This window comes from Saimiri boliviensis, chromosome 7 (assembly GCF_048565385.1).
Source record: "Saimiri boliviensis isolate mSaiBol1 chromosome 7, mSaiBol1.pri, whole genome shotgun sequence".
Taxonomy (NCBI): Eukaryota; Metazoa; Chordata; class Mammalia; order Primates; family Cebidae; genus Saimiri; species Saimiri boliviensis.
The window spans coordinates 120166184-120376387 of NC_133455.1; the positions used below are offsets into that span (position 1 = coordinate 120166184).

General features: G+C 47.9%; 3 protein-coding genes, 1 non-coding gene and 1 pseudogene across 8 annotated transcripts; 2 read left to right on the plus strand and 3 right to left on the minus strand.

Moving 5' to 3' along the window:
• Positions 1 to 4514: 4514 nt before the first annotated feature.
• Positions 4515 to 104581, plus strand: B4GALNT3 (beta-1,4-N-acetyl-galactosaminyltransferase 3). Of its 4 annotated transcripts, none has more exons than XM_039461689.2 (20): positions 4515 to 5112; positions 77637 to 77740; positions 78714 to 78791; positions 86167 to 86262; positions 86700 to 86790; positions 87186 to 87286; positions 88052 to 88119; positions 89405 to 89483; positions 89612 to 89678; positions 91160 to 91303; positions 92317 to 92426; positions 93477 to 93577; positions 93862 to 93923; positions 94559 to 95372; positions 97501 to 97820; positions 98497 to 98650; positions 98902 to 98974; positions 99725 to 99878; positions 100450 to 100576; positions 102447 to 104581. In XM_039461689.2, exons 1-20 carry the CDS (start codon positions 4944 to 4946, stop codon positions 102553 to 102555), a joined length of 3021 nt encoding a protein of 1006 aa, XP_039317623.2. In that variant the 5' UTR covers positions 4515 to 4943; the 3' UTR covers positions 102556 to 104581. The 4 variants fall into 4 exon arrangements, 2 of the variants coding, with proteins under 2 accessions (XP_039317623.2, XP_039317622.2); XM_039461688.2 differs by having other exon boundaries at positions 4549 to 5112; positions 94556 to 95372; XR_012518609.1 differs by lacking the exons at positions 99725 to 99878; positions 100450 to 100576; positions 102447 to 104581 and having other exon boundaries at positions 4549 to 5112; positions 94556 to 95372; positions 98502 to 98650.
• LOC101033296 (poly(rC)-binding protein 1-like) lies at positions 53895 to 55025 on the minus strand. The gene has a single exon (XM_039461557.2). It carries the CDS (start codon positions 55023 to 55025, stop codon positions 53895 to 53897), a length of 1131 nt encoding a protein of 376 aa, XP_039317491.2.
• Positions 104582 to 105367: 786 nt separating the features above from the next.
• On the minus strand, positions 105368 to 199343 carry NINJ2 (ninjurin 2). Of its 2 annotated transcripts, none has more exons than XM_003934469.4 (4): positions 198989 to 199343; positions 106656 to 106887; positions 106266 to 106450; positions 105368 to 105754 (listed from the first exon to the last, which is right to left on the minus strand). In XM_003934469.4, the coding sequence occupies exons 1-3, from the start codon at positions 199019 to 199021 to the stop codon at positions 106284 to 106286; spliced, it is 432 nt and encodes a 143-aa protein (XP_003934518.2). In that variant the 5' UTR covers positions 199022 to 199343; the 3' UTR covers positions 105368 to 105754; positions 106266 to 106283. The 2 variants fall into 2 exon arrangements, with proteins under 2 accessions (XP_003934518.2, XP_010343334.2); XM_010345032.3 differs by lacking the exon at positions 198989 to 199343 and adding an exon at positions 143630 to 144179.
• LOC120360812 (U7 small nuclear RNA) lies at positions 127512 to 127571 on the minus strand. Its single transcript, XR_005577229.1, has one exon. It is a non-coding gene; the product is annotated as a U7 small nuclear RNA (small nuclear RNA).
• On the plus strand, positions 179422 to 181549 carry LOC141585036 (uncharacterized; annotated as a pseudogene).
• Positions 199344 to 210204: the final 10861 nt, after the last annotated feature.

Sequence of the window (210204 nt, forward strand, 5' to 3'; positions counted from 1 at the left end):
CGTACATGACCTTGAGCAAGTTATTTAACATCTCTGAGCCTGTTTCTTTATCTGTAAAATGGAATCAGTGAAACGACAGTTTCCAGGATAGGTGATTTGCATGAGTTGAAAGAGAAGAAACAAATAAATGCTTGCCAGGATGGCCCTGGCACTTGGGGAACATGTATTTGTGCCTATCTCCAGCACCATTCTTTTTTTTTTTTTTTTTTTTTTGAGATGGAGTTTTGCTCTTGTTACCCAGGCTGGAGTGCAGTGGCACAATCTCGGCTCACCGCAACCTCCGCCTCCTGGGCGGAGTAGAGACGGGGTTTCACCATGTTGACCAAGATGGTCTCCATCTCTTGACCTCGTGATTCACCAGCCTCAGCCTCCCAGAGTGCTGGGATTACAGGCTTGAGCCACCGCGCCCGGCTTTTTTTTCTTTTTAAGACGGGGTTTCACCATGTTGGTCAGGCTGGTCTTGAACTCCCGACCTCAGGTGATCCGCCCACGTTGGCCTCCGAAGTGCTTGGATTACAGGCGTAAGCCACCATGCCTGGCCTCAGCACGGTTCTTTTATCTCTTAAAAATGGCCTCAAAATTTAGTAATTTCCATAGCCCCTAAAGATCCCCTTTTTTTCTGATATGAGAAAAAAAATTAAAACATTTTTCTAAAAAACTAAAAAAAAAAAAAAAAGATGGCCTCAAAGTAATGGAACACAGTCTGCCCAACACATACACAGGTATATATAGACAGGGATAAGATACATAGAGATAGAGATAGATAAGATATGAATATGGATGCAGATATGGAAGATCAGGCTGGAGAAGGAGGAAGTCTCTGGGTACAACTGAAAGAGGACCAGCAGGCTGAAGATCTGGTTCCAGTTCTGATTCTATCATTTATAGGTCATGTGAAGAAACTGAGGCTTGCAAAGTTTATCTGTAAATAGCAAAGGCTACCTCCCCATCTGTTCTCATGTGGTTGTGAGAAATAAAACACATGTAATATAGATGTAAAAATGCTCTGTAAGCTCAAAGGTGCTGCCTGATAATGTAGGTATCGGGTTTTAGGGAAAAGGATGGGTGGCACAGGGGTCACTGGAGTTACTGAGTGTATTTCAACATCCCTATAGAGTAGCATAAGACTTGCTCTGCATACACCACACCATACATATAGGTCACTAAACACCCTTCCCTTCTGAATTCACAAATCAGAATTTTCTGGTCCCTGTGCTAATCTTGACATATTTTAGAAAACTTCAGTCAACCTCTCTTACAATCTCTGTAATTTGGGAGAAGAACCTTTATGGTTTGACCTGCCCTGCCTCTGATGTTTTTTTTTTTTTTTTTTTTTTTTAAGGAGGAGGAATTTCTTTCGCTCTTGTTACCCAGGCTGGAGTGCAATGGCGCGATCTCGGCTCACCGCAACCTCCACCTCCTGGGTTCAGGCAATTCTCCCACCTCAGCCTCCTGAGTAGCTGGGATTACAGGCACACACCACCATGCCCAGATAATTTTTGTATTTTTAGTAGAGACAGGGTTTCACCATGTTGACCAGGATGGTCTCGATCTCTTGACCTCATGATCCACCCGCCTCGGCCTCCCAAAGTGCTAGGATTACAGGCTTGAGCCACCGCTCCCGGCCTGCCTCTGATATTCTTGCCAAGCAAAGACCAGGCCCTTCTACCATTATTGCAGGTGTATAATGGACATTATTTTTCCTTTTGGGTCCAATTTTTACAATGTGACCCTGGGCCATTTTGGGTCAGGTGCTGCAGCTGAAATGGGAGGGTGAAAGGACAGTGAAAACCATCAAAAGAACTGGTGAGTATCCAGGTAAATTCACACTGACAATGGACATTGGTGACAATATATTACGCTACTAAAATTTGCCACCATGATGCCTCAATCCATATACTTAGTTCTGGAGCTCAGCTAATTGGGAAATTCGGGCCTCAAAATTCAGATCTTCCCCTGTTGTAACATCACTAGGAGTCAAAAACGGGTGTGGGGCAAGCAGGGTCTGAATGTGAGGGATATCTCAGTGGCAACGTGTCACCCACAGCAGAGAAGGGAACAGAAGAGGGAGAGAGGAGAGCCACATTAATTTCCTGGCCTCTTTTCTCTTCAACAACTGGCACCCTCTCACCGTAAGCCAGAAAAGTTATGATCTACTCAAGTTATAAAAACGAAATAGAAATAAGAGGAGCACAAAAATCCAGAGGTACAAGGTGATCTCCTTCCTCTTCTAAATTTCTTTGGAATTCACTTTTGGACCAGAAATTTGGCCTTTAAAGTGTCAGGTTTCTTTCCTGTCGACTATCTTTTTTCCTCAACTAAACAGCATGCTCCCTGTTTTAAATCTCTCCCAGTTCCTACATAATAGACGCTTCGAGCATTTGGTTGACTGAAGTGATTGCATGAGCTTTCTCAGTCTGAGAAGAGAATTGTGGCAAGGCTGCCACCTGTTTCCATGACAAAGTGCTAAAAGTGACTCAGCCTAACACCCAGTTGGGTTGCCCTCAATGAGAGAGGGACTCTATTTACAGGGGCCCTGGTCACTTCCCACATGACTCAGCTGAGCTTGCACGGGCTGTGCACACGCCGGCTGCTCCTATCTTGGACTTGTGGAAACAAAGAAGAACATGAGAAGTGCAGGAGTCTGTGGCTTTGGAACTTCAGAGACCTTCCCCAGGGCCTGCAATTAGAGAATTGTCCTTTGGATCCACCTTTTGCTCAAAAACTACAGTGAAAGTTCTGGGAGATGTTTGCTCAAAGTGCAACCCTCATCCTCAAACCTTCCTAAGTGCTAAATGGACGTTGTACCACCCGCTGGAAATACAGCTCCCATTTTTGAAGCCTTACAGTGAGGTTAGGAAAACAAGACTCACACTCCAAGTAAGTTCCAACATAATCAGATGGTGAGACAGATGGCAAGTTCTACTAAAGCTCCAAGAAGGAAGGAGTTGCTTAGGGCTTGGCTGGCCCAAGAAAGCTTTATAGACTCTGAAATGGACCTTGGAGAAAGGGTACAAGTTGACCAACTAGAAAAGAGAATGTGTTGGAGGGCAGTGAATAAACTCATTTTAGCTGGAGCAGGTTTCACGTGGTCACCTAAAGCTGGAAAAGGTTCTGGAAGGCCTTGAATTCTGGATTTACAGGGTGCACCTTAATCAATAAGCACTGGAAGCCACTAAATATTTTTGAACAGGTGTGTAGATATACATGAGGTTTTGTTGTTGTTGTTTTGAGACAAGGTCTTGCTCTGTCACCCAGGCTGGAGTGCAGTGACATGATCATGGCTCACTACAGACTCACACTCCTCCTGCCTCAGCCTCCTGATAGGACTACAGGTGCGTGTCACCATGCCTGGCTTTTTATGAAGACCACCTGGTGGCAGTGGAGAGGATGAGATGGGAAGCCTGGAGTTGGGGAGGCTAATTAGGAAAAGTCCTGTAGCGATGTACAATGTCCAACTGCGGTGAGAACAGAGAAAAGGGAAACATAGCTCTCAATTCTGTGAGAACTTCCGTGTTGGAACAGTACTTGCGTGATATTAATTTGCTTTAAAAATGTCCAGGAAGACTTTGACCCCTTCTCTTTTCCCATAGTCTCCTGACCATTTTTTCCCAGAAGAGATAATGGAAAAGAAAACTGCAGTGTAACCTGCTGAATGACCTTGGGCAGTTCATTCTGCCCTTGATACTTTAATTATCTCATTTAAATCAGATAATAATGCTTTACCTGCCTGAAGGCAGAGGAGCGGAATATTGTGTTTTTTTGGTTTTGTTTTTGAGATGGGGGTCTCACTCTGTCGCCCAGGCTGGAGTGCAGTGCTGCAATCACGGCTCACTGCAGCCTTGACCTCCTGGAATCAAGGGATCCTCCCGCCTTGGCCTCCCAAAGTGCTGGGACTGTAGACGTGAGCCACTGTGCCTGGCTTATCTTGGTGATCTTTTCAACTTTAAGAGTGAGCTCCTTTCTTTTCTTTTCAAAATTCATTTTTGGAACCCTCCAGCAGATACTCTCTTCAAACAGCCATTCCTGACCAGTCTGGGAAAACTGCTTGCTGGGCGTCACCGTGGGTGCCTCTCGGAGATGTGGTTCAGGCTGGGGAGAAAGGTCTTCAAATCTCAGGTGGACGACGAAGCTATGTCGGAGTTAAGTGTCCAGTGATATCTCCCGACGAATATCACGTCTACTCTGGTTTCGTCAAGCAGAGAGTAGGGTCGTTGCTGTAGGCGTCGAAAGGCTCAGAGGCTGAAGCCTTGGGCGCCCCCATACCAGCCTCTACTTCGCTTCTGCTTAAAGCCACACCGTCAGGCGCCTGGGCGGTGACTCGGTTTCCCTCGGTCACCCAGAGTCCGGATCATCACTCGCCCCCTCGTCACCCCACCCATGCCCCGTCGGCAGAGGCACCAGGTCTCTGGCCCCACCTCTCGCTCCGCTAGGGAAGCCAGAGCTGCCTCTTCTTGTCCCCGGCTTCTCGGGGGCGGAGCCCACCTGGGCTGGGGCGGGGCCGGGGTAGGGCCAGGTGCGGCAAGCGCGAGCTGCCGGAGCCGGGAGTCCAGTCCCGGGCTGGCGGAGGCGGGCGGCCGTGCGCCGGGGAAGCCTCCTTCTGGGCAGCGAGTGAGGGCGGGTGGCGCGCAGCGACAGAGGGCGGCGGCGAGCCTGCGACGGGAGCGGCGAGGCGAGGAGAGCCCGGAGCGGAGCACAGGCGCGGAGGAGGAGCCGGGCTCCACTCCCGGAGAGAACTGCGGGGCGCCCGCGCAGCCCGGGGACCCCTCGCGCCCGGAGCATGAGCCCGCGCCCCGCCGGAGAGCGGCCGGGTGGGGCGGCCTCGGCGCAGCCTTGAGACGCTGGGCCGGGACGCGGGGCGCCCGGGGCGCGGGACCGGGCCAGGGGGCGGCGGCTCCGGGGGTTGCTGCCCGCGCCGGCGGCGGCCGCCTTGGCGCAGCGCCATGGGGAGCCCCCGGGCCGCGCGGCTCCTTCTCCTCCTGCGCCCGGTGAAGCTGCTGCGGAGGCGCTTCCGGCTGCTGCTGGCGCTAGCCGTGGTGTCCGTGGGGCTCTGGACTCTGTATCTGGAACTGGTGGCCTCGGCCCAGGTCGGCGGGAACCCCCTGAACCGGAGTAAGTAGCGCCGAGAGGAGGCGAAGGGGGCGGGGGTGGGCAGCGGCGGCTCCTGCGTTGGGCTGACCCGCCTCTCATCCCATCCTCAGATCCGATTTCCCACCCGTTTCTCCCTCAGGTGCCTGTTGTTGCCCCGCGCGTACTCGGGGAGAGCGGCGGGCGGGGGAAGCCGCGGGGCCGAGCGCAGAATTTCCGAGCCCCGGCCTGCCCGCCCGCGGTGTGGGGCCGGGGCATCCCGGGGGGCGCTCCTCGCTTCTCCCCTCGGAGAGCGACCTGGAGAGAGGCTCCCCGCCCGCCCCGCCGAGACGCTGGCAGAGACTCGGCCCCTCCTGCCGTGCCCGGCTTGTGGCTCCCGGGGTGGAGGTCCGCGGGGTCCACGCGCGAGCTGGGGATTCGTGTGCGGGATGCTCTCGGCCGTCCATGCCCAGGCACGCGCTCCAGTCCGCGCGGTCCAAGCTTCCCACCGCCTTCTGTTTGGCTCACTCCGTTTTTTTCTCCTGCGGCGTCTTGGCGGGGGGCGGGGGGGGTCCTTTTTAGAACACCTCGGAGAGCCCGCTCTCTTTCCCGCTTCACTCCTCTCCCAGCCCTGTCCTCTTCCTCTGAATCTCCCACCTCCCCGCTTCACCCTCCCTCGCCTGTTGTGGCCGCCCCTTCTGCTAGTTATCTGAACCCTGAGCAGTCTCCCAAACTCTCCAGTTTAAGAAGATGGATAGAAAGCACGGTGGAGCGGGCAGCGGGTAGATTCCTACTTCTGTTTTTAACTTAGCCGAAGCCACTTAGTAATTCCATGCTTCAGTTTCCTCCCAGGAAAACAGGAGAACATGGTCTCTGCCTTTTTACATCGATCGGTATGGCTGTGCGAGATGGTTTTCAACGTACTGTGGATGAGAGTAGCAAAGTAAAACTGACAATGTCAGGGGCTGTAAAAGACCCTGCAATAGCTGGGAATAGGAATGGAGAAACTCTGATTACTACCAGGTGCCCAACCCAAGACTGAGGGCCGAGGTTCAAAGTTCTGGCACATGGCCTCCCACGCCTTCACTTCCGTCCCGCTTTGGGGAAACTCAGACAAAGTGACTGAGCAACTTGCTGAGTAGACACTCTGACCTATAGTCGCATCAGCTCCTCTATCCAGAGTTGGGTGTGGTGCTGTGCCTTCTCTTGTGGCCCAAGAGAGGGAATGACTAGGGACAGTCGTTGAGCTGGTTCGGGTTGGAAATGTGTATTTATGGCCTAACCTTTCTGTGGTGATGGAAATAATTCTGGCTGTGAGTTAGAGGGGACTGGCTGTGCCACTAACTAGCTGGGGAATCCAGGGAAAAAGGACAGCTTCTCCGGTGAAAATGGGGATTTGTCTAGATGATCTCCAACGTGTCTTTCAGTCTGGATACTAAGACTGAACTGCACGTGAGCATTTCCAGGGCTGGAGAGCTCAGCACATCACTAGGAAGGCTGAGTCCACTCCAGTGCCACAGCGGGACTCAGAAGAGCCCTTTCCTCTGATGACCAAAATCTGCCTGCCCATAGTGAATTCTTCCCTCCTCTGGGCCTTGCTCTTCCTTCTGAAAGACAGCGAATCTGTTCTCCCCTGCTTGGCCACTCGGCCCCAAATGGATGAGCTCCTTTGGAGGGTGTGTGGGTGGCGGCCTGGGAGGGGACACCTCTTCCCAATGTAGCCATCATTTTGGCTACATTGTCTTTTTGTCCTGGGCTGTCCCCTTATATTCTACTCTCAATTTCCCTACGGAATGAGATTTAGACAGGAGCTGTGGTTTCTTCTGGCTCCTTGTCTCCCATCCAATTTTGTTGTGAGGAAGCCCAGATATCTTGCATCAGAGTTCCCTCTTTTCCTGTAGGTTTCACTCCAGCTCAGAGCTATTCCTCTGGAGGGAGAGCCAGGGAGGAGGCATTAGGAAAGGAGAGGTGGAAAGGGGTTGCTAGCATTCCCTCCTCCACACGCTTGCATGTCAACCAGGGTAGTAAAACTGCACCTCCCAGGCCTGTATCCCTGGCCTCAACCACAGCAACCAGAACCAGCTTGTTGGCTCTGCTTTCCAGCAAGCCACCCCACCTCCCCTTTTCAGCAATCCTTGCCAACTCCCTCTACCACCCACAGCTCCCTGTCATCTGTAAGGCCACCCCTGTTACCAGGAACCTTTCATTTGCCTGTCCCTGTGCTGGATCTGGTGCTGGAAGAAGAGTGTGGAGAGATGGCAGTCACAAACTCCAGGGTTAGCAGTAATGACAGGGGAGCATACTTTCTTCTTTATCTTCATGAAATAACCCAGTAGTTTAAGATGTGGATGATGTACAATTTGGGCTCCATATGTAGAAGGAGATATAACCACAGCTGGAGTGTCTTCAGAGAAAAACAACCAAAATCCTTAGCAAATAGAAAATGGACAAAAGAATTAGGACTGTTCACTCATTCATTTACACAAATATTTACTTAGCGCATACCTGGAGCCAGGCCTTGTGTGGGGCCAGGTAGGTGTGATGACCAGGATGGGGTTTCTAGCATCTACAGCTTTATCTAGGAGGAGAGCTAAGATGCCTATATCAAAATGGTTGTAATAGAAAAGTCATTAAGTTTTGCAAACATAGGACCTGTATGTTTCTGTGACACCTCTTGAAATGGGGAACAGCTCTCCCAACTAATATTTCATGGAAATGGTGACATTTGGGGAGATTTTGAAGAGTTGGTAAGATTTTGATGGATACAGAAAGGCTATTCCAGACAGAAAGAGTAACGACACAAAGACTGAGAGTCTGGAAAAGTTTGTATTTGAGAATATTGAACAGCTGAGTTTGGTGAAACAGAAGGTATAAGGAGAATAGAGGATGATGTTACGTGTGGAAGACAATAAAAACCTTAAAGAGTGGTGTTTATTCAGTAGCTAGCAGAAAGCAGCTGAAAGTTTTATAATAGGGTAGCATTGTAGAATGGGGCAAGTGAAGGGTAACAATACTTTTGGTATGACATGGTGGTTCTGGAACAGGGTCCTGATGAGTCCCCTTGTTGAGGCCAACATTAACCCTTTAGCTGCTGAGTCATGAAGCTGTCCTGGGGAGGGGGTCCAGGTGGCAGTGGGACACTCAGAGGGCCTGGGGCAGTCACTGTACTAATGCATGCATAAGGATTTCAGTGTTTTAATAAGTGATGTGGCTATCCTGGTGTATGTACTGGCTGAAAAACAGCCCTGGGAACAAACTGTTATTGGAAGTTAACGATTCTCTAATCAGGCAGGTTTTAACAAGTTATATACCCATTTGTTCAGATTGGATAAGCTAAGATTCTATCTGAAGACAGAGTTCTGGACTAAAATGGTTTCTAGAGGCCAGGGGCGGTGGGTTACACCTGTAATCCCGGCACTCTGGGAGGCTGAGGAGGGCGGATCATTTGAGATCAGAGTTTAAAACCAGCCTGGCCAAAATGGCAAAACCCCATCTCTACTAAACAAACAAACAAACAAACAAACAAACAAACAAACAAAAACCCAGCTACTGGGGAAGCTGAGGCCAGAGAATCGCTTGAACTCGGGAGGTAGAAGTTGCAGTGAGCCAAGCCAAGATTGCACCACTGCATTCCAGCCTGGGTGACAGAGCAAGACCCCACCTTAAAAAAAGAAAAAATGGTTTCTAGAGATGAAACATCTCAGAGCCAGTGGATGACATTTGGGTACAAATCCAGGACAGAAGGAAGGCATGCGCTGGCCTCTTTTAGATCTCCCAAAGCTGGGTCTGGCACATCCCCATTTAAGTGCCGGGATTATTTGCTGAATCCCAAAGTATTCCGAGGCTCAGAAAGCCATTGACTTTCGCTGCCTTACCTCTGTCTGTACCACGTCTCTCTAGTTGGCCTTTGTGACTTCTGGCTGACTTGAGTGGGCTGAGGGAGGCACACCCACAGTGTGAGGCAGTCACTGCAGCCCTGACCACCACAGCCATTCTGATTTGGAAAGGATACAAACCCTCCAGTAACAGAGGTTACGCAGGGCAGAGCAGTAAACTGAGATGCAGGCAGGGAGAGAGGGAGAAGCGAATGAGACAGATGTGTGGGCAGAGGAGGGATAGTGTGGCATGGAGTTGAAACCCAGCACAGCAGCAAGCACAACTGCCTCGTATGCTCCTGCGGGCAGGGACTCTGTCTCATGCCGCTCTGGCTGGGCTGCCTCTCTGTCCCAGGGAACCTCTAGCTCCTTTTCACGTGTCCTGTTTACCTCTCTTTATGCTGACATTCAGGTCACCAGGCTACTGTGTGTGTCTTTAAATCAACATTCAATTCTGGGCACATACTAGGCGCTCAGATAAGTACCTTCTGGTTATGAATGTGTCAGCTTTGAATTTCCAAGCACCTGATATTTTCCACTGGCAGATACTGTGTTTATCAGGGACTGATCTAAGAATAAAACCTAGAAATTCTTGTTCCCTGTACCATACACAACAATAGCCTGTGGATACAAATACAAAAGATAAACGATAAGACTTTTTTTTTAAATCATGTGCTTTCTTTGGTCATTGCCTATACAAGGAATGCAGTTTTTGACAATAAGCGACTTTACCCATATTTAGAGTCTCTCCTTTCCCTGGTCTCTCAGTCCCTGTGCTGATGTGGCCATCAGAACCTCAGCAACGCATCTGCTGTCTTTACTTTGCCTACTACCCAGGAACCCACATCTCAGCCGAGATTTCCCCTGCTTGGTGGTGCTGGGGCTGCCTGCCACTCCCTGTCCTGGGAGTTGTTCAGACACTGTGCATGGTTATAACTGCTTTGTAGCACAAGGTTTTCTGAAAGCGCTTCCGGGCTGGTTTCAGGAGAGGCTGGTAAGTACGCTGCAGTAATTTTCCAGGCCATGGAGCCTGGTCTAGCCCTCTAGTACTGAGCTTTATGGAGCAGAGCGGAGCAGCGGACATAGGAGAGTTTGCTTTGGAAGGAGTCCTAGAGGCTGTTCTTGGAGTTGGCTGCTCACTGTCTAGTTCTCCTCTACAGTGTTCCACCAGTCTCAAAACTACACTTTTATTTTCCACAAGCGCTTTTCTTTATATGTAAAGATTATGTGGTCTCAACTAGGCGAACCAGACATTTGGAGTTTTCAATCCTTTGACCTTGTGATTCACAGAATTAATAGATTTATATATTAACCAATATACAAAAATGCAAGTGGAAGAGGTGAGAATAGTTGTATGGTGGCTGTAAAAGGGCACTGGGCTGCATGTGTTATACATTCTGAACAAAGCATGACAGACCTTTCCATTTTTACAGACTCAAGTTAACAAGTAGTACTTTGAATGTTAGAAATATCCATTGGCTAAGCAAAAATGAATATTCTTTGTGTTCTTGTGATACTTTAGTGTATGATTTATTTTATTTATTTATTTATTTTTTTTGAGACGGAGTCTCGCTCTGTCACCAGGCTAGAATGCCATGGCATGATCTCGGCTCACAGCAACCTCTCCACCTCCCAGGTTCAGGCCCGAGTAGCTAGGAGTACAGGTGTGTGCCACCACAGCCAGAAATGGTGTTTCACTGTGTGGTACAGGATGGTCTTCAACTCTTGATCTGCCCGCCTCGGCTTCCCAAAGTGCTGGGATTACAGGCGTGAGCCATCGTGCGTGGCCTAGTATATAATTTATTTTTATGTCCAGTATGTTCTTGATTTTGTAACAAAAGGCCTGATACTGACCAACTTTTTAAGAAGATAAAGGTGCAGATCGTTCCTGTGGTCCCTCTTTTTATTCAAGTATATGTACAGAAAGCTTGATGAGCAGTTTTCACAAACTGAAAATACCTGTATTATGAGCACCATGATGAAGAAACAGAACATTACCAGCATCGCAGTGCCCCCACAGGGGGCTGTCAATCACTACCATCGGCATAGATTAATTTAGCATGTTTTAATATTTTATATAAATGGAATAATACAGATTGTGCTTTTTTATTCAAAAAATTTTTAAATTAAATTAATGAAATTATTTTTTGAGACTGGTCTTACTCTGTCTCTCAAGCTGGAGCGCAATGATGTGATCTTAGCTTATTGTACCCTTGAATTCCTGAGCTCAATTATAGGAGTGAGCCACTGTGCTCTCTCTCATTTTAAAGTGATATTCTTTATGATTATAAAAATGATGCATCTGGGTGTGGTGGCTCATGCCTGTAGTCCCAGCACTTTGGGAGGCTGAGGTGGGCAGATCACTTGAGGTCAGGAGTTCGAAACCAGCCACCTGGCCAACATGATAAAACCTCATCTCTACTAAATTAGCTGAGTATGATGGTGTGCACCTGTAGTCCCAGCTACTCAGGAGGCTGAGGCACAAGAATCACTTGAACCTGAGAGGCTAAGGTTGCAGTGAGCCAAGATTCCACCACTGCACTCCAGCCTGGATAACAGAGGGAGACTCTGTCTCAAAAAATATATATAAATAAAATAAAATAAGGATAAAAATAATGCATGCTTGGGCCAGGCATGGTGGCTCACGCCTGTAGTCCCAGGACATTGGGAGGCTGAGGCAGGCGGAACTTGAGGTCAGGAGATCAAGACCATCCTGGCCAACATGGTGAAACCTTGTCTCTACTAAAATACAAAAAATTAGCTAGGCGTGGTGGCACTTGCCTATAGTCGCAGCTATTCAGGAGGCTGGGGCAGGGGAATCACTTGAACCCAGGAGAGGAGGTTGCAGTGAGCCAAGATCGCGCCACTGCACTCCAGCTTGGCGACAGAGCAAGACTCGATCTCAAAAAAAAAAAAAAAAAAAAAAAAAAAAAAGAATGCATGCGTATTATACTAGATAACAGCCATGTATCTGGACCACATTAACTCCTGTGAAAGTACTTTTTTGCCTTTAGGCACCACAGCATCACTAATAAAATAACCTAAGGCCAAGGAAGACCAGGGGCCTAAAAGCTATAGGATACACAGCCTCTGAAATTCTCTGGTAGCTCTCTGCCAGAGTGGAATTGAGAACTGCTGCTCATCCATATGTGAGAATTCTCTAAACATGTTTCTTCTGGTCTTGATCTTGGAAATAGCTGTGCTTCTCTTGAGCTGTTTGTTTTAATTTTTATTGGTCATGTAAGTTGCATAATCATTCTGATTTCTCTCTTTGTGTTGTTTACTAGAAAGCTTTGGGATTCAGTTTTTTCCTCACCTGGAGAAAAGTGTAAAGGATTTTATAATCTGTATTTTTCTACTAATTTTATGCCTGTATCTTTATCTCCCCACCCCCACAACCAACCATTTCCAGTTTATGTCATCTTATATTCTAAGCTACTTTAATTTTTGTAAGTTACTTTAATTTTTCCTAGACCAAATCAAGGCATATAATAAATCAGCAAGAGCACTATGTTATGCATACAAGTGTGAAGAAGAAATGAGCACCTAAAATGCCACCACTCTACCTAGACATTGTTGCAAAAATAAAGTATAATAAGCAGTGATAACAAGAGGTTGGATTCCAGGATGCCATAGACAAAAAGTCTGTATTTAAAAACTTAAAAAGTCAAAATAGTATTGCCCTGACCTTTTGGGGGTCTTTATTTGGGTACTGAAAAGTTGAATCACATCCACAAATTTATTACCTCTTTCCATAGCAGAAGACTATCAAAAGCTTGGAATTTACTGACAGATGTTGGGTCCTGAGCCACCTTTGTTGAAAATCATGACCCCATACAAGGCAAATTCAATAAAACTTGGCGCATCCTTGACACTACCAGGAGAACAACTGAGACTGACCAGGAAGGCCAGAAACTGGTTTGCTGTGTGGGTGCCCATCCCCGCAAAGGTCTGGGAGGAAGCTCCTCACACCAGCAAGGACACCTCAATGTGAAGATCTGTGGCCGCTGCCAGCCTGTTGCTTTTGGATGCATAAAGTCACAAACTAATTTAGACATCCAGCCCCTAGCCCCTCTATTAGCAGCTGAGAATCCCTGCTCAGGGAATACACTTTGTCTGTCTCTTCCACCCATTTCTTCTTTGAAACTGTGTTCTTGTGGTGCCTAGCAGAGGCTACACGTGTGTCCCACTCTGCACAGCTAAAATTCTGCTTTGTGGCCACACGACTCAGAAAGAGGGCCTACGAATGGGAAGAGAATAGAGAGAAGTGGGAGTGGAAATAAAGAAATGGCATTCCAGGTTGACCAAGGATTTTATTTATAAATGGTCAAGAAATTGAGTGTTGCGTATTTTGCAATTTCTATTTAATTTGCAAACCCTGAATGGCTGCAGAAGCAATTCATTCTAAACTTAAAGCAAAATGTTTATGGAACATTTACTTTTTTGTGGCAGACTGAGTGGACTGAAAAGCATTGATAATTACTGGAAAAAATTGTGGCGTTTGAAAACAGGCAAAGTTCAAGTTCAAGCTCTATTACCAATTGTGGGACCTTGTAGAAGGTATTTATTCCTTTCTGAGTCTCAGGGGTCTTGTCTGCATAGTGGGGCTATAACGCCGTTCCTGTAGAGCTTTTCTTATGACTAAATGAGATTTAGTGAGCCTAGCACATATTAGGAACTCAATGTATGCTGGTTCCCATCTCTTCCCTCTCAGTTTGATAGGAGTTTGAGAGAACGGCTGGGCAGGAGAAGCGAATAGACACATTCTTCAACTGGCCCATTTACCAGTGGCTCTTCAACTTCTCAGCCCATGACACAGCTGTGTCCAGTCCCCCAGTGGTCACTATGCCATCCGTGTCCAGCACCTGCCACCAAATACACATTCTTTAATCACTTTTTCCCTGCGTGATGTTCAGCAGTGCCTGCATCTTTCCATCCCTGGCAAAGATTTATATTAGGGGAGGGGGCCAGGTCAAGAGTCAAGGATTTTGCTGAGAATGAGAGCTATTTGGGGGGCTGTACCAGAACGCAGAAGCACAGCAATTGGGAAGCGGTAGCCTCTCACTCTGCTGTATGCCCCTGAGTACATGCTGAGATTTCTGGGACTGGAAGACAGGAACACATGGCAGTTATCTCATTTATGTAAAAAATATATTTTTTTAGAGATGGGATCTCACTATGTTGTCCAGGCTGGTCCTGATCTCCTAGGCTCAAGCGATCCTCCCTCCTTAGCCTCTCAAAGTGCTGGGATTACAGGCGTGAACCACTGTGTCCAGCCAGTTTTCTCCTTGTACATCCTAGCTTTGTAACTGATTTTCCTGGTTTCCTGTTTTCAGGAAATCAGTTTACCTGAAACTAATTTCCTGTCCTTTTGAGGGCTTCAGTTCTGTAATCTTTGGAGTGAGATGCTTCTTTGCAGGAGCAGATTTGGAACTTGCCCATGTCACTAAGGGGTGAAGGGGACAGTCAGAAAGGAATATCTTTGACATTCTGGCACTGGTCTTTCCAAGGCTCAGTTGCCTGAACCAGGAGGTGGCAGCTCTCCCAGTAGTTCTGACTGCTTTGGCCTCCAAGGTCATCTCTGACAACATGGTCTCCGTACAAGCAGTTGCCTCAAAGATGAAAGGCCTCTCTGCTGAGATCTTCTTACAAATCCTCTGATCCACTCCTTTCCACCCTGCCTGCCAAGCCTGGGTTCAAACGAATGTGTGTGGCGTGTGCTCATGCACACCTCCCTTGCCAGCCAGCTGGTCCCAGCTGCTCACCAGCACCTCTCAGGCAAAGGTGGGCAGGAAGAGTGAGGATGGGGAGGATTCCCTCATGGACCAGGCACACAGCGCAATATGTACTCTGTGTCCTGGGTCTCCTTCTTTTCATTTCAGCTGAGCAGAGGGCCTGGGAAAGAGAGGTGGAGATGGGGAGCACATGCCAGGTGAATAACTTCCAACAGCAGAAGGCAGGGGAGATTGTACAGGCACAGAAAATGGGTAGAGAAATGAGGGAGAAACATTTATCCCATTTTTTCATTTTAGTGACTGTATTTTTTTTTTTTTTTTTTTTTTGAGATGTAATCTCCCTCTGTTGCCCAGGCTGAAGTGCAGTGATGCAGTCTCAACTTACTCTAACCTCCGCCCCACAAGGTTCAAGCGATTCTCCTGCCTCAGCCTCCTGAGTAGCTGGGATTACAGGTGTGTGCCACCACCCCCAGCTAATTTTTGTACTTTTAGTAGAGATGGGTTTTGCTATGTTGGCCAGGCTGGTCTCGAACTCCTGACCTCAGGTGATACACCCGCCTCTGCCTCCCAAAGTGCTGAGATTACAGGTGTAGGCCACTTTGCCCAGCCTAGTGACTGTATTTTTTAATAAGTTTTACTTTGTTCTATTTCAAATTTGCTGGGTCCCTTTAAAAATACTATACTGTGGCTGGGCGAGGTGGCACACACTTATAATCCGAGCACTTTGGGAGGCCAAGGTGAGGAGATCACTTGATATCAGGAGTTCAAGACCACCCTGGCCAACATGGCAAAACCCTGTCTCTACTAAAAATACAAAAATTAGCCAGGCACAGTGGTGCACATCTGTAATCCCAGCTACTCTGGAGGCTGAGGCAGGAGAATCACTTGAACCCAGGAGGCAGAGGTTGCAGTGAGCTGAGATTGTGCCATTGCACTTCAGCCTGGGTAACAGAGTAAGACTCTGTCTCAAAAAAATAAATAATAAAAATAAAAATACTGCATTGTTCTTCTGCATTTAAAAATTTAAAATAAATTTATTTAATTATCTAAAATTGTTGGTTGCCCCAAACTAAGAGGCTGCTAATATGTTAGCATCTGCTTACTGCTTTGATGTTTACATCTTCGTATTTTGGCTGCTGGAGATTTCTCCTACCTTATGGAGGGCTTTACTATGTAGGTCGATTATGCTGTTGGAAGTTTGCAGGATGGCTGGGACATAGTGAGGTTGCTCAGGTGTTACTGCAGTGACCCAGGGGGGTGGGTGGTGAGTGCCTACATTGAAGGGGTGACAGATAAAAGCTGAGACATCTCAAGGCGGGAAGCGACAGTTTGGCGGTAGGGCTGATGTAGAAGGTGATAGAATACTAATGTTATGGGTTTCACACATGGTTCTCTGGCTGTACTCTGCCACCATCATTTAAATAAGTGTTTTCTTGTGCACCCAGCATCTCAGAAATGATCTCCTAAGGAAAAATCTGCGTTCATTTGTCCTTGTACTTTTCTCTCTGGGGCTTGGGTACCATGGTGGTCCTACAGAAGAATGCAAAGGGTGGGAAGGCAGACTCATTCATTCAGCAGGGTTTTACTGAGATCTTATTATATGCCAGGCTGTGCTCTAGGTTTTGGGACATCACAGGGAACAAGAAGTTGAAAGAGTTTGCCATCACACAGCATGCATTTCTGGTGAGGAAGAGACAGGGTAATCGGGTAAACAAACAGATCAGGATTTGCGATGGTGACGCTACCTGGGAAGAAACAGAAACAGTAAGGGACTAGCTTGGAGTGACAATCCTAAAACAGATAACTCAGGCCTGGAGGACTGATACCAAAAGGGTGTCAGGATTACAAAGACCTCAGGGATTTGGAGAATGGGAGCTGGGTAGAAGAAGAAAAAAATGTAGAAAAGAGTCATCACTGGTTTTCAGGATAAGTGTCTCCTTCCTACTCCTGTTGTCCTGAAAACAAGGTTCTCCTTCACCTCACTGGCAGGAATAGAGTCAGCCTCAGACTTGAGTTTTCTACCAGGAGTGCTTGAGGAAGAAGTACTGGCTAAAGACTGTCTGGGCTGGGCAGAAAATGGTAGTGACTGTTTCTTCTTTATCACAAACCCAGATCCCAAAACCAGTATGAGGGGATAGGGGACGTCCTATTGAAAGCCAGCCTGAATTAACCCTGTCTCTTCCTCTTACAGCATTTTTTTCCACACCTCCATTAGCGCACTTTTAACAGTCAGCCTTGCATCAGAGTTATTTTTGTCTGTGTTTGTCTTCCCCCATGAGATTGTAAATTTCTGGAGTGCTGGACCTGGGCATTTTCCCCTCTTTGTCTCCCTAGTGCAGAGATTTTTATTTATTTATTTATTATTTTTATTTTTTTTCCTCAGCCGAAGGAGATTTTTAACCTTTTGTGGATCACATGCACCTGTAAGAATCTGATGAAGAGGCCAGGCGCGGTGTAATCCTAGCACTTTGGGAGACTGTAATCCTAGCACTTTGGGAGACTGAGGCAGGAGGATGGCTTGAGCCCACGAGTTCGAGACCAGCCTGGGCAACACAGTGAGACCCTGTCTCTACATAAAATTTAAAAATTAGCCCAGGCCAAGCATGGTGGTGCACACCTGTAATCCCAGCACTTTGGGAGGCCAAGATGGGTGGATCGCTTGAGTCCAGGAGTTCAAGGTCAGCTTGGGCGACATAGTGAAACCCTGTCTCTACAAAAAATACAAGAATTAGCTGGAAGTGGTGCCACTACTATAGTCCCAGCTACTTGAGAGGCTCAGGATCACTTGAGCCCGGGAGGCAGAGGTTGCAGTAAGCCAAGATTGCACCACTGAACTCTAGCCTGGGTGACAGAGGGTGGCACAGGCCCCTGACCCCTGTCCATGGATCCCTAGTTAAGAACTCAGCCTGGAGCTTTACCCAGTGCCTGGTATGTGGTAAGCTCTTGGAGTCTGATGACTCGGGAATGGTCTCCTGATTAAATCTCCTTACTCTAGTTGCAGGGGACAGATGTTAGGTGGGAGAAAGAGAGCCAGAAAGAGCCCTGCTGCTGGGAGATGGAGAAGAGTGTTTAAATAATCCATCTGGAAGCAGCCATCCAGAGAGCAGTAGCTTCATCATCACTTCCTGTCCAGGGAGAACTGGAGGTGGGGTCTCCTACCCGGGCTTTGTCTTCTCTCGGGCTCTGCTGTACCTCCTCTTCGCCCTGTGCCTGCTGTTCTCCAGTCTTCTGACATCCCTCTGCTTGCCTTTCAAAGCTCTGCTCATCCTTTTCTCTCATCTCTCCCTGAAGCCGTCCTCAACTGGTTTCAGAATCAGCTGACCTCATTCTTTTCGGAACTTCTGTTGCACCTGTTTTCTGAAACTTATAACTGAGCACTGACTTTCTTTCATTCCTCCTTCATCTGGTTTGGTCTTGTGTATCCCAGCTAGGTTGTTAGAGAAGCCAAAGATGGCTCCAGAGTATCTGGTTAGGACAGTTTGCTTCATTCTCCCCCCAGCATTGATGGAATGCTTGGAAGAGCCAGGCAGTTCACTTAAAATCGAGTTGGCACAGGCTTCACTGTGTCCGTGTTTCCTCCATATGACATGGCCATCCTTCCCGCCTAAACTTCTGGCATTGCTGGTGGGCCCTCCAGGCCATCTGCTGCTGTCTCTGCTCCTCCATTTCTTCCTTCCTTTATCATGGCATAGTGGTGAGAAGCTTTGACGTCAGACTACCTGGGTTTGAACCCCGGCTCCAGTCGTTAGTAAGCTGTGGCACAGTGAGCATATTATTGAGCCTCAGTATGTCCCAGTTCCTTCTCTGTAAAATGGAACTATTAATGGTACCTGTCTCATTGTGTTTTTGTTGTGATGGTTAAGTGAAATAATATAGATAAAATACTTAGAACAGTTTCTAATACATAGTGTTCGATAAATGTTAGCGGTTGGCTGAGTACAGTGGCTCACATCTATAATCCCAGTGCTTTGAGAGGCTGAGGTAAGAGAATCCCTTGAGGCTGGAAGTTCAAGACCAGCCTGGGCAGCAAGACCCCATCTCTAAAAAAAAAAAAAAAAAAAAAAAAAGAAAGAAAGAAAAGTCAGGTGGGCATGGTGGTGGGCACCTGTAGTCTTAGTTATTAATACTTGGGAGGCTGAGGCAGGTGGATCGCTTGAGCCTAGGAGTTAGAGGTTGTAGTGAGCTGTGATCACACAACTACACCCCAGCCTGGGTAACAGAGCAAGGCTCTGTTGTAATAAATAAATAAATGTTTATCTGAGTACTTGGTATGTGTCCAGAATTGAATGTTGACTTGAAGATATGTGCAGTAGATGTTAGGCGCAATTATTGTTTACCATAACTTAATCAGCTTTTAAAGACCCTCTGTTTTGATTGGTTTTTACCGTGCTGTCTTTTACATATCAAAGAATCCTAGGACAGGGTGGACCCCATGGGTGCAGACATGGAGGAAAATCAAAAGCAAAGCAGAAGTCCAGAGATTTAAAATTCCAAGATGGATTATACCTACATTTCTGATTCTAGGCTCATGGCACACATCTCCAGTAGAACATGAATTTTTTTTTTTTTTTTTTTTTTTGAGACAGAGTTTCGCTCTTGTTACCCAGGCTGGAGTGCAATGGCGCGATCTCGGCTCACCACAACCTCCGCCTCCTGGGTTCAGGCAATTCTCCTGCCTCAGCCTCCTGGGTAGCTGGGATTATAGGCACGTGCCACCATGCCCAGCTAATTTTTTGTATTTTTAGTAGAGACGGGGTTTTACCATGTTGACCAGGTTGGTCTCGATCTCTCGACCTTGTGATCCACCCGCCTCGGCCTCCCAAAGTGCTGGGATTACAGGCTTGAGCCACCGCGCCCGGCCGCGAACATGAAATTCTTTTACTGAGCTCAGATGCAGTCTCAGAATCTTTCTCAACATAGCCCACCAGGCAGTCACTACAATTTGACTTGAGCAGCCCCTTAAAATGTTACCTGTTTACTCAGCCTCCTGATTTTACCAGTGAAGAATTTAAGGCCTGGAGAGCTTTAATCAGCCTCCCCATATAACAGTGCTGGGCTCAGGACTCCTGGTGCTTAGGCTGTTGTTTACACCACACCATGCCACTCACCCTCTGCCTTCGCTCATTCCCTTTTTGTTTGCTGAGGATGCCTCCTTTTAATGTCTGAGTTTCATGAGGTCAGGGAAGGTCCTTTCTTTTTCTAACTGCCCTAGAGACCTGGTAGTATACTATGCCTGTATATAGCCCAACCTCAAGTCTATTGATCTATTTTTTCTTACCAGTGAACTAGCTGAAGTTATTGCCACTCAGTTGGGGATGGATCGTGCATGTTCTCAACTCAGGTGCCTTTAGGGGTGATCCGGGCACTGACACCCTGCACTGATATTGATAGTTGAGAGTAACCTTCAAAGAAGTTATTGTTGATGTCTAAGTGAATTTTCACATTGCAAGAGAAAGGCCAAGGCTTGACATTGTTCATCTGACAGGTTCCTTTGTTCCACACTCCCATCCTGAGAAACAGCCCATTCCAGCGTACAGCTTCTTAAATAAAAGGCAAAAGGAGTCATGATTTCCCATCTCGCTTTCTTGAATTGAGAAGGGATGGAAAATAATGAGTAGATGAAGTTGATTTTAAATCAAAAGAATCCTGGAACACATGAATGATGAAGCCCTTTGGTAGACAGACTCGTGACGTATTTAAAACATTGTCTTTTCCATTATTATTCTCTCTGTATAGAAATACACAAGTTGGTGAGGGCAGATATTTTCATAATCCTAGTTCTGCTTAGCAAATGGAAGTCCATTACCGGCAATGTGGGAGCAAAAAGTAACGTGAGTAACAAATAAAAATTGCAGAGAGTTAGCAACAAATAGGTTCAGAATGTGTTTGGAAGATTACAGAGTGGGCACAGTGGTTCACACCTGCAATCCCAGCACCTTTAGAAGCTGCTTGCACCTAGGAGTTTGACAGCAGCCTGGGCAACATGGCAACACCCCATCTCTACAAAAAATTAAAAAGTTAGCCGGGCACGGTGGCTCATGCCTGTGGTCCCAGCTACTTGGGAGGCCAAGGTGGGAGGATTGCTTGAGCCCAGGAGATCAAGGCTGCAGTGAGCTGTGTTCGCACCACTGCACTCCAGCCTGGGTGGCAGAGTGACTCTGTCTTTAAAAAAAAAAAAAAAAGAAAGATTACACAGAGGGGGTGAAAAAAATAATATTCAAGCTTGATTTAACTTGTTGAATAAGAATTCAATTTTGCTCTGATGCATGAAAATTGAAAAAATATTTGCATAAAGAAAATTCTACAGTAGTGAAGCTTTAATTAGGTTGCTTAGAAAATACCACCTATGTGTTATGGGGAAATATGTATTGATTGAAGCAAGAGCTATCAAACTGGAAGTCAACATTTACCATTTTGAGATAAAGAAATGGGTATAAACTACCCAAGGTACTTGTTAATAAGAAAAAGAATAGGGAAGTTCAGGATATATAAATTTATTGTGATTTTTTTAGTGATGATTCTTCTAGCAGGTTTTTTTTTCTTTTTCTTTCACCTCTTTTCCAATGCTAGTCTAGCAGCTTTTTCAAAGGGAAAAAATCCTTGAGAAAGAGTTTTTCTATATTTTTCTGATCCTTTTGTGTCTCTGAGAAGGTTTGGAAAGTTCCAGGGTGGCGAACACTTTCTCCAGCTGGCAGGGTTTTCATGAACCAATCTTGTGAAGGAAGGGGTGGAAGGGCTGGCAAACAATAGTACCTTGTTTTTGCATAGAGCCTTTCTCCCAGGAAGTCACAGCTGTGGTTACCTTTAGGATCAGAGGTTGCAACTTCTCTTCTCCCTAAAGGAAGTTTGCTCCTTTTCTGCCCATCTAGAAAGGTGTTCTTATGGAGAAATGGAAAGGAAAATGACACTCACCTAGCGTGATGAATCCTGGAGAGCAGATGAAAAGGAAGACAGAAGTTACAGCCTCCTTTATAGAGGGGGAAACTGAGGCAAGAGGGAGCTGGCACGGACACACCTGAAGGAATCAGGGCTTCTGACCCAGCTCCAGGTAGGGGATGTAGAAGAGTTCAGAAGCTCAGCAGGCTGCAGGAGAGAGCCCAGAGTCTCTCTGGAATGTCCTAACTCTTGCTGAAGGTATTTTGTCTCATGGCTGTGGATTTTTTTTTTTTTTTAATGAAACAGAGTCTCACCATGTTGCCCAGGTTGGTCTCAAACTCCTAGGTTCAAGCCATCATCCGACCTCAGCCTCCAGAGTAGTTGGGTTACAAGCCCATGCCACCATGTTTAGTGATGGCTGTGGCTTTGATGGTGTTACTGTCCCAGCCTGCCCAGATCCCTTCCCTGAGCTGATGTTCTTGAACTGCCAAACTGGATAGGGGCAGTGCGACTTTGAATCTGGCCATTACAGTAAATGGGCATATAACTAGGGGACCTTTGGTCACCTACAGTTAGCTAAGAAGAGAAACAAAGTGAAGTTAAGGAAATATGGGGGAGGGGATCACACTTCTAAGGACTCTTGGTAAGGGGGAAGTTGAGCAACTGTGTCAGGTGCAGATACAAAGGCCAGAAGAATGACACCTGGAAAGAAACCAGCACGTTTGGCCAAGGGAACAGGGAAAGTCACTGGTGAATTGCGTGATAACAGACCTGCCATAACAGGAGGACAGCAGAGGCTGGGCTCTCAAATCATAGAGGATTTGGGCTGGAGGGGAGCCGTGTGCAACTGAGGCCTTCAGCGGTCACATGATTTGTCTCACGTTTGCTCATGTAAGTGCAACGGATCCTAGAGTTTGTTACCAGCAGCAATCAGGATGGGGAGTTCTATTCAGGACTGACTCATTTTTAAAAAGCGTTAAGTCCTTTTCTCCTAAGCGTATGGTTAGGATAGGAAGACTCTGTGGGATTCAGGCTGTGTGAGGTCCAGTCTTGGTTCTGTGTGCACTGGCTCGGTGACTTTGAACAGATCAGCTCTGCCCCCTGGGCCTCAGTTTCCTTTTCCATAAATGCAGAAGGCTTGACGTCATGGTTCTTGAGGTCCCTCTGACTCTGACATTATTCCTGAAGAAAATAGCATTTGCCTCAGCACTGGGGATTCTGAGGTGGTTGTGGCTAGAGAAAGACTGTGAAAAGGAGTGCCGGGGAGATGCCTGGGTTCCTATTGGTGACCTCACCTTCTCATTCAAGCAGGACTGGGAGTGGGACCCAGGCCCAGCCTTATTCCTAGGACCACGGCTGTCCTCACCCTTCCTCCTCTCACCTGGGAATAAAAGGGCAGGCTCCATAGGTGGGGGCTGTGAGGAGGGGTGCATTTGTATGGGTCATGGATGGTGGTCCTTAAAGAGACATCTCTGGGGAGCCTTTGGCTGGAGAGGTGCAGGGACTCGGGGGCACTTCCCCAGGCCCTGGTGACCATGGGCATCTTTGCACAGCCTCCTCCTCTGCTCTTCCAGGCCAAGGACCGGACCAGTCCCTCTCAGCCTCGCCTCTATCCCTCCCTGCCTGCTTGGCAGCCAACACAGAAACACTGCTGTGTGCTTAGCCCAGGGGTGGGAGGGATTTCTGCCCAGGGATTGGCCATGGAATTGGCTGCTTATTTTGGCAGCTCCCGCCACAAAGACCATCAGAAGCTGCGGGAAGGAGAGGTGGGAGTTAGTGAGTCATGGGCATGCCTCAAGGAGGGAGGGAGTTTTCGCTAGAGGTGCCCTTCAAGGAAACAGACGTCCCCTCCAAAGAAGAGGGTGGGACTCTGGCTTCTTCCTCTCAGGGTCGTTGACTTAGGTCAACTAAGGTGATGAGCATCCCCATGGCGATCTGTGTAATGGGAATAATGGCCTGACCTCACAAGGCCATGGCGGCAAGTTGAAAAGCTAGCACGTTAAGCTCTCGGTGAAGGTTTGCTTTCCTTTCCTGGGTGTACCTTAGGATATGACAGGGTAGACACCGTGGGTGCAGACATGGAAACCAGAAGCAAAGCAGAAGTCCAGCTCCCCACACCCAGACACTCCTGCGTCTCATGGTTTCTCCAGTGCCCAGCTGCGCCTGGCCATGGTGGGAAAGTGGGGCTTTGCTCTGTGCTGCCTTCTCCTAACCCTGTGTTGTCCTGAGGCTGGGCAGACAGGCCCCAGTCATTACCTCACCGCAGGGCCCCGTCTGCCAGAGTGCATGGTGGAGCTGCCTGGGTGGAGAGCGGAGCTAATTTTAGACCTGGAGACTCCGTGCCAACAGCTGTGGCTGGGCCCAGGCAACCGGGCTGGATGCCTGGGGGGAGTCTCAGCTGCCCTGCAGGGAGCCCTGGACACAGCCCTCCAGGTCCGCTCTTGGGGGCATATTCCTGCCTCAGCCTCAGCTTGTGGGGAAGCCCAGACCAGGGTTTCCCTGCACAGAGGGTGGGGCTGTGAAGCCTCCACTTTCTCCAAGGCTTCTTTCCTCCCTCTTGCTTCAAGATATTTTTGTCTTCCATCTCCTGTTTCCAGGTGGCTTCGTAGACCAGAAAACACTAATATGGCATCTTAGATGGTAGGTCAGTGGGCCTCTGAAACGCGGCAGGTAGGGACAACAGGGAGAAAAGGGTGTCCCCAAAACATTCTGGGTTTATAGGCTAAATGCAGCCTCCCACTCAGCCCGGAACCAGTAACCTAATTGAGCGCTTTGCAACCTCCCTCCTGTTGGTACACAGAGAAAATGACAGGAAAAGGCATTTGTAACACACATAGGGGTAAAAAGATTTGTGGCTGGATGTAGCCAGCCCTCAGATTCTGCTGCTCCAAGCACTGAGGGTTGATACTTTGGGACACGTTACCATTTGGAGGCTACCAGCAGCCATGGCACACCAGTGGGGAAGCTCTGACATCGTCCATCAGTGGCTTGCTATGGTTCACGAATGCCAAGTTCAAGCTTCAGGAAACACCTTCTTGGCTGACACAGACTTGTGCTGGAAGGGAACCCCGAGAGCATTGAATCTGTGCTGTCTTTTTACAGATGAAGAAACAGGCTGAAAGAAGCTTGTCCAAGTTTGAAAAGCTAGTAAGTCAAAATCCCAGTTTCAATTCAAGTTATGTTATGACAGTCATTCTTTCATTTATCCTGCATTTATTGAGTTCTTATAAAGATAACATTTGGAGGATACGATGATGAAAAATAGTTGGGGGATTCATCTATATTTGTTGAAGAGAAAATCAAGGAAACAGTTCAGGAAGGTAGTTTTTTCTGGAGAGAGAGATGGGGATGTGATTGGAAAGAGGCATGAAGGACTTCAAAAGAATTATGTCTGTTTCTTAAGCATATACAGCCAGGTACCATGGCACACACCTATAGTTCCAGCTACTCAGGAGGCTTAGATGAGAGGTTCACTTGAGCCCAGGAGTTTGAGGCTGCAGTGAGGTATGATAGAACCTGTGAATTGCAACCATATTCCAGGCTGGGCCACATAGTGAGACCCCGTTTCAGAAGGAAAGAAAGTATGTACCGGTGTTATTCATCTCTTTTTTCTCGAGATGGCGTCTCATTCTGTCACCCAGGCTGGAATGCAGTGGCATGATCATGGCTCACCGCAGCCTCAGTCCCCTGGGCTCAAGTGATCCTTCCACTTCAGCCTCCGAGTGGCTGGGTCTACAGGCGGATGTCACCTTGTCCAGGTAATTCTTTTCCCCATTTGGAGAGACAGGGTCTCACCATGTTGCCCAGGCTGGTCTTGAACTCCTGGGTTTAACCAACCCTATCATCTCAGCTTCCCAAAGCGCTGGAATTATGGACATAAGCCAAGATGGTCAGTTGTAAGTGTTATTCTTTAAACCATCCTTTATATTCCTCTAGATGTATATTTCTTTTAAATAACAATTGATAAATATAGAAAGAAAAGCAAGAAAACTAGAGAAAAGTGGCCTGGGAAGTTAGGTAAGGAGAAAGATAAGTAACTTTGCTGTTACAAGGCAGGGTGATAAGAGCTGTGGCAAAGCTGTAATAGTAACAGCCCAGCTTGGCTGGACACAGTGGCTCATGCCTGTAATCTCAGAACTTTGGGAGGCCAAGGCAGATGAATCATTTGAGCTCACGAGTTTGACACCAGCCTGAGCAACACCTTGAAACCCCATCTCTGCCAAAAATACAAAAAATTTACTGGGCATGATGGTGTGCACTTGTGGTCCCAGCTATTCAGGAGGCCGAGATGGGAGAATCGCTTGAGCCCAGGCGGCAGAAGTTGCAGTGAGCTGAGATCACACCACTGCACTCCAGCCTGGGCAACATAGTAAGACCCTGTCCCCACTAAAAATAATAGCCCAGTGATGTGCACTTGGCACATATGATCTCATTTAAACCTCACAATGGACACTTTCTATTGTTTCCATTTTACAGGTGAGAAAATTGAAGTTCAGAGGTACTTACCTTGTTTAAGGTTTCATTGTGAATCTTCTTTGCAGTCAGATTCAAGTGCTCACATCTTAGCATTACACTACAATGGTGGAAGGGCAAATTGACTTGCACAGTGAGCTGTAAAGGCAGTAAAGTTACTAAATCTCTCTAATTTGTTTCCTAGTTCATAAAATGGAACTAATTTTACTTGCTGTTCCTTCTTGTGCAAATAATTTGAATATGAAAGCACTATATCGGCATAAAAGCTGGCATTTATGAGGAACGAATTCTGTACCACCTACTTTTCAGGTATCACCCTCTCTAATCGTTCCTTGACCCCATCAGTAGCACACCATTCCTGTTTCACAGGCAGATTGCCTCCCTGCTCTTAGCAAACTCTAGTGACACATCTCTTTCCTCCCTGCCTTCCCAGAGGTGCTGGCTTTCATTTGTCAGTGATGGTCATTCTGAGGCTGAGATGTTAGAGATACGAAGCACCGGTCCTTACCCCCACCCTAATGCAAGCAGTGCCATCCTGTTGGTGCATGTCAGGTTCCACGTTAGCTCTGGGGCCATCACCCTCTGCTGAGAAGGCTCAGGCTTTGAAATCCTTGAGCTTTCACAGTGGTTCTTGGCCTGGCTGCACATTTGAATACCCAAGGAGCATTATGGACTCTAGCTTTAAACACTATTCATGCAAGACCTCACCCCAAGTCAATCAATTAGATTTGAGAGGAGGAGGAGGGCAATATCCTCCTGCAGGTGACTCTGAAGGGCAGCCAAGGTAGAGAATCTCAGGTGTATACATTCTCTCCAGGTGAGCTAAGCTGAGAAATAAAGGGTAATGAAGGGATGAGAGAACACGGCTAAACAATGACATGGCCTCAAGCTGGCCCAAGGATTAGACAGGAGGAGTCAGGAAATGAGAAAAGAAACTGAGAAGGAAAGAGACAATGAAGTTGAAAGGAAAGAGAAGAAAAAAAAAATGGTTTTGGTTTGGAGGATGCTAAGTTGCTCCCAATAATGGTCCCAGACCGTTCCAATGGTATGTGTTGTGTGAATTCCAGTGTGTTCTGAGTTCAGATCCATCCTGTGGTGTATGTGGGCTTCAGGAGACACGAAGAAGTGTGAATGCTGTCCAATTGGTATTCCAAAAGCTACAAAGTTCTCGCATAGACAAAATACACGCATCACACATAATGCATCCTTTTAGCATGCTCTCCCCAAGACCCAGAAACTCCCTCATGAGAAGTGAATTCTAGCATAGAGGAGGAAGGTGTGGTGTTGGAGGTGGGGATTGAACTGGGACTTATGATGCAGAGGAATTAGATGATGAGGGAGGATGAAGAGAGAGGAAACAAACAAGATGTGCCAGGGGCAGGACAAGCCTGGCCTGATGTGAGAGGAGGCTGCTACTTCCCCAGCAAGTGTGGGCACTAAAAGGAAAGATGTGCTTATAGTCCAAGGGCAGCAGAGTTGAGAGAAAGTAGGGAGAAACCAGCTATGGGAAATGGGTCGGTTTCAATAGATATGTGAATGGTAGATTAATTACTCGACCATATAAATACATTTTATATCTCTCCTTGGAGCCTGATTCTATGACATTAGGAAGCAAAAAACTGGGACCCCCATGGTGGAGTGGTGTTTACAGATGTCCCGCTAGGAACAAGAGGGGTGAAGAAAACCAAGACCCAGAAATATGTGAAAGACCTGAGTTGGTAGACCCAAGGCCTCAGCTGGCAACTGAGAATGACAGCAAAGATTCTCAACGTTGGCTATGAATGGGATTGCCTAGGAAGCTTAAAAAATGGCTGAGGCAATCCAAGCGTATACATTTATTGACACTCTCAGAACTGTTCATGTAAAATGGGTACATTTTATTATCCATAAATTGTACTTTAAAAAGTTGATTTTTTTTTTTTTTTGAGACGGAGTTTCCCTCTTGTTACCCAGGCTGGAGTGCAATGGCGCCATCCTGGCTCATCGCAACCTCCGCCTCCTGGGTTCAGGCAATTCTCCTGCCTCAACCTCCTGAGTAGCTGGGATTACAGGCACACGCCACCATGCCCAGCTAATTTTTTGTATTTTTAGTAGAGACGGGGTTTCACCATGTTGACCAGGATGGTCTCGATCTCTTGACCTCGTGATCCACCCACCTCGGCCTCCCAAAGTGCTGGGATTACAGGCATAAGCCACCGCGCCAGGCCCAAAAAGTTGATTTTTAAACCAAGTCAACTTCTAGTCTACCATGTAAGGAGCTCAGAATCTCTGCCATTCTGTCCTAACAACAAATAAAGAGCTGAAAAGACTGGGAAATCAGCACTCTTCTTAGATTCCTCAGAGAGGGAGGTGAGAGGGAAAACTGCTGTCCCCAAAATTGGAGAGGCAGGTAGGCAGACGCAGAGGATCATGACTTACCAAAGCAGGAATCCATGAGCAGAAACCTCTGCAGAAACCAGTGTCTAGGCAGGAAAACCCAAACTGTAATTGATGAATTATTAGAGGCCCAGTGTGGACAAGTCTGAGAGTTGTCCAGACTTGTCCAGAGGACTCCGTCGTTGCCTCCTCCTGCCAAGCTTGTGTGAGTTTTACCTCTAAAAGCCGACCAGGCCCTCTCAGTAAATGTTGGAGAAAAACCCCTTCTGCTTCCAGAAGGGGAGGGAAAAAGAAAGCATTTGTAGATAAACCAGAGCATTCTGTTTTTCTTAACAAGGCCTGCCATCAGAGGAAACTATTTTACAAGAGCCTGACTTGCTGTCCTAACCTGCCTGGGGGATGGGAAATACCCAACTCCAGTCCCTTCACGGTCCAGAGTCAGAAGCTCATTGAAAGACTGAGACAGGACTATCGAATGCATCTGCTCCTGGACACATAACCACCATATCACTAAAGGCCTGTCCAAAATTTGTTTTATTTAGTACCTCACTTTCAACAAAAAATTACAAGGCATACTAAAAGGGAAAAAAAAAAATTTTGAAGAAACTGAATAGAACCAAAGTCAGATATGGAAGAAATGCTAGAAAGGCCAGAATTTTTTTTTTAACTATGATTAATATACTAAGAATTTTAATGAAAAAAGTAGACAACATGTAAGAACAGATGGATAATGTAAGTGGAAAGATGGGAACTCCAAGAATGAATCAAAAAGAAACCCTAGATATCAAAACCCCTGGATAGAAGTGAAGAATGTCTTCAATGGACTCGTTAGTAGATGGGACACGACTAAGAAAAGGTTCTCTGAGCTTGAAGACATGACAATATAGACTTTCTTTCTTTCTTTTTTTTTTTTTTTTTTGAGATGGAGTTTCGCTCTTGTTACCCAGGCTGGAGTGCAATGGCGCAATCTCGGCTCACTGCAACCTCCGCCTCCTGGGTTCAGGCAATTCTCCTGCCTCAACCTCCTGAGTAGCTGGGATTACAGGCACACGCCACCATGCCCAGCTAATTTTTTGTATTTTTAGTAGAGACGGGGTTTCACCATGTTGACCAGGATGGTCTCGATCTCTTGACCTCGTGATCCACCCGCCTTGGCCTCCCAAAGTGCTGGGATTACAGGCTTGAGCCACCGTGCCCGGCCCCGACAATATAGACTTTCAAAACTGAAAAGCACAGAGAAAAGAAAACAAAAAAAAGAATAGAATATCCAGAAACTGTGGGACAATTACAAAAGGTGAAATATACATAATGGAATGTCAGAAGGAAAAGAGAGAAACAGAAGCAATATTGGAAACGATAATAACTGAGAATTTCCCCCAAATTAATGATAAACACCAAACCACACAGCCAAGAAGCTCAGAAACTATCGAGCAGGATAAACACAAAAACAAAACAAAAGCAAAATACCTAGGCAGACCATATTCAAACTAAGGAAAATAAAAGATTTTTAAAAAATCTTGCCAGGTGTGGTAGCTTATGCCTGTAATCTCTGCACTTTAGGAGGCTGAGGTGGGTAGATCACTTGAGACCAGGAGTTCAAGAACAGCTTGGCCAATATGGCAGAACCCCGTTTTTCCTAAAAATACAAAAATTGGCCAGGTATGGTGGCGTGTGCCTGTAGTCTTAGCTACTTGAGAGGCTGAGGCAGGAGAATCACATGAACCCAGGAGGCAGAGGTTGCAGTGAACCGAGATCATACCACTGCACTCCAGCCTGGTCAACAGAGCTAGACTTCATCTCGAAAAAATTAATAAATAAATTTAAAAAAGGCCAGCCTGGGAAACATAGTAAAACCTTGTCTCTACCAAAAAAATTTAAAAACTAGCCAGGCATTGTGGCATATTCCCAGCTACTTTGGGAGGCTGAGGTGGGAGGATCACCTCCCAGGAGGTTGAGGCTGCAATGAGCTGCGATTACACCGTTGCACTCCAGTTTGGGTGACAGAGCAAGGACCTGTCTCCAAAACAAAGCAAAAAGGACCCAAATTTGAAAGTAGCCAGGGGTGGAGAGACACCTATCAAGAAGCAAAGATGAGAATTATATCTGACTTCCAAGAAACTATGCAAGCAAGAGGAGAGTTGAATAAAATAAACAGCCGAGAGGGAAAAAAAAAATCAACCTAGAATTCTGAACCCTGTGAAATTATTCTTCAGAAGTGAAGTAGAATTAAAGACTTTCTCAGACAAACAAAAGTTAAAGGAATTTGTTGTCAGTAGACCTGCCTTGCAAGAAACGTTAAAAGTAGTCCTTTAAAGAGAAGGAAAATGGTAGGTCAGAAACTTGGATCTATATAAAGAAGAATGTTGGAGAATGAATCAGTGAAGGTAAAATAAAAAGTTTAATTATTCATTGATCTAACAGACAGGTTTATTCAAAATTATAATAATGTATTTAATTATGTATGTTGATATATATACTGATGTATGCTTACACATAAGTGAAATTGAATTGCAGCATTAATGCAAGAGATGAATAGGAAGAATTGGGAATACTTTGTTTTATAAAATACTTGCAGGCTAGGTGCGGTAGCTTACACCTGTAATCCCAGCACTTTGGGAGGCCGAGGTGGGCAGATCACCTGTGGTCAGTAATTCGAGACCAGCCTGACCAACATGGAGAAAACCTGCCTCTACTAAAAATGCAAAAAATTAGCCAGGCATGGTGGTGCATGCCTGTAATCCCAGCTACTTGGGAGGCTGAGGCGGGAGGATCATTTGAAATGGGGAGACAGAGGTTGCAGTGAGCTGAGATCGCGCCATTGCACTCCAGCCTAGGCAACAAGAGCAAAACTCCATCTCAAAAATAAAATAAAATAAATAAATAAAGTACTTACACTACCTGTGGAGTGATACAGTGTTGTTTGAAAGTGGATGTGCCAGCCTGGGCAACACAGTAAGACCCCATCTCTAAAAAAAAAAAAAAAAAGAAAAATTAGGTAGGCCTACTAGCACATACATGTAGTTCCAGCTGCTTGGGAGGCAGAGGTGGGAGGATTGCTTGAGCCCAGGAGCTCAAGGTTGCAGTGAGCTATGATTGCACTTCCTCACTCCAGCCTGAGCAACAGAGTGAAACCCTGTCTCAAATAAGAAAAGAAAGCAGATGTGGATTACTTGTACATGTATATTGCAAACTCTAGGGCTCCACTGAAAAAAGTTAAAAAAAAAAAGTATAACTGATACACTAACAAAGGAGAAAGAATGGAATCATTAAAATACTCACTTAAAACCAGGGCCAGGCGCAGTGGCTCAAGCCTGTAATCCCAGCACTTTGGGAGGCTGAGGCAGGTGGATCACAAGATCAAGAGATCGAGACCATCCTGGTCAACATGGTGAAACCCCGTCTCTACTAAAAATACAAAAAATCAGCTGGGCATGGTGGCACGTGCCTGTAATCCCAGCTACTCAGGAGGTTGAGGCAGGAGAATTGCCTGAACCCAGGAGGCGGAGGTTGCAGTGAGCCGAGATGGCGCCATTGCACTCCAGCCTGGGTAACAAGAGGGAAACTCCGTCTCAAAAAAAAAAAAAAAAAAAAAAACACAAAAGACTTCGACCATTAGAAAGAATGAGTTCATGTCCTTTGCAGGGACATGTATGAAGCTGGAAACCATCATTTTCAGCAAACCAACACCGAAACAGAAAACCAAATACTGCATGTTCTCACTCATGAGTGGGAGCCGAACAATGAGAACACGTGGACACAGGGAGGGGAACATCACACACTGGGGCCTGTCGTTGGGGGTGGGAGAGCATTAGGACAAACACTTAATGCATGCAGGGCCTAACACCTAGATGATGGTTTGATAAGGGCAGCAAACCACTGTGGCACATGTATACCTTTGTAACAGATCTGCATGTTCTGCACATGTATCCCAGAACTTTAAACACACACAGACACACACACACACACACACACACACACACACACACACACACACAACAGAAAAAGAAAGGGAAAAGAGCATAAGGGCAACACATAATAGTAACAAGTATGGTAGATATTATTAATCCAGGTATATTAATAATCATTTTAACTGTGAATGGTCTAAAAAACCAATTAAAAGAGATTGTCAGAGTGGATCTAAAAACAAAATCCAGCTGTATATTGTCTACAAGATACCCACTTTAAATATAAAGACACATGTAGATTAAACGTAAAGGAATGGAGGAAAACATACCATGCTAACACTAATAAAAAGAAAGCAGAAGAATAGATGAATCCACTGTTAGAGTTGAAGACTTCAACATCTGTCTTTCAGAAATTGACAGATGCAGAAAATTGGTGAAGGCATAGTTGAAGGTAGCAACACCATCAGTCAGCTAGGTATGATTGACATCTATAAACTACTTCATCCAACAATAGCAGATGACTCATTCTTCTCAAGTACACATGGAACATTTACCAAGATTGACCATATTCTGCGTGGTAAAACACATCTTAACAAATACAAAAGAATAGAGTTATGCAATGTCTTATCTCAGACCACAATGGAATTAAACTAGAAATCAATAATGTAAAGATAACTGGAAAGTCCTCAGATATATGGATATTTAAAAACACGCTTTCAAATAACACATATGTGAAAGAAATCTCAAGAGAAATGGAAAACTCTTGAACTAAATGAAAATATAACTTGAAATTTGTGGGATGCAGTGATAGCAGTGCTTAGAGGGAAATTTATAACACTGAATGCTTATATTAGAAGAGAAGAAAGATCTAACATCAATGACCCATGCTTCTACCTTAGAAAACTAGGAAAAAAGAGCAAATTAAATTGCAAGAACAGAAGAAAATAAATAATGAAAATTGGAACAGAAATCAATGAAGTTGAAAATAGGAAATCAATACAGAAAGTTAATAAAACCAAAAGCTCTTTCTTTAAAAAGATCAATGAGATTGATAAGCCTCAAAGCCATACTAAGAAAAAAAATAAATTAATATCACAAGTGAAAGAGGAGACATCACTAGAGATTAGAGATCTCATGGACATTGAAAGCATAATAAAAGAATATTGTGGGCCAGGTATGGTGACTCATGCATCTAATCCTAGCACTTTGGGAGGCAGAGGTGGGCAGATCACACTGAGCTCAGTAGTTCGACACCAGCCTGGGCAAAACCCCATATCTATGAAAAATACAAAAATTAGCTGGGCATGGTGGCTTTTACATATAGTCCCAGCTACTCAGGAGGCTGAGGCTGGAGGATCATCTGAGCTGGGAAGTGGTGGTTGCAGTGAGCTGAGATCATGCCCTGCACTCCAGCCTGGATGACAGAGCCAGACACTGTCTCAAAAAAAAAAAAAAAAAAAAAAAATTATGAACAACTCTGTGCCCCAAAATTTGATAACCTAGATGAAATGGACCAATTCTTTGAAAGACACAATCTGCCAAAACTCACACCAGAATAAATAAACTATCTGAATAGTCATATCTATTAAAGAATTTGAAGCAGTAATTAATAACCTTTCAAAACAGAAAGCCCTAGGTCCAGATGGGTCTGCAGATGAATTCTACTAAGCATTTAAGGAAGAAACTTTGCCATTTCTCTACAATCTCTTCCAGAGTATAGAAGCAGAGGGATACTACCTAACTCATTATGTGAGGCCAGCATTGCCCTAATACCAGACCCAGACCAAGACATTGCAAGAAAGAAAATTACAGTTTAGTATCTCTTATAAACATAGATGCAAAAATCCTCAACAAAATATTAGCAAATTGAAGCCAACACGTGTAAAATGATTACACATCATGGCCATTTTTTCTAGGTATGCAAGGGTGGTTCAACACTTAAAAATCAATTAATGTAATTAATCATGTTTATAGGCAAAAGAAAAATTACGTTATCATATCCATAGATGCCGAAAAGATATTTGACAATATCTGACACCTATTCATGATAAAAATTGTTTTTTCCTTTTTTGAGATGGTCTTGCTTTGTCACCCAGGCTGGAGTACAGTGGCGAAATCTTGGCTCACTGCAGCCTGGACCTCCTGGGCTCAAGCAATCCTTGCACTTTAGCCTCCTGAGTAGCTGAGATTACAGGCACACACCAGCACACCCAGCTAATTTTTGTATTTTTGTAGAAACAGGGCTTTGCCATGTTGCCCAGGCTAGTCTTGAACCCCTGAGCTCAAGCAATCTGCCTGCCTCAGCCTCTCAAAGTGCTGGGATTATAGGCATGAGCCACCACACCTGGCCTTATTCATGATACAAATTCTTTTTTTTTTTTTTTTGAGACAGAGTTTCGCTCTTGTGACCCAGGCTGGAGTGCAATGGCGCGATCTCAGCTCACCGCAACCTCCACCTCCTGGGTTCAGGCAATTCTCCTGCCTCAGCCTTCTGAGTAGCTGGGACTACAGGCACACGCCACCATGCCCAGCTAAATTTTTGTATTTTTAGTAGAGGCGGGGTTTCACCGTGTTGACCAGGATGGTCTCGATCTCTCAACCTCGTGATCCACCCACCTCGGCCTCCCAAAGTGCTGGGATTACAGGCGTGAGCCACCGCGCCCGGCTCATGATACAAATTCTTAATAAACTAGGAATAGAGGTGAACTTCCTCAACCTGATAAGCAGTATCTACAACCTACAACTAACATTATACTTACTAGTAAGAAACTCAAAGCTTTCCCATTGAAATCAGGAACAAGGCAAGAAAGCCACTTCTCACCAGTCCTTTTCAACATTATACTGGAAGTCCTAGCTAATGCAATAAGAGAAGAAAAGGAAATAAAAGGTATACAGGTTGTGAAGGAAGAACTAAAACTGTTCAAGATGTCATGATATTCTATATAAACAAATATGAAAGAACTGACAGGAAAACTGGAACTAATAAGGAAGTATAGAAAGGTTGCAGGATACAAGGATACAGATGTCAGTTGCTTTCTGATATACCAGCAAAGAACAAGTGGAATTTGAAATTAAAAATTAATTAACATTCACGTTAGCATTCCCCCAAAATGGAATATTTAGGTATAAGTCTAACAAAATATTTACAAGATCTGTTTAAGGAAAACTATAAAACTCTGATGAAAGAAATCAAAGAACTAAATAAGTAAAGTGATATTCCATGTTCATGGACAGGAAGAATCAATATTGTCAAAACATTTGTTTTTCCCAACTTGATCTATAGATTCAATGCAATCCTAATCAAAACCCCAGCAAGTTGTTTTGTGAATATTGGCAAACTGATTCTAAAATGTATATGGAGAGGCAAAAGACCCAGGAAGCCAAGTCAGTATTGGAGGCAACAAACAAAGTCAGAAGACTGACACTATCTGAATTCAAGACAGTACAGAGCTACAATAATGAAGACAGTGTTATACTGGCAAAAGAATGGATAAACAAATCAATGGAATGGAATCGAGAGTCCAGAAATAGACCCATATAAATGATAGTCAACTGGTCTTTTATAGAAAAGCAAAGACATGTAATGTAGTGAAGGTAGTCATGTCAACAAGTGGTGTACACATGCCAAAAAAAAAAAAAAAAATCTAGACACAGTGCTTTACACCCTTTACAAACATCAAGTCAAAAACTTGTATGTAAAATTCGAAACTGTAAGACTTCTAGACTACCACGTGGGAGAAAACCTAGATGATCTTGGGTATGCTAGTGACTTTTTAGATTTTTGGACAACACTGAAGTCAGAATCCATGAAAGAAACAGTTGATAAGCTAGACTTCCTTAAATGTAAGATCTGTTCTGCAAAAGGCAATGTCAAAAGAACAAGAAGACAGTCACACACTGGGAGAAAACATTTGCAGAAGACAAATTTGATAAAGGATTGTAATCCAAAACATACAAAGACAATAAGAAAACAGCCTCATTAATGGGCAAACCACCTGAACAGACAACACCAGAGAAGATACAAACATGACAAGTAAACACATGGAAAGCTGTTTAGGATCATACGTCATGGCCAGGTGCCGTGGCTCATGCCTTTAATCCCAGCACTTTAGGAGGCCAAGGCGGGCGGATCTTGAGGTCAAGAGATCGAGACCATCCTGGTCAACATGGTGAAACTCCATCTCTACTAAAAATATAAAAATTAGCTGAGTATGGTGGTACACGTCTGTAGTCGCAACTACTTGGGAGGCTGAGGCAGGAGAATTGCTTGAACCCAGAAGGTCTTGAAGGTTGCAGTGGGCTGAGATCGTGCAGTGGTGTCTCCAGCCTAGAGACAGAGTGAGGCTCTGTGTCAAAAAAAAAACGAAAAAAAAAGAGAAAAAAACCTTGTTGGCCATCCACAGTGGCTCATGCCTCTAATCCCAGCACCTTGGGAGGTTGAGGTGGGAGGATCCCTTGAGCCCCAGAGTTCGAGACCAGCCTGGGCAACGTGATGAAACCCCATCTCTACAAAAAAATACCAAAATTAGCTGGATGTGGTGGCATGTGCCTGTTTTCTCATCTACTTGGGAGGCTGAGGTGGGAGGATTGCTGCAGTGAGCCATGATCATGCCACTCACTGTACTCCAGCCTGGGCGATAGATAGAATGAGACCTTGTATAATACCTTGGAAAAAAGAAAGGAAGAAAGGACAAGGCCTCATTGTCTGTTCTTAAATGTAAAGGGCCCTTCAGTCAGCATTCACCTTGCATCTGGTGTCCCAAATGGCCAGTCCCTTACATTAAAGTAAATTCTGCTTAACCAGTCCTCACGCTGAACTTAGAAGCCAAGCGTTCAGGAGGATGAGCCCTGGAGTCTCCCTCTTCCTCCATTTTCTACCATTCCATAGCAGTCATGCAGGATTGGGTGGGACCATGGCTGAAGATGTTGAGGCCAGCACCCAGGTATAACTTGTACGGCTTGGGAGAATTTTCTGAGCATATGGTTTTCGCCATCTCAGAGACCCATGTGGTACTGGAAACTGGGACGTTGGAACAGGAATGTTCCAGGAGAACCAGGCTCCTGAGGCAGTGATCAGGGAGTAAACTGGAAAGGCGGACTGGGGCCTAATATGTGAGGAGGAGTCTTTATTCTTTTTTTTTTCTTGAGACGGAGTCTCACTCTGTCGCCCAGGCTGGAGAGCAGTGGTGCGATCTTGGCTCACTGCAACTTCCGCCTCTCGGGTTCAAGGGATTCTCCTGTTTTAGCCTCCGAAGTACCTTGGATTACAGGCATCTGCCACTGCACCTGGCTAATTTTTGTGTTTTTCGTAGAGATGGGGTTTCACCATCTTGGCCAGGCTGGTCTTCAACTCTTGACCTCGTGATCCACCCGCCTCAGCCTCCCAAAGTGCTGGGATTACAGGCATGAGCCATTGTGCCCTGCTGGAAGTCTTTATTCTTAGGTATTCTTTGATAACAGAATCATTAATGAGAGCATGTCAGGATTTAGTCTCAGGTTTCACTCATATTGAAAATGTTGGGAAAAGCCCCTACCCCTTTTGACTATAAGTGAAGAAACCTGGGGTATAAAAAGGAGGCCTGGAGTTGTTTTTTTTTTTTTTTTTTTTTTTTTTTGGTTCTCCATAGCGTGAGCACAGTGTCAGCATATTACTATTAATATGTGGAGCACTTCCTATGTTCCTGGCACAATGGATGCACTTTGTATGCAGTACCTCATATTAATCTTCAGAGCTTCGTTTTCTTTTACAGATTAAATAAACGGAAGGTTGGAAAGGTTAAATAACTCAAGTTACAGTCACACTGTAACAGCCAGGATTTGAAACCAGGTCTATCTGACTTCAGAACCCATGCTCCTAGTCACCTCATGTACTGACCATCTGAAATGATTTGCTTTAGGGATTCAGTTTCCTGGGGAGGGCTTTCCTGTTGCCCTCTTTGAGGTTTCTCATTTCCTCCTGAATTCTTGGGACTTCTTTTCCCCCTTAGACCCTCTAACTTTCTTTGTAAACCTTAGTTCTGCTGATCCATGTACCCTCCGCCAAATGTACCATAAGGAACAAAAGGGTCATCTAGACCTCAGGCATGCAGTAGGTGAGATAAGATTACCTCTAAGGTTGCCTGCTACGTTCAGCACTTGGAAGTACCTGCCGTATTTCTAGGCCTGTGCCCGGGGCTGTTGTGTACAGCTATGCAGGTTGTTCACTGCAAAGATGCTTCCTTCTCAGGGGGTGAGTGTGGAACAGAATCTAGCATGCCTGCGGGAAGGCACAAAGACACTGGATGGGTTAACGGCAGCGCTGACTGTGCTGGGCTCAGGAGTAAGTCTTGCCCTTGGGTAGCTTTCTTATCTTTACTTAGAAAAGTATCCCGATGAAATAATGGAAGCCGGGGTCTGCAGCTCTGCTGTGTTGCAGTTAGTGCGAGGAGTGCAGCAGGTGCTCAGCTGCCAAGAATCACAAGATCAGTGTTCATGAATGATACACATTTGAAAAGTTTACATTTACTAAACTTTATTGACAATAGTATATATTGTGTGTTTATATATGCACATCTATAAATATAAAAGCAGATTCACATCATTCTCCTACCTTGTATTCCAATACACTTTCTTGAGGGGTACATAAAAGGTTGGAATTTGTTAGCTCCTTGAGCGTTGAAGAGAACCCTAAATATGCCCGTATGTGTGTCATGCCATGTCCCCTGTCCAGGATCATGGCAGAAAAAAGATTGAGAGCTGTGGAATTAGCAAACAAGTGGTAGCAATATAATCCCTTGTCCATCTCTAGCTCTCACTTTTCTATTCTGATATCCAGTAGCCTTATTCCCTAGACTCCCTGGATGTCTTCATTTACTCTTAAAAAAAAAAAAAATTGAGGCCAGGCACGGTGGCTCAAGCCTGTAATCCCAGCACTTTGGGAGGCCGAGGCGGGTGGATCACGAGGTCAAGAGATCGAGACCATCCTGGTCAACATGGTGAAACCTCGTCTCTACTAAAAATACAAAAAATCAGCTGGACATGGTGGCGCGTGCCTGTAATCCCAGCTACTCGGGAGGCTGAGGCAGGAGAATTGCCTGAACCCAGGAGGCGGAGGTTGCGGTGAGCCGAGATCGTGCCATTGCACTCCAGCCTGGGTAACAAGAGCGAAACTCCGTTTCAAAAAAAAAAAAAAAAATTGAGCTGGAATTCATGTGACATTAACCTCTTAAGGGGTACGATTCAGTGGTGGCTCATGCATGTAGTCCCAGCTCTTGGGAGGCTGAGATAGGCAGATGGTTTGAGGTCAGGAGTTCAAGACCGGCCTGGCCAACATGGCAAAACCCTGTATCGACTAAAAATACAAAAATTGGCCAGCCATGGTGGTGCACACCTGTGATCCCAGCTGCTCAGGAGGCTGAGGCAGGAGACTTGCTTGAACCTGGGTGGTGGAAGTTGCAGTGAGCCAATATTGTATCACTGCACTCCAGCCTGGGTGACAGAACAAGATTCTGTCTCAAAAATAATAATAATAAAGCGAACAATTCTACTGAATTGTGTATGTACATTTAGTACATATACAATGTTGTGCCACCATCACCTCTGTCTACTTCAGAGTATTTCCGTCACCCCCAAAGGGGTGATGATTAATGGGCCCATGCCCATTAATCAGTCAGTCCTTTCCCTTTCCTCAGACCCTGGCAACCTCTAACCTGCTTTCTGTGTCTGTGGATTTACCCACTTTTATGTCTGGCTTCTTTTGCTCAGCATGATGTTTTCAAAATTCATCCACTTGTAGCATGTTAGTACTTCCTTCCTTCATTTATTTATTTAGAGACAGGGTCTTGCTCTGTCACCCAGGCTGGAGTGCAGTACAGATCATGGCTTACTGCAGCCTCCAATTCCTAGGCTCAAGGGATCCTCCTAACTCAGCCTCCCTCACTTTAACTTTTTTGTAGAGACGGGTTCTTGTTGTGACGCTCAGGCTGGTCTCCAACTCCTAGTCTCAAGAGATCCTCCCACACTGGCTGCCGAGAGTACTGGGATTACAGGCATGGGCCACTGCTCCTGGCCTTCATTTATTTTTAAGGCTGAATCATATTCCATTGTATGGATATACCACATCTATTCATGTCAATGCATAGTTGGGTTGCTTCCACCTTTGGCGGTTGTGAATAATGCTGCTATAAACACTGATGTACAAATATTTGTTTGAATATGTTTTTCTTTCCTTTGGGTACCGACTTAGGAGTGCTGGGTCCTATGGTAACTGTTTAACTTTCTGGAGAACCAGCTTTGTTCATTCTTGCTGAGCACTGGGCCAGGAAAAGTGGTCACTTTTCCTCAGCCATGCTTGACCTCCCCGTCTTTGTGTCTCAGTCAGGAGGTGGTTATTTTGTCTTGTTTTCAGCACCATCGTTCCCAAGCCCTGCATCCCTGGGCTGTTCTTGCTGAGGCCTTCTGGCCATTCACCTGTTGCTCTCTTGTTCAGTAGCACAGCCATTCTAGAAAGCGTTTTGTTTCTTTACCTTAAGCACGTCCTAGCCTGTTTAGAGTCACTGTGGTCCTAAAGTCTCCTCCTGCTTATGATACACACTGGATTTCTTAGTCTATTCTATGTCTCCCAGCCCGCAACTTCCAAACCCACCCCAGGTTTTCCATTCAAGGAATAAACAATAAACAAACCTTCCTCTACTCTTCTAGTTTTATACACACACGCACCTCTCCGCTGCCCTGTCGGTTGCCAAGTTCTTCGTGCTGTCTCCTGGGCTTACTAGTACCTTGGCAGTGCCCCACAGTTGCCCCTGAAGAGAGAGATTGTTTTTCTTTCTTTCCATTCAATGCTGTTTCTGAAGCCAGCCTTGTCATTGGTTTTCCCTACCGCTGAGAGGTGATTTTGAATGAGATGCTCTCCCTCCCCAGTTACGTTTCCACCGTGTCCACCCAAGTCCGGTTGTCACCCAGAGCCCAGACACTTCGGGCTGCAGCTGACTGAGGGGCCACTGTGTGCTGGCTTTGGATGCTCCCAACTCACTACCATGCACTAGAATTATGCCCTCTGGACCATGGTTAATTTAAATAACTCCGTCTGTGGCCCCATCTCTAGCTGACTTCCTGATTTTATTTTGTTTTGATTCCTATGTTTGTCCACACCCACATTGCTAGTTTTTTTTATTAGCTTCAGGAGACCAGGTCCCTGCACGTGTAAGATAATGGTCTTGGGGCAGGAGAGACGGGCACCACAGAAGGAAGAAAAGTTCCAGATCGGAATGACAAGCTGAGGTAAGGTGATATGTGGGGTTACGCTAGCTGGTGGAAGACCTGGAAAATGAAGATGGAGGAATTTACTTAGGTAAAGCAGCATTTATAACTTTTGTCTTTTTGGATGTTCCCATGTCTGTGTTTAAGAGGCTCCTCCCAGCATGCTGGGCAGCCAGGGGTTTTTACCGTGGGTCAGAGAGCACCATTCTAGTGCATGGTAGAGGGCTGGGGGGCATCCAAAGCCAGCAGGCTGTGGCCTCACAATTTCCATTGCCCGACCCTGGAAAGAATCTCCATGATGGTGTCGGGTGAGCAGTAGAATTGGGAAATCCAATGATGAATGGCAAGTTGGTGGATCTGGGGACAGGACAGTGGAGCTTTGGCATAAAGAGAGGACACAAAACCTAGTGGGGTATTCTAGAGCAGAGCCCAGAGCCCTTCACAATGTATAATTTGAGATGAGAGTTTTGGGAGAGGACAGATGGGCATTTAGGGATTGATGCTGTCCCTTCAGGAAGTTTGAGCTGGTGAGGGGGTGGAATCATGGAAATTGTCTACCTTGCTGTGGTCACTGTTACCTTTGTGCATTTAATTTAGGGCAGTCAAAACCTTAAGATTCATGCACGTAGCTTTAGTAAATGGAGCAGATATTAGTGCAAACACATACTCTGTGTGAGGTATGAGGACTGTGGTGCAAGGGGAGAGCCCGTGTTCTCACTATCTAGAACAGTGCTAGCCCGTGGTAGGCACTCAAAAAAAAAAAAAATATTTGCTAAGTGAATGAATAAAGATGTGGTCACTTTATTGGCTCCAGCCCTTTCTTTCCATTTGGTTACAGGCCCTGCTTTGCCTCATTTGTCCTACTTTTCAAGAGAAACAAGACACTGGGGGTTCTACGTGAAATTTCCCAAGTTTTAAATGTTGCCTCAAATTTATCTAAAGTACAATGAGCTAAAGTCAGGTGGTAGTCATTTTATTTTTGTTTTCAGCACCAGCATTTCCAAACCCTGCATCCCTGGGCTGTTCCTGCTGAGGCCTGCCGGCCATTCTCCTGTTGCTCTCTTGTTTGCCAGCACAGCATCCTCTAAAGTTAGGAATTTGCAACTTCTAACTTAAGGCTTTCATCTCCGGCAGATGCACAAACTTTTAGGAAAAGCAACTTTTATTTCTTTTTTTTTAAATTTTTAATTGTTTTTAAAGAGTTGGGGTCTTGCTCTGTCACCCAGGCTGGAGTACAGTGGAGCAATCATAGCTCACTGCAGCCTCAAACTTCTGGGCTCAAGCGATCCTCCCAATTTGGCCCCCCAAAGTGCTGTGATTACAGGCATGAGCCACCATGCCCAGCCAGAAGCAACTCTTTAAAATGTTCTCTCTCACTTATCAACCTGAACAAAGGTTCTGAAAGCAGGTTTCACTAGGAGATTCATGAGAGGATAAAATCTAAGGTGGTGGGAGCCAGGATAACTGAGCTTTGTTGTTTTTTTGAGACAGGGTCTCACTCTATTATGCAGGCTGGAGTGCAGTGGCGTGAACATAGTTCACTGAAGCCTCAAACTCCTGGCCTCAAGTGATCTTCCTGCCTCAGCCTTCCCAGTAGCCGGGACAACAGGTGTGCTCCAGCGGCAGGTGGTGGGAGCCAGGATAACTGAGCTGAGCAGAATGACTCTAGTGGGCAGAACCCTGGCTTTGTATTATGGACATTCAGCTGGTACACACCTTTCAGTCATCCCACTTATGCTGAAATATTTCTGTATTGGGAGGTAAATAGCTACCGCCCTGAATCTCCTGGTGCCCCAGCCTGGGACCCTTCCAGCCTTCACACTATCCAGCAACCAATGGAGCCATGCCTGGCTATAGTGGGTCTCGAGGACCCTGCTCCAAGGCCAGGGCTGGCATCCATTCTCAATGGACCATGCCTGTATTATGGTGCTGGTTAAGCATTTTGAACTCACCCCCGATAAACCTAAATTTGAATCCTGGCTCCACTTCTTACTTGGCTGAGTATTTAATGACAAATTACTTAATCAATCTCTTTCAGCTTATTTTCCTCCTCCATAGAAGAAGGCCCTTCCTCCATAAAAGAGGAATACTACTGCTAGGACAACTAATCTATTCGCAGGGTTGTTGTGAAAAGTAAGTTGTGTAACTGAGATAAGGCTACTGTTATTATTTTCTATGCTCTAAACAGAAAAACAGCATCCTTTGTACCTTGTCTTTATACAAAGGCTTGGAGAAATAAGGATCAGATTAGCCAGATGTGGTAGCACACACCTGTTGTCCCAGCTACTTGGGAGGCTGAGGCGGGAAGATCACTTCGGCCAGGAGTTTGAGGCTGCAGTGAACAATGTTCATGCCACTGCCCTCCGGCCTGCACAATAGAGTGAGACCCTGTCTCAAAAAAAGAACAGGAAAAAAAGAAGTGGGGGTCAGAGAACGGGAGGCTGGGGATTGCACAGTGACATGACCCACTGGGTCCCAAAAGTTGATCACACCCAGTTGTATACTCACCTAGGGAGGTTGTTAAGTATAGATGCCTCTACATTTAGAATTAGAAATTCTAGGCTTGGTGTGATGGCTCATGACTGTAGTCCCAGCACTTTGGGAGGCTAAGGTGGGCAGCTCACCTGAGATCAGGAGTTCAAGACCAGCCTGGCTAACATGGTGAAACCCCATTTCTACTAAAAATACAAAAAATTAGCCGGGCATGGTGGTGTGCGCCTGTAATTCCAGCTACTTGGGAGGCTGAGGCAGGAGAATCACTTGAACCTGAGAGGTGGAGGTTGCAGTGAGCTGAGACCGTGTCATTGCACTCCAGTTTGGGCAAGAAGATCAAAACTCTGTCTCAAAAAACAAACAAGCAAAAGCCCTGAAATTCTAATTCAGTAGGTCTGGGTGGAGTCCAGGAATCACTGTTTGTACCAAGTGCCCTGTGATGATCCTGATTAAGAGCTGAATCTGGGAACTATGCTGTTCTCTTGTCGGTCACCTCTGCCTCTGCTTCACACAGAACCGACCGCTGCAGCTGGTGCTCTACTTAACAGCAGCCGCTCAGTCCACCTGGGTGACTTGATGGAGTTATATGAATCCGAGAGTGGGCCTGGGCCAGCTGGGGCAGGGCTTTCCCCTCGCCCTTTGCTGCTGCCTCTGTCACAGACCTCGTCCTATCTCCGAGGTGGGCTCTAGGCCTCCCCTCAAGCTGGGAGCACAGGACAGGGGAGAACAAGCCTGAGCCTCTTGCTGGGCTTCAGGATAAACCAGACGCACAGAATGAGGATTGGGTTGCCTTCCCAGGAGCCGGAGATCCGAGCTAGGCAGATTAACTTGTTTATGAGGGTTTTCTCCATGGCATCCCCCCAGGGCATGGACCCAGTTGGCTGACCTTGTGCGGACCACCTGTTGACAGGGCTTCCTGTGCCCCAGCATCCTCCAGCCCTCGGTGTCAGGTCCTCTGACTTGGAGCAACTGTGTAGTTAAGCACCTCTTCTGCCTGGCAGCTGCACTCATTGCCTCCTAATTATACACTCGGGGGCCTCCCTTGGAGGTAAAACATTGTATCACAGCCTTAGGGGTCTGCTCCCAGTGTTGCATTAGTTCCAAATGATGAGTACAGGGAGGTGTAGGGACACAGGGCTGAGAGAGATGTTAAGAGACAGATGCAGAGGGATTGGAAAGAGAAAGGAAGAACAAGCAGGAGTGAAAGATGAAATGTTAGAGAAAGGCATAAAGCAAGGGAAGTTAAAATCTGGAAGGCAGTGAGGGGTGTTCTCAGCACAGATTTGCAGAGGGTAGTAACCCTTGCTGTTATTTCGGGAGAAGTGACATATGTGAGCACTTTTTTCTTTTCGTTTAAACAAGTTCTTTTATTTTGTCTTTTGGAGAGGGGTATCTTGCTGTCACCCAAGCTGGAGTGCAGTAGTGTGAGCATAGCTCACTGCAGTCTCTTAATTCCTGGGCTCAAGTGATCCTACCACCTTAGCCTCCAGACTAGCCAGGACTACAGGCATGAGCCGCCACCCTCGCTAATTTTTTTATGTTTATTTTTTGTAGAGATATGTTCCTGCTGTGTTGTCTAGGCTGGTCTTGAACTTCGAGGCTCAAGCCATTCTCCTGCCTTGGCCTCCTGGGATTACAGGTGTGAACCACTGTGCCCTCTAAACAAGTTGTTGAGTAGGACCTAGTAGCTAGACAAGATGCGTTAGTAGGAGGTTTTGGGTTTGCGGCCACTGGCTGATGTTTTCTACCATGTTTCCCTGCAAGGAGATCCTGGGGATGTGGGCATGTGTGCAGTGACTCACATGACCACAGCCTCCCTGGTTCACAGCCTCAGCCTTACTTACCTGTTCTCTCACTGACACACCTGTTCGCTCAGTGACTCTGTGCTCCACCCACTAGGCTGTGGCTGCCACTCACACAGCCTCTTGTTCACTCTGTTGACAGCCACCTCCCTCCTCAAAGCACATGTTTCCTGGGAGCTGTGACTTCTCTGCGGATCAGTTGTCAAATCCTCCACAGGCTCTTGCACAAAGCATTTTTCCTGTCTGCGTCTCAGATTTCTGACCTGTAAAATAAACCTCAGGTTCACTGCTCACGCCTCCTTAACATCTTTAAGGAACTTGTTGCTTGTGGGATGAAAGATGCCAAGGTCAGCTTTGCTCCTCCACCCCCACCTGCACTCCTAACAGCCAAGCCCTGCTCTTCCTTTCTTACTGTTTACCATACAGATAAGCCCTTGATGACCAGAGCAAGTCATTTAAGGTCTGAGAACCTGTGTGGACCTCAGTTCCCCAATCCACTGATCTCTGACAGCCTCCTCCTACTCACCTGGCAGCATTTGACACTGTTGACCACCCACTGCCTCTTCTTAAAGTGTAAATAACACATGCTCACTGCTTAAGAAGAAAGAAAGAAAAGTGAAGGCTGAGGCCGGAGGATCACTTCAGCATGGGAAGTCTAGGCTGCAGTGAACCGAGATTGCGTCACTGCACTCCAGCCTGGGCAACAGTGAGACCCTGCCTATAAAAAAAAAAAGGCTGGGAGGCCGAGGCGGGTGGATCACGAGGTCAAGAGATCGAGACCATCCTGGTCAACATGGTGAAACCCCATCTCTAATAAAGGTGCAAAAAATTAGCTGGGCATGGTGGCGTGTGCCTGTAATCCCAGCTACTCAGGAGGCTGAGATAGGAGAATTGCCTGAACCCAGGAAGGCGGAGGTTGCGGTGAGCCGAGATCGCGCCATTGCACTCCAGCCTGGGTAACAAGAGCGAAACTCCGTCTCAAAAAAGAAAAAAAAAAAAAAAAAAAAAAAAAAGGCAAACAAAAGCCCACAGTTATTTCAAAAGAAAAAATGAAATCGAACACTATATACTGGAATTTAAGTAAAATATAAAAACCACTAGTCCTCTCACCTCCTCTATACAATCATAAAATGTGTCTTATATCCAGCCTCCTGGCCAGGTGCACTGGCTCACACCTGTAACCCCAGCACTCTGGGAGGCTGAGGTGGGTGGATCATGAGGTCAGGAGATAAAGACCATCCTGGCTAACACAGCAGAACCCCATCTATACTAAAAATACAAAAAAAAAAAAAAAAAAAAAAATTAGCCAGGCCTGGTGGCCACGCCTGTAGTCCCAGCTACTCTAGAGGCTGAGGCAGGAGAACGGCTTGAACCTGGGAGGCAGAGGTTGTGATGAGCTGAGATCGCACCGCTGCGCTCCAGCCTGGGAGACTTAGCCAGACTCCGTCTCAAAAAAAAAAAAAAAAAAGAAAGAAAGAAACAATCCAGCCTCCTCTCTACCTGCCAATACCCCCCACCCCGACTCTTGGGCTGGGCAGAGCCACCACATCCCGCCTCACTGCAGGTTTTAACGGATGTTCTATACCAGGCATCCCCAAACTACGGCCCCGAGGGCCGCATGCAGCCCCCTGAGGCCATTTATCCGGCCCCCCGCCGCACTTCAGGAAGGGGCACCTCTTTCATTGGTGGTCAGTGAGAGGAGCACAGTATGTGGCGGCCCTCCAACAGTCTGAGGGACAGTGAACTGGCCCCCTGTGTAAAAAGTTTGGGGACGCCTGCTCTATACTATGTATTGAGTGAATTAATTAGTTATTTGGTAGCTCTGTTTTGAGACAACTTGGGGCTTCACTCTCCTCCTAGAATTAACTAACAGCCCGTGAAAGAACAGAGGGACAGTGACCACCAGGCCCTCACCCAGAGAACTGACAGCAGCATCAGTGTCTCTTACCTTTCCTCTGTTCCCACTGCTGCCTCCAACCCCGGACTCCCTAAGCCCAGCAGGGAAAGGAAGGACCGTCTACACAGCCATCTGAACCCTCATCCTTCTTGGATTGGAGAATTGCTTTGGAAAAACCAAAAATCAAGAATTGGCGCTTGCCGAGATTTGCCTGCGGGAAAATTTGCCCTATCCTTGGGTTTGGCTTTTGCAATTTCTGGCCTTTCTCACGCTTTCCTGTCTGTTTTTGGAATGTTCCCACCGCACGAGGCATTGTCTCCCTGCCACACTTCATTGTCGTGGGGAAGAGTGTCCTGAAGACCCTTGTTTCATGTTACTGGGGCCCAGGATTGCTATCTGCAGAGAGATAGGGGTCTGAATAGGTCTGCCTCTCAAATTATCCTGCATCTGGGGTTGATAGGAGTTGGGGAGGAGACTGAGGAGCTGGAGACAAAGCTGTTGAGCCCACCAAGGATTTTAAACTCTCTCCCATGAAGAGCCTTAGATCAGCCACAAGTGGGAGAGTCGCCATTTGCAGCTCCATCCATCTTTTTTTGTCTTCTTTCATTTGCATAGATCTGAGCCAGTTAAGCATCAGTCAATACTCTTCTTATAAATCAGATTTAACCCAATTTGTCACTCTCATTTTTTTAACCTCTAAAACAGCACGGGTACAGTATCCCTATAGATACATCCCTGAAGCATTCTATGCAGTTCAGATTTTTTTTTTTTCTTTCTTTAGGGACTGAAATATTTTAAATTCATTAGGAGGGCTTTATTATTTCAGGCAATCCATGATGGATCTGCTAGCAACAGAAAAATCGTTCTTTCATTTGTGTGTGTTTATTATCAAATCATAGAGTGTAACACTTACAGTGGTCCCAAATGTCATCATTTTATAACTAAGGAAACCAAGGATCAGGAGGTCACTGGGATCACAAAGGAGTGAAAGCACAAACACCAAAACCTTGATCTCCTCACTCCTACCCCACTGCTCTTTCAGTCACAGGAACAGTAAAATATGGCAGAATTTAAAAATTATTGTCTTCTTATATTTTCATTTTATTTTTTATTTTTATTTCTTTTTCTTTCTCTTACCCTTTCCTCTGGTGTCATGTATTTTCATTTTCATCTCTTTTTTCTACTTTTTTAAAAATTATTTTTTATTTTTTTAAATAAAGACAGGGTCTCACCATGTTGGTCAGGCTGGTCTTGAACTCCTGACCTCAGGTGATCCGCCCACTTTGGCCTCCAAAGTGCATGGATTACAGACGTGAGCCACCGCGCCCAGCCTCTTTTTTCTACTTAAAAACATTTTTGTTTCTATTTTTTAAAATTCAAAGACACATAATGTTAAAAGGTGCTTTCCCCGAAGTAAATACCATAAAAAATTTAATATGCCTTCTAAATGTTTTCTACGCGTCTGTGATACCTATACACATACACATAGAAGCCCCTATTCTTACAGACATAAATGCATTTTAAAAAGAAGTTTTGATTTCAGAATAGTTTTACATTTGCCCAACATTGCGATGGTAGTCCGGAGAGCTCTCACTTAGCTCACACCCAGTTTCCTCTATTATTAGCATCATGCATTAGCCCCGGTACATTTGTCATGATTAATGAACCAATATCGGACGTAGCTCAAGTTCAGATTATACCCTGAATTCCTTTTAGATAGACTTTTTCTGTGCCAGGATCTCCAAAGTTATCATGTCTCCTTAAGTTTCTATTGGCCATGACAGTGTTAAGTTTTTTTTGGATAGTGTCACTTTTGCAGTATATATGGCAACGTTTTTTCACGTAACTATACGTTTTGAACGCCTTTCTGGGTTAGTGTGTGAGGCCTTCCACACCCGTTTAACTCACCACAGTGTTCTGTTGAGTGGCTCTACCCCATCATTTTACACTGCCCTTGGCACAGAGCCCTGTCTGGAAGTGTCACTGGACCTGGGTGCTGTCTGGTGAATTAGACAGACGCTTCTGCTGTCTTAGAATTTGGACACTGAAAGCAGAGAACATGGTCGTAAATGAACTGACGGAGCTCGGAGAACAGGGAACACGGCCTGCGGCACTGCTGTTGTGGCGACCCTTTACCCCACGCCCTCACCCCACACCCTGCACCCAGTGGCTCTGTGTCTGTCTGTATACAAGAGTTTGCATCTGTGGCTGAAGCATTTTCTCATAAAAGGGTAGAGCTTATTCTAGGAGGTCCTACAAAAGAAAAGCACTTGGCAGCAATATAGACCATCCAGCCGTGGAGCCGACGGCTGTGGCATGTGGAACATTCCTGTCCCTGGAAACCCAGTAGTAGCTTGGCGGACACCTGTCAGGAGTGCTTGAGTAGAGCGCTGATATTAACCTTGAAAGAAATATCTGATCAGCATCCATTCTAACCGGAAGAGATCTTAAAAGTGACTTGTCTCAAGGTCCCACAGCCAGTAGAGGCAGAATGTCTTCTCTTACTGCCTTTTCCCCTGGCCCCACCAGCCCAGAGCTGTTCCTAGGGGTACCTCCAATTCATAATCGTTAATGAAGAGAAAGCTTCCAGATCCTCACAGTGTCTCCATTATCTCAGAAGGGCCAGTACCTAATTTGAAACAACTTTCTTTTGTTTTCTTAGACAGAGTCTTGCCCCATCACTCAGGCTGGAATGCAGTGATGCAATTATGGCTCACCGCAGCTTTGAACTCCCAGGCTCAAGTGATCTTCCCACTACAGCCTTTCGAGTAGCTGGGACTACAGGTGTGCACCACCATACCTGGCTAATTTTTTAAAATGTGTTATAGAGACAGGATCTTACTGTGTTGCTCAGGCTGGCCTCAAACTCCTGGTCTTAAGGAGTTTGACCACTCCTTAAAGACAACTTTGTTATGTTTGAATTACACCTGAGGTTTGCTCCTCTGCAGATGTCCCCTGGAATTGGGCACAGCCTCTGACTGGCCTTATTCCCCTCACTTAAATATTTGCCACTGTCCCAAACCCCGTGTGCAGCACTTCAGCCATGGCTTTTTCCCTCTGACCTCTAATTTGCACAGGCCCTTCCAGCAGAGCTCCAGGCTGTTCTTGCCCAAGCAGAGATTACAAACATAGTGCTTTGAGAACTGACCCTCCCAGACTTAGGACTTCAGCCAAAGTAAGGGGGAACTAGACAACCCTCTTTGTTTCCTGCCACAAAGGGACCCAGCAGGCCTTCCATATGCAATCTTTTTCAGTAAGGAGGCAGGGAGCCAGGGAACCAGGGTCTTTTCCTCTAGTGCAGCCTTGTGAGGTTGGCAGGACAGCATGTGACCCACGCCTGGGCAGAGGCAGACACCTTTAAGTGCCTTGCTGGGAAGGTGCCCCACTTAGGAGAGGTGGAGACGTACTCTACTGGTTTTTCTTACCTAGCAGGTATCTACGATAGACACACTCAGGCAACACTGCTTTGCCCATCACTGCCTGTCATCCAACACCATCCAACACTTCAAAGATGATGGACAATATGTCTGAGGCAGATAGGGGCGGAGGACAGCTGCATACCTGCACCTACTCACCTTCTGCTGTACCTTTGCCCTGCCCCTAATCTGCTTTGGGAACTCAGATCCCTCCTAGGAGGGGATGGATGGGCATGTTAACAGCTGAGAAGTGCTTTGCAAAATGCAACTGCTTAATCATAAATGAACATTAGAAAGCCACCTGGGGGCCAGGTGTGGTGGCTCACGCCTGTAATTCCAGCGCTTTGGGAGGCTGAGGTGGGCAGATCAGGAGGTCAGGAGTTTGCGACTAGCCTGGCCAATATGGTAAAACCCAGGCTCTACTAAAAATACAAAAATTAGCCAAGCGTGGTGGCATGTGCCTGTAGTCCCAGCTACTCCTCAGGAGGCTGAGGCAGAAGAATCTCTTGAACCCAGGAGGCAGAGGTTGCAGTGAGCCGAGACTGCGCCACTGTACTCACTCCAGCTTGAGCGACAGAGTGAGACTCAGTCTCAAAAAAACAAACAAACAAAACTCATCCTCTTGGAGAGGACAGGAGAAAGGGAGATTTCCAGGGCAGGAGAAACCTGGGAAGCGACACTGAATGGGGAGAGAGGGAGGCTTGCTGGGGAATTTAAATGATACTGAAACCTGGATATGGAATAGGATAAAAAATAGCAACTTGCTCTCAGGGTGTCTTTACTCTCCCAAGTGCTGATTTCATTGACCTAAATCAGGTCTCTGCTCCTATTTGCTGCTGCCTAGTTTAGGAGAGTCTTATAAATACACAAAGGCGGAAATGCCTGTGTAGGGGGTGGCAAGAGGATGTGGTTCCACTCCAGGACAGGATCTGACTCAAATCACACTTCCTCCTGGATTCCAGACTGTCAGGAGGATGCTTCTGAGGTGGTGTTTGGAGAGCAGAGCTGGGTTATTCTAAGTGTGACCTAGGGAAGATCCTGCCAGCCTTGTTAATGTGTGTCCCCACCCAGTGCCCTGCTCAGCAGGGCAGAGAAGTGTGCTGTGTGTGGTGGGAGCAAGGAGAGGAGACCAGGACACCTCTATTCCACATGTACCCCAGTTTCATCCCTTGCTGCATTTCACTGAAATTATCCACTCGCCATTACGAGGTCCACTGTGTCCTCCTTGAGTCCTTGTTTGGCATACCTTTGTGTTCCCTTCCAGGGCTGAGTGAGTTCAGTCCACATTTATTGAGCTGAAAACTCACAGGTCTTAGAGCCTGGAGTAATAATCGGGACCATTTCTTTTCCTTTTCGGGCAAGATGAGCGACGGGCCCAGGTTGCCTAACCTAGTTAACTGCATGGTATCTCCAGAGCATCCAGCTCAAAGCAGGTGTTGACAGGAACCGGGCACCCAGAGAAATGGCGCTGGTACTGCTGTAGGGGTAAGATGTGGCAGCAAAGGGCGGGCAAGAGGGCTCCAGATGACTTCTACAATGCTGACCTAGCTGCCTGCTGGCCTTGTAAGCAGTGGAATAAGAAGGCTATTGTGTCGCATTTTGAGGGGTTGGTGCGGCCTTCCTTGGGGGTGAGGAAGCACGTTGGGAAGGGCTAGCAGCTCCCCCTGATCCTCTTCCTACTGTGATGTGAGAAACATTCTGGGGGTGGGGGGCGCTGGGGGACTGGTAAGGGGAGTTGGCTGGGCTGGGAGGGAAACCGGCCCTTTCAAGTGCAAGTGACTCTTTTGTGAGCTGTTTACCTGCTTCATGCCCAAAGGTGCAAATGTGAGTCATTTAATTTAATTAGTTTAATAAGTAAATGGTCTAGGGGTTGGGTATGAGAGGGAGGAGCAGTGCAAACCCTACAGAGATGCTTTGAAAAGAAACCTGTTGGCAGCCCTCTAGGGAATGGTCATAATTAAACTGGGAGTGGAGATGCTTTGGGAAGCAGGAAGAAGGGAAAGCCCCAGATGTTGATGTGGAAAGAGGAGGAGAGGCTGTAGGTCTGCCGCCTCAGGTTCTCAATGCCCATCTAAGAAACGGCATTCCATCACCACAGTATTGGACTCACTGGTGCTGGTGCATCCACAGGGCTGTGCAACCATTGCCACTGCCTAATTCCAGTGCACTTTCCTCACTCAGAAAAGAACCTCATACCGTTGGCAGTCAATCCTGACTCTCCCCACCTCCAGCACTGGCAACCATGACTCTCCTTTTGGCTTCTATGAATTTGCATGTTCTTTTCTTTTCTTTTCTTTCGTTCTTTTTTGATATAGGGTCTAACCGTTGCCCAGGCTGCTGGAGCACAGTGGCAATTCACTGAAACTTCTGCCTTCAGGGCTCAAGCTATCCTCCCACCCCTGCCTCCTGAGCAGCTGAACTACAGGCCTGTGCCACCACACCCGGCTAATTTTTTTTTTTAACCAATCCGTTTTTTAAATTCTTAAATTCTTGACATTACAGAACTAAACTGAAATTTATTAACATTCCACTCTTACATTTCTTATTGACAAGAAGTAAAATTCATGAGCCAAAAAACCCAAAACAAAACTCAATACAGGGAAAAGCTTATAAAACTAAATATGGAACCCAGCATTAACAGCTGAATAGAGAATGTGATTTTTAAATTCTTAGCGGATGATAAAGTTGTGTAGAAACTGAACACTTACAAATTATTTAAAACCTGGAATCACTGACCAGAAATTACAGAGTTGGATCATGGGAAAACAGCAGAAAGGGGTTATGGAGGGAACCTACATTGTTGTAGCTGCACCCCATGCCCTTCTCAGAGAAAAGCCTGGCATTGATTAGATACTGGGCCAGACTAATACTGGCAGCAGAGCCAGTGATAGTAACCTGCCTACCAGAGGAGCCTTCCACTGGATTGGCAATTTTGATCTGGGCCCCGGACATCTGGCGAATCTCATTAATGTTGACGCCTTGGCGCCCGATTATGCAGCCAATTAGGTTATTTGGAATGGTGAGTTCATGGGTGGTTTGAGTAGATGCATCCAAACTTGCCCGATAGCCTTTCACCTCTGGAGAGCTGGACTCAATTCCGGCGAATCCGGTCCCGCCGTGCAGCATGGCAATGTGAGACTGTTGTCTTGCCACCTGGTTCAGCTTGGCCAGATGGAGCGGAGAAATGGTGTGTTGTCCTTGAGTCGAGCAGGCATCTAGAGGTGGTACCCCTAGGTCACGGGTGGCGTGGGGGTAGCCCGCAGCGTCGCTGCCCCGATCTTGGCCGCCCGCGCAGGTGACTGGGGAGCTGGCCGGCATGGGCTGGTACGGAATGGGCATGACTCTCCCTTGCGGACACTGGGGGAGCGTCTCCAGCATGACCAGGCAGATCTGCTGGACACACTCGGTAACAGACTGCGGCACGACAGCGACGGTGATGGCCTGCTCGGTGGAGTTGGGCAGCATGTCCCCCGACACCTGGACCTGCGCCCCCGTACTCTCGCGGATCTCTTTGATCTTACACCCGCCTTTCCCAATCAGGGAGCCGCACTGGGTGGCCGGCACCACCAGCCTCAGGGTGACCGGGGGCCTGCTGGCTGCGGTGCTGTTGGTCATGGAGCTGTTGATATCTTCCTCCAGCTTGTTGATCATCATAGCGAAAGCCTTAAAGATGGCACAGGTGGGGCCGGTCAGAGTGATGATTCTCTCCGGGCAGTTCCCCTCCGAGATGCTGAACCGCGCTCCACTCTCCTCGCGGATCCTCTTAACCGACTCCTCGTTCTTCCCAATGATGCTTCCTACTTCCTTTCCGTGCATAAGAAGCCGAATGGTGAGAGTCACGTTTAGTCCACTTTCAGTCACAGCGGCATCCATGGCGAGCAGCGGGCGGCGTTCTGGGGAGTTGGACTCGTTACGCGGTCAAGTCTTTGGCGGCTGGCGCGCGGAGGGGAGGTGTAGGCCCAAACCTGCCTGCGCGAGGCGAGCGGGGACCGCGGCGGAGGGGGCGAGCGCGGCCGGGAGCAGAGGGCTGGCGGGTGGGCGAGGGCGCGGCGGTGGCGACTCCGGCGGCAGCCTCGGCCCTGGCTAATTTTTATATTTTTTGGTAGAGAGGAATTTCACCATGTTGGCCAGGATGGTCTCACGGTCTCGAACTCCTGACCTCAGGTGATCCGCCTGTCTAGGTCTCCCAAAGTGCTGGGATTACAGGAGTGAGCCACTGCACGCAGCCTGGATTTGCCTATTCTGCACAAATGGAATCATACAATATTTTTAAGTGTTTTGTTTTGTTTTGTTTTGTTTTGACACGGAGTTTCACTCTTGTTACCCAGGCTGGAGTGCAATGGTGCGATCTTGGCCCACCGCAACCTCCGCCTCCTGGGTTCAGGCAATTCTCCTGCCTCAGCCTCCTGAGTAGCTGGGATTACAGGCACGCGCCACCACGCCCAGCTCATTTTTTGTATTTTTAGTAGAGACGGGGTTTCACCATGTTGACCAGGATGGTCTCGATCTCTTGACCTCGTGATCCACCTGTTTCGGCCTCTCAAAGTGCTGGGATTACAAGCTTGAGCCACGGCGCCCGGCCTTAAATGTTTTTTAATTTTAAGTATTTTTTAATGTTTTAAGCTTCCCCCATGTTGTAGCATATGTCAGTTCTTCCCCTCCCTCCCTTCCGCCCAAGTTGGAGTGCAGTGGCATAATCATAGTGTTAAGGGAAAGGAGTCCAGATCCAGACCTCAAGAGAGGGTTCTTGGATTCCGCACAAGAATCCAGGGTGAATCCGTAAAGTGAAAGCAAATTTATTTAGAAAGTAAAGGAGCAAAAGAATCTACTCCTTAGGCGGAACAGCCCTGAGGGCTGCCGGTTGCCCATTTTTATGGTTATTTCTTGATTATATGCTAAACAGGGGTGGATTATTCCTGCCTCTCCTTTTTAGACCATGTAGGGTTAACTTCCTGATGTTGCCATGGCATTTGTAAACTGTCATTTACAAATGCCATGGTGCCAGGAGGGATGCCTCTGAGGTGGTGTTTGGAAGGAGGTGTGTTGTTTTCATGGCATTTGTAAATGACAACATGGTGGGAGTGTAAAAGAGAGGAAGACCAGAGGTCACTTTTATTGCCATCTTGATTTTGGTGGGTTGTAGCCGACTTCTTTACTGCGATCTGTTTTATCAGCAAAGTCTTTGTGACCTCTATCTTATGCAGACCTCTATCTCATTCTCTGATTAAGAATATTCAATTTACTGGGAATGCAGCCTATCCAGTGCCTCTGATAATAGCTCACTGCAGCCTCAAACTTTTTTGTATAGACAGAGTCTCCCTATGTTGCCCAGGCTGATCTCTAACTCCTGGCCTCAACCAATCCTCTGACCTCAATTCCTCAAAACATGGGGATTGCAAGCATGAGCCACTGCGCCTGGCCCATTTCTTCTCATTGCTAAGTGATATTCTGTTGTGTGGATAGACCACATTTTGCTTATCTATTCACAGTTGATGAACATTTGCATTGTTTCTGCTTTTTGGCTATTAGGAATAATGCTGCTCCGAGGCTTTCATTTCTCCTGGAAATAGAATTGCTGGGTCAAATGGTAACTCCACGTTTTGGGGGACTGTCAGATTTTTCCAAATTGGCTATACCATTTTACATTCTCACCAGCTGTGTATGAGGGTTCCAGTTTCTCTGTGTTCTTTCCAACACTTGTTATTGTCTTTTTTTTGTTTGTTTGAGACAGAGTCTTGCTATAGTGTAGAGCCCAGGCTGCAGTGCAGTGACACAATCTTGGCCCACGGCATCCTCTGCCACCCAGGTTCAAGCGATTCCCCTGCCTCAACCTCCTGAGTAGCTGGGACTACAGGTGTCTGCCACCACACCCGGCTAATTTTTTTTGTATTTTAGTAGAGAAGGGTTTTACCATGTTGGCCAGGATGGTCTCGAGCTCCTGACCTCGAGATCCGCCCGCCTCGGCCTCCCAAACTGCTGGGATTACAGGCATGAGCCACTGCACCCGGCCTATGGTCTTATTTTTTAATGATAGCTCTCCTAATGGGTGTGAAATGGTTTCATACTTTTCTTTTCTTTTTTTTTTTTTTTTTTTTTTTTGAGACGGAGTTTCACTCTTGTTACCCAGGCTGGAGTGCAATGGCGCGATCTCGGCTCACCGCAACCTCCGCCTCCTGGGTTCAGGCAATTCTCCTGCCTCAGCCTCCTGAGTAGCTGGGATTACAGGCACGCGCCACCATGTCCAGCTAATTTTTTGTATTTTTAGTAGAGACGGGGTTTCACCATGTTGACCAGGATGGTCTCGATCTCTTGACCTCGTGATCCACCCGCCTTGGCCTCCCAAAGTGCTGGGATTACAGGCTTGAGCCACCGTGCCCGGCCCGTACTTGTTTTTAAATAATTTCTTCTTCTCTTGCCAGTTAAGGTAGATCAACATTGTCATTCCCATTTCAGTCACAGATCAACTGTCGCAGGCAGGAAAGAAAAATATACCAGATCACAGATGAATCGTATGACACAAATAGCAAAATTTTTATATGGTTGAAAGATCTTCATGACGTTATTGTTGAGAGGAAGAAAAGCAAACTGCAGGATAATGTTATAGTATAAGCTCATCTATATTTTAAAGATAGGCCATCCCATCACATTGGCAAAAATGTTACAGATTGTGGCGTGGTGCTGATGTATAGAATGTATGTGGTGCTGACGAGGCTGCCAGGAAACAGACACATTTAAACAGTGTTAGTGCCAGGCTGAATTATTTTCAAACATTTTTGGAAAAAACGATGTCAGTATCAATTCAAATTTTAAAAATATACTGTACCCTTGGACCTAGCAATCTCACTTTGGAACTTGGTCTATAGAAACCATCGCAGCCGTACATGCTTGCAAATGGTTGAATGTTGGTCAGGAGGGAAGTAGTTTGCTAAACTGTGATGTAGCCATACCATGAAATATTCCTGTAGCTATTTTTTAAAAATGAGTTATTTTTTGATTTGTAGAAATGTCCATGCTGTGAGAAAAGCGAGTGTCAGAGTAATACACATGCAAAATGAACCCATTTTTAAACAAAAGATGAATACATGCTATTGGTATGAGAGCAAGGAGGAAGGTATGGAAGGTGGTTGTGCTGTCAACATTAATTGTGGCGAGAAGGCAGAGAAGGAGAAGATGCGATTTTTTTCTTATTTATGTCTGTTCACTGGTTGTGGTGAATACCTGGGATTTTTAGGAAACAAGAAATGGTCCATATGTAAAAAGAGTTTGGAATTGAATCAGAATAGTGGTTAAGAACACAAATTCTGGGCTGGGCACGGTGGCTTACACCTGTAATCCCCGGGCTGTGGGAGGCCAAGGCGGGTGGATCACCTGAGGTCAGGCATATTGGAAGAACAGCAAGGAGATCCAGGTAGCTAGAATGAAATGGCAATAAAGAGATAGGTGATGAGGTTGGAGATTTAATCTGTAAGGCCTTATTAGTTGAGCAACCATATCAATTGATAGTTTAAATTGGAACACTTCTGAGCCTGAAAGCTGGTACTATTAATAATTGACAGGATAACCCGTGTAAACTGGGTCTTTCTCCAATAAACTTTACTCATTGGCCATCAGAAGAATCTTGGATTGTATTCTGAGTGATTTGGGAAGTCACTGGAAGGTTCCAAGCAAGGATTGACATGGCCTTACTAATGTTTTGGTGGGATCCCTCTGGCTGCTAGACTCTAGGTGCAGGGGTGAACAGAAGGGGACTGGAAGAGCAATGATGTCTAGGACTGGAGTGGAGACAGAGAAGGGAGAAGTAGTCAGATTCTGCACAACTTTTGAAAGTACAGCTGATGGGACTTGCTGAGAGAGTGGATATGGGGAGAGAAATCAAGTAGTTAGAAGGTGTTTGACCTGGGTGGTTGGAAGGCTGGAGTCGCCACTTATAGGATAGAGAGGTGCAGGTTTGGAAGGAGAGTTGGGTTAAGTTTCAGAAGCCTCTGATATCCAGGTGAGGGAGCGAGTAAGAAAATTTGATGTACAAACGAGCAGTCGACGGAGTGGTCAGGCTAAGGCTAGGGAAGTCATCAACACAGAGATGGTGTTCCAAAAACTCTCCAGACAGCAAGGCCACAGTGTTGATGGCAAAGAGAATCATCAGGGACTGACCCTGGGGTAAGCAATCCAGTATTTAAAGGTTAAAGGAAAAATGAGGAGCATTTAGCAAAAGGGTAAGGAGTAGCCCATGGGAGAAGATTGGGGATTCCAGGGGAATCATAACCTTCTGCTTGACACACTTCTGTACTCTGATTTAGCCAGAGGAGAGTGGTCATATGTTACTTGTATTTTGGAAACAAAACTTCTAGGTTCCAGTCAGGGATCCAAGACAGGTGTCTTGTGGAGGGTGAGGGGACTGGAGGTGGTCCTGTAAAATCTAGGTCTCCTTAGGGACAGTGATTTTATTTCCATTTAATTTTATTTCAGTGATTTCTTTACATTCCCAGACCCAGCAACTCCACCTTCCTCAAAATACCTATTCGAGATCTACTTTACTATGATGTCTTCCCTGACCACCAGGATTCTCCTCCCTGGATTCTGGGAGACTTGACTCAGTTGCTCGGTTATGTACTTGTTATGTTATCAGAACACCTTTCCTGCATGAAGCAGGGGTGTGCCATGGGGAAAAGCACAGGAGAGGCAGGCTGAGTGTGAACTCCAGCCCAGCCATGCATTAGTGGCCATGGCAGAACCATCAGCTGTGACTTAATCATTGCCTGACCTGAATTGGCTCCTTGGCCTCCATTTCCTTACCAGTGGGGCACCATGATACTAGCTTCATAGGGTTGGAATGAGGATTAACCAGGCAGTAGTAGGAAGAGTGTGGTCTTTGAAACCAAACAGAATTAGTTTGAATCCCAGTTTAGCCACCTTGAAGATCTGGGGCAAATCATGTAAACTCCTTAAACCTCAGTTTTATCCTTAGGAGAATGGGGAGAACAGTACCTTACAGGGCTGTTGTGCATTGGAAATTCATTCATGTGCCTAATTCATCTTTCCAGCTGAACTATGGAAGTAAGGAGGTGAAACAACTGGGCTTTAAGATATTAAGGAATATCTTGGATATTAATATATATTATCTTAAGATACTAAGGAATATCTTGCCAAAGGTCACCAGCTAAAAAGTGGCCGGGCAGGAATTCAATGCTGGATCTTCCTGGCTCTGAAACTGGTTCTTACTCATCTTCGACATCCACTCAGAGCCCGACAAGGCAGCTGTGTACACTTGTCTCTTGGTATCCACAGGGGATTGATTATAGGATTGATTCCCCATGGATACCAAAATCCAAGTTTACTCAGGTCCCTTATATAAAATGTGGTGCAGTATTTGCATATAACCTACACATACCCTCCCATATGATTTTCTTTTTTTTTTTTTAAGATGCTGGGTCTCACTCTGTTCCCCAGGCTGGGGTGCAGTTTGATCATAGCTCACTGCAGCCTCCAACTCGGACTCAAGTCATCCTCCCTCTTCAGCCTCTAGAACCACAAGCATGTGCCACCATGTCTGGCTAATTGTTGTTGTTGTAAAGATGGGATCTGTTTTGTTGCTCAGCTGAGTCTCCAACTCCTGGCCTCGAAGCTGCCCTCCCACCTCAGCCTCTAAAAGCACTAGATCTACAGGCATGAGGCACTATACCCAGCCCCTCCCATACACTTTAAGTCATCTCTGGATTACTTGTAATGCCTAATATAGTGCAATAGCATTTTGCATTTACATAGCACTGCAAATAGTTGTTATGCTGTATATTTTTAATCTGTGTTTTCTATTATTGTATTGTTTTTTATTTTTATTTTTCTGAATATTTTCAATCGCTGTTGGTTGAATCCACACATATGAAACCTATGGAACCTGTGTATACCAAGGACTGACTATATACATAATAGGTGCTCAGAAAATCTAGTTTGTTGTCTGCCCATGTGGCTTCTTCTTTAAGGTCTCTTTTAAAGCTTCCTTCCCACTGTGAGCCATTTCATGCAACCATCAGAATTCTAATAAACTGATCCAAGAAGCCAATTCAAAATAAATATCAGACTGTGCTGTCTTTGTGAGAAGCCTGTATCTGGTTTTACATGGTGGTGAACTTTAGGAAAACCTATCTCAGCGCCTCAGCCCACTCAAGGGAATATTTGCATCTTACCCTACAAATTGCCTACAACAGGCCCTTTGAAAGATGGAAAACATATTCCCCTAAGATCTGGGAAGGCTAAACAGTTAATAGCTTCTCAAGGGTTTTATGTATTACTAGGATACCGGCAGCTATCATGGATCATTGAATATCAAAGTTTATGCTCAAGAAGCCAAAAGAAAAACAATCCAGCTTCGCTGTGCTTCAGTCGTCTTCACAAATACCCCAACTAGGAGAACGTTTCAGAAACCATTTAAGCATCACACAGGTAAAATGAGAATTGCACAGATCTGAAGGGTTCAAATGTTCACTACTGACGGAACGCAGCTCAGTGGCAATAACGCTCCCTCTCCTTTCATCCGAGAGCTTTCTCATAGCATTGGCTCCTTCCTTTCTGCTTTTTTTTTTTTTTTTTTTTTTTTCCAGTAAGGATCAGAGTCACCCATCCCAGCTCATCTTCTTAGATATCCTTGATTTTCTCTTTGATTCCCACCAGACCTTGTTGATGTGTTGGCTCACAGAGGCTCTTTCAGCCGAATCAGGGACACAAATTTAGGTTGAACGACTGCTGTTTCTTAGCTCAGTCTCACCAGCAAAAGGTGAGGAGGGGTGAGCTCCTCACTCAGCCCTCAACAGCACTTGTCATCACCCTAGGGTTATTTCCACGGAAAGTATTATCTCATGGGCCACGTTAGTCCCGTTCATGTTGTCAGCTTTCTACCCTCTCGTTACATCCTCTGTATGGGGGAATTTCAACATATATTTGACCTGGTTTTGGTTCTGCTGCTGCCTCCACTTCTGTGTATGGTTTGGCCCAGCTGACATGTCCCTCCAGCATGGGATTAGACCTGGATCGACCCTTTGGCTCAGGGAAAAGGGAGTGTGGGAGAAATCGCTGGGGATCAGCAGCAAGACAGAACATGGGATAGAGGGTTTTGGAATAAACCTTTATCCTCTAAAGGTATCAGTGCGTCTCTAGCAACATTCCCGTTGACCCAGCTATACATGTGTTAGATAGAGTTGTGTAGAGCAGTCCCTTCTGGTGCTTTGACCAGTGATTTTAGCAAACGTGTGAGGCTAAGGACAATAGAGATCTTTGAAACTGGTAACAGTATCAAACAATGTAACCAGCCTGGTTTTGCAGGAGAGATGAACGATTTCAGACATTCTATTGCCATAGCCAGACCACATATCCTGATTTTGAGTTCAGAACATATGGTCACTAACACATCACATAACCAGTTGATTTAGGAAGGTTCTCACTTCTCTATTATTACACTTTTCCCTACAGACACAGAGCTGTATGGGGTGTAAAAAGCCTGCTCGGTAGTTTAATCAGCCATCATCAGAGTCGATGTCTCATTGCGCTGCTGAAAGGTACGAGCAGATCCGTAGAAATTATGTTATGGGATTGTCACTAATAGTATCTGAAGTGAAGCAGAGACTTCAATGATGATACTGCAGTCCACTGTACAGATTCTTATTTGTAAAGGCAGAAAACAAACATAAATAACATCGACGAGCTGCCGGTCGGTGCTCCCTCCGAGCTTCCTTTCCATCCACTGGGTCTCCATTCCTCTCTCTTATCAAGCATACTTGCATTTGCTTGTTTATTACAAAAAGTGGTTGTCAGTGCACAGAAAGGAGTATTTTTCCCTCCGTGTCGCATGTTACGAGGGATCACGGAGCAGTACACGTATCATTTTCTCATGCTATGCTTTAACTGCACTTCAAGATACTGCCTTGTGGCCGGGCGCGGTGGCTCATGCCTGTGATCCCAGCACTTTGGGAGGCTGAGGTGGGCGGATCACGAGGTCAGGAGTTTGAGATCAGCCTGACCAACATGACGAAACCCTGTCTCTATTTTTTAAAAAACTAATTAAAAAAGAAAAAGATACTGTGTTGTTTACAAATTGAAGGTCGTGGCAGCCCCGAATACACCAAGTCCACCGGTGCCATGTTTCCAGCTGTACGTGCTTGCTCCGTGTCTGTCACATTTGGTGATTCTTGCAATACTTCAGATGTTTCCATGACTATTTCATATGTTATGGGAATCTGTGATCTGTGATGTTACTGTTGTAATTATTTTAAGGTGTCACAAACTGCACCCAAATAAGATGGTGAACTTAATCCATAAATGTGGTACGTGTTCCAACTGCCCCACTCGTGGACTGTTCTCCCATCTCTCTCCCTGTGCTCAGGCCTCCCTCTTCCCTGAGACACAACAGTATTGAAACCAGGCCAGTTAGTACCCCTGCACTGGCCTCTAATTGTTCAGGTGGACAGGGAGAGTCCCATGCCTCTCCTTTAAGTCAAAAGCTGGAAATGATTAAGCTTAGTGAGGCAGGCGTGTCCAAAGCTGAGACAGGCTAAAAGCTAGGCCTTTTGCACCCCAATTAGCCAAGAATGCACAGTTGTGAATGCACAGGAAAAGTTTTTAGGCTGAAGCCAAAGGAGGATTCAAAGGTGAGTGTTACATAACCTATGCTTCTGAAGAGCTCAAAAGCTTGCCTTTATGTGATAAAATGTTCTAGGCCAGGCGGGATGGTTTACGTCTATAGTCCCAACACTTAGAGAGGCCAAGATGGGAGGATCACTTGAGGCCAGGAGTTCATGACCGAGCTGGGCCACATAGCAAGACTCCATCTCTGCAAAAAATTTAAAAATTACCTAGGGGTGGTGGCGCACACCTGTAATACCAGCTACTCGGGAGGCTAAGGTGGGAGGATCACTTGAGCCCAGGAGTTAGAAGCTACAGTGAGCCATAATTGCACCACTGCACTCCAGGCTTGGTGACAGAGCAAGACTCTGTTTTAAAAAAAGAAAAAATATTCTAGATTTCTAATTAGTCTGGACTTCAACTTGTGGGCTCTGAAATTCTCAGAGAAGCTTGTTCTCCAGGCTGCCTCTTTTTTTTTTTTTTTTTTTTTTTTTTTTGAGACGGAGTTTCGCTCTTGTTACCCAGGCTGGAGTGCAATGGTGCGATCTCGGCTCACCGCAACCTCCGCCTCCTGGGTTCAGGCAATTCTCCCGTCTCAGCCTCCTGAGTAGCTGGGATTACAGGCACGTGCCACCATGCCCAGCTAATTTTTTGTATTTTTAGTAGAGACGGGGTTTCACCATGTTGACCAGGATGGTCTCGATCTCTCGACCTCGTGATCCACCCGCTTTGGCCTCCCAAAGTGCTGGGATTACAAGCTTGAGCCACTGTGCCCGGCCCAGGCTGCCTCTTTAGACCTGGATCTGTTTGGTTAGTCTTAGGATTCCAAACTACTAAATGATTCACTACCATTCCTGACACTGCTTGCTGTGTGTTCCTCCCATGTTAGAGGCTGTATGTGAGGTCTGAACTGAAGATTCCCAGACCAGAGAGCAGAGACCTGAGTTCTAGTCCTGGTCCTGCCCCTAACTTGCTTTGTTACCTCAGACAATAGCCTCCATCTTTAAAGCTTCATTTACTAACGGGTCGAATGTTGGATTTCTCAGCTTCTCTAGACAGCGGCAATTCTTAAATTTTCTTTTTTAAAAAAAACTACAGTTAAAATGAATTGGAGGCCGGGTGCGGTGGCTCATGCCTGTAATTCCAACTCTTTGGGAGGCTGAGGCTGGTGGATCAACAGAGGTCAAGAGTTTGAGACCAACCAGGCCAACATGATAAAACCCTGCCTCTACTAAAAATACTAAAATTAGCCAGGTGTGGTGGCACCTGCCTGTAATCCCAGGTACTCAAGAGGCTGAGGCAGGAGAATCACTTGAACCCGAAGGTTACAGTGAGCCGAGATCATGCCAATATGCTCCGTCCTAGGCTACAGACTGAGACTCCGTCTCAACAACAGCAGAAGTGAATTGGAGTGTCACTTTCAAAGGCTGTGGCAGATGACTGTTTTATCTCAACTTTCCAAGAAATCCTTGTACATTGTCTATCTGCATGGGAACTCACTTTTCCAGGGGATATTCTAAATAGTTAGCTCTTTCACCTTCCACATGTGCTTCCACAAAGTTTCTTAAGTATTGTAAAACTAACGCCATATGTTTGTATCTTTGATACCTTCAGTGACATCTGCATTTTATGTGGCTTTGCATTAAGAATATAATGACTCTCAGAGAAGTTGCACCCCGGTTTAGGAATAACAGTTATTCAGAGTTAGGCTGTTTTCACAGGGAAGATTCAGAGGATCATACTCTCCCCACCCATGACTCTAATGGAGTTGCAGGGCTCTCACCATCACTCCTCCTGATGTGGCCCACCCCTCACCACCATGGGACATCTGGAGATTTGAATCCTGGGGTCACTTAGATCCTCTTTCCCAGGAATTTAATTCCAAGTCACTCAAACTCTCCTGGGAATTTGAATCCTAAGCAGAGATACACTGAGGTGTCTGGAGCCGGGTCACTGGGTAGCTGCTGAGATTCTAGTCACTGCCTTGGTTCTGGGGCCCAGTTGTATGATTCCCTGATTCTGTGAGCTACTCTTTGGTCTTTCTCAAAATTACTCTTGGCCTAAGTTAGGAACGAAGAGAGGGTGGAGAGGCAGGCCCATGATAACAACTGGAAGAAACTACAGTGAAAGACCAGTTTTTCCCGCCTCTGTTTTTAGTTCCTGGTTTGTCACTGAGTGGCATGGTCCTGCTACACAATCCCGGTATGCCGCGTGCACAACATGTGACTCAGCACAGGAGTTCAAAACACCCAAAATACCATGTTCAATGATACGATTCCACCATCACATGCTGGTGTCTCCAATGTCGAATTGCACGAATTCTACGTGCTCACTCTAAGTTTCTGTACCAGCCTCACTGAGGACAGGCAACCCACAGTCTGCAGACCTCATCGGCGCTGAGCTGGAGTTTCCATAGGAGCAAGTAACTTAGCCTCTCTTTGAAGTTAGGATGTGTTGGAACTGCTGATTTCCACACAGGCTAGTGGACTAGGGCCTCCCTGTCCCTTGGGAAAGCGCTATTGGAGGCCCACTCAGAAGTTCTGTTTTTTTTTTTTTTTTAACTTGTTGGCTAGGATTGCCCCAGCCTGACTGTACTCACCTGCCACTCCTCCTCTTCCCACCCAAGGCTTCCCAGACTTTCTGCTTTCTCCATCAAACATGAGCTTTGCCACCAAACAAGAGAGCAGCCTGGCCTCCCTTGGCCTGTAGCACCTATTCCTTGCGGGCAGTTGAAAAGAATGTGCCTTCCAAAAGCACGGAAAGCAGGGGCTCTGAGAGAGATTTGCACACTCAGGTTCACAGCAGCATTTTCCACAATAGCAAGAGGTGGAAACAGTCCAAGTGTCTATGACAGATGAATGGGTAACAAAAATGTGGGCTATCCATACAATGGGATATTCAGCCTTAAAAAAGAAGGAAATTCTGACACGTGCTACAACATGGAAGAACCTTGAGAACATGTGAAGTGAGAAAGCCGGACACAAAAGGAAAAATACTGTATGATTCCACTTCTGTGAGGTCAAATCCTGTGAGTAGTCAAATTCATAGAGACAGCGAGTAGAGTGGTGGTTGCCAGGGCCTAGGGGGAGGAGAAAGTGGCAATTAGTGTTTAATGGGTACAGTTTCAGTTTGGGATGACGGGAAGGTTCTGGAGGTAGATGGTGGTGACAGTTGCACAACAATGTGAATGTTCTTAATGCCATTAAACTGTACACTTAAAAATGTTTAAAATGTGGCTGGGCACAGTGGCTCACGCCTGTAATCTCGGCAGTTTGGGAGGCCAAGGCGGGTAGATCACGAGATCAGGAGATCGAGACCATCCTGGCCAACATAGTGAAACCTCATCTCTACTAAAAATAAAAATTGAGCCGGGTGTGGTGGTGCATGCCTGTAATTCCAGCTACTCAGGAGGCTGAGACACGAGACTCGTTTGACCTCAGGAGGTGGAGGTTGCAGTGAGCCAAGACGGCACCACTGCACTCCAGCCTGGTGAAAAAAAAGGGGGGGTCGGTTTAAAATGGGCCAGGCACGGTAGCTCACACCTGTAATCTCAGCACTTTGAGAGGCCAAGAAGGGAGGATCACTTGAGCCTAGGAGTTTGAGACTAGCCTAGGCAACGGAGAGACCCCCTGTCTTTACCAAAAAAAAAAAAAAAGAAAAAATTAGCCAGGTATGATGGCACATACCTGTGGTCGCATGTGATCCCAGCTACCTGGGGACTGAGGTAGGATGATTGCTTGAACCTGGGAGGTTAAGGCTGCAGTGAGCCGAGATCACGCCACTGTACTCTGCACTCCAGCTGGTTGACAGAAGGAGACACTGTCTCAAAAACCAAAGGTTAAAATGGTAACTTTTATGTTATAGGTATTTTACTAAATACACACTCCCCCAAAAAATTAAATTTAAAAAAGAGACAAAGCATTCCCTAAAGAAAGCCCTTCCTTCAGTGCACCTTTGGGCTGTGTCTTTGACATCTGTACCATTGTGAGTGTCCCAAGGGTGCTGCAACAGCCTTCAGCTGGTTGTTAATTTCTCAACATCAGGGCCAGTGTCTGTCACTTCATTCAGTCCCTAGCCCAGAATCGTGACCAGCAGATGCCTGATTTGTTCTAGCATGATAAATATGCCAGGCCTCTCAGTGAACCCTCCCTGTGCTTCCTTCCTTCATTCATTCACTCTACATGCATCAGATGCCTGATTTATATAGTGAGAGTATAAAATCAGACCCAGGCAATTTAATCCTTTTCTGAAGCGGGGATGTGTTGAAACTGCTAATTTTAACTCATTTATACAGTGAGAGTCTAATAACAAACAAGACCTAGCTTCTGCCTGTGTTGTGCTAATTTTCAGTCCTTCCCTAGATTAGGCTCAGCCAGTGCCCGCCCCTGGAATACTCCACCTGCAGCTCACTTAACTCCGGCAGCTATGGCTCCTTACTGTGCTGCAGTGCACGAAGCCTTGGGCCAAGAATCAAAGGCCATGGCTCTAGCTCAGTTCTCAGTACACGCTTCCCTTTGACATTGAACAAATCAGTTAACTTTTCTGCGGGTCTCTGTGTCTCCATCAGCACAATGGAAATGATGTGTGGCATTGGGACAAAAACAAGAATAGACTAAGAATATTAATAAGCTCCAATAGAAAACATCGGATAGACTGATTGTGGGGGGGATGGTTGACTAAACTGTGCAACTCACTCCTTCACCCCTGATGAGGTCTAACCTGAAGTTCCATTAAAATGACGTGTTGTCCGCTCAGATGTATTTTATATTTTTAAAATTAAAAAAAAAAAATGACATTTTGTTGGGGGGAAGAAAGCAGGTCCCCATATTCCTTTCTTGGAGAACAGAGTTAACTGTCATGCATGCTTTCCCCGCCCCATTGATCGCCCCCAAGGACAGGTTGCAACAACCTCTGTTGCCTTTGGCAAGTTAATCATCAGACCTCGCAGTTGAGCAGCTGTCAGCCCTCCAGATCAGATAGTGTACCTTATTTGTTTTCAAGCCTGATGCAGAAAAGAGAAAGGGTTTAATAAGATACTTAAAAGAATGTGCTTTTCCGAAAGGAGCCATCAAGCGGAGAGAGGGCAGGGCGGCTGTGGCTCCTGGGTGCTGGCCCGAAACCCAGACCTTGTGTGGGCCTGAAAACCTTTCTTGGATCCATACATCTTCCTGCTTTCCTTGGATTCCATTGCTTTTGCATTCAACAAACAAAAGGGTCTGTGTAAGATACTCCTTAAAAGATGTTTTTTGTTTTTTGTTTTTTTTAAAAAAAAGGAGAAAATAAAACAAATGAGTTAAATCTCAGCTCTATTATCTAGGTGTTGTGAGGTCCTGGGCAGATACACATCCTTCTTATCAGTCAGGGCCTCGGTTTTCTCATCTATAAAATGAGAATGATATTAACACCTACCTGAAGGATTGTTTTGAAGATTAAATGAGAACATTTATGTTAAGTGCGTAGCGTGATGACTGGCCTGGCCTGGGCAAATGCACATTTGTTAGCTGTTGTGTTTAGCGTCTGTTAAATACTTGTTGCTGGGTTAAGTGGGTTAACGTTTGAAGGAGGGCTTTGTAAACAGTACTGCTTCCCACCCAGGTCCCCTTTGGCATCTTACTGTAGTCAGCCTACAAGTCCAGTCTCTTCATAAATAACACAATTATTTTTATTTTTAAAATTTATTTTGTTGGGGCCGGGCGCGGTGGCTCAAGCCTGTAATCCCAGCCCTTTGGGAGGCCGAGGCGGGTGGATCACGAGGTCAAGAGATCAAGACCATCCTGGTCAACATGGTGAAACCCCGTCTCTACTAAAAATACAAAAAATTAGCTGGGCATGGTGGCATGTGCCTGTAATCCCAGCTACTCAGGAGGCTGAGGCAGGAGAATTGCCTGAACCCAGGAGGCGGAGGTTGCGGTGAGCCGAGATCGCGCCATTGCACTCCAGCCTGGGTAACAAGAGCGAAACTCCGTCTCAAAAAAAAAAAAAAATTTATTTTGTTGTTGAGATGGAGTCTCGCTCTGTCTCCCAGGCTGGAGTGCAGTGACGTGATCTCGGCTCACCGCAACCTCCGCCTCCTGGGTTCAAGCGATTCTCCAGCCTCAGCTTCCTGAGTAGCTGGGATTACAGGCATGTGCCATCACGCCTGTCTAATTTTTGTATTTTTAGTAGAGATGGGGTTTCACCATGTTGGTCAAGCTGGTCTGGAACTCCTGAACTCAGGTCATCCGCCCACCTCGGCCCCCCAAAGTGCTCAGATTACAGGGTTGAGCCACTGCATCCGGCCCAGAACACAATTATTATCAAGTATTTCCCACGTCTCTCCTCCTGTCTCAGTTGCTGGCGAGGTGATGCTCTTTTCTCCTTTTCAAAGCCACATTCCTGACTGTATTATTCTCCTCTCCCACTCTTTTTACAATCTTCAGTTTTTTCATTTTGGTTCCCACTCTTTGTTTCTATAGCACGTGTGTCCCTGCAGGCCCTCCGATTATGGAAACCACCTCCCCACTCAAGTCAGGGTGGAGTCACTTCCACCCAGCTGAAAAGAGTTCCTGCTCCCTCCTTCCACCTGGGAAGGAGTAGGAAGAAGAGCACAGGCTACTGTCCTATGGCCCCAAACCATTTGGAGTTTCCATGGGCAATGGTAAACGTTGAGGTGAGTTCTGCAGGTGTTTCTGCTGAAACTACTCCATTGCCATCTTACAGAGTCAGGGTTTTCCAGTATCTCTGTTGCTTTTTCCTGGACTCTTATGGACACTGAAGACCAGCACACCTGTGCTTCGAGGGAGCTTGAGATGGGGCTAGGGGCAGTGTCTGCTTGCAGACACACAGCTGGGTGGCTCACATTGAGAAGGAAGAGATTGGAAGCTAGGAAGAGGGGACCAGGCCCATGCTCAAATGCTCTCGTGTCCAATTCTCCAGCTGTTTTGGGACTGTGGGACAATATATTTGAGTTTCCACACTCCCCCTTGCATTTCGGGGGCTTATATGGAGAGATGTTAGTGGCCACATGAGAGAGAATAAGGAAATGGTCTGGGGTGTGTGTGTGTGTGAAGTGTAGGTGGGTGGGTGAGTAGGAGGTCATTGGAGAGGGAACAGGAGAACAGGGGTAGCTGGAGACTCAATGGGTACCTGACACCAGGCGGTAATGATGGTGATAGTGGAGGCAGACACAAATTCTCAAGCACATTCGATATAGAGCAGTGGAACTCAGTACACAGGCTTTTGTCCTGGGTTCAAATACTGGCTCAGTCACCAACTTCCTGTGTGACTTTTGGCAAGAATTTTAACCTCTAAGGCTTCTTTTCCTGTAGGTTTATTATATTACTTTTTAATTTTTAAATGTTTTTAGAGAAGGGCTCTCACTATATTGCCCAGGCTGCAGTGCAGTGGCAATTCATAGGTGCAATCATAACACATGGCAGCCTGAACTCCTGGGCTCAACCCATCTTCCCACCTCAGCCTCCTGAGTAGCTGAGATTACAGGTGTGAGCCATTGCACCCAGCTGGTTTATTATATTAAATCAATGTTTCATTTAGTATAACTATAAGAGGTATGTGTGTGTGTGTGTGTGTGTGTGTGTGTGTGTGTGTATATATATATATATATATATATATACCTAACTCACAAATGTAACTATTACTGTTGTATTACTAATAATTTTTCTTGCATCAAGTTCCCTGGGGCATCATGGATTAGAAAGGATAGGTTTAGCCACACACCCTGACTCTGCCATTGGAGTACTGGGTTTGCCTTAGAGACTCCCTCCCAGGTGACAAGCCCCTGGCTTCACCCCTGACTCTGTGCCACTTCAGGCTTCTGGTGGAGTTCAGGCCCTGCTGGCCTCTAGCCATAGCAGCTTCGTCCTGCTGAGGACATGCGACTGGCCTCAAGTGCTCTGCAAGTACAGAGCCACAGCACCTGCTTTTCCATCCCTGGACTGGGTACCGCTTCTTGGCATTTGTGGAACTGTGCCCTGGATGTCATGCCTCTCATTCACTCCCTTGACAACCTCCTGCTCTCTGGTGGGAGAAGGGCTCTGTCTCTGTTCAGTTCCTCTGTATTTCATCACCTTTTCTCATTCCAGTTTGTCTCTGGTGACAGTTCTCTCTACAGACCCTGGGGCTTCTTAGCAAATCATCTATGTTCACCCTGGATCTTCAGGTCCTTTGTTTGTGGTGGTGTACATGGGAACCAGCCCTCCCAGGCCTCTCCTTCTCCCTCGCCTGATAGGGCCAGTCCTGTCCCTCTTGCACACCCTTGCCCAGGGGAAAGCCCTTTCTAATGGAGCCCTGCCCCAAGGCTGGAGTCAGAGCTTCAGAAAGATCTTTCTGAGTCCCTGCCTGCAGGTGTTACCCCTACACCTACTGCTTTCACTTATCTTTCAGGCTTACTCTCAGCTCCACCTCTCCTGTTGGCGGGCATTCATGAGTTGCTTCCAGGTTCCCTACTGATGCAAAGAGCTTGCTTTTAGTGGGCGTCGGGGGTAACCTTTTTGCTCCATTGGTTACCCCCTTGTGATGAACTTGTGCCATCCACTGGGTTGAGCAGTCTACACCCATTTACATCTAGAGACGGACAAAATTCATTTCCACGTGAGCAAGAAATAAGATGTGGGAATGATGGGCGAGGTGACTCTAACTCATTTTGGGCCAATGATGTTACTCCCAGCGTAGATCAGCAGATGATTTGAACAGTTTCTGGAGATATGTGTTGGGTTCCCTTGCCATTTACCATGAAGTGACGTGTGTGCACATGTGCATATTATGTGCACCTTTACACAGTGAAATATAACTCTGAGCATGGTGCCTTGCATATAATAAGTGCTTGGTAAAAGTTAGCTGCTATTAATATTGCCATTATTACAACTACTTGGGAGCAAAAGTAATACATCTTGCCATGTGCCTTGTAAAATGTCCTATTGGGCATTGGTAGAAGTTTGAGCATTGCTATGCGATAGGCTGATTTAGGGAAGATTTTCCTGCAGCAGGCCATGGCTCTGGCGTGTTGTAGGTCAGCTAGTTAACCCTGGGTCTTTATTAACAGGGTTAGGGTTTATACCTGCATGAGAACTTAGTCTGAATGTTGAAAGTGCTAAGTTGAAAGTGCTTTGAAGGGTTTTAGCCCTGGAGTGGAGTTGGGAGGCCTGCAGTCCCAGCACAGAATCTGTAACATCAAGGGACTTCCTTCTTCTTGGGTATGAATCAGACCAGGCATCAGGAGAAATAATTGTGAGCTCCAGATCTGCAGCATCGTGACTGAAAATGCAAGTAATAAGCTGCCGTGTGTTAAGGGCTTATTATGTTCCAGGCACTAAACCCTTGACATGGATTATCCTATTCACTATGTGACCTTGAGCTGATGACTTGACTTTTCTGTTTCTGTTTCTTCATCTCTAAAATGGAGATGACAACACCTAAAAGGGACATTGAGAAGAGCTAATGAAATAATGTATGGGAGAGTCTTAGAAAAAAGCACAAAGGAACCTATGCATGCCATATTTTTACCAACGAGAAAGATGGTAATATTTAGGCCTTTGAAGAGTCTGCATTGCACAGAGGAGGGATGTTGGCAAAGCTCCAGCTGATGGTGAATTTGATAGCCCAGGTTTGTGAGGGCAGAATATGAGGCCCACGGTGGTGCTGTATCTGTCACCTGAGATCGGGGTGTCTGTCTCCTGGCACAAATGTGACACCTGTTGTAGCAGAAACAGGCCCTGGCAGCTGGCGCTCTGGGAGAAGAGGTCTGGCCAGGAGCAGAAGGAGTTCGCTTACCAGAGGGCAAGTGACAAATGTCAATAGTTAAATCAGCACATTTTTCAGCTCCACCTTCCCCCAGGGAGGCTAAGCAATGCCTGGGTATCCACTGGCAGGATTAACACAGAGGCAAAGATGCAGGAAGAGGAAATATGCCAGTGCACAGCACAGCGCCTGACACCTGAGATGCACTTAGTGAATATTTATGGGGGATGAGGGAGGGTGGGGAGCAAAGAGCACTATTGCTGTGCTGCCGCTGCTGGCCCACTGCTTACCTCTCTGGTCAGTAAGCATGGAGAAGGCTAAGCATGGTGACTCACACCTATAATCCCAGCAGTTTGGGAGGCTGAGGTAGGACGATCACTTGATCCCAGAAGTTCAAGACCAACCTGGACAACATAGCAAGACACCATCTCTAAAAAAAAAATTTTTTTTAATTAACCAATTATGGTGGCATGCGTCTGTAGTCCTAGCTACTCAGGAGGCTAAGGTGGGAGGATTGATTGAGCTTAGGAGTTCAAGGCTGCAGTAAGCTATGATTACACCACTGCATTCCAGCCTGGGTGATCCTGTCTCTTACAAAAAGAAAAAAAGAAGCATAGAGAGAAAAGAGAGAGCCACTGCATAGGTTTAAAGGAGTTGGAACTCATATCTTGACTCTCAAATCCAAAACTTCAAACTTGGAAATCTTTAGAAAAAAAATATTTATTGGGTACCTGTTGTGTGTCAGACCCCACACTAAATCGGGCACACGTAATTTCATCTTCACAGTGGTTCCTGTGAGGCAGGTGTTTTCGTTCACCATTTAGATGAAGAAACCAGGGCTACAGAGGTTAAATTATTTGTTCAAGCAGTCACAGTTTGTAAGTGGTAGATATAAAATTTTTTAATTATTTTAAATTTTTATTAAAAAAATTAGGGTTAGAAATGTGAGGGAGAAGAGAATAAATAAAAAAGAAGAAGAAGAAGAAGAAAAAAAAGACAGGGTCTTGTTATGTTGCCCATATGTTGCTAGTCTCAAACTCCTGGGCTCAAGCAATTCTGCTGCCTTGGCCTCCCAAAGTGCTGGGATTACAGGCATGAGCCACTTCAGTAGGCCACGATCAGATCTTTCTGACTCAGAAGGCTTGCTTGTCTTTCTGCTACATCGTAAGACCTGCAAAGGAATTTTCCTACTCCTTAAATTAGTGAAGGTTGGGCTGTTGACTTGTCCCAAGTTTTAGGTAGCTCACAGCCACCTAGACTCACCTGTTACCCAGGGGCAAGACCTGACTGGGTTTAACTTCACTGAATTTCCTATCTGTAATCAACTCACCTCCCTAAATGGGTTTGTCCTTGGTCACTGAGAGAGCTGCCTCTTACCTTCTGTTACAGAGAAGTCGAACTGCACACTAGTTACGAGTCATGAAGATAGATTTTATTTAGTATTGTTTCACACAGGAGAGAGGCGTCAGGACAGAACTGAGCTCAACTTTGTATACAGCAGCGATGACTGGGGATTTATAGCCAACCAGCAGAGTTGAGGGGCCACTGGGTGGAAAACAGCTGAGGAGAGACATCAAGGGCAGAGGGATTCTTGCTGAACTGGCCTAATGGGACTCTTGATAAAGGCAAGGGTAGGAGGTGAGGAACTTAGTCAGATGGCAGGGGCTGGGGGGTTCTGTTAAACTGACCTAGCAGAATTCTTGCTGAAAACTGGACTAGGCAGGCCCAGAATGGGGCCCAGGGATGAGGCCTCATAAAAAAGAGTGCTCAGAGGAGCTGTCTAAGGCTTGGTCAAGGAGAGTGTCTTTGTCACTTCCCAGCAGATGCCAGGACAAGGGCAGCTGAAGACCCATGATGCTAGTTCACTGTGAGGGTAAGTCACCTCCCCTGGGTGTGACTTCCAACAGTCACACCACACTTTGGCTGAGCTGAAGACTGTCTTGGAGAAGGAATGTGTGCCTGAGATGTACTGTAGCTCCCACTGCTGGGGCAGGCAGCATTTCATGGCTATTTCCCTACAAGCTTCTCTTGAGTAAGAGGGTTTTAGTCATAAGAGCGAAGATGACCCAGTCATTCAGATGCAGGAGCAAGGCAGGGCCCATCCTCACCCTCCTCACAGCGTAACTCATGTGTCACCCAGGCACACCTGAACCCACAACTGCTAGTCAGCAGCTCCTTGGGGCTGGGAAGGGATGGGCTCTTGCTTTAGATCATGTGTGTGGTCGGGATCAGCTGATGGACAAGCAGTTTCCCCTGAGCTCATCCAGAAATGGAGGAGATATTCTGGGGGCATTCTTTCTCTTTCTCCCTCACTCCTCATGTTTTCACATCACCCCAGTGGCCCCAGAATCCTGCTTCCCCAGAACACACCCCTGCCTTGAACTCGTCAGACCTGTTCCTGCCAGTTGGGCCAGCAACAGGGCTAAAGCTGCAGAAGTCCCTGTAACCATAACATGAGTGGAGGTGTAACATCTGCAGAAACCCAGAGACAGATCACCCGCTGAGGCCTCTGCGCGGCACTCCTCAAAGTCTATGCCAAAAAGTGCCCACAGGAGAAAATGTGGGCAGAAAGAGAAAATGTGGACCCATGAGACAGAGGAGCTCTCTGTTCTAATCCTGGCTGTGGAACAACGAGCTCTGTGACCTTAAACTCGGAGCGCTCTTTCCCCATCTGTAAAATGGGGTAACGAAGTCGACCTCTCGAGAGATTCTTAACAAGTTTCAGATGAAATCATGCCCTTGAGACACTCAGCAAGCACGAAAGGGCCCACATAAAGCATAGCTATGTAAGAAAGCCCTCTCACCCCACACCTGCGTGCCAGCGTGCAGCCCCTGTGCCCGCCCCTCCCCGAGCCTGTTACATAAACACTCGTGCACAGCGTGGGGGACCACCTTCGGTGACGCCCATATTTGTGGGTGGTGCTCTGTTTTCTGTGTCCGCGTGGCTGTCTGTTTCTCACATAGGGGTTTCTGTGACACTTCTGCCCCTCGGCTCCCAGGGGTTGGGGGCTGTCAGGCTAATTCCTTCCAAGCAGTGCCCACCACAGCATCCTGGGGGCATCATGGTAAACTGAGGCTGTCGAAGAGAGAGGGGAGGCTCTGTGGAGATCCACCTGCACACTGGGGTCCTTGTCTTACCCTTGTCTCTACTTGCTAAGTGACCCTCCATTTGCCATTTGTCCAGTCTCGGTCCCATTTTCCTCCTTTGAAGTGAGGACGAGGGGATCTTGAAAGCCTCTTCTAGCTTTCAGTGGTCTGTGCTTCTGGTTTGTGACTAACAGTGGTTTGGTTCCACTCATTCAAAGCCCAGCAATCTCCCTTCAGATGGGAGCCCGGCCCTCAGGGGTGTCAGCAGAGGCACTCTGATTCTCCTGCCCTCACCCTGGTGCAGCCCCTCACCTCCTGACTTGTGAATGCGCGTGCACCCCCTAGTTTCCTGTTTCCTCCCTCCCTGTCACCACGGTTTGGTTTTTTGCCCTCCCAGATGTGTGTAAGCCAGCCCGTTCCAGAGTTTTCAGGGTGCAGACAGCATCAGCCCCACGCAGCCTCCCAATGACTCCAGAAATAAGCGAAGCCTCTAATCTTGTATCTCCAGTGGTTTATAAGTTTGTTTGACAGACACCACATCCAGGCCCACCCTTTCCTGCCTCCCTTAGCTCTGGCTTCATCCAGCAACTCGGTGATCAATGATAGGGTTCCCCCCACCACCTGCCATAAGTAACCCCCTGCTGTTCCCAGGCTTAGGGCACAGGAATGAGCAGGAAGGGAAGAGTGTACTGCCTGCCATCACCATCTCTCCACAGCAGCTTTTGGGAGACATTGGCCTCCAGAGGCAACTGGGGGAGAACAAGCCCTTAGTGGGAGCCCCATGGGCCATGCTCAGCTGGCCTGGCTCCTTCTCTGGTTTCTGGAAGGTGGCAACTGCTGATGGGATGTAAGCTCATCTCTCTGTGCACTGTGGACCTTGGTCAATTTGCAGCTATCTCCTGCCCCTGGCTTTGCCCGCTTCCCACTCACCCTCTGAAGAGGGGTGAGGAGCAGAAGGGAAGACCGTTCCCTCCATTAACCTTCCACAGCTTTTAGATGTATGAGGTTTCCAGATTACGCTGGCCTGAAGGCTCCTGTCTTCCCCTTCCGCAGGATATGGCAGCTGGAGAGAACTGGCCAAGGCTCTGGCCAGCAGGAACATTCCAGCTGTGGACCCACACCTCCAGTTCTACCACCCCCAGAGACTGAGCCTCGAGGTAGGTGACTGGTCAGCCCATTGTCCCGCTGGTGCCTTAATATGAGTCCCCAGGTGCTCTGCCCAGTTGTCTTAAGGGTAACCTCCACTACTCCGTGGGAGGAGAGGCAGAAGAGAAACAGCCCCTAGAATCCTAGTCTGGCCTCGGGACTTCCTAGCTGAGCTGCAGAAATGTCATCCAGCCTCCTCAAAGCCTGGGGCTGCCACTGGGCCGGGTTTTCTGGTATCTGCCCTTGTCCCCTAGTTCAGTTTGCCCATGTTGGAACCACTCTGGGCCTGTGACCTCCATCACCAATGGCATGTGCTGCCTCTCACTAGGGTGAGGGCTGGGCTAAGCTGTCCTTGCTGCTGAGACTAGAGGTGACGAGGTGGACACACACTCCTCCCTGCCTATAGCTGGGAGTATGGACTTGTAGTGGAGCATTTTCCTGTAGTGTTTCTTTAGGCAACCGTCCCTAAAGAGGCAGATTAGAGAAACTGGGGTCTAATTCAGTCAGGAGCCCCAAAGCTGAGCCTAGAATAGACATGGATCCGGAATTGGACCAGGGTCAAACTCAACTTGTGGACCTGCACGATACGGAGGGTTTGAGGTGTCCCTGAGGGGCTCCCACTTGTTGGAACCCAAATCTAGAGAGCTGGGGGATAAGGAGGAAGAGGGAGCCAAGCTCCTTGCCCTCAAGAGGTCCTGACCTAATGAGGGAAAACTTTTTTCTCATATGGGGAAGAGAGAAAATTCAGAAAAGTGAGGGAACCTGAGGAGCACGCACTGATGAAACTACGGAGATGTATTCCCCAGGGACATCATGTGAATGACAGATGGCAGTGTGCTCTGAGCTGACGCCTCCTAGGAGCAGGCGCTGTGCCTCCTGGCCCTCTGCTTCCCCGTGGGCACTTCCAAGGGGCCTTAACCCTGTCCTGCCCGCAGTTTCTCCTCCTAGTATTCCTACCAAGTTCATTCCTCCTTCTTCTGCTAGGACCATGAAATTGACCGAGGTGGAAGCAGTAACAGCAGCTACTTGAAGTGGAACAAGCCTGTCCCCTGGCTCTCAGAGGTAAGGGACTTTCTACTGTCCCTGCTCTTTAAGAGAGTTAAAAAAAATAATTTGTATGGATAATTTTAGCGATCACAGAAAACTTTCTACTAGTGAATTTAAAAATTTTTTAAATTATTTATTTAGTTAGTTTTTTGGTGGTGTTTTTAGAGAAGGGTCTCACTCTGTTGGCCAGGCTAGTCTCAAACTCCTGGGCTCAAGCCGTCCTCCAGCTTCAGCCTCCTGACTAGCTGGGATTACAGGTGGGCATTACTGCACCCAGCTTAGTGGCTTCATGAAAATTTTTCACTGCAAGCATTCCAGGTTTATTCAGTTTCTCTCTTTAGAGAAGGAACACTCACATTTGCCGAAGGCCTGTTGTGTGGCAGGCGTTGTGGATCATCTCATCTCAGCTTTATGACCCTGTGAGATTGTGTCATTATCCTGATTTTATAGGTGGAAAAACAAGCTCCGGAAAGCTACAAGACTTTCATGGCCATGCCAATCCCGTCTTAAAGATAAGCATCCCAAACTGTCTTTCTTGGGCCACTAAATCCCGTAAGATATTCCAGGAAGAAAAGAGTCCATTGTTAATAAAGTTTTTAAAATTGTCATATACTACCTTACCTTCCTGGAAATGTACATTAGCATATGAAAGATTATGAGTTCTGCAGTCATCTGTTTAACTTGGTTTAGCTCAGAGTGTCTCAAACTGAATTGCTTTTCTTCCGTGAAATGCCTGTTATGCTCTATGAAACTAGTGCTGTAGGTTTCATAGAAATGCCCTAAGGACCATGCACTGGAAAATGCTGCTTTAGAAAACTTTTATAGGAAGCAGTTAAATATGAATAAAAGCTGTCAAACCATCATAATACCTTTCATTTATATAGACTTTGATAGATTGTGTTTTTTCTTTTAGTTTTTTTTATTTTTTTAGAGACAGGGTCTTGCTCTGTTTCCCAGGCTGGAGTGCAATGGCACAATCATAGCTCACTGTGCCTTGAACTCCTGAGTAGCTAGGACTACAGGGGCATACCACCACACCTGGATAATTAAAAGAAAAATTTTTTTTTGTAGAGACAGGTTCTCACTATGTTGCCCAGGCTGGTCTCAAATTCCTGGCTTCAAGCGATCCTCCTGCCTTGGCCTTCCAAAGTGCTATTACAGGCGTGAGCCCCTGTGTTTGGCCCTAGATTCTTCTTCTTTTGGTGAAGAAACTGAGGCTCAAGGAAGTTAATTAACATACACAAGATGACCTTGAGTAAATCGTTATGCCAAGACTTCCGAGTAGCATGGTGCTTTGGAGATGAAAATTTTTCATTTGAGTCCCCTATTTGACAGCTTGTTTAGAACCTGGTGTCTTTAGTCTGGAGGCCCTGTGGACAACAATTACTTTTCTTGGCTGACTAGCCCATTGTTTTTATCCAAACCTATCATGGATGGAGCTCTTCAGCCTGGGTGGTTTTATTTCCAATCCACCCACTTGCTCTGGGGCAGGAGTGAAGGAGCCAGTATTGTACTGAACGTGATGTTAGGTTATCCACACTGTGAAACTGCCTCCTTTGAAAGCCCTGGGAGAGGATGGTTTACAACACTGGCACACCTGCACTAGATGACATCACCAGGTAATTATGCCCCGCCCTACGTGGAGATTGTACTTTGGAAAGAACTTGCCTTACAGATGATTTGGTCTGGTGATCCAGCCTTCTCTCCTTCAAGGATAGCTTGGACCCTTTTTGCTAATAAACTAATTATTTTGAAAGCTTATAGCACCATAACATTCTGCATTTATTAATAATTAATTTCTCCACTTGTTTTTGCCCAGCAAGGACATATGTATAAACATACAATGAAACAAAAACAGTGAACAAATAGCAAACAGTGATTAAAATTGGGCTGGGCTTGGTGGCTCAAGCCTAGAATCCCAGCACTTTGGGAAGTCAAGCTGCTTTAGCCCAGGAGTTGCAGACCAGCCTGGGCAACATGGTGAGACCTTATCTGTACAAATAATGATAATAATAATAAAAGCCAGCCGTGGTGATGCATGCCTGTGTTCCCAGCTATTTGGGAGGCGGAGGTAAAGTAAAAGAAAAGGAAAGAAATATTGGATATTTTAGTAAGTGTGTATGGCCTTTAGGTAGTAAATGACTGATTTTCCTTTTTTTTTTTGAGATGGAGTCTCACTCTGTCGCCCAGGCTGGAGTGCAGTGGGTGTGGTCTCAGATCACTGCAACCTCTGCCTCCTGGGTTCAAGCAATTCTCTGCTTAACCTCCCAAGTAGCTGGGATTACAGGCACACACTGCCACGCCTGGCTAATTCTTTTTGTATTTCTAGTAGAGACAAGGTGTCCATCTTGGCCAAGCTTGTCTTGAATTCCTGACCTTGTGATCTACCCGCCTTGGCCTCCCAAAGTGCTGGGATTACAGGCGTGAGCCACCACGCCCAGCTTCATTTTTAAATATTAAAAATAGATTACAAAATCATCATTGCAGTCTTCATGGATCTTCAGGGGTTCACTGATCCAATCCTCTTATTTTACCAATGAGGAGAATAAGGAAGGCAGGCCCTGGAGAGGTTAAACACCACAGCAGTCAGACAGCTGCATAATGGTGCCACCTGGCTTCCAGCCCAGACTTGCAGTCTCTCCACATTATGGGGACCTCTGTTTCCATCCCCCTGCCTGTCCCTGGCCAGCAGGAAGTTTCCAGGTTAATGATACATGTCCTCTACTGAGCATCTGCTAGTGTCCAGGAGCTGTCAGATTGTTCTGTTATCCCCCTTCCAGATAATGGCTCAGAAAGGTCAGCTCAGGTCACAGAGTTAGTGCAGGGCCCTGCTGTAAAGGTGAGCAAGGGCAGGAGATGAGAAAGATGACAATGGCCTCCTCTTTCTCTGTTTCCCTGCCCTGGGCTTTGGCAGGCAGCCCAGGGTCTCTGAGGCCAGAAGCCACGCTTGGAGGCTCAGCAGCCTCAGATATTTTACTTGGTGCAGCACCAGAGGCCGACTGATTAGACTGGATGGCAAGGGGGCTGGGCTTCACAGAGTGACTGTCTCAAAGCTTATTCACACAGACCCTGATCTCATGACACTCATTAACAAACCCCAGTGCCAATCTGTTCATGTGTTGGTAAATGCACTGCTCCATTCACCAAAATGCCTTGTCTGCTAGCCAGGCCACTCCCCAAAGCCAAAATACGTATAAGAAAGAAATCTGGTGTGTACAAAGTCAGATCAAAGCAAGTGGGATCAGAGTTTTCGTGGGTTGTTCACACAGGCTTTGAGAAGGCAGTGTCTCTCTTTTGAGGACAGAACTGTGACACAGACTCCTGTTCTCAGCCTTTCCTTTGGTTTTTTTTTTTTTTTTTTGAGACAGTCTCACTTTGTTTCGCAGGCTGGAGTGGAGTGCAATGGCGCGATCTCAGCTCACTGCAACCTCCGCATCCAGGGTTCAAGCAATTCTCCTACCTCAGCCTCCCGAGTAGCTGTGTTTACAGGCACATGCCGCCATGCTCAGCTAGTTTTTTTTGTATTTTAGTAGAAATGGGGTTTCACCATCTTGCCCAGGCTGGTCTCAAACTCCTGAGCTCAGGCAATCCTCTGGCCTCGGCGTGCCAGAGTGCTAGGATTACAGGCATGAGCCACTGCTTTTAAAAAAAGTTTTATTGAACTGTAATTCACATACCATACACTTCATCCATTTAAAGTGTATCGTTCAAGGCAGGGTACGGTGGCTTACACCTGTAACTCCAGTACTTTGGGAGGCTGAGGTGGGAGGATTGCTTGAGGCCAGAAGTTTGAGGCCAGCTTGGACAACATAGGGAGACCCCATTACTACTAAATAAAAAAATTAGCCAGGTGTACCTGTAGCTACTTGGGCAGCTAAGGAGAAAGGATTGCTTGAGAACAGGAGTTTGAGGCTGCAGAGATCCATGACTGTGCCACTGCACTCCAGTGTGGGCAACAGAGCGAGACCCTGACCTTAAAAAAAAAGTAGATCGAATACCTCGAAACTCTGAGCAGGACATAGGAGTTCCTGGTGTGTAGGAGCCGGTGACCTAATCACCCTGCTGTGTTCCTCCAGGGGAGGCCCCACTGCCCCATGAGTTAAAACAGAACCACCAGCCAGGTATGCTTGGTCTTGTGAGTTTGAATCTGGTTGAGTAGCAGAGAGTATAGCAGAAGCAGAGGGTCAATCAGTGCTCATGTCTCATGATGGGCTTCCGAGTGCTCAGGGAGGTAGAGCTGATGGCTCCTGGCTTTGTGCCCCTCTGAACCTCCTACCTCCACCATAGCCCATGGCGCAGGTGACATCCTTTAGTTTACATGTCTGCCTCCTTTGAGGACTACCTCTGTTTCATCTTTAAGGAGTACAGTGCTGGAAAAGATACCTGGGAATGGGATACAATGGGCCGGACCCTGCCCAGCCTCCTGGAGCCGAGGAGCTGGGGCGGGCGGGGGTGCTCACGCTCACTCATAGACTTATGGAATGGAAGAGCATACTGTTCTGGGCTTAGCTCCTCCAAGCATTTGTTCATTTAAATAATTAAGATGTGCAGGGAACACGGGAGGGAGCTGTACCCTCTGCCTGGGGATGTCATAGAAGGCTTCAGAGATTAATATTTGACAAGAGCTTTGAAGGATGAGCAGGAGTTTGCCATGTAAGGAGGAAGTGAATGGGCCTTCCAGTCAGGAAATGGCATTTTCAAAAGCATGGAGATGTGAAAGAGCATGAGGATTTTGGCAAAGACGGGTTAGGTGTGGGTGCAGCAAAGGTGCGTGACGGGGAGTGGTATGAGGTGAGGCTGGAAAAGGCAGGTCAGTTGTAAAAGACTCCACGTGCTGGGTGAGGCTCTGTTCTGAAGCCTTCTGGGAACCTTTGGAGGTTTTAAACAGCAGAGTGACTTGGTCAGATCTCTGCTTTAGAACAACAGTTCTGGAGGCAGGAGGAATCAGTGTCGGGGAAAAGCTGAGGTCCAATTGGCGGCTCTGCTGCATCCCAGGGAGTGCCCCAGAGGGGCAGTGGATATTCCTGTGTGACCCACACCCCTGCACGATGCCCTCCCCGCTCCCAAGGGTTATTTGCTGCCTGTCCCTGGGAAGTCATTTACCTCTCTGAGCTTCAATGTCCTCACCCTTAAAACGAGAGGGTTCCAGCAGGTATCTTCTCCAGCACTTCTAACTTTGGAAGTTTCAAAACCACCATTAGCCATAGACACGCTCTGGCACTTGGAGTGACCAGTGCCCCTCCCTGGGCCTTAGTCCCTGCTGGACAATGGAGCTAGTGGGTGGAGGGCATGGCTGGCGTGCTGGAGTCTCAAGTTCCTGCCAAACACAAAGTTTCTAAAACTCAGAGGGACACAAATCCTTGGAGTGGGGGAGGAAGAGGGTGCCCACCAGCCCCTTAGAGACCCCCACCGACAGCCTGAGCGTGAGTGAAGCATGGTTTGAGGGCTAGCTTAATGCTGGGTAAGGGCCTGGGCCTAGCGCAGGTAGGTCCTCTCACCCTCCCTGCCTGGGGCTACCTGCAGCATCCGAGGATCCGCTGAGCGGCCAGCCAGTGCCTCTCTCTGCCCCTCCTCTCCCTGCCCAGTCCCCGTGCTCTCTGGCCTCCAGGCTGAACACAACAGGCTTCTCTGGTGGCATGCCTTCCCCTACTGCCCTCCCTCCTGGGATCTGTGTCTCCTAGGGAGGGGCCAGAAGGGGGCCTTTGGAGGAGATAGCTGAGTCTTATAAACCAGACTTGAGGACTTTCCGCCGAAGTAGCACAATGTACCCATTCTTTCCTTCCTTGAAGCCTTAACCCATCACCCACCTACCCAGCCCACATTCCCTCTCCCACCCATTGCAGTCCCCCACTCCTGTTTCTGTGAGTGGTGGCTGCTTCCCAAGGCCCACGTTCTTAGCACTGACCAGGCCAGTGTGCCCGGTTTGCCCCAGTTAGTGCCCGGTTAGCGCTGAAGGGCCAGGGAGGGACAGGCTCTCCCGTGTCTTTCTGGATCCAGCAGTGGGCCAGTGTTCCCCGAGGCTTCGCCCACCGCACCGGCCACACCTGGACCTTGGGCATTCCTGTTGAGGAGTTATTCCCTGCCCCTCCTCTCCCTGCCCACCCATCCTCCCTCCTGCAGGTCTCTTGCCGAACTTGTGCCACTTCTTCGAACTTGTGCCACTTCTTTTTTTTTTTTTTTTTTTGAGACGTAGTTTCGCTCTTGTTACCCAGGCTGGAGTGCAATGGCGCGATCTCGGCTCACCGCAACCTCCGCCTCCTGGGTTCAGGCAATTCTCCTGCCTCAGCCTCCTGAGTAGCTGGGATTACAGGCACGCACCACCATGCCCAGCTAATGTTTTGTATTTTTAGTAGAGACGGGGTTTCACTAAGTTGATCAGGATGGTCTCGATCTCTTGACCTCATGATCCACCCGCCTCGGCCTCCCAAAGTGCTGGGATTACAGGCTTGAGCCACCGCGCCCGGCTGTGCCACTTCTTATTTGGACGTCCAGTCTGGGTGTCCCCTCATAGCTCCTAAGGGCAGCCCAAATTTTGCTATCTGGTGGGCACAGTGGGGAGGCCAGGGCAGGTTGCTGGTATGGAGTCTTCGCCCCTCCCCCAACCTGGACAGGCCCACTGTCAGGATGATTGGCACAAAGTCCCCACGCTTCCCTCTCCTCTCAAACTTCCAGCCCCGCCACCTGCGCACAGTGCTGGTTCCTGCCTTGGCCCTTTGTGGGGTCCTCCAATCCCAGTCCTGCAGAGGAGAGAGAGGATCTGACCTGACTAGCACTGCCCCGAGGCTGTCCCAGGAGTGGCCTGCTCAGAATGAGGCTTGGAGGCTTCAGAGAGCAGTGGGAGGCCGAAATGCTGGGCAGCTGGGATGGCCCCAGCTCCCTCCTGCAGCACCTCCCAGCTGCTTCCCAAGGGAAGCCAGAAGCAGGGAGGCCACTGGGTAGATAAGGTTTCACAGGAAGACAGCTGTGGAGCTTTCCTCTCCTCAGGCATCAGGGATAGGGAGGGGAGAAGAGCACGTCTTTCCTGAAACCCCAGCCGGCTCCTCCTAGTTCCCTGTCGTCTGGGCCATTCTGTCGTGGCCATTGCCCCCCTTGCCTGGGGCATGGAAGCCAGCCCCCTTCCTGTGTGGGAGGGCCAGGGGGAGTGTGTGTGTGCATGTGTGTGCACACCTGCATGGCCAGAGCAGACCTTGTCCTCAAGGCCAGGCCGTGGGGTGAACATGAGCACCAGGTTCCTGAAAGCGTGCTGGGCGCTAGGCTGGGGATGGGATAGAGTCAGTCAGAGCCACACAGTGAGGGGAGCACTGGCCCCTCTCTGCCTAGCCTCCTGGAGCTGAGGAACTGGGGCGGGTGGGGGGTGCTCAGGCTCACAGCTCGTGCCTCCCCCCTGCAGTTCCGGGGCCGTGCCAACCTGCATGTGTTTGAGGATTGGTGTGGCAGCTCTATCCAGCAGCTCAGGAGGAACCTGCATTTCCCACTCTACCCCCATGTGAGTGCCCGCCTCCCTCCACACCTGCCTCCTCTGCCCACTTCTGTCTCTCGTCTTTCCTTGCTTCTTTTCTGGGCCATATTTTCTCCTTTATCTCTTGAGCCCTCTTTTTATCTGGCCATAATAGTTCCCTTGTCTCTTTCCTAGGGATTCTTTCAATTTCGCCTTCTGCGTCATTTCAGTTTCAGGCTCTCTAGCTCACAATATAGTGTACCCAGGGCCACCATGTACAGTTATGCCGGTTGTGCACTGTACAAGGTCTCCTGGACAAACAGGCAAATGGGAGCTGAAATTGAGCCTGCGTTCCACTCACCAAGCCACAGCCCCAGTCCCTCCTGTCATAGTCCGCTCCTGATCTTCCCACCAGTCCTGAGTGGACAGACCAATTTCCTCTTCCCTCTTCTGGGTAACAGTTTCCTTCCCCTTTCTTGGCATAGATTCGCACAACCCTGAGGAAGCTGGCTGTGTCCCCCAAATGGACCAACTATGGCCTTCGCATCTTTGGCTACCTGCACCCCTTTACGGATGGTGAGGCCAGCCCCAAAGTCCCATTCTTCTTCCTGCTCTGGAGTTCTGCAGGTGACCCAAAGAACATAAGATAAGGTTATGGGTAGACTGCACTAACTTCCTGCTAGTCCACCCTCAGGGAGGAAGGGAGAGGAAATTGAGTCACACTGAGGTCTCATCCAGCTGCATAGGCTGCCACTTTGCTCCCTGGTTTGCAGCCTGGAACGAGCTCTTTCTCTGTAAGTCTTTTCCATCTTCGCAGTGTCTCCCAAGATGTAGGAAACCCCACTTATAGGAGGGAAGCCACAGCATCCAGCCCTGAAGCGAATGTAATTGCTAAGACACTCAGAAAAGCCTCCAGCTTTGTATGCTGATGCCCGGCTTGCCCTCATCTGGAAACTCTCCCCGCTGCCCAGGGAAAATCCAGTTTGCCATTGCTGCAGATGACAACGCGGAGTTCTGGCTGAGCCTCGATGACCAGGTCTCAGGCCTCCAGCTGCTGGCCAGCGTGGGCAAGGTAGGGCCAGCTCAGCCCTGGGCCCTCCCATCTGTTCCTGGAGCCTTCGCATTGAGTCCACCAGCAGCTGTTCATTCCTGTTAGCATCTCTGGTGTGACACCTGGGAGGAAGGGGTGGAAAAGAAGCCTCCTCCCTCACCCCTACCCTGCTACAAAGGGATAAACTGAGGATGGGGGTGAGGGAGGAGTAGGGAGGTGAGAGCAGTGGGGAAGAGTGAGGGGTGGGGAGGTGAGAAGAGCGGAGAGGAGGTGGGAGTGAGGAGCGGGGACTTGTGGGAAAGCCAGGAGTGAGGAGGAGGGAAAAGCGAGGAATGGGGAGGAGGGAGGAGAAGGGGAAGGGGAAAGTGAGGAGGAGGGAGGAAGGCGAGTGGGGAGGAGGGGGAGGGAGGAGGGGGAGTTGAAAAGAGCGAGGAGTGGAGAATGAGTGGGGAGGAGCGGGTGGGGGAGCGCAGGGGGGGAGGAGTGGGGAGCCAGTCAGGCTGGGGAAAGACCATGTGGATTCAGCTGTGGGGGACCCAGCCGCAGCATCTCTGGGGCCCTGTGGCCTTAACCGGGTGTGGGGATCTCCTTGCAAGGCGGGCTGCCTCCTCCGTGGCGGCACCCACTCCTTCACTCTTTCCTGTTCTCTCCTGCACTCTCCTCTTCCCTCGTCCTCTCTTGGCCCCCATTTTCTCTGGCTTTTCGCCTTTCTTCTCATTCCTCGTCTCTCCACGTGCTGCCCGGCGTGCCTCCTGTGTCCTCCGCTCCTCTCTTCCGCACCTCTAGACTGGAAAGGAGTGGACAGCCCCTGGAGAGTTTGGGAAATTTCGGAGCCAAATTTCCAAGCCGGTGAGGTGAGTAGGGAGGGTCAGGTGAGGCCTCGCGCCGAGGCCAGGTCTCGGTGGAGCCGGGCCGCACCCCTGTCCACCGGCCCCGCTTCCTCCTGCAGAGGTTCCGTGTGTCCGGCCCCGGGCTCTCTGGCCCACCCTTCCTCATTTCACAGATGAGGAAACTGAGGCCCAGACAGGCTGACTGACTGCAGGTCACACAGCTATTTAGTGACACCTGGGACTGGAAAATAGGTCTCCTTCCTCCCAGTCCTTGCCCTCCCCCTTTTCTCCACACCTGTAGCAGCCTGGACACCGGCTCTGCCTGGGCTGCGGGGACTTCCTGGCCCTCGTCCCTTGGTGGGCTGGGGGAGAGGAACCCCTTTCCCGTGCGGGGAAGGGAGCGGAGCCCGGCCTCGGAGCGCCACCTGGTGGTCGGCGCGCGCTCGCGCAGGCGAGAAGAGGGCGCGTGGCTGGATGTCGCTGATGCGGGAAGGACAGGGTGTGGGGGTGAGGAGAGGTGGGGTACAGACACAGATGGAAGGAATACGTTCTAATGCTCGACAGCACAATAGGGTGGCTATAGTGACAACGACGTGTTGTATATTTCCAAACAACTGGAGAAAAGGATTTGGAATAGTCCCAAAACATAGAATGCCAAGTGCGGGAGGTGGGTGATGGGATCCTAAATCCCCTGGCTTGATCCTTAGGCATTCTATGCATGCGACAAAAGACCATGTGCAGCCCGTAAATATGCACAAACATTACGTACCAGTGAACATACATTTAAAAATTGTAAGGAGACAATCTCGCCTGCAAAGAGCGCTTGCTCCGTGTGGAGCCTGGCAGAGCAGCTGGTACATGGCCCCTGGGGCAAGTCTGCCGGCGGAACCCCACCTCCACCACGCATCACCTGGTGACCCTGGCGACCTCCCCAAGCCTTCTGTGCCTCTGCGTTCTCCTCTACGAACAAGGATTACATGAGGTCACTTATTCATGTATTTCTGTATGCATTTGGAACAGCGCCGGCCACAGCCTGTGTGCACTGAGGGCTTCTGTTACTGTTCTTTGGGTTCTTCCAATCATCCTGTGGAGTAGTTATTCTGATTATGCCCATTTCACCAAGAGAAAACAGCTCACACTGTTAGCAAGTGACAGAGTGGGGACTCGAACCTAGGCAGTTAACTCCTAGGGTTCTAAGGGCAAGGGGAAGGGATGAGGGAGTTTAAGCTGCTGGGAGTGGGTGGGACAGAGCCATGACCCGAGGGCCCATGGAGATGGCACTGTGCTTCCCTGCCCTCTCTCCCGCCAGCCTGTCAGCCTCCCACAGGTACTATTTCGAGGTGTTGCACAAGCAGAATGAGGAGGGCACCGACCATGTGGAAGTCGCGGTGAGTTTCCTGCTGCTCCCGCTTCTCCCAGCTCAGTTTCTGGCACTCCTCTCCTCTTGTCCCTTGGCCCCTGTTGGAAATCCAGCTACCCTCCACCTTCTGGATCTACCCTCTCTCTCCTCTTCCAGTGGCGACGGAACAACCCTGGAGCCAAGTTCACCATCATCGACTCTCCCTCCCTGTCTCTCTTCACAAGTGAGTAGGCTTTGGCCCTGGCCTGGAGATGAAGCCCAGGTGGGGCCAGCCTACCCCGGGGGATTTGGCAGGGGAGGAGAGAAGGACGGGAGGAGGGGAGGTTGAAGCTTGAGACACTGGGGACATAGGTGTGAAGGGGTCCAGAACAAAAGTGGGACCTTATGACCAGGAGTCTTTAACTCCCCAGGGTCGGTGACCCCTTTGAGAGCCTGCTAGAAGTTCTCTGAGCCCTTGCCTCAGAAAAATGCCCTTGTCTACCTATCCACACAAAACATTTTGAATACAACTTCAAGGGAGTCCAGAGACCGTGAGGCTCGTACCAGATTAAAAACGTCTGAGGGTGCATGCAGTGGCTCACACCTGTAATCCCAGAACTTTGGGAGGCCGAGGTAGGAGGATCGCTTGAGCCAGGAGATCGAGACTAGCCCAGGCAACATAGCCAGACCTCATCTTTACAAAAACTTAAAAATTAGCTGGGTGTGGTGGCTTGTGCCTGTTGTCACAGCTACTGGGAAGGATAGCTTGAACCCAGGTGTTTGAGGGTGAAGCTGCAGTGAGCTATGATTGGATCACTGCGTTCCAGCCTGGGCAACAGAGCAATACTCTGTTTCAAAAGCAAAACAAAACCAGACAATAGAAAACCTTGAGTGAGTCTAATCCCCCATTTTACAGATGAGGTAACCATGGTTCTTGCAAAGCCACGGCCAGGGCAGAGGAAACCTTTTCACCTGCCCTCAGTGTGCAGGAAGTGACCTCTTTCTTCAACGTCATTTTCCATTTCGTATCATTTCCTCAGTGGAACTCCTGTCCAGAGGCCCCAGTGAAAAACACGCCATCCGTAGGCCTTCGTGGCAGGTGTAGATGCATGAACCCGAGAGACAGAGAGAAAAGCAGCAGCCAGCCCCCCACCTCCCTTCCCTGTGGATTGCTTTAACTTAGATGCTGAAACCAGATCAGCTGGGTTCAAACACGGCTTGGCCGCCTATCCATTGTATGATGTTGGGCAAATGACTTAGGTTCTCTATGCCAAAGTTCCTCGTCTCTAAACTAGGAATGATAGTAGTACAGAAGGCATGTGGTGCTTCTGGAGATTAGATAGGTTAATATTTGGGATATTCTTAGAGCAGTGCCTGGCTTATTATTAAGTGATCTGTAAGTGTTCAATAAATTAGGCATACATAATGACAAATTTCTAGCAGCCAGCAGTAAAACATTCTGAGAAACAGGAGTCTTTTTTCAATTATGCAACACAGTGTTTGGGTCAGCCATGGGGCTGGCAGAGGGGTTCCGAAGGGAGATGACTCATGAAGCCACCGCTGTGGCGGGGCCAGAGGGAGTGCAGCTGCACGCATCCTACGCAGTGGCCCCTGGAGCTAGGAGCCTCATCTGCGTCTCTTCCCTGTCCATCAAGGGCAGTGGGCAGTGGACTGCGGCACTCCAGGCCATACAGCCTCCTGCTGTTCTTTCCTCCCTGCGCCCAGATGAGACGTTCCTACGGATGGATGAGGTGGGCCACATCCCACAGACAGTAGCCAGCCACGTGGGCTTCTCCGACACTCTTCCTGGGGATGAGCAGCCACCCGCTGACATGCTTCGGCCTGACCCCCGAGACACCCTCTACCGAGGTAAGGCCTTGGCCAGCACTTGGCATCCTTTCTGGTGACACTGTGCTGCCGGGTCCCCCGCTGATGCTGGGAAGACTTGAGAGACCCATCACAGCATCCCAAACACCGCAGAACCGTTTATTTTTCTTATGAAATAGAACATGCACACAGAAAAGAGAGTATGTAAGTAAGTATAAACATATTTACGTGTAATTTTGCAATTCTGCATATCATTGCAGAGCAAGCATTTGTGGAGCCACCACCCACAACAAGAAATAGAGTTAGAGCCCAGAAGTCCCCCATGCGTCCCTCCCTGGTTTCACGTGTCCTCGTCTCTTATCGGATTCCAACTTTTGTCATTCAAGGAGAGAAATATGTTGACACCACAGTGTTAGAGTCTTAATGCATTGTTCCTCTTGGGAGTGTTAACATTTTAAAAGATCACAAAGATGGCTGGTCATGGTGGCTTATTCCCGTAATCCTAGCACTTTGGGAGGCTGAAACGGGAGGATCACTTTGAGCCCAGGAGGTTGAGGCTGCAGGAGCTGTGATCACACCATGGTACTCCTGCCTGGGCGACACAGTGAGATCCTGTCTCAAAAAACATAAATAAGATAAAAATAAAAGACAAAGTTTCTTTACTCCTCACCCCTCTCAAAAAAATGACAACTTATGCTAAGGGGGTGTTCAGCCCATGGTGGGAATCCAGTTATTGGTGCTGCATGAGGGTGGAGCCTTTGTGGCCTCTTAGAAGTTTCTAGACCTTATCGAGGTGAACCCTGCACAGTGACTCTAAAGTCAAACTGTGCCTTGTACCTGGGGCTGTGTCCCGAGCCCTCTGCTGCCAGGGTGCTCCTCAGATGGCCCTGCTCCAGGTGCGTGGGGCAGCCTCAGTCTGGCAGCGTCAGCCACAGATATCGGCAGGCCACAGCTGCCACTCGCGAACACAGAAAGGGTCCTATTGGGGGCAGAGGACTTCAGCCCCACTTTCAGGGCCACCCTCACCCTCATTCCTCCTCCTCTGCTGTCCTTAGTGCCTCTGATCCCCAAGTCACATCTCCGACATGTCCTGCCTGACTGTCCCTACAAACCCAGCTACCTGGTGGATGGGCTCCCTCTGCAGCGCTACCAGGGACTCCGGTTTGTAAGTCTTGGGCCTGGGTGGTGGGCAACAGGACCGGGGGAGAGATTGCTGCCTGTGACTGGGATGGGAGGTGGTGAGGCTGACCTACCCATCCAGCTCTCTGACATCCCATCCCAGCAGACAGGAAGGCCTTACAGGTTCCTGGGCTGGGAAGTTGAGAATTTGCACTCCCAGATGGACTGCCCCATGTGGACTGTCCAGCAGAGCCTGCATGTGGGTGCTCTGCCTCAGGACCCCCCCCATACACACCAACTCTGCCCTCATGATGATGTCAGGGGGCCTGGCTGAGGCTTCCTACGCTCCCTGCTCCAAGGGCCACACAACCCTACCCGGCCTGGTCAGCCCCGCCAGCTAGTCAGCCAGCAGGACTCATGCAAGCCAGAGACCAGGCACTGGGCGAGAAAGAACTCTGGAGGGGAAGTTAGCTTGAAAGAACCCAGAACCCATGTGGAAGTCAGACGGGCGGAGTTGCCACTGTCCCGTCCGTCCAGATCTAGAGATGATTACAAGGAAGAGCTGGAGGCCAGAGGAAAGAGGTCAGGAGGCGTCGCCGGGTCAGAGAATGGCTGGGGTATCATCGAGAAGTTCTTTGGTGGTGGTGACCATGAGCTATGTTTAAGGCGGACAGAAGAAGCAGGGAAGTAAATACGAAGCTGGGTTGTTCTAGGGCTGTGGGTGGTTGCAGGCAAAGGTTCAGAGGCTTCAGGAGAGGATCAGGTGGCAGAGGGAGGAAGGAATGGTTTTGACTGAAGCTCAGGGATGGAAGCTGGTTCAGAAGAGGAGATGTGAGCCAGGAGCTTGACTCAGGGGTTGCATGTGGTCCATGGAGCCCAGGATAGCTGGCAGAACAAGTGGAATGAACCCCTCCCCCCCACAACTGCATAACCAAATGTCTCATTCAGTGCTCAAAGCAGCCCTTCTCTCCCTGTCAAAGGTAGGTCCCTAGCAGCTCTACATGATCCCAGCCAGAGGCAGGCTTAACCCTGGCTGGGTGGTTTCTTAGCAAGATCTCACTTTCTTACTCTTGCTGCTGATTTTTTTTACTTCCAGGTTCATCTGTCTTTCGTATACCCCAATGACTATACCCGCCTGAGCCACATGGAGACCCACAATAAATGCTTCTACCAGGAAAATGCCTACTACCAAGACAGGTGAGTGACATTGAGTGGGGCAAGAGGTGGTCTTGCAGGAGGGCTCTGCAGGAGCCAGGAGAGCTGCCTGGACCAGAGTGGCCATGGTGGCCTCCCAGCCCAAAGAATCTTTGCTCTTCCTGAGTACCCGCCCTCGCCCCCCCCCACACACACCTGCTCACCCAGCCTCCTTCCTCCACTTCAGTCTGGGGCAAAATGTCAGACTCCTGCTGAGACTTCCGGCAGGGCCAGGGCTGAGCCCGCAGGGCACGGGGTGCCAGTGCACACCTCCCTTCCTCCTGCAGGTTCAGCTTTCAGGAGTACATCAAGATTGACCAGCCTGAGAAGCCGGGGCCGGAGTTGCCAGGTACAGAGTAACAGCTGAGGCTTCCAGGTCAGACTGAGCAGGGCGACCATGCCAGCCCCACCCCTGAGGAGCTCAGAATCCAAATCACATGACCTCTCCCCCGCTACCCCAGGGAGTGGAGCGCATGACTCCTGCCTTTTCCATATCCAGGCACATGTGGAAAGTGACAGTACTTTTAGCAGCACGCTGGTGTCAGCTGGAGGAGAGTGAGAGCCCAGGGGAGGTTACTTGGACTGCTGGAAGGGGTCCCTGTCCCTGGCGCACCAGTTGGGAGATTCCGGTATAGACAAGCACTGTCTTCTGAGGCCTTTCTTGGGGGATTAGGGCATGGCTGGGGCCGTCTGCTGGGTCCGTCAGGGACTATGCACCTGCCAGGCACTTGATGCCATTGATCTCACTCATCTTCACAACCCCATGGGAGATGCAGGATTATATCCTTTTTGCAGATGAAGAAACCAGGGTCAATTGAGGGTGAGTACCTTGCCCAGGGTCACGCAAGAAGTGCTAGAGCCTGGATTCAACCCCAGTCTGGAGTCCCATGGTGCTTCACACATGTGATCACCCTCGGTCTTGTGTGTCTTGTTTGGAAAGGGTTAGAAACTCCTGACATGAGAAATGGTTGTTATTAACAGCAGGTTTTGAGGAAAGCCTTCTAGAAGAGCCCCAATATGGAGATGTGGCGGAGGAGACCCCAGCCTCCAATGACCAGAATGCCAGGATGCTGGAGGGAAAACAGACACCTGCCTCCACCCCGGAGCAAGATGTCACCGACTACCGCCTCCGAAGTCTGCGGAAACTCCTGGCCCAGCCTCGCGAGCGCCTGCGGGCCCCCTTCTCCTCGTGGAATTCCACGGCACCCTTCCCAGGGGGCACCAGCAGCATTCCAGTGCCACAGCCAGAGAAGAGGAAGCAAAAACCCAGCCCTCAGCCCAGCCAAGATTCACCTCATTCGGACAAGTGGCCCCCTGGGCACCCTGTGAAGAACCTGCCTCAGATTAGGGGGCCCAGGCCCAGGCCCCAGCTCAAGCCCGCTAGTGACAGTCCCAAGAAGACGCTAGAGCAGTCACAGTGGCTGAACCAGGTGGAGTCGTACATTGCAGAGCAGAGATGGGCTGACAGGATGCAGCCTCACGCCCCCAGGAGGGGCTGGCACGGGGATGAGGAGGTGGTGGCAGCTGTAGGCCAGGAAGGACAAGTGGAGGGAGAGGAAGAGGAAGGAGAAGAGGAAGAGGAAGAGGATATGAGTGAGGTGTTCGAATACGTACCTGTGTTTGACCCGGTTGTAAACTGGGACCAGACCTTCAGTGCCCGGAATCTTGATTTCCAAGCCCTGAGAACTGACTGGATCGATCTGAACTGTAACACTTCTGGCAACCTGCTGCTTCCAGAGCAGGAAGCTCTTGAGGTCACGCGGGTCTTCTTGAAGAAGCTCAACCAGAGGAGCCGGGGGTAAGGTAAAGGGCTCTCCTGGGGCCAGGGACTGGGGCACATGGCAGCCAGCTGGCCTGAAGGCAGGGGCTTAGGGGCTGGTAGTGGGTTCCCTCTGCTGCAGAAATAGCTGGAACTTTACCCCCAACTCAGGCTCCTGGGAAGGACAGATGCCTGGGGCCCCTGGAGAGAATCTGGACCAGTCAGGTCTTTGTCCCACCTTGGGCAAGGTTCTGAAATCCCTGGGTGCCTGGCCCAGGACATGTGTTGAGGACCGGACGGGCTTGGCAGATGAGGTCCCCTCCTCCAGGGAAAGAGCTAGTAAATAGACAAACTGGCGAATCCAAATTAAGACCCCACAGGTGGGCTGGAAGGGCTGGGGCATGAGGCATGACTGGAGTTGTTTTTCCATTAAAATCACCATTTTAGGGTTTACCTTTCAGTAGTTTTAAAAGTATATTCATGGTGTTGTGCAACCATCTCCATTGTCAAATTCCAGAACATTTTCATCACCTTTAGAAGAAATTATACTGGCCAGGTGCAGTGGCTCACGCCTGTAATCCCAGGACTTTGGAAGACAGAGGTGGACGGATCACTGGAGGTCAGGCGTAGGAGAGCAGCCTGGTCAACAGAGTGAAACTCTGTCTCTACTAAAAATATAAAAATTAGCTGGGCTTGATAGCACACAGCTGTATTCCCAGATACTCAGCTGAGGCAGGAGAGTCACTTGAACCCGGGTGGCAGAGGTTGCAGTGAGCCAAGATCGCGCCATTGTGCTACAGCCTGGGTGACAGAGTGAGACTCTGTCTCAAAAAAAAAAAAAAAAAAAAAACCATATGTTTTCGTGGTTACTTCCCATTTCTCCTCACACCCCCAGTCCCTGGCAATAACTGCTTTCACTTTCTAGCTCTATAGATTTTCCTGTTCTGGAGACATTTTATACCAACAGAACCATATAACATGTGGCCTTTGTATCTGGCTTTTTGCACTTAGCAGAATGTTCACTTAGCGAGAGTTTCATTCATGTTGTAGAATGTATTCAGTGCTTCATTCCTCTGTACTGCTGAGTGGTATTCTATTGCATGGACACACAGCACGTTTTGTGTGTCCATTCATCAGTTGCTGGACATTTGGGCTGTTTCTACTTTTTGACTATCACAAATATAACACCACAATGAACATTCATGTACAGGCTTTTCTGTGAACATATTTTCGGTTCTTGGGTAGCTATCTAGGAGTAGAATTTCTGGGTCATGTGGTGACTGTGTTCAACACGTTGAGGAACTGCCACTCTGATTTTCGAATCAGCTGCATCATTTCACATTCCCATCAGCAGTGTGCAAAGACTGCAGTTTTTCTAGCTCCTTATCGACACTCGTTATTTTTCATTTCATTTTGTTCTGTTTTAGATAGCCATCCTGATGAGTGTGAACTGGTATTGCTTTTATTTCTCTAGTGACTCATGATTTTGAGTCAACCAACTGACATTTCTCTTATAGCTCATTTTGTCTTACGGAATGTTGATTCCGGCATTTTTATTGAGGGTCAATTTCTCAAGGAAACTCTTCAGTGTGACCCCCTTTATTCACCTTATGTGCTTAGAATCTTAGAGCTCTACAAGACCTTCAAGATTATCACAGCTCAATGGGTACTTTTTTTTTTTTTTTTTTTGAGTTGGAGTTTTATCTTTGTCACCCAGGCTGGAGTGCAGTGGTGCAATCTTGGCTCACTGTGACTTCCGCCTCCCAGGTTGAAGTGGTTCTCCTGCCTCAGCCTCCTGAGTAGCTGGGATTACAGGCACCAGTCACCACGCCTGGCTAATTTTTTATATTTTTAGTAGAGATGGGGTTTCATCATGTTGATCAGTCTGATCCTGAACTCCTGACCTCAGGTGATCCACCCGCCTCGGCCTCCCAAAGTGCTGGGATTACAGGCCTGAGCCACATCCTCCAAACATGGAGGCAGTGAACCCTAGAGAGATTGCACATCTTGCCTGAAGCCCCACAGCCAGCCAGCGGCGAAGCTAGGACAAAAATAAAAACAAAAAGCTAGGGTCTCTTGACAACTAGCCTTGCGGGCTTCTAGGACACCATTCTACCCTCACAGTGCGGGAAGGAATCACTCAACCTCCCCACACTTTCTGCCATAGGAGGTACCAGCTTCAGCGCATTGTGAATGTGGAGAAGCGTCAGGACCAGCTACGTGGGGGTCGCTACCTCTTGGAGCTTGAACTGTTGGAACAAGGCCAGCACGTGGTACGGCTCTCGGAGTATGTGTCTACACGAGGCTGGCAGGGCATCGAACCAGCTGGCAGGGAGGAGGCTGAGACCCGGAACCTACAAGGCCTGGTCTGGGACCCACACAGCCATCGGAGACAAGTCCTGCATAGTCGGGCCCGAGAGCCCAAGCTGTGCTGGCCCCAGGGTTTCTCCTGGAACCACCGAGCCATGATCCACTTCATTGTGCCTGGTGAGCCTCAAGCCGAGCCTGGGCGTTCTCGGGAGGGGTCCTAACACTGTCACAAGCACCCACATCTGCTTTCACTGATTCAATCCGTAAGCATTCTGAGAAGGACCACCTTATAGTTGAGGGAACCGAGGTTCGGGAAAGGAAAGGCACCAGCTTAAGGTTATGTGGCTGTAAATGTTGGAGCTAAAAACAAACACTGCCTCGTAGGCTAGTGCTCTTTCTTTCATACCAGGTTTCAGGGTAGGGTGTGATCACTGGGGTTGCTAGTACTGGGGTGATCATTGTTCTGGGGAAGGAAAACACAGGGTACCTAATGAAGTGATTAGCAGGATTTTATGTGAGAAGGAGGAACAGGCAGGCGTGTAACAATGGGGACGGGACAATTCACTGTTAGAGCGTGGCGGGGCTGCTGACGATGAGCCCCAGCCAAGGCCTTCTCGGGGGCCCCTGCCTGGGAGGAGGGTACATGGGGAGCAGGGTGCAGAGGTCCCCTTAACTGGTGAGCACTCCCTTCGCCTTTATGTCTCCGTGCTGCATTGCTGATGGTTTTGCAGAGCGGCACTGTTCGCTCAGCAGAGGTCTGATGGGCACTCCTGACTCATGTGGGAACTGACAGTGGAGATGCTCATCTTTGCCTTGTCTGTGTTTCTTTCTCCTGCCTGGCCCCCTGGGGTAGTGAAGAACCAGGCACGCTGGGTACAGCAGTTCATCAAAGACATGGAAAACCTGTTCCAGGTCACCGGCGACCCACACTTCAATGTCATCGTCACTGACTATAGCAGTGAGGACATGGATGTTGAGATGGCACTGAAGAGATCCAAGCTGCGGAGGTGAGGGGGATCCTCCCGGCCAGTGGGTGGCGTGGGCTGCGTCCGTCCTGAAGTCCTAGGGCTGCTGTGTCCAGGATACAGCCAGAAGTCCTGCCCAGCCTTCCTGATGCCTAGTCTGCAGCTTTTCCCAGAGGGCTCACCTGCCCATAATCCCATCCCAGGAGCATACAGCACCTCTGTGCCTGCCAGCTTCCTCCAGGGGACCACCACAGCTGAGTCCTGCCACGCGGTTCTCTCTCCCTTTCCTGCAGCTATCAGTACGCGAAGCTAAGTGGAAACTTTGAGCGCTCAGCTGGACTTCAGGCTGGCATAGACCTCGTGAAGGTAAAGGGCCTGGACAGGGCTTGCAAGATGGAATTCAAGGTTAGTTAAGAGGTAGAAAGACAGGGCCGGGCGCGGTGGCTCACGCCTGTAATCCCAGCACTTTGGGAGGCCGAGGCGGGTGGATCACGAGGTCAAGAGATCGAGACCATCCTGGTCAACGTGGTGAAACCCCGTCTCTACTAAAAATACAAAAAATTAGCTGGGCATGGTGGCGCGTGCCTGTAATCCCAGCTACTCAGGAGGCTGAGGCAGGAGAATTGCCTGAACCCAGGAGGCGGAGGTTGCGGTGAGCCGAGATGGCGCCATTGCACTCCAGCCTGAGTAACAAGAGCGAAACTCTGTCTCAAAAAAAAAAAAAAAAAAAAAAACAAAACAAAACAAAACAAAGAGGTAGAAAGACATTTGGGGTGTATGAGGTAGTGAGCCCCTCAAGGAGGACGGGAATGAGGACACAGGTGGTCCTCTCTGCTGTGCTGTAGGCCAGTGCTAGGGTGAGACCAGCAAATCACAGGGGAACATTTGCCCAGTTGTCCAGGGTCCTTGGAGCCCATGAAGAGTGGGGAGGAGTCAGAATCCACTGTGATGGTTAGGAACTATGCTCAGCGTTGTGGAACTCTGCCCAGCAGTTGGTTTTGTGGGAGTTTGTGAATCACTTCGATGGCGAAGACTCTAATGCTTCTCCTAGAGGGTGGCCTGACCTCCTAGCTCTGGTCTGCAGGGTCTGCTGACTCTGCCCACATCTGTCCCCAGGACCCCCACAGCATCATCTTCCTCTGTGACCTCCACATCCACTTCCCAGCTGGAGTCATCGATGCCATTCGGAAGCACTGTGTGGAGGGAAAGATGGCCTTTGCCCCCATGGTGATGAGACTGCATTGTGGGGCCACCCCCCAGTGGCCTGAGGGTGAGCCCTGCTCGGACTTCGGAGGGAGGAAAAACTTCTCTGATCTTGGCTTTTAACTCCAGAGCTGGGGACAGTCATGTCTATGAACATCAGCATCCTCCTCCCTGCCCCACCCTGCCCTCCTGGGGCCTTCGCTCTCCTGGAAAACCCACCAGAGAAGGTCCCCTCGGGCTAAGCTGCAGCAGTGCACATCTCCTGCCCAGCCTCTTCATTCATTCATCACACACTTGCTAAGCACTGCTGTGTGCCAGATGCTATGCCCTGGGGGGAGGGAAATGGACACATACCCTGACACACAGCTGTGTCTTCAGTGGCTGCCATTGTTCCATCCGTTTGGAGGGCTGTTGTCAGCCCGTGGGCACTGCCTGGTAGCACTGCGGAGCCCTGAACCTTAGTAGGCAGCTTTCCTCCAAAACGGGCAAAGGACTTGTTCAGCTAAGACAATTTTCAGCCTCCCTCACCCCCAACCTCTGATTGTCAGAAGAGGCTCCAGACACACAGCCTGGAAACTCTTCCCTTCCTCCTCCTGGCCCCCCAGCTCATCTCACCCAAAGCTTCTGTCTGTCCACAGGCTACTGGGAGGTGAATGGGTTTGGGCTGCTCGGCATCTACAAGTCTGACCTGGACAGGATTGGGGGCATGAACACCAAGGAGTTCCGAGACCGCTGGGGAGGGGAAGACTGGGAGCTGCTGGACAGGTGACTGGGAAGAGGGGGGGCGCCCCCAGGGCCTGGGAATTCGGGAGCCAGGCCACAGCAGCCTAGCTGTTTCCTGGCTGCAGAATCCCAGTGTGCGGTAAGAGCACTGGACTCAGGGGATGCCCTCAAACCCCTGGCCACGCTGGGACTCAGTTTCTCTATTAGAGGGGTGCGATTCGGCCTCTGTCTGTGTCACAGGGCTGGTGTGAAAATTAACACACCTGGTACACCGTGTCCCAGGTGCACAAGCTGTGTAGACGTAAACCATAATGTTCTCAGCACCCAGCAGGGCGCTGCAGGAGAGACGGCATCCTCCCCAGCCAGAGGGGAGCGCACCTCCCTCAGCTCTGAGCGGGGAGCCGAGTTGTGGCAATGGATGAGGAGACCTGGCAAAGGTCAAGAAAGACTTTGGGGCCAGCACGAGAGACAGTGTGGACCACTAAAGGGCAGGAAGATACGCAGGAGGTTCCAGGTCCTGAGACACCAAGGGACCCGGGAGTCTGGGGCAGGGGGAAAGGGTCAGAGGAGAACACAGGACGAGCCTCGGCCTTGGCAGGTGGACGCAGAGAGCAAGGTTGGGTGGGGACACAGGCCATGGGGCAGCACAGCACGTGGGTGGTGAGGAGGCGGAGGCTGTTCTGCGTGAGGTTCCTCTTTCGAGAAGTGTGCTGCCAAGAGAAGGGTGGGGAGAGAACGCCAGCTTGAGATCCGAGCCTGTGGGGAAGGAGCAAAGGAGAGGGGAGGGTGCCCTTCAGAAGGAAGGGTGTAAGTGCTGGAACAGCGTTCACAAGAGGTGGACAGGGCAAGGTCAGGAGCACTGGCGGCGGGGACCTGGACGCGAAGGCGTTCACTTCCTCCCGAGAGGCGGGACAAGGTGCATCCACCAGTCATGGGGCCTGCGCTTGGCAGGTGGTCCGTATCCGTCACCCTGTTGATTCCTCCCTGACCTCAGTGGGGTAAGCGTCATGATCTCCGTTTTCCAGATAAGAAGACTGAGTCTTGAAGAGAAGTTATCACTTGCCCCAAATCTCACTCTAAGTATCAGAGGCTTAAAAACTAGGTCTATTGATGTTTTTTCCCATTGAGGGAAGAAAGAAAAGGAAGGTGATACACTAAGAGAATCTGAAGTGAAAAGGGTGATGTTAAGGGAACTTAGATAACTGGGATCTCATAAAAAGGGTCTTAGATCAAAGGAGCCCCCGAGGCAGCTGGCAGCCTTGATTTGGGAACCCCGCCCAGCAGTCACCTCCGCCTTGATCTTCGTGCTGGGCTTTTGCTGCAGTGTGTGGCTCCCATACAGCCCTGAACCCCCTGCCTCCTCAGCAGCTCAGGGATCCAGTTCGGCTCCTCTCGGCCCTGGCAGAATGCAGGCCTCCCTGGAGAGGAACACCCTGCAGGCTGTACATGCGGAAAAGGCAGGGGGAGGGCCTGGGCTCCAGGTGTCCCAGTGTAGCCCTGCCTCCCTCCGTCTGTGACCTGTCCCCTGGAGGCTGGGTACCAGTTATGGGGCATGCAGAGTATGCCGGGAGCTGTGCTGATTCCTCAGCCTCCATCCTTCTCGGTCTTCACCACCTCTGATGGAGGATGTGTATGTAGGATGTCTACTCTAACGACAGATAGAATTCTATATCATACGTTATCCTCATTACACATATGTGATAATCATCAGATGGGGCTCTGAAAGAAGGCATGACCCCCAGTCATGGAGCTGGGATCCAAAGCCAGGCTGCCCAGCTTTAAAGCCCACACCCTTCCACTCCACCCGACTTCCCTGCCCCGTGGGGAGCAAGCAGAGGGTCTGTGGGAGATACAGAGGGGCTCCCCAGCCGCCTCCTGTTTCTATTGGCTCATCCAGCTCCTCCTCCTTCAGGATCCTCCAAGCAGGCCTGGAAGTGGAGCGTCTGTCCCTCAGGAATTTCTTCCATCACTTCCATTCCAAGCGAGGCATGTGGAGCCGCCGCCAAATGAAGATGCTGTAGCTGCAGGGTATCCGCTGGACCCAGCACTCCCTGCTCCTCGACTAGCAGCAGATCCCCAGGGCCTGGCTGCTGTTTGGGGATGGGGAGTGGTCCCCAGGAGGCCTTGAAGCTGACAGCCCACTTCACCTGGAGCTGTCCCCTCACAGAGGCAGGTGCCAGGGCTCCTCTCTCTACCCCCTGGGCCTTCAGAAGGGAGGACTTTGAGAGAGAGGCCAGGAGGGGCCACTTGTTCCGTGAAGAACGGGGACAGCTCCTGAGAAGGACGAATCGGGAAGGAGAGAACGGCTGACACCATCCTGATCCGTGAAGGTGCACGCCCACACCACCAGGCACTCCTCACGCCAAGTGCTGACCACCAACCAGACACTCTTCTAGTGGACATATTTTATTGGGGGGGTGGGGATTTTTAAAACAAAACCAAAACTGCTGTCCAGAGGGCTGTGAGGTTGTGCATTGAGGGACTGTCCCCACATGCAGACCTCCCGCCCACTCCTATGTCCCTTGGGCATTGTCCCTTGCCTCGGGGATGGTCCCACGGGGGGCAGTTCTCTGCTCCACCCCAGGCTCGTGCCTTCCAGAGACACATCTCCCAGTAGCCACCAAACGGCTGGCCACCAATCAGGGCATTCACCTTCTCCTCCAGATGGCTCACTTCAGACCAGAAGCACAGAAGGGGCTGTTGCTGGGGCTTGGGCACTTGGAGGTGAGGAGCTGGGCAGCGGGCTTGCCACGCCCCGTCACTGGACACTCAGGCCTGAAGAACAGACAAGGTGATGAAGGCAGGGGAGAGAAGCCTGTCCCCTTCCTGGCGTGCCTGGGGGTCGGCCTCCGGAGAAGACATGAAGAAGAGGGAAACAGGATGTGGCCGTATCTGTCAATTTCCTTAGACGAGAGAGGGATAGAGGTGGGGCAGTAAGAGATGAAAGGGAAAGTGGAAGCTCCCCTGCAGACCTGCCCTTCTACAGGGAGAGCCCTGGCTGCCTCGCCTTGCATGGAAGAAGAGGAAGTTGTGTATGGGGGTGAAACCCTGGAGCAGGGACCAGGGAGCAGAATGAGAAGGGGGCAGGATGAGAGGTTTGGGGAAGGTGAGAACATTCCCCTGAGAAATCCCCTGGAAGCATGGGGAGGGGTGGGGGCAGGAGGAACTGAAGAGTGGAGCGGTTTCAGGGAAAATAGTCCTTGGCCTTTTTAGTCTGTGCCACCCTTTCTGTCACCTGATGACCTTGTCCTTTTCTTGCACTAATAACCCCCGGTGCTTTTGTGGCTGGGGGTTTTTCTATTGCTGCTGCTGCCTCCGCTGCTGCTGTGAATTCACCCATGGTGCATTTGGACACTGCGTCTTGAACTCGAGTCTGTTTAGGGAGGTGCGCACAGGGTGTGGGGAAGGTGCGGGGGGCACCCAGAAGAGCAGACCACTGAGCCCACGCTCCAGGCTGTGATGGGCCAAATCACAGCACTGGAGACGCAGGGTCTGCCTGGCGGGCTCTGCATTCCCCAAGAGCACGAGCTTGGCACATGGGAGAGTAGAGCCCGTGGAGAACCTTCTGGGGACCGGGGAGAATCCTTGCCTCCCTCTAAGGAATGATGAAGGACAAAGACTTTTGAGTTAACAGGCTGTGGCTTAGGAAAGCCAAACCTGCTCCCTGAGCTGTGGCTTTTGGTCCCTGCTGAGGCCAACTGTCCCTGGAGAAGGATCACGGGGCCTAAGCTAGGGCTGCAGTTGGCCAGTGGGGCTGCCAGTTTCTTTCCGGGACCACTCTCATCTTTGGGCATTGCACTGGAAGGATGGAACCAGCCCAAACTGCCCGCCTGCTTCACTTACAATGACTAGGAGCCAGCCCAGCCTCTTGCCCTGCCCACCACCCCTGCACCCTGGGCCAGTGCCTTGAGTTTGATATTTGTTACCTCCATACCATCTGCCTTAAGGGGAAGGGTCAGGCATGGCCCCTACTCCCTAGGGAAATGTCTTGGGTTGGGAGGGTGTGGGACGGTGGGAGGGGAAGCATTAAATACAGCAACTTCCTAGGAAAAAAAAAAAAAAAAAAAAAGGTGTTTGTCTTTTCCTGCTGCTCTGCATGGACGTAGAGGATTGGGCTGAGGGGTCCAGGTGGGCATGCCAAGGACCCTCCCACACCACCCTCCGCCCTTCCCAGGAGTGTGGTGTGTGCTGTGTGTGGAATGGTTTACTCAGGAAGAAGACAGCATTGTTCCTGTCTGAGCAGCTCACCGTGTAATGGACTAGGCGTTTTCTGTTCAGCAGATTAATGGTTTTAGCTGAGAAAAGGCTATCGGTACCATGGCGGGAAGGCTAGACACAGGGCCAGAATGGTTTGGTGAGCAGCGGAGGGAAGCCAAGGCGTGGCTACTTCTAACCTGGCAGACCGTCTAAAAATCATTTCTGTTTGAGCTGGCAATGCTTTGCTAATGCTTTACAGGTGCAGATTTACCTTGCTCATTATATCTGGCCCAGGCAAAGATCAAAATGAGTTTGCAGTCCTTAAACACATGCCTAAGGGAAGCAGAGACTGTGAAAGCTAGAAGAGCTTACGGCAGGTTCATGCAGAAGATTGAGCATATGCGCATCCATCTGCAATGGACGAGTCTACAGCTGATGGGGCAGATGACAATAAGCCCGAGGTGTCTGGGCCAGGAATGCTGGCTTCGAGCAGAGCCCATAGAAGAGGGAGTGATTTAAAAGCCTGCCCACCCTGCAGGCCTGGGATTTGCTCTCTTGAGCCCTCTACTAGGCACAGCTGGAGACCAGCCTAGACGCCTGAGCCTTCCAGACTAGACAAATAAGTGGACTCCAGAGTGGATTTGAAGAAACCTTTATAGATACAGATTCCATTTTACAGGAAGGAAAACAGGCCTGGAGCAGAAGGAAGCAGTAGGGTAGAGTCCGAACCAGAGTCCTTGAGCTGGGCATACTTGGCCTTAGACAGACAGGCCCGCCTTAGGTCCAGGAGATGCCACCAGGGAGGCACGGCGGGCAGCACCTGCATCTGAGCTCAGGCTCCAGACCAAGATGGAAGCCACTTAGACCAGTAACCAAAAAAAATCACATTTTAACTCAGGTGCTGTGGGTAGGAAGCAAGGGCAGCTGCTCTGTCCTTTCAGAAGCTCTCCTGAGCTGTGGAAAGTGCCCATGAGCCCGGCAGATCAGGGAGGAAGGAGACAGAAGGAGTTCCAGGCCCAGTACCTGTCGGGAAGCAGAGAAGAGGCAATGAGGAGGGCAGGCCAGAGCAGTGCCCCTCAACCCTCAGTGTGCCCAGGATGCACCTGGCCATGTTACTCATGCATGTGCCTGCAGCCTGTCTGGAGCAGAGCCTGAGATTCTGCATTTCCAGCAAGCTCCCGAGTGGTCTGTGGATGCTGCTGGCCCTTGAACCACAGTCTGAGTAGCAAGAGCTGCTAGACAATGCCAGGGAGAAATTCCCCATCTCCAGCTTTCCTCTTGCCAAAGGGGCAGAGTCAACCACAGCATCGCCTCCACCCAGTCCCAGACCATGGGAAGCCCTGAGTCCAAGAACCGAGAGCCACCCATTAACACAGCAATGGGGCTTTGTGCAGGCCTTGCTGAGGACAGGCTCCTGTAGGTCCCCTCCTCGCCCTTGGAGCTACAGGATCTGTCTCTTGCCCCAAAGCCCCAGAGGAGAGATAAGGGCCACCTGGGGAACCCCTGGAGCTGGGGTTTCCCCATCCTCCCTCACCTGGATCCCGGGCGGTATTCAGAGAGGACTCCTTGAGGCCCTGGCAGCCAGGAACCCTGTCTTATGTGCCCCGAAGGCTGTAATGAAAACGTTGATGACCACAGTGAGGAAGATCAAGGCAGTGGCTGCGTTGTTGAGATGGTTGAGTCGCCACTGCTTTTCTACCTCATTCAGGTTCAGCCGTGCTGCAGGGGAGTGGAGCAGGGGAAAGGGTCAGAGATGGGGCCACAGTCCGGAGCTACCCCCACAACACCCACCAGAGTTTGGAGAGAGGGGCCCTTCAGAGACCCATGTGGCAGAAATCAAGGGAGGTGGTCGTCATTGAGCTGAAATGCCTCTGCCCTCACAGATGCCAAGGCAGAAGGCCTGACTGCAGGCTGGGCTCCTCACCAATGACCACGAGCAGTACGCCGACGACCACCTGCAGGAGCAGAGAGAGGCTGATGAGGGTGACCAGGGTGGCATAGTAGTGAGAGGATGGCCCCTGCTCCAGCACCGCCTTCAGCCGCATGGCGTTGGACATGAACAGGGCCACGTCCAGCATGCTCTCTGCCACACTCTTCTTGGTGGCGTAGTGGTTCAGGTTGATGGGCTGGCTCCTCCTGGGGTCGGAGCTCCCAGGCTGTAAGGGAGAAAGCACAGACTTACCAAGGGAGACTCTGGAAGGGAAGCAGTTGAGAGGTGGGAGAGAAGAGAGAGGTTTTAAAGCCCTTCCCAAACCAGACGGGAAGCTCAGGACAAGCGACACCCTTCTCAGTTTCATGCGCTGATAAAATTAAAGGTTGGACGAGACAACCCATAAGGACCTCTGCACTCTGAAATGATGTTCTGTTGCAGTTGATATTTCCTGGAGGGTCGCCCCTTCCCTTGCACCCTCGCCTGTCCAGCTGGAGAAAGTGAAAAGGCTGGTAAAGTGCACCTTCCTCATCCTATTCACTATTTTACCTGGGCCAAGCTTCATCTTTGGGCTGTTTTATTTTCCTCTGAGAGGAAAAGCACCTGAGAAGACAATAGAAGGAGCTTGGAGGCTTGGGTGAAATAGAGAACGCCGCCTCCTCTCCCAGAATGCCATGGTCCCAAGGCAGGGTGCACAGCTCAGCAGCTGAACACGGCTGCATTTCCAACCCTCAGGAGCACTGGAGTTGCTGCCCTGCTCAGGCACACACGCTGTCAGACAGGCTGTCAGGGTACACATCCATGCATGCATGAGTGTGTACACACAATAATGCATACCAGCTAAACACTCTTCATTCATTCAAACTACGACTTGTGGCTAGGATTTATTGAAGCATAATTTACATTTTATCTGATTTTGAAGTGTAACATTTCTCAAGAAGCCACTAACTCCAAAAGACAGAATCACAATATAGGGCATATGCTGTGGGCTTCTGGGGTGGGCCAGGAAATTCAGTCTGGGCCCCATGGCCAAGGGCAATCTGCAGTCACTCAAGAGTCCTTGGGAGATCGATTTAGCAATGGTGCTTGGAATAGATTGGGCCAGCAAGGGCTAGAAGCAGGGGGAGTCATTTAAAAGTTATAGTCTGGATTTAGGATCAGAGTGCAAAGGAACTGAAGTGGAGCGAGGTGGGAAAGCAAAGGAAAGGTCTTTGAAAGATGCTACAGCCTGGAGGTGAGGAAGATGACCCAGCAGGTCACCAGGACGGGACAGGTACCTGCTGAGTGGGGACAGATGGATGCCTGAATAGATATGCACAGTGATGCATACTAGTTAAACACTCTTAGTTTTTAATTTTTTGGCAAGGATTTGTTGAAACATAATTTACATTTGATTTTGTTTTGAAGTATAAAATAAAGCTTCATGGATAAATGGATGGATGGATGAATGGGTGGATGGATGGATGGGGAGACTGGGGGGTAGATGGGTGGATGGATGGATAGATGGACGGATGGAGGTGTGGATGATTGGATGGGCAGGTCTCAGAGGGTCTGGAATGTTCCTTGTACTTCGTGCAATCCCCGCAAGTCACTTCACTTCTCTGTATCCCAGGGATTTACGCAGAGGACAGTCGATTTACACACAGGCTAACTGATTAGCCTGTCTATCAGAACCTTTGGATTCTACATGCTCTTAAGATACCCTGAAATGAGACTGGGCACTGTGGCTCATGCCTCTAATTCCAGCACTTTGAGAGACCAAGGCAAGCAGATCACTTGAGGTCAGGAGTTTGAGATCAGCCTGACCAACATGGCAAAATCCTGTCTCTACTAAAAATACAAAAAAAAAAATTAGCAGGTCATGGTGGCACACGCCTCTAATCCCAGCTACTCAGGAGGCTGAGGCAGAAGAATCACTTGAACCAGGAGGTGGAGGTTGCAGTGTTTGGACCATGCATCCTCAATGTATGTACATTCTTCCATTATCAAGTATACATATTTTATTGGACTAATATGTATAGTAAAACATGCAAAAGTAGAAACATTTGAAAGGATTACATAAAAATTAATATAAATAGGAGTTCAATTTTCTTATCCTAAAATATGGTCTTGGGCACCCGTCTTTGGAGACCCAGCTCTAATCTACATGCCTGGCTACAGATTGGACCAACCATCTCCTAGGCCAGCAGAAGGGGGCCTCTGTTCCCCAGCCCTTCTCCTAAAATTTGCCTTCAAAGCTCAGCCCCATGTCTCCACCCTGCTCTTCTTGCTTCCTTTCCGTGCTCCTGGCCCCTTGCTCCATTTGCCAGGAGGGTGCACACGCACAGACACAGCCAAGAGGTGCAGGGTCGTGGGTGCTAACAGCGCCTGCTCTGAGACGGAATTGGCCCTGGCAGCCTGTGTCCCGCAGACCGCCCGCCTCAGACTCTGTGGGACCATCACCGGAGGATCGAACACAGAGAAGTGGCTCTTCCACTTTGACCACACTGCAGGCCATCAGCTTTCTACACTGGGCAGTTCCCTGCACCTGGATTGTTCATGATCATATTCTGAGTGTCCTCAACTTCTGGTCAGGGCAGGATTCACAGAGGGCGATTGAGTGTACACTTTGGCCAACGGAGCAATTTAAATGCTTTCCGCCGAAGATGAGAGTGGAGAGCAGTAGGTAGCCTTCATTCAATAGATTGACTGTACCTGCCAGGCAGATGGGGCTGTGAGGATCCCAATGCCGAATAAGGCATAGCTGCTGCCCCTCCCAGGGATCCCTGGTGAGCACTGTCCCATTGGGCCACAGGCTGCTCACAACAGGCGCTGGCAAGCTCCTTTTCACAGCCACCAAAATCAGACTGGGGGCCGGGGCCCAGAGAAAGAAGGAAAAAGGCTGTGGGCCCGGAAGGAATGGAGTGCTCACTACCTTCCCCGCCTTCATAGGAATGGAGTGCTCACTACCTCTCCCGCCTTCATTCGTGTTTGATGTTGCTGGGGCCTGGGTTTCAGCGTGTGCTGGGGGCAGCCAGTGAGGATGGAGAAGGTAAGGGACAGAGGGTGAGTGAGGACCTTCGTGGACTTAGGAAGCCACATAGTGTTCAGGGCCTTTGGAAACGCAGTTTAAGCAAGGTTGGCTTGTCTACGGCCAGCTGGGCTGGTTGCTTAGGGCCAGGGATCCCAGAGCCAACACCCCACAAAGGCCCAGGGTCACTGTCAGCCCCAAGGCTGCAGCAGCCTGTGGTCATAGCCCATTTGGTGACGGTTTGTCCTTGGTCTCCAGGAGCACTCATTAGGCAAGAGAGTCTCACCTCCTACCCCCAAATTCAAAGTGCTTCTGCCCAGGCTCAGCTGTGCCCCCTGTGCCCCCTGGCCTCCCTGCCCCAAGGCACCCCTCCTCTCCCTCCCCTGTTCTCCAGTTTGCCCAGAAGCTGCAAGCTTTGCGCTTTCTCCTCCTTCCATCCTCAGCTTTCAGTTCAAGATCTGATGAACTGGTCTAGCTTCCAGGGAAACACTCCGTTCCCAGAAGCATTGTTAACAGTGGGCAGAACCTGAAACCCAGACCTCCAGTGGTATGTTTTGAGCACTGACCAAATAGTAGGGGAAGGGGCGGCAGTGGGTGGAGGGGGAGAATACTTGGGGAACGCGGAGGTCTTCCCAAGCCTCTATGAAAAGTACTGCTATGTAAATTTTAAGAGAGCTGGTTGACTTTTGTTGTTAATTTACAGCCATCGTTTCACAGAGGATGTGGGACTCGCAGTGCGCTTAAGGGGTGCCCTCAACCTTTCCTCTCTAAATGTAGGGCCGATTCAGGGCTGCCCTCAGCTGCGGGTGCTGGGCGGGATCTCTGCAGGGCGTCCCCGCAGGCGCCAGTTCTCCAGAGCGTCCACACGGTGGCGCGCAGGGTCCAGAGAAGGGCCTCGGGCACGGCAGCTGCGGGATGGCGTTTCCACCCCGAGGAACCCACGCGCAGGACGGGATTGGTGTGAAACCTGGACCCCTCCGAGGCCCGGACCGGGAGCCTGGCCCACACGTCTGGATGGGCCGACCTAAAACCCACCAAACACCTGTGTCAAGTCAGAGTTCGAGAATCGACCGAGGCTGAAATGGGGCCAGCGTCGGGTGGGGAGACGGAGCGGGGAGGGGCCTCCTGTACAACCTGCAGCCCAGGGGACGGCGGAGGGAAAGGCCAGCAGTGGGGCCCCGGTCGAAGGTGCCTGGGAAGGGGTCCCCTCAGTGCGACATCTTTAAAAGCAGGGCAAGTTTTCCTAATCCTTGTGACCAGTTTAGGTGCAGCCCTGCTCGGGCAGGCAGATGGAGGAAATGGCCTGCGGGCTCCCTTAGTGTGGGAGGACCGGATCAGACAAAGCCCTAAATCCTGCAGGGGGCCATCCTTGTCGCCCACAGCCCAGGGACTGGGAGCAACCCCACAGGGGTCAGATGATGGAGGAGTGGGGAGCGCAGTAGGGTGGCCCCGGCTCCTGCTCAGAGGAGCTGGCCCTTTAAGGCCAGGCCCAGGCGGGTCCAGAACAGAGAGCCAGGAATGTGGGAAGGACCGGGGAGCACAGCCTCGCAGCATGAGTCAGTCCCGTTTCACCGGACTCTTCATCGCGGCTCTGGCTGGCCGCCCTCCCCTTGCCCTGGCCGTGGCCCTGGCTTCTGCGCCCTCCCTGCAGAGCTGGCCCGGGTGGGCTGGCTGCCTCCACCCGCCACAAGCGCGCAGCGCTCTGCCCGCTCCCGGCCCCTTTTGAGTTGATCCTGGAAGAGCAGGGGCCGGCGGCTGGGACTCCCGATTTCTAGGACCAGCTCTGCCTCTGGGCCTGGCACTTTGGTGGTCACTTCCCACACCTATAAAACTGGAGGAAAATCCAGTCTCTGGAGGGCAGAGGCCATGGACAGACAGAACGACTCTTTGCTCCTCCACAGAAGAAAAGACAGAATTCAAGCGGTTCCAATGTTCCCAGCCTGAGATCCCTCTCTCAATGAGGCTGGCTCCGCGTCTTACTCAGGTCTCATTCTGCTCCGCCCCGCGCGCCCCTCCCCTGCCACTCACGGGCGGCAGGACACTGTCCAAGACTCATTGCTTCGGGTTCCCAGAGTCCTCGTTCAAGGCGCGGTTGCCTGGGGAAAGGCTGCCCATCAAAATCCGGCCAACCAATGACACCCAGACAGTCGGGGAATTTGGGGCGGCATGAAGCTGGAGCGGGACGGGTGCAAGGGGTGGGAGTAGATCCAGAGTCTGATCTGCGCAGCTCTAGGCCTTTGGCCACAAGAGGACGTGGGTTTGGTGATTGGCAGGGGATGAGGGAGGGGGTGGGGGACACCACAGACCCAGCGGTCCCCAGTTTTGCCCCACTCCTGGGCCTGCCCAGCACAGTCATTTCCCTCCCTCGTCGGCACCCTCCTCTCAGGTTCCAGCACAGCCTGGCCCCTTGCCAAGTCCCTGCTCCCAACGCTGGTGCGATTCCATCCCTTGAAGTCAAGGATTGCTTCACTGTTCTGCCAGACAGCCCTTTATCCCTTAATCCTTGTTGGCCCATAGTTTCGTTTCTTTACAAAACTGAGGTTGGATAGGAAAGGAATGCCTTTTCTTAACAGAAAAGTAAACATGTTTTTACCTCGTTAATTGACATTATGGGCCAGTGGGGACCTTAAGTTACAACAAATCATTCTGCTCTTTCTTGGAGACAAGATTACAGGGCCATTCTCCCAGCGGGAGGGCCGCGGGGGGTAAGTAACTGCCCTACCAAAAAGCCAGGAGCCACAGCTCAGTGTGGTTAGGCCCTGGGACCTGGGGCAGGCCCTGTGCCTCCCATGGGAAGGTGTAGGCCTGGTGTCACCCAGAGGGTGTCACCAACGGCGCCTTGACCACATTCCAGCTCTGCTTTAAGGAGTGAGCAAGCGGGCCCATGCATTAAGCTCCTTTTCTTATCTGCGAGATTGAAGGGACTGGAATACAGGCTTCCTGGGGTCCTTCCCAGCACTGACTGATCTAGAGATGAGGAAGCCGGCTCTGAGTGGAGAATCCAGACGCTGAGGCCATCGCAGAGAGGCCGCTGCAGGGCACGGGTGACCCTCCCCTGTGTCATTCCTGCCAGCCCTGAGAAGACCCACATGGCAGGCTTCCTGTGTGGCGAGCTCAAACTCAGACCATACACTGGACAGGCCTAGAGGAACAGGGGCCTATGGCCCTTCTGTTGGCTTCAAAATGACCACCTGCCCAGGAAAGCCAGGGCTCCCCTCAGAAGGAGACAGTCACGACTTAGGCTTCTGGAAAGCTGATTTCTCACAAAGGGAAAGGGTGGGTCCCAGCCCCGGAAGAGTGATTCGTTCAAAGGGAGGGACTTAAGCAAGCTTTTAATTCGGTGTCAGTCCTTGTCAGAATTCAGCTGGGAAGGGTGCCTGGGCCTGTCCCACAGCGCGCACACATAGTGGGCTCTCAGTGCACTGGAACGATGCTGGTTCCCACTTACAGAAGACACCCCTGTGCCTGGCACAGGGTTCAACACAGGACATGAGTTACCTAGTGCAGTCCTCTCAAACGGTTCTGCAAAGTAGGTGGGGGCGTCATCACCGCAGTTGAGAATATGGAGGCTCAGAGAGCCTATGTAGCTTGCCCAAGATCACACAGCACAGTTCGGTTTGAATATGTCCTAAAGTTTATGGGTTGGAAAATTAATCCCTACTGTAACAGTGTTGAGAAGTGGGAACTTTAAGAGGTGATTAGGTAATAAGGGCTCTGCCCCTATTTTCGAATTAATGCCATTATCATGGCAGCGAGTCAAGTTATCTCAGAAGTGGGTTCCTGATAGACAAGGTGGCATGGCTCCCTTCCTGTCTTTTGTGCTTGCAAGCTCTCTGGCCCGCCACCTTCTACCATGGAAGGACGTGGCACGAAGCCCCTCACCAGGTGCCAGTGCAATGTTCTTGGACTCCCCAATCTCTAGACCAGGAGCCAAATAAACTTCTATTGTTTATAAATTACCCGGTCTCCATTATTCCGTTATAGCAACACAAAAGAGACCAAGACATACCCCCCACAAAAGGCCAGTGTTTAAAATAAACAGAATAATATCTGCCTTGTCTAGCACAAAGGGCTGTTAGAAAGATCAGTAGGATAATGTGGGTGAATGTGCTTTGAAAACTATAAGGTATTAAACAAATATCAGATGAGGAGGGAAATCTTTCCCACACAGGATTATGCTTCCACCTATGGGCCTAGAGGCATTTGAAATACTGTGTTGTGACTCAGGGCCCGTCCCAGCCCCAATTTCAAAGTAGGCACCATGTATGGTCCTAACAACTTTCACCGTGTTTGAAATGCCTCCTGTACCCATCCGGCAGCCTGTCTCCTCGCTCCTGCTGGCTCTCACCTTCGAGCTGCCGCAGACGCAGTAAGGGAAACACTCACACAACCCCCTGCATTGGGTCTCCAGGGTCATTGTTACTCAAGTGCAGTCCTCTCCCCTGGGCCCCCACCCACCTCTCTAGCCGGGTCCCCAGCTCCTCCTCCCACCCCTGGAGAGGAACCCCGTGCCAGGCTCTGTGATGCTCAGACGCACGGGGCCACACCAGATTACTCACTGTTCCCTGATGCACCCCACCCTTCCCAGCAGCTCCTGCTCTGCTCCAGGACTAAAGCCTTTCTTTCGTTGCCATGCTCCCCCCAGGGAAAGCCTCCCCTCCTTTCTAGACCCTGTCCCCACGTGCACTCCACCCAGAAAGAAGATTGCCTGCTCCCTGGCCTGTGCTGGCCTTGGGCGGTTGTTGAGACCTCTTGAGACGGCTGCTTCTGCTGCCCACTTTAGCACACGGCCCTCATATTCCACAGGCCTGGGTCCCCACGGAGCCTAGCTCAGCACCTTGCCCCCACATTAGGTACACAATGAATAATGATCACATTGAATTTTTTATGAGAGAATTTTTTTCAAAAAAGGCAAAAATAAAGGTCTTTAAGGGTAGGGCCTCAGGCACAGTGGCATCTGGGTGGGGAGTGGAGTTTGGGTGGTGAATCTTTGCTCTTCTAATACACGCCTCCACGGCAGGGAGAGCCCTTTCTTCCCTGGATCCTGCCTTTGCTCGGCAGTCCTGAGGGAGCCTCAGGGAATCAATGACTGGGGCTGGAAGCTGCAGCTGGTCTTCAGGCCAAAAGCTGTAAAAGCCCGAACCCCTGAAGCCTTCCCCTGCCAAGCGCAGTGATCTCGCCCTTAAAAATCAACAGTCTCTAATCCACGTCGGGGTGGGGTGTCTTTTGCGTATTATTCCAGCAATAATATGTAACTGGTCCAGAAATCTCCTCTGAGCCCTGGGCGCAGTCTCACTGCGAGTTCCAGCCCTTGCCCGAAGCTGCAAACTGAGACCTTAAGCGGCAGCATCCAGAGGCCGCAAGGGGAGAGGACTCCCGGGAAGGCCTGTGGCGCCGCTCTTGTCCACCAGGGGGCGCCAGAAAACAGCGTGGCAAGGTCCCAGGCCACCTCTACGGGCCCGCGCGGGCACACCCGGGGCTTTGACCCCTTTGTGACAGAGGAGACGGACGGGTTTCTCGCCAACGAAAAGGTGCCATAGATTACAAGCAAGCTGTGTGTAGGGAGGGACGGGAAAGCACGAGTGTTGAAACGGGAACCCAGAGGGTCCTGCTTGCTTTTTTATTTTAGTTATTAATATTTATTTTGAGACAGGGTCTTGCTCTGTCGCCCAGGCTGGAGTGTGGTGGCTCAATCATAGCTTACTGCAGCCTCGACCTCCTGGGCTCAAGCGATCCTGCTCCCTCAGTCTCCCAAAGTGCTGGGACTACAGGCGTGAGCCACCACCCAGCCTCCTTGCTCTTTCTTAGGGAGCATTTTCCACCTCCCCTGCAAGAGGTCACTTTGTCAGGGCTTTCAGAAAAAACTTGTTATCTCGGGGTTCAAAGTTAATCGTGGATTTACCTGCACATAGAAATATCCAAAGAATCGATCTGCTCCCTCTCAATATCCACCCCAAACAAGATCACTCTCCCAGTCAGCGGCTTGACCTGGGGCTTCCAGACCCAGCTGGCCGGCTCTTTGCTCTCTGCCCGCTTTGCCCTTGAGGCTCTCAGACGCATTCCCCAAGCCCTCCCAGCCAATCTCTGCTGACCACAATCCTACTCATCCCTCAAGGGCTAACAAAATGTGGGAAAATTTAAACGGTAATAAAGAATGATAATGCTGTATGCCAGGCACGCCACCGCAAGGCAGGTATTAATAGAGATGGTCCCCGGCTTTCACACCACCGTGAGTGATACACTTTAGAAACTGTACTTCGAATAGCCATACGACCACTCTCTTTTTCACTTTCAGTACAGTATTCAATAAATTACGTAAGATATTCCACACTTTATTATAAAGTAGGCTTTGTGTTAGATGATTTTGCCCAGCAGTAGGCTAGCGTAAGTGGGCTGAGCGCACTGAAGTTAAGCTAGGCTAAACTGTGAAGCTTAGTAGGCTAAGTGTATTAAATGCATTTTGACATGCTATTTTCAACTTACTATGGGTTTATCAGAATGTAGCTCTATCATAAGTTGAGAAGTATCTGTAGTTTCCCCCCACCTCCCCTTTTTTTTTAAGAGTCTTGCTGTCAGTGGCTCACACCTGTAATCCGAGCACTTTGGGAGGCTGAGGCGGGTGGATCACAAGGTCAGGAGTTCAAGACCAGACTGGCCAACATGGTGAAACCCTGTCTCCACTAAAAAAAATTTAAAAAATTAAAAATGTATATATTTTTTAATTTAAAAAAAAAAAAGAGTCTTGCTGTGTCACCCAAGCTGGAGTGCAGTGGTGAAATCTTGGCTCACTGTAACCTCCGCCTCCTGCATGCAAGGGAGTCTCCTGCCTCAGCCTCCCAAGTAGCTGGGATGTAGTCCCATTTTACAAGTGAAGAAACTGAGGCTCAAAGAGATCAAATGCCCAAAGTCACCAGATACCAAGGGATGGCCCCATTGTCTGAATCCTACACTTGTATGTTTTCTCCTGCATCGCAGCAGTTCTCAATGTGTGGTCCTTTAAGTAACAGCAGCAACATCACCTGAAAACTTACTAGAAATGAAAAATTTTTAAATTTTTGTAGAGATGAGGTCTCACCATGTTGGCTAGGCTAGTCTCAAACTCCTGAGTTCAAGAGATTCTCCATCTCAGCCTCCTAAAGTGTTGGGATTACAGGCATGAGCCACTGCACTAGGCCCCTAGATCACCCTCTTATTTTTTTTTTAAAGACAGGGTCTCCCTCTTGTCACCTAGGCTGGAGTGCAGTGGTGCAATCATGGCTTACTGTAGCCTCAAACTCCTACGCCCAAGCCATCCTCCTGCTACAGCCTCTTGGGTAGCTGGGACTACAAGTGCACACCACTATACGTGGCCAATTAATTTTTAAAACATTTTTTTGCAGGGATTTAGTCTCACTATGTTGCCCAGGCTGGTTCTGAACTGCTGGCCTTAAGGGATCCTCTCATCTTGGACTCTCAAAGTGCTGGGATTACAGGCATGAACCACTGCACCTGGCCAAGATCACCCACTTTTTAAGTATTAGAGCTGGGCTTTGAACCCAGGCAGGCTCTGGATCCTGTGTCTTTAACAGCTACAGCCCTGGAAGCATAGGCTGTGTAAGTCCCTCAACAATGGGGACCAGTCTAAAATAGCTATAGGTAGCATATCTAGATCATTCCAGAGAAGAGTGAATGGGTCAAAACCGTCTTTTGAACCAACAGGCAGAGGCCCCAGCAGCTCCTGTCTGCCCAGCCTGGTGCTGCCAGCTGCTGCTTCTCGTGGGTCTTTAAGGCTCTAGTGTTTTTTCTTTTGAGACAGAGCCTTGCTCTGTCACCCAGGCTGGAGTGCAGTGGCATGATTACGGCTCACTGCAACCTCTGCCTCCCGGGTAAAAGTGATTCTCCTGCCTCAGCCTCCTGAGTAGCTGGAATTACAGGCACACGCCACCATGCCCAGCTAATTTTTGTATTTTTAGTAGAGATGGGGTTTCACCATGTTGGTCAGGCTGGTCTTGAACTGCTGACCTCGTGATCTGCCTACCTCCACCTCCCAAAGTGCTGGGATTACAGGTGTGAGCCACCCGCCCAGCAGTCTAGTGCTTTTATTCCCAGATTCTTTTCCTGTCCTCTCTCAGAAGTACTTACAGCACCTCTCTTGTTTCTGCTGAACCCTAGATTTTGTGGTGGAGCCTAAATCCAGAAAGGAAGCCTAAACAGGGGCAAGTGGAAAGGACTTTCAGACCAATTAATCATAAAGCAAAATATCAACATTCCACATAAGGGTGTATATGAGTTTTGTATGTCCCCACTAGACTGCATTCCCAAAAGGTGAAGAGTTATTTCCTCAGGATTTAAGGCAATTAAAATAAGAAGAAATGAGAGTTGAGCCTACAGTCTCTGGCTATAGTCCAGGTGAGACCTCATGAAGTAGATCATATCTGACAGTGAGATAGGAAAAAGGGAAGGTGGTGAATTTCCCACCCCACCCAGCCCTGCAGACAGCCTGCCAAGGTTCAACAAACCTGTTTCCCGCTCCTGGCATGAGCTAGGCATCTAGGATACAACAGAGATCCTTGGCTTCCCTATAGCCCCTGTGAAAGAAAACTAGATTCTCGGGACCCCCAAATTCACTATGCCAAAGAGAGAGTTAAGCTTGGACTTGGAGACAAAACCAAACAAAACAAAACTGCCGTCCTTGTGTTCCCAAACAGCCGTCATTTCACATAAATCTTACATAAAATTCGGATTCACTGAGTCCAGGACAAAAACGTAATTGATCCGCCCCCGCCCCCACTTCCTCTTTTCACATGTAAAATGTAGATTCATCGTGCACTAATCAGAGCCTCACAGCAATGTAACCACTAGCCTCACTCCCTACCCATCCTCATTTTAAAAAATCTCCCCCGCTTGCTCTGCTCTTTCCCTTTAAATATTGAAATTCCCAAAATCCTCTTTGGAAAAAGCATAGGTCACAGATCCTACGGTGTTTCTTTTTTCGGGGTTCGCCCTCAACTTTAGCAGAGCAAACCTCTAAGCAATGGAGATCTGCCTCAGTCACAGTTCAGTTTACATCCTATTCTCTGAATCCGCTAAAATGACAAAGCTTAGCAGAGAAGAAGTGTATCAAGGAGGAAGCCAGGAGATAAAGAGAGCTTCTCCATCCCTCCCCAGTGGACAAGCTTCATGGGAACAACGGGGCGTCTAGCCTGCATGCTCAATGAATGAAGCACTGAATGAATGATGCTTTTGTCAGCAGGGTGCAGTGGCTCACATCTGTAATCCCAGCACTTTGGGAGGCCGAGGCAGGTGGATCACTTGAAGTGAGGAGTTTGAGACAAGCCTGGGCAAAATGGTGAAACTCCATCTCTACTAAAAATACAAAAAGTAGCCAGGCATGGTGATGCACACCTGTAATCCAACTACTCAAGAGGCTGAGGCAGGAGAATCACTTGAATCTGGGAGGCAGAGGTCGCAGGGAGACAAGATCACGCCTGAGTGACAGAGTGAGACCCTGTCTCAAAAAAACACAAAAGTTGCCTTTGATTTGTCACTCACTGTATTCATTCAGAAGAGACTTGAAAGGCAGAACCAGGGTGAGCTGAACTCCATGAATCTCTTCTATGGCATCTTCTGGGGGTACCTGTCAATGGCTGTGATACCCAGACACCTCGACTGCTGACATGCCTCCATATACCAGGGTAGCCACAGTGTGGTGTCAGCGTGTCTGTCTGTGTGTGTGTCTGTGTATGTGCATCTGTGTCTGTGTGCCTCTGGGTGTGTCTGTGTGTCTGTGTCTGTGTACTTGTGCGTGTGTCTGTGTCTAAGTGTCTCTGTGAATGTGTGTGCATGTGTCTGTGTCTGTGTGTGTGTTTGTATGTTTCTTTGTCTATGTGTCTGTGTGTGCGTGTGTGTGTGTGCCTGTGTGTGTCTGTGAATGTGTGTGTGTGCCTGTGTGTGTCTCTGTGTCTGTGCATGTGTGTGTGCATGTATCAGTGTATGTGTCCGTCTGTATGTCTGTCTCTTTGCCTGTGTATGTGTGTCTGTGTGTATTCATGTGTTTGTGTGTATGTGTGTGCATGTCTGTGTGCATGTGTCTGTGTGCATGTGTATCTGTGTGAATGTGTGTGCATGTGTGTGTGCATGCCTGTGTGTGTCTCTGTGTGCATGTGTGTGTGCACGTGTCTCTGTGTGTGTGTGTGTGTGTGTATGTGTTGGTGTCTCTGTGTGTGTGCGTGCATCTGTGTGCATGTGTGTGCACATGCATGTGTGTGCACATGCATGTCTGTGTCCATGTGTGTGCACACGTGTGTGTGTGTGTGTGTGTGTGTGCATGTGCATTTCCGTGTGCATGTGTCTGTTGTCCCTGAGCTCAGTAGCATCCTGGGTCCTGGCCACAGACCCATAGATGAGACAGGTGCAGACAAGGCAGAGATGCCGATGCACTACCTGGGGGGAGCTCCAGGGGCCAAGGAGATCAAGACAGAGAAGTCCCTGCGCACTGAGTCCAGGGATCAAAGCCCCTCCTGATTGGTGGGCCAGCCTGAATCAGCTGGCAGCTGCCAGCTTCAGCCACTCCTAGGAGGCCTGGGCCTGGAACCAGCCCGCCGGGATTGCCCTGACCCTAGGACTCATGTCTTTTCCCTGCCAGCAAAGCGGGTCCAGCCTGGGTTCTCAACCGGGTCTTTCCTGTTCTCCGTCAGGATTCGAATGTGGCCAGTCACACATTCTCCCAGCCCTGACACCTGTACCTGAGCAGCCGCTCTGTGAAGTGAGCCAGGGTCTGGGGAAAACAGGCGTGAGCGGCAAGCGGGAGAGGGCTGGCAAGCAGGTGCAGGGATCGGATTGTGCTGCTGACCGTCCAGCTCACGCAGCTTCGGAGCTTCCCAGCTCACTTGTCCGTAAGAAGAGGAGATGCCCCTCTCCTCCCTCTCGTGGTGAGAAGCTAGTATCTGGTGAAATAGGTGAGCTACTGCTGAACTGAGCAAAAGTCAATGTAAGTCTCAGGTGATGTCTATCTCAGCGCCCCCGGTGTCCTGAGAACCAGATTCCCGGTGGATGCTGAGCATGCAAACAGCCCAGTGGGAGGGCTTCCAGTCCGCAGCCTCTCCCTGGCTCCCTGCACTGACCCCACATGCTGCCAGGCTCCATATGCATCCCCCTTCACTTCTCGAAGAGGCCCTGTGAGGAGAAACAAGCTCCAAAGAGGAAGGAATGTACCCGAGACCATATGGCTAGGAGACCAGAGGCAAGATTTGAACCCCGGTCTGTGAGGCCACAGCTCAAACTCCTCAGCACTGTGCTCCTCCTCCCACAGCTCTTAGACCAGAGCCCTGGGGAAACCTTTCCTCCAGCGCCTAATGCAGAATTTGGCTGGGGGCGTGTGCTCAGTAGTGAATGAATGAATGGATGCAGGCAGGCAGGCGTGCTAGCCCTCCCCTTAGCACTGGCCGGGATCCAGGCTAGAAGCACCCTTTCCACAGCTCAGGGCGATGGTCCAGGGCAGCCAGGCAGGGGTCGGGCCACTGCTGTGCCCTCACCCTTTTTCTAAAAATACGAATGAGTGAGAGACCTCCAAGGCCACCAAACAGATATCCAGTTGCTCTCTGGGGTCAGTCCTTCACAGCCTAAGGCTGCCACCTGGCACCTGCCGCCTCTGGGCCTCCTGCCCAACAGCTGACCCCTGTTATCCCTGTGACTGTTTACTGCAAGGCAAAGTCCAGTTTGGCAGAGGTGTGGACTTCCAAGCAGCCAGGTCCGGCTTGGCCTAGGCTCGCCCATGCTGAACTGTGGGGTAACAGGACAGCTTGGGGGTCTCTACCCCTAAGCCCAGTCAAAGCAAACCCTTCTTTTTTGCTGGGGCTCCATTTCCACAGCCATGAAATGGAGGCAATCAACCCCCACAAAGCCTCGGAGTGTGGTGGCAGCCTGGCTTGGGGATGTGGACACTTAGAGCCAGGACAGTGGTGTTGAAACCTGGCACTGCCCCTTTATAGCTACATGGCTTGGGACTTCTGTCAGTCACCTACTAAAAATGGGGGTCATACCATTACAGAACAGTGATAGTATTAACCTATTTTTAAAGATCTATGTTTATATGCTTAGATCAATCTGATATGACATGGACTAAAATATTAAGTGTCATCTCTAAGCAATAGAATATCAAATATCTGTATTTTCTAATTTTTCTTCAATGAACATTTGGAGTTAAAAAACCCAAAATATTAAAGCAACAACCATATAATTGTACTTAAGCATTTGTTCTGACTTACAGGACAGTTTGAGAATCACGTTCATGAAAGTGGTTTACAAACTGTGAAGGTCTTTGGAAATGTAATAGTTCTTACAATTTTCTACAGGGATGGGGAGAGAATAGTTTCCTGGCCAGGTATGGTGGCTCACACCTTTAATCCCAGCACTTAGGGAGGCTGAGGTGGGCAAATTACTAGACCAGCCTGGGAAACAGAGCAAAATCCTGTCTCCACATAAAAAATTTTTTGGCTGGTTGCAGTAGCTCATGCCGATAATCCCAGCACTTTGGGAGGCTGAGGTCGGCTGATCACCTGAGGTGAGGAGTTTGAGACCAGCCTGGACAATATAGTGAAACTCCATCTCTACTGAAAAAAAAAAAAAAAAAAAAAAAATTAGCGGGGCATGGTGACACCCACCTGTAATCCCAAGCACTTCGGGAGGCTGAGGCAGATGGATCACCTGAAATGAGGAGCTCAAGACCAGCCTGGCCAACATGGTGAAACCCTATATGTACTATAAATAAAATTTAAAAATCTGGGTGTGGTGGCACACGCCTGTAATCCCAGCTACTCAGGAGACTGAGGCAGGACAATCACTTAAGCCCAGGAGGCAGAGGTTGCAGCGAGCCGAGATCGCACCACTGCACTTCAGCCTGGGGGGAAAAAATTTTTAAACTTAAAAAGCAAAAAGAAAAAAATTCAATTAAAAGTAAAAGCAGGCCAGATGCACGCTCACACCTGTAATCCCAGAACTTTGAAAGGCTGAGGTAGGTAGACCACAAGGTCAGGAGTTCGAGTCCAGCCTGGCCACTATGGTGAAACCCTGTCTCTACTAAAAATACAAAAAATTAGCTGGGCATGGTGGTGTGTGCCTATTGTCCCAGCTACTCAGGAAGCTGAGGCAGGAGAATTGCTTGAACCTGGGAGGAGGAGGTTGCAGTGAGCCGAGATCGTGCCACTGCACTCTAGCCTGGGTGACAGAGTGAGACTCTGTCTAAATAAATAAATAAATAAACAAACAAATAAATAAGTAAATAAAAGCAAATCCTTCTTTTTGCTGAGGCTCCATTTCCACCACCATGAAATGGAGGCTTCCTCTGCAGTGACCTTCACCTGCAGGAGCCTGCTCACACAGAGAACCACTGCCGCCCACTGGAGGGCGCCATTCACTGAGTTCTGGTGGTGTTTGCTCTGGGCTCTGGGGCTCTGGGGCTCTGGTCTCCCCTGCTGCAAATCTTTAACCCTTAGCACGAGCAGATGGTAGAACTGCCCTCATCAAGAGGGGGCCATACCAACTTCTGGAATAAACAAGGCCAAAAGGAAAAAGTAGGTTTCCTGGGGGCAATCCCACAGCAGGAAGCCCTGTAATTCAACAGCGCTGCCCTGGCCTTGAGTGCCAATTCTCTCCTCATCAGGCAGACAACAGTTGGAGGAAGGGAATGGTTGGAGGGAAGGGCAGGAAATGCTTGATGTGAAGCCTGGGCTGACCACAGGCATGGCTACACTCCGTAGTACCCTGGCCTGCTCTGCGATGAGTCAGCAGAGTTGATTAAGCACCCACTGTGTGCAATGCCCCAAACTCTGGGCTGAGATGACAGCTCTGTTTGCTTTCCAGCCAATCAACCAGCAAATATTTATTGAGCATCTGTCTATTTTGGGCAAGTCAGAGTACAGAGGGCGTGGCTCAGAGAGGAACAGCTTAGACAGGGAGTTTGTGATTCATTACAGGAATGGGTGCCACGTGACAAACACAAAGGGTGGAACGGCAGGAGCGCCTCAATCCAGGGACTCGGAGGGGCTCTGTGGACCTCAGGGCCATCTCAGCTGGCTCCAGACAGACAACTTCTTCAGAGTGTTCTAGTAATCACAGAAGCCCTGCCTTGGGAGCCCTAATAGAGGAGACTGCTAAAATGTTTCCAAATGAGTATTCGTGTAACCCACAATAATTTGCATGGCCCAGTAAAAATGAACATATGGGGCCCCTTGCAAACTAAGATTGAGCCTCAGAAATGAAGCCTAAAAAAGAAAAAAAAAAAAATTCCAAATTTCAAGATGGCAAAAGTAGGGCATTAGACCAAGTCCAGGACCCTTCTCAGCGTGGGCCCCTCCTAAGCAGGACCTGGGAAGCCAACCCAGCCCACCTGGAAGAGCAGGAGGTGAGAATTTGGGGTTTCTGGTTGCCAAGATCACGGGCCTTGGGAAAGCCAAGGGCTGCTTCATTGTCTGCATCCTGGGTCAAGGTCGCCTCCAGACAGCGAGATGGCCCAGCCAAGATCTGGCTTTGTCCTTACGCCTTCCCTCTGGCGGCCCTCTGCTCTCAGATGATGGTGTAACAAGGCCAGAGGCTGCTGCTGGCTCTTCTCTGAAAAGCCAGGAGCAGGCAGCAGCGCAAAATGCAAACGCCGATGCCTTCCCTGGTGGAAGCTGTGGGAACTGCCTCTCCCTGGACAGCGCAGGCCCACTCAAAGGCATCCAACCTCAAAGTACATAAGCTCCCATCCGCCGACAGGGCATGCGTTTCAGCCCTATGCCCAACCTTCCCGTCTTATAAATCAGGACACGTAACCAGCGCGGCAAGGGACCTCTTCAAGGTGACAGAACTGGGGAGTGCTAAAACTGGGACAAATGCTTCTGTGACTCCCACCAGGGGCCCTTTCCCTACCAGCCAGGTGCCTTTCTGTGCACTCTGACCGGACCGTAGAGACCCACGTGTAGGCATCCCTCTGCAGTGACCTTCACCTTCCCGGCCCTGCTCGCATCAGAACCACTGCTGCCCACGGAGGACGCCTTTCACTGGGCTCTGTGATGTGGCCAGGAGTTGAAGTTTGGGGGGAAGAGCCCACTGTCCCCGCTGCAGGCCTTTAACCCTTAGTGTGAGCAGATGGCACAACGCCTCTCCGTGCCAGGAGGGGTTCATGCCAACATCTGGAATAAACAAGGCCAAAGGGAACGAGTAGGTTCCCCAGGCGCAGTTTCTCTTCCTGCTGCTGAACACCTGTGGGAGAAGGGGCTCCGTCTTTCCTATGGAGCGTCTCTGCCAGGGTTCAGAAGTTTCTTGACTAGAGTCCTGACCTTGGTCAACAGAAAGACTAGGGGAGGAGGAGGCCAGAGTCGGCTTACCAGGACGGGCTGCAGACAGCGGGAGGCGGGACCCAGGTGAACCATCCCTTCCTCCAGCCGTTGCCTGCCCCTCCACAGGAAGCAGGCCCAGGAGACCCTGGGAATGCAGACGAGCTGAACCCAGATCACCGCCCCCATGGCAGAAGCAACCCCCAGTCAAGCAGCCGCAGAAGGTGCCCCAAGGGTGTCCGCTGTGCGGCACGGAATGTTTGCGCATGCGCCACCTTACAGAATCCACCCAGCTGCCTAAGGACAGAAGCGGAGGCTGCACTGTAAGGATAAGCAAAGGGAACCCCAGGGGAATGAAGTCCCTTTCTTAAGGCTCTTAAGGCTCTCCGACCAGTGACTTTCTGGAGCTGGGAAGGGGGCTGGGCTTTCTTAGTCTTGGTCCGGTGCTAGTGGTCTGGCCTCCGGCCACTCTCCATCTCACCCCGCCCAGCAGTGAGCTGCTCCTCCCTGCCCCTGGGCCTCTGTGCAGTGGGGCCAGGGACCCGGCATATCACAGGCAGCTCACCAGGATTTGCAGAGCAGATCGAACCTCCCTCCCCTGGGTTTGGAGTGCACTCTGGCACTTTAGACGTGAAACGACAGCCGTCACAGTCCCCAGATCAGTGTGTCATCCTTGCACTATGTAAACATAGGTTTCCCCTTGGGAAAAAAAATCCCAGTATGTGAAAAGCCAAATCAATTTGCAAGACAGCAAAATGGGGGAAGGAAGGGAAGGGAGGAGGAGCCGCGTTGCAAATGGACTCCCTGCAGACTCCCGCAAATAGTGCCCTTTGTGAGTATCTCTCTAAGCTTAGAATGAGGAAAACCTTTGTAAGCACGACATAAAATCTGGAAACCATAAAGGATCAATACATTTGACTGCATAACATTAAAATTATTTGAATGCAAAATAATAATAGCATCTACCCTTACAGTGCTTATTTCATGTCCAACCCTGCACAGAACACTTTATGTACGTGAAGTCATGTCATTCTCATAACAATCCCATGGGATAAGTACTGTCCTCATCTGAGGGACTCTGAGATTAAGTAAACTATGGTCATTGAGCTAGTAAGTTAGAGACAAAACCAGGGTGACCACGTAGCCTGCCTTCAGTGTGTGCTCCAGCCATTCCCTCAACCGCCACACACCACACGGTGTCAGGAGACAAAACAAACCGCATTAAACACTGCTGTACAGAGCACAAAGGACTGATTTTCCTGAAGTCTGTGGAGGCCTTCAAAGTGAGTCAATAGAAAAATAGAACTTGAGCAAGCAAGCCCGTGAAGAAACATCACAAATTGTGTGTGTGTGTGTGTGTGTGTGTGTGTGTGTGTGTGTATGCAAAGCCTACAAGATTGATGAAGATTTAAGAGACTGATAATACTCAGTGTTGGTGAAGACATGGATAAAAAAGCACTTTCACATACTTGGTAAAAACAGAAATTACTACCAAATGTACCAAAATTGTTATAATCAATTTTTGAGGGACAAATTGACAATTATCTGTTAAAATTTGAAATAGTCTTACCTAGTAAGTCCACTTCTAGGAGTCTCCACAGAATAAGTTTCCCGCAGAAAATGTTCCCCAAAGCTCAAAAAACAGGATATTCAATGTATCATTGACAATGTCAAAAATTGGAAATGAGTCAGATTGTAATCAATGGTGTGTGGGCTAAATAAACTGAGCTACACTCACACAATTATATACTACATACATCTTTAAAAAGAGGTGTTCTTGTCCAATCAGTAAAAAGCAATGAAACAAAACAAAACAAAATAAAAAGAATGAGGTAGATCCCTATGTATAGAAACAGAAGATATCTAAAAAGTATTTAGAGGGGAGCAAGTCAGTAAGAGCATTATATGATTCTGTATTGGTTAAAATGAAACAAAATATTCAGAGAATCTTTTTTTTTTTTTTGAGATGGGAGTCTCGCTCTTTTGTCCAGGCTGGAGTGCAGTGGCGTAATCTCGGCTCACTGCAACCTCCACCTCCCTGGCTCAAATGATTCTTCTGCCTCAGCCTCCTGAGTAGCTGGCATTATATGATTCTGTATTGGTTAAAATGAAACAAAATATTCAGAGAATCTTTTTTTTTTTTTGAGATGGAGTCTCGCTCTTTTGTCCAGGCTGGAGTGCAGTGGCGTAATCTCGGCTCACTGCAACCTCCACCTCCCTGGCTCAAATGATTCTTCTGCCTCAGCCTCCTGAGTAGCTGGCATTACAGGCATGTGCCACCACAACCGGCTACTTTTTCTGTAGAGATGACATTTCACCGTGTTGGCCAGGATAGTCCTGACCTTGTGATTCACCCACCTCAGCCTTCCAAAGTGCTGGGATTACAGGCGTGAGCCACTGCGCCCGGCCAGAGGATCTATTTTATATTTCTATGCATTAGCATAAGCATAGGCAACAAATATGAGAGGAATTTATAGCACACTAAGGACTTTCCTTTCTTTCTAAGTTATATATTTTCCCAGTTCTAGGTGTTTTCTCTCATTGGAGTGTGGTTTCAGTGAAAACCAGGAAACCTGCTGGACAAATTCTAAAAGAGCTGTAACACCTCTAATTCTAATTTTTGACAAACGAGACATCATCCTTTTATAATCAGGAAAAAACATAACAATGAGAATATTAAATATATGATAAACAGCAAAACCACCCTTCCCTGTTTATTTCTTTGTTCTACAAGAATGTGCTGGTATGCCTACTGAGTCCTAGGCACTAATGTCTCAGGCTGGGCATGCAGAGATGAATCCACATGGCTCTTGCTCTCAAGAAACTTCTGGAATAGGGGAAACAGATGGTAAGTTTTGGGGGAGGATTGTGTCCTGGGCTCAGTTCTCCTCAGTGGGGCAGGGCAGATGGGCTGCTATGGCAGCTGTCTCAGAGAGGGCTGGACCCAAGATGAGGCGGGGGCTTACTGTCAGGACCCAAGAGGTCCTAGGGTATGGGTAGAAGGCAGGAGGTGGAGCCGTGCAGGGCAGCGGATCAGGGAAGGGCTGATGAGGTGCTTTGTCCTGAGGGCTGCAGGGAGCAGTAGGAAGGTATTCCTCAGTGAGTGACATCCTTACAGCAGCATTTTATTTTTTACTTTTATTACTTTTTGTAGAGAGTGTCTTGCTATATTGCCCAGGCTTGTCTCAAACTCCTGGTCTCAAACAAGTGGTCCTCCTGCCTCAGCCTCCCAATGTACCGCAGTAGCATTTTCTTTTCTTTCTTTTCTTTTCTTTTCTTTTATTATTTATTTATTTATTTTGCAACAGAGTCTCACTCTGTCGCCCAGGCTGGAGTGCAGTGGTGCGATCTCAGCTCACTGCAACCTCTGCCTCCCAGGTTCAAGCGATTTCTCCTGCCTCAGCCTCCCAAGTAGCTGCCACCATGCCTGGCTAATTTTTTTGTATTTTTCTAAAGATGAGTTTCTACCATGTTAGCCGGGATGGTCTCGATCTCCGGACCTCGTGATCTGCCTGCCTCGGCCTCCCAAAGTGCTGGGATTACAGGCGTGAGCCACCGCACCCGGCCTGCAGCAGCATTTTAGAAGGAACCTGATGGAAGCAGCTCAAAGGATGGCTTGGAGCAGAGTGCCCTCCATGGAGAGGCCCTCTGGGGGTCTGCGGCGTAGCCTGGGCAGTGGGTATAAAATGGGACCGCCCCAAGAGAGGGTGAGGAAATAGAACTGGCAGGACTGGGTGAGCGATTGGATGCTCAGGGTGTGGGAAAGGGAGGGGTGGGGGATGACACCCTGTGCCTCTGGCTGGGTGGTGACCTTGTGCCTTCACAGTCTGAAAACACACTCTCAGCTTTGCAGCCCCAATAAGACTCAGCTGATGAACAACTTTCCAGGAGCATGCTCTTGTGTAAAAGGAGCACATACGGTAATCTACACAGACGCAGTTGTCTGGTGTGGATCACAGCAGTCTGCCCAGCCACTGCCCAGGGCACTTGGAATCTTGTCAAGGGCATAGTCCTTTGTGGGTGATGCTTACCGCTGATCAGAACCCAGAACACTACCACTTACTATTAAGGTTATAGCGAGGTGGGAGAGAAAAGTGCAGCGAGAGTGGTGCCTCTTTTCAAAATGGTATGACAGTCCCTAGGCTCTCTGGCTCCTGTTTCTGGATTCAGTGTTGTTAGGGCATCCCACCTTCACATGGTTAGTGTGAAATAACCAGGAAGGCAGTTTAGGTACTACAGGGTGTTGGGGCCCCGCTCCTAAGCAGGGTTCAAGCAGTGGGTACAGTGCCTAGATCTTACCACTCCCAGCAGCATCTCCCCCACCTCCTGCTGCTGACAGCAGTTAGCTGGGCAGAAACAGCCCTGCCACTCATGCCCAGCTGCACACACGTCAACAACCTGGGTTTGTCCACTCTCCTGATGCACGGTCCTTCCTCCTAGTCACGGCTGCTAGACCTGCCGCCCAGGACTGAGTGCTGGTTTGTCTACTATGTTGGTCAGGGGGTTGAGGCATTCTGATTGCAGAAGCCCTCTGGACAGGCAGTGCTGGTGGAGTTCTGTAGAGCTGGTCTTAAAACCAGAGGCCTTTTGGCTGAGCCCTGAGTCCCTGGAGGGACAGTGTCTGCTGTGAACAGATGTCACGGAGGGAGCAGTGCAGTGTCACAAGTCTGGCTTCTCTCCCCAGGTCTCTGAGGCACATCTTACCGTGCAGCCAGGCTGGGGGTGCTGCTAGCCTTTGTGGGAGCTGCCTGCAAGAGCCGAGGGTTGTTTCTTTGGAGACATTTCTCAAGTTCTGGGCCTCATCTGAACAAGAAAGCCTTCTGAAAGAGTGAAGTGGCCAGTGGCAGATATGGCATGTGACCTAAGTAATCAATTTTGGGGAAAGAGAGACCCCTCCACCCTACATGTTTCCAAGTCACCTCCTTGCCCCTCCTGTTCTGCTCATCCTTCCAACTGTTCCTTTAGCCTGGAGGCCTGGAGCCCCAGCCACCAGGGTGCAGCCAAACGCATATCTTGTTTGCATTCTGGGTGAACTTTCCATTAATCTGTGATAGATGAAAAACGGGGACTTTAAAGTCAGAACGCGGTCAAGTCTGGCTTTACTACCTGCTAGCTAGGTGACACTGGACAAGTTAAGTTGTCTGAACCATAGTGTCCCCAAGTGCAAAATGGGGATAAATGATAGTCTGTACCTCACTGGGTTGCTGTGACAACAGTAGGACACATTAGATATAAAATAGTTTGGTGTCTGCTAGATAATATGAGGGAGTTACCATTGCTGGAGGGATTAGGGTGGACCCTAACTAGTCAATTTTGAGCAAAGAGAGGCCCCCTTAGAAAATGGCCATTTTCTAAAGAAGCTATCTGATCAGCCAGTAGATCATGGCACGTTCTTGTAAATATCCAGCAAAAAGTGTTGAATAAAAGGAGAAAGATATTAGACACAGATTATGAAGAAACAGAATAACTAGTGTCTCTGACCGAGCACGGTGGCTCACTCCTGCAATCTTAGCACTTTGGGAGGCCGAGGCAGGTGGATCACGAGGTCAGGAGTTTGAGACCAACACGGTGAAACCCTGATCAACACGGTAAAACCCTGTTTCTACTAAATATACAAAAATTGGCCAGGAGTGGTGGCAGGTGCCTGTAATCCCAGCTACTCAGGAGGCTGAGGCAGGAGAATCACTTAAACCCAGGAGGCAGAGGTTGCAGTGAGCAGAGATCGTGCCACTGCACTCCAGACTGGTGTTGCAACAAATAAATAAATAAAAAATAAATAAATAAATTTAAAAAAAAAGAAGAAAAATAAAAGAAAGAAAAAACTGAATAAATGGAGAGATATTACATGTTCATGAATAGAAAGTCAGGCCTGTAATGTATCACGAGGTCAGGAGTTTTAGACCAGCCTGACCAAGATGGCGAAACCCTGTTTCTACTAAAAATATAAAAATTAACTGGGCATGGTGATGTGCACCTGTAATCCCAGCTACTCCGGAGGCTGAGGCAGAAGAATTGCTTGAACCTGGGAGGCAGAGGTTGCAGTGAGCCGAGATGGCACCATTGCGCTTCAGCCTGGCAACAGAGGGAGATTCCATCTCAAAAAAAAAAAAAAAAAAAAAAAGGAAAAGAAAGAGTCAATGTTGTCAAGACATTGGTTCTTCCTAACTTGATCTAAATATTCAATGCAATCCCAATAAAAATCCCAGCAAGTTATTTTGTAGATGTCAACAAACTGACTCTGAAGTTCACCTGAAGAGGCAAAAGATGAAGAATAGCCAACTCAATATTAAAGGAAAAAAATCAAGTCAGAGAACTGACACTACCCAACTTCAAGACTTGCCTAATAGGAAGCTACAGTAATCAACCACAGTGTGATATTGTCAAAAGGGTAGACAAGTAGATCAATGAAACAGAATATAGAGTCCAGAAACAGACCCACATAAACAGAGTCAACTAATCTTTGACAAAGGAGCAAAGATAATACAATGTAGCAAAGATAGTCTTTTCAACTAATTGTGCTTCCACCGGCAAAAAAAAAAAAAAAAAAAAAAAAGAATCTAAGCACAGACTTATGCTCTTCACAAAAATTAACTCAAAATGGATCACCAGCATGTAAAACACAACACTATAAAACCCCTAGACAGTAATATTGGGCAAAATCTAGGTGCTATAACATAACATAGGATAGGATGACAAGGATTTCCATCCTAGGTTATTATGTCATAAAATAGGACTTTTTATGTACAACACTGAATCCACAGTTCATGAAAGAAAGAGTTGATAAACTGAATTTTATTAAATCAAAACCTCTGCTCTGTAAAAGACAACGTCAAGAGAATCAGAAGATAAGACAGACTGGGAGAAAATACTTGCAAAAAATATTTCTGATAAAGGACAGTTATCTAAATATGTAAACTCCTAAACTTTTAAAATTCAACAATTAGAATATGAACCTGATTTGAAAAAATGGGCCAAAGACCTCTTCACAGACACCTCATCAACAAAGATATACAAATGGCAAGTAAAGTATACAAAAAGATGTCCACGTGATGGGTCACCAAATAAATGGATGCAAATTAAAACCACAATTTGATGAGAATGGCCAAAATCCAGAACACTGACAATACCAAATGCTGACAAGCTGTGGAACAACAGGAACTCCTGTTCATTGCTGCTAGGAATGCAAAATGGCACAGCCACTTTGGAACAGTTTGGCAATTTCTTTCAAAATTCAACATACTCTTCCATACGATCCAGCAACCACGCTCCTTGGGATTTTCCCAAATAAAATGAAAACGTATGTTCACACAAAAACTTACACATGGATGTTTATGGAAGGTTTATATAATTGTCAAAACTTGGAAGCCACCAAAATGAAAATACTCTATGCTGGTATGATGGTGGAAACATGTCGTTATGCATTTGTCCAAAACTGTAGACTGTAAAACACCAGGAGTGCACTCCAATGTAAACTATAGATGTTTCATGATAATGATGTGTCAATGCAGCTTCATCAGCTCTAACAAATGGATCCCTCTGTTGGGGGACATTGATAATGGGGCAGACTGTGTGCGTGTAGGGACAGGAGGCATATGGGGAGTCTCTGCACCTTCCAATTTTGCTGTGAATCTTGCTGTGAATCTAAAACTACTCTTAAAAAAAAAAAAAGAAGTTTAAAAAGAAACAAACAATAAAACCAAAGACAAGATGGTGACTTGATGGAGAAGAATTTTCCAAATATAAAAAAGTCAGGCTGGGTGCAGTGGCTCACACCTGTAATCCCAGCACTTTGGGAGGCTGAGGTGGGCGGATCACAAGGTCAAGAGATAGAGACCATCTTGGCCAACATGATAAAACCTCGTCTCTACTAAAAACACAAAAAATTGGCTGGGCATAGTGGCGCGTGCCTGTAGTCCCAGCTACTTGAGAGGCTGAGGTAGGAGAACCGCTTGAACCCGGGAGGCGGAGGTTGCAGTGAGCCAAGATCGCCCCATTGCACTCCAGCCTGGGTAACAAGAGCAAGACTCCGTCTCAGAAAAAAAAAGGAGGGGTAAGCTGGGTGCGACGGTCATACCTATAATCCCAGCACTTTGGGAGGCTGAGCCAGGGATATCCCTGGGGACCAGGAGTTGGAGACCCGCCTGGGCAACATGGCAAAATCCTGTCTCTACCAAAAATACAAAAATTAGTCGGGCACGGTGGCATGTGCCTGTAGTACCAGCTACTCAGGAGGCTGAGGTGGGAGGATTACTTGAGCCCAGGAAGTTGAGGTTACTGGGAGCCATTATTGCACCACTGCACTCCAGCCTGGACTTTGAGAGTGAGACCCTGTCTCCAAAAAAAAAAAAAAAAAGGCAGAATTCACATATTAAAAGTCATGGCCGGGCGCGGTGGCTCACACCTGTAATCCCAGCACTTTGGGAGGCTGAGGTGGGTGGATCACTTGAGGTCAGGAGTTCGAGTAGCCTGGCCAAAATGGAGAAACCCTGTCTCTACTAAAATACAAAAATTATCTGGGGCTTGATGGTGCACACCTGCAATTTCAGCTACTCGGGAGGCTGAAGCAGGAGAATCGCTTGCACCCAGGAGGTGGAGGTTGCGGTGAGCCTAGGTTGTCCCAATGCACTCCAACCTGGGTGACAGGGTGAGACTCCACCTCAAAAACAACAGCAACAATTAAAACTCATGCCACAACTATTATAAATTTATACCCTAAACCAAATAACACACCTGTTAAGTATAATTATGATCCCAGTTTTCTAAAATAAAATAAAATGCCTTTATATACAAAGGCGGAACATGGAAAGTAAAACACTAAATTGTTGGCAGTTGTAGGTTGTGGGTTTCTGGGTGATGTCTGGTTCCACCGTCTCTGTGACTTTGTGCAAGTCAGTTAACCTTTCTGTGCCTCAGTTTCCTCATGTGTAGCATGAAAATGATAATGGTACCTTCCTGACAGGGTTGCTATGCGCACTAAATGGGTTAACGCATGTAAAGTGCTTATAAGAGTGTGTGGCACTCAATAAATCTTCGTGTTGCTATTATCATAAGTTTTCTTACAGACAGGCTTTTGAATTTTCCGCTGTTTACCCAGGATACTAAGGGTTGTACTAAGAACATGGTGACACAGGAGAACATAGTCTGACATGAACAGACTTAAAGATTATAAGGAACGAATAAGTGAAACTAGGTCAGACAAGCCAAAGAATAAAGGCAGCACATATTATTTATGTTACATAAAACCATGGAGCTGTTCCTCGTGTATGATGAATTGAAGAAGTCTTGAAGTCATTGTACCTTGAGACAAAATAGGGCCAAGTGAAATTTCCACTTCTCTTGCCATTGGCCAAGAACATTTCATGGAGGAGATAGGATCTTAGAAGCCGAAGAAAAGGTGAACGTATTAGTGGGAGTTACCATTAGCAACAAACACCAATGGTGTCGCAGGAGGCTGCACGTCACGTCTGCAGTACGGCCCGCTCTGCACGGAAGGTGTCGGGGGTCTGGGGCACTGTTGCTCGTGGCCAACGCGGGGCTATTAAAGGCCAGAGGGCCCAGAGGCCTTTGCCTAGTTGAAGCCCTCTAGCATAATGCCAGACCCTTCTGGTATAAAGGACCATTTATTATCACCAGTAGGATTTTTCTTTGTAACCCTGGGTTCATTTGTGTGGGTACAAGTTCCCCTGTGGAGAAATGTTGGTGTCTCATATACAAACACCAGCATCTGCAGCTAAGTTTCCCGTAAGGAAATGAGCTTGTTAACGGGTGGGGAAGGGAAGAACTACTCACACACTCAATCATGTGTAATTGTGTGTGTGTGTGTGTGTGTGTGTGTGTGTGTAGATGTGTACAGACAGCATTTTGCCAACACCCTGTTTCTGGTATGCGAAAGGATGTTTCCACACTTGGCTGCTTCACAGGTGTTTTCACTCACTTCGCCCGGGGCACCCGGGGGTAAGTGTGGGGCGCTCAGCAGGTAGCTATGGCCACAGCTCCATTCCACCTCCACCCTCCTCCTTGCCCTTCCTCTGCCCAGAGGGAGGAAACTGGCAGTGGATTCCAGAGAGGACTGGAGAGGGCTGCCCGAGCTTGCCCATCTTCCCAGACAGGGCTATGTCTAAGACCTGGCCACAGGCCACCTTCGAAAGAGCTCAGCCATGACTCAGCTTGTGCTGTGAGAAATGAGGAGAAAGGGAGGCAGACATTTAAAACGTGGTCATCAATGGCATCTAATTAGAGCCATCTGATGTACAGGACTCCTAATAGACACCAAACTGTTCGTAGCAATTATCTTTGAATGACAGAATTAAGGAAAATTTAAAATCCTGTTTGATCGTATTTTCTACAATATTTTAAGTTTAGTTTTAATTTTCTTTTTTTTCTTTTTGAGACAGCATCTCGCCCTGTCACCCAGGCTGTAGTACAGTGGCACGATCACGGATCACTGTAGCCTCAACTTCCTGAGCTCTAGCGATCCTCCCACCTCAGCTTCCCAAGTAGCTGGGACCACAGCTGTGCACCACCACACCTGGCTAAATTTTCGTATTGTTGGTAAACATGGGGTTTCACCATGTTGGCTAGGCTGGTCTCGAACCCCTAGGTTCAAGCTGCCTCAGCTCCCAAAGTGCTGGGATTATAGGCGTGAGCCACTGCTCGCAGCCTACAATGCTTGTATTTTTGTTACAAGGATGTATTTCCTTTACCAGCAGAAAAAGAGAGAAATACTAAAATAAGTAAAGCACAAATTTAAAAAGCATTCCCCCCACCGCAGTTAATTTGTCGTGGATGAGAGATGAGAGTAACAAAGCTAAATCTTAGACTTTGGGGGGAGGTCATAGCCCCTAAGAAAAGAGTAAGTACAAGCCGTTGTGCATTGAGCAGCAGAGCTGTGTGAGACTTCACATGATCTCTGCAACATCCTGCAAGGCGGGGATTATTATCCCTGTTTACTGGTGAGTAAACAACTCAGAGACATTAAGAGACTTGTCAAGATGCCACTCATGTTCACGGCTTCACTGGGATTTGAATCATGACTTGCCTCAGCAGGGTTGGGGGCATAGGAGCACTTGGTCCCAGCAAGTGCGGAAGTGTGGAAGCCCTCCCAGCCCCACCACTGCACTTGGCCTCCTGCCTCTCCTCAGCTTGGTCAGCTCTGCACCCCAGCATGCCCAAGGGGGCTCACATTCCTCCCTGAGATGCCCCCACGGATTCACAAGGGCATCAGTATTCCCATTGCCCATCTCTGGGCACAGGAGCGGCCGTGCACTCAGGATCCCTCTGATGCCAAGGTTTGCACAGCTCTGGCCCAGCCCACCTCCTTCTGCCCAGCTGCCAGGGCCCCAGTGCTCAGCCCTCGAGTGCCTGGTGTCTGAGTCTGAGGAACGTGCCCAGAAGCAAGTTGGCACTGAGATTCACATTTACTCCTTTACTCCTTCTGAACACCTGAGCCACTGGGAGGTCTTGGCTACCTTCAAGCATCAATTCCTCAGGTGTGAATTTCTCAGTGATCCTGGGAGGTCCTTGAAGCTGGGTCCTTCTGGGAGACATGCAATGAAGGTGTTCAAGGCTATGAGGGGAAAGAGTGGGTCAAGGTAATGAGGGAAATGGAACTAGAAGTTTTACAAAATGGGTGGAGGCCAAGTGCAGTGGCTCAGGCCTGTAATCCCAGAACTTTGAAAGGCCGAGGGGGAGGATTGCCTGAGCTCAGGAGTTCGAGACCAGCCTGGGCAACATGGTGAAACCCCATCTCTACTAAAATACAGCTGGGCATGGGTGGTGCACACTTGCAGTCCCAGCTACTCAGGAGGCTGAGGCGGGAGAATCACTCGAACTCGGGAGGCGGAGGTTGCAGTGAGCTGAGATCGCGCCACTGCACTCCAGCCTGGATGAAGAGCGAGGCTCAAAAAATAAATGAATAAGCCGGGCGCGGTGGCTCAAGCCTGTAATCCCAGCACTTTGGGAGGCCGAGGCGGGTGGATCAAGAGGTCGAGAGTTCGAGACCATCCTGGTCGACATGGTGAAACCCTGTCTCTACTAAAAATACAAAAAATTAGCTGGGCATGGTGGCGCATGCCTGTAATCCCAGCTACTCAGGAGGCTGAGGCAGGAGAATTGCCTGAACCCAGGAGGCGGAGGTTGCGGTGAGCCGAGATCGCGCCATTGCACTCCAGCCTGGGTAACAAGAGCGAAACTCCGTCTCAAAATAAATAAATAAATAAATAAATAAATAAATAAATAAATAAATAATAAAATTAGATTAAATTATAAATGGAGTGGAGAAATGGTATGAAACTGGATGGCAAGACGGGTGGCAGAAATTTTGGGGGTATGTATGTGTATGTGTGTGTGTTGTGTGTGTGTGTGTTGTGTGTGTGTCCCTCTGCTGCCCAGGCTGGAGCACATGGCATGATCATAGCTCACTGCAGCCTCGACCTCCTGAGCTCAGGGAATCCTCCTACCTCGGCCTCCCAAAGTGCTGGGATTACAAGCATAAGCCACCATGCCTGGCCCAGAATTGTTGTGCATTTCTTTTTTTCTATGTGTTAGGGTTGTTCTAATGTTTATGTAAGTTTAAAAAGTCAATCTTGAGTTTTCAAAGGATAAAAACAAGGTATGTAGAAATTTCTCTGAACTCTCAATAGTTAAAACACTTCCCAATTCCTCTGATAGGGAGATTTCTGTCCTTTGAAAGATGTGTCCACCTTGACCGGAAGGCTTATTATTCAGCTGTCTCCTCATTTGCAGAATCTGGTGGAAGAGCCAACGCATTGTAAATGCTCAGCATTTGTTGAATAAATACACGAACTGGGTTTGCATCCTCATTTAGAATGCATGTAACTAGGTAGGTGCTTTTTGTATTATTTACTATGAATTTAAAAATATATATTTTGAAAAATTAGCTTTTAAAAAATAAAACAAATAGCCAGGTGCAGTGGCTCACACCTGTAATCCCAGCACTTTGGGAGGTGGAGGTAGGCACCATGACCCCAGGCTCCGTCTGGGCCGCGACTCAGGAAAGGGGGTAGATCCATGTCCTCCACTGTCCCCCATTAGTTCCGTCCCCTTCACAGTGAGAAGTGTTTTCCAACAGGCCCTAGGTACAGGGTCAGCAGAGAGGGGAGCCTTGGGGGGCATCTACACAGAAGAAATCAGCCTCCACATCCCAGCCACTCCTGGGTCCCGGCCTCGCCTCTCAGCTAGCAGCACAGACATCACTGTGCTGCTCCTTCCCCCTAGCCCCATGCCCTACCAGAAGGGGCAAAGGGCACGTCCCATCGCTCACTGCCCTGCCTGAAATGTGGCAGCCACTGTGGGCCAGGCTCAGGGCAGGGCAGAGGATTCCGGCAGGGTCAGGCTGCCTGCTGCAGGTTCCTGCAGGCCTCTGCTCCTCGTTTTTCTTGAGCCCAGAAGTTCTTTGGAGACCAGCCTGGCCAACATGGCAAAACCAAATACAAAAAATTATGTGGGCATGGTGGCGGGTGCCTGTAATCCCAGCTACTTAGGAGGCTGAGGCAGGAGAATCACTTGAACCTGGGAGGTGGAGGTTGCAGTGAGCCAAGATCAGTCTGAGCCACTGAGTGCAACTCTGTCTCAAAAAAGTAAATAAATAAAAATTTTCCATGGGAATAAGAGAGTAGAGCTAACCCAGTTTATGTATCTGACTTGATAAAACATCATTTTAAGGTACTGATGTCCCCATGTGAAGCCAGTAGCAATCCCTTAATTAAATAATCATTTGATTAAGAACAGATGTGTCACTTCAGATGCAGTGTCCTGTGTGGTGGTGATTGAGGAGCCCCGTGCAGAAGGCGTGCTGGAGGCTTCCACACTCAATAGTGTGACACGGAAGAACGGCAGTCAGACCTGGATGATCAACTCCAGAAACTCCTCCAGAGCAGCTTTACTGAGCCATCATTCACAAGCCACACAATTCACCTATTTAAAGTGAAAAACTAGTGTATACTAGTCATGCACAGCAGAACCATGTACATGTCCCTGACAGAATGGGAATTTAAAAACTGCTCCTTCCCCCTAGATATTCTGCGAAGAGCTGCTCTAGCGGCTGGCAGGCTCGGCTGTGTGTCATGGGGAGAGGGTTGAGGCACCTGCTGAAAATCTGCATCCAGGACACTGGGATACCCAGCCGTCCTCCCACTTCCATTCCTGAAAACTGGCCGCTAGGCTTATACCCTCCCCCAACACCTATCCCCAAACAGAGGTCTAGAAGATTCCTATCAGAAAAGACTACCTCGGGGCTAGGAATAGTGAATGTGCTTGTAGTCCCAGCTATTTGGGAGGCTGAGGCTGGAGGATTAATCACTTGAGCCCAGAAATTCAAAGCTGCAGTGAGCTATGATTGCACCACTGCACTCCAGCCAGAGAGACAAAAATGAAAAATAAAAAAGATGGCATAACCTAGAGAGACATTAAAACACGGACATCTGCTGGGCGTGGTGGCTCACGCCTCTAATCCCAGCACTTTGGGAGGCCGAGGCGGGTGGATCACAAGGTCAAGAGATCGAGACCATCCTGGTCAACATGGTGAAACCCCGTCTCTACCAAAAATACAAAAAATTAGCTGGGCGTGGTGGCGCGTGCCTGTAATCCCAGCTACTCAGGAGGCTGAGGCAGGAGAATTGCCTGAGCCCAGGAGGCGGAGGTTGCGGTGAGCCGAGATCGCGCCATTGCACTCCAGCCTGGGTAACAAGAGCGAAACTCTGTCTCAAAAAAAAAAAAAAAAGAAAACACTGACATCTGGAGTCCACTCGGCAAAGAAGGTAACACTCCACATTTCTGCAGTGAACTTGCCCAGTGGATGAGCTCCACCCATGCACATAAAGCTTAACATAACCTTGAAGATGAGGGCTTTGTTTTTTGAATGGGTTTTATATTAACACGGTTCAGAACTCAAAAATTTGAAAAGGTACAAGGCAAAGACCCACTCTGTCTTTCACGACTTAGTTCCCCTTCCAGTAAGCTTTTTAGTGCCTCGCTCTTTAACGCACACAGAAAGCCTACAGGAAAGATGGAGACCAAAATAAAGAAAGAAGAGAGGGGGGGAGAGAGAGAATGTAGGAAGCAGAAGAAAAGTTCAAAAAAGAAAAAGAATAAATAATATCTCCAGAGAAAAAGGAAAAGCTGTTCCATCAATGAAATAAGAATGTGTCCTGTTTTATTTATTATTTTTATAAATTACGAATAGAAATGGGGGCTTGTTATGTTGCCCAGGCTGGTCTAGAACTCCTGGCCTCAAGCAATCTGGCAGCCTTGGCATCCCAAAGTGCTGGGATTACGGGCATGAACCACCTTGTCCAGCCAATATTCTATTTCAAAAAGGAATATTTGGAGATCAAAGAAAAGATAACTCTTGGAAACTAAAAATATGAAGTTAAAAATATAAAAATTAAAAACTCAAGCTACAAAAACATTTATAAAATCTCATAGAAAGTAAAACAAAAAGATAAGGAGAGAAAAAAAATTAGACACAAAAGACAAAATTAAAGAATCACGTCAGAAGATCCAACATTGTAACACTGAGCGTTCAAGATGGGTTGAACAAAGGAAAGAAAAAAGACAAAATTTCTAAATAAACACTCAGATTTTTTTTTTTTTCCTAGAGCAGAGAACATCAATTTTGGTGTCAAAAGGACTCAGCAAGTGTCCAGTATAATGAACAAGGAACAGCTCACCCTGAGGCACATCACTGTCAACTTTAGGAACTGGAGGTCAGAGGGAATCGAAAAACTTCCCAAAGTGAGCTCCAGAGGAGAGAGAAGTGAATGGCGCTGGATATCACAGCAGTCCCACTAGAAGCTACAATTCTGTACTCAACCCACTAGCAATCACAGAAAGACGGTTTAGATAAGTTAGTCCACAAAAATTTTCCTTCCTTTTCTCACTTTCTTAGGGAGTTACTGGCAGCTGTGTGCCACCAAAATCAAGGAAGAAGACATGGAACCCACAGGACTGTGGGGCGAGTTGCTTTGGCACTAAACAGAATAGAGGGGACTGGAAGAAACACTGGAGCAAAGGAAGGGAGGGAGAGAGGACGACACTTTGCATTGAGTCCGTGGAGAACGAAGTCGGGAGACCAAGGGGGCAAGTCGAAAGACTTTGGAATTCCAATCTCAGGAAGAGTTCCTGGAACCATGGCAAGTGGTGGCTTTGTACCAAATTCCAAAAACAAGCACAGAACCAAAAAGACAAAGTGCAATATCCCGAGAAACAGGTTCAGCTCTACTCCACGAGCCTGCTGGGTTACTCAGCCCAGGTGCTGACATAGGAACCTCTCTCAGGTGTGGCCATAGGCTGTGAGTGAGTGATTGACAGTCGGATCCGGTATGATGCTTAGCTGGGGGAATGCTGAGCTAATGCCACCTTTCTCAGTAGAGCAAGCATTCTGCCCCAGCACTCAGGAAGCAGGTCAGGAGGAGATATCCTGTGTGAGCAGCTCCAAATTGCTTTTTCAGGCAGAAACCTGCGGCCCACAGGACTGGGGGTGGAAGGGGAATGGGGATGAGAGGAGGCTGGGGGCCCGCTGCGGGGTGGAGATAGGAAATCACATCCTCATTCTTGGCAGGAGCAAAGCTGCCTGTCACATAGTTTTCCTGGCTCCAGTCCTTTGGCAGTCAGCCTCCTTCTTTGTGTTGGGGGTTCCGTTGACTTTCCAATGCAAGCAGATTTGAATGGCAGCTGGGGTTTAAAAGGAAAAAGGAAATGTGCTTGGAGGAGCTGGTGTCCCATCCGGGCCCTCTGTGTGCTCTGGATGGATGGAGGATGAGTATCCAAGGTCTGGATCCTCCCTAGGAGCTAGCGGCCATTATTTTTGAATTGTTCACCAATTGCATGGCAACCCTTAAAAGTCTTTACCAAGCACACTAGCCCTCCAAGAATTTATATGATAGAATCCCGAGTCCCTTAGACTATCTTTAGGAATCTTATCCTATTACCTAAGCAACAACAAACTCTACCATCATCCAACGGCTGTCCTTGTGAAGGCTGACCATAGTCATCAACTCTGCAGCCCCCGCTACAGTGATAAAAGCCAAATGTTACCCTCGAATAATAGCAGACATTCAATACTGTGCTTATTACCTGCCTGGCACATTCCTAAGTACATATTTTAATTCATCTAATTCTCACAACAACTTCATGGGGTCAAATACAATTTCAATCCTCATTTTACAGACGAGAAAGCTGAGACATAAATGAGACATTAAATGAGATTACACAACCAGCAAATGGCAGAACCGGGAGTCACACCCAGGCAGCCTGGCTCCAGCTCCTGCCTTTTAGCCACTGTACCCAAGCCATGACAAAGGGGCAGCTTGGTGTCATGACAAGGTGTCAGCAAACAGTTCTGCTAGCTAATCCCATCTCAGCCTTCACTAGCCAGCTGACTCCAGCTAAATATTATAACTTGGCAATGGCTGAGGCGCAAGAGCCAAGGCGCCAGAGGAGAAGACCTGGATCCTAGGTCCTGCCACCTGGAAAAGAAGGACACTGATGCTGATTGAACGCTGAGTGCGTGTCAGGTCCATGTTTAATCTTCCCAGCCAGCCTGTGTGACCTTAGGCAAGTCACTATCCCTCACTGGGTCTCTGTTTTCTAATATGGATGGACCGGGTGCTTTCTGGGTTGTGGCTGTCCGATGCAATCTAGGCAACACTCGCTCACAGAAGAATCACTGCATGCACACCGTGCTACACTAGGTGCCGAAGGGGCACAGAGATGAGTAAAACGCAGACCTGGCCTTTGCAAGGCTCACAGCCCAATTCTGTTTTCCATTTTGTAAGTCCTTGTGAGCAGAGCAAGGCATTATTATCCCCCTTTTTAAAAAAACAGTAGGGGAATTGTCCCAGCTACTTGGGAGGCTCAGGCAGAAGGATTGCTTGAGCCCAGGGGGTCAAGGCTGCAGTGAGTCGTGACGGCACCACTGCACTACAACCCGGGCGACAGAGTGGACAAAATCCTGTCTCAAAAAAAAGAAAAATGCCAGGAGCAGTGGCTTATGCCTGTATTCCTAGAATTTTGGGAGACCAAGGCAGGTGGATCACCTGAGGTGGGGAGTTCGAGATCAGCCTGACCAACATGGAGAAATCCTGTCTCTACTAAAAATACAAAATTAGTTGGGTGTGGTGGCGCATGCCTGTAGTCCCACCTACTTGGGAAGCTGAGGCAGGAGAATCACTTGAACCTGGGAGGCGGAGGTTGCAGGGAGCTGAGATTGCACCATTGCACTCCAGCCTGGACAATAAGAGCAAAAAATTCCGTCTCAAAAAAAAAAAACAGGATGTGGGGAGAGACAATGTCTGGCCATGGAAGCGCACACATTTTAGAGGGTGATCCCAAGCTGACTCCGAGTCTGGGCCTCTTTCCGCTCCCAACTGTCCTACTATCCTACTTCATCTTGGCATCACTGGCACCAAAACTACAAAGTCCATTTGGAGGTCTAACTTTCCAGAGTCATTTCCAACCTTCTGCCCTCGCCATCCTGACGAGCACACGTGCACACGCACACTGCTGGACACCCAGAAGACACAGAATCAGTGCTGTGGCATGAGTGAAAATCAGCCCTTCTGGCAGCCCTCCTCTCCTGCCCAGTGCCCAGCAGCCAGCGCCCAGCGCTGAGCTGGTGAAGGTACCGTGGGCAGAGGCACACTTACCATATACATCATGACTCAGATGCCAATTGCTGACTTGGTACTGAAGCCTCTTGCCCCACCAAGCAATTACTGGAGAACAGGAAGTCTCAGCGGAAAATGAGGTCAGCCTGGAGGCTGAGAGGAAGAGGGTCAGCGAGCGCAGACTTCTGTCCCCGTGGGTCCCCACAGCAGCCAGCCAGGGCCGCAAATGCAGCAGGCGCCCACCACAGCTTCAATGGTGCGTTAGCTGCTCTGAGCTACTCTGTTCAGCACAGCTGCCTACCAGGCAGGGGCTTCATATGTGGCTCTAGAATCCGAAGGAAACAACTTCAACTCATCCTTGTTTAAGCAGAACTAGGGCTAGGACGGGAGGACCCCAACACTGGAAATCTATTCTTTAAAGAACTCTGCGTTACCAAATTCACTTCTGCATTCTGTCCCAAGAACTTCCTTTTCTATGCCCTAAGTTAGGATAGAGGAAGAGGCACACCATCCCAGGCCTTTCTTCTTTTTTTTAGGAGTCTTGCTCTGTTGCCAGGGCTGGAGTGCAGTGGCATGATCTCAGCTCACTGAAACCTCTGCCTCCTGGGTTCAAGCAATTCTCCTGCTTCAGCCTCCTGCGTAGCTGATTACAAGTGTGTGCCACCACGTCCAGCTATTTTGTTGTTGTTGTTGTTGTTCTTTTTTTTTTTTTTTTTTTGAAACAGAGTCTCACTCCCTCACCAGGCACCAGGCTGGAGTGCAGTGGCATGACCTCGGCTCACTGCAACCTCTGCCTCCTGAGTTCAAGCAATTCTCCTGCCTCAGCCTCCTGAGTAGCTGGGACTACAGGTGCCCGCCTCCACGCCCAGCTAATTTTTTTGTATTTTTAGTAGAGACGGGGTTTCACCATGTTGGCCAGGATGGTCTTGATCTCTTGACCTCATGATCCACCTGCCTCAGCCTCCCAAAGTGCTGGGATTACAGGCGTGAGCCACTGTACCCAGCTCTCGGGCTGTTCTTGAAGTGGCCTAAGAGTAGAAAAGGATTTTAGAAATCATTTAGTCTAAACTCCTCCTGGTCACACCTTTGGAAGCATTTCCATGTAGATATTCTTCCCATGCCCACCATACCTCTTCCTTGGCAAATAAATAACCTGCTCCAAGGCTAGAAGTCAAAAGAGACAAAAACTTCCATGAGTTTCCAGGAAGCGAGGCCACTATTACTCATTGTAGGAGGTTGCCCCCAATATCTGTTTGATCTTCTTGCAGGGTAGTAGGATTTTTGACTGGAGGCATGAGCACTTAGCCAAAGGCAGCATTTCCCAATCTCTCTTGCAACGTGATGGTTATATGACCAAGGTGTGGCTGAGAACTTAAAAAGAATTGGACCCCTAAAAGGAAGACACGTGTCTTCTCTATCCCCTCCCTCCCTTTTCCCCTGGCTGGAATGTGGAGATTGTGATGAGCGTCTTCAATCATGTGTATAAGGCACATATCCCAGGAGCAGAGCAACAACCTAGAAGGAGCCTGGGACCCCAACACTGTGGAGCTACTGGATTATCCCTGGACTATCTTCATGCTTGTTACACACAGGCAAGAAATAAACTTTCGTTTGGTCTAAGCTGTTACTATTCAGTCTTGTGTCAGTCAAAACTGCATTCTAACACAACACTCTTTGGGGTGTCAGGGCAGTCGCAATCTCCCATTCTCTGAGATACCCCCAAGTCCACACACCTAGGAGGTAACCTAGTGACATTATATCTGGTCCAAGAATGTCTGGCTCAGGCTGAGTAGGGGATGGACAGCAGTCCTGCCCAAGCAGGGCCAACCAGATTCTCCCTTCCATTCGTCTGGAACTGAGATTCAGTGTTGCTATTCAACCTCCATGGACTTCATGAACCAAGATGCACTTGGAGAAGCAAAAACGAGAGGCCAGGCAGCCCCAGAGAAGCAGAGGGAAGCAACTGCCTGGGCTGGTGGGGCTTGAGGTTCTGGTCCAGGACCTTAGATGGCCTCTCTGATCAGCCTGCCATGTGGTTATTGGGAGAGATGGTGACACTTTATGATAAACCCCCTCTTTTGGTCTCAGATGCTTTAGGTTGATTTCTGTCTCCTGTAACCCAAAGTGCCTGAGTCTCTTCTGATCCTCGTAAAGATCTGTGTATCCTCTAAAGCCAGGGGACACAAGGGACTGCAGCATACTCTTGGCACACCGGGTCCTCTCCATTACTGCAATCAGGAGGTCCTGAAGTGTCTTGCTGGGCGTGGTGGCTCATGCCTGTAATCCCAGCACTTTGGGAGGCCGAGGTGAGTGAATCACAAGGTCAGGAGTTCAAGACCAGCCTGGCCCACATGGTGAAACCCTATCTCTACTAAAAAATACAAAAAAAATTAGCTGGGCATGGTGGCATGTGCCTGTAGTCCCAGCTACTCTGGAGGCTGAGGCAGGTGGATCACTTGAACCTGGGAGGTGGAGGTTACAGTAAACTGAGATGGTGCCACTGCACTCCAGCTTGGACAACAGAGTGAAACTTCATCGCAAAAAACAAACAAACAAACAAACAAACAAAAAAGAAGGTCCTGAGGTGAACTAGGTGGATTGACAGATTGATCACTTGACTGGCTGATTGCTAAATCAATCCATGGATATTTGAAGAAATGCTAAACAGCCCTCATGGAATCACAGCCCAGCACCCCCAGATTCACTCCTCCTCCCGTGCTATCCCTGGCTGGCCCGATTTTGGGGTGCTCTGATACACCAGGAATAGTTTCCTTGTGCTAATGAGCAAACTTCCTTTTACAAGCTATGTCAAATCTAGTGTATCTGTGTCTCCTAAGAAAAATGCAAATTTATCCTTTTCTCCTCTTTCTGGGTCTTTCTCTCTAATTCTAAATCTCATGCATTTTAAACAACAAATGGGCCAGGCATGGTGGCTCACGCCTGTAATCTCAGCACTTTTGTAGGCTGAGGCAGGTAGACCACCTGAGGTCAGGAGTTCGAGACCAGCCTGGTCAACATGGTGAAACCCTGTCTCTACTAAAAATACAAAAAGTTAGCTGGGCATGGCACCTGTAGTCCCAGCTACTTGGGAGGCTGAGGCAGGAGAATTGCTGGAACCCAGGAGGCAGACGTTGCAGTGAGCCAAGATCGTGCCATTGCATTCCAGCCTGGGTGACAGAGTGAGACTCTGTCTCAAAAGAAAGAAAAGAAGGAAGGAAAGGAAGGGAAGGAAGGAAGAAAGGAAAGAAGGAAGGAAGGAAGGAGACAGAGAGAAAGAAAGAGAGAGAGAGAGAAAGGAAGGAAAGAGTAAATGGCCTTTCTTCTCTGGAAGGAGCAATGACTGTGCCTCCACCACGTGCCAGGCACCATGCTGGGATTTTCTTTCCCGGTGCTATTCATTTAAGCCCTTCCAGAAGCCACAGGTATGTGAGATGGAGAAAGGCCCAGCAACTTCTCAAAGCACATGGCTAGTAAGAACCGTGCTTGGGAAGGAGGCCTGCTACCCCAGCTGGAAACCCAGTGCCTTACACAAGGTCATACTGCATCCTAAAGAAGACCAGCCTTAGCGACAGTGGTTGCCTTTACTTTCTGGCCTTCTCCACAGGCACCTGCTCAGCAGAGCTTGGTTTGGGTCCAACGGTATTGGGCCCTGAGGCCCAGGGGGTATGGTGGGGGGTGTGATGTGCCTGTGTGCCCACAGGGGGCTCAGCAGATGGCACTCTTCCCTCACAGTCCTGTGGGGCCTGGCCTCCCTCCCTCTCTCTTCTTCCCCTTGCATTTCCTACTTGCCTCTGACCATGTCTTCTTCCTCCATCCCTAGCTGCTCTTTAGTACCTGTGCTCTAAGAGGATTCCTGCCTCCCTCTTATCCAGAGAAGTCACTTAGTTAGCTCATTTTTTTCCTACAGAAGGAACAAAGGTCTGACACCTCAGGGCTCAGCCTGCCTGTTTTTTTAAGCTGTGTTTGCACCCAGAGCTGGTGTCTGTCTAGCTCGGGTTCCCAGAGGCGTAGGGGCAGGACCATGTCTTCACACACCGGGCACCGTGCGTTGTCAGCACTCTGTGAAAAACCAATAGCTGTTACAGAAAGACAAGGAAGCTGCTGGCTCGGGGAGCCTGTGGTCCCGAGCTCAAAGATGCAGGCTTGAGGCCTTGATTGCTTCCATTTAGCACACAAGCCCATGTCCCTGACACCAGCCACAGAGGCCCCGCAGGGTCCAGGAGGATTCTGCACTCCCATGGTCTCTCTGAAGAGTCGGGAGAGCAGTGTGTGTGAATGTGTAAGGTAGGGAAGGACCCCCTCTCTGATTTCATTGTGGATTATAGAAATAATAAACCACAGTTATCTTTTAGTTGTGATAAACAAGTGATTCTTAAAGGAGATGAGCAGGCCCCATTAGGAAGCTACATCTGAATCTTGGTGATCAGGGTGTTAAAGGGGATCAGTTTATATTTACCAAGAGGAGTGTGATTTTTTAAAATGACTGACAGTTTTTCCAAAGGCTAGAGCTGCCTCTCATTCTTTTCTCTAGTAAAGAAACTCTGCTTACCCTTCAAAGCCCAGCTCCGTCATAGCCCTTGGGAAGCCTCCCTCAGCTCCCATAGGCTAAATTGATCCCTCTTTCTCAGTTCTCCCAAAGCCCATGTTTCACTCCACTAGTAAAGCACGTACCATGGGCTATTAGACGGCTACGTGTGGAACTGTCACCCCATGGGCTGCATGCATCCCAAGCACAGGAAATGTGCCTCACACAACTTCACATGCCCTTTTCAGGGTCATCTGACAAGCAAGGGAAAATCGTGCAGTTGGCAGAGAGGTGGTGCTGAGGTAGGAAGCATGTGAGAGGAAAGGGCTGGAAGGAAAAGTGAGGAGCACTCTTTGAGAGCTAGAATAGCATTCCAGGGTGAGGGGCAACCGGAAGGGGGACTTGTAATGGGCCGGAGGTATAGTGGTTAGAGAAAGCTGCTAGGAATTTGTTGGGGTAAAGGAAGTTCTCAGGAAGGTAAAGGACCGGTTCAAGGAAATTTCTGAGTATCAAAAACCAAGACTGCATTGCCATTTCAGAGGGTTGTCTGGACTAGATTTTAAAACAAAGTCCTAAGTCAGGAAATCTCCAGGAACGGAGGTTGGAGGAAGAAAGAAGGAAGCAAAGGCCATGGTCACGATCTGACCCGTGGGATAAACCGTGTCGAGCTGCACCGAGCATCCAAGCAGTGTGCTGGATGTCAAGAATCCCACTGTGAGGGCCGGGCGCGGTGGCTCAAGCCTGTAATCCCAGCACTTTGGGAGGCCGAGGCGGGTGGATCACGAGGTCGAGAGATCGAGACCATCCTGGTCAACATGGTGAAACCCCGTCTCTACTAAAAATACAAAACATTAGCTGGGCATGGTGGCACGTGCCTGTAATCCCAGCTACTCAGGAGACTGAGGCAGGAGAATTGCCTGAACCCAGGAGGCGGAGGTTGCGGTGAGCCGAGATCGCGCCATTGCACTCCAGCCTGGGTAACAAGAGTGAAACTCCGTCTCAACCAAAAAAAAAAAAAAAAAAAAAAAGAATCCCACTGTGGTTTACGCCTCATAACTTTTTGAATTCTGCTGAATATTCTAGGCTGCATGAGAGAGAGGAGTGTGTATAGGTCCAGGGGCTTGGTCTTGGGAGAACATGAGTCTGAATCATTCGGTGGTGGCAGAGCAAAACTTTTGAAGAGGGAATCTAGACGGTTATCTGTGTGCGTGAGCTTCATCACAGTGAAATATGGGATTGCTCCAGTCCCAGGGGCAATGACAGTGATACAAGCTGTACAGCATCACCAGGAAACCCACCCCACCCCCGCTCCAAATAGGGAAGAGGACATGATACCAAGAAAAGGGACTTCTTGACTACAAAATGGGCCTAGCTATCAACTTATAAATTAGAAGCAAGACTTCTGAGTGGTGTCAGGAAACTGCTAGTGGTCTCCTCTTTCTTTCTCTCTCTCTCTCTCTCTCTCTCTCTCTCTCTCTCTCTCTTTTGAGATGGAGTTTTGCTCTTGTTGCCCAAGCTGGATGCAATGGCATGATCTTGGCTCACGACAACCTCTGCCTCCCAGGTTCAAGTGATTCTCCTGCCTCAGCCTCCAAGTAGCTGGGACTACAGGCATGCACCACTATGCCTGGCTAATTTTTTTTTTTTTTTTTTTTTTTTGTATATTTAATAGAGACAGGGTTTCTCCATGTTGGTCAGGTTGATCTCGAACTCCTGACCTCAGGTGATCCGCCCACCTCAGCCTCCGAAAGTGCTGGAATTACAGGCATGAGCCACCACGCCCGGCATGTTCCCCTCTCTTGTACCTCTAAGATTTATCCAAAATAAGACACCTTTCCACACAGTAGCATCTTATGTGACTTAAGTCTGGAGACAAGAGTCCCTAGTTGAACCAATGAAGGATCCAAAGACCCTGAACACGTACCTTGGCATCACAGGCACTTGCAAAGCTAACACTGCCTCCAGTTCATTAGAAAAATTGTGTTCACCCCTGTTCTTGTCCCAGCTCCCTAACCTGATCAAAATTGTTACAGTGAAGCCTGAGATGTGCCAGGAGGACGACAGAGGAAAGGCACTGGGGGAAGAGCCCTCAGGAGTTAGAGCATGTCCTCTCCTGAGAAAGGCTTCCCAGGCTTCTCCCTAAAGCCCTGGCCCGGTGCTGAGAAACCTTGTTTCTGATCCTGCCCCTGCACAGCCATCGCCCAAACATTCCCTCTGCCTCCAGACTTCACAACAGCTGATGAGGCAAGTGTCCTGGTGACAGCTCAACAGCTCACATCCTCTTTCTTCCTGGCCTTGTAATTAGGGGATGCCCAGGCTGCTGTGCTGCTTCTCCCAGGTCCCTGAGCTCCCCCAGGGGTTCGCCAGAGCCGAGCACTCCCAGCTTCACCCTGCTGGAGCCGCATGTTTTCTGTGCTCTGTGCTCTTTCCCCAGGATGTTCTGGTTTCCTCATCTCAGCTCTCTTTGTTTAGCCACAGAGGTTGGCCAATTACTCTTGGGCAGTGAGGTCAGGGCCCTGCCTCCTAGGAAAGGGCCTCTCCCTCACAGGTCAATCTGAAGTCACTTGTTCTCCAGAGGCCTGGCTCACCGCACAGCCCCGACACTCAGTTCATCCAGCAGCGGGTGCCTCTCTCTGGGCACTGTCCCTTCTACAGCCAGCTCTCACGTGGAGGCAGTGCTGTCGTCGGGAGTGCAGGCTCTGGGGTCACCTCCCTGAACTGCCACCTGCTAGCTGGGTGATGTTGACCTTGAACTTCCAGTAGAATGAAGTGCAGAATAGTTCCCATCTTACAGAGAGAGGAGGAGGAAATGTCATCGTTTAAAGTGCCGGCAAGAGCAAAGTGGTTTTATCTTCAGAGAAGTGTTGTCTGCTACGGCCCCAAAGCAGCCCTATGAATTCAGATCAGCAAGTCTCCCCTGGAGAGGCAAAAAAACAGCTTCTCCTGCCTGGTTCACTGCTTTTCCTGCCTCAGAACAGCCACACTTTCTGACCGGGCCTATGGGATGGTATATAAAGTCACAGGAGTGGAGCCCGGAGCTCGCCTGTTCAGCCTCTCCGGACAGGGCTGTGCTATGTGTATGAAGGTCTTGCTTCACTGCTGTTTGCTCGGTTGTTTTTGTTTGTTTGTTTGTTTTTGAGACAAGGTCTTCCTCTGTCACTCAGGCTGGAGTACAGTAGCACAATCTTGACTCACTGCAACCTCTGCCTCCCGGGCTCAAACAAATCTCCCTCCTCAGCCTCCCAAGCAGCTGGGACTACAGGCATGCGCCACCATGCCCAGCTAATTTTTTGTAGAGACAGAGTTTCACCCTGTTGCCCAGGCTGGTCTCAAACTCCTGAGCTCAAGCAATCTGTCTGCCTCAGTCAGTCTCAGTGATGGGATTACAGGTGTGAGCCACCACACCGACTTTGCTTCACTTTTTTTTTTTTTTTTTTGAGACAGAGTCTCCCTTTGTTGCCCAGGCTGAAGTGCAATGGCACGATCTTGGTCTGCTGCAACCTCCACCTCCCAGGTTCAAGCGATTCTCCTGTCTCAGATTCCTGAGTAGCTAGGATTACAGGGGCTCACCACCATGCCCAGTTAATTTTATATTTTTAGTAGAGTCGGTGTTTCACCATGTTGGTCAGGCTGGTCTCAAACTCCTGACCTCAGGTGATCCACCCCCTCAGCCTCCCAAAGTGCTGGGATTACAGGCGTGAGCCACCATGGCCGGGGCCTTGCTTTACTTTCTAAAGGAAAGTTTTCCTACACTTGAGTTAAGGTGCTTACATAGTTTACCTTGGTTGCCATTTTCAGTGTTTTCCTTTTTAGACAGAATAGCTCTGCCACGTTCTCACAGGGAGCCTCCTCCAGGTCAGGAACCAGAGACCTGGGCATGTGGAGAGACCGAACCCCTCCTCTGCCCCCAGCTGTGTACTGACGCCCCCACCATGCCCAAGGGCACCGGGCTTCATGAGGCAAATCCGTAGCCTCAGTTCTCCAGGGGGCTTCCTTATCCTGTCTCGCTCCAGGCAAGAGCCACAGGCCAAGACAAGGAAGGGAATTGGGCCAAACACTGGGAGCTCTTCTCTCTCTTCTGAGGCCCTGACTGACCAAAGGCCTCCCTCTCCCTCCCAAAGACGTTATCAGAAGAAAGAACAAAGCAGAGCCTGGCGTGGTGGCTCACGCCTGTAATCCCAGCACTTTGGGATGCCGGGCGGATCACTTGAGCTTAGGAGTTCAAGACCAGCCTGGCCAACGTGGCAAAACCCCGTCTCTACCAAAAATACAAAAATTAGCCAGGTGTGGTGGCAGGCACCTGTAGTCCCAGCTACTGGGGAGGCTGAGGCAGGAGACTTCCTTGAACCTGGGAGGCGGAGGTTGCAGTGAGCTGAGATCATGCCATTGTACTCCAGCCTGGGTGACAGAAAGAGACTTTATCTCAAAAAAAAAAAAAAAAAAAAAATGCAGGCTGGAATGGCCCAATATCCTCTTCCTTCACCATCTCTTCTGCTTCCGCTGCCTCTTGCTTGTGGGAAGGAAGAGAATCAGCACTCATTGTTCCACTGTAAAACAGTCCCAAGTTCTTGTTCAAACACTCCAGAGCCAAGCTTGCGTGATATTTGCATAGAATTTGTACAACATTGAGATTATTCTTTCAAATGCTCACACCAAGTTTTTTTGTTTGTTTGTTTTTGTTTTTTGGGTTTTGTTGTGTGTGTTTTTTTTTTAATAAGATGGGGTTTTCACCATGATGGCCAGGTTGGTCTTGAACTCCTGACCTCAGGTGATCCACCCACCTCGGCCTCCCAAAGTGCTAGGATTACAGGCGTGAGCCACAGCGCCCAGCCCCACACCAAGTTTTCTCACAGCAAAGTAAGTGTCCTTAAAAGGAAGTCCGGGCATAGTGGCCCATGCCTGCAATCTCAGCACTTTGGGAGGCTAAGGAGGGAGAATTGCTTGAGCCCAGGCATTCAAGACCAGCCTGGGCAACATAGCAAGACCCTATCTCTATTTTAAAAATTTTTTAAATTAGCTGGGCATGGTGGTGTGTGCTTATAGACTCAGCTACTTGGGAAGCTGAGGTGGGAGGATCCCTTAAGCTTGGGAGCTCAAGGCTGCAGTAAGCCGTGATTGCACCACTGCACTCCAGCCTGAGTGACAGAGTAAGAGCCCATCTCAACAACAACAACAACAAAAAACCTGCAGAAGGGTGAAAATATATATACACACACACACACACACACACACATAAATTTTTTAACGTTAAAAAATTAGTACATATATATTAGAAAATGAAAAACGAAAACAAAAGAAAAAAACAAGAGGGTGTGAATTTGCTCCAGTCTTCCAGGTTCCTATGTTTCTGTTTAGGACATAGCGCAGCCACTCCCAGCTTTATCATTCCCATTGGGTAACAGGCAAGTCGGTCAGTTTATCTGGTCTATAAAACAGGAACAACAATCCTTATCCGCTACATAGGATTATCACGACGATTTTACAATGAGGTAATAGATGCAAAATCACTCCATCAACAATGAAGAACAGGCAAAATTTTCACATATTACTGCAATATTCAGTGAATAACGTACTCTGGTAGTCTGAAAGGGATAAGGGGGGAATCTGATTTATTGATTTAATGTCAGACTGCATAAAAGCCTCCTCTCTCCCCTTTGGAGGTTTGTTCTCTAGGGTGCCAGGTGGCAGCAACCCTGTTCTGTCAGTAGGACCATCTGAACCCGTAGAAGCTCCCGGGTGGGCAATGCCAAGGTGCAAGCCACAGGCTGCAGAGTGTGTTTAAATGTCCCACGGAAAGTTGGTAGTGAGGTGGGGGTGAGGGGGGGAGTGTTGAGAAGGCAGTGTGTTGTCCTGCAACCCCAGAGCGGCATTTTAAGACTCAATCAATGCCCAGAGGCATCTTAGAGGGCTATGGAACCTTAGCACAGGAAGGGCTTTAGTGATCAATTGTGCCTGATCCATCTAGTTTACAGAGGAAAAACTGATGTTCAGAAAGGCATATAATCTGCCAGCAGGCTTTGGTTAGTGACCTGGGTTGACCCAGTGAAGGTCAGTCTGAAGCACTGTAACCCAGGAGCCCTCTCAGTCACAGCACCAGAGCCTCAGGTTCTAGGGAGACTGCAGTGTTGAGTCAGGAGCTGAATTGCCTCTTAGGCAGTTCTGTCTCTGTCTGCAGAGAACAGAAGGCTCTCAGCCTCCCAGGGCAGCAAAAGGCAAACATACTTGGTTACCAGGAGCCCTTGAGAAGGTGGCAAGAGTGGGGAAGAGCAAACACCCAGCTCCATCTCTGGCTTTGGCTCTAAATTCAGAGGGTTTAGAGCCGAGGCCTCCAACAGCTGCTCAGAGCTCTCAGAGCCCTACTCAGTACAGAAAAACTTGTCCCATGTTTTCTTTATGGGCTCCCACGGACAACAGATTATCAGACAGGTCAGGCTTCTTTCTGACAGGGCAGCAGAATCAAATCCCAGAACTTCGAAAGATCATGCGCCTTGTGGAGAGATAGTTGGGGAGTGGGGTGCCAGCCATTTCTTTTGAGGGGAGCGGTGACCAGAATGAATGGTCCAGGAAGGAAGGAATTTATTGTCAGGACCATTGGATGGAGTCCGGCAAGTATTTATTTGGAGTTGATGGTATGTCCAGCCCCAAGCTGGACACTTGGGGTGGGGGTACAGAGTATGTTTATGACCTGGCCCCTGCTTGCAAGGTGCTTGCTGGGATATACGGCTCTCATATGTGATTCAAAAAAGAGAAAAGGCAGAAGCTATGTTAATGGCCAAATGGAACATGCTTTGGAAGGAATGAGAAAAATCAGTGTGACTCATCTAGTTCTGAAGGGCTTCAATCTTTATACAGGCCCACACGCTGCAGTCAGTGTGTGACCTGAGCGGGGAGCATTTTAAGACGGAGAACAGCATGTGCAGTGGTGGGAATGAGCAGAGGAACTCAGCCTTCCCGCCTTTGTATATAGGCTGTGAGCTAGAATTAGAATGTAAAGAACGCTGTGTCCTCTGAAGGTTGCATATTGCTTGCGGAGTCCTCCCGGGCCCTTGGAAGATGTGGCCAAGAGGCTTTGTGCTGGAAGAGAGGGGCTTACACATTCCTGGTAAGCTGTGGCTGGGTTTAGAATGATTCCTTGGGTAAAGGGGCAGCAAAATAACTTTGTTCTAAAGAAGCCCAAGAATCCTGAGCCCAGCAGCCTCACATAAAGTAGTATTGCATAGTGACTACCATTTCAGGGTCTGGATTTAGACTTGGCTTTGAATAGTATCTCTGCAGTTTTTTGTTTTTGTTTTTGTTTTGGAGATGGGAGTCTCCCTCTGTCACCAGGCTGGAGTGCAGTGGCGCAATCTTGGCTCACTGCAACCTCTGCCTCCTGGGTTCAAGCGATTCTCCTGCCTCAGCCTCCAGAGTAGCTGGGATTACAGGCATGTGCTGCCATGCCTGGCTAATTTTTGTATTTTTAGTAGAGACGGGGTTTCGCCACGTTGGCCAGGCTGGTCTTGAACTCCTAAAAATCAGGTGATCCACCCACCTCAGTCTCCCAGAGTGCTGGGATTACAGACATGAGCCACTGCACCAGGCCAAGGTTTTGAAGCTTTGAAGAGGTACTCAGGCTTGAAAAGTCTGGCTCCCACTGGATGAGATGAAGCACTTACTCAACCTGTCGTGGATATGGCTCCTAATTCCAAACAAGCACCCCTGGGTCTCCAGCCCCACATCCTTCTTGAAGAAATAGCAGCTACTAGAAGGGTTTCCCCTGTGGCAGTGAAGACAAACTAGAAGGAGGAGGGACAGGTAAGAAAGAGTAGTGTACAGCCAGGCATGGTGAATCACACATGTAATCCCGCACTTTGGGAGGTTGAGGCAGGAGGACTGCTTAAGCCCAGGAGTTCAAGACCAGCCTGGGCAACATAAAGAGACCACCATCTCTATACAATTTTTTTAAAAAAATTAGCCAGGCATTGTGGCCCACACTTGTAGTTCCAGCTACTCGGGAGGCTGAGGTGGGAGACTGCTTGATCCTGGGAGTTTGAAGCTGCAATGAGCTGTGATTGCACCACTGCACTCCAGCCTGGGTGACAGAGTGAGACCCTGAAAAAAAAGAGAAAGAGAAAAAGAGAAAGAGGAAGGAAGGAAGGGAGGGAGGGAGGGAGGGAGGAAGGAAGGGAGGGAGGGAGGGAGGGAGGGGAAGGAAGGAAAGAAGTGTGGTCCTTCGTGGCGGCTCATGCCTGTAACCCCAGCACTCTGGGAAGCTGAGGCAGGTGGATCACGAGGTCAGGAGTTCAAGACCAGCCTGGTCAAAATAGTGAAACCCCAAACCCCATCTCTACTAAAAATACAAAAATTAGCCGGGCGTGGTGGTAGGCGCCTGTAATCCCAGCTACTCAGGAGGCTGAGGCAGAGAACTGCTTGAACCCGGGAGGCGGCAGTTGCAGTGAGTCAAGATCTTGTCACTGTACTCCAGCCTGGGCGACAGAATGAGACTCTGTCTCAAAAAAAAAAAGAAAGAAAGAAAGAATAGTGCTACCTAAAGAGAGGAAGACAACTTTTATAAGAAAAGCTGGGAAACGCTCAGGATTCTATTTGTTTAAAGGCCCTTTTGAGACGCGCCTGCCCCTTTTCTGTATTTGTTGCTGTTTCCTACTGCGCATGTTTGCAGCACATGGAAGTGCGAGGCGTTAGAATGTCCTCCAAATCCCCCTGACACCCAGTTCCCACCTTCGTCCTCTAGAAAAATGTGTTGCTTTGCTTTGTTTGACTTTTCAGGAGGTCACAGACCCTTTCAAATCTGATAAAGGTGATGGAACCCCTACCCCACTCTAAATGCAGCCACACAACATTTTTCTTTTATTTTTTTATTTTAATTTTCATTTTTTCATGAATAACTTTTCACATAATTTCAGCAGGTTCATTACCTCCTGAGTTCACATGGACCCCCTTGGGAATTTACAACCCCCACTCCTGCCCCCCAAGTTAGGAAATCCTGCTTTTGTGTGGGTTGCTTCCAACAAGTTTAAATTTGCTCTTTGTTTTCCATAGATCTAAAAAGTTCCACGGAACTTGTAAAGAGATTGCTAAATGTCCCATTTCCCAAACTGCTGTTGTAGGCTTCTTAGGTTTTGAAAGACCAGGTCAGCAAAAGATAGCATGCATTCAGGTGGAACACTGCAAACGTAGACATCAGCTCAAGGCTAGGTTCTCCGGGCTGCTGGAGCAAGGTGAATGGAAGCAAGATAAGGGCTCGGGAACAGAGCCCGTCTGAGAGCCAGTAACCCCTCCTGACAGTGACAGTTTTGTAAGTTTCTGTCCTAGGAGCTGTGGGCCTGCAGACCTGTGGTCCTTGAAGTGGAAAGCTGCTCCCATCTCTGGGAAGGCTCTCTCAGCTCCTAGCCCTGCCCCTGCCACACGTGCTGCCCTCCTTTCACCTCAGGCCCAGTCTGATCACACCTTTCCCCAGTGCTCCTGTTCCGGCCCCGACCTGGCCACCCACCCTGCCTGTTAGTGCTGTGAGTCTCTGAATGTACCAGCCAAAATCAGGGAAGGTTTCTTCCCACCTACCCAAAACTGCACTTTTCTCATCATCCAAACTCTGAATCTAAAAGCCCAGTTGTTATTTATCAACTTGAGTCCAAATCCACTCTTGAACTTAGTTTGCAACCAGCATGTACCCTGGGATGAGTGAGAAGTGACAGGCCGGGAAGGGATCTGGGAAAAACCAACAGGTTTACCAGTGAGGGTCCAGGCTGCTTGGTTTGGCTGGGGTGCCACAATTTGCACCAGGCAAGATTTGGGGAAATATTTCAAAGAGTGAGGCCAGGCATGGTGGCTCATGCCTGTAATCCCAGCACTTTGGGAGGCTGAGGCAGAAGGATCACTTGAACCCAGGAGTTCAAGACCAGACTGGCCAACATAGTGAGATCCTGTCTCTACAGAAATTTAAAAAGTAGTTAGGTGTGGTGGTGCACACACCCGTGGACCCAGCTGCTCCGGAGGCTGAGGTAGGAGGATCGCTTGAGCCTGGGAGGTAGGCTGCAGTGAGCTGTGATCACACCACTGCACTCCAGCCTCGGTGACAGAGGGAGACTCTGTCTCAAAAACAAAAACAAAAACAAAAACAAAAACAAAAAACAAAGAATGAAATTCATTGCTATCAGCCCTTTCTCCACCCCCACCCTGAACTCTGTGTCCCATCCTCTTCCTCTACAATGTACTATACAAATGACTCATTGTTATCTACAATGTTACCCTGCTGGGTTCACTTCTATCTGAGCTTTGTAGGGCTCTAACGCAATGTGTAAATGTATGGGCACTTCAGAGGAGGATTGGTAGAGAAGGGCCCTGCACATTCCAGTCCTTCTGCTTACGTGTTTTATTCTTTGATTTTAAAAATCAATTTATCCAACAGATATTTATGGAGCTGTAATTGGGTTAGGATACTAGTATATGGAGATACAAAAAAAATACAAAGATATACTAGGATATTGGGATATGGGAAAATAAATGAATGAATGCGATCTGGATTCACCTTCCAGGAGCTTGCTGTCTAGTAGAGGAAATGACATCAAAATAAACCACAATACATGGTATAAAAATATATATATGGCCAGGCATGGTGGCTCACACCTGTAATCCCAGCACTTTGGGAGGCCAAGGTGGATGGATCATCTGAGGTCAGAAGTTCAAAACCTGCCTGGCCAACATGGCGAAACCCCGTCTCTACCAAAAATATAAAAATTAGCTAGGCATGGTGGTGTGTGCCTGTAATCCCAGCAACTAGGGAGACTGAGGCAGGAAAATTGCTTGCACTCAGGAGATGGAGGTTGCAGTGAGCTGAGATCGCACCACTGCACTCCAGCCTGGGCAACAGAGTGAGATCTCCATCTCAAAAAAAAAAAAAAAAAAAAAAAAAAAAAATATATATATATATATATATATATATATTCAATTCTATCTGAATATCACTTGCTACATAATAGTTACTAAATAAGCTGGGCAAACACATACATAGGCAAATATATTTTTATGTATATATATATATTTAAGTATATATATTTGTCCTAGTTTAGTAACTGTCTGTCATGTAGCAAGTGATATTTAAGCTGGACACTGAAGGATGGTGAGAGTTGGAGAGACAAAGATGAGGAAAAGGCGGCTGGGCATGGTGGTGCGTGCCTGTAGTCCTAGTTACTCAGGAGGCTGAGGCAGGAGAATCGCTTGAACCCGAGAGGCAGAGGTTGCAGTGAGCTGAGGTGGTGCCATTGCACCCCAGCCTGGGCAACAGAACAAGACTCCATCTCAAAAAAAAAAAAAAAAAAAAAAAAAGAAGAAGAAGAAAAGGCATTCGAGGTGGTAGGAATGGCATGCCAAGACCCTTGGAAGCAGCAGGGCGGACCTACATGCAGACTAGCAAATAGTTCTATTTGGCAAGAACATAGGGAGCGGGAATAGACAGAAGGTCAGAAAGCCAAGGTGAAGTCCGGACCTTGCATTTCAGGCTGAAGAGTAGTTTGGGAATTTGGGGGGAATTACTGAAGGTTTTTGAGCAGAGGAGTTCATGATGATCATAGTAGTATCTTAGAAAAATTAATTTGGGAGTTCTCTGGAGGCCACGTTGAAGAAAAAGAAAGCACTGGGTAAGATACTAGAAGAGGGAACATCTACAAGAACCTTTTCCAGCAAGCTACTTCTGGTCAACTAAGCCAAAAGTGACCTTGGCCTCTGTTCTCAATGGTCCTCACTGTCTGGACCTTTCATGGACGGTATAGCAGGACAGTATAGTTGTTAGAAGCAGACTCTGCTATAAACTACCTTCTCAGAGCTTGATCCACCATGTGGGATACATATACCCAGATTTGTTTTAAAGATTAAATGAGATAGATTCTATCATTATGGGTAGGAAGCCACAGCTGCCTGTACCAAGTAGATGATCAGTGAATATGAAATAAATAGATAGCATGATAGGTGAGGGATTAGGCTGTAAGCGTTTCAATAAATTTGGGAGAATCATTCTCTTTGAACGAGGACTGATTTTCTTGCCTGAAGTGCTCCCTGTTCTCAGAAGTACAATCATTATAACTTGGCAGATAGGATGGGATGAGTCTGTCCTTGAGACAGGACATCGAGGCCCAGATAATGTTTTGGCCTCATTGGTCCTGGCAAGCATTAGTCAGAAGTCACCAGGCCTCTGGGCCTGTTCCTAATGGGCCTGTGTCCACTCAATGAAGAGGTATTCATAAGAGGTCCTCCTGCGGCTCACAAGGTCAGGAGATCGAGACCATCCTGGCCAATATGGTGAAACCCTGTCTCTACTAAAAACACAAAAAAATCAGCTGGGCATGGTGGCACATGCCTGTAGTCCCAGCTACTTGGGAGGCTGAGGTAGAAGAATTGCTTGAACCTTGGAGGCGGAGTTTGCAGTGAGCTGAGATCGTTCCACTGCACTACAGCCTGGGTGACAGCACAAGAATCTGTCTCAAAAAAAAAAAAGAAGCCCTCCTAAAATCTACCTCTCCTAAAATCTGCAGGCTGCATTCACGGTAACTTTGGTGTAGCCCTGAATAAAGAGCTGCATTAGCAAGGAGGTAGTGGGAGCTAAAAGTTAGTACACAGCATTATTTAGGCGCTAGACTCCTGGTTGCTTTTCCCAATTCAATTGCGCAGAACTAAGAAACTTTGCACACTCTCTTCTCTCTGCCACAGGGCCTGAGCATCAAGGCATCCCTGAATACTGACGACCTCCTATCAGTGCCTCCTATCTACAAAGGCAATGACCCACTAAGTGCCACAGGACCCTCCAGGACATAAAAGAGTTTCACTCTACCTGAACATAGAAGGTGAAACGCAGGAGAAAGTTGGCGCTATGCTTAACGGTATAAACAATGGAGTCAGGGTGCCTGGTTCAAATCCTGGCTTTCTCACTAGCTGACACTGGGCAGTCACTCAACCTTTCTGACCCTTAGTTTCCTCATCTCTAAAGTAGGAATAATAATGATAATAGTATCTACCAAATGGGGTACTATTAAGAGTCAAATAAAATAGCTTGGTACAGTAGCTCACGCCTATAATCCCAACACTTTTAGAGGTTGAGGGGGAGGATTGCTTGAGCCCAGGAGTTCAAGACCAGCCTGGGCAGCATAGTGAGACCCTGTATGTACAAAAATTAAAAGATTACCCACATGTGGTGAGATACACCTGCAGTTTCATCTCAAAGGTTGAGATGAAAAAATTGTCTGAAGCTAGGAGTTCGAGGTTGCAGCGAGCTGTGACTGCACCACTGCACTCCAGCCTCGGTGACAGAGCCAGACCCCATCTCAAAAAATAGGTTAATTGAATAAAATAATTTGTGTAAAGTGCTAAATACAGTAATGACTCGTAGCAAGTACTTAATAACTGTTAACTATTATTTTTGAATTAAATCATAGCATCCAAGCTGAAAAGCAACATATGGCAATAAGGAATTTTCTAGGCCATGCCTTTAAATTCTTTTTCACCCTTTCAGAATTTAAGCTTCTTGTTAGAAGATCCTGTTCTGTCCTTTTATGGATGCCTCAACACCCACCCCGACTGCCTTGCAATCAAACAGGTGCTCAAATATTTTTTGAGAATATAATTAAGTACATTTCTACATTATTAGTTTCTAAATGAATGAAATAGATAACTAGGAAACTTAGGACAGTGAGATTGATGTCAGTTGGGCAATCAAAGAAGGCTTCATGGAGGAGGTGAGACTGAGGTAGCCCTTGACAGGTTTACATAGATAAAGTGAAGCAAGGAAAATTCTAATTATTGAAACCTAGAATGGGTTGGGTGTTCGTGAGAGGCAGCGGCAGACTTCGTGGGCACCGCTGCAGCTATACAACAAACACACTAAAGATGGCACCAGTGTGCCCAGACCTGGGCTCTGAGTATGGGCCATGAAGACAGAGCTTACGAGGAGCCAGAATCGCTCCGGACAGACTTTGGGCACAGTGATAGGAGCCCCCATCAGCTGTTCAAGAGACCCCTGCCAAAATCTCAACTGGGGCTGGGCACAGTGGCGCACGCCTGTTGTCCCAGCTATTCTGGTGGCTGAGACAGGAGAATCGCTTGAATTGGGGAGGCAGAGGTTGCAGTGAGCTGAGATGGGGCCACTGCACTCCAGCCTGGGTGACAGAAAAAGACTCCATTGTAAGAACAGTGACAAAAATTCTCAATCAGCTAGGCCAAGTCCTTTCTGTCCTGTCCCTACCCTTGCCGCCCCCCCAACACCACCACCCCTGGCTCCTCTTTCACACCCTGTGCCAGACAGAAGGCCTGGGGGTGAGAAGATTGGCCATGGGGACAGGGAGCTGGACCCAAAGGTCAAGGCTGAGTTTGTCAGAGCTTGCAGGATCCCTACACCGCTTTATTGGATCCCCAGGTTGAGCTGAGATGCTGCTCTGGATAGAGAAGGGCCCACGGGCCTCCGATAGACCTTTGTGTCACAACGCCTTTCCACCAGGGAAAACTGGGTGGGGATTTTTCCCCTTCGTATGTACTCTGAGATCTCTATGAGGAGTTTTCCTAGAGGGGAAGAGGGAGGACTCCTCATAGAGATCTCAGGGTACATAGGAAGGAGCCAGGTCTTCCCTTTCCTCTGCGTCTCCTCACAGCATCACCTACAGGGAGTGTCTGGCACACAATTGCCAGTCTTCCTCGCTCTGGTGCAGAGTGACCAACATAACAGTTAATAGCATTTCCTCGGCCGGACGCGGCAGCTCACACCTGTAACCCTAGCACTGTGGGAGGCTGAGGCAAGCAGATCACTAGGTCAAGACATGGAGACCATCCTGGCCAACATGGTGAAACCCTGTCTCTAATGAAAATACAAAAAATTAGCTGGTCATGGTGGCATGTGCCTGCAGTCCCAGCTACTTGGGAGGCTGAGGCAAGAGAATCACTTGAACCCAGGAGGTGGAGGTTGCAGTGAGCCAAGATCGTGCCACTGCACTCTAGCCTGACAATAAAGCGAGACTTCATCTCAAAAAAAAAAAAAAAAAAAAGCACTTCCTCATTTTACAGACAGGAAAAGCAAAAAACATAAAAAACATAAGAACAGTAATGCATATATGATATGTGTCTATGTCAGAGGCATTTGAGCCAGAGTGACTCCATCTTGAATAGGGGTTGGTAAAATGAGGCTGAGACCTGCTGGGCTGCATTCCCAGGAGGTTAGGCAGTCTTAGTCACGGGATGAGATAGGAGGTCGGCACAAGATACAGGTCACAAAGACCCTGCTGATACAACAGGATCCAGTAAGGAAGCTGGCCAAAGCCCACCAAAACCAACATGGCGATGAAGGTGACCTCTGCTTGTCCTCACTGCTCATTATATGCTAATTATACATTAGCATGCTGAAAGACACTCCCACCAGCATCATGACAGTTTGCAAATACCATTGCAACACCTGGAAATTACCCTATATGGTCTAAAAGGAGGAGGAGTTGACTCCTCAGTTGGGGGAGGGGAGAAATCTCCATCTCCTTCCCTGAAAACTCATGAATAACCCTTCCTTTGTTTAGCGTATGATCAAGAAATAACCAGCTGGGCACGGTGGCTCATGCCTGTAATCCCAGCACTTTGGGAGGCTGAGGTAGGCAGATCACTTGAGGTCAGGAGTTCAAGACCAGTCTGGCCAACATGATGAAACCCTGTCTATGCTAAAAATACAAAACAATTAGTCAGGCATTGTGGTGTGTGCCTGTAATCCCAGCTACTCAGGAGGCCGAGGCAAGAGACTTACTTGAACCCAGGAGGCAGAGGTAGCAGAACCTGGGAGGCAGAGGTAGCAGTGAGCCAAGATTGCGCCTCTGCACTCCAGCCTTGGCAACAGAGCAAGCCTCCATCTCAAAAATAATAATAATAAAGGGACCATGAAAATAGCCAACCAGCAGCCCTCAGGGTTGCTTTGCCTATAGAACAGACATTCTTTTGTTGTTGTAGTTGTTGTTGTTTGTTTGTTTGTTTGTTTTGAGGAGGAGTTTCACTCTTGTTACCCAGGCTGGAGTGCAATGGCGCAATCTTGGCTCACCACAACCTCCGCCTCCTGGGTTCAGGCAATTCTCCTGCCTCAGCCTCCTGAGTAGCTGGGATTACAGGCACGCGCCACCATGCCCAGCTAATTTTTTGTATTTTTAGTAGAGACTGGGTTTCACCATATTGACCAGGATGGTCTCGATCTCTTGACTTCGTGATCTACCCGCCATGGCCTCCCAAAGTGCTGGGATTACAGGCGTGAGCCACCGCGCCCGGCCCATTTGTTTGTTTTTTGACGGAGTCTTGCTCTGTCGCCAGGCTGGAGCACAGTGGTGCAGTCTTGGCTCACCGCAACCTCTGCCTCCCGCCTTCAAGTGATTCTTCCACCTCAGCTGCGAGTACAGGCACACGCCACCATGACCAGCTAATTTTTTGTATTTTTAGTAGAGTCAGGGTTTCACCATGTTGGCCAGGATGGTCTCGATCTCTTGACCTCATGACCCACCCGCCTTGGCCTCCCAAAGTGCTGGGATTACAGGTATGAGCCACCGCACCCGGCCTCTTTTGTTTCTTTACTTCTTTAGGAAACTTCTTTACTTTATGGACTAGCCCAGAATTCTTGTACGAGATCCAAAAAGCCCTCTCATAGAGTCTGGATCCAGACTCCTTTCCGGTTAATGATAGCCTTTTCATATACTAACTCATTTAATCCTCACAATGATCCTGTGAGGTAGGCCCGGTTATTTTCTTCATATTACATGTGGGAAAAGTGAGGCCTAAAGGTGAGGAGGTTCCCAAGTTCACCCAAGGGGTAAGCAGTCCGCAACACCAGGAGCCTGGGATTTGCACCATGGCCGTCTGGCTCCGTCCCCGTTTGGCCACTGCGATGCTAGCTGGGCGGAGAGAGCACAGGTCCCATGGCGCAGAGAGTACAATAAACCCAGGAATCTTGTCTTCCAGGTGTCTCCACACAATTAACCTATTCAAAACTTCATGGACAGTCCAGCAAGCTTGTCCAACCCACAGCCTGCAGGCCCCGTGCATCCCAAGACGGCTTTGAATGGACCCAGAACAAATTCATAATTTTTTTTTTAACTTTTTTTTTTTTTTTTTAAGAGACGGGGGTCTCAATATGTTGCCCAGGCTGGAGTGCAGTGGCTATTCACAGGCGCGATCCTACTACTGATCAGCACAGGAGTTTTGACCTGCTCCGTTTCCGACCTGGGCGAGTTCACCCCTCCTTAGGCAACCTGGTAGTCCCCCGATCCCGGGAGGTCACCACATTGATGCCGAACTTAGTGCGGACCCCCGAGCAGCATGGCGCACTACAGTCCAGAACTCCTGGACTCAAGCGATCCTCCCACTTCAGCCTCCCGAGTAGCTGGGACTACAGGCACGTGCCACCGTGCCCGGCCAAATTCATACATTTTCTTAAAACATGATGAGTTCTTGGTCAGGCATGGTGGCTGACATCTGTAATCCCAGCACTTTGGGAGGTTGAGGTGGGCGGATCACCTGAGGTTGGAAGTTCGATACCAGTTTGACCAACACAGAAAAACCCAGTCTCTACTAAAAAGACAAAACTAGCTGGGCATGATGGTGTACGCCTGTATTCCCAGCTACTCGGGAGGCTGAGGCAGGAGAATAGCTTGAATCAGAGAGGTGGAGGCTGTGGTGGGCTGAGATCACACCACTGTACTTCGGCTTGGGCAACAAGAGTTGAAACTCAGTCTCAAAAAAGAAAAAATTATGAGGGTTTTTTTTTTTGTTTTTTTTTTTTTTTGCGATTTTTTTTAAGTTCATCAGCCATTGTTAGTGCTGCTGTATTTTATGTGTGGGACAAGACAATTCTTCCAATGTGGCCCAGGGAAACCAAACAATTGGATACCCCTGGATGATGAAAAAGATGACTCTTCAGTTCCGGCTGTCACCAAAGCCCCACCTCAGTTCCTGCCCTTAGGTAACACCAAGATAGCAAGATGGAATTTTACCAAACCTCTCTAGGTTCCTTCCCCAGGAGACTAGAAATGCCCTGGGGACTGCCTGTCTTTGAGGCAATTTTTATTTTCCTTTTTAAAGAAAGTGGTAAACATCTGAAAATAGGGTTTTCTAAAGAAAGTGACTCTTCAGTTGTAATTATAGCAGAGTGGGCCATTGCTTTCTATCAGCAGGAAAACTGCTCCTATATTTATTTTCTTTTTTCTTTTTCTTTTTTTTTTTTTTTTTTTTTGAGACAGAGAGTTGATCTTGGCTCACTGCAACCTCTGCCTCCCGGGTTCAAGCGATTCTCCTTCCTCAGCTTCCCGAGTAGTGGGGACTGCAGGTGCCCGCCACCACCCCTGGCTATTTTTTTTTTTTTATTTTTTTTTTATTTTTAGTAGAGATGGGGTTTTACCATGTCGGCCAGGCTGGTCTCAAACTCCTGGCCTCAGGTTATCTGCTGCCTAGGCCTTCCAAAATTATGGGATTACGGGCGTGAGCCACCGCTCCTGGCCGCTGCTACTAAATATACCCTGCATGATGCAAATCCCCAAGGAGGGCCAGCCTCCAGCCCCATTCCGTTTTCTCCCTCAAAGGCTGGGGACCGTCCACCCTGGGCTGAGCGGCGGGCTCCCTCCGGAGTGGCCTCAGCCCCACCAAATGCCCCTCCCCAGCAGGCTTCGGGCACAGACCCAGTTGGTCGGGGAGGAAAAAGGGGTGGGTTTCATGCCTGACGTTCTTTGGGGCGAGTTGCTTCTTAGGTATGTGCAAGCATCAAGGGTGCATTTGCAAACTTTTCAAAATGCCTTAGAAGAGGTAGGAGTTAAGCACTGGGGATCTGGAGGGGAAGGAGGAGAGGCAGTAAAACAGCCGCAAGGTTGGTGGGAATGGAGTCAGTAATGGCCTCTGTCATAGCCTCGGGCCAGGACTCCCAGCTCATTTTCTATTTCCAACCCAATGGCAGGCACTGAGTACTTGTGCTCAACCTAGCAATTTGGAGAAGGCGGTGGATATGCATATACAGAACAGGATGCTCTCGGGACAAACGTTCTGAAAAAAAAAAAAAACAAACAGAAGGTCCTCCCGCCTCTGCTGGGCAGTCTCTAATGACCCTTGGGGAATGCTACAGACAGGCGTGGGCATCTGCGAATTTACTCACTTGAGAGCTGCCTCTACCTCTTTTTTTTTTTTTTTTTTTTTTTTTTTTTTTGAGGCTGAGTCTCGCTCTGCCACCAGGCTGGAGTGGAGTGGCACCATCTTGGCTCACTGCAACCTCTGCTTCCCAGGTTTAAGCGATTCTCCTGCCTCAGTCTCCTGAGTAGCTGGGACTACAGGCGAGTGCCACCAGGCCCAGCTAATTTTTATTTTTAGTAGAAACGGGGTTTCACCATACTGACCAGGATGGTTTCAATCTCTTGACCTCATGATCTGCCCACCTCGGCCTCCCAAAGTGCTGGGGTTACAGTCGTGAGCCCCCGCGACCGGGCCTGCTTCTACCTCTTGATCCCTGGGATCAGAAATGAGAAATGCAAAGACCATCCCTGTATGTACTGTTTGTAACTGTAATTCACAATCTCCTTTCTTGCTCCTCACCCCATTTTCAGTTAAGAGAAAAAGGTGAAAACCACAAAGCACAAATTGTTTCCAGGAAACTATCTGAAACTCCTGGAAGGCTAGATTCAGGTATAAACAGGGTAAAACTCCAGATTTCTTCAATGTTCCTTAGAGGCTGAGCTTCCTGCATGCCCTTGAAAATTAGAGGAGATTATTTTTTAACACTTCAAAATTATTCCAGAAAGTCATGCAGATGAGAAGATAACCAGGTTGCGAAGGAAGCCCAAGAAATTTGGTAGGGATGCTCAAGTTTGGGGGAAGTTCAGCTGAAATAGCAATTTGTGGGTAGACCATTAGCAGGGAGTTGACTGGAGAATTAATCAGAGATTGAAGGGACGTGTGGGACCGGGAGGATGATGTTTGAACTCAGGCTCAGGATATGGAAAAAGATTCAATAAAGCTGAGAGTCCTGTGTGCTCAGGCTTCAATGTCCTAACCAGCCCCAGGGTGTATAAGGCACGCCGCTAAGTAAAATCAGAGATTCCATTCAGCAAAAGCAGACAGGAAAACAAATCTCTTTTCTTTGTTTGTCCTGGTTGAAAACCAAACACGGTAGCCATCTGATGAAATTCCAGTGTCAGGAGTGTTTGGAGGGAAGGGAGGGTAAAATTGCAGCTAGCCTCTGACCACAGGGAAATCAACTTAACGGCTCCTCTCAGGCCATTCTCCAGCCCTGTACCCTGCTGGAATGTTCATGGGGTGTCTGTGCATTTGCCCTGATTCCAGCCCACAGGACACTTGCTCTCTCTTCCTTGTGACCCCAACATGTCAACTGGCAAGACTCAACATTCCTGTCTGGGACGAAGCAGCTTGAATTACTTGTATGAGTCACAGGTAATTTTCAGCAGTGTGGGATGTGGGAAAACACTAAAGAGAAGTATTAGGTCCTGAGGAGGCTTAGTGTTAGGGGAATGGAGATGGGGGTGGGACGGGTGGGGGGATATAAGGCTCCAAAGGTCAACTGCAATGTCCCCCAGTTTTCATGCACCTTCATCAACACAGACAAATCCCAGTTGATACACTAACAGCTTTAGAAAACCTGACCTTTTGTAAAAATGTGGAAACTAAAGTTATAGCCCTTTCTGGAGTGTGGAAGCTTTGGAAACAAGGCACACAGTGAGGCAAGCCGGAGAGGCCAGTCCAAACCAGAACCAAGTGTGGGCAATTCATGCCATTAGCACAAAAGGTGGGTGGGCCAGGCTAAACTTAGGCAAGATCTCACAGGATCTTAGATGCACTGTATTTTCTGATTTTTTGTCAGTAGATTTCAATCAGAAAGTTTGTGAAATACATCTCAGCCTGGCATTGGGCTTGGGGCAAAGATCTATGACTTTCTTTTCTAGGGAAGTTCTCTGAGAACTGAATCAATTCCTGCCCTCTAATCCATATTGCATTCCTTCCTGAACCAGCCTACCTAAAAAACTGTTTCACTCCATTAAAAAAAAAAAAAAAAAAAAAAAACCTGTCATTTAAAAACTTTTGAGGCTGGGCACAGCGGCCCATGCCTGTAATTCCAGCAATTTGAGAGCTGAGGCAGGTGGATCACTTGAGATCAGGAGTTCAAGACCAGCCTGGCCAACATGGTAAAATCCTGTCTCTATTAAAGTACAAAAATTAGCCAAGTGTGGTGGCACATGCTGTAGTCCCAGCTACTCGGGAGGCTGAGGCAGGAGAATCATTTGAACCTGGGAGGTGGAGGTTGCAATGAGCCAAGCTTGTGCCACTGCACTCCATCCTGGACTACAGAGTGAGATTGTCAAAACAAAAAAAAACCATTTTTGAGTTTACTACTGTCTACTAAATCGAATACACATTCTTTGCCTGGTCATTTAAAAATCCTCCACAATTTGGCCCCACCCTACCTATCCACTTGTGCTTCCCCCCGACACACACCGTCTGATCTGGTCAGAAAGGCCTTTGCACTGTCCTAGATAGCTTACCCGTTCCTGACTGTTTAATTAACAGTTCACATTCATTCCTGAATCTGAATTTATTCTTCTTTAACTAAACCAAAATATTCCACTTTAGGATATTTTGCCAACTATTTCAATTGTCATTTCTCCATCTCCAAGTAATTATATATATATACACACACACACACACACACACACACACACACACATATATATCTCCCCAATCAGTAAGCCATCATGAATTTTAAGTTACAGTGCCTCACATAAGTTGTGCTCAATAAATAAATGTTGATCAGTTGCAGTTCTTTTTCTTCTGCAGTTAAAGGGCCAAACACACACAAAATCAGTCTCCTACCAATCCTGACTTCAGTCCTCTACATTTAGTAGTACAGACAGAAAATATAGAGAATGACTGTACCTAAGATATTAAGGGGGGATGAGTTCAAGATAGAATAAAATGTTTGTCCAACCCTGACATTTTAAATGCTCATCTGAAAATTGGCACCTCCAGAGTGTTGCTCTCTTCAGGACATTCAAACCCAGGGCACCGTAACATTAAATTCCTTTGTGTTTAAGACTTTTCTTCCTAATTCTCCTTCTCTTTGAGGGAATGGTATAAGTCAAGAGGTTGAAACCATATATTTCTTTTTTAAAAAAATCAAGACAGGATCTGGTCATATTGCCCAGGCTGGTCTAGAATTCTTGGGATCAAGCTATCCTTCCGCATCGGCCTGCCAAAGTACTGGGATTACAGGTGTCAATCACTGCACCCAGTCCCCATATACTTCTCTCTCTCTCTCTCTCTCTCTCTCTCGGGATGGATTTTCACTCTCATAGCCTAGGCTGGAGTGCAATGGCACAATCTCAACTCAGTGCAACCTCTGCCTCCTGGGTTCAAGCAATTCTCCTGCCAAAGCCTCCTGAGTAGCTGGGATTACAGGCAAGCACCACCACACCCTAACTTCTGTATTTTTAGTAGAGACAAAGTTTAACATGTTGGCCAGGCTGGTCTCCAACTCCTGACCTCAGGTGATCCGCCTGCCTCAGCCTCCCAAAGTGCTGTGATTACAGGCATGAGCCACCACGCCCAGCCCCTGAATACTTCTTAAAATGCAATTGAGCAGACATACAGACCACTGGAATAGAATAGAGTCCAGAAATAAACCCTTGCATATATGGTAAATTGATTTTCACCAAGGGTTCCAAGACCATTCAGTGGGGAAAGGATAATCTTTTCAACAAATGGTGCTGGAAAAACTGGATAGTCCCACATACAAAAGAATGAAACTGGACCTTTACCTTATATCATATACAGAAAGTAACTCAAAATGGATCAAAGACCTAAATTTAAGAGTTAACACTGTAAAACTCTCAGAAGAAAACATAGGGAAAAGGCTTCATGACATTGGACTTTGCAATGATTTCTAGAATATGACAGCAAAATCTCAGGCAACAAAAGAAAAACCAGATAAATTAGATTTCATCAAAATACAGAATTTGTGCATCAAAGGACACTATTAAAAGAATGAAAAGGGCTGGGCACAAAGGCTCATGCCTGTAATCCCAGCACTTTGGGAGGTTGAGGCAGGTAGATCACCTGAGGTCAGGAGTTCGATACCAGCCTGGCCAAAATGGTGAAACCCCGTCTCTAATAAAAATACAAAAAATTGGCTGGGCGTGGTGGCTCAAGCCTGTAATCCCAGCACTTTCGGAGGCCGAGGCGGGCGGATCACGAGGTCAGAAGATCGAGACCATCCTGGTCAACATGGTGAAACCCCGTCTCTACTAAAAATACAAAACATTAGCTGGGCATGGTGGCACGTGCCTGTAATCCCAGCTCTCAGGAGGCTGAGGCAGGAGAATTACCTGAACCCAGGAGGCGGAGGTTGCGGTGAGCCGAGATCACGCCATTGCACTCCAGCCTGGGTAACAAGAGCGAAACTCTGTCTCAAAAAAAAAAAAAAAAAAAATTAGCTGGGCGTGGTGGTGGGTGCCTATAATCCCAACTACTTGGGAGACTGAGGCAGGAGAATCACTTGAGCCTGGGAGGTGGAGGTTGCCGTGAGCCGACTGTGCCACTGAACTCCAGCCTAGGCAACAGATCAAGACTCCATCTCAAAAAATAAAAATTAAAAAATAAAAGAGTGAAAATAAAGCCTACAGAATGGGAAAAATATTTGTAAATAATATTTCACTTAAGGAATTAATATCCAGAATATTCTTTTAAAATGAGAAAACAAAACAACCCAATTCAAAAAAAGGGAAAGAACTAGGGTAGACGTTTCTTCAAAGAAGATACATGTTGCATTGGAACCGAATCATTTTCTGAATGCTAAAAAAGAAAAAGAAAAAGAAAAAAAAAAAAAAAACAGAGAAAGAAGACAAAGAAGATACACGAATAGCCAACAAGCACGAGAAAGAGGCTCAATGTCACTAGTCATTAGACAAATGCAAATCAAAACAAAATGAGATACAACTTCTAAAAAGCAAGTTTTGGCAAGGATATGGAAAAATTGAAATTCTCACGCATGACTGGTGAGAATGTAAACGAGGCAGCCACTGTGGAAAACAGCTTGGCAGTTTCTCAAAAGTTAAACAGAATTACCGTATGACTTAGCAAATTCATTCCTAGGTGTGTACCCCAAAAAATTGAAAGAAAGGACTCAGGTACCTATACATCAATGATCATACCAGCTTATTCACAATAGCTAAAAGTTAGGAACAACCCAGTGTCCATCCGCAGATGAATGGATAAGCACAATGTGATATATTAATACAATGGAGTATTATTCAGGCTTAGAAAGGAAAGAAATTCTGGCTGGGCACGTGGCTCTCACCTGTAATCCCAGCACTTTAGGGGGCTGAGGCGGGCAGATCACAAGGCCAGGGGTTCAAGACCAGCCTGGCTAACATGGTGAAACTTTGTCTCTACTAAAAATATAAAAATTAGCTGAGCGTGGTGGCACATCTGTGTAATCCTAGCTACCCTGGAGGCTGAGGCAGGAGAACTGCTTGAACCCAGGTGGCGAAGGTTGCAGTGAGCCAAGAGCTCACCACTGCACTCTAGCCTGGGTGGCAAAGCAAGGCTCTGTATCAAAAAAAAAAAAAAAAAAAAAAAAAGCTGGGCGCAGTGGCTCATACTTGTTATCCCAGCACTTTGGGAGGCCGAGGCAGGTGAATCACAAGGTCAGGAGTTGGAGACCAGCCTGGCCAACACAGCAAAACGCTGTCTATAGTAAAAATACAAAAATTAGCTAGGCGTGGTGGCTCATGCCTGTAATCCCAGCTACTCAGGCGGCTGAGGCAGGAGAATCACTTGAACCCAGGAGGTGGAGGTTGCAGTGAGCTGAGATTGTGCCATTGCACTCCAGCCTGGGTGACAAGAGGTTTGTAAAAAAAAAGGGGGGGGGGTTTCTCAAAAAGAAAAATCATACAACATTGTCAATGTACTTAATGCCACTGACGTGTACACTTAAAATGGTTAAAAGGGAAAAAAGGTCATTCTTGTTTTCCTATATCTTACCACAAATTTTTACAAAAGAAGCAGAAACTAAATCTCATCAAGAGGAAAAAATGACCTCTCTGGAAAAGCTGACCTCCACTCTTCAAAAATGTCAAGATCATAAAAGGACAAAAAAGGTGAGTTGGGTACTGTTACAGATTAAAAAAAAAAAAAAAAAAAAAAGGCTTAAGAGATAGGACAAGGCCAGGCGCGGTGGCTCAAGCCTGTAATCCCAGCACTTTGGGAGGCAGAGGCGGGTGGATCACGAGGTCAAGAGATCGAGACCATCCTGGTCAACATGGTGAAACCCCGTCTCTACTAAAAGTACAAAAAAATTAGCTGGGCATGGTGGTGCGTGCCTGTAATCCCAGCTACTCAGGAGGCTGAGGCAGGAGAATTACTTGAACCCAGGAGGCGGAGGTTGCAGTGAGCCGAGATCGCGCCATTGCACTCCAGCCTGGGTAACAAGAGTGAAACTCCGTCTCAAAAAAAAAACAAACAAAAAAGAGATAGGACAAGCAAATGCAATGAGTAATTATTGATTATATTTTAATTTTAAAAAAGGAGAAGCCCAGGCACAGTGACTCACACCTATAATCCCGGCACTTTGGGAGGTGGATCCCCTGAGGTCAGGAGTTCAAGACAGACTAACCAACATGGTGAAACCCCGTCTCTACTAAAAATGCAAAAAAATTAGCCGGGCATAGCGGCATGAGCCTGTAATCCAGCTACTTGGGAGGCTGAGGCAGGAGAATCGCTTGAACCGGGAGGCGTAGGTTGCAGTGAGCGGAGATCATGCCACCTGCACTCCAGCCTGGGTGGCGCAGCGAGACTCCATCTCAAAAAAAAAAGGCCATTAAAGAAAGGGAAAGATCTATTAAGGGCACCGTGCGGACACTTGGGAAAAGTGAATATGAACTATGTATCAACATTCAGTGTTTTCAGAGTGATAATATTGGAGCTATGTAGGAGAATACCCTTTTTAGGAGATGCATGCTGAAGTATAATATTTAGGTATGATGGCTGCGACTTAACTTTCAATATATATATATATCTAAAATAAATAAGTGAATATGGCAAAATTGATGGATGTAGCTTCGAGTTTAAAGGTATCCATTGTGCTACCTTTCCACTTTTCCATACTGGAAAATAAAAAGGAGACAAAATGGGTTAGCCAGTTTGGTCCCCAAATGATCAGGGAAACACTGACTTTCTGTGAATCTGTAAGCAAAATATTGATCTGGTTGCCACATTGGGTCACCCTATTTTATTGAACTAACTCCTCAAGGCTGCCAGAAGGCAGTGCTGGCATGGAGTATTTGGGAGGTGGGGACTGACACCTCTCTCCATTCACTGTGACTCTTCCCCACAAGGCCTCCATTGCCTTCCAGGGCTTGCTTCTCTGCTCTCCCACTGGACATACTGTCTGTCACCTACCCTGACACTTCAGGATCTACTGTGTTGTCTTTTTGTATATACTGAGGTTGGAAGCTCCCAAGGGCAGGGACAGGTCTCACTTTTACTTTTTAAAATATATTTTTTAATCTATTTATTCATGAGACAGAGTCTGCTGGCTCTGTTCCAGGCTGGAGTGCAGTGGCACAATCATGGCTCACTGCAACCAGGCTCCTGTGATCCTCCTGCCTCAGCCTCCCAAGTTTGGGATGACAGACACGTGCCACCACAACCAGCTAATTTTCAAACTGTTCATAGAGAGGGTTTCTCACTATGTTGCCAAGGCTAATCTCAAACTCCTGGGCTCAGGCAATCTGCCTCAGCCTCCCAAAGTGCTAGAATTACAGGCATGAGCCACCATGCCTGGCCAGGTGTTACAACCTTCCCACCCCAACTTTCCAAACCCCATTCTTTGCACAGAGCTACATAAAAACATATTTTTCTAGGAATTAATTATCAATTATTCCATGAGTATGGAGAGAGAGTATGAAAGTGTAAATAGATATGGTTAGGGGTCAAAAGGTTGACCTCAGCCGGGCACAGTGGCTGACACCTGTAAGCACAGCACTTTGGGAGGCCAAGGTGGGTGGATCACTTGAGGTCAGGAGTTTGAGACCAGCCTGGCTAACATGGTGAAACCCCTTCTCTATTAAAAATACAAAAATTACCCAGGCTTGGTGGTAGGCACCCACCCTGTAATCCCAGCTACTCAGGAGGCTGAGGCAGGAGAATCACTTGAACCTGGGAAGCAGAGGTTGCAGTGAGCCAAGAATGTACCACTGCACTCCAGCCTGGAAGACAGAGTGAGACGCCATCTCAAAAAAAAAAAAAAAAGAAAAAGATTTCCCCCAATTAATGTACCCCAAATGCTGCTGGGCTGGGCCCTGCAGAAGGAATGTTACGTGTGGGCTTTGACATAACCCTATTCCCTGTGGCAACCAGGTGTTGCAGGTTTAGGTGAGTGATTAGTGCTTACGGGTGGGGTAAAAGAAATACGGCCTTGGCTTATGAATACCTAGGCACAGAATGTCCCCAGCTCGGCCCTGTGGGGCAACTGTTCTCACAACCCTGTGAGTTCTTCCCAAGGAATCAGGCCAAACAAAAGATTAAAGACCTCAAAAAAAGGGAGTTCTCATTCCAGCTCCTTCGGCAGAGTCACTGTACCTTGAAGGACCAGTATCATTTGTGCTTCAGGGAAGACAACATGGCCTCTACCAAAGGTGGGAGTGGGAACTCTCCCCTGCACCCCTCTGCTTTGGGAGGAAGGTGCTGCCCACCTGCTGAGCCAGTTGCAGGAGAGCACCTAGGCCTGCTGCATTCCACCTCTTGCCAAGACACCCTCGTGCTTCTGTGCTGTAGCTTGTCAAGGGAGTGTAGACTTGTCCTTCTTGTCTTGAGTAAGTTTTCAGGGAGGCTGGAAGAACTAGAGGGTAAATTTCCTCTCTACTCCAGCTAGAGCATCCATGAGCCGGGCCCCCTGCTCCAGTATATACATAACAGTGTGTTGTTATTTCCTATTAAATCCAATCTTTTCACCCACCATTGAGTATTATCCTAGCACTGACACTTAGTTTTAATCCAGTTTAATATTTTATACACAGGTTCTTGTACTGGTTTCCAATTGTTTTATGTTAAGTTTTGAATTCCCCCACAAAATTACAAACCTCTTGGTAAGCCATGCTCTACCCTACTCTAGCACCTAGGTGCTAAAGCACAATACACATCCAGTACACAGTGAACATTAGATCACTATCAATCAGCATATGGGAATCTGTAAATAATCTAGTGTATATCCATAGTAAGTAATACTCTGCAACAGTTACAAATAATAAGGTGGATCTACATATTCCGACATGGAGATTTCCAGTTCATATTATTTTGCCCCCCAAAGTTAAAGCAATCAGGCTCAGTACAAAACCCTTTATGTAGAAGGAAGTAGAAGAAACAAGGGTCTGGTCCATCCATCTGTTTATCGCCTTCCTCCTACATACCCCTAGTCACAGACATTTGTTACAATCTAGTGTGGCAGAACTCAGTAATTTCCTGTATTTTCCCTTTCAAAAAGAACTGTAGTTAATGTGGGATTTTTTGTTTTTGTTTTTGTTTTTTTGAGACCAAGTTTCACTCTTGTAGTCCAGGCTGGAGTGCAATGGCGCAATCTCAGCTCAGTGCAACCTCTGCCTCCCAGGTTCAAGCGATTCTCCTGCCTCAGCCTCCCAAGTAGCTGGGATTGCAGGTGTGCACCAACACACCCAGCTAATTTTTGTATTTTTAGTAGAGACAGGGTTTCTCCATGTTGGTCAGGCTGTTCTCAAACTCCCAACCTCAGATGATCTGCTTGCCTTAGCCTTCCAAAGTGCTGGGATTACAGGCGTGAGCCACCTCACATGGCCTGCAGTCAATGTTGAATAAATGTCTAAGTCAGTTTCCATAGGACTGGCCACAATAATAGTCACACTTATGTAACATATGTATGGCGCAGGCATTGCTCATAGTGATTCATATAAATTATCTCATTTAACCCTCACTATAGTTTTAAGACACTGAGGCACAGAGAGGTGAAGTAACTTGCTCTAGGTCAGACAGCACAGCAAAGAAGTGGCTGACCCAGGATTCAAGCCCGGACAGTCTAGCTTAGGAGCCTGTGTCTTCAGCCTCTTTGCTGAAGGAGCTTTTCTTTATTTCTACTTTTTATGTATTCCTCAGTGATGGTACTCAGAATGCTGTGTAAGAAATAATGGAAAAGAAAAAAAAAAATTCCCATTCCCACCCTAACCTACGGCTCTGTTTATGGACTTGTAGGTTTGAGGTACCTATAAGGAGCTACTGATGCCTTCTGGAAACTGTGTGTGGGCTGCTAATGAGAGAACATGACCATTTTCTGTGACTGTGTTAGTCAAGTGATAGAGATCGCCCCAGCAAGTGCCTCCTGAGGACCGGTTCCAGCCCCAACCCTAGATCATATCAAGCACAACTTCAGCTATTAATCTGGCTAATGATGGTACAGGTGTAACAAATCCCACCTGATTGAAAGCAGCAGGGGTAGACGTGTTAACTTTTATAAAAATATAGGTACAAGGTATAAGATTGGGATTCTGATGCTTGGCTCCTCAAAGGCTTGAAGAATGAAGATTGATGCCATCTAAAAGCAAATTAGAAGACTTTGCCCAGGCCCAGGCCCCGGAATAGTGTACCGGAGACGACACTGTGTTTAGAGTGCTGTTTCAGGTTAAATCAGCATTCCTGAAATGTGCCAGACCTATTGTCACAGCAATATGTACCCCGGTTCACAAACAGAATGTTTGCTCTCTGGCAGCCAAATGCACTTGGAACTGGCGGTAATGACCTCACAAAAGCAGGAAAGCTGAGCAGTTAGTCAGATGATTAACAAGGTACTGAGATGGAAGAGTTGGGTATCACTTAATGAAAATATCTTGGCATCTCAGAATCAAAGTTTCCAAACTCGGAGGCAGTTTAGGAACCATCATATCCAAAATCCTTGCTTTACAAATGTGGCAACTGAAGCTTAAAAAAAAAAGGTTGGTCTCAGGGCTCCTTGCCTGAACAAAGTTAAAGTGTAGTTCTTCCAATACAATTTGCTCAGGCCTCCCTTTCAATGACAGCAGGGCCTTTAGTCTCAACTACTGTCATTAATTCATCCCCAGTGCTTGACTTCTATTTCTCCTTTCCTCTTAATGGTTATTTATTCATTTTATTTTTGAGAGACTCTTGCTCTGCCACCCAGGCTGGAGCATAGTGGTACAATATGGGCTCACTGCAACCTCAGCCTCCAGGGTTCCAGTGATTCTCATTCCTCAGCCTCCCGAGTAGGGCTAATTTTTGTATTTTTTAGTAGAGACGGGGTTTCACCAAGTCGGCAGGGCTGGTCTTGAACTCCTGGCCTCAAGTGATCCGCCCACCCTGGCCTTCCAACGTGCTGGAAATTACAGGTGTGAGCCACTATGTTAGGCCACATATTTATTTTTAATTGTTCTGTTAGTATTTTGTTTACTCAGACAGAAAAGGAGGATTATACCCCCATTCCACCACCCCACTCCAACCTCTCCACTGTGGCTCCAGTGCTACAGACCACTCCCAACTTCAGTCCTGGAAGAATGGAAGGCTGCAGCTGAGAGACTGGGGTTAGAAGTGATCTTCATAAATTGTTTGTGTACCCTCTGTCTAGAGTTCTTAAAGTATGGGTGCTCCAGGTGGGTTTCAGGCTTTTCTCTTATGTAATCACGTTTATGAGGTGAAATTATTTGACAATGTGCTTGTACTATTTTCAAATAATGAAAGCCAGTCATTGCCCTACTGATGTCTCATCAGAACAAAAATTCTGCCTTCCATGTGCAGACTGCTCTCTGGTTTTCAGAACTACTGCTTCTCCCTTCTGGAACAGCTCTACCTTCCAGCTGGGAAGGGAGGTAGGAAAGTGGCTGCCCTGAGTTGTTCCTCCTGCCTCCCTTCCCTCCCACTACCCCACCCCCTCCTCCTCCAGCTTTGCAGATTCTCTAGGTTGATGTCTATGTTGATCTGCAGGTGGGCTCCAGTTGGAGAGTCTCTGGACAAAAGCAAAGCCTACTTTTCTCCAGGGTGAAAGGCGTGGGGAGAGGCCATGAGGATGGGAAGAGGAATGTGCCCCAAATCAAAATGCTTCTCCTGGAAGTCAGGAAAGAATTCTAGATCGCTAGCTCTGATCAGACTCATGGGCTAAAGAAACAGGCTGTAGGGGTAGTCTCTTCTAACACTGCCCTGGAGCTACGTTATTTCCTAGACTGGCTCAGAAAATATCTGTCTTTGAGGACAATGCCGCTTTACGGTAGAATCTAGCAGACCACCGTTCGACATGGTCCTGGCAGGGGCCTTCCCTGTGGGCGTGGCAGGCCAAAAAGGACACATAGTTTAGGTTTGACAGCCTAAGATATGATGAATCCCAGTTAAGCCATTGACTAGCTGTGACCTTGAGCACAAGGACTTCCCTGAACTTCAAGTTTTCTCATCTGTAAGTCAGGGTTAATAATACTTACACGGTGGCCCTAAAAAAAATCAGAGAGAAAAAAAATCTATGCAAAATGCCTGCTTCATACAAAGGGCCCAGAAAGTGGTAGTTTTTTTGTTTGTTTGTTTTGAGACAAAGATTCGCTCTTGTTGCCCCGGATGGAGTGCAATGGCACGTTCTCGGCTCACTGCAACATCTGCCTCCCGGGTTCAAACGATTCTCCTGCCTCAGTCTCTCGAGTAGTTGGGATTACAGTTGCCCACCACCACGCCCGGCTAATTTTTGTATTTTTAGTAGAGACGAGGTTTCTCCAGGTTTGCCAGGCTGGTCTCAAACTCCTGACCTCAGGTGGTCTGCCCGCCTCGGCCTCCCAAAGTGCTGGGATTACAGGCGTGAGCCACCGCGCTCTAAGCTATTATTATTAATAACTGAAGGGAAGCCTAGGGGAAACTCAGAAATCAAGGACTCCTGTGAGAAAAAAGGAACCGAAATAGCCCAGACTGGCGCTCCCCAGATTCTGCAGCTGGCGGCGCTGCCCACGGAGGGGCAGGTTGGGGGTAGGGGATCAAGGGGAGACGAAGGTGAGGGGGCGCAGGGCTAGTTTTGTGTCGGGAAAGGGTGGCCCTGGGCCTCCTGCGGGGGAAGGAAGAGATGAAACCACGTGACAGGGTCAGAGCTCAAAGCCAAGTCCCGAGCGCGCGGCAGGCTGGAAGCGGGAAGTGGGCTCGGGGCCCCGCTCCCCTGCCCGGCTGGCCGGCCTGCGTCAGCTGACCTGGTTTCCGCGGGCCGCGCGCCCTCGCGCTCCCGGCCCCGGCCGCCGCCCCCGACCCGCTCCGCGCCAGCCGGCCCGGCCCTCCCGCCCCAGCCAGCCCCGCCGCCGCGGCCTCTTGGCCCAGCGCCTGGGGCCGTCCTGCCGCTCCCCTGAGTGCCCTGCGAAGGCCGCGGCCGCCTGCTCAGCCCGGGAACCTTCACCTCCCCAGGACCGGCGCCTTCCTCGGGACCCCGCCCCCTGCTCCCCACGGCCGCCCTGCGCCTCTCTGTCCCCCGCAGCTGCCCGAGCCCCCAGCAAGGGCCACCGAGGGCTCCAGGAACACCCCAGGCCCGGCCTTCTCGCTCGCAGCGCCCCACCTGTGACCCTCAGCGACCCTCCCGCGCTGCCCTCCGGCGGCGCGGCTGTCTGGAGGCCCCGCGCCATCGCAGCCTCCCAGCCTCGCAGCCTCGCGCCGGGTCGGGAGGGCAGGGTGGGGTTCCTGAGTCCGGAAGAAAGGGTCGCGGCTGCGGCCGCACCGGCCCTCGGGCCTACATCCGCTCCGCTGCGACGCGGTTCACAAACGAGGGAAGGGGCGAAGGGAAGAAACCCTTGATTCGGGAACACGACCCTGGGCCTGCAACTGTACATCCTGTCCCCTCACTGAATCCTCACAAGCCCTGTGGGGCGTGTCGTCATCGTAGGCCTGGAGATGAGGAAGCCGAGGCTCGGGGAGCGGCCTCTGAGCGGCTGGTTTGCAGCAAAGCCAAAGCCAACATTTTTTCTTAGCGGCGGTCGTTTGAGCCGCGCCTTACCGCAGCTACTCTGCCGTCAGCCAAGAGGTCACCTCTTTTCTGGAACTCCCTCCCCGCTCACATGATGGAAGCAGTCAGTCGACTCTTCCAGTAGAAACTGTTTTGCCCCTTTTGGGGGGAATCTTGAGTTACCAGCTCATCTCTCAGGTCTTAGATAACACTTTCCTTGAACCCACTAGGTCCTCCAGCACCTCTACTTCCCTTTTTGGTGGCCCTTATCATACCACCTATTGCAACTGCTCATTTCCTCATCTGTCTCCCTCTGCAGAGGGAGTGAAGGTACCCGAGTACCGGAACCATGGTCTTCATTACCACCTCAGCATTAGCTGAAGCGCCGTGGGCCGACTCCCAGGGTGCCACTGTTTCCCAGGAACATCCTTTGAGAACCACTGAACTAGAGTTTGCAAGTTAAAGTAAAGCAAGAAGGAAAACCAGAAACAACCGTGAAAATCTGACCTTTCATCACCTTCATACTGGCTACCATTTATTGAGTGCTTCTTAGACAACAGGCATTGTTTTCAGTGTGTGAGCGCAGTGTTTCTCAAACATAAATGTGGGGCCCAACGCAGGGGATCTTGGTAAAATGCAGGTTCTGATTTAGTACCTCTGAGGCGGGGCCTGAGATTCTGCATTTCCAACAAGCTCCCAGGATACTTTGTGTAGAAGGGCTTTGGCGTATTAATTTATTCGATCTTCTTAATAATCCTATAAAGTACCACTGCTATTCCCATTCTGCAGATGAGGAAACAGATTAAGCATTATGAACTTCCATCAAAATAAGAGACTGCAGGGCAAGGAGGGAGGGGGAATAGTGTGGGCAGTGTACAGTTTTAGAATAAGCAGAGATGAAGTTCTAGGCAGAAGAAAAAGGATTTACAGAAAGCCTGACATGCAAGATAGGGGGACAGGGCCCACACACAGGGCTGTTCACCATTAGATCATCTATGCACAGTACTTGGGGCTGTGGGCTTCCTGAAAGTCCCAAGTATCTGAGACCTGAAAAAAAAATTTTGGCATCTAACATAGAAGAAAAAACGAATATTTAAATTAATAATTCCAAAATTCAAATAATGAATTGTTTCAAAACTTTTACATGATAGAATTCATATTTAATAAGTGATATGGGTATATTTTAATGCATTTAATTTTAAAAACGGGGTAGGGCCTACTAAGAACAGGCCACTAAGAACAGGCCAAGCCCTGGCCTCACTGGGTTTGGATGTAATCCTGAGGGCAGCCAGGAACCACTGATAGAGGCAGGAGAATGTTCTCTGTGGCTACAGTGAGGAGAATGGATTGGAGGGAGGCCAGACTGAAGGCCAAGCGGCTAGAGACCAGATAGGCAGTTACAGTCTTCAGATTGCAAGACAATCTCTCTGTAGTGCCAAGATTAGCATAAAATCATAGCATTATATAACTCAATTATTCTTTGATTCCTTCGGCCCCAATCTGACTCAGCATTCTAAATTTACTTAAGATCTGGGGACAAGCCTTTTGCCAAATCCTTTCCCATGACGGCAAATTATGTTAGTCAATCAACACATGCCTTGAGCCAGACAGACATGGGTACGGGCCTCAGTTCTGCTGCTTGCTAGCTGGGTGACTTGGCACAAATGATTTAATTTCTCTGGGCCTCAGATTCCTTACTGGTAACGTGAGCATAATGTATTCCTCACAGAATTAAGTGAGAAAACTATGTATATAGGACTTCTTATGGGGTGGGTACTTAGAAATAAATAGTAGCTATTATCATTTATGGGCCTTTGTTCTGAAATCTGCCTAAGTTTTCTCTAGGAAGTAACAGAGGGTAAATTATTTAGTATTTTCATCAATCTTCTGAGGTAAAAATTATTATCCCCATTTTGCAGATCGGGAAAAGGGTTCAGGGATTAGATCACAGCTCTGTGAAGCAGGGGCACAAAGTGGTCAACCTGCAAGAGCTGGAACTTTATTTTCCTTGTCCTTCTGTCCATGCACTCACTCCAGCAGTTGACATCTGCTCTCTCTGATGGCTCCACGACCAATTTCCCTTAGTCATGGCATGAGTCAGCCATAAGGGCTGATGGCACACCACCGAATACTCTGCTGTGGCGCCACTAGCTGCCATTCTCCTTTTTCTCCAATCTTTTCCAGCCTCCCTAATACCTTGCCCCCCGCTTTTACAGCTTCTGGATTTTCCTTATTAAAGAGCTTGTCTCTGAGACTCAGACAGAGCCGCCCCAGACTGGGATGCCTTCCAGGGTACCTCCCTTTCAAGGGAGCAGATAAGTAGGTCACTTCAGGATGGTGAGGGAGGAAGCTTGACTTCTTATGGGTGGAGGAAAAATACTGCAGGTCACATGGAGAATGGAAAACAAAATAACAGGGTTTCTCTCTTTTCCTAATTCTGTCACACAATCTCACCAGCATTCTGGAACCAGTACAGGCAATACTGATCTTTTAGGGCATGGCAACTTGAGCATAAGACTTGTTTGTCTACCCTGAGACCAGCCTGGCCAACACAGTGAAACCCTGTCTCTACCAGATGGGATGTCCCCTACATCCCATCTGCCTCCTCTTCAGGCTACTCCACAGCCCCCAGGATATGTTTTTCTCCTGTATGGTCAAGCGAAATCTCAGCTTCTGCAGGAGCTTCCACCAACTTGTGGACTGCCCCTCAAGGGCCTGAAAGCACAGAGCTCGGCAGGCTGGAGGCTCTGTGGAGCAGGAAGGCACTGCCGGTGAGTGCCTGGAGCAGCCTGGATCCCATCTACAGAGACCCCATTGCAGCAACCGGGTTAGGTCATGGGCTCTGCAAGATTTCTGCTTCCCATCCCAACTCTAGTGGAGGTAGTTCACAAGGTATGTGAGTGAGCATTAAATTACATAGATGACCATGAAAACCAGAAAGAGACAGACAGAGACAGGGACAGGGACACAGGCAGGGCACGGCATTGCAGATCCAACACTACCAACCCCACCCTGCCCCACTATCCCTTGGGACTGAGCCCTGTTTGAATCATAACACTGGGCGGTCACATTTCTAGGAAACTGCAGCTGAAGAGAAAAGGTCCCGGCTGTGTGAGCGAGCCGCGTACAGATTAGGACTGCAAGTGTGTATCCGGGCAGACAATTGGTCACTGGACTCCACACCCGAGGCACAAGACAAACACACAAAACAAGGACCTAAGCCTGACCCCTCAAACCTGGGAGTAAACAAACCTGCTTCCCTGGACGGGGGTTGTGGAAACAGGGAGTTCACCTCTGGAGAGGCACAGGGGTTTTCCATCCTACTGGCGTGGAGCCTGGTGAACTTCTAGCTCAGAGGCTCACCGTTCCAGGATACTGGGAGCTCTTTCACAGAGGCTTGGAGGTCATGCTACAGGCTTTGGGCTGGCACTGTCTCCCAGCTGACTTCCACATTGCCCCCTGCCCTCCCTCTTCCTGTTCCCAAGACCCTCAGACTGTTCAGGGATGCTAGGCCCCTCTGCTCCTTTTCCTCCACCCCTGTAGAAGGCATATTCTCCCATGCCTCAAGTGTCTGTGCCCAGGTGCCCTGTGGGAAGGCCCACTCTTATCTTCAGTAGCTTTCTTTTCTTTTCTTTTCTTTTCTTTTCTTTTGAAATGGAGTTTTGCTCTTGTTGCCCAGGCTGGAGTGCAATGGCGCAGTCTCAGCTCACCACAACCTCTGCCTCCCAGGTTCAAGTGATTCGCCTGCCTCAGCCTCCCGAGTAGCTGGGATTACAGGTGCCCACCACCACACCTGGCTAACATTTCTATTTTTAGTAGAGACAGTTTCACTATGTTGATCAGGCTGGTCTTGAACTCCTGACCTTATGATCCGCCCACCTCAGCCTCCCAAAGTGCTGGAATTACAGGCATGAGCCACCAGGCCTGGCCCTGCCTTCAGTAGCTTTCTCCCCTCTCCTGAGAGGCAGGGCTGGGTGGCAGGAGAGAGACATTCATCTTCATCTGAGCCCTTCATTATGTTTAATCGCTCTAGTGGGAATGGGCCTGTCAAACACATCTCTTTCCTAGGCTGGAGTAATCCCAAACCATCTCTCATCATAGTGGCTGTAAATCCCACAAGTATGTGACATGCACTAGTAGCAGTGACAGTGTGGAGGTGCCTCACACTGAAACAAGAAGTTTGGACTTGAGGGGCTGAGAACCTTTGTCCTGTTAGAAAGTGGCTGGCAGCTCCTCCTCCCTGGCATCTCCTCCAGCCTGGTCCCCTTGATCTGCTGACATCTCTGCGTGACTCTGGGTGCACTGCGTACTCCAGGTCTAGTGCAAGTGCTACAGGACTACCTGGGAGAAAGGAGCCAGTCCTGAAACCTCCATATCCCCCATACATCAGTCGGTTATGGATTTAAGTGCAGATTCTAAGATCTTAGTATGCGTCAGGATCACCAGGGGGCTTGTGAAAACACAGAAAAAAAAAAAAAAGAAAGAAAGACCCTTTCACTGTGCATGGCAAATTAGATACACCAATTAGTCAATTACTCAACAAATGCTTTTTTTTTTTGAGACAGAGTCTGGCTCTGTCGCCCAGGCTGGAGTGCAGTGGTGCAATCTCGGCTCACTGCAACCTCCACCTCCCGAGTTCAAGCTATTCTTCTGTCCCAGCCTCCCGAGTAGCTGGGACTACAGGTGCCCACCACCACACCTAGCTAATTTTTGTACTTTTGGTAGAGACAGGGTTTCACTGTGTTGGCCAGGCTGGTCTCGAACTCCTGACCTCCTGATCTGTCCACTTTGGTCTCCCAGACTGCTGGAATTACAAGTATCAGCCACCACGCCTGGCCTTTTTTTTTTTTTTTTTCTTTTTTTTAAGATGGAGTTTCATTCTTGTCACCCAGGCTGGAGTGCAATGGCGTGATCTTGGCTCACTGCAACCTCTGCCTCCTGAGTTCAAGTGATGCCCCAGCCTCAACCTCCTGAGTAATTGGGACTACAGGTTCCCGCCATCACACTTAGCTAATTTTACTTTCATTTCTTTGTATTTTTAGTAGAGACAGGGTTTCACCATCTTGGCCAGACTGGTCACGAACTCCTGACCTCAGATGATCCACCGACCTTGGCCTCTCAGAGTACTGGGATTACACATGTGAGCCAACACATTCAGCCAAGAGGTTTATTTTTTATGGTAATCAGAAACAGTGTATAAATATGTGCGAGTGTATATTTGTGTGGATATGTAAAATAGCCTATGAAATCTACTCATTTGCATAGAGGCACACCTGCTTCTCTAATTTTCTTTTTTAAACTACAAGTTTTTTTCTATTCTAAATATAATATATAGGTTAGTAGAAAATGTGCAAAGGAAATAAAAAGTGAAAAGAAAAGTAATAGATGAAAATAAGTCTTCATAAACCCATAATCCAGAAATAACTAGTATTAACCTTTTGATTTATTTTTTCCAATAGTTTTCCTGCACATATTTATTCTATATGATTTTTAAAGGAAATTGAGATGAAATCTTTATGTGCTTATGTATCTTACTTTTTTTTTTTTTTTTGAGATGGAGTCTCACTCCGTTGCCAGGCCAGAGTACAGTGGCACGATCTTGACTCACTGCAACCTCTGCTTCCTGGGTTCAAGTGATTCTCCTGCCTCAGTCTCCCAAGTAGCTGGGACTACAGGCATGTGCCACTACGCCCAGCTAATTTTTGTATTTTTAGTAGAGATGGGGTTTCACCATGTTGGCTAGGATGGTCTCTATCTCTTGACCACGTGATCCGCCCACCTCGGCCTCCCTAAGTGCTGATGGGATTACAGGCGTGAGCCACCATGGCTGGCTAATTTTTATATTTTTAGTAGAGATGGAGTTTCACCATGTTACACAGACTGGGCTCGAACTGAGCTCAAGTGATCCTCCTGTTTCAGCCTCCCAAAGTGCTAGGATTGCAGTTGTAAGCCACTGCGCCTGGCAAGTCATTTAAAAATCTCTTGACACATATTACACTATCAAATAGTTTTCTGGAACTTCCATTTAAAAATATTTCTAGAGACTTCTGGGTTCTGGTTCTGCATGTATGGCACTTGGAAGTAGCCACACCATCCTAACAAGTAAAAAGCTGAGGAAACTGATAAATGAACAACTCTTGTTGGATTCAAAAGAGAGGTAAGGCCATAGGGCAAACCACTGCCCCCAAGATTGGCAAGACAGACAGGTGAATACCGGGAGTCATGGCTTACTGGAGCAGACTCACAAGGGCAATTTTCCTCAGGAACCAGTGCCAGCTAGGAAAACCTGTACTGTGGTTGACAAATTGCTTGGAGGCTCAGAACGGACAAGTTAAAAACTCCAGGGTGACCCAGTCATGGGAGTGGGCATTGGAGGAAATGCTTTTGTGAGTTTTACCTCTAGGAGCTGCCCCAAGTTCTATAGTAAATGTCAGAGAAACATCTTCTCATGATTCTGGCAGGGGGAAGGGAGAAAACATTTCAAAATAGGCCAGAGCATTCTGTCTGTTCTTCTTAACAAGGCCTGAGCTCAGGAGAACTATTTAATCAGAGCCAAACTTGCTGAGGTTTTATTAGCACCCAAGTGACCTGGGGAAGGGGAAGATGAGATTTCAGCACTGTAGCTATCCTGACCCACCTAAGGTGGGGGCACTTAGAAGCATTTGTGATGTTCACTCCAGAGGCATAGGCTCACTAAAAGACTGACACCCAACCACAGGACCATAGAACGGATCCCCTCCCCTCACATTTTACCACCACATACTAGGGCCTATCCATAGCAGTTCCTTTTGCCTGATACACTATATCTGACTATCAAGAAAAAATTACAAGGCATACTAAAAGGCAAAACACGCAATTGGAAGAGAAGAGCCAGCATTAGAAATAGATATGGCAAGGATATTGGACGCTATCAGACCAAGAATTTAGAACAACTATGTTGAGTATGCTAAGGGTGTTAATGAATAAGGCAGACAGCATGCAAGAAGAGATGGGCAGTGGAAATGAAGAAATGGACACCCTAAGAGAGAACCCAAAAGGAATGCCAGTGGGAAAACACTGACAGAAATGAAGAATGCCATTCATGGGCTCATTAGTAGACTGGATGTGGCTAAGGAAAGACTCTCTGAGCTTAAGTATACCTCATAGAAAGCCCCTAAATGGAAAGGCAAAGAGACAAAGACTGAGAAAATAGAACAGAATGTTCAAGAGCTGTGGGACAACGACAACAGGTACAATATATGTGTAATAGAAATAACTGAAGGAAGAGGCAGAAAAGAACAGAAAAAATATTTGAAATAATAATGACTGAGCATTTTTCTCAAACTAATGCCAGATGCCAAATTATAGATACAGAAAACTCAGAGAAAATCAAGCAGGATAAATGCCCAAAGAACTACCAAAAATCAAAGACAAAGAAAAAGTCCGGAAAGAATCCACAAGAAAAACAAAATCTTACCTATTGAAGAACAAAGATAAGAATTACATCTGATTTCGGCCGGGCGCGGTGGCTCAAGCCTGTAATCCCAGCACTTTGGGAGGCCGAGGCGGGTGGATCACGAGGTCGAGAGATCGAGACCATCCCGGTCAACATAGTGAAACCCCGTCTGTACTAAAAATACAAAAAATTAGCTGGGCATAGTGGCACGTGCCTGTAATCCCAGCTACTCGGGAGGCTGAGGCAGGAGAATTGCCTGAACCCAGGAGGCGGAGGTTGCGGTGAGCCGAGATTGCGCCATTGCACTCCAGCCTGGGTAACAAGAGCGAAACTCTGTCTCAAAAAAAAAAAAAAAAAGAATTACATCTGATTTCTCCAGAAACATGTAAAGAAGAGAGTGGAGTGAAATATTCAAAGCATTGAAAGAAAAAATCCACCAACCTGGAATTCTCTGTCTTGCAAAATTATCCCTCTAAAGAGAAGGAGAAATAAAGTCTTTCTCAGACAAACACAATTAAGAAGATTTGTTGCTAATAGCTCTATCTTGCAAGAAATATTGAAAGAAGTTATTTACAAAGAAGGAAAATGAAGCCAGGCATGGTGGCTCATGTCTGTAATAGCTCTTTGGGAGGCTGAGGCGGGCAGATCACTTGAGGCCAGGAGTTCCAGAAAGAAGGAAAGGGAAATAGGTCAGAAACTCAGATCTACTTAAAGAAAAGGGAAACATCAAAGAAAGAATAAATGAAGGTAAATGAAAAACTTTTCTTATTATTCTTTTTTAAATTAACAAATGAAAATGTCAGCCAGGAGAGATGGCTCATGACTGTAATTCAGCACTTTGGGGGCTGAGGCAGGTAGATTACTTGAGGTCAGGAGTTCGAGACCAGGCTGGCCAACATAGTGAAACCTCATCTCTATTAAAAATACAAGAATTAGCTGGGCGTGGTGGTGCGCGGCTGTAATTCCAGTTACTTGGAAGACTGAGCAGGAGAATCACTTGAACACAGGAGCAGAGATTGCAGTGAGCTGAGACTGAGCCATTGTACTCCAGACTGGGCAAGAAGAGCAAAACTGTGTCTCAAAAAAAAGGGAAAAAAAGAAAAACAAGAGAAATTTCATGTATTTGTGATATATAAAGTAATACTTTGTTTCTTATACTTAATTTATCTAATTGTTCAAAACAAATCAAAATATCAACAATATATTTGATTATGTATACTTATGTATATGTTTTATGATATATGCACACACACATATATATATACATATGAGTGGGTAAAATGAATGACAGCAATGATACATGAAACAGGATGGAGGAATTAGGATTATTATAAGGTACTCACACTATCCATGAAATGGTATAGTGTTATTTGAAAGTGCACTTGGATTTGTTGTACTTGTAAACAGCAAAGTCTAGGGCAACAACTAAAAAAAGTTTTAAAAAAAATACAACTGATATGCCATGAACGGAGAGAAAATGGGATAATATAAAATGCTCAGTTAAAACTACCAAAGGCCAAATAAAAAAGTGGAAGACAAAAATAGGAGCAAAGAATGAGGGCAACAAATGGAAAGACAGTAACAAATGTGGTCATTCCAATTATATCAGTAATCACTTTGAATGCCAATGGTCTAAATGCACGATTCAAAGGCAGAAGTTGTCAGGATGGACGCAAAAAGAAGAGCCAACTATATGTTGTGCACAAGAAACTCACATTAGACATAAAGATATCTATCGATCCACTGAGTGCGGTGGCTCATCCCTGTAACCCCAGCATTTTGGGAGGCTGAGATGGGAGGATTACTTGAGGCCAGGAGTAAGATTAGCCTGCGCAACATAGTGAGACCCTGCCTCTACAAAAAATAAGAAAACAGCTGGGTGTTGTGGTGTGTGCATGTAGTCCTAGCTACTTGGGAGGCTGAGGCAGGAAGATTGGTTAAGCCCAGGTATTTGAGGCTGCAGTGAGTCAAGATGATGCCACTGCACTCCAGCCTGGATGATGAGTGACAGAATAAGACCTTGTATCAAAAAAAATAAATAAATAAAAATAAAAACCACACATATAGATTAAAAGTAAATAGATGGGGCCAGGAATGGTGGCTCATGCCTGTAATCTCAGCACTTTGGGAGGCCGAGGTGGGCAGATCACCTGAGGTCAAGAGTTTGAGACCAGCCTGACCAGCAGAGCAAAATCCCATCTCTACTAAAAATACAAGTATTAGCTGGCTGTGGTGGTGTGTGCCTGTAATCCCAGCTACTTGGGATACTGAAGCAGGAGAATGGCTTGAACTTGGGAGGATGAGGTTGCAGTGAGCCGAGATCATGCCATTGCACTCCAGCCTCGGTGACAAAGCAAGACTGTGTCTCAAAAAAAAGAAAAAAAGGAAATGGATGGGGAAAATAATACATGTTAACAATAATGGAAAAAAGAGACCAGGTGCGGTGGCTCACGTCTGTAATCCCAGCACTTTAGAGGCCGAAGCAGGCAGATCACGAGTTCAGGAGTTCAAGACCAGCCTGGCCAACATAGTGAAACCCCGTATCTACAAAAATACAAAAGTTAGGCTGGGCGAGGTGGCTCACACCTGTAATCCCAGCACTTTGGGAGGCCAAGGTAGGCAGGTGGCTTGAGGTCAGGAGTTCCAGACCAGCCTGGCCAACATGGTGAAACCTTGCCTTTACTAAAAATACAAAAATTAGCCTAGCATGGTAGCACGTGCCTGTAATCTCAGCTACTTGGGAGGCTGAGGCAAGAGAATTGCTTGAACCTACGAGGGAGAGGTGGCAGTGAGCTGAGATTGTGCCACTGCACTCCAGCCTGAGTGACAGAACGAGACTCTGTCTCTTAGCCAGGTGTGGTGGCCAGCACCTGTAGTCTCAGCTACTTGGGAGTCTGAGACATGAGAATTGCTTGAACCAGGGAGTCAGAGGTTGCAGTCAGCCACGATTGTGCCACTGCACTCCAGCCTGAGCAACACAGCAAGAGTCTGTCTCAAAACAAAAAAAAAAGAAGTACTATATTAATTTCAGACAGAGTAAATTTCAAGGCAAGCAAGGAAAATCATCAAGGATAACGAAAGGTATTACACAATGATAAAGGAGTCAAATCTCCAAAAACATAACAATTCTTTTTTTTTTTTTTTTTTGAGATGGAGTTTCATTCTTGTTGCCCAGGCTGGCGTGCAATGGCATGATCTCAGCTCACCACAACCTCCACCTCCCAGTTTCAAGCGATTCTCCTGCCTCAGCCTTCCTAGTAGCTAGACTTATAGGCATACACCACCATGCCTGGCTGATTTTGTATTTTCAGTAGAGACAGGACTTCTCCATGTTGCTGGTCTCAAATTCCCAACCTCAATGATCCGCCCACTTTGGCCTCCCAAAGTTCTGGGATTACAGGTGTGAGCCACCGCACCTGGCAACAATTCTTAACATGTAAGCACCTGACAACAGAGTGTCAAACTATGTGAGGCAAAAACTCTTAGCACTGTGAGGATAAATAGATTAATGTATTATTACAGTTGGAGACTTAACACCCCTCTTTCAGAAATGGACAGATCAGCAGGTAGAAAATCAGTAAAGACATAGTTAAACTCAATGCACCATCAGTCAACTGGATATAATTGACATGCATATACTTTTTCATCCAACAGTAGCAGAATATACATTATTCTCAAGCCCGCACAAAACATTCATCAAGAGAGACCACATTCTAGGCCATAAAACGTGCCTTAACTAATTTAAAAGAATAGAATCATACAAGATCTATTCTCAGAACACAGTGGAATTAAACTAGAAATCAATAACAGAAAGTTAACTTGAAATCTTTCAAATATGTGAAAATTAAACAACATGCTTTCAAATAACACTTGGGTCAAAGAAGAAATATCAAGAGAAATTTTAAAATATTTTGAACTGGTTTGGCATGGTGGTTCACGCCTATAATCCCAGCACTTTGGGAGGCTGAGGCGGGCAGATCATTTGAAGTCAGGAGTTCCAGACCAGCCTGCCTAACATGGTGAAACCCTGTTTCTACCAAAAATGCAAAAAAGATGTATCTAATAAAGGGTTGCTATCCAAAACAGTCAAAGAACTCTTAAAATTCAACAATAAGAAAATAACCTCCACTAAAAATGGGCAAAACACCTGAACAGACACCTCACCAAAGAAGATTCAAAGGCTAAGCCGGGCGCAGTAGCTCATGCCTGTAATCTGAGCACTTTGGGAGGCCGAGGCGGGAGAATCAGAAGGTCAGGAGTTCGAGACCAGCCTGGCCAACATGGTGAAACCTCATCTCTACTATAAATACAGAAATTAGCCGGGTGTGGTGGTGGGTACCTGTAATCCTAGCTACTCAGGAGGCTGAGGCAGGAGAATTGCTTGAACCCAGGAGCCACCCAGCTAAAGCAGCTTTATACAGAATGATACATAATGCCAAAACTTGGAAGCAACCAAGATGTCCTTCAGTAGGTGAATGAATAAATAAACAGTAGTACATCCAGACACTGGAATACTATTCAGTGCTAAAAAGAAATGAGCTGTCAAGTCATGAAAAGATATGGAGGAAACTTAAACGCCATTCCTGAGTGAGAGAATCTGAAAAGGCTACATATTGTATGATTCCAACTATATGATACTCTGGAAAAGGCAAAACAAAAAGTCAGTCATTGCTAGGGGTTGAGAGGCGAAGGAGCAATGAATGGGCAGAACGCAGAGGATTTTTAGGGCAGTGAAAGTTCTCTAGTAGACTATACTTATAGTGGTGAAAACGTGTTACTATGCATAGAATGTTTAACACCAAGAGTGAACCCTCCTGTAACCTGTAGACTTTGGGTCATAATCATGTGACTGTCAGTGTAAGGCTCATCAGTTGTAAAAAAATGTACCATTCTGGTGGAGGAAGCTGGTAATGGGGAGTCTATGCATGGGGGATGAGGGGCTATATGGGACATCTCTGTGCCTTCCTACTCAATTTTACTGTGAACATAAAACTGCTATTATATATATATATGTCTTTAAAAGCAAAAAAGAAACAAAAATACTCCCAGAGTACTTTATCTATAGACCTCCTTTTATTCATAGGCTTTTTTTTTTTTTTTTTTTTTTTTTTTTTTAAGATGAGTCTGGCTCTGTCAACCAGGCTAGAGTGCAATGGTGCAATCTCAGCTCACAACCTCCACCTCCCAGGTTCAAGAGATTCTTCTGCCTCAGCCTCCTGAGTAGATGGATTACAGGTACCCACCATCACACCCAGCTTTTTTTTTTTTTTTTTTTTTTTTGTATTTTTAGTAGAGAACGGGTTTCACCATGTTGGGTAGGCTGGTCTTGAACTCCTGATCTCGTGATCTGCCCGCTTCAGCCTCTCAAAGTGCTGGGATTACAGTGATGAGCCACCACGCCCAGCCTATTCATAAGTATTTTTACCTCCACTCCCATCTCATTCTAGCTGTATCTTGCTATACTTAACCTGATCTATGTTGAATTTCCATTCAGTATGGACAAGTCTTAGTTCCTCTTTTAGGAGACCACCTTTACATCCCCATCAACGTGCATGACATGTGGAAAAAAGGGGCCAAGGACTGAATCTGTCCAGGGGAACTTGGAAGCCCAAGAGGAGCTTCATTTTTGAGGAGGCAGGCTAGGGGCTTAAACTCTGTACTTGGGGGCAGGGTTGAAGCACTGTCTTGAAAGGGATTATCCTCAACCTTTCATACATCCAGACTCTGGGAGATGAGCTTGCTTAGCTCCCTGGCAGGGCTGCCAGTGAAGGCAGGGAGAAGGGCAGGGGCTTGGAGGCCACAGCCACAGGCTGTAGAAGGAAAGGAGCCGCTCCAGGCATCCAGCTGGTGGAGGCCGCCTGCTCTGAGTGCCGTGCGCCACTCTTCACCGCCAGCTGTGCCACTACTACCCGTCCCAGTTTCACAGGTCTGGAGACACATCTGCAACACTAATTATAGAGGCTCAAATTAATGTTATTTTAGATTAGAGTTGCCCAAACTTCAGTTGTGCCATGTTCAGGATTTCAATGTCAGTGCAGTAGTAGGTGCAGGCACACACACCTGTGAGCCATGTCACCCAAGCCTGCCACATTTCTGAACAGGTCAGGCAGAAACAGTCATTGAGACACTTAGGGTATGCCCAGGTCATGTGGAAGCTGCATAAAGGTGTCAAAAAAAGTTCTGCCATTTACTTTAGGCTCATCCTAAGCAATACAAATGCTGAAATTGGCTTGGCATGTGGCTTACGCCTATAATCCCAAGTCTTCAGGAGGCTAAGGCAGGAAGATCACTAAAGTCCAGCAGTTAGAGACCAGCCTAGGCAACATTGTGAGACCCCATTTCTTTTCTTTTTTTTTTTTTTTTTTTTTTTTTTGAGATGGAGTTTCACTCTTGTTACCCAGGCTGGAGTGCAATGGCACGATCTCGGCTCACCGCAATCTCCGCCTCCTGGGTTCAGGCAATTCTCCTGCCTCAGCCTCCTGAGTAGCTGGGATTACAGGCATACGCCACCATGCCCAGCTAATTTTTTGTATTTTTAGTAGAGACGGGGTTTCACCATGTTGACCAGAATGGTCTCAATCTCTTGACCTCGTGATCCACCCGCCTTCGCCTCCCAAAGTGCTGGGATTACAGGCGTGGAGACCCCATTTCTAAAAAAAAAAAAAAAAAAAATTAGCTGAGGATGGTAATGCATACGTGTAGTCCCAACTACTCAAGAGGCTGAGGCAGGAGGATCCCTTTTGCCCAGGAGGTTAAGGCTGCAGTAAGCTGAGATTGCACCACTGCACTCCTGTCTGCGTGACAGAGCAAGACCCTGCCTCTAAAAAAAAAAAAAAAAAAAAGCGGTGGGGAGTGGGGAGGCAAGCGCTGTGGCTCATGCCTGCAATCCCAGCACTTTGGGAGGCCAAGGAGGGTGGATCACCTGAGGTCAGCAGTTTGAGACCAGCCTGACCAACATGACGAAACTCCCATCTCTACTAAAAATACAAAATTAGCTGGGCGTGGTGGTAGGTGCCTGTAATTCCAGCTACTTGGGAGGCTGAGGCAGGAGAATCATTTGAACCCAGGAGGTGGAGGTTGTGGTAAGCCAAGATCACACCATTGCACTCCAGCTCGGGTGACAAGAGTGAAACTTCATCTCAAAAAAAAAAAAAAAAAAAATGGAATCATAGGTCTGATAGGTTGTTATGCTCTTTCTAATGAATATTAAAACTTTAATGATAATCACTATAATAAACACGTGTCAGCCATGGATAGTACCTTTACTACCCATTGGTGATCATTGTACCACGTTTTGGGGAAACATTGTTTTAACTAAAGAGTGTTAATGGTTGCTTTTTGTTTTTTGGTTTCTGTTTTTTGTTTTTTAAGAGAAAGAGAGTTTCACTCTTGTTGCCCAGGCTGGAGTGCAATGGCACGATCTCAGCTCACTATAGCCTCTGCTTCCTGGGTTCAAGTGGTTTTCCTTCCTCAGCCTCTTGAGTTGCTGAGATTACAGGCATATACCACCACACCCGGCTAATTTTGTATTTTTAGTAGAGATGGGATTTCTCCATGTTGGTCAGGCTGGTCTTGAACTCCCTACCTCAGGGGATCCACCTGCCTTGGCCTCCCAAAGTGCTGGGATTACAGGCATGAGCCATTGTGCCCGGCCTGTTGTTTTGTTTTTAGAGATAGGGTCTGGCTCTGCTGCCCAGGCTGGAGTGCGATGGCATGTTTGTAGCTCACTGCAACCTAGAACCCCTAGCTTCAAACGGTCCTCCCACCGTACCCTCTCAAGTAGCTGGGATTACAGGTGCACGCCACCATGCCTAGTTAATTATTTTTTAATTTTTAATAGAAATAGGGTCTTGCTATATTGCCCAGGCTGGTCTCTAACTCTTTTTTTTTTTTTTTGAGAGAGAGAATCTCACTCTGTCCCCCAGGATGGAGTGCGGTGGCACAATCTCAGCTCACTGCAACCTCTGCCTCTCGGATTCAAGCAATTCTCTTCCCTCAGCCTCCTGAGTGGCTGGGATTACAGGTGCATGCCACTATGCCTGGCCAATTTTTGTATTTTTATTAGAAATGGGGTTTCACCAGGTTGATCAGACTGGTCTCAAACTCTTGACCTCGTGATCCACCTGCCTCGGCGTCCCAAAGTGCTAGGATTACAGGTGTGAGCCACCGCGCCTGTCCAACTGGTCTCTAACTCTTGAGCTCAAGTGATCCTCCTGCCTTGGCCTCCAAAAAGCTAGAATTACAGACATGGGACACTGTGCCCAGCCAAAGGTGGACAAGAAATTGTAGAAAGTAATGGATAACGTTCTGACCAAAGGAAAATGTGAGTAAGATACGAGAATTAAATAGCATATTAGAAGAGAGTGAATGACAAGTGAAGAGAAAGGTACAGTAACACTTTAGTTACCTACTAGAGACAGAGACAATTTTCCTTAACTACTTCCAATTTCCTTAACTACTAAGGATCTTATAGAGACAAGAACTAGGAAAAGTAACAAGAAAATACACCCTAGACAGAAGACCTAGATTGGAGGTCTTGGGCTCATTAAATGACCTTATTCCTATCATGGCTTCCTTAACTCACTCGTTTAATAAATGTTTTCCAAAGCACTTACTGTGTACCAAGAGTTGCCTCGTGCACTAGGGCTGCAGCAGTGAATGAAACAGGGGAGGCGCTGCTCTGGGAGATCTTGTGTCCTAGTGAAAGTGACAGGCAATACCTGCTAAATAAATAAGCAACGTAACTTCAGGTGGTGAGCAGTACTACGAAAGAAATTAAACAGGCCAGGTGCAGTGGCTCACCCCTGTAATCCCAGCACTTTGGGAGGCCGAGGCAGGCAGATCACAAGGTTAGGAGTTTGAGAGCAGCCTGACCAAGGTGAAACCTGTCTCTACTGAAAATACAAAAATTAGCCAGGTGTGGTAGTGAGTGCCTGTAATCCCAGCTACTTGGGAGGCTGAGGCCAATGTCTAGGCAACAGAGTGAGACCCTGTCTCAGAAAGAAAGAAAGAAAGAAAGAAAGAAAGAAAGAAAGAAAGAAAGAAAGAAAGAAAGAAAGAAAGAAAGAAAGAAGGAAAGAAGGAAAGAAGGAAAGAAGGAAAGAAGGAAAGAAGGAAAGAAAGAAAGAAAGAAAGAAAGAAAGAAAGAAAGAAAGAAAGAAAGAAAGAAAGAAAGAAGAAAGAAATTAAACAAATGATAAAGACAAATTGGGGAGGAGGCATCCTATAAAGAGGCTGGTCAGAGGAGGTCTCCCTGGGGAAGTAACATTTGAGCTTTGATCTGAATATACTAGGAAGGGCCAGTCAGGAGATAAGACAGGGAAAAAAGGTTCCAGATGGCGAGACCAGCAAGCCTTGAGGTGGGACTGTTCTTGGGGTTGGCTGCCAATCCAGGAAAACAACACTGGGTATGCAGTTGTACTAGGTGAATGGTTTTGACACAGTACAGCAAGCAGTCCTACAAGTTCCTGGTGGTGTCTCAGGGGTGAAGGGGTCAAGGACAGAGACTCTGCCAGACTCATGCCACCCTGCCCAAAACACACACAGAGAGTGAGAGAGAGACGCATGCATATACTTTGCTTCAACAAAACAGCTCTTCTTTAATCTGAAGTATATATTGGGTGGCTGGTTGAGATTTTGTTCGAGGACCAGGTTCAGGGATCACAGGTTCTTGATATCAACAGTCCTTTTCCACACTTTAATTGTTCGATTCTCTGAAATGTCACACAACCTCAGCAGTGGTCACAGAAGGGTTGATTCTATTCTATCCATTAACCGGGAGTCAGGGAGTACAGCTCCCCGCAATCTGGCTCTCCTCTCACCATACATCCCACCTCTTTCCCCTCCAGTGGTGGATTGGAACCTCTGATGCCTTCCAAGCCCATCCCAGCTAGAAAGGGACACACATCTCTGCCTCTTCCTAGGAGATTACACTGATTTCCTTTCCTTGCACTGTCCAAATGAGACGCTTTCTGTCCTACACAGTAGAGCTTTGTGAGGATAGCCGAGAAATGGCTCCAGTTTTTTTCTAACCTATAAAATGCAAAGTTGGCCAGCTGCCTCTCTTCCTAGCCTCAAAATTCATATCTTTCCTGTCTCCAAAGAACTGCCCAGCAGCTCTAAGAGAAGTCTCTTCTGTCCTGGGGCTTCGGGAAAGCACTGCTCAGAATGTGAAATCATTTTCTGGTAACAGGGATCTAATTAGCTCTTTGATTGACAAGAAACAGCAGAAGCCAAGAGGGACTTAACCAATCTGTTTTTCAGATTTTCAAAACAAGTGAAGAACCAGACAGGGAAACGGAGAGAAAGAGAAAACAGAGGGACAAAACCTAGGGTGCATTTGGAGAAGAGAGTGAGTAAGAAAGAGAGTGCGGACAGAGAATATGTCTCTAAAGTAACAATCCTCTGTTCTTCCAGCTTCACTTCTGCTCCCAATTTCCCCTCTGCTTGCTTCCAGAGAGAACTTACTTGAATGTCGATGATTTCTCTTTCTGATTCCATTTCGCTGCCCTCAAGTCCCTCCACACGCACTGGTGCCGGGAACAGACTGCGTGGGCTCCTCCAGGCTCCGCCGTCTGAGTCTGCTGCTTTCTTGGGGTGGGAGAGAGCTCACAGCTGGCGGGACAGACCTGCCATTCATCCCTGATGTGGGATGCCCGTCTTGGCTGCGGCTCCTGGGGGAGGTGTACATATGCACACACGTGTGAGTGTGTGTGTATGTGTGTGCTCCAGGAGGTGGCACATGGCACACTGATAGGTGGTCTTTTGAGTTGGTAGTGACAGCATCATTTTCACTAGTGGCTCCAGTGACCTTCCGGTCCCTGCGGAGCCGTCTGAGGTCACCCAGCCTGCTTTGGGGTAGTAGCTTTACAACTGGCCAAGAAACCCTGTCTATTTATCAAGGAAATTGAATAACAGCCTGAGGACGACGCTGCCTGACATCACTGCCGAACCGGGTCCCCAGTCACCACGAGTGGGGTGGCCTCCCGCACAGCCGTTTTTTTTTTTTGTTTTTTGTTTTTTGTTTTTTTTTTCTTGAGACAGAGTCTCACTTTGTCACCAGGCACCAGGCTGGAGTGCAGTGGCGCGACCTCGGCTCACTGCAACCTCCACCTCCCGGGTTCAAGCAATTTTCCTGCCTCAGCCTCCGGAGTAGCTGGGACTACAGGCGCATGCCACCACGCCCAGCTAATTTTTTGTGTGTATTTTTAGTAGAGACGGGGTTTCACCCTGTTGGCTAGGATGGTCTCGATCTGTTGACCTCGTGATCCGCCCCCCTCGGCCTCCCAAAATGTTGGGAATACTGGTGTGAGCCACCGCGCCTGGCCTGCACAGTCTTAATACTGAGGCATTGGGACTTCCGTTGTTCTTTGCTTTGTTCCTGTATCCCTAAAAGTTTTTTAAAAATTGTAATTTACCTAATAGTCTCCAAGGCATAGGCTTTATTCTACAAAGTGAGTAACAATATGTTTTTATTGACAGATTGATTCCTTCAGCTTCTCCCTTGATTAGCCATAGAGGGAGCAGGGAGAAGTTGAAGCCTGTTTGTGCAAGTAGTGGTATTCCCGCTACTTTTAAAACCAAGTTACCAGGAGTGAGTCTTTTTTTAGAAGTTGTTTTTGTTTCTCTCCTGTTTATCTTAGAGCCCAAAACTCTTCTGGCTTGTTCCTGAAGCAAGGTTTAGACACAAGCTTGTGCACGTGTGGGTGTGGAGCTGTCTGTGGTGTGCATGGAGGGTGTTAACCTGTAATCCAATTCAGGGCTTAAAGAGGAGCAGGAGGGAGGAAGAGTGGCAGAGTCACACATCTGCTCTCATCACATTCAAATGTGGAAAAAAAAAAAAGGGTGATTTCTTTACTTCTGTGAAATGCCTTTATAAGTTCCCATCCTTCTGGACAGTGATGCAAGGGAGGGTTGGATGATTGGATGGGGGCCATATTTTAATCTATGAAGCATAGTAGGATTTAATCATTTACGTGATAAGCAGTCAGCCTGGTGCGGTAGTTCACACCTGTAATCCCAGCATTTTGGGAGACTGAGATGGGCAGATCACCTGAGACCAGCCTGACCAACATGGAGAAACCCTGTCTCTACTAAAAATACAAAATTAGCCAGGTGTGGTGGCGCATGCCTGCAGTCCCAGCTATTTGGGAGGCTGAGGCAGGAGTATTGTCTGAACCCGGGAGGCAGAGGTTGCCATGAGCCGAGATCTCACCATTGCACTCCAGCCTGGGCAACAAGCGAAACTCCATCTCAATAATTGTAATTATAATAATTATAATTATAAGCAGTCCACTTTAGACACATAGCTCAGTCTTTCATGTTTGCCGAAGATGGCATCTAGGTGCATGGGATGGGTGGGGTGGGAATGGTTCTTGGATCTATCCTGTGACCTCTATATCTCTGCTCGTTTCTGCTCTGGAGCTGCTGGCCCAAGGCCCACCTGAGTTGCTGACTGCTGAGGAGAGACAGGTCCTGCTCCTGGGGCGTTGATGTTGATATTGGCCAGAGTCACTCATTGCCGATTCTCTTTCTGCTTTTGAGTCCAGCAATTTCCCTTACTATCTGTGCTACCTTGGCTCGTGGCAGTGTGGACTGTCCCGAGACCTGGCCTTGACTTATATGTGCCCCCCTCCCACTGTACCTGCACAGTGGCTCACATCTCTGAGTCCCTCTGGAAATTTTCCTCCCAGATGCTTGACCAGTGCTTTTGAGCCTCCTTGGGCACATGGGAACCGAGGGCTGCTGATGAACTGCTAAGGAAAGGCGAGCTCAGCCCCACTTCCAGCAGTGTTTGCTCTGATGTGTCTGCTCCAGTCGGCGCAGGGCAGCCTGGAGGTGACCTCCTTCCACATTCCCAAATGGGAGTGAGACATGGAACTCACTCTTCTCAGCATTCCTTATAAAGTCTACCAGTAGCCGGGCGCGGTGGCTCACGCCTGTAATCCCAGCACTTTGGGAGGCTGAGGCGGGTGGATCACGAGGTCAAGAGATCGAGACCATCCTGGTCAACACGGTGAAACCCCGTCTCTACTAAAAATACAAAAAATTAGCTGGGCATGGTGGCACGTGCCTGTAATCCCAGCTACTCAGGAGGCTGAGGCAGGAGAATTGCCTGAACCCAGGAGGCGGAGGTTGCGGTGAGCCGAGATCGCGCCATTGCACTCCAGCCTGGGTAACAAGAGCGAAACTCTGTCTCAAAAAAAAAAAAAAAAAAAAGTCTACCAGTAATATCTATCACCCCCACCCCTCATAATAATACCACTATGTAACAAGCACTATTCTAAGCATTTTTTTATTTTTGAGATGGAGTCCCGCTCTGTTGCCCAAGCTGGAGTGCAGTGGCATAATCTCAGCTCACTGCAACCTCTGCCTTTCTGTTTCAAGTGATTCTCCTGCCTCAGCCTCCTAAGTAGCTGGAATTACAGGTATGCACCACCACACTGGCTAATTTTTGTATTTTTAGTAGAGACAAGGTTTCGCCATGTTGGCCAGGCTGCTCTCAAACTCCTGACTGCAGGTGATGCGCCCATCTCGGCCTCCCAAAGTGCTGGGATTACAGGTGTGAGCCACTGCACCCAGCCTATCCTAAGCACTCTAATGCATACTCACCTTACTGAGTTTTTATAACAATTCTGGGAAGTTAATAATGTTACTATCACTGTTCTACAGGTGAAGAAACAGAGGCACAAAGGGACTTTGTTGCCCAAGGTTGAACCAAGATTTGAACCCAGGCAATCTGGTTTCAGAGTTCATATTCTTAGCCATGACTTTGGCTCAGAGAGGAACAACTGAACCAATCTGTCTGAATACCTCCTTTCTCTTCCACTACTTTACTTCATAGTCCCCTTAATCGAGGATCAGAAAAGGTAGGCTTTGTCTTCTTTTTATTTCCCCTGTTTTGCCGGGATGTATCTGATGTATAACTCTATGACAACAATTCAAAGGGAAATGAAGACATTTAGAAAATCCTCTCTCTCAACAAAACCTGGCTGTCAAAAATATTGTCTTGGCTGGGTACTGTGGCTCATACCTGTAATCTCACCACTTTGGGAGGCCAAAGCAGGAGGATCTCTTGAGCCCAGGAGTTCAAGACCAGCCTGAGAAACACAGTGAGATCCTGTCTCTACAAAAAAAAAAAAAAAAAAAAAATTTTTTTATTTAGCCAGATGCGGCAGCTTGCAGCACCTGTAGTCCCAGGTACTTGGGAGGCTGAGGTGGGAGGATTACTTGAGCCTGGGAGCTCAAGGCTGCAGTGAGCTATGATCATGACGCTGCACTCCAGCCTGGGTGACAGAGCAAGCCCATGTCTCAAAAAATAAAATAAAATCTTGCTGGAAAACCTTATTTTGGGGGCCAGAAGCAAAATATTAACTATTTCTTTATCTTTGCACTCCTGTTGTGAAAATCCTCATTATCTTTTAGATAATATGGATACATCTGGTTGAATAGAGGGAAATAGGAACAAAAGAAATGCAAAAGAGAAAAGCACTGGAATGTATTTCAGAAAAAAAATGTCCTATTAAGCACATTGGTTTGGAAAGGAAACAGCTGTAATTGGTTATAATAATGGTTTGGTTTAGCAAGGTCTTTCCGGATTTAGACCTTTCCCCATCTCATAAGCATCATTTGGAAGTAAACAGAAAAAAGGCGTTGGAAAATGGTTTATCTACCATGTCACACTGTAACCCTGGACCAGGGGTCAGCAAACTTTTTCTTTTTATTTTTTATCAAATGCAAATTTCTATATTTTTTAAATTTTAATTTTTAGCTTTTTTTAATTTTAATTTTTATTTTTTGAGACATGGTCTCACCCTGTCACCCAGGCTAATGTGCAGTGGCACAATCTCAGCTCACCGCAACCTCTGCCTTCAGGGCTTAAGCGATCCTCCCACCTCAGCCCCAGACCCCTGACGTAGTAGCTGGAATTACAGGCACGTGCCACCATGCCTGGCTAATTTTTATATTTTTTGTAGAGACGGGGATTTCACCATGTTGCCCAGGCTGGTCTCAATCTCCTGAGCTCAGGCGATCTGCTCACCTCCACCTCTCAAAGTGCTGGGGTTACAGGCGTTAGCCACCACTCCCAGTCAGCAAACGTTTTCTGTAAAGGGCAAAATCCAATATTTTTTAGCCTTCGTGAGTCATATGGTTTTTGTTGCAATTACTCAATTCTATAATAATGTGAAAGCAGCCATAGACAACATGTAAATGAATGAGTGTGACAGTGTTCCAATAAAACTTTATTTACAAAAGGAATCAGATACTCATAAAAACAGATCAGAGTTGGCTCCAACAGGTTGTAGTCTGCTACCCCTGCTCTAGAATTTAATCAGTCTTTGAGGTCTAATTCCCATTTGAGAGGCAACTGCCAAATCTCTACCATATGGATACTGGATTAAACACTGTGCACAATAAAAGCACCACACACACGCCCTGGTGTGAGACTTGATGGCCAGGGAAGCTGTAGTGGAGTGTTGCTGACATTTGGCTGATACTGAAACTACATCTATGCAGAGGTTATCACTGTGGATGGGAATGGTTTCTATTTTTCTTTACTGCTAGGGTGCTTTTTGTAGTGTAAAGCCCGAGGGACATTTTTAGGGAAACTGTCTCTTGGAAAGTATATTTTAGAATATCCTTGAACTTATAGATAAGGAGACACTCAGATTGACTCAGAAACTACTCCAAGTCTAGTTTCATGGAGTGGGGGCCCTACATTGAGACCCTAGGGATCTTGCTGTGTAGGAGCCAAGCATTGTTTTAGGGTACTGAAGAAGGCAGCAGTAAGAAGATCCTTTAATTCTGAATTGTGGGAAATGCTCTAGGGTGGCTCCTCTCTGCCTGCTGAGTCACTGTGTTTTTAGGCAAGTCACTTAACTTCTCTGGGGCTTACATTCTTCTTTGTGAATGTGAAGCTATCAAAAGAGTTGATTCCTAAGATCCCTTTAACCCTTACATTCTGTTTCTAGTGTGTGTTTCGGCCAGGCATAGTGGTTCACACCTGTAATCACCACAGAGGCAGGAGCATCACCTGAGGTCAGGAGTTTGAGACCAGCCTGCCCAACATGGTGAAACCCCATTTCTACTAAAAATACAAAAATTAGCTGCATGGTGCATACCTGTAATCCCAGCTACTTAGGAGGCTGAGGCACACGTGAATGGCTTGAACCCGGGAAGCAGAGGTTGCAGTGAGCTGAGATAGCGCCACTGCACTCTAGCCTGAGTAACAGAGCAAGACTCTCTCAAAACAAAAAACAAAAAACAAAAAACAAAAAAAAAACGCCGGGCGCGGTGGCTCACGCCTGTAATCCCAGCACTTTGGGAGGCCGAGGCGGGTGGGTCATGAGGTCGAGAGATCGAGACCATCCTGGTCAACATGGTGAAACCCCGTCTCTACTAAAAATACAAAAAATTAGCTGGACATGGTGGCGCATGCCTGTAATCCCAGCTACTCAGGAGGCGGAGGCAGGATAATTGCCTGAACCCAGAAGGCGGAGGTTGCAGTGAGCCGAGATCATGCCATTGCACTCCAGCCTGGGTAACAAGAGCGAAACTCTGTCTCAAAAAAAAGAAAAAGAAAAAAGAAAAAAAAAATGCTTCCTGTGTAACAGTATAAGATCTCAGATACAGGTTTGAATTTCAGTATGTAAAAGTTGAGGGCTAGAAATTGTAGGCTTTTTAAAAAATTGAAACACAGCAAGAAGAATCCAGGGCTTTTAGTTTAATTTTACCAATAAGATCCTCCCTGATGGAAAATTTATGTAATTAGAAAAATTTTAGGGAAAATTACCACTATCTGTTGCCTCTGCTAATGGAGACTGAGTAGGGCATATCCACATCAAACAAGATACAGAGTGAGAATAAAAGCAGATTTCAGAACATGCTTGTAAGCTCACTGATGCCCATTTACACATTAACTCAGCTGCTTTCAAACTCACTGCTCCAGGAATCCTGGGGCTAGCAGGGATGGCAGAGGGAAGCTTTCTGAGGGTCTATGGAGGGAACTGGTAGTGCAGTAAATGTTACTAAACATTTCCATCTTCACTCTTTAATATAGAAGCCATTAGCCGCATATAGGCATTGAGCACACAAAATTTGGTTGGCTGAGTAAGAATTTGAATTTTGGCCGGGCGCGGTGGCTCACGCCTATAATCCCAGCACTTTGGGAGGCCGAGGCAGGTGGATCACGAGGTTAAGAGATCGAGACCATCCTGGTCAACATGGTGAAACCCCATCTCTACTAAAAATACAAAAATTAGCTGGGCATGGTGGCGCATGCCTGTAGTCCCAGCTACTCGGGAGACTAAGGCAGGAGAATTGCTTGAACCCAGGAGGCGGAGGTTGCCGTGAGCCGAGATCGCGCCATTGCACTCCAGCCTGGGTAACCAGCGAAACTCCGTCTCAAAAAAAAAAAAAAGAAGGAAAAAAAAAGAATTTGAATTTTAAATTTTATTTAGTTTCAGTAAATTCCCATATTTTGACTTTATTTATTTTAAAATTTATTTTAGAGACAGGGTGTTACTCTGTCACCCAGGCTGGAATACAGTGGCACAATCATAGCTCACTGCAGCCTCGAACTCCTGGGTTTAAGTAATCCATAACCTTAGCCTCCCCAAGTGCTGAAATTACAAGCATGAACCACTGGCCCAAATTCACCTTTTTTGTTTTTTTGTGTTTCTTTTTTGGGACAGAGTCTTACTCTGTCCGCCAGGTTGGAGTGCAGTGCCATGATCTCAACTCACTGCAACCTCTACCTCCTGGGTTCATGCAATTCTTGTGCCTCAGCCTCCTGAGTAGCTGGGATTACAGGTGTGCACCATCATGCCCAGCTAATTTTTTTGTGTATTATCAGTAGAGATGTGGTTTCACCATGTTGACCAGGCTGGTCTCAAACTCCTAACCTCAGGTGATCTGCCCAGTTCAACCTCTGAAAGGGCTAGAATTACAGGCGTAAGCACTGTGCCGGACTTAATTCACATTTAAGTAGTTACATTTAAGTAAATTCACATTTAAGTAGTTACATTTAAGTAGTTACATTTAAGTAGCTAGTAAATTCACATTTAAGTAGTTACATTTAAGTAGCTAGTAAATTCACATTTAAGTAGTTACATTTAAGTAGCTAGTAAATTCACATTTAAGTAGTTACATTTAAGTAGCTAGTAAATTCACATTTAAGTAGTTACATTTAAGTAGCTAGTAAATTCACATTTAAGTAGTTACATTTAAGTAGCTAGTAGCTACCTTCTTGGCCAATGGAGTTATCGACCAGAATTCTGCATTTAGAATTCTGGTCGATAACTGTGTCACTGTGTATGTGTCACTTCTATTCAAGTTGCTCACGCCTTGATAGATGCTCATTGGGCCTGATTTGACATAAATAGGAAGTCAGGGTACACAGCTCTTGTGGGAATGCCCCATGAGGCCTGGGGATGCTATTGGTGGTGATGAGTAAAATTTCCCTTTGTTCTTTCGCATTCAGAGGAGGGGGATTTTAACTGTGACTCACTGTTCAATGAATGATTAAGAACAGAGCCTCCTTTCAGTTAATACAGAGCACTTTTCAACTCTCGCCTCCATGATGAAGTTAAAAGGCGCCTGGCAGCCAGGCGTTGTGACTTACACCTGTAATCCCAGCACTTTGGGAGGCTGAGGCAGGCAGATCATGTCAGGAGATCGAGACCAGCCTGGCCAGCATGGTGAAACCCCATCTCTACTAAAAATATGGAAAAATTAACCAGGCATGGTGGTGTGTGCCTGCAATCCCAGCTATTCAGGAAGCTGAGGCAGGAGAATTGCTTGAACCCGGGAGGCAGAGGTTACAGTCAGCCAAGATCACACCACTGCACTCTAGCCAGGCGACAGAGTGAGATTCCATCTCAAAAAATGAAATAAAATAAAATAAAATAAATAAAAGCACCTAGCATTCTCTTGGTGGCTTAAGGGAGAGGAATAGCTGATCTCTTCTTGGTGATAGGAGAGAGACATCAGTGGTTTGCAAACTTTTAAAAGATGAGAAATCCTTTTCTTAACATAAAACAGATTAAAGTGAAGCTGCTTGAATTCTAGAGTCACATCCACTTCTGCCCTACTTACCCCTCACCCCCCTCCATTTCTCAAGCTGCCCCTTAAGCCTCTCTTGGAAACCACTGGACTTCTGTTCAGGAGGCATGGCTGATAAGCCTCTAAGGACTGGTATGTGAGCTGGGCAACCCCAAGTCACACAAAATTACATGGAGGTTTCAGGTCTTGAAGTGATATTTTTAAAAGAAAAAGAAAAAAATAGGAAAAAGAAGGTTTAGAAAGCACAGTCAAAATTATAGCCACTTATCCAGGCAGCAAACGGGATGCTGGCCCACAGGGCCTTTTTTACTGACAAACTGTTCCTCAGACACCCCACCTATGAAGCATTCTTGCCAGAAATATTGAAACTGAATATGCTGTAGATCTAATTTCCAGTTTATAGGAAACACAGGGAAGACAGGAACATATTAAAGACATTCAGGGATGGATTAAACCTGGGGAATTCTACAATGTAAACAACCTGACCTGGTTTCTTCAACAAATAAATTAGAGGAAAAAAAGAAAAGGAGGAGGAGCTCATAGATTAAAACCTAAGAGACAGCCTGGGTGCAGCAGCTCACACCTGTAATCTCAGCACTTTGGGAGGCTGAGGTAGTGGATCGCTCAAGTCCAGGAGTTCTAGATCAGCCTGGGCAGCATAAGGAGATTCTGTCTCTACAAATAATTTTTTTTTTTTTTAATTACCTTGTGCTGGGCACGGTGGCTCAAGCCTGTAATCCCAGCACTTTGAGAGACCAAGGTGGGTGGAACACCTGAGGTCAGGAGTTTGAGACCAGCCTGGCCAATGTGGTAAAACCCCGTCTCTACTAAAAATACAAAAATTAGCCAGGCGTGGTGGTGCATGCCTGCAGTCCCAGCCACTTAGGAGGCTGAGGCAGGAGAATCACTTGAACCTGGGAGGCGAAAGTTGCAGTGAGCCAAGATCACACCATTGCACTCCGGCCTGGGTGACAAAAGTGAAACTCTGTCTCGGGAAAAAAAAAAATAGCCTGGTGTGGTGGCAAGCACATGTAGTTCCAGCTACTGGGGAGGCTGAGCTGGGAGGATTGCTTGAGCCTAGGAGTTTAAGGCTGCGGTAAACTGCGATCATGCCACTGTACTCCAGCTTGGATGACAGAGGGAAACTCATCTCAAAAAAAAAAAAAAAAGAAAGAAAGAAAGAAAGAAAAAAGACATATGAGACATATCAACCAAATATATAGCATATAGACCTTGTTTGGCTTATGTTGAAAACAAACCAACTGAATAATAAAACCTATAGCACATATCCAGGGACATTTAAATACTAATTAGATATCTATTATTATTAAGGATATTTTGTTAACTTTAGGTGACATGGTATTCTGGTTATGTTAATACAAAGAGTCATTGTTTTTAGAGATTATTTTAGATGGAACAATACGATGTATAGTTTTTCCTTCAAGATAATCCATTGGTAGCGTGGTGAGTGGGAAGACAGATGAAACTAGATTGCTGTGTGTTGATAATCATTGAAAATGGGTTTGGGGTACATGAAGATTTATTATTTTACTCTCTGTTTTTGTGTATGTTTGAAAATTTCTACAACTAAAAGCTTTTCTAAACGGGGAGGAAAACCACAACGTGTTCTTCATACAGAGATGTCTGAATGTCACCGATGCACTGTGTCCTGAATTGCACAGAGGACTCAGGTTGAGGTGTGGGGAGGTGCAAGCTCAAAGGTGGCACTGGGGAGTGGACAGAAGAGACTGCAGCCAAGTCTGTAAGACTGAGGGTGGGGTGGGGGACACAGGAATGGGGTTCTGAGAGAGGATGGAAATCAGAGCTTGGAGTCTCAAGAAAACCACAGCAAACCCTCCAGTGAGGTACCAGTCCAATCACCACTCATTTTACAAATGAGAGAAGCAGTTCAGTTTCAAGGTGGGACTAGGGAGTTACAAGATGAGTTTCCTGGCTCCCCCTTTAATCCCATGGATATGTACATTTGAGTGTATGCGTGTGTGTGTGAGAGAGGCAGAGAGAGAGAAATTAATACAGGAATAGTTGCTTATGCCTTCAGAGTACTTTTGTTACTTATGTTTTCAGAATACTGTGTACATATTTTACTTTATTTGATCCTCACAATGACCCAGTAGCAATTTACAGATGAGGAAACCGAAAGTGTCCTGTCCAAGATCACACAGCTGGTGATGGAACCAGAACTCAATTCAAGATTCCTTCCTTCCAATTTTATCTTTTTTAACATAGAGTCCCTTAAGGTGGGCTGTGGGACAGAACGTTTCCAATGTGGACCCCTGGCCAAGAGAAACAGAAGGGGAAGAGAAAGTACAGAAAGGAAAAATCTAAGTGCGGGGGCGAGCTGCTGCTTTTACCCACCGTGAAGGTGAAATCAAGAAACTTTTTTTACTGGGGTTTGTCAAGGAAGACCTTCAATACTATGAACTGTGGAATGTGCAAAATGAGAACTGTCTCACACATTTCTAACACCTTCTCTCTCACACTGTTTACCTTCAGATGCCTAGACAGGATAGCTGGGGGAAATTAAAAGAAGCAGAGCTTCCAGCATTTTTTCTTTGTGAATAACCCCAGTAAAAAGAGTTTGTGCCAAGGGTTCTTGGTTG

Coding starts and splice junctions, on each gene's coding strand:
- NINJ2 (XM_003934469.4), bottom strand. CDS start 199,021: ATGGAATCAGAAAGAGAAATCATCGACATTCAA. Junction 106,888..198,988: donor GAGAAATCATCGACATTCAA/GTAAGTTCTCTC, acceptor TCTCCCTTACAG/CCTGGGAGCTCCGACCCCAG. Junction 106,451..106,655: donor CGTACTGCTCGTGGTCATTG/GTGAGGAGCCCA, acceptor ACTCCCCTGCAG/CACGGCTGAACCTGAATGAG.
- LOC101033296 (XM_039461557.2), bottom strand. CDS start 55,025: ATGGATGCCGCTGTGACTGAAAGTGGACTAAACGTGACTCTCACCATT.
- B4GALNT3 (XM_039461688.2), top strand. CDS start 4,944: ATGGGGAGCCCCCGGGCCGCGCGGCTCCTTCTCCTCCTGCGCCCGGTG. Junction 89,484..89,611: donor CCGACCATGTGGAAGTCGCG/GTGAGTTTCCTG, acceptor CTCCTCTTCCAG/TGGCGACGGAACAACCCTGG. Junction 97,821..98,496: donor GATCCACTTCATTGTGCCTG/GTGAGCCTCAAG, acceptor CCCCTGGGGTAG/TGAAGAACCAGGCACGCTGG.